Here is a 251,883-nt window from a genome sequence, read left to right on the forward strand (position 1 = left end):
ATCTCTGTGACTTTGAGGGCAGCCTGGTCTACAAAGAGAGTCCAGAACAGCCAAGATAACATAGAGACACCCTATCTCAAAAAACCAAGGAGGAGAAAAAAAAAGGGGGGTCCAGAAAGGTCACCATGACCCTGGGTGGGCTCTAGGGACCCCATAACTTCTCAGTAATCGTAGTCTCTTGTACTTAGTGAAGCTGCAGGGAACACAGAATCAGAGGATCCTACTAGTGAGCAGTTAAGGCAGAGGGAGAGCAGTTAAGCAACAAGGGCTGGCAGCGCCCCCAGCCCCACCCCTAGGAACCAGGTGCCTCTGATGGGGTTTGCCAGTTCAGCCACACAGTCCTGCCCAAGAGATGCCTCACAAGGACACTAGCCCAGCTGGGGCTGCTGCTCCCTTTAGGGGTGTGGGGAAGCTCTGAGGAGGACACACTGTATGGCTTGGATCTGGAGCTTATCTCAGCCTTGTGGAATTTTGGGTTTGTTAGTTCTTCTCTGGTCAGCCTATCAAGTTCCCTCACACTCAAGACGAAGCTGAGGCTTAGGTGGAGTTGGGGTCACCTTCAATATGGTTACCGGGCTTAAGAGGCTCCCTGTGGACTCTTTTTATTTTATTTTATTTTATTTATTTATTTATTGAGACAGGGTTTCTCTGTCCTGGACTCACTTTGTAGACCAGGCTGGCCTCGAACTCACAGCGATCCACCTGCCTCTGCCTCCCAAGTGCTGGGATGAAAGGCGTGCGCCACCACCACCCCCCGGCTCCCTGTGGACTCTTATCCCCAGCAGAGGTGAGGCCTCCAAAGTTGAGGCTAAAAGAATAATACGATCCGTCTACACCAGAAGCCACACACCAGGTCTTAGCTGTATTTTTATTTCTACATCAAAACTCCCTGGGTCCTCACAACAGCCCTGTGAGGTAGGTCGGGCAGGAAAGTTTCAGAGATCCCCATCGACAAACGAGGATGCTGAGGCACAGAGAGGTGAAATGACCTGCCCGGGTCGGACAACCCTCAGTGTAGATGGCACAAAGCAGCGGTCCTCTGGCCCTCTGGCAGTCCCCACGTTCTCCCTTCTGCTACTTCTGTGATTTCTGTGCTCAGAATGCTCCTCGGGTCCCCGGGGACCCTCAAGGAAGGCCGGAAGCTCAGACTTTTCCAGAATGGCCACTCAAGAGGGCCTGGTCAACTCTTAGGGCCTATCCTGTAGACTGTGAGGCCAATACCGTGCTCTTCACACGTCAGCATTCACAGAGGGCCTAGTAACTTCTAGGGCATAGGAGGAGCTAGCTATGAGTGGGTGCTGATTAAAAAAATAGGTGTGAGCATGTGTTTCCTGTGCTAAAAGACAGAGGCTCCCCCAACCCAAGTCCCTAAGGCAGCAACCCAGGCGCTCTCCTCTGTGCCTCCCTCACCCTACAGAGCCACAGGGAGGTCCCTCAGCAGCAAAAGGGAGCCCGATCTGCTTCTATACTGAGCTGTTTTAGTAGACAGATCTCACCAGGCCTTCAGACTCCATCACGCAGACACAGTGCCTCCACAGCTTGGCTGGGGCCCTGGGCCACACCCCCAATAACGAACAGCCGGGGCCCGGCCTGTAGGCTGGAACAGGAGCATCGGGCTGTGGGCATGGCGGGCAGTGCCTCCCAGCGTCGCCGCGCAAGACTGAAGCTCTCCACAGAGGCCAAAGGGCATGGCTGGTTCCCTGGAGGAAGGAGATAGACAAAGGGCTGAAGACCCCTTCTGCTCCTTTTCCCAGACAAGGGCCCAGTAAGTACTACCCCAGCGCGAGCTAGCAGCGCTTTGCTCTTCACTGCCCGAGTTCATCACTGTTCGCTCATGCATGCTGTGTCTATTCAATCATGTGCTCTGCTTCTGTTTCTTAGAGCCCCGGGACAGGCCTGGGGGACACCCGGAGAGCTGGGCCAGGCAAATCAGAAGCTCCCTGGTTTATAGATAGGCAAAGAGCTCACAAAGCTCTGACCCCAGAGTCTAGAGAAGGTGAGCTTGCTAGGAGATATTCTTTCCTGCTTTATGCCGTCTTTTCTTAGCCTCACGGGGACTTACCAAGGCCCCCAATAGCCACGACGTTGCCCCCAAGGGAGCCAACCACAAAGTCGGCTCTCTTATCCCTCATTCGCAGGCTACGAGGCAGCTTAGTCCAGGATCCTGAAGGAGAGAAGATGTAAGATGAAGGCACACAGACATACACAGACACAAGGGTGAGCATGCACACACGCGCGCGCGCGCGCACACACACACACACACACACACACACACACACACGAATGCCCTTCTGTTCCACGGAGAGTAGAACAGACTAGAACAGGCATCGCTCACCATGCTCCAGGTCAAACATCTCCACAGTGTTGACGAAGTGCGGGCGGGAGTAGAAATTGTGGGGCCCGGGCTGCTGCAGGCCACCCAGGCTAAAGACAGTGCCCTCAGCCATAGCACAGCCAGCAAAGGCTCGGCGGCTGGGCAGGCTTGGGTGTCGGGTCCACGTCCGGGTCTCTAGATCAAAAGCTTCAAAAGCAGTCACTGGGAGCTTGCCCTGGCGGCCTCCTGTTAAAGGAATTGAAGCACCTAGGACAGAGCCCAGGGGGGTTGGTAGAATCCACACCAGGTTGCTGGACTGTGCACCCAGCTGTGTATACCCCCCCCCCCCCCGTGGATCAGCCATGAGACCACATGCCTGACCCCTTAGGCACTGAGTTTGATTTTTCAAGCCCAGTTGGGCCAACAAGGAGGTTTAGAATAGGCCTAGATTATCCCCAACAAAACCGCTCAAGCCGTAACAGCTCCAACTAAGACTGATCCCTAATCCAGACAATCTACAGGGATGGAGACGTCTGGCCTCTTTTTTCCCCCTTTCCCAGATTCCCTCAGCCCTTACCCAGGACATAGATCTTGTTTCCGTGCAGGAAGGTGGAGGCCCCGTAGCAGGGTGTGGGCATGGAGGGTAGCGAAAGCCAGCAGTCCCGGCGGGGCTCATATAAGAGTACCTGGGCCTGGGGGGCCGTGTCAGGACCCATTCCCCCCAGAGCATACACCATACCATCTGCACAGAAAAGAGTAGTTCAGACTGCACAGCCATGTCTGGCTGGTGAACCCCACCCTGACAGCTCCCTTGGTCAGGTCCAGGGGTAGATGGAGACTCACGTGCTCATCAAAAACTTTGCTGCCTATCTGAAGTTGGGAGCTAGGAGAGCTGGGATTCCAGCTTTGGCCTAGGCCCCTCCAAGTGAAGAGCTGGAGGCAGCTGATCTAATTATAATCCAGCACAGTCTCCCTGGAGACGCTATGGCAACCAAATCTGGCATCTAAGCAGGCTAGCCTGGACTGGTGGTCACACTTGGAGGCCATAAGGGGTGTGCGTGTGCGTGTGCGTGTGCGTGTGTGTGTGTGTGTGTGTAGAGCAGGTCTCCTGAGGGGAAGGGGAGGGATAGCTTAAAACAATGGTAGAGAGTATAAGATTTGCTCAGCATAAAGCTCAGTCTGAGAAGGTAACTCAACTAGGGGAAGGCCTGGGGCTGGGAGACGAGCTTGGGCCTGTAGGATAGAGGTGCTGGCCACAGCCTTCAGCCTCTGCCAGCCTGTCAGCACCACCACACCATGCTGCTTCACTAGAGTAGCTTCTTGCCTCTGTTAGGTGCTCAGAGTCAGCTAGGGGCACATCCACAGGCCTTTGGGTGATGTGCCAGGCAGCTGGGGGCTTCCATGGCAACCACCTCCAGGTCGGCTTGGCCTTTGTCCACATCAGGATCCCTGGTGTGTGTGTGTGTGTGTGTGTGTGTGTGTGTGTGTATGTGTTGTGGGGGGAGGTCTAAGCACTTAAGCATTTGCTGGGCTCTGAGCCAAGGCCTTGCTCCCCTCCCCTCCCCCCAGACTATTTATAACTAGGAGAGTCATTAGGCCACACCCCCCCACTGTCTCTTAGTAACAAAGAACAGGACATGGTAGTGGCTCCAGTGGCCCATCTTTCTGGGCTCTGACCTCTACCTCATAGCCCAGAAAAGGCAATTAACAGTAAGCTGCGGCAAGCCTAGGTAAAGGAGGAGACAGGAGGCAAAGCCATGCCCAGGTTGGTACCTATCCAGTCTCTGAGATAATGGCCCTGGTCAGGAGAAAAGAAAAATGAAGGCTATTGGAGCACCTGAGGGATGTTCTAAACCACTCACCTCTCTCCACAGTCGCAACCCCCATGGCTGCTTGAGGGAGGGTAGCCCGACGCTCCCAGCGGCCTTCATCAGCCAAGAAGGCCTCCACAACAGCTACTGGGCTCTGGACTTCATCCACACCACCCACCACTAGCACCTGCTTCCCCAGAACCACAGCAGCTGCACCAGCCCGGGCAGTGGGCAGGGGTGCTATTGCTAGCCACGTGTGTGAGGCCATGTCCAGTGTCTCAACAGTGTCCAGAGGTAACCCAGCCCGGCCACAGCCCCCCAACACCAGCAGGTGTCCATCCTGGTGTGCCACTGTGCCATAGACCCGGCAAGTGGGCATAGGGGGGAACACCTGCCAAGCAAAGGCCCGGCCACCACCTGCAGCCATGTTGCTCACTGCCAGTGGTAGGCCATGCTATCTGCTCAGGCTGTGGGCCTCACTGGGGGGACACGATAGGGCCTCATCTTGATTCCGTCAGGGCTGTAAGGGTGTCTGGCCAGTCCAAAGGACCTGGCCTTCACCTGGAGAAGAGATGGAAAACAAAGAGTCAGGGCCACTGCCAAGAAACAGTGAACAACATGCAGGCCAGGCCCCAAATCACTAGTGGACAAGGACCCACCCCTTTGCCTGGCACTCTGGTGTGATGGGCAGGAGAACAGACTCATTACCCAGACAGCTTTCTGACTTCTCACAGGGGTAACGAGGGACTCTCCCCACCGCCAACCCCTAAACACTAGCAAGTAGCTCCTTGGTCAACTAGAGTGGAAGGGGAGGTAAGGTGATTAGAACCCAGCTCTCCACCCATCCTAACGCCTTTCCTATCCCAACAAGTCTTGTCTTGGTGCTCAAGAGAAGAGTTCTGAGTCCTCTGCACACTGGCGTCCAGTGTGCCTTGGACAACCTGGGGCCGGCCATCAGGGTCTCTCATCTGCAGTCCTTAGAACAATGATCATCCCCATCTGCAAGGTACAGCCATTTACATCAGCGAAAGGCCAGTCTCACGTGAAGGATTCAAGGGGACAGATCCCAGGATTCCACACTCCCTTTGAAGTCCATCCTCAGGGGTGTGGCAGGGCCAGCAGATTCCCAGCTAAAGAGGGATTAGGGGACTGAAGCTCTTGAGGATAGGATTTGAAGGGCCCTGAATTCAGGGATTTTCCTGTAGGAGTAAACAGCTGGATTCCTGAACCCCCTAAAAGCACATTCCTTAGCGTCCCCTTTTGTTCTGTGTCTGTGTCTTGGGGGCTACCACTCTCAGTTCCGGGATTTGGCAGGACGGCCTCCTGGCCCCAAACTTCCAACTCAAAGGAGAGTGGGGGGCGGGTCTGGCTAGTGGGCTTAATTAAGGCTCTATCCTTCGTGCCCCAAACTTCCCCAGAGCAAGGCTCTCGCGGGACTCACCCGCTGGATCTCTGATGTCTCCAGGGCACGGGGTCCGCCGTTCCGCCTCCGCCTCCGCTGGCTCTGGCAAGGGCTGAAGCTGGGCTCCGGTGGGGCTCCGGCACCGCTCCGGCGTGGGGCGGGGCTGGACCAGTTCCGCCCCTCGCTCCCCCCTCCCCAGATTCGGGGAAACCTCCTCCCGCCTTAACTCTGCACATGCCACGGCAGGAGTAGGGCGCACCGACCCACGGTCACCCAAAATGAACAGACAGGCATGTGGACATCCGGCCGGCCAGGATATAGGATTCTACCTGGGGCGATGATAGAATTGAGGCAGCGGCGAGCAAAACAACACCGGTATGGTGGGGTCCAAGGAGGGTGTCGTTCTGAGTCGAATCCACGGTGGGTGCGTTCAGCCAGGAGCTAACCTGGGGCCTTTAGGGGTCGGAGCCCGCCCATCACAACTGAGCTTGGAGGTGCCCATCCACCAGCTTCGCAGCGGCGCCCCCTAGATGTCACTAGGGCTGTAGCCTGGGCCTCGGGTTAGGGAACTCAGCTGTTCTGCCCTAACCATGACACAAAGCCAGGCACAGAACAGACCCGTAGCAGGTGAGATGGAGAAGCGGACTGTACTAGCCTTAGGACCTATGCAGCCCCCCCCCCCTTTTTTTTTTTTTTTTTAACAGAAAGGTAGGTTAACTTGGTTAGATCTCAGCTGGGGATGAGCTAGAACAGCCAAAGGCTGCCAAGGATCTCTGCCTAATGCTGTAAATCCTGAGATTGGGGCTACTCTGATGCCTAGGTGACTGTCCATCTTCAGGGTACAGGGCTTGTCTCTAGCCAGCACTGTGGTCATGTGATAGCAAACTGATGTGACAAAGGCCCACCTATCCCTTATTTAAACCTTGGCTCAGCCTATCTTATGAGCATTCTGAATCAGCTGGCAGCTTCCAGCCGGATCTCCTGGGCCAACAGTTCCTCACTGCTTTGATCCCTTTGCCTGTGCCGTGTTTATCTTAATTTCCCCAAAGCAGATCTTGAGACAATGACACAAGTGCACACAGTTAGTGTGGGAGGTGATGCCAGGAGGCGCCAGCAGAGGAGTAGCAAGGAAAGTAGCCAAGAAAGGAGGTGTTATCAAACAAGTCGCCACCGCGGGTAACTGGGACCAGATCCTTCTGGGGATCCTGGGAGCTGCTTAGGAACGTGGGCCTTACACTGTTACTGCGCCCAGGAGCAAGGGGACCTAAGGAACTCATCTTCACAGCCCCAAGAATCATATGGGGAGAGCTGGTTGGGGGTTTCATTGCCTTCACCTGCCCAAAAGGTGGGTGAGCCCTTCCTCATGACTAAATAGAGCCTACAGCTCTTTCAGTGGTTGGTGGTTTGAAGTGGAGGGCATGCACCGGGCCTGTAATCCCAGCACTCTGGAAGGGAGAGGCAAGAGAAGCTCTGTTTGCTCGAGGCCAGCCTGGTCTACAAAGTAAGTTCAGGACAGCCAGGGCTACATAGAGAAGCCCTGTCTCGAAAAACTAAAAAAAAAAAAAAAAAAAAAGGGGGTGGGGTGGGGGGAGTATGCACAGAAAGAATAGTGCAAAGATTGGTTACATACTGTGCAGGCTCTAAAAGGCCTCTACTCTCCCATGCCACTTCTCCCACTCTCCAAATCGCTCCTCACTTGGGGCACTGAGATGTACCTCCACATGGTACTCACAGTGCCCGTGTACAACCTCGGATTCACCACTGTCCCTTGGCTTTTTTTTTTTTTTTAACAAACAGTTTTTTTTTTAAGACATTTATTTTTATTTTTATGTGCATTGATGTTTTGCCTGCATGTGTGTCTGAGTGAGGGTATCAGATCGTGAAGTTACAGACAGTTGTGAGCTGCCATGTGGGTGCTAGGACTTGAACCCAGGTCCTCTGGAAGAGCAGTTAGTGCTTTTAACCACAAAGCCATCTCTCCAGCCCCCCCCCCCGCCCCGGCTTTCTTTTCAGCTGATAACCATTTACAGGCCATCTCCTTTTAAATGTCTACCAGCACTAAGTCAAGGCTGTTTCTTCCTGTTCCCTCTGAATTTTGAAGCTATCTGTCCCCAGACTCCAGTGCCTTGTTGTCTGCCTCCTCAGTCTCTTGTCGCTTCTTCCCCCAAAATTGCTTTTGAAATAATAGATTTGGTTTTGTTTGTTTCTCAATGGGGTTTCTCTGTGTAACAGTTTTTGGCCATCCTGGAACTTGCTTACATGTAGACCAGGCTAGCCTCTAACTTACAGAGATCTTGCCTGCCTCGGCCCCACCCCAACCCCCAGTCTGGGACTAAAGGCCTGCACCACAACTACACGGTGAAACAATTGGTTTTTTGCTTCTTTGAGTCACAGTCTCGTGTAGCTCAGGCTGGTCTTGAACTTGCTACATAGCTAAGGATGACTGGATTTCTGATTCTCTTCTCTTCTTTTTCCAAATGCTGGGATCGCAGGCATAGCACCCTACCCAGTTTATGGATGATGAGGAACGGACTCAAGACCTTGAGCATTGCTAGATGAGCACTCTACTGCCTGAGCTACATCTCCAGCCACCAAAATTGCCTTTGAAAAGTCACCATGTGTATTAGTCAAGAGTCTCTAAGGGAACAAAACCAACAGGTGAACACACACTACAAGGGAACTTAGATGACAGAAAGACAGAGCGGAGGTTAGGAGCACTGGTTACTCTTTCAGAGGACCTGGGTTTGGTTCCCAGCACCCACATGGTGGCTTAACTACAGTTTTCAGTGATCCAACCTAGACTTACTTTGTAGACCAGGCTGGTCTCGAACTCACAGCGATCTGCCTGCCTCTGCCTCCCGAGTGAGATTTTTTTTTTAAAGTTTATTATTTATTTATTTTATTATGTATATAGTGTTGAGCTCACAACCTCTGGAAGAACAGTCAGTGCTCTTAACCTCTGAGCCATCTCTTCAGCGCCATGACCTTGTCTCAATATATATTCAATATATATGCTGGAGAGGAGGCTGATGAGTTGGCTCAGAATGTCAAGGTGGCTGCCACCAAGACTGACAACCTGAACTGGATTCCAGGGAACCACTCTGTAGAAAAAGAGAATCCATTCCCAAAAGTTGTCCTTTGACTGCTACACCAGTGCTGTGTTAAGTTTCAAACCCAGAACAAACAGAGGTGCCTATTTAATATATCAAAGCAGACCTGGACACCAGGTTCTCCCAGAATCCCTCATGCCCTGCCTGTTACACCATCCCCCACCCCCAACTCTCCAGCGAGGATGCTTTCCCTATATAATCCAACCGCTTTGGTTACTTGCCCTTTTTATCTTTTGCCCTTTGGCTGCGGCACCTGGGTCCCCTGTCTTCCCTGTTCTTTCCCCTCTTGCTCTCTCCACATGGCCCAGCTCAACCTGGTCATGTCCACTCTGGACTCTTTGCCTATATTCTCCCTTTTATTATAATAAACTTTCTCCTCCACCATAGCTAGGAGCAGTCATGTCCTTTTTCTTTTTATTTCTTTTCTTCACTCACTGTGAAAGGGTGTGCTGAGAATGAAAACACACATAATGTTATTTTTTAAAAATGAAAAAAAAAAAAAAATGAAAGCCAGGCATAGTGGTCCATACTTATAATCCTAGTGCCAATATTTGTAATCCCAGTACTGGAGGTCGAGTCAGGCAAATCCTTGGGTCTTGCTGGCCAGCTAAACTAGCCAAATGAGAGATTTTTCTTAAAAACAAACACACACACACACACACACAAACACACACGTGTGGTAGTATACAGCTTTAATCCAGAACCGTCAGAACAAGGCCACCCCGGTCTATGTAGTGAGCTCCAGACCAGTTAGGACTACATAATGAGACTCTTGTCTCAATAATGGCTCCTCAATAACAATGACACCTAAGTTTGTCCTCTGGCCTACACACACACACACACACACACACACACACACACACACACACACACAAGCATGAGCACAAAGAAAAGAAGGCTAAGGACAGTATTTACTTGCTTGGCATGCCCAGGGACCCAGGTTTACTCATCAGACCCCATACCCCAAAACAGATTTGGCTCTGGCTTTCCCAAAGGAGCAAACTTAGAACCTATTGAGAAAATCTTTCCTAAGCTGTATCATTCTCCACCCGATCACCAGTTGTCTCTGCTGAGATGGATGTGGGTTGACCTCACTAATGACCATGTAAGATGTCAAACAAAGGGGGCAAGGCGTGGCTCATGGAAACACCTTGTGTCTCTCCCCTTCTGACTTGGGTTATGTCTATGTAGAGTCAGTCAGCAGCTATGAAGAACCAGATGAAGCGTTAACTGTGCTTTGATGAGTGTCCTCTGGGAGTCCCATCTTAGACTTAATACCAGGATGCCTCTTTGATAGCTGGGTACCTTAACCTTTACCATTCCTTCAGTAACCATAGATAGACGGGATGGAGATAGAATGGACTTAGCCTTCTCGTTCTCCAGTTTGCCTGACTTCCGGGCTGGACAATGCCAGAGAGGAATCTCCTTCTAGGACACACCTGGCCACTGCTATCCATGGAGGAACCGAGCCCTGCCTCTTCGTGGAAGTGGTTTCTGTTTGCCTAGGCACGCCTCAGTCTGGTGTAGGGCCATAAGGCTTTTTCTCCACCAAGACAAAGGGAAGTGCTGACCCCAGATTATCAGCAGATTTTGTGGTTCCTGTTGGGCATTTGGGTTGCCTTTGAAGACATTCAGGACTCTACCATCAATGCCAAGGTCCTGAGAAGCTAACAGGCCCAAGTGAGGCCTTGGGCATTGCTGGGTGGGGTGGGTATTGATCTCTTAGGATGCCTGGATCCCGCCCTATAGGCTGGGGAATAGAGACCAGCTGAAGGATCTTGGGTCCTATGAAAAAGGAAGGAGGTTAGTATCCAGCCGCTACAGGAAGCATTCTGGACACTCTCTTCTACCTATCCAAACTCCGAGACTGGTCCAGATGCTTTGCTCCCTCACCCGTGAAACCAAAGCTTTCCTGATGGCTCCCCAGCTGGACTAGGAAACATCTGACAAGTGAGGCCTTTGCTAAGAGCCATGGAGCTTAGGTATCCCAGCAATCCAAAGGCTATGTAGAGAGACACTGTCTCAAAAAAAAAGAAAAGAAGAAAGTTTTGAAAACCATTTTGACTGTTCATCTGAATGTCTCAGAGCCCTAGAGTTAATTTTGACCTGTGTCCTCAAATTAAGTGCTCCTGAGGAGTGGACTCTGTAACTGCCCTCTGTTGCCTACAGGACACAGGTAGAACGACGGAGTTTGCAATCTCCCTGGCTATAGGATGGGCATTCTGGGCACTGTGAAGACTGAAAGTGAGACTTTGTGCTATTGAAGTGCTTTGGCTGCGCCAGATCTTGGCACTACGCTTATGCAAACGTACCTGGGCAGGTGTATTCAAGCCCACAGTGACGTACTATGGCTTACAGATGCAGGTTTCTGTGTATTATCTTACCACATATACGTACCATCTTTTCATGCACTAGTCCAGGCATTAGCCCCATTCTTGGGACGAGAGGAGGGTCTATAGTCCTTATATGCGGTACTTTTGTGGTGAAACAAAGGGACTATCCTGAGATACTCCCTCCCAGGCACACTCCTTTTTGACCTTTTGATCAGGTGCCAGAGAAAGAGCCTGGGGTGTAGAATGGGCTAGACCTTGCCAGGGGTCACTATACTATACTACCACGTCATTTTAGAAAAATATCAAATGGCCCCCTAGTCCAATCCTGACTGGGTCCCTGTGTCTCTTGCCATCTATGTGCACCATATTGGATCAGATAGGTTTGCACTTGTCTTTGTAGCCACCACCTCCAGGCAGCCCTCCCTGGTACTCAACCTGCTCCACCACCCCCCCCCCCCACCTGGGGAAGTGCTAGGGGTCAAGGGTCACCAGGCGGGCCAGATCCCGGAAGCGGAAGCGCAGTGCACTTCCGGCGCGCAGCGGGCGGCCATGTTGGAGCAGCGGAGGCGGCGCAGAGGTGCGTCCTGGGTCCCCGTGGCGGCGCCGGTAGGTTGGAGCCGCTGGCCTAGCGGTGCTGCAGAGTGGCGGCCCGTGAGGCCGCAGGGCGGCAGGGCGAAGGGACTGGGTGGCCAACTCTCCCCGGATCCTTATTCTCCCCGGGCTTGGCCAAGACACCCCACCCCCACACAGGACCCCACCCTGGGGCTGTGAGGATCCTGCCGGGCTACCAATGTCCACCTTACACGTTTCGCCGCCGCAGTGACCCCGACTCCCTGTCGTCGCTCGGGCCCTGGGGATGCGGCCTCCCAGCCTGAGGGCCCCAATCTGTCCCCGGCCCCCGTCTGCCTGATAAGTACTTCTCCCGCCCCCAATCTTTGGTCAACTTCCTGTGCTGGCCCCAAAGGAATGTGTGAAGCCGAGTCAGCCTGGAGCAGCTGTTGACAAAGCTTCTTGAAAACCAAGAAGCACCTTCCCAAGGGCTCAGAATGACTTAGGCGAAAAACTCCTTGGTTCTCCCCCCCCCCGCCCCATATTAGTGCCAGAGGTTTGGGGTGGGAAGTCCTACAGTTCACAGCCTACCCCTTCAAGAAAAAAAATAAATAAAAGAACTAAAGCCATGTGCCAGGCTTGTGCTTGGAGAGTATCCTCTGGGGAGGGGAAGTGCCTGACACCTGAGGATCCAAGAATGATTCCTAACATAGAGCCCCAGGGCACTTTCTCTGGGGACTCTGAAGACCGCGTATCTGCTCCATTAGAGCTGTGCAAAGCGGGAGCACAGACGGGCCTCAAGGCTCCAGGGACCTGTCTCATCCCAGCTGATCTTTTCGCGTTCCAGTGCAGCTGGGGAGTTTACCTCTTGACCCTAGAAGCCCTCAAAGTGCAATGTGGGGTGCTGGATGTAACTCATGATTGATAGGCATCGCTTTAAGAAAGCATAAGGTGGTCCCAGGCAACCGTGTCAGTGCTATCCTGAGACCTGCCACCCTTTAAGCTGTGGTTAGGAAGGTGCAGACCTTTAATGGTTGCTTGACTATCTTCCTAGTTGGAACCTTTGCCTCTGATTGTTTTCAAACCTTGGACTCCTTGATGAGGCACCTGGTCTCCTGCTTGCCCTACAGGTGTTTTGTTTGGGTTTTTTGTTTTTTGTTTTTTTCAAGACAGTTTCTCTATGTAGCCTTGCCTGTCCTGGACTCACTTTGTAGATGAGACGGGCCTCGAACTCACATTGATCCACCTGTCTCTGCTTCCTCCTTGAGTGCTGGGATTACAGATGTGCGCCACTGCCCCCAGCCTTAAGAGATGTTTCCAGCTGTTATTCAATAGCTTTTCTGTTTTGTTTTTTGAGACAAAGCTTCTCTGTGTAGCCCTGGCTGTCCGGACTCTTGGAGACCAGGCTGGCCTCAAACTCGCAGAGATCTGCCTGCCTCTATCTCCCTGAGTGCTGGGATTACAGGTGTGGGCCATCACACCTGGCTTCAACCCCTTTTTTGGAGAGTCTACCTCATACTGGGGTTGAACTGTATCTGGTAAGCGGGGAGATAAACCACCTCCTGGCTGGAACACTGGCAGCTGGAAAAACAGAGGTGGGGTGGACAGACATCAAGTGTTAATTTGGGTCTTTGGGCCTATGCTGAAAGGCCTTAGTCTGTTTTTTCTTTTCTTTTTTTTAGGATTTACTTATTGGGTTTACAGTGTACTCCCTGCATGTACACCTGCATGCCAGAAGAGGGCACCAGATCTCATTACAGATGGTTGTGAGCCACGATGTGGTTGCTGGGAATTGAACTCAGGACCTTTAGAAGAGCAGTCCTGGGCTCTTAACCTCTGAGCCACCTCTCCAGCCCCCGTTTTTTCTTTTTCTTTTCTTTTTGGTTTTTCTTCCTTTCTTTTTTTAAATAGAGACAGGGTTTCTCTGTGTAGCCTTGGCTGTCCTGAACTTGCTTTGTAGACCAAGCTGGCCTCAAACTCACAGAGATCCACCTGCTTCTGCCTCCCGAGTGCTGAGATTGTAGGCGTACGCCGCCATGCACAGCTATTTTTGGTTTTTCGAGACAGAGTTTCTCTGTGTAGCCGTGGCTGTCTTGGAACTCACTCTGTAGACCAGGCTGGCCTTCAACTCACCTACCCCTGCCTCCCAAGTGCTGAGATTAGAAGCGTGCGCCACCATGCCCGGCCCTGAGCCTGTTTTTTCAGTTAGATCCCACCACCACCCATGTCCCTCACTCATGCCTCACAGCCCATACATACACTGTTACCTGTTTGGCTCCATCTATACGTGTTCTTCTTCTCTTTGGTTTTTTGAGACAGGGTTTCTCTGTGTAGTCTTGGCTGTTTTGTACTCGCCTTGTAGGCCAGGCTGGCCTCGAACTCGCAGCGATTCACCTGCCTCTGCCTCCCAAATGCTGGGATTAAAGGCGTGCGCCACCATCACCCGGCTTGTTTCTTTTCTTTTTGTCAGTCAGATAGGTAGATGTTACTGCCCCCAGGAAACCTTCCCTAACCTATTAGTAAGCTGACTTGGATAATACCACATACTCCCAGGAATCTTACTGGTGGCATGGCTTAACTTCAGGACTGGGCTCTTTTAGGATAGAGATAATTGCCTATGTGGGACTAAGTCTAGATATTTGATATCAGGAAAGAAAAAACAAAACAGGCATGGTAGTACAAGCATGTAATGCTAGCTGCTTGGAAGACTTAAGTGGAAGGTCACTTGTATCCACCAGTTCAAGACCAGCCTGACAACATAGCAAGCTCCATTTCAAAGAATTGAAAAGAATGCAGAATTTTGCTGGGCTTTGACATACACTTATAATCCTAGCAGTTGGGAGCCTGCACTATGAGGATTTTGAATGTGAGACCAGTTTAAACTATATAGCAAGCTCCAGAACAGCCAGAGCTATATAGTGAGCTGTGTCCCAAACAACCTTTGGGGCGACGGAGGGCTAACAGGGGTCAGGGTTCAAGGCCAGCCTCAGCTGTATAAGAGTTGGAGATCATCCTTGCCTATGTGGGACTTGTTTTAAAACAAACAAACAAACAAAAAATGTAAATGCCACTGAAGTAAAAACAAGCCTGATTTAAGTCTCCCCATAAGCCTGGCAGTAGGGTAGGTAGATGGTGCTGAGGTGCTTCTGAGCGTGTACCCCAAAGAAACACAGCTACATGGTAGCGATCAGGAGAGCCTGGAGAGTGATTTATTCTGGCCAGACCCTTCTGTCACAGAGAGTGGGAGCCTCGCTCGAGCTGCCATCCTGTTGCCGCTCTGTGGCTTGGCACCATTCTCATCGCCTCTTCTCTTCTTGCTTTGGAGGTGCCCAGCGCTGGTTTGCGGATCTCCAGGCAGCTCTGCAGGGCCTAATGCCATGAGCGTGCTCGTGCAGCATGTGGAGGAGAAAGCTGTGCACTCGTGGTCACGCATCTCCACGGCAGGGAAGAAGGCCCTGGAAGAGGCCCTCCTCGTGTTTAATCCCATGAGCCAGGATCTCAGTGCCACAGAGGCCCAGCTTGTGGCCTTCCTCCAGGGCCTGCGAGATGATGGCTTCCAGCCGACCATTCTGCGAAGTGGTGACGTCTATGGCTATAGTTCATGCACAGCCAACCCCCCCAGCCAGACAAAGCTACAAGCTCGCACCACCATCCCGTCTGCCACATCACTTCCAGCCAGGGCTCCTAACGCTGCTGTGTCGCTGCCTGCAAGCCAGGCGACAATGCTCCCTGTGCCACTGTCTGGCAGGCTGGCTAAGGGGTCTACACCAGCCCTTGCCAAGCATGCTGCCACTAACCTGCTGCTGAGCTCCTTGAAGCAGTCAAATGCCAGGGACACCAGCGGCACAACAGTAGGCTTCCCTGCCCACCTGTATCCAGGCGTGTACCCTGCCATGCGGCTCTCTGTGGTCCTTGAAGCACTAGTCCCCCTCAAGCCTCCTTGCTTGGGTGCTAAGCACAGGGCACAGCCACTGCAGCTGTCACTTGCAAACTCTCCTCTGAAACTGAGGAAAGGTTCAGGGAACCCACAGTCTAAAGCACCCAGAAAAAACATAAGCAAGGGCCTCAAATGCCTGACTAGCAAAGGCCCTGGGGCTGGTCCCCGACGAGGTGCTGGGACCCAGGACAGTGGCCCACAAGTGAAAGGGTGCTCTGCCTTGAGCACCAAAACAGTCAAGGCCAAGACATCTCGAACACTGACCAAAGCTGCTCGTGCCTGTGCCAGTGTAGCTCAAACCCAGCCCAAGGCAGTAAGGATCAGGGCCAAGGCAACACAGGCCAAGCCCAGGGCAGCCAGAGCCAAAGCCAAGGCCACTGTAGTGAGGGACAAGGCTAAAGCCAAGGCAGGCCAGGCCAAGGCCAAAGCAGCTCAAGCCACGCACAAGAGAAGGCCAAAGGGATCCGTTCCATCCAGAACTGGAAGGGCAAGCCTGAAAAACTGCTCTGAGACTGTGGGGCGGAAGAGGAAGAAAGCCTCGGAGGCCAAGGGTCTTCCTCCTAAGAAGAGGGCACGCCTCGTGCCCAGACCTCCTAAGGCATGGCTGGGGCCTGCGACAACAAAGCCTCGCAAGTCCCACACCGTAAAGGTAGACAGGAAGTTCTCAGATGACGAGGTCCGACAGTGGGCCCAACAGATCCTCCGTGTGAATCTCTCTCCAGTAGTATGGCTCCAGCCATTGCTACTATCTTGATGCTGTACTCAACACCTGAGTCCTTGCCGCAAGCGGTGCTTGGGAAAACAGTTGAGCTGTTTGTGTGGCCAGCAGCACAGTGTGCCATGCTCGTGAACTCTGCAGCTTCCTGGACTCTGGGTACCTCCCGGGCCCTCAAGGTCACCAACCTCCTTTCAGAAACTGAGTATTTGGGATGGGGTGGGTCGTGGGAGGGTTTTCTCGTGGCTCAGTGCACTGTGATTTGTTCTTCAAATTGTGTGTCTGCTGTTCCATCTATCAAGTTTTATACCTTTCCACCTTCCGGTCTCCCTGCTCACCCTCCGTGCTCTGATTGAGTGAGTGAGTGAGTGATTGGTTTTGGTATGTGGGATGATGGCAGGAGCCTAACAGAAGTAGCCCGAAGAGCAGGCTTGAAGAGCCTGGGAGCTTGCAGTGCGTCATCCATTTAAATGATAGGGTGACATTATGGGAGGGCGATGCTCCCAGGCTTCTGGAGAGAGGTGGGAAAATCCAAGTGCTGGTTTCCTTGGATGTAAGAGAGAGATCCTGAGGGGAGGGTCAGAGTCACTATGAGGTAAGACAGCCATGAGTGTCCCAGTTTTTAACCTGATGGGTCCCATTCAAAATTGTTTGCAGCTCAGTGGGAAATCCTGCACCAAACAGGTTTTTAGGCCAGGATAAGAAGCCTTTGTGGTACCACTCTGCGGTTGGGTGGCAGCTTTAAAGCTTTGTCTATGCTTGTCTGGGGGTCGGGGGAGGGAACATGCTTAAAAGGCTTGAAGTACCGCTTCCCTGCTGAAAGTGGCCAGCCTCACTTTCCCAATTGGTGCCAAGAGGCTAGGCTTTGGATCTGGACCATAAAACCTGTGCTTACTATCCAAAGAACTAAAGAACTGTCTCTGTGGTAACTGGTGGTGGATCCAGGAAGGTTTCTACCTGTACCACCTGCTCCATCTTACTGGAGGGTTCAACTTTTCACCATGTACCCTAACATAGGCTGGGTACTTTGGACACTGCTGGTGCCTTCTGCTTTGGAGAAGAGGCTGGGCGCTGAGTGGAAGCAGCTGTGGTGCCCACCTGTGCTGCACTGGTAGCTGCTCTGGCTAGAAAGTAGTGCCTGGGAAGTAGAGAACCAAGCATCCCATCATCCTCGGGCGTTTGAGCTTGAGGTATATGTCAGCTACACACTGAGACTTTCTCTGCTTGGCTTTTTGTTTTTGGTTTTTTTGTTTGCTTTTTTGAGACAGGGTTTCTCTGTGTCGCCTTGGCTGTCCTTGACTCACTTTGTAGACTAGGCTGGCCTCAAACTCACAGCAGTCTACCTGCCTCTGCCTCTGCCTCTGCCTCTGCCTCCCAAGTGCTGAGATTAAAGGCATGTGCCACCACGCCCTGCTCTCTGCTTGGTTTTTGAGACTGGGTTTCTCTTTGTAGACCAGGGTGGCCTCAAACTCGGATCCACCTGCCTCTGCCTCCCAGGTGCTGGCATTAAGTATGTGCCACTGGACCAAGCCAGGGGAATGGAGAGGTTAAGAGCGCTTTCAGAAGACCCAAGTTTGGTTCCCACAAAAGGCAGTTCACAAACCCCTATGTCCCGCTCCAGGGGCTCTCAAGGGCTTTCCCAGGAGACCCAAGTTTGGTTCCCACGAAAGGCAGTGAGAATCTTGAACTCCAGTGATGTTGATAAACAATTATGTGAAATCCCTTAAATAAAAACTTCCTGGCCAGGCTGGAGAGATGGCTCAGAGGCTAGGAGCATTGGTTATTCTAACACAGACTTGGGTTCAGTTCCCAGGGTCCACGTGGCAGTCCTAGAGGATTTGACACCCTCATCTGGCCTCACTGGGTACTAGGCATATCCCTGGTAAAGAGACATGCATGCAGGTAGAATACCTATGCACAAGAAGACATGATTCGTTTATTGCCTTCACAGGAAGAACAGCATAATGACAGACTGGGCTGGGAGATGGTCTGGGTAAAATGCCCTCTGTGCAAGCAGGAGGATCTAAGTTCAGATCCCCCAGACTCAAGTGTAAGACACTCAAGTGTCTGTAACAGCAGCACTAAGGCAGGTCCCAGGAGTCACTAGCCAGGGAGTCCAGCCAAAATGACAAAATTGAGATTCGGTGAAAGACTATCTCTAAGAGTAAGATGGAGGCTGGAGGGTTGGCTCAGTGGGTAAGAGCATGTACTGTTGTCACAGATAGAGGTTCCCAGTGCTCACATTAGGTATCTCACAACCACCTGAAACTTCAGCTCCAAGGGCTCTGATTTCCTCTTCTGTTCTCTGTGGGGCACTTACCTTAAAAAATGTATCTGGATATCTCTTTCTTGCTGGGTATGATGGCACAAGAAACAGCCTGGTAGGTTTTTCTGAGCTCAAGGCTAGTCTGGTCTACTTGGGGGAGTTCCAGGATAGCCAGGGCTTTGTATAAACTGTTGGGGGGAAAGCCACTTCTCTCTTGGAGACAGGGTCTCACTATGTAGTCTTGAAGGACCTGGTGCTTGCCATATAGACCATACTAGCCTTGAACTCCTAGAGATTACCTGCCTTGGTCTCTCAAGTGTTGGGATTAAAGGTATGCACCACTATGTCCAAAAGAACTTAAAAAACATGGTTGGGAACTAGAGAGATGGCTCAGTTGTTAAGAGCTTTTGCTGCTGTTGAAAAGGACCAGAGTTAGATTCTCAGCATCGAGACCAATTGTGACTCCAGTTCCAGCAGATCTGATGCCTTCTGGTCTCCAAAGACACTGTGTGCATATGTCATACATACAAACAAAACACTCGTAAATAGTATAAATTTTTTTAAAGATGGGAGCCAGGCATGATGGCACACACCTTTAATCCCAGCATTTGGAAGACAGAGGCAGGCAGATTTCTGTGAGTTCAAGGACAGCCTGGTCCACGAAGCAAGTTTAGGACAGCCAAGGCTACACAGGGAAAACCTGTCTTGAAAAACCAAAATAAATAATACAAAATTTTAAAAGGTGGGGCCTAGCCTGGTTTACAAAACAAGTTCAGAGCCGGATGTGTTGGTGCATGCCTTTAAAGGCTCCCAGCACTCGGGAGGTAGAGGCAAGTGGATCTCTGTGAGTTTGAGGTCAGCCTGGTCTACAAAGTGAATCTAGAATAGCCAAGGCTACACAGACAAACCCCGTCTTGGGGGGAAAATTTGGAGAAAAAAAAAAAAAAAAAAAAAAGCTGGGCTGGAGAGAGATGGCTCAGAGGTTAAGAGCACTGTCTGTTCTTCCAAAGGCTCTGAGTCCAATTCCCAGCAACCACATGGTGGCTCACAACCATCTATAATGAGATCTGGTTCCCTCTTATGGTGGGCAGGCACACACCCAAGCAGAGTATGTATAAATAATAAATATTAAAGAAAAAAAAACAACAAAGCTAGTTTAGGGCAGCCAAGGCTACACAGAGAAACCCTGTCTTGGGGAGGAAAAAAAAAAGATGGGGAAGCAGTTGAGGAAGACCACCTATCATCAGTTCCTGGACAAGAACACCCGTGTGTCGCACACATGCACATGTGAATACACAAGACCAAGTCAGAAAACAGGAGGGAGAAAGGAAAATCCCAAGTGAGATGTTGCAGCATGCATGTTATCCCCGAACTAGGGAGACTCAAGCAAGAGGCACTCAAGTTCAAGACCAGCTTTGGCTACATAAGACTCAGGAAAAAAACGGAGGTGCCGGAGAGGCATCCTCAGGACCACGTGATCATGATACCATCACCTTACTTCGTGCCCTTCTCCACGGTCACATGGGGCGATAGTCCTGCCCAGGCCCCTTCTGCTTTGAACCACGAACAATTTCACTCAAGACATGGAGGCGGGGGCTGGAGAGATGGCTCAGAGGTTAAGAGCACGGTCTGTTCTTCCAAAGGCCCCGAGTTCAATTCCCAGCAACCACACGGTGGCTCACAACCATCTATAATGTAATCTGGTGCCCTCTTCTGGCCTGCAGGCACACATATAGGCAGAACACTATATAAATAATAAATAAGTCTTTAAAAAAAAAAAAAAAAAAAAAGACATGGAGGGCTCGGAGAGTAAAGGGAGTACAGTGGCCTGCGCAGACCATCTTTCTGGGTTCTGTGACGTTCTTGGTGCTTTGCCTTACCTCTTGTGGAAACCAATTATGGCGGGACAGGGTTTCTGTAGTGAAGCTCTCTCTTTCTGAGATAGGGGAACACAGGTCTAGAATTGAATCAAGAGCACTGACTGCCAGTGGGGAACATTGGAAGCATAGCATGTAGAAAGGGTGAAAAGTGAGAATAGGGTCGGGGCCAGGGTTTACAAGACCAGGAGAAGCCGGGCGTGGTGAACATGCCTTTAATCCCAGTACATGGGAGGCAGAGGCAGGTGTTTTGCTGTGAGTTCGAGGCCAGCCTGGTCTACAAAGTGAGTCCAGGACAGCCAAGATAACAGAGAAACCCTGTCTCGAGAAACAAACAACAACAACAAAAAGACCAAGAGAAGGGTTACCCCCAGGAGACAGGTTCTGAGTGAGGGTGCTGTGGTCTTGGACCTTTGGAGAGATAGGAGATAAAAGCTTCAGAAGATATTAGGGGACATGAAGGAGCTGGTAGGACTGCGGCTCTCTCCCCTCCTGCTACGTTATATCTCAAAGTTGCTGCCTGAGCTGCTGAGGCCACAGTGTTTCCAGGCAGGCTGCATGGGAACAGTGAAGAAAGGCTTACCAACACCATGGCTTAGACTTGTCCCTGGGGGCCTTCCAAACTGAGCACTCAGTGTGTCTTGAATGGGCAGTGCCCCAACTATCCCCTGAATCAGTGATCGATGCCTGCGCCACCATGCCTGGAATTTATGCTTCTTTTTTTTTTTTTTTGGTTTTTCGAGACAGGGTTTCTCTGTGTAACCTTGGCCATCCTGGACTCACTTTGTAGACCAGGCTGGCCTCGAACTCACAGCGATCCGCCTGCCTCTGCCTCCCGAGTGCTGGGATTAAAGGCGCGCGCCACCACGCCCGGCGGAATTTATGCTTCTTGAACTATCTTTTGCTGTGGTAGGTTCAAGGTCACTAGGTTTGAGGTTGAAGACCAATCATGTCCTCTATCTGGATGGTTTAATTGTCCTGTCACTTGCCCACAGGGTGCCGTTGTATTGTGTAAGTTGTCTCTAAGACAAAAGCATCCATTTGGAAAGAAGCTCCTTAAGATGCTGGTGTTCTGAACTTAAGAATCTAAAGGGAGGCAAAACATTCCATTCTTCAGGGAGGCTCCCTACAACACAGGATGTTCTAAGGGGAAGTGAAACGTTGTATCCTTCAGGGAGGCTCCTTAAAGATACAAGATAATTCTTCCAGGAGGTGAAACAATCTGTTCTGCAGGGACTCTGTTTAAGTTCAGGAATTCAGGAAGTCCTGGAGACTGGTAGGATTCACTAGCTTCCTGTAAGTAGTAAAGACTACCTGCCGGGGGACACTCACAGACAAGCTAACCAGCTAGACTCAGACTTGCTAGGCTGTGTGAAACAAACAGGCCTGCCACGCCACCTAGAAGCAGCAGACGAGACAAGCTGCTTGGAAGACCAGTCAATTCTCCATGCTGGAATGGACTTTGGTGATGCGCTTGTCTTTTGGGTCATTTCTGCTCCTGTAAGTAACCCCAATAAAATTCACTGGTTCACCAAGCTGGATTTGGGTGGTATCTGTATCTTGTTCTGTCCCTGGCTCCCTGCCTCAAGTGAGTGGACTTTTGTTACCATCTCCCCAGGAATAGTGTCACACAAAAAGAACATTGTTAGATTATTTATTGGCAGCTGTAAACCGGGCATGGTGGCACACGCCTGTAATCCCAGCACTGGGGTGGGGAGGCAGAGGCAGGCGGATCACTGTGAGCTTGAGGCCAGCCTGGTCTACAAAGCTAGTCCAGGACAGCCAAGACTACACAGAGAAACCCTGTCTTGAAAAACTAAAACAAACAAACAAATAAAGGCAGCTGTAGAGATAGTGTGAAGGCTAAAGTTATGTTTTAAGTTTTATGTTACTGTGCTTACGAAGTCTATAAAACCAAAATGCCTCTAACCTGTATTTCCCATTTACCCAAGGACAGATAACTTCCTGGAATGCTAGGGCTGTTCATGTAAGATCACAGGCCACTTCTATAAACCAGATTGGTTGCCTCAACTGCACAGGATGTGCAGGAAGGTGCATCCGGATGTATGTTTGCTCCCAATTGGACCAAGGCAGAAGTACATAGCCTTGTTGGGTTTGCCTTTATAAGTATCTAGCTAACCTAATTCAGGGTCATTCTCTGGGAATCCTGGGTATGGACCTGGCCACTGTCCATCATCCTGCCAGTATATAATAAAGCTCACTATAAATTTGGCCCAAAAATTGTGTCAACCTGCCAGCCCTCAAATAAAGACACAGAGACTTACTATTATTTATTATAGCTTAGGCCTTTGCTGGCTACCTCCCAGCTGGCTCCCCTAACTTAAATTAACCCATTTATTCTCGTCCACTTTGCTACCTGGCCCATTACTTCTCACTCAGCCCTGGTACTTCTGACTTCCTCTGTGTTCTTCCCACTGTTTGTTCCTATCTCTCCCAGAAGTCCCGCCTTTCCCAGCTATTGGCCGTTAGCTCTTTATTAAGCCAATCAGAAGGTGATGGGGGTGTATGTTTACAAACTACTAAGGCAGGTGATGATGCATGAAAATAAGAACTCAACATTTGAGTAATGCAAAGACAACCTTTACAAAGTGCACAAAAAGGCCGGGCGTGGTGGCACACGCCTTTAACCCCAGCACTCCGGAGGCAGAGGCAGGCGGATCGCTGTGAGTTCGAGGACAGTCTGGTCTATAAAGCGAGTCCAGGACAGCCAAGGCTACACAGAGAGACCTTGTCTCGAAAAAACCAAACAAAACAAAACAAAAAACAAAGTGCACAAAAAGATTATTCCAACACATAAGGAATGCTGGGAAGTGTAGTCTTTCAGCAGGAAGCTATCAAACACTGTCTTGCTGAGGGTGCTACCCACCTGTGCTATATATAACTGGGAGGGGGCAGTGCATATGTAGGCAAGACTCGCTGGGTGCACTGCGACTGTTGCTTCCCCAGCTAGTGGAGTCTCCTGTCCCGTGCCACCTACTTACAAGTGTCTGCCAGTCATACCGGGAGGCGGGAGAAGAGGAGCACTGTGGGTCAGCACTGGGAAAAGTGAGCACTTCCTGACAATGGGTTGGAAAGTGTAAATATTCTCCTGCCTCTAGATGCTTGTAGAGCTACTATGGAGACTCCTCCATTCTGGGCTTGGGCCAGCAGTGGCAGCCCTTCTTCTGACATGGGGACCTTGACTCTGGTCTCGAGTATAGGAGTTCTTGTCATGCAGACAGCATGAGTGGGCACATCTTGTGCTTCTGGGATCCTGGATTTAAAGGTGAGGCATACTTTGCAATGGCAAACCCACAGACCCCCTCATGTCATTGAAAATTCCAATTCCACCAAGGCTACATGACAAACCTTTGTCCATCCTACCTGTATACTTAGACACATTTTTTCAATATAAAAAGTATTTTGTGCCAGGTGTGGTGGCACACGCCTTTAATCCCAGAGAGGAGGCAGAGGCAGGCAGATCGCTGTGAATTCGAGGCCAGCCTGGTCTACAAAGTGAGTCCAGGACAGCCAAGGCTACACAGAGAAACCTTGTCTTGAAAAACAAACAAAAAGAAGAGGAGGAGGGTGTACTGGAGCTAAAGATGGTTGTGAGCTATCATGTGGGTGCGGCAGTCAAGCCTGGGTCTTCAGCAAGGGCAACAAGGGCTCTTAACTGCTGGGCCAATTCTCTAGCCCTCTTGATTATTCTATTTTTGTTGTTGTTGTTATTGTTGGTGGTGGTTTTGGTTTTTCTAGACAAGGGTTTCTCTGTGTTCACCTTGGTTGTCCTGGACTTTCTTTATAGATCAGGCTTTGGTTTTGTGTGCGTGCGTGCGTGCGTGCGTGCGTGCGTGCGTGTGTGTGTGTGTGTGTGTTTCCTTTCTTTATAACCACATTTATCTTTACAGAGTACCTGGTGTGGGAAAGGAGGGTAAAACAGAGGAGTTATACACACGTTCATATAATTCATTAAGATTGGTTATTTTTAATGTAACTTCTGTGTCCTTTCCCCTTCCAGCCAGACTTACACATTATGGCTGTGCAGTATCCACAGGCCCTAAAGATACAAGATGCCTAAGATAACGTACACATCCAGGCCTCTTGTTCCTCTTGCTACCTCGGGTACCCTTAGTTATAAGACCTTAGGAAGAATCCATGCTGGCCCTGCCAGTGCAATGGTGATACTGATTCTTCAGACCCTGTAGGCTGTGATCCCACAGAGCGGATGCTGCCAACACTACTGGCATCCTAGCCGTGGCCCTAGCTGTGCTTCCTGCAGACCTGGCTTCCTGGCAATGCCTGCGTGCTGGAGGCTGCCAGTGTGAACTGCATATTGAGTGAATAAGGACACCTCAGCACAGCTAGGTGCGGTCTCTCCTCTGTAGACACTGCAAATCTTTCCTCTCTTTACGTTGTAGCTGTGACCCCTACTTGTCCTGAAGTGGTGTCAATCTGAAACCAAAGCCTGTTTCTGCAAACAAGTCAGCAAGCAGTCCCCCTGCCACCCTCACACCCGTAGGCATTAGACATTGTTCGCCTCTCCTCTGAAACCTTGGGGAACCCCAGGGCTACAAATTTGGCACTTTGCAATCAGTGTGTCATGCAGTATGTGAGCCTTCCTCTGTCATATAAAGTGTGTGACGTTAACCAGATTTGAAGGACCACATGCCTACCTATGCTGGCATGTGATTCATACCTGGTATTAGAGGCGGTTCGATCACCAGTACTAGTGTATGTGGTTACAGACAGTTGTAAGAGTCTTTTTGTGTGAGGATGCATGTGCCCAGCCATATGTGCAGCTATGCATTATCATGTGGACAAACTGTTATGAATGGGTCATGACAAACGGTGAGCATGATGGGATGGGTGGGCGGGGCTGAGAATGAGCTGCGGAGGCACAGGTGGAGGGTGGAGACCTGGTACAGGCAGATCCTGAGGAAGCAAATGTTTCTAGGACGTGCACAGTCAATGACTGAATGGGATGTTGTGTGTCCTCGATGGGGTAGGAGTAGAAGTCAGAGTCAGGGGGTGAGGGAGGCACAAGGGCTCAGCAGGACATGATGAAGCAGAAGGGCAAGAGGTCAGGAAGTGAGAACCCAGCGGACGCACGGGAGGCAAGGCTTGGTGATGTAGACAGCAGAGATTGGATTGGCCAAGCGGGCCAGGCTAGAGAAAGCCATAGTGAGGAGCCCTCCACCAAATGCAGAGACTAGAAGCCAGAGCAGGCTTGGCAGAGGCCGCACAGTGTGCGTGTGGTTGTGTGTGTGCTTGTTGAGAACTCAGGTTCCAGAGGCCAGAGCAGGGCTGGCAGAAGAAGGCTGTGTGTGTGTGTGTGTGTGTGTGTGTGTGTGTGTGTATGTGTTTTGAGCACTCCTGTTCCTTTTTTCCTCAGGAGGGAAGGAATTTGCCGGTGCTGACTCTTCATATCTCAGGACGAAGTATGTGCCCCTGAAGGCCAGAACTTGAGACTTTCACGTGCTCTTCACGTCAAGATGGTAGAGTTATCCAGAGTAGGAATGAAGAAGTGAATGGGGTGCTTACATAGCCTCCCATGAAGATAAGGCTGCCCCATGGCGTCATTGCCTGTGGAACAAGTGAGCGTCTGGTGGCTTCCTGAAAGAAGACACAGCACGTTTATTGCCTCACTCACCGCAATAAAACAAAACAAACAAAATACTTGAAGAAATGTAAGGAAACAATTAACAAATCTAAGCAGTGGCTTTTTGAATAGAGGATACTTAGGATAGCTCTTTCTTAGCCCCTGACCCTGGCTGAATCTGAGAAGGTTAAAGGAACCTCCGAGAAACTGGGCATGGAGGTGCACACCTTTAATCTTTGTGAGTTCAAGGCCACCCTGGTCTACAAAGTGAGTCTAGGGCAGCCAGGGCTGTTACACAGAAAAACCCTGCCTTGAAAAAAAAAGGAGTCCGGTATGGTGGTGCATGCCTTTAATCTCAGCACTCGGGAGGCAGAGGCTGGTGGATTGCTGTGAGTTCAAGGCCAGCCTGGTCTACAAAGCGAGTCCAAGACAGCCAAGGCTACACAGTGAAACCTTGTCTCAAAAAAAAAAAAAAAACAAAACAAAAATAAACAACCCACAAATGAACCTCTAAGTCCTGTGCATTCTTGGCCCAGGGCTGCTGTGTGATATGGCCTGTCTGTCAGGGAAGATTTAAGTGCCCATGTCAGCCATAAGCAGGTGAAACTGCTGTGCACACTCACACTTGCTTTTCAATTTTTTCTTTCTTTCTTTCTTTCTTTTTTCTTAATTGGATTTGGCTATATAGCCTTGATTGGCTTAGTACTTACTATGTAGGCCAGGCTGGCCTTGAACTCACAATGACCCTCTCTCAGAGGCTCTGGAGTAGTGAGACTATAGGCATATACCATACTTGGTTTTTAAAAGTTGTTTATTGTATTTTAGGAGAGAAGTCTTTAGCTTAGCTGGCCTTGAGGTTGCTATGTTGCTAAAACTGTCTTTGACCTAATCTTCCTAATTCATCTCCTCAATCCTGGATTACAGGCAGGTACCAACACACCTGGTTCACACAGGGCTGTTTTTGAAGCTAAGGCTAGTACCATCTGCCTGTTTCGAACCCAGTTTCTCCCCTACAGCCTATACCTGTGACCCACAAAGCTCCATACTTATTTATTTATATTATATGTATAGATGTATGGATCCTTTTATTTTTTTTATTTTTTTGAGACAGGGTTTCTCTGTGTAGCCCTGGCTGTCCTGGAGTAGCTTTGTGGACCAGGCTGGCCTCGAACTCAGAACGATCCGCCTGCCTCTGCCTCCCTGAGTGCTGGGATTAAAGGCATGTGCCACCATACCCTGCCTTAGATGGATGTACAGAGTATGGGAGCCCCTCGGAACTGGAGTTATAGACTGTTGATAAACACCATGACGGTGCTGGGAATTGGACCACAGACCCCTGGAAAAGCAGTCAGCACTCTTCAACACTGAGCCATCTCTCCAGTCCCTAGGCTCCATCTTCACCAACTGTGACCACCACATGGGTACCTACCACAGCAGAAAGGACTTCTCCAGTGTAGGTGACAGATATGTGTCCCATGCTCCAGCAGCTCCTTTCCACACTGCATGTCCTACCCCACCTGCTTTGCTTGCTGGGACCAATGCCTGAGTCTCCGGCAGCTGCAGCCCAGGACATGGCCACCTGTGCAAGGAGATCTAAGACTGTGATACTTGCAGGCCCTACAGAATGTACTGCATCAGGGGCAGGTACTAAAAGGCAGTCTCCTGCCTCCATGGGAACTATGCAGCAACAGCTAGGGAGTTCAGTCAAGGAATCTGGAATCAGGAGGGATGAAATCTCTAGTCAGCTTCCTAAAGTCCAGATACAGAGTTACAAGATGGACTGCCCAGCCGGGTGTAGTGCCTCACGCCTTTAATCCTAGCACTCGGAAGGCAGAGGCAGGCTGATCTTTGTGAATTTGAGGCCAGCTTGGTCTACAAAGCCAGTCTAGGACAGCCAAGGCTACACAGAGAAACCCTGTCTTGAAACCGCCCCCCAAAAAGATGGACTGCCTGAGTTTTGTGTCCAGTAGTCACGGAGCGGAGGGCGTCTCTGGCTAGGCTAATGCTGACTGCTGTGGGAGGGAACTGATTGTATTGTCCTGGACACAATACAGAGTACCTCAAAGTACTATCCTGGGGATTGGACCAGATCAACAGCTTGGCTTGGCATAAGAGAGCCATGATAGTGCAAGGTGAGGCCAAGTGGGCACGTGCATGGGCAACAGGTAAAGGAAGGGGTTAGGCTGTGACAGGAAGTTGAACTTACCCAGAACAAGGAACCCTAGTGCTTCTCTATCCACCTACACACACTGAGGTTGAGGCTCTGCTTTCTTGGGAGCCCATGCACAGAATCTAGGATGCAGATCATTCAAATGACTGAATGACCTCCTAGTGTAGAGGTCTAAGGGGCCTGTTGGTGGACAGAGCACTTGCTGTGGGGAACTGGGGAGAAGGAATGGGTCAGTAGGGTCCTGATACTGAACCCACATCCTCTGGGGCCCCTAGTCAGAACTGGAGTAGTGTGTGGATTCCTGTGAGGGGTGTTACCTGGTGAGGCCTCCCTCCCAGGCGTAGGTTGGGTGCAGGGCGGGAGGAGACCAGGCACGAACATTCTTCAGCGTATCGCCCATCTGGTTTGCAGTACTATAGGAACCAGGGGCTTGGGCTTCTGTGGTTCTGTGTTCTGTGTGATTCCCTCTTTACCTGTGAGCCCTATCTACTACACAGGGGAGTCTGATTGCCTCCCACAGGTTATGCCTGTGGCCCGGACATAGCAGTCATACATTTGGAGCAAGATCAGGAATGGCTACCATGGTATTGAGCCATAAGGGGAGTCCCAAGAGACTACAGCTTAGATATGGGATTGCCTTAGATATGACCCTGCCTTACCAAGTATAGCAAATCTGGCCCACAGCAGGCTTCACAGGGACCCAGGTCTAGAAAACCTGGTTTAATGCAATAAGGCGCTGGGATATGGCGGCCCTAGCCTCTATGCAAGTAACTATTTAGATCATCCGGTGTGTGCTCATGAGTACATGTTTACTTGTACATGTCTGTGGGCACCTGGGTGGTACCCAGAATATTGCCTTGATGCTATCGATGCTATTGGTTAGGACTGAACAGACTTCACAGGGAAGTACTAGTGAGCTGGTGAGTGTTTAGCAGCTGGCTAGGGACGTAGCTCAGTTGATCGAGTGCTTGCCTGGCATCCATGAAGCTCTGGGTTTTATCCCCTGTACATTATTCAGATATGGAGGCATGCATTCACGTGTGCAACACACACACACACACACACACATACACACACCCCTTACCTAAGACGAAGCAGGAGGGTGAGTTTAAAGTTAGTCTCAAAAATCAAAAACAAAAAAGAAACTGTCTAGTGTTAGGGGGACTGATTTGAAGCCTGCATCCGTTTTCAAGGTGTAACCTACCCTGGCTACTTTCAGTATATGTACCATTTGACAACCCATTGGCAAGGATTTTGCATGTTTCCTAATTGTTTTTTTCTTTTAGACAGAGTCTTATTATGTAAGTCCAGGCTGGCTTTGAACTCATGGTGATCCCAGGCCTAGGTCTGACAACCAGTTCTTGTAAATCTCTCACCATGTCAGAATTGTTTGAGGCAGGTGAAGGGTCTGAGAAAGGTTGGGATGAAGGTCATTAGGTTATCAACCAAGGTTCCTTTGGTACCTACGCCCTTCTCGACAGAGGAAGGCTCAGATATTATGGGTGTGGGGCCGGTGTTGTGGTGTATGCTGGCTTTGCCTCTTCCCTAGGATGGGGTACATACCCTACTTCTCCACCTCAGTGCCTGTTTATCTAGTCAAAGGCTACTGTAGGCTGGAGAGAGAAGGCTCATAGGTTAAGGCTCATAGGTCCTCTGCCTTTGCAGAGGACCAGAGTTCAGGTCCAGCTCCAGAGAATCCAACGCTGTCATCTGAACTCCACAGGCACCTGCACACACATTGCATGCCTTCACACACATGTTCCAGCACACATGGCCATACCCACTGTAATCTCCATTCCCTTTGGGGATTTCCACCATGCACTAATTACCCGTATCAGATGAATACTGAACCTAGTGGCTCCCTTCCTGTGACTTCTCCACAACCCGTCTTTTGCCTCAGGTGACAGCTACTAGTTGATATGGCCCCAGTCATGTGCCCAGTGGAGCTGAGGATCTCAGGACATGTTTCATCTTGAGTTAGTTCCAGCCCCAGGCTGCAGAGCAGGCAACATGGGCCATGGGCATGTCTAGAAACCCAGGCTAGGTGAAAGGGGGTATTAGGGTCTCAAGGACCCTTCTGGAACAGTAGGAAGTAGGGTTCAGGCTGGGGCTGAGCTATATGGGCCTAAAGTAGAGGGTCTCAGTTCGAAGATCCCTGCCTCCCAGCATCCTTGATCAGTGACTTACTTGGGTTGCTAGAGTCTGGGTAGGTATGACACTCAGCATTGCTCTAGAAGTTGCAGATGGCCAAAGAAGTTCAGTGGATCTGTAGTAGGGCAAATGCAGCCTGAAGCCATCTTGCAGAAGAGCTGGTACAGGCAAGAGTGGAGGGCCAGGAACTGTGGTGAAAGGCACAGAGTAACTGGAGCCCCCTAGAGAGATGTGGCTGGGCTTTACTGGGGCAGGCACGTGGTAGGATTAAATCAGAAAGGAAAGCTGAGGCCAGAACAAAGGTGTTTGGGCCGGGACTTGCGTCATTACCAGATTCAAGATCCTGTGAGGTATGCGCTGCAGTAAAATTCAGGGGGGGCGGGGCCTGATCCCAGTCTGGGTTCATTGAAGGTTAGGGCTGGGGTCCAGAGTTGTGCTGGAGACTTGGGGCAGAGTCAGAAGTTACATTCCTGACCAGATAGCCTGATGTCCAGAGTTGGACCACCGTCTAGCACCGAATGGCCAGGCCCTGGGCAAGAAGGCAGCCAATCTCCTGGCCCCAAAGGAGGAAAACTTTAGAGCACATATGCCACTCATGCCAGCAGCTGATAGCTAACTACAGATGCCAGCCAAAAAAGGAGCCTGGCACAGCTGGAGAAAGTAAGCAGCTATGTGCACTGGCTGCTCCTCCAAAGGACTTAGGTTCAATTCCCAGCACCCACATGACAGCTCTGTAACTCCAGTTCCAAAGGATCTGATGCTCTTCTCTGGCCTCTGGTGGCACCAGACACGGATATGGTTCACAGGTATACATGCAGACAAAACATTCATACGTGTAACATAAAAAAAAAAAAAAGGACCGTGAACAACCCCCCACTCACCCCGGGTAACACTATAGTGACCAAGGAGTCTCATCTTGAGAACTCACTGAGTGCCCTCTATGTGACTCTATGATGTCCCTTATTGGCCGTCTAACCTTGAGGAAAGAGCTATCATGAACCCCCTTGACACCCTCAGAGTCCTTAACCCCACTCCACTCCCACCTTTATCTTTGAGCGATCTAAAATTCTGATCCATCCCTAGGTTACCCAAAGGGCTCTCTAGGCGGCTGGAGACTCTACTCCAGCGACTGGGAAAATCCAGGAGCTTGGCTGCCCCGCCCCCCCCCTCCCCGTTCCCTTTGGTAAGACGGAAAGTTTTCCTTTGAAGAACTTCGGCTTTCCCACGGGCGCCTGCAGCTTTTAGTAATCTTTACTTGATCTCCAGCAGTCTGTTCATAGCTGGAGCACTCAAAGCAAGCCTTACGGACCCTGGACCCACCCTCTTCCCGCCTGATGTCCCAGGGGTCTGGGTGGGGCGCGCGCCTAGTGGGTGCGCGCATTCCAACTCTCCGCTCCCAGCTGCCAGAGGCCTGGAAAGCCCGGAATGGATTAACAGGCACAAGATTCGGATTCACTCGCTGCCGCTCTGGTCCAGGGTCTGACATCCAGATCCCATCATCTGCGTAACTGAATAGCCACGGCTCATTTTAATCAGGAAACAGGCAACGCTTCTCGGAACCCATTTGCTGTAGTGGCTATGGACTGTCCTCATGTCCTATGGAGCTCCTCAGAGCTGTGCTTTCAGGCAGTAGTGTTTGGTCTTCCCAGTACTTCCCAAAGCTCAGAGCTCAATCTTAGTCTGTCCTTGGAGATGGAAAAGGTGCAAGCTGAAATTCTATTGGACCTGTGGTGAGGTTTTTGGATGACCACTGCTGATGCTGTAACCGTGTAGCTGATTTGACATTGGTTTCCATAGTGACGCCAAGGCCAAAGGCCATAAGCTCCTTAAGAGCCACCTTGCCTCCCAGATCTCAAAGATCATAAACCAATTCCTTACCTCTGCTATTCCCACGACTCCACGAGCCCTCTTCCTATCACCTAACGAGTCAGCTCTCCATCTTCCGCTGGACTTAAGGGATACAATGAAGATACGTGGACCAGGCTGGTCCCTGTCTCTGAGCAGCCTACTCCACTTTCTCCCTTTACATATTAGCTCTTCTAACTAAACTGCTTTTTTGCTAAATACACCTCTGATACTCTGCTAGATAAATCCCACCTTAAAGAAACTGTGTAGCCGGGAGCGTGGTGGCACACGCCTTTAATCTCAGCACTTGGGAGGCAGAAGCAGGCAGATCGCTGTGAGTTCGAGGCCAGCCTGATCTACAAAGTGAGTCCAGGACAGCCAAGGCTAACACAGAGAGACCCTGTCTCGAAAACAACAATAACAACAAAAAAAGAAAGAAAGAAAGAAAAGAAAAGAAACTGTGTAACGTGGCCAGTGTCTGGTTCTTGGGGTGAGGGTTGTCTGCAGAGGGCAGGGGTAAGGGTTGTGGGCTCTGGCCTCAGTTATAATCCTGGCTAAAATCCACTCCATGTTTTCCTTCCTTCCCTGCTCTCCAACTTTACTCAAAGTCGTCAGACTCTCAGATTGTGGAGGAGTGACTGCTGGAAGGACCCTGGGACGACTGAGGGCCTGGAGGCAAGCCAGCCCAGCACCTACACGGTCAGGGTCAGCCTCAACCAAGGGAGGTGGTGGGATTTGTCTCTAGATCCTTTCTCTCCCCTTACCTCCATTTTACCTCTCTTCAGGATGGAGTGGGCCTCAGGAGAACCAGGGAGGGCCAGGCAGGGACAGCCTGTGCCATGGGAACTTCTTCGCCTGGGCCTACTTCTAAGTGGTAAGGGGGCCTGGTGAGGCCTAAGGTTGTGGGATGTGGTGATAGGTCCAGGGGTGGTTGGCTGTCCCAGGGGCCCAAGGGATGGATGGGACTACCCAATAGAAGAAGCACTGCTGAACTGGTTGACCCACTGCCCACCCCTCACCCCACCCTCCAGTGCTGGCTGCCACATTGGCCCAGGCCCCGTCCTTGGATGTGCCTGGTTGTTCTCGAGGAAGCTGCTACCCAGCCACCGGTGACCTGCTGGTGGGCCGCGCAGACAGACTGACTGCCTCATCCACATGTGGCTTGCACAGTCCTCAACCTTACTGTATTGTCAGTCATCTCCAGGTGCCGCTGGGGACTGGGTGAGAAGCTGGGTCAGGGTGGGGTTGGCAGCAGCTAAGGTCACTCGCTGAGCCTCACCTCCACCCAAACCAGGATGAGAAGAAGTGTTTCCTGTGTGACTCTCGGCGCCCCTTCTCTGCTCGAGACAACCCAAACAGCCATCGGATCCAGAATGTGGTCACCAGCTTTGCGCCACAGCGCCGGACGGCCTGGTGGCAATCGGAGAACGGTGAGGCCTGAGTAGGTCGTTAGAGTGGTCAGGGCTTGTATATCAGTGAACCTCAACACCTTGACCTCTGCTTCCGGCTGCAGGTATCCCAATGGTCACCATCCAGCTGGATCTGGAAGCTGAATTCCATTTCACCCATCTCATCATGACTTTCAAGGTGCCTCATGTCAGACAGCGGAACCTGCCTGAATTGCTCTGCTTTGCTCCCCAGTGGCCCTGGGCAGAGCCCCAGCTCCACACCCAAGCTTCCCTGAGCTTATGTGTTGTGTCCAGATGACTCGCTTTGTAGACCAGGCTGGCCCTCAAACTCACAGAGATCCACCTGCCTCTGCCTCCCTGAGTGCTGGGGTTACCGGCGTGCGCCACCACACCTAGCTTGCACATGCTGTCTTGTGGTCCATGCTCCCTGGGCCTCCTGAGACTGCTTTCCTCCCTCCCTGCTCTGATCTTTGCCTTGCACTGTCACTCCCACCTGACTGTGAGCTGCTTGGCGGTGACCATGACTGAGCTAGGCTTTCAGTAGCCTAGGTTGGACCAAGATCCTGGTTCCTCCTGATCAGACATGTCCTCCTTCCCCACCCAGACATTTCGCCCTGCTGCCATGCTGGTGGAGCGCTCTGCAGATTTTGGTCGCACTTGGCATGTGTACCGATATTTTTCCTATGACTGCGGGGCGGACTTTCCGGGCGTCCCGCTGGCTCCGCCTCGGCACTGGGATGATGTTGTTTGTGAATCCCGCTACTCAGAAATCGAGCCATCCACTGAAGGCGAGGTAAGGGCTGCGATCTGGCCACGGACAGGGAACAAGGATCAGGGGGGTTTGTGATGGACCTGAAGCAAGGTCCATTATCTCTGTGTACTTCCTGTCCTGCCAGGTCATCTATCGCGTGCTGGACCCTGCCATCCCTATTCCAGACCCCTACAGCTCACGGATTCAGAGTGGGTATTCTACACTTGAAACTGGCACAGTCCCAGTGTCCGGATGGGGACTATTTGGGGCCTCAGTAACTATTTTAGGTGCTTCCTAGAGCAGATGCCAAGCCCAGTTTAGCTCTGCTTTAGCAGTAGAAAAGAGGTCTCCCAAGGTGACCTTGGCAGCCGCAACCCCTGGGTGGGTATGAGGCTACAGGGGCCTGCCCCCCCCCCCACTTGGACTCAATCCCTCACCCTTTCTTAGACCTTTTGAAGATCACCAACCTACGAGTGAACTTGACTCGGCTTCACACACTGGGAGACAACTTGCTTGACCCTCGGCGGGAGATCCGGGAAAAATACTATTATGCCCTTTATGAGCTTGTTATCCGCGGCAACTGCTTCTGCTATGGGCATGCCTCACAGTGCGCCCCTGCCCCAGGGGCGCCGGCCCATGCTGAAGGCATGGTAAGGGCCCTGGGATGACTGGAACAGGGTTGGGGAGAGGGACAGGCATTTCTGGATGGTGACATCAACCTTCCTGCGTTATCTGCACAGGTGCATGGGGCCTGTATCTGCAAGCACAATACCCACGGTCTCAACTGTGAGAAGTGTCAGGACTTCTTTCAGGACCTTCCCTGGCATCCTGCTGAAGATGGCCATACTCATGCCTGTCGGAGTGAGTGACACACAGAACTCTAGCCTGGCTATGCCCTAGTTAAAGCCAAAAGCCAAAAAAGGTCAGGCCCTAAAAACCTAGGCTTTTGTCTAAAGGGTACCCAGGCCTTGGTATCCCTGATGACCATCAACCCTCTTTTTTGTTGTTGTTGTTTTTTACTTTGTTTTTGTTTTTCGAGACAGGGTTTCTCTGTGTAGCCTTGGCTGGACTCACTTTGTAGACCAGGCTGGCCTCGAACTCACAGGGATCCACCTGCCTCTGCCTCCCGAGTGCTGGGATTAAAGGCGTGCGCCACCACGCCCGGCTCCCTCAACCCTCTTGTATATTCTGGCTACCAGTCCCATATATACATACATACAAACATACAAACATACACATATATAGATTATCTTTTCTTATTTTTGGTTTCTCTGAGACAGCGTTTCTCTGTTACACAGAGCCCTGGCTGTCCTGAAACCTTGAAGTCCTTAAGCTATCACCCACAAATTCTGGTACCATAATGTAACGATACTACCTCCCCCCCTCCACACGTGTCCCTTATCCTAAGGACCTGCCTTCTCAATTGGCCTTTGTCTTCTCCCAGAGTGTGAGTGCAACGGGCATACTCATAGCTGCCACTTTGACATGGCTGTGTACCTGGCATCGGGAAACGTGAGTGGAGGCGTCTGTGATGGATGTCAGCACAACACAGCTGGGCGCCACTGTGAATTCTGCCGGCCCTTCTTCTACCGTGACCCAACCAAGGACATACGGGATCCGGCTGTGTGCCGTCGTAAGGCTGGGACTGGATGTGAGGGAGAGAAAGCTGAGCCTGAGTCAGGATCTGGGAAGCAAGATTATGGCCCTCGGACATAGGGAATATGTGGCAGACTCAGAACAGGACTCGGGGAAGGTTCCGGATTGACGCTATGCCATTGGGACAGGATGACTTTGTATTCTCCTCTGTTCTCAGCCTGTGACTGTGACCCTATGGGTTCTCAAGATGGTGGCCGTTGTGATTCCCATGATGACCCTGTGCTAGGGCTGGTCTCAGGCCAGTGTCGCTGCAAAGAACATGTGGTTGGCACTCGCTGCCAGCAATGCCGTGATGGCTTCTTTGGACTTAGTGCCAGTGACCCTCTGGGATGCCAGCGTATGTGCCTCCTGCCTTAACTCTGCCTATGTTGACCTTTAACCCTTGGCCTCTTGTGCCTGATGCAGCTGAACTGGAACACTGCTTTCATTCCCTAAAGTGCTAATGGGTCTCCTTCACTCCAGGTTGTCAGTGTAATTCACGGGGCACAGTGCCTGGGGGCACCCCTTGTGATTCCAACAGTGGAACCTGTTTCTGCAAGCGGCTGGTGACCGGACGTGGCTGTGACCGCTGCCTGGTATGACTGAGGGATCTGGGGTTTTGGGGTCCTGGACTTGTCCTCAAAGCGCATAGCTGAGGGCAAAGTCCAGTGGTGGGTACCAAAAACCTGAACCTAAATCCTCGGTGGAAAGCCTTTGGGCTGGGCGGGGGGATAAGGTGTTCACCTCGGTTCACCTGTCAGTGGCAGAGGCTGGGAGTTTGACTGGACTCCGGGTGGGTGGCCAGGAGGTCTGTTTCTGGCCTCCAGCAATCCCTTTTCCCTAGCCTGGCCACTGGGGCCTGAGCCATGACCTGCTTGGCTGCCGCCCCTGTGACTGCGACGTGGGTGGTGCCTTGGATCCTCAGTGAGTTGCTGGAACAGGGGCTCGGGAGGTGGTCGGGAAGGTGAGGGGTGGTCCTCAAGTAACCTCGGCATTCCTCAGGTGTGATGAGGCCACGGGTCAGTGCCGCTGCCGCCAGCACATGATTGGGCGACGCTGTGAACAAGTACAGCCTGGCTACTTCCGGCCTTTTCTGGACTATTTAACTTGGGAGGCGGAGGATGCCCGTGGGCAGGTGGGAGCATTCACAGGGTGTGGGTGGGGTGGCTAGAGAGGAGGGGTTGTGGGTGGGGTCTTGGAGGTGATTGGGTACTATCCAGTCTTGGGGGAGGTCTTGGCAGGAGAAATGATGTTTGGGGCTAATTATGGCAAAATAGGCACTTTCATCCCTACTTTGACTGCGTTGACTCTCAGGGGCTTGAGGTGGTAGAGCGTATGGCGACCAACCGAGAGACTCCATCCTGGACTGGCCTGGGCTTTGTGCGGATGCGGGAAGGTCAGGAAGTGGAGTTCCCCGTGACCTCTTTGCCAAGGGCCATGGACTATGACCTGCTACTGCGCTTCGAGCCCCAGGTTAGACCCTGTGGTGGCAGACCTATGCTGGCGTTCTGGCTGTAAAGCATCCGCTCCAGTGTTCTCTTTCCCTCAGGTTCGTGAGCAATGGGCGGAGCTGGAAGTGACCGTGCAGCGTCCAGGGCCCGTGTCTGGCCGCAGTCCATGTGGGCATGTGCTGTCCAAGGACGACCGTGTTCAGGGGATGCTTCAGCCAAACACCAGGTGAGCGCGCCGCCGCCGTAAGGACTGAAGGGCCTCATCACCTGAGACACCCTCACTGCTCTTTCATTGGTTCCTTCTGTCGAGTACCTTCTTTTGGGTGCTGTTTGCCAAGGCCATGGCTGTGCTTACAGGAAGGACATAGATAAAACGGGGCCTGCGTTTTCAATGGTATAAGTTTAAGAAGCCAAGACATTAACTGATGGGAAGTCATCCAGTGTCACTCCTGTGATGGTGATGGGTGCAAGGCAGTGGTGTCAGAGGAGGCCTGTGACTGGTCTGGTTAAGGTTTTGTTACATTCTAGAAGTATTTGTTTCCTGTATCTTTTTTATTACTCTGATGGCTACATCATAGCCCCCTTATCCCACCTTTTTTTTTTTTCCTTTTGGAGAGAGGATTTCATATATCTCAGGCTAGCCTTGAATTCATTATGTAGCTTAGAATAACCTTGAACTTCCACTGTCTACACCTTCCGAGTGTGAAGATTGTAGTAGTGTGCTGTAATGCCGTGTGTGTGTGTGTGTGTGTGTGTGTGTGTGTATCTTTTTTTTCTAGACAAGGTTTCTCTGGCTAGCCTGAAACTCTCTCTGTAGACCAGGCTGGCCTTGAACCTACAGAGATCTAACTCTGCCTCCTCGCTGCTGGCATTAAAGGTGTGTGCGCACCACCACTTGACTCCAATCCAGGATCTTATAACATGTCCCAGGCTAGCCCAAAACTTGTGATTTTCTTGCCTTGGCATCTCAAGTGCTGGAGCTAAAAGGGTGCACCACCCTGTGTAGCTAATGGAACAGATGGAACAATTCTGAGACTCTTTGACTTGAGGGATGAGGCCAGTGAGTGGGTGAATTTCTGTGCCCAGAGTTACTGGGAGGAGTCATTTTGGAGTAAAAATGTGGTTCGAGTGAATTAGTTGTTGGACCTCATGCCTGTAATTTCAGCACCTGGGAGGTGGAGGCAGGATTAGAAATTCAATGTAACACTCAGCGTGGTGATGCATGCCTTTAATCCCAGCACTCAGGAGGCAGAGGCAAGCATCGCTGTGAGTTCGAGGCCAGCCTGGTCTACAAAGTGAGTCCAGGACAGCCAAGGCTACACAGAGAAACCCTGCCTCAAAAAGAAAGAAAGAAAGAAAGAAAGAAAGAAATTCAATGTATTCTTGACTACACAGCACATTCCAAATCTACCTGGAACACATGAGAGCTTGTCTCAAAAAAAAGGAAATGAGTGGACAAAAGGAAAATCTAGGGCTGTGGACAGGGTAAGGAAGCTGAGCAAAAAGAGTGGAGAGGAAAATACAGTGAGCTCATGACATGCCGAGTGCTGGAGCCAGAGAAGAATAGGAAAGTGGCCACTGAGTTTAGCTCCATGGAAGTCACTGTTGACCTTGACACCAAGTGGGCCAGAAGTCCCTTTGGAGTAGAAGACCTGGCAGTGATTACAGGTGTCTCTGTGGATTGATTGGGTGGAAGAGCAAAGCTGAAGTAACACCAGGGGCAGAAGACTCCTGGGTTGGAGGAGGATTCGGGAGTGGAATGAGAGAAGTCACGTGCAGGTTCAGAAGGTGATGCAAGTCACTTCGGAGATGGAAAGAGTGGTGAGATTAGTATCTTAAGGAAAGGACCAGAGGTCTGGGTGTAACAGTGACACCTCCTTCCTAACTAGCACGCACAGCTGTAGCAGGGTCCCATCCTACTACAGAATCAATACAAACTCAGTCACTCACATTTTAGTTTGGTATCTGCCTAAAAAAACAAAACAAGAAAGAAAACCAAGCAACCAAACGAAAATTCAAAAACCAGGCCTGGAGGGGATGAAGAGATGGCTTAGCAGTTAACAGCACTGGCTGCTCTTCCAGAGGTCCCAAGTTCAATTCCCAACAACTACTTGGCAGCTCACAACTGTCTGTAACTCCAGTTCCAGGGGATCTGACACCCTCACTCAGACATACGTGCAGGCAAAACACCAATACACATAAAAGTAAATAATAAATCATTAAAGAAAAGAAATGTGGATTTATAGACAGGAAAAACAGCAACAGACAAACAAAATGAAAAAAACAGGGCAAGAGAGAAGGAGTTAAGAACACTCGCTCTTTTAGAGAACCCAGGTTTGGTTCCCAGCGTCCACATTGGGAGGCTGCCACTGCATGTAATCTAGTTACAAACGATCCAACACCCTCTTCTGGCCTCTGTGGGCACCTGGTCACATGTGGTACACACACACACACACACACACACACACACACACACACACACACACACAGAGAGACACCCTACATGCATACATATGTACCCACATACATACATATATACATACATAACATAAAAATAACAAATGAGAAAAAGACCAGGAGATGTGGGGTTGCCAGGCTCTGTGTTTCCAGTGCTATTGGTCTGTATAGGTGTATGATTCCAGAAAGCCACATTTGTGGGACTCTTCTGTTCAGATTCCACGCCAGGGCCTTAACAGGTATATGCTGGCCTGGTCTGGCCCAGCTGTGGTCTTTGCCTTGATCAATAGGCTTGACTCTGTGAGTGGCAGTGTAAGAGGGTATGAGGGCCCTGAGTGGCATCCTATCCCTGTCTCCCTCTTCCCCATGCCTAGGTTTTTGGTGTTTCCCAGGCCTGTCTGCCTCGAGCCCGGTGTCTCCTACAAGTTGAATCTGAAGCTGATTCGATTGGGTGGACGAGGCCATCCTGAAACCTACTCTGGATCTGGGCTACTCATTGATTCGGTGAACAAGTCTCTCGTGCTCATATCAGCCAGGGTGGCAGGGCCTGTGGGGGTGGAGGATATGGTGGTGGTGATGACTAGGAAGGGTCTGTGACTGAAAAAGCCAGGCCCGTGGTAGTAGCGCTAAGGCACATCCTCTGGCAGTACCAGTGTGGTCCTATGTGCCTGCTCTCTCGCACATCTCTTCAGCTGGTGCTGCTGCCCCGTGTCTTGGTGCTAGAGATGTTCAGCGGGGGTGACGCGGCTGCCCTGGAGCGCCGTGCCACCTTTGAACGATACCGCTGCCATGAGGAAGGTCTGATGCCCAGCAAGACCCCTCTGTCGGAGGCCTGTGCCCCCCTCCTCATCAGCCTGTCCTCCTTCATCTACAATGGTGCCTTGCGTAAGTACTTTGGATAGGGATTTGGTAGGCAGAGGTGGGGACCTAGCCTAACCTGCAATCTGCTCTTCCTCTTCTCATAGCATGTCAGTGTGACCCTCAAGGCTCACTGAGTTCCGAGTGCAATCCTCACGGAGGCCAGTGCCTGTGCAAACCTGGAGTGGTTGGACGCCGCTGCCATGCCTGCGCTACGGGGTACTATGGCTTTGGCCCTGCAGGCTGTCAAGGTATTTGTCTATCTCTTGGTCGCTCCTCTTCTCTTTCTGTTCCCACAATGAGTCTCTCTCTTCCTTCTGGCTTTGCTTTTTCCTTCCTCAACTCTGCCTTGGATCCCTTGGAACTCTTAGGCTGGGGTCTCTTGTACTTTCCTATTTTTCCCCAGCCTTCCCACCCTGACTGCCTCCTGTCAAGTGTCTCCCTTGTCCCCAGCCTGCCAATGTAGTCCCGATGGAGCACTCAGTGCCCTATGTGACGGGACTAGCGGACAATGTCCCTGCCGAACTGGTGCCTTTGGTCTTCGCTGTGACCACTGTCAACGCGGCCAGTGGGGATTCCCCAATTGCCGGCCCTGTGTCTGCAATGGGCGTGCGGACGAATGTGATACGCACACAGGGACTTGCCTGGGCTGCCGTGATTACACAGGGGGCGAGCACTGTGAAAGGTGAGCCTAGAGCAGCCTATGAGTGGTTGGCGGCTGGGCGGGCTGCCTTCAGGCAACACTTATTTATTTCCCTGCAGGTGCATTGCTGGTTTTCATGGGGACCCACGGCTGCCATATGGGGGCCAGTGCCGGCCTTGTCCCTGTCCCGAAGGTCCTGGGAGCCAGCGGCACTTCGCTACTTCTTGTCACCGGGATGGATATTCCCAGCAAATTGTGTGCCACTGCCGACCAGGCTACACAGGTGAGTGTGTGGGGGCCCAGGTATGGGATCAGGGTGACGTGGCTAAGCTAAGCACTCATGGTTTCCTCTTGACCGTGGACAGGGCTTCGGTGTGATGCTTGTGCCCCTGGGCACTTTGGAGACCCGACAAAGCCAGGTGGCAGGTGCCAACTGTGTGAATGCAGTGGAAACATTGACCCCACCGACCCCGATGCCTGTGACCCCCACACGGGGCAGTGCTTGCGTTGTTTACACCACACAGAGGGGCCCCGCTGCGGCCATTGCAAGCCTGGCTTCCATGGGCAAGCCACCCGACAGAGCTGTCACCGTAAGTTGTGGACATGGGAAGAGATGCTTGGGGTGGGCTCTGCTGCAGATAGAGCTCCTTGACTTGTTGTGTCTATCTTGGTTTGCCCAGGCTGTACCTGCAACCTCCTAGGCACAGATCCCCAGCAGTGCCCATCTTCTGACCAGTGCCACTGTGACCCAAGCAGTGGGCAGTGCCCATGCCTCCCCCATGTCCAAGGTCTGAGTTGTGACCGCTGTGCGCCCAACTTTTGGAACTTCACCAGTGGCCATGGCTGCCAGCCTTGTGCTTGCCACCCGAGCCGGGCCAGAGGCCCTACCTGCAATGAGGTATGGAATCCTGGAGAGATCCTGGTAGATGGAGCCAGCTGTCTGCCACAAAGGCTCAACCTTTACTAGAGGCCCTGAGCCTTGCTCTGTTTGTACCCTAGTTCACAGGGCAGTGCCACTGTCATGCCGGCTTTGGTGGGAGGACTTGTTCTGAGTGCCAAGAGCTCCACTGGGGAGACCCTGGCCTGCAGTGTCGTGGTGAGAAATCTGGAGAGACAGGGTGGATAAAGACTATCTTGAATGCATCGCAAGGACCCTAATACCGTGGTCTGTCTTTTCCTACAGCCTGTGATTGCGATCCCAGAGGAATAGACAAACCTCAGTGTCACCGTGCCACAGGCCACTGTAGCTGCCGCCCAGGCGTGTCCGGCGTGCGCTGTGACCAGTGTGCTCGTGGCTTCTCCGGCGTTTTCCCTGCTTGTCACCCCTGCCATGCGTGCTTTGGAGACTGGGATCGTGTGGTTCAGGATTTGGCTGCTCGGACCCGGCGCCTGGAGCAGTGGGCTCGGGAGTTGCAGCAGACGGGTGTGCTGGGTGCCTTTGAGAGCAGCTTTTTGAACATGCAAGGGAAGCTGGGCATGGTGCAGGCCATCGTGGGTGCCCGCAACGCCTCAGCTGCCTCTACTGCAAAGCTCGTAGAAGCCACAGAGGGACTGCGGTACGGATGGGACTAAACACATACAGTGGGATGGAGGAAAGATCCAAGAGTTCTGTACTAAAGCTTATCTAAACACGACCCCTATTGATACAGCCATGAAATTGGGAAGACCACTGAGCGCCTGACTCAGTTAGAAGCAGAGCTAACAGATGTCCAGGATGAGAACTTCAATGCCAACCACGCGCTCAGTGGGCTGGAGAGAGACGGGCTTGCGCTTAATCTCACGCTGAGGCAGCTTGACCAGCATCTGGATATCCTCAAACATTCTAATTTCTTAGGTGAGTTATTAATTAATTAGGCAGGCGGGCCAGGTCACTGTTCAGCCACTAACTGGCCCTTTTGACCCAACTTAGGTGCCTATGACAGCATCCGCCATGCCCATAGCCAGTCTACAGAAGCAGAACGCCGTGCCAACACCTCCACCCTGGCAGTACCTAGCCCCGTGAGCAACTCGGCAGATACCAGGCGTCGGACAGAAGTGCTGATGGGTGCCCAAAAAGAAAACTTCAACCGCCAACACTTGGCCAACCAGCAGGCCCTGGGCCAGCTCTCTGCACATACCCATGCACTGAGCCTGACAGGCATAAATGAGCTGGTGAGGTGCAGGTATGGAGTGGGGAGGTGGGTGGGGATATTCTTCCCACAGAACCATGATTTGTTTTGTGCCTGGCAGGTGTGTGGGGCCCCAGGGGACGCACCCTGTGCTACCAGCCCTTGTGGGGGTGCCGGATGTCGGGATGAGGATGGGCAGCCCCGTTGTGGTGGCCTCGGTTGCAGTGGGGCAGCAGCCACAGCAGACCTAGCGCTGGGCCGGGCTCGGCACACACAGGCAGAGCTGCAGCGGGCACTGGTAGAAGGTGGTGGCATCCTCAGCCGAGTGTCTGAGACTCGTCGGCAGGCAGAGGAGGCACAGCAGCGGGCACAGGCAGCCCTGGACAAGGCTAATGCTACTAGGGGCCAAGTGGAGCAGGCCAATCAGGAGCTTCGAGAACTTATCCAGAGTGTGAAGGACTTCCTCAGCCGTGAGCCTCCCACGTGGCCCAGGCCATGTGGTTGTTTCTCTTGTGTCTGTGTGTACTTGAGTCTCGGGGTCTATAACAGACATGTGTTTATGACCCTGTGTCTGGCCTCTGAGTCCTTGTCCAGTCAATGTCCCTGAGTCTGTACCCCTTATATAGTCCCTGATGTTTGGTTACATCCTTATGTCTATTAGCAAACTCCTATCGCATGTGCAGTCTGAGAATCCACATACCAAGATAGTGTTCCCAAGCTCATGTTGGAGAACCTGCTAAGTCCTTGCCTGTGTCTCCGTAGAGGAGGGAGCTGATCCGGACAGTATTGAAATGGTAGCGACACGGGTGCTAGAACTCTCCATCCCCGCCTCACCGGAGCAGATCCAGCGCCTAGCAAGTGAGATTGCAGAACGTGTCCGAAGCCTGGCAGATGTGGACACAATCCTGGCACACACTATGGGGGATGTGCGTCGGGCTGAGCAGCTACTACAAGATGCGCAGCGGGCACGGTCTGACCCCCAACCCTGGTCCCCATTGTTGAAACCTGGTCCCGATACCTGCAGTCCCTGATCTCCCCCTTTTCCTCAGGAGCCGGGCTGAGGGTGAGAAGCAGAAGGCAGAGACAGTACAAGCAGCACTGGAGGAGGCTCAAAGGGCACAGGGTGCTGCTCAGGGTGCCATCCGGGGAGCAGTGGCTGACACACAGAACGCAGAGCAGACCCTGCACCAGGTGTGGTGTGGTTTCCATAGGGCATCAGTGGGACAAGGTTATGGGCTCGTATTATGGATCTGTTTTGTTTGGTTTGCTACAGGGTCTTACTCTGTAACCCTGGCTGGAACTTTTTTTTTTTTTTTGGTTTTTTGAGACAGGGTTTCTCTGTGTAGCCTTGGCTGTCCTAGACTCGCTTTGTAGACCAGGCTGGCCTTGAACTCACAGTTATCTGCCTGCCTCTGCCTCTGCCTCCCAAGTGCTGGGATTACAGGCGTGCACCACCACGCTCGGCTTGTTTGTTTTGTTTTTTTTTTTTTTAAACAGGGTTTCTCTATGTCACCCTGGCTGTCCTGGACTCACTTTGTAGTCCAGGCTGGCCTCGAACTCACAGCGATCTGCCCACCTCTGCCTCCCGAGTGCTGGGATTAAAGGCATGCGCCACCACGCTCGGCTCCCTGGCTGGAGCTTCTTTCTCCTAATCGATTCCTGGGACTAAAAGTGGATTTGTTAAACCCAGGTGTCTCCGTTACAGGTACAGGAGAGGATGGCAGGTGCAGAGCAGTCCCTGAAGTCGGCTAGTGAGCGTGCTCGGCAATTGGATGCCCTCCTGGAGGCCCTGAAACTGAAACGGGCAGGAAATAGCCTGGCAGCATCTACAGCTGAAGAAACAGCAGGCAGTGCCCAGAGCCGTGCCAGGGAGGCTGAGAAGGTGAGTTGAGGCAAAGCCATTGGGATGGGGTGCGGGTAGTGTAGTTAGGACCCCACTGGACTAGCATACTGACCCTGCCTTTTGTCTCTGCAGCAACTGCGAGAACAAGTAGATGACCAGTACCAAACTGTGAGGGCATTGGCAGAACGCAAGGCTGAAGGTGTTCTGGCGGCACAAGCCAGGGCCGAGCAGCTGCGGGATGAGGCTCGGAGCCTGTTGCAGGCTGCTCAGGACAAGCTGCAGCGATTACAGGGTGAGGACCGTGGTAGGTAGGAACTAGAGAGGTGGGCTTGTGGGAGAAAAGTCTAAACTATTTCTTTACCCTTCTAGAACTGGAGGGCACTTATGAAGAGAATGAACGGGCATTGGAGGGCAAGGCGGCCCAGCTGGATGGGCTGGAAGCCAGGATGCGCAGCGTGCTGCAGGGCATCAACCTGCAGGTCCAGATCTACAACACCTGCCAGTGACCACGCCCTAGGGCTTAACCATGTCCCCAAGCACTGCTCCACACACGCGCGTGTTTCTCCACACATTAAAGAGCTCTTGGGTAGCGAGTGTTTTCAATAAACCAATGTGAACTTCCACCGTGTTGTCTGGACCTTAATGGGAGAGGCCAAGGACTTCTATATATTGTCTTAAGTAGGATTCTAGAAAAGGGCAATGCACCGGAACCCCTCCTCTTTCTTTCCCGCCCTCCTGTAGCTGCCCTTCACTTACAGCTCCCACTCCTGCCGGAAGTGCGTCATCAGCTCGGCGCTCCGCCTCCCACAGCCCTATCTCGAAGTCGAAACAAAACAAGCGGCTGAAGCGGCGGCGGCGGCGGAGCCGGGACGGGGGAGGGGCGCGCCGGAACCGGAACCGACCCGACGCCGGAACCGGAATCGAGAGCGGGTTGCCAGGGCCCGAAGAGGGCTGGTGGCGGCGGTCTCGCTCGGTGAGTGGTGCGGGCCGCAAGTCGCCGGTTTGGCCGCAGCGGGAAGGCCGCAACGTTGGCCCGGGGCGGCCTGTTCAAGGTCACGGACCGTGCCAGCCCCGACATCTCGAGTCCCGCGGCGTGCTGGGCCCACCGATGCCTACTGAGCCGTTATGCTACACCTGTGGCCGGCTTCTCTTTTTTTTTTAAGAGGAGTATCGGCGAGTGAGGGTGGCTTCCTGGAGGAGGCGGTGGCAGGCCAGGCTTTGGGAGGTTGGAGTAGGGTAGCAGCCTAGCTGGGGCGTTGGTCTGTGGTCAGTAACTCTGCGCAGCCTTTCGGGCCAGCTGGGATCTCTGGATAGTTCCGCTGCCTTCTCGTCGCCTCGGAGCATGGGGGAGGGACTCAGCCTGTGAATTGGGCCTAGGTTTAGGGAGGAAAAAGGCCAGTGCTCTGCCCTCAGGCCCGCACAGCCTGTCACTAAGGATTCAGCTCATCACTCTTAGCGTACAAGGGTATTTTTATCACCTCCTTTCCCCTAAGGGAGAGAGGCTGGTCGTATCTTTTCTTGCTTGCGAGCCGGCCTTGAGGCCGCTAGGGCTCCTAGGTCTCCGTTCTATCTCCACCCTCACTTCAGTGTCTGCTTTTGAGAACTTCATTTTGGATTCGAGAGAGCCAGAATCCACACACAGGTGGGAAACTGATGAGGCTGCCATGGCTTACAGCTGATGAGTGAAGGAACCTAGTTGTAGGGGCGATGTCTGTGTCAGTGTCAAGCTGGATGCCCAGCGCCGTGTCTCGATACTGGAGTCCACTCCTCTTTTAAGCTGGGGGAGAGAAATCCCTCTTTAGGTGGAGATAAAAGACTTAAGTTTCAGAAGCAGATTTATGGTAAAAACGGGCACTGGCAGGAAAGCAGGTTAGACCCCTTTTCTGGATGGTAGCAGCAACCTGGGTAGGGTCCGTTTTCAGCTCCAGAGTCTGGCCTTTCTAATACTTCCTGGTGGCTTTCTCCCCCCCCCCCCCCCCCCCCCCCTCCTGCCTAACCCCTTCACCTTCTGCTTGTCTGGTGGTGACTAAGCACCCAGTGAGAGTGAAGGAGAGGGAGCGCTCTGCTCGGAGTGCCAGTTCTGTGGGTTGGAGCTATGGCTCCTGTCCAGAGGACGATCCTGGTCTCCGGCCACGACTGCCTTGACCCAGCACTTCCTTTAGTGCGGCTTCCAGCATTGTGGGTCTTTTGCAGATACCCAGGAGATGTGGCCTGAAGCAGGTGCTGCTGCCTGAATTATTTATCTCCTCATCGGGTAGCCTCACAGAAGGCATGGCCGCTTCAGATACTGCCCTTTAGGGTTAAGAGTGCCCCCAGGTTGCTGAGCCGTGCCGTGGCTCTAGGCAGGGAGCAAATTGTTTGGCCTTGGCAGGGATAACATGGGTCCATTTTCATTAGGCTCTTGGTTCCTTGCTGAAGAATTTGGCCACAAAGAGTTGCCAAGATAGCTGGGCCAGGAAGAAAGCGCCGCAGCCCTGAACCAGACGCTGTTGCCGACCCTGGGGCACTCTGGCTGGCTACCAAGCGGCTCAAGATGTCTGGTGGGGCCAGTGCACCAGGGCCAAGGAGAGGGCCTCCTGGGCTGGAGGAGGCCGCCAGTAAGAAGAAGCAGAAGGACCGAGCAAACCAGGAAGGCAAAGAGGGAGATCCGAGGAGAGGTAGGAGTGACATTTCCCAAAGAGACTTACGGCTGGGTAGAGCCTCAGCTTTGACCCGAGGGACTCATCCAGAGTCAGAAGATGGTGGGGGTCTTGGAATCTGGCTTCTCATTATTTTCTGCTCTTTTGTTGCCAGCGCCCACTCCTCGAAAGGAGCAGACCAAAGAGGGTGAGTAGTGACCGAATGGAGCTTTTGAGTGCTGCTTGAGGGAAAGGAAACTCCAGCTCTCATCTGGGACAGTACGTCTGTCACCGTTAGCAGCTGGCTGAGACTCTTCCGATCTCTTTGCCGCTCTCCCTGTAGACTTGTTGCTGGATTGGAGACAGAGTGCAGATGAGGTGATTGTCAAGCTGCGGGTAGGAGCAGGTCCCGTGCGGCTGGAGGAGGTAGACGCTGCTTTCACCGACACAGACTGTGTGGTGAGGCTTCCAGGTATGCTCATCTGCCCAAGTACAGTGTTAGCCTTTGAGTCCTCTGACGGCCCCAGCCCAGCTCACTTGTGCCACTCTTTTTTTCAGATGGCCGACAATGGGGTGGTGTCTTCTTTGCTGAAATACAAAGTTCTTGCGCCAAAGTACAGGCACGTAAGGGTGGTCTTCTGCAGTTGGCACTACCCAAGAAGGTCCCCCTGCTCACGTGGCCCTCTCTCTTGGTAAGTTCCAACTGAGGGCATGGGATTTGGGAACATCAGTGTATTCAACAGGGCCTAACTGTTGTATCTTTGGCAGAAGAAACCTCTAGGGACCCAAGAACTGGTGCCAGGGTTGCGGTGCCAGGAGAATGGGCAAGAGCTGCCTCCCATTTCCCTGGAGCCAGGCTCTGAGCCCCGCAGAGCTAAACAGGAAGCCCGAAACCAGAAGCGGGCCCAGGGCCGTGGTGAGGTAGGCTCAGGGGCTGGCCCCGGGGCACAGGCAGGGCCCAGCGCCAAGAGGGCTGTGCATCTTCGAAGAGGGCCAGAAGGGGAAGGGTCCAGGGATGGCCCTGGCCCCCAGGGTGATGCCCCACCTTTCCTGTCTGACTCGGCCACCCAGGTGAGAGTTAGACACCTGTTTGGACTATTGGGGAAGGAATGTGGACTAGAGTGGGTGCCACCTGCCAGATTCAGGGCTAATCTTTCCTTTTGTTTTGTTTTGGCTGGGGGTGATTAGGTTGAGGAGCAGCTCCGTGTACCACCACTGAACCCTCAAACCAATCTCCTGGGCTCAGAGAAGAATTTAGCCCTTTTGACAGGAGAGAAGACACTATCCCCCAGGAATGACCCAGTCTCGGCAGTCATGGTCCGGAGCAGAGACCCTGAGAAAGATGAGCACGGGAAAGAGGAGATGGCAGTAGGACCAGACTCTGCAACCTTGATGGATGGTAAAATGGGGAATTAGTCAGGCAGGCCCCCAGGTTGAACTGCAGGGTGGATAGGTGGGTAGGGAGGAGTATAGTTACAGGCTGGAGTTTGTCTTGGGTTGATGGCACTGAGCCATGGTCTCAACATAGAACCAGAGTCCATGGTGAACCTGGCATTCGTCAAGAATGACTCCTATGAGAAGGGGCCGGACTCTGTGGTGGTGCACGTGTATGTGAAGGAGATCTGCAGGAACACCTCTCGAGTACTTTTCCGAGAGCAAGATTTTACACTGATCTTCCAGACCAGGTATGTGGCCAGGGCTGGGACAGGCAGTGTGCCTCAGCTGGGAATGTGTTCGAAGCTTTTTCTTTTGTCCTTTCTCTTTCCCTGCTCTGCCTCTGCAGGGATGGAAATTTCCTGAGGCTGCATCCGGGCTGTGGGCCCCACACCATCTTCCGCTGGCAGGTGAAGCTCAGGTGGGTGGTGCCCAGCCCCATTTCTGCTTGTCTCACTTGGGTTTCCATCTCTCTGGCTTTTTTAGCCTCATGTACTTCACCAGAGCTCTCTAAACTCGGCTTTTCCATGACAGGAACCTGATTGAGCCAGAGCAGTGTACGTTCTGTTTCACGGCCTCCCGCATCGATATCTGCCTCCGGAAGCGGCAGAGTCAACGCTGGGGGGGACTGGAGGCCCCGGCTACACGAGGTCTGCACACGAGCTCCCTTCATTGCCTGAGCCCTGCATAGTCAGGACCCCGTCACACATGCTGCTAACCACCAGCCCTCTCATTCCCCCTGTTTAAGGTGCAGTGGGTGGTGCAAAGGTTGCCGTGCCGACTGGTCCAACCCCTTTGGATTCAACCCCTCCGGGAGGTGCCCCCCACCCCCTGACAGGCCAGGAGGAGGCCAGGGCTGTGGAGAAGGAAAAACCCAAGGCTCGATCAGAGGACTCAGGGCTGGATGGTGTGGTGGCCCGCACTCCCTTGGAGCATGTAGCCCCAAAGCCAGAGCCACACTTGGCCTCGGTGAGAATTCTGGGTCAGGTAGGGCCACAAATGAGGCTGAGGAGCGTCAGGGCTGCTCTTTCACATTTGCTTTGCTTCTACAGCCCAAACCCACATGTATGGTTCCTCCAATGCCACATAGCCCGGTGAGTGGAGATAGTGTGGAGGAGGAGGAGGAGGAAGAGAAGAAGGTGTGCCTGCCGGGCTTTACTGGCCTTGTCAATTTAGGGAACACGTGCTTCATGAATAGTGTCATCCAGTCTCTGTCCAACACTCGGGAACTTCGTGACTTCTTCCATGGTAAGGTCAGGGCTGGGAGACGGGGTAGGCGGAAGGGGTACCTCCGTCTCTTACACCTCTGCTTAACTGTTCCTAGACCGATCCTTTGAAGCTGAGATTAACTACAACAACCCATTGGGGACTGGTGGGCGTCTGGCCATTGGCTTTGCTGTGCTGCTCCGGGCCCTGTGGAAGGGAACTCACCAAGCCTTTCAGCCCTCCAAGCTAAAGGTGATTTGTGATCACCCTGACCCTTGTTTGGAGAGGGGTGTGAGGCCTACCTAGGGAGGTGCCCGGGGATTGGGTCCTAGGGTTCCTCACTAACACTTGGGCATCTTCATCCAGGCCATTGTAGCAAGCAAGGCCAGCCAGTTCACAGGGTACGCACAGCATGATGCCCAGGAGTTCATGGCCTTCCTGTTGGACGGGCTTCATGAGGACCTGAATCGGATCCAAAACAAGCCCTACACTGAGACTGTGGACTCAGATGGGCGGCCTGACGAGGTCAGTGGGCGGCCTGATGAGGTCGGACAGGCCTGATGAGGTCAGTGGGCGGGTTGTAGAATGGGGGTTTGTGTGTCCCAGCCCTTAGTTCTCCTTAGTTTTCACCGTTTTTTTCTCAGGTGGTAGCTGAGGAAGCATGGCAGCGGCACAAGATGAGGAACGACTCATTCATTGTGGACCTGTTTCAGGGCCAGTACAAGTCGAAGCTGGTGTGCCCTGTGTGTGCCAAGGTGTGGTGGACTCCCCTAGAGAGAGGGACCACTAGAGAGAGGGACCCCTATTTGGTTGGGCTGCTTTGGTCAGATTAAGTTGAAGCATATGCATTTTCAGGGAGTGCTGGGCAAAATTTGGGGAAGGGAGGTGGCAGAGAGGGGCCCTGAGTTCTCTGTGGTCTGAAGAAGTGAGGCAGGGCAGGCTCCTGACTAAAGTCGCACATGTTTGCATTTGTTGGTTGGCCGTGAGAACATCCGAGGGCCTGGATTGGCTCTCCAAGAAAGAGCATCTTGATTGCTTGTGACACCCTAGTGTCACCTTTACATTCACAGGTCTCCATCACTTTTGACCCGTTCCTTTATCTGCCGGTGCCCTTGCCACAAAAGCAGAAGGTTCTCCCCATCTTTTACTTTGCTAGGGAGCCCCACAGCAAACCCATCAAGGTAAGTACCGAGCCCACCCTCTGGCTGTCCTAGAGAGACAGGCCTCTCCTGCTCCTCCACACTGACTTTACCTGTTTTGCCAAAGTTCCTGGTGAGTGTGAGCAAGGAGAACTCCAGCGCCAGTGAAGTTTTGGATTCCCTCTCGCAGAGTGTCCACGTGAAGCCTGAGAACCTGCGCCTGGCTGAGGTACATCTTTGCTAGGTTTCTCCGTGTGCCCATGTATGTTTACTCGTTGTAGTTTTAACGATTTATGAGTATTGTGCCTGCTGTCTACATGTATGTATGTGTATCATGTTGTATGCCTGGTGCCCATAGAGGCCAGGAGAGAGTGTGTCGGACCCACTGGACCTTGAGTTACAGATGGTCATGCACTGCCATGTATGTGCTGAGAATGGAATCCAGATCTTCTCGAAGAGCAGCCAGTGCTCTTAATACTGAGCCATCTCTCCAGGCCCACGTACACGGATTCTCCTTTCCCTCTCCAGATAAGGAGCTTGCTAGTTAGCATAGGGGCAGAGGCCCTCAGGGTGCATCATTGTAGCTGATCCTGCTCCTGCTGTCCCTCAGGTACTCTAACGTGTGTACTCTGTGACTGAGCAAGCATATGCTTTAGACCACAAATCCTGTTCTGCAGTGCGGAGCCAAGTTCTTCTTGGCCCTGTGAAGCAGGCCCAGAGAAAGGCCTTACCATATGGCATCTAAATGTTGTTTATCTCCAGGTAATTAAGAATCGTTTCCACCGCGTTTTCTTGCCCTCCCACTCACTGGACGCTGTGTCCCCAACTGACATGCTCCTCTGCTTTGAGCTGCTATCCCCAGAGTTGGCTAAGGAGCGGGTAGTGGTGCTAGAGGTGCAGCAGGTAAGTGGGGGGCAACCTGATGCACAGGGCCCTGGTGGGGCTGGTCACTCCTGCCTGGCCTTGCTGAGCCAGATGACCCACCCTAGCGCCCCCAGGTACCCAGCATCCCCATCTCCAAGTGTGCAGCCTGCCAGCGGAAGCAGCAATCAGAGGATGAAAAACTGAAGCGTTGTACCCGTTGCTACCGCGTGGGCTACTGCAACCAGTGAGTGAGGAACCCCATGGCCTCTCCCCTATCGTTTTCTCCACCTGCCATTTGCTGTCCTGTCCTCCTGTCTACACATAGGCACAAAGTTTAAGTCTTTCACCCACTTTTCTATTTTATCAGGCTTTGGGGGAGGCAGGCCTGGCATACCTAGTCCCCAGAGCTTCAGACAAGTCCCTAATAACAGTTACGGCACTTAGTGGTAAGACCCTAGTCTTAACCTTCTCCTTCCCTCCAGGTTCTGCCAGAAAACCCACTGGCCTGACCACAAAGGCCTCTGCCGCCCTGAGAACATTGGCTACCCGTTCCTGGTCAGTGTACCTGCTTCACGCCTCACTTACGCCCGTCTTGCTCAGCTACTAGAAGGTTATGCTCGGTGAGAGCCCAGAGGCTGCACTAGTCTGGGTGGGGAGCAGAGGTGCTCAGGTGGTGGCCAGCAGCTCAGAGTCCTGACTTGCCTTGTTGTTTGCTGCCAGGTACTCTGTGAGTGTATTCCAGCCGCCCTTCCAGCCTGGCCGCATGGCTTTGGAATCACAGAGCCCTAGCTGTACCACATTGCTTCCAACTGGTTCCCTGGAGGCTGGGGATAGTGAACGAGAACCCATTCAGCCTTCTGAGCTCCAGTTGGTGACTCCTGTGGCTGACGGGGATACAGGGGCTTCTCGTGTGTGGGCGCCTCCTGATCGGGGTCCTGCACCTAGCACCAGTGGGCTTTCTTCTGAGATGCTGGCCAGTGGGCCTATTGAAGGTTGCTCCTTGCTCACTAGTGAGAGGGTGTCCAGGCCTGAAGGTAAGATGTGCTGAAATGCTTTGAGTGCTGCAGAGAAAAGATGGGGAGGCGGTTTGTGCCGTGGACAGGTGAGCACTGATTACTATGCTTTGTCTTAGCTGCTGTGCCTGGGTACCAACACTCACGTGAAGCCATGAATACCCACACACCCCAGTTTTACATCTATAAAATTGATGCATCGAACAGAGAGCAGCGGCTTGAGGACAAAGGTGCCTGATGCCGTGGGTGGAGGTCATACGATTAGCTTGGCCTGGCTGCTCTGGACAGCCAGCATTTGACCACTGTCTCTGCTCGTCTCCAGGAGAGACCCCGCTGGAGCTAGGTGATGACTGCAGCCTGGCTCTGGTGTGGCGGAACAATGAACGCCTGCCCGAGTTCGTGTTGGTGGCCTCTAAGGAGCTGGAGTGTGCTGAGGATCCAGGCTCTGCTGGTGAGGCTGCCCGTGCTGGCCACTTCACCCTGGACCAGTGCCTCAACCTCTTTACCCGGCCTGAAGTGCTGGCACCTGAGGAGGCCTGGTGAGGATGGAGCAGCAAGCAGGTACTTGGGCAGGGTGAAGGCAAACTTGCTGGTTCTGACTCCTCTTGTGTCCCTCACCAGGTACTGCCCACAGTGCAAACAGCACCGCGAGGCCTCCAAGCAGCTCTTGTTATGGCGCCTACCAAATGTGCTCATTGTACAGCTCAAGCGCTTCTCCTTTCGTAGTTTTATTTGGCGTGACAAGATCAATGACTTGGTGGAGTTTCCTGTTCGGTGAGCACTGAGTGAGCCCTGTGACTGGACAGGGCAAGGGGGCTGGGCGCAAATCCTGGGCTCCTGCTAACTAACTGCCTCACCCTTCTCTGACTGGGACTACAGGAATCTGGACCTGAGCAAGTTCTGTATTGGTCAGAAAGAGGAGCAGCTGCCTAGCTATGACCTGTACGCTGTCATCAATCACTATGGAGGCATGATCGGTGGTCACTATACTGCCTGTGCACGTCTGCCCAATGATCGCAGTAGCCAGCGCAGTGACGTGGGTGAGGGCACGCACAACCAGCAGGATAGGTGGTAGGGGTGGTGGTGCAGGCCGTGTTCATACTCTTTCCACCCTACTATAGGCTGGCGCTTGTTTGATGACAGCACGGTGACAACAGTAGACGAGAGCCAGGTTGTGACCCGTTACGCCTATGTACTCTTCTACCGTCGGCGGAACTCTCCTGTGGAGAGACCCCCCAGGGCAGGTCACTCTGAACACCACCCAGACCTAGGCCCTGCAGCTGAGGCTGCTGCCAGCCAGGTGAGGCATGGGGGAGGCCGCACAGGCTAGTTGGGGCACAGAGCTGGGGATATAGCTTTCTTTCCTCTAGTCATGGGCCCTTCAAGCCTATGGAATTTAGAGACTGAGTTCCTTGACGTTCGGACCTCACCCAGGGGCATCCTGGAAGATAGCCTAGGGACACAGTCAAAGGTGTACATATTTAAACATGCTGCCACCAGTGTGCACAAAAGTACTGGTCAGAGCTGCCCTGAGCCTCACCGGGCATGGTGCTGTAAACAGACTAACCTGACTTCTTCCAGCTCTGCCCCATGTTCTCCATATGCCAGCCTAGACATTCTCACTTGTGGTCACCCTTGTGTTCTGATGTGTACTCAAGATATCCCCTGTCAGAGATGGCTGTCACCTTGAGTGGCTGTCCCACTTTCTGTGGTGAGCAGCTGCCCCTGCTGAACCTTCAGGCTCTTCTGTCTCATTTGCTGACACTGTTCCATGGGTCCATGAGCATGGTCACTTTGCTCCCTAGACCAGCAGCCTCCTTTCTGTTTCCCATACACCCTTGGGCCCTCGCTCTCAGGCTCAGAGACACAACACAGTGGTCAGGATCTGGACATTGCTAACCCTGAGGAGCTTGCCATGGGGTTGGCTACTTATCCTCTGTGAGCTGGTCCCTTCTGTGGACTAAAATCTGACCAGGTAACTCCACAACCTTGCCCATGAACAGCTACATGTGGACTAAAAGCTGTCTGGAGGCAGTCAGAGGCTGTTGGGAGTCTTATATCCTAATGCTCTCTTGATCCTGGCTGCCTACCCGGGGCTTAGGCCCAGTCTCCTTGATGTGGCCATCCTGGTTATAGGGGTCTCAGGGAAGCTGGGGCCTCCCCACCCTCTGGGTGCTGATGGCCCTTTCCACATACCATAGGCTTCCCGGATTTGGCAGGAGCTCGAGGCCGAGGAGGAGATGGTGCCCGAGGGGCCTGGGCCTCTGGGCCCTTGGGGGCCCCAAGACTGGGTGGGGCCCCCGCCACGTGGCCCTACCACAACAGATGAGGGCTGCCTCCGATACTTTGTCCTGGGTACCGTGGCGGCTTTGGTGGCCCTTGTGCTCAACGTGTTCTATCCTCTGGTATCTCAGAGCCGCTGGAGATGAGCTCACCTGCAGGTGCCTCTGTGAGCTGGCCTACCTGCCTCTCACTAGGCCGTGCCTACCTTTGTGGTGGGGAACAACTCTGGGCTCTGGGCCTCAGTGTATGTATCTGATGGGAGATTCGTGGGGACTGCAGCCTCTGCAGGGGCAGAGTACCGTAGGGTATGTGTCCATCCAGTTGTCTGTTCCTCCTGTTTCTCTGACCCTTGTCCTAGGGCTTGGCCCTGCTGGAACTATTTCCTGTATTTAAAGTGTTAATAAAGTGAGTATTCAGGCCCGATCTCGTCTCTCTGTCTAAATGCTGCTGCTGTCTGCGCCTGCCTAGGGGCCCTCCCTTGGGTGCCGGGGCTCTGAGCCAGCACCCCCGGGATGCCAGGCAGTATGCTGGGCAATCCCCAACCCCTGTCCTCGTATTCTGTTGCAGGGACTAGGCCCTGGCCAGGCCCCCGAGGTGGCCCCCACGCGGACAGCCCCTGAACGCTTCGCCCCCCCTGTGGACCGCCCAGCCCCCACGTACAGCAACATGGAGGAGGTCGATTAGCAGGTCCCTGGCTGATGGAGGGACTGGGTTTGGGGTATCCCCTATAGAGGGCCATCTCTTTGCCACTTTTTCTTCTGTCACTCAGAGGACACTAGTTCCACCAATGGGAAGTTGAGGTTGTAATTTGGGGGTGGGAACCTCACAAATTGTGACCTCGTGTCAACTCGGTCCCCAGGTTAGTGGGCCTTGGCTTTTTCAGCTGCCTTTAGTACTGCGTGTTTGATTCTCAGTTGTTCCTTCAATTCTTTCTGACCTGCATTATAAACATTATAATTTTATTCTAAGAATTGTAATTTTTTTGCATTTTGGAAGTGATTGCTGCTGTTTAAATATATTTTAAAATAAATAATAAATAAGTCGACTTAGTGACTGATCCACAACATGTTGTGGCTCCCCTCCCCTCCTCCTCATCTGGTGTATGTGTTTGTATTAAAGATCCTGGAGTTCTCTGGTCTGAGGGAAGATAAGGTCACAGCTCATTTTCTCTGGGTCACTGTAGAACTTTAACTGTTGCTCCAACAAACTGCCTGCCAAAAGCAACTTCAGGAAGAAAGGGTTTCTTCCTGCTCATAGTTTGGGGGTCCAGTTACCACGGCAGAAAAGACATGAAGCAGGTGGTCACACCATGTGTCAAGTGAGGAAGCAGGGAGCGGTGAGCGCTGCAGATCATCTTCCTTTTCACTCAGACCCTCACCTATAGGATAAGTGGCACTGCTGTCATTTAGGATACGCCTCCTAGGTGATTTTAGAGTGTATCAAAGAGATGTTTTTTCTGTTTTTGGAGACAAGGTGTCTCTGTGAAAGCCCTGACTGTCCTGGAACTCACTTGGTAGACCAGGCTAGCCTAGTACTCAGAGATCCATCTGCCTCCCGAGTGCTGGGATTAAAGCCATGTGCCCGACTGCCTGGCCAAGTAGACAGCATTAACCATCATACTCAGGAAGCCCGGTGGTATCGGCTCCCTGGAAGCTGTCTGCTACCTGGCATCCTGTTGGTTCTGGCTCCCATGTTGAAGTGGCTATAATTGGCATTAGTTAAGAGTAGTCCCTTGAAACTCCAGAGCTGATAACATGGGTTAAGAGGTACAAACCATACAGCAGCCTGGGAACAACTGGACAGCAGGTTGGAGACCACGGGGAGGGCAGGAGCGTTCTGGGGGACCCTTTCCTCAAGCCGCTGCAGTAGTTTAAAAACGCCTGCATCCCTTGAGAAAAATGATGGGAATCCTGCTCTGAAAAGAGGAAAACAGGACCAGAGGCAATGTTACCCAACTTCCTCCTTCAGACAATGGCCCTTCTTAACTGCCTGAGGCTACTCACCTACAGGTCAGCAGGCATATGTAGTTTCAGGGTCTTTGCAACCTGTACACTTTCTTCCAGTACCAGGTGTCTGTGTAGTCAGTTGCTCTACCACTGAGCTGAGCCCCAACGCCTGTACAAACACAAGAAACCTTGTTTCTACCTTGATCCTGCTGTCTCTGTATTCTTCAATTACCTGAGAGTGGGCATCTGTAGAGAGTGATGGCGAGCAAAGGTAGTTAGGAAGCAGATATTTGGGAGCTGGGCTGGGGAGATGACTCAGTGGTTAAGTGCTTTCTTGCTGGTCTTCTAGAGTTTGAGTCCCAACACCCACACATTAGGCAGCTCACAACTGCCTAAAACTCCAGCCTCAGAGCTGGGCAAGGTGGCATATGCCTTTAATCCCAGCACTCAGGAGGCAGAGGCAGGCAGATCACTGTGAGTTTGAGCCCAGCCTGGGCTACAAAGTGAGTCCAGGACAGCCAGGGCTACACAAAGAAACCCTTTCTTGAAAAACAAAACAAAAACCTTCAGCCTCAGGGAATTTGACCGACTCTGTCTTTGGGTACGACACACACACACACACACATACACACACACACACACACATACACACACACACACACACACACACAAAATTGGACCTAGAGAAACCAGAAGCATAAAGACAAGAGGCCAAGGTGTGAATGGGGCCAACAGCATCCTCAAGCACACAGCCAATTACATGGAGTTCAGCACTCAGATCTCACTACTGCTCCCCTTCAGGACGGAGTTACTACAGAATCCTAACTACATGACTACATGATCACAATTGGCTTCTCCCAGTGGGGGCACAATATAAAAAGGTCGTGTGGTGGTGCTGCCTTTGTAGAAGTGGCTGAGTGTGGGGCCTCGTAGAAATGGAAAGGCTAAATTGTGTGTTGGTGGACCTGGTAGGTATGGACTGTAAAACAGGATTGTATTGGTCTTTATTGTGTGTAACATTGTTACTGCTGAGCCCATGACACCATCTGTGGCTTCTATATGCTGTTAGTCTATGCCATTGAGACTTGTTATGCACCTGGCTGACCCCACACTATGATGGGTTTTGCTGGCTGCTACCTAGCTTTTCTACTCAGACCTTTTTCTTGAATGTGGTACTCCTGTAGGAAGGCTAATCTATAGGCCAGGGCCATTTGTTTCTGCTGTGTGTAAGTCATGGTTCCTGAAGACTGATGAGACATCCTGTTGTCACCTGTCATGTCACTTACGCCATACGGAGCTACTATCTTGTGCTCCTACACTGAGCTGTCGGATCTAAAGGGTGTCATGAGGAGACCACGTAAAGGGGTGTGGGTCCTGACCCCATTCAGGATGGCCAGACGTGCAAGGCCTAGTGAAGGCAGTGGCTGAGTTGCAATGATCCCTGGGTGGCCTCAAGTACTGAGGAAACATTGGCAGTAACAGGTTATTTTTTTTTTTTTTTTTTTTAAGATTGGTTTGTTGTTGTTGTTTTTTTTTTGTTTTTTGGTTTTTTTTTTTTTTTGTTTGTTTTTTTTTTTTTTTGTTTTTCGAGACAGGGTTTCTCTGTGTAGCCTTGGCCATCTTGGACTCACTTTGTAGACCAGGCTGGCCTCGAACTCACAGCGATCCACCTGCCTCTGCCTCCCGAGTGCTGGGATTAAAGGCGTGCACCACCACGCCCGGCTAAGATTGATTTGTTATACATACAATGTTCTTCCTGCATGTACACCTGTGGATCAGAAGAGGGCATTGGATCACATTATAGATGGTTGTGAGCCACCATGTGGTTGCTGGGAATTGAACTCAGGACCCCGGAAGAGCAGTCAGTACTCTTAATCTCTGAGCCGTCTCTCCAGCCTCTGCTGAGGTAATTTATATGGCTCTGCTTATTGTGGGCCCCTTTGTGTGGTGGTGTCCAGGTTTCTGCAGCCACAGCCTTGGCACAGTGCCAACGTGGCTGTGGCTTAGCTTGGTATCTATGATAGTAGCGCTGTCCTGCATCAGTTACCCAACTCGCAAAGCTGGCCTCCCACATGCAGTGCACTGTAGGGTAAGGTAGAGGGCTCAAGATACACGATTGGGGGCTGGAGAAATGGCTTATAGGTTAAGCGCACTGCCTGTTCTTCCAAAGGTCCTGAGTTCAATTCCCAGAAACTACATGGTGGCTCCTAACCATCTATAATGAGATCTGGTGCCCTTTTCTGATGTATAGGTGTATAAGCACACATGCAGCCAGAATACTTACTGTACACATAATAAATAAATCTTAAAAAAAAAAAAAAAAGATACAGGATTGGATCTGTGGCTCCAGACAGAACCTGGCCAAGTGATCATTCTGTGAGATCCATATATAAATTTGGACATGACACTTGGCCGTTGGTGGGGTGTCAGCACAAAGCAGGTCACAGAGTGTGGTTAGAGCCTTGTCAGACTCCTGCTCAGGCCTTGAATATCCAGAACATCAAGGCTTCCAAAAGCCTCCACTCCAGTTCTGCATTTAGGAATGTCTTCACAGTCCTACAAATAGCAGCTAACTTTCTCAGTTTTCACATAAAGAACAATTTATGTGGGGTTTTTGTTTGTTTGTTTGTTTTCTGAGACAGGATCTCTCTGTGTAGCCTTGGCTGTCCTGGATTCACTTTGTAGACCAGGCTGGCCTCGAACTCACAGAGATCCGCCTGCCTCTGCCTCTTGAGTGCTGGGATTAAAGGCGTATGCTACCACGCCCAGGCAATCTGTGTGTTTTGTTCTTAGCAAGTCTTGGAAATTAGAAGACTATGGAGAACTCCAAGCACTGTAGACACCATCATGATTACTGCATCTCTGTTTGACACTGTCCCTACATCAAAAGTTCTATGGAGGGATCTGCCTGTGGGTTCTGGGGTTTTCTTTTGTTTTGTTTTTAATTAATTAATTAAAAAGTTTATTGTGTATACAGTGTTCTGCCTTCATGTACACCTGCAGGCCAGAAGAGGGCATCAGATCACATCCTAGATGGGTGTAAGCCACCATGTGGTTGCTGGGAATTGAACTCAGGACCTCTGAAAGAGCAGTGTGGAGGTATGCTGAGTGGATGTAACTACTGTCAATACAGTGCTGTGTAGCCAATCAGCTGGGCAGAAGAAGGGAGTGGAAGGCGGGACCTCCTGGAAGAGAGCCCTGGTTGTCAGTTGAGGGGAGTGAGATGGTTGACTGTGTAGGAAGAGGAAGGGAAGAATGGCCAGACAAGCATCTTAGTGGCAAATGCTTGGGGTATATGTATTATATATCCGTTTAGAGTAGTTTGTTTACCATAGTTTAGGAGGAGATTTGTATTAGTTCAGATTCTGTTCAGCGTTGTGCTGGCAGCTTTAAAGTATGCTTCAGACTCTGTGTCTTTATATAGCAATCTTAGGCTTACATTTTTAATGTAACAGAGCGGTCAGCGCTCTTAACTGCTAAGCCCTCTCTCCAGCCCCTTGTTTTGTTTTTGAGATACAGTGTCTCTGTGCAACAGCCTTGGCTGTCCTTGATTCACTTTGTAGACTAAGCTGGCCTAGAAGTCACAGAGACTCACCTGCGTCTGCCTCAAAGTGCTAGAATTAAAGTGTGTGTGCCACACCTGCCTCAAAGATGTACCTCTTTTTGTTTGCTTTTCTAGATAGGGTTTCTTTGTGTAGCCCTGGCTGTCCTGGACTTGCTTTGTTGACCAGGTTAGCCTCAAACTCACAGCGATCATCCTGCTTTTTTATTTTTATTTTATTTTATTTATTTACTTATTTTTGGTTTTTCGAGACAGGGTTTCTCTGTGTAGCCTTGACTGTCCTGGACTCACTTTGTAGACCAGGCTGGCCTCGAACTCACAGTGAGCTGCCTGCCTCTGCCTCCCAAGTGCTGGGATTAAAGCCATGCACCACCATACCTGGCCTGCTTTTTTAATGTTATTTTTCATTAAAAATTTTATTTAGCTGGGTGTGGTGGTACATGCCTTTAATCTCAGCACCCAAAAAGGCAGAGGCAGGTGGATCTCTGTGAGTTCGAGGCCAGCCTGGTCTACAAAGCAAGTCCAGGACAGCCAAGGCTACACAGAGAAACCCTGTCTCAAAAGATTAAAAAGAAAAGAAGAACGCGTCACATGTTGGTTGCACAGGCCTTTAATCCCAGCACTTGGGAAGCAGAGGCAGGCAGATCTCTGAGATTGAGGCCAGCCTGGCCTATAGGGTATATTCTAGGACAGCCAGGACAGCTACCCAGAAAATCCGTGTCTCAAAAAACAAAAAGAAACCGAAAAAACTTTGTGTGTTGGTGTTTTGCTTGTATATGCATCTGTGCACCACTTGTGTGCCTAGTGCTTGTAGCAGCCAGAAGAGGGCATTAGATCCCCTGTAGCTGGCGATGCAGATAGTTGAACTGCTTTGTGGGTGCTAGGAATTAAACCCAGATTCTCTGGAAGAGCAACCAGTGTTCTTCATAATTGCTGAGACATCTCCTCACTCCCAGAATATTTCTCTCTCTCTCTCTCTCTCTCTCTCTCTCTCTCTCTCTCTCTCTCTCTCTCTCTTCTCTTCGCTCTCTAATTTTCATATGCGTAAACAAATGTATCTTTGTTTTCTTTCTTTCTTTTTTTGGAGACAGAGTCTCACTATGTTGCCACACTTGGCCTTGAACTCTCCTGGAACGCACCTGCTTCTGCCTCTGTGATTAAAGACTTCTGCAATCTCTCCCAGCAACAATGTATCTCACTCCCCACCCTCTCTCCCAACTACCCCTAAGAACCTCAAAACGTTTGTTTGTTTGTTTTAATAACCCACTTGGTCCAATAAGTGCTGCCTGTGACAGGTTGTTGGATCGTGTTCCCTGGAGATTTTAAAGAAATCTCAGAACTTCCTATGAAGTTGCTCCTGGCCCTTTCTTTCCTTTCCCCGTCTGTGCTGTTTCCAGTAGGCACCTAAAAAGTGCCAGGTTTATGCGGTCCCTACATAGGCCATTTTACACATTTTCGGCAGTGATCAGGGACTTCATTTCATCAGCTGTTTCCATGACAACTCAAAAGCCGTGACGTTGAAAAACGCGCCGGGAACTCACTTTTGCTCTCTGAAAATAGGATGGGGTCGGATTCCTAGCGCTGAGGGACAAGAGACCACGCCTGAGTCTCCTTACATCTTTGTTACTAAACACTTTCACTCTCCGCACCCGAGGAAAAATTTCTAAACTCGCGTGGACTCCACCCTGCCATCTGCCGGGAGCCAGGGAGGCGGAAACCACTACCCGGAAAAGCCGGTTGGGACGCTCTCTGGCTCCTAAATGGCGTTGACCTGACGGCGGGCCCCGCCCCCTCTCACTGAGGCGTGCCACCATTGGTTCTCTCCCGGGCTTCGTCCTCTTATTGGTCAATGAGAGAAGGTCGTTGTGCAGCTGCTGCTCCAAGTTTCTTTTAGTTTCCGGTGTTCCTGCTATGGCGACTCCGGATTCGCTGGCGCTGTTTACTGGCCTCGGCCTGAGCGAAAGCAAGGCGCGCGAGACGCTCAAGAACGCGGCTCTGAGCACTCAGCTGCGGGAGGCGGCGACCCAGGTGCGAGTCTCTCTCCCCGAGGCCTCAGCTGCCTCCTATGCTCCAAAGCAACGTAGGGCTCGATTTAGCCCCGGCTGTCTCGCTCTTGCCTTGTGGCAAGAGGAAACTGAGCTTCACGGTAAAGTGATTCATCCTACCTCACTGGGCTTTTTCCTCGACCCCTCTGACTCCAGGCGCAGCAGACTTTGGGTTCTGCCATCGACAAGGCTACCGGGACCCTGCTATATGGCTTGGCCTCCCGACTCAGGGATACCCGGCGTCTTTCTTTCCTTGTGAGCTACATAGCCAGTAAGAAGATCCACACAGAGCTCCAGCTGAGCGGTGAGACCACTCCCAGTTCCACCGTCAACCCTTCCCTTCAGCCGAGACTCCTGTTTGCTTTTTCTGTCAAGTTCCCCAGTTGCTTTCTGGATATCGGACTCTGAACAGGCACTGAGGCATGGGTGGGGGAGAGACCTCTGGTATGGGTAGAGGAGAATTATCCAACGAGAGGCTTGCTTCAGAACACGTGCTTCTCTGTCGCGTGGCCTCAGGGCTTCTTCCCAATGATGCCAGGGCCTAACCCCTTAGGCATCTAAAGTAACCAAAATGGTTGAGGTTTCATGGCATTAAAGGCCACATTAAGATCCACTTCTTGGAGCTGACGTGCCCTGTCCATTGCCTTATCGTTTTCAGCTGCTCTTGAGTATGTGCGGAGTCATCCACTGGATCCCATTGATGCTAAGGACTTCGAGCAGGAATGTGGTGTGGGGGTGGTGGTGTCACCGGAACAGATTGAGGAAGCTGTGAGTCCCACCGCCCCCCACCCCTTCCCCCGCTCCCCCATCAGATAGCTCCTAGTTCTGGCCCTGCAAGCTGAGTGCTGTAGCTTTTCTAAGTAGACCTATTGCAAGAGTGTTGGTCGCTAGAATGTTTCCGAAGAGGCCTTCCTGAGCTGTAGGGTCTGGCTTTCTGCAGGTGGAGGCCACCATTAATAGGCATCGTCCCCAGCTCCTGGTGGAACGGTATCGCTTTAACATGGGGCTGCTGATGGGTGAGTTCCTTGTAGGTTCAGTGTTTTGTTTGTTCCTTCTATTTTGGGCTTATATGAAAGGGAGGTGGGTGGGTGAGCAAGGAAGGAACACCTTACAGGTGTTCTGCCTGGGCCAAGGTTCTGGTTCCTGTGTCAGCTAGGACTTCCTTGAGGAGGGGGAAGAAGTACCCCCCCCCCCCTTTGCCTCCTTGCAGCTTCTTGTGCCCATACTCTTAGGAGAGGCTCGGGCGGCACTCAAATGGGCAGATGGCAAAATGGTCAAGCATGAAGTTGACATGCAGGTGGGTACCTCGCTAAGATGAGGTTAGAATCCACTGAGGGATTCAAGGGGAGGGAGACCCTGGCCTTGTCTGACAGAGAGAGCGCAGCCCAGTGTGGAGGGAGTAACAGCTGATTTGGGCCTCTGAGTTAGCATGAGTCACTTTACTGTGAAGCTCAGTTTCCTCTTGGCACAAATGGGTGATGGGGCCTTCAGTCTTGAAGCGCTGGCAAAGAATCACAAGAGGACGGCGATGGATGCCTGAGGTGGACTGTTAATCTTGGTTCCAGGCCCACGTTATTTGTCTGTCAACGGTAGCATTTGTTTCCCCAAGCCAGGATAAGCCCTCAGAAAGGAAAAAGTATTCGAGGCCAGTAGAAACAGGTGTGGAAGCTGGCTGGCCAGAGGCAAGTGGATTTCTACGAGTTCTAGCCTGGTGTACATAGTGAGTTCTGGGCCACCCAGGGCTACCTAGTGAGATCCCATCTCAAATAGCAGCAGCAGCAGCAACAACAACAACAAAGCATGTGAGGGGATAAGGTGGGATTGGCCAGATAGGCTCTTCCGGTGGTGGTGGCATAAAGGGGATTCCACCAGGAGATTCTTGAGAGAGGTCACCTGTCTAAGTTTGACTCCGGTATCTGCTCAGGTCCTGCACCTTCTGGGGCCCAAGATGGAAGCTGATCTGGAGAAGAAGCCCAAGGTGAGGCTCGGCAGTGCCCAGGGTCCCTGGGGGATGACGTATTGGTGGACCGAGACTTTCAGCTGGAAAAGGGGGTGTCTGGACCCCTTGCCTCAGCAGATCTTGCTCTGAGAGAGTGATGCAGTTTCTCTGCTTGTCTTAGGTGGCAAAGGCTCGGCCAGAAGAAACAGACTGGAAGACAGCAAAGGATGTGATGGAGAATGGTGAGATGCCTGTGGCGCCTGTTGTAGTCAGCTCCTGGCTTCTGGCCGTTCTTCTGGAAGGACCTTACAGCCCAGTCTTCTCAGGCCCTCACTCTATCCAGCCGCCTCTCTATATTCTCGAGGCAGGGATTCCTGGAGTTTCCTTTATTCCGTTTGCTTAGAGACTGGTATTAGAGACCTGAGAAGTTTGGCTTTATAACTCTTGTCTTTGGGAAGTGGAGAAGAGGGGCCAGCTCAGATCTGGTGTCAGGATATTGAGAGCAGCCGTGGGTATTTCCCCACACTTGGAAGGCAGAGGCAGGTGGATCTCTGGATTCAAAGCCAGCCTCGTCTACAAAGTAAATTCCAGGGCAGCCAGTGCTATGCAGAGAAACCCTGTCTTGAAAAATTAAAAAAACAAACAATAAAATCCAAAAAACAGAAGGCAAGGTTCTTGGTTTTCTTGCAGGTGAGGCTGCTGGTCAGACCCTGTCTCTAATGGAACAGCTCCGGGGGGAGGCCCTAAAGTTTCATAAACCAGGTAAGGGAGGGGGTGCCTTAAAATTCTGGAGTGTGAGCCCAGCATGGTGGCATATGCCTTTAATCCCAGCACTCAGGAGGCAGAGGCAGGCAGATCACTGTGAGTTCGAGGCCAGCCTGGTCTACAAAGAGAGTCCAGGACAGCCAGGGCTCTTACACAGAGAAGCCATGTTTTCAAAAATCCAAAAACCAGAACCCAACAGCCCCTGTAGTGTGCTGGTGATTAGCGTTACTGCCAGGCCTGTAGAGTCAGGATCCCTGGCTGACAGCCTGGTCATTGGCCTGATCCCGGCAGGTGAGAACTATAAGACTCCTGGCTATGTGACCACGCCACGTACTGTGGATCTGCTGAAGCAGCACCTGGAGATCACTGGGGGACAGGTGTGTAGGACTGTGGCTAGGCAGGTGCTTGCTTGAGTGCCTCAGCTGCCCCCATCCTGCCTCATCTCACCCTAAGCATGACCTCCCTGGGAAGGGTCTCTGATGTGTAGGATGGTCTGAGCTCTCCTCCCTTTTCTCCCATCCCTTTACTCAGGTACGTACCCGGTTCCCCCCAGAACCCAATGGAATCCTGCATATTGGACATGCCAAAGCCATCAATTTCAACTTTGGTTATGCCAAGGTAAGCATGTGTCTAGGTCTCTGGCAAGTAATTACGATCACTGGCTATTCTAATGACTAGTTCCAGAAAGGTATATTTCTTTTTTTGTTTTGTTTTTTGTTTTTTGAGACAGGGTTTCTCTATGTAGCCTTGGCTGTCCTGGACTCACTTTGGAGACCAGGCTGGCCTCGAACTCACAGCGATCCGCCTGCCTCTGCCAGAAAGGTATATTTCTGTCTTGCCTTTTGTAGCTGATAACAGACGCCATAGAGGGAAACCACACATAACAGGCATCCTCAGGAAATACTGGGCTCTCTGGGGAAAAAAAGACAAAGCTGGCCTTGAACTCATAGAGATCCAACTGCCTCTGCCTCCTGAGTGCTGGGATTAAAGGTGTGCGCCATCACACCCGGCTTGAATTCTTCTTTCTTTCTTTTTTTTATTTGAGGCAGGGTTTCTCTGTGTAGCCTTGGCTGTCCTGGATTCACTTTGTAGACCATCCTGGCTTCGAACTCACAGAGATCCACCTGCCTCTGCCTCCTGAGTGCTGGGACCAAAGGCATGTGTCACCAGCCTGGCTGAATTCCTTTTCTTTATCTTTCAGTTTTTATGCACTGGCCATCAAAAGAAGACATTAATTTAAAAATAAAAAAAATGTGGCTGGAGAGATGGTTCAGTGATTAAGAGCAATTGTTGCTCTTGCAGAGGACCTTGTTCAGTTCCCAGCACCAGCATGGTGGCTTAGAACTGCCTATAACTCCAGTTCTAGGGGATACTGTCTGATACTGTCTTCTGACCTGTGGGCACAAGGCACACATGATGGGAGCACATGCATGCAGGCAAAACACTCAAATCTAAAAGAAAAAAGTGTGTGTGTGTGTGTTGCTATTGCACATATGTGGTTGTCAAAGAAAAAGTTCTGAAGTCGGTCCTTTCCATTAGAGATCTCTGAGGCTCAAACTCAGGCCGTTACGCTTGTTTGGCAACTTTTATCTGCTGAACTATCTCACTGACTGCGGCTGCATTTTGATAAGTGGGAGCTCTGGGAATGTCTGAGAGTGATGATGTGGACTGTAGGGGCTGATGGGTACTCGCAGCCCACAGATGCTCCCACTCTTTTAGGCCAACAACGGTGTCTGTTTTCTGCGCTTTGATGACACCAACCCTGAAAAGGAAGAAGCAAAATTCTTCACTGCAATTTACGACATGGTGATCTGGCTGGGTATGGAATGGGTGAGGCCTGGGTAGGGCCTGGTGGTGGGTGGAACTCTCTGTGGGCCATGGCTTTACCCAGTTAGTGAATCTTGCTGGCTGCTCATACTGTGTCTCCACTGCCCCAGGTTACACACCTTACAAAGTGACATATGCCTCTGACTATTTTGACCAGCTGTATGCCTGGGCCGTGGAACTCATCCAGAGGTAAGGCTGGGCCCAAAATGGTGAGCCAAGTCAGCTGGCCAAGTCATGGGCTATCTGCGCATTCATATCCCTTCTCCACAGGGGTCAAGCTTATGTGTGTCATCAGAGAGTGGAGGAGCTCAAAGGCCACAACCCTGTACCTTCACCATGGAGGGACCGGCCTATAGAGGAATCACTGTTGCTCTTTGAGGTGGTGCCCCTGAAGTGCAGCTTGGTTTGGGCAGGCCCGTGTGGTAAGGATGAGATGTACCTGCGATTAGATGCAGCCTGAGCTCTCCTTCTCCTCAGGCAATGCGCAAGGGCAAGTTTTCCGAGGGGGAGGCCACACTTCGAATGAAGTTGGTGATGGAAGATGGCAAGATGGACCCTGTGGCCTATCGAGTCAAGTATACACCACACCACCGCACAGGGGACAAATGGTACCTATTGGCATGGAGGGGCGGTAAGGCAGCAGGCTGTGGCGTAGGGCAGAGGGACTGGTTGTGGGGTTCACTGCCTGTGTTCCACAGGTGCGTCTACCCTACCTACGACTACACACACTGTCTTTGCGACTCCATCGAGCACATCACCCACTCACTGTGTACCAAGGAATTCCAGGCTCGGTGAGGAGGGTGAGGTTATGAGGTGGATTGGGCTAGGAGTTTCCTCACTTGTTCAGAGTGTGTATATGATATGAGTGGGTGTGTGGGTGCCGCAGCATGTGTGTTGAGATGCGAGTACGACTTGTGCAAATCAGCTCTCTCCTTCCACCATGTAGGTTCCAGGGATTTAAATTGGTTCTCCAGGCTTGACATAGTGTTTTCCCGCTGATCTCTCACTGGCCTCTAGTGCTTTTTCTATGGTCTCTAACTGACCCCGAAGGTGGCCAGTTCTAACCCTACTCTTCCATTCTAGACGGTCTTCCTACTTTTGGCTGTGTAATGCACTGGATGTCTACTGCCCTGTTCAATGGGAATATGGCCGCCTCAATTTGCACTATGCTGTCGTCTCAAAGCGGAAGATTCTCCAGCTTGTAGCAGCTGGTGCTGTTCGGTAGGTGTGGCCACTGCATTCACTGGAGGTTGTAGCACCAGTGCGCATGTGCTGTTTAAGGTTTTCTGACTACCCTCTTACCCACAGGGACTGGGATGATCCACGGCTCTTCACTCTCACTGCCCTACGACGCCGGGGCTTTCCGCCTGAGGCCATCAACAACTTCTGTGCTCGGGTACAATCCAGCAGCTGAGTGGGTAGAAACTGAGGCAATTTGTGGTTGTGGCTATGACTGATGAGTTTTCCTGACAGGTGGGGGTGACAGTGGCACAGACCACAATGGAACCTCATCTTCTGGAAGCCTGCGTGCGTGATGTGCTGAACGGCACAGCCCCACGTGCCATGGCTGTGCTAGAGCCACTACAAGTTGTCATCACTAACTTTCCTGCACCCAAGGTGGGCCTACCTCCGTGTGTGTGTGTGTGTGTGTGTGTGTGTGTGTGTGTGTGTGTGTGTGTGTAAATGCCTAGTATCAGGCATGATTCATACCTATCTCCTGCTACAGCCCTTGGACATCCAAGTGCCAAACTTCCCAGCTGATGAGACCAAGGGCTTCCACCAGGTTCCTTTTGCTTCCACTGTCTTCATTGAGAGAACTGACTTTAAGGAGGTAAAAAGGGGTTTACTGCTATGCTTGTTTTGGGGGTCTTTTTATTTTATTTTTATTTTTCTTGTTTGTTTTTTTCTTTGAGACAGGGTTTCTCTGTGTAGTCTTGGCTGTCCTGGACTTACTTTGTAGACCAGGCTGGCCTCGAACTCACAGTGATCCACCTGTCTCTGCCTCCCCGGTGCTGGGATTAAAGGTGTGCGTCACCACCACGCAGTTGGGGGTCTTTTAATATCCATCTTCTTCCTGCTTTACCATGAACCAACCCCTGACACGCATGGGGTTGGGAGGTCTTGTTCTTGTATGATTTTTGCAGCTTCTGTATCTCCCTTGTTTCTTCCCTCTAGGAGTCAGAAGCAGGCTATAAGCGCCTAGCTAGGGGCCAGCCTGTGGGCCTGAGACATACTGGTTATGCCATCGAGCTGCAGCGTGTTGTCAAGGTAAGAGACAGCCGCAATCTTTGTTTTTGTGTATTTTGGGTTTGGTTTTTTTTTTCTCCTCTGAGACAGGGTTTCTGTGTGTAACAGCTCTAGCTGTCCCTGGAACTCTCTCTGTAGACCAGGCTGGCCTTGAACTCACAGACATCCTCCTGCCTCTGCCTCTCAAGTGCCTGGATTAAAAGCGTGCACCACCACCGCCCGGCTGACAGCCACAATCTTTTTGCCTTTGAGGGCCAAGGTTTGTGTGTCATCAGCAGCTTAGTGCTGGGTCCCAGCTCTGATTGCACCTTCCTCACCTCCAGGGCTCTAGTGGCTCTGTGGAACGCTTGGAGGTGACCTGCCGAAGAGCTGATGCTGGGGAGAAGCCCAAGGCCTTTATTCACTGGGTGTCACAGCCTCTGGTGTGTGAGATTCGCCTCTATGAGCGACTGTGAGTGAACATATCTGGAATTGGGGTAGTCACAAGGTGGGCCTTGCATGCTGTGGCTCTCCAGCTGGGGCCCTGACTTCCCTCTGGCTGTAGATTCCAGCACAAGAACCCCGAAGACCCTGTTGAAGTGCCTGGTGGATTTCTAAGTGACCTGAACCCGGTAGGTTCATGGAGTGTGAGGTGAGGGTGTGGTCAGCCTCTGAAGTCAATAGCTACTCGGATTCTCTGTTCGCAGGCATCCCTACGAGTGGTGGAAGGCGCATTAGTGGACCACTCTGTGGCTTTGGCAAAGCCCTTTGACAAGTTTCAGTTTGAGCGGCTTGGGTACTTCTCTGTGGATCCAGATAGCCAACAAGGACAGGTGCTTAACTTTACCCACCTACACCTTTCTGCAATACTGAGGGTGGCAGCTGTTGACAGCTGTTTGCTGTGATAAACACCCTCCCTACAGTGCCTTAGCTTTCACCAATTAAGGTGGGGGGGGGGCATTCATGTATTACTATTGAGGAAACTGGCTCAGAGGTTAAGTCCAAGCACAACATTTTATAGAGCCCTGACTGCTTAACTCTTCAAAGTAGCAGGCATGCTTGGTGTTTGTTATAATCCTCATTAAACTGGGGCCCAGCACAGCCATCTCCCTTATCCAGGACTGCAGAGCTATGGAGAACCAGGATGGCCTCCTTGGTGATTAGGGGAAGTAAGGGACTTGGGTCCAGTCTGTTGATTTTTTTTCCCCTTGCCTTTCAGCTTATTTTCAACCGAACTGTCACATTGAAAGAAGACCCAGGAAAGGTGTGAACTGAAAGCATAGCCCTACCTCATTCTTTCAATAAAGAGTAACTAAGTCGTCCTGGAGCTGTGTGTGTATGTTTCTCATATTTCTTGTATCTGAGGACCTTAGACATGCTGTCAGGTGGCTCACACATGTCGCCTGACCAGTGGGCTTTCTCAGATCAGAGAGGCAGTGACAAAACCATCACCACACTTCTTGGTGTGGTGCATGGCTGGAATTAAATCTGCACTCAGTATAAACCTAAGGGCCCCAGCGATGCTGCTGCACAGTTATCTGCCCTCTAAAGGGATCTAGTTTTATGTCTTTGTGGCCAGGCAAAGCAAAAGACAAAATGCTCCCGTGTGGTCATTCAGCAAACCTGTCTCAGCTTAAGCATAGTGAGATAAAGCATAAACGCTGCTGCCGTGGCCTTTCAAGCTCCGTGGATGCCTGTTGAGTGCTGGGATGAGGAGCCTGACCATGCTGGCCCTCAGGTTGGACCCCATCTCTGAAGCTGACTTTTGAGGAGTTTGAAGACTGGAGAGTTTGCCAGGACACGAACAAATGCAAAAGGCAGAAGGAATCTATCCCAGGCTGAAGGCTCTCTGGGTTGGTGTGCGCTGTTGGTGAGCCTGTAGGCGAGTGCCTGCAGCTTTAAAGCCTTCCACATTTTCCCTGTATACAAACACTAGGCTACCCAAGGCCCTCTTTAAGGTGGACCTTACTGAGGTAGGCTCATCTCAGATGGTAGCTCTTGGTGCGCTTTCCAGAAGTTGTTTTCTCCGGTATATCAGTACCCTGAGCTTTTCCCAGGTGCGGTACAACTGTTAAAGTTGGGCTCAGTTTAGGGGTTATGGGGGGGGGGGCCACCTTAACCACAAGGCCGAGCTAGGCCGGGCCCCGCCTCGCGTGGAGCTGTTCAACTAGAGGAGGCGTTAGCCATCAGGGGGTTCAAGCACACTCCGGACCCCAGGAAGGGGCAAAATAGCCCCAGGACATAGAAGCTCAGGCCTAAGCCCCGCCCACTACGGAGGGGCGTCCATGGGCGTGGCGCTCCTTCCCACAACCAGGGATCCACTCTCAGTCCCGCAAGCCTCCCTTTCAGGCCGAAGCGTTCCCTTTAAGTCTGACCGGCAGCTCTCGCGGGATCCGACGCTTCGATTCTCGCGAGAGGGGCATTCAACTCCCATTGGCTGTGAGGGTTGAATGTAAGATGGCGCCCAGGGAGCTGTGAGGAGAAAATCCTGTCGGTCTTGGAGCAGAGACGGCATAACCGGGGCCCCGGGCGGTGAAGCGGGGCCGGCGGGTCGAGCGGAGGCAGCGGCGGCGGTGACGTCGCCGGGTGAGGGCTCTGGTGGGGGGCCAGAATGCAGCCAGGCTGTGGGACTGGGGTAGAGCAGGCCCACCCCACACAACGGCGGGCGGGGGCGGGCGGGCCGCCTCCGCTGGGCCCAGGCGACCTCGGGGCGGCTTCGGAACGGAGAACGTCCCTCGGCTCGCGTGCCTCCGCCCCGCGGGTGGGGGAGGGGGCGAGCCCGGGACTCGGGTGGGCGCGGCGCACGGGCGCGCGCAGCGGCGGGCGCGCGCACGGGCGTGTTTTTTTTTTTTTTTTTTTTTTTTTTTTTTTTTGCGCGCGGTAACGCGCGCGCTGTGCGGTCCTCTCGTTGCGCGTAGCCGCCCAACGTGCGCGTTCCCGTTGGCTCTCAGCTGTGGCCCGTGGGCTAGAGCGGCTTCCGGGGGCGCGCGCGCCTTCCCCGCGACCCCCCAGTTTTGCGGCGCGCGCCCTGCTGTTGGTTGGTCGCGCTGTCCCGAGTGCGCGCAGGACGCCCCTTCTGCGCGGAGGGCCGGCGGCCTGGTGGACGAGCGACCTGCTGCGTGGGGAAGGTTGAGGGTTGGGCCCCTCCTGCCCTGGTGACGTCCGGGGCAGCGGTGGCCTAGGTCTGCGGAGAAACATAGCGGCTTTGCTGTCTGGCTTGCGGCTCCGCTCCTCTGGGAGGCGGACAAGATCGCTCGCACGACTAGCTGAAGAATGCTGATATTTAAGCCAGGCCCGTGTACTGGGTGGGTGCTTTGGGGAGGGTGCTACCCTGCTTCGGAAACCGAGTCCTATTGGCCAGAGAGGGCATTTGGGCCCCTTTCGGTTTCCTCACCTTGTATTGGTGCTTTGTGCCTAGGAGAGGTGGTTATCATTACCAGGCCCTGGCTTTTCTTCCATTAGAAATCAGTTCTTCCATAAGCGCAGTTGATACACGTCACCTCTGTGCGCTCCGGAAAGAGATCCTCTTATGTGTGTGGTAAACTCTCCGAGCTTTAAAATTACGCTTTAAAACCTTAAATGCTGCCGTTTCCCCCTCCCCATGTGAGTGGGAGGGGCTTGCTTTTCTGTTCTTAATGAGGGTTGATTCTTAACCTTGATAAACTTGATCAATGCTGTGCCTTTTTTCTTTGTGATTTCTAAAGTATCCAGCAGAAATTTCCAAAATCTGCTCGTGTTACTATAAAAACCAAGTGGCTTAAGTCCTCAGCTTTTTTATTTATTTTTTTTTTAATTTTGTCCCAGTGCTGTGATCTGGTGTCAAGAAAATTTTAGGTTTGTGATGCAGAAATATGCAGCTCTTTTTTCTAAGACAAAACATCTGCTAGTTTATTTTACAGTTCTATTACATTAAGGTTTAAAAAAAAAAACAAGCTAAAAGGAGTATTAGTTGCAACCAAATTTGATAGTAATGATTCTTTTAATATACTGTATTTTTTTAAGAACAAAGTTAAAACTTAAAAAGAGGCTGAGGATGGAAGGAACTTCTTTGTTCTATCTTCTTCAGAATGTTAGAAGTCTTAAGAACTCAGGACAAGCAGCAGACATACATGCAACATGGTGACTGGTGAGTTAAAATCATTCATATGCTGGAAGTATGTGTGCAGTCCTTTACCCCCTACCCCCTTGGTAATACTGAAACTTTACAAATTCTGTCATTCATTCTTGTTGTCTGCCAGAAACCTCTAGCTACTAGAAAAACTGCAAGTGAGGAAAACTGTATTTGTAAGTCAGTGGAACATGCAGGATTAAAATTGCAAAGCATCAACTGAGAACTGAAATGGCTTTCAAAAAACCAAAACAGAACTGTCAGGTCAGGTCTATGGAGGGTGTTTATCAACTTACACCCTTTAAGCTTGCTTGTTCTGCATTAACTTCTTTTAAAACAAGCAAACAGCCAGGCATGGTAGCGCAGGCCTTTAATCCCAGCACTCGGGAGGCAGAGGCAGGTGGACCACTGTGAGTTCGAGGCCAGCCTGGTCTATAAAGTGAGTCCAGGACAGCCAAGGCTACACAGAAAAACCTTGTCTCCAAAAACCAAACAAACAAAAACCCAACCCCCAAAACAACAAAACAAGCAAGCAAACAAACAAAAAAGCCAACTAGTGTTTCCATTAACTGGTATTTACCTGGTAGGTAGGTTTTAGTTCTCTGAGATAAGCTTTTATATACTTCTTAAAGACCTGGCACAATTCCATATCAAGCAAAAGCTCAAGGAATGGTTGAATTTTGTTGTGAATTTGAGTTACTTGGGAAAACAAAACAACACAAATCAAAACCCAGTTAGGGACTTTGGGTGTGGCTCTCTTTTTTTTTTTTATAGCAGCTTCAAAATCAAGGATGTCTTCCTGCAGGCTTGTGTGCTTTTAATGAGTAGTGGTTTGTACTTGGTGTGCCATGCCTCTTACCTATGTGCTTTTTGAATGGCAGTGCTGTGAACATTGGCCTCAGAATGAGGTGTTACATGGACCTTACCTTGCCGTACTGCATTGGTTCAAGCCCTCCCTGAGCTTCGCTAGTTTGCCTAGAGTATTTTATTGTGATTTCTGTTCTGGGTGGGGTTTGTGTTGCTGGGTTGTTTCTGTTGTTTGGTGAGGGCAGTCTTGCATATGCTCTGCATGCACTTTACCACTAAACTACTCTGGCTCTGGAATTGTTGTGATTTGTTTTATTAAACTGACTTGGTAGCATGAAAAAACATGTAAAATTTTGTTTTCTTCAAATTGGAAAAGAAATTGTTCTTTGACTCACTTCAGGCTAAGGCACAGCTGTAGGTTGAGGGAATGAATGTGTCAGAAAGCTGGTTTTCTCCTTGAGACAGGTTTTAGGAGTTCTGGGCTGGCCTGTTGCAGTGGAGCATGGTCTTGAAACTTGTGATCCTCTTGCCTGTACCTCCCACGTGCTGGGGTTATAGGTGTGCTGCCTGCACCAAGCCCATTCTCTGTGGGTTGGAGATCACACCTGGGCTTTGTACATGCTAGACCAGCACACTAAACACCCTCCCTTAAGGTTGTGAAATATTTATGCACTGTTTACAGCTCAGGTTAGTGTAACTACCTCTAAGAAATAGAATGTTATCGTCCCTGTACCCATCACTCTTCCTGGCATTTTAGTTCTTGGAGACAACTAAATTATTTAGATTTGAATAATAATCTCAATCTCCCCTCCCCCCTCGGATGTGTGAGTGTTTTATCTGCATATATGTCTTTGCACCAAGTGCATGCAGTGTCCTCAGAACCAGAAGAGGGTAGGGTGTTGGATCCCCTGGGACTGGAATTAGAGCCAGTTGTGAGCTGCTATTCCAGTGCCAGGAATCAAACCTAGGGCCTCTGGAAAGAGCAACCAATGCGCTTAACTACTGAACCATCTCTTCAGTTCCATAGTCTTGCCTTTTGTCTTTATATTTAACTACCTTTGTGTTTCTTTGTTTCTTTCTTTTTTTCTTTTTTAACCTTTGTATTTCTAAGCACAGCTTTTGTTTTGAATTTCATGTGTATACACATGGGATCTTGCATTATGGTTATTGTTTTGAAGACAGGATCTCACTACGTATATCTTGCTGTTCCGGAACTCGCCATGTAGACTTGGCTGGCCTAGAACTCTGAGACCCACCTGCCTCTGCCTCCTGAGCTTACTTTATTATTATGCTTTGCGTTTGTCATTGTTTTTATGTGTGCAGCTGTGGTAGTTGATAACCATTTCTGTATTGTATTGTTTTATTGATATTACATAAATTACATTGGTAAACATCTAAGTTGATTCTGGTTTATAGAAGTGCTATTATGAACATTTGCACATATTTGGATGTCATATACACTGAAGGTTAGGTAGGGTTACACTGAAGGTTAGGTAGGGTTGCTTGGTTTTTGGAAGGGCTGTTTTCAGCTTCACTAGTCAGAGTAGGTCGTTGTACCAACTTATAGCCCATCAATATTTGATAAGAATAGGGATTTTAAATTCTTGTTTGAAAGTGTGTGTTTAAAAATTGAACAATGAGGGCCAGGCATGGTGGCACACGCCTTTTAATCCCCACACTTGGGAGGCAGAGGCAGGAGGATTGCTGCCAGTTCCAGGCTGGCCTGGTCTACAAAGCGAGTCTAGGACAGCCAAGGCTAATACAGAGAGACCTTGTCTTAGGGGGGAAAAAAAATTGAACAATGGCCTGGCACAGTGGCGCATGCTTGTATTCTCAACACTTGGGGGAGGCAGAGGCAGACAGATCTCTGAGTTCAAGGCCAGCCTGGTCTACAAAGTGAGACCAGGACAGTCAAGGTTATACAGAGAAACCCTGTCTTGAAAACTCAAAAAAACAAAAAACACGATGAAATGCCTTTAAATCTGGGACTTCTCAGTATCGCCTCCAGTGATAGTTTCTTTTATAAACTTTGTATTGGGTTAATATCTGTAAGAATAGAACCAGATTTTCCATTCTGTTATTTGGCAATAACACCTCATCTTTCTTAGAACAAAGGTGACTAACTTCTTAAAATTAGGATTTTGTTTTGTTTCCCAAGACAGGGTCCCTGTGTAGCCTTGGCTCTCCCAGACTCGGCCTGTAGACCATGCTGTCTTCGAACTCACAGAGATCCTCCTGCCTCTGCCTTCCGAGCGCTGGGATTAAAGGCGTGCACCACCACGCCCGGCTTGAAAATGCAACTTTTAAGGCCAGTGTGGTCTACAAAGTTGAGTCCAGGACAGTCAGGGCTACACAGAGAGACCCTGTCTTGAAAAAGAAGAAAGGAAAAAAGAAATGCAACTTTTAAAGCTGTGAATAACCATTCTTAGTAGGTACTTTGAGAGAGGCAAGAAAGAGGCAGGACTGAGGCAACTCAGGCTATGTGTGTTCTCTTAGAAACTCAAACCTCAGAACAACTGGCTTAGACAAGGCGGTGCGTTAACTTGATTGTTTGTAGTCAGTCACAGATTGAACTCCTTGTTAGACACTTTCTCCTCTCTTTTTTGGTTTTTTGAGACAGGGTTTCTCTATGTAGCCTTGGCTGTCCTGGACTTGCTTTGTAGACCAGCCTGGCCTCGAACTCACAGCGACCTGCCTGCCTCTGCCTCCCGAGTGCTGGGATTAAAGGCGTGCGCCACCACGCCCGGCTACTTTCTCCTCTCTTACTGCTGTACTTGACTAGTCAAACAAACAAAAACAACCCCAAGGAGGCAGAAATAAATGAAGGACTCAAGGAGGTCAGTACTTGGAATCGTCTCTTACTACCTCAACGGAAAAAGAAATGAATTAGTGAAAGCACTCTTGGAAATGTTTTTTAAGTAAGTTTTTTCCATGAGTATCATTGTGTTCTAGTAATAAAATAGCTTGTGTGTTAAACTTATGTCAAGCTTTGTGTTAATAGCTGTAATAAAGCATAAGCATAAGGCAGATAATTAGCATATAGAAAGTGCTTTGGATCTGTTAACTGAGCTGGTTTGTCTTTAAGGTCCTGCAGAGCAGCTATACATGATTGAGGTATTTATAAGCAAATGCTTCTTCACAGATTCTACCTGCTGTGAGCTCTACTGTGTTTTCTTTTTTCTTTCTTTTTTTCCTTCTTTTTATTTTTTATTTATTTATTTATTTTGAGACAGGTTTCTCTGTGTAGCCTTAGCTGTCCTGGACGCACTTTGTAGACCAGGCTGGCCTTGAACTCACAGCAATCCATCTGCTTCTGCCTCCCGAGTGCTGCGATCAAAGGCATGTGTCACTATGCCTGGCTTTGAGCAGCATCTTGAAGGATTTAAAATCCTTCATTATTATGTAAATTTTTGGTGCTTGATGATTTTGTTAAAGAGTTGAAGATTTAAGATCTGAGTGTGGTGGTGCAGGCCTGTAACTCCAGTACTCTGTAATCCCAGCACTCGGGGAGGCAGAGGCAAGTGGATCATTGTGAGTTTGAGGCCAGCCTGATGGAGTACAGGACAGCTAAGATAACACAGAGAAACCTGTCACGAGAAACAGTTGAAGATTTTTAAGGGCAAGCATAGTATTCACAAAAAGAATTGTTTGTCTTACTGTTACAGTATAACCACTGCAAAAAAGGATGACTTATTAAGTATCTTTCTGTTTATGCAACTTGTGAAAAATACAGTAGGCTATAATACAGAAAGAAACTTAAATTTGTCAGCTAATTGTTAGTGTTCTGATTTGAATTTTGTTTTCTTTTTGGTTTTGTGAGACAAGGTTTCTCTGTGTAGCCCTTGTTGTCCTGAACTCACTTTGTAGACCAGGCTGGTCTTGAACCCACAGAGATCTACCTGCCTCTGCCTCCCGAGTGCTGGGATTCTAGCTGTCTAATACCACACCTGGCAGTGTTCCGGTTTCTTCCCCCTAGTAAGTAAAATTGTGTGTTACCTTTTGTTGGGTTTTTTTGAGGCAGAGTTTCTCCCTGGCTATCCTGGATTCAACTCACATTGTAGACCAGACTGGCTTTGAACTCACAGCAATCTGCCTCCTGAATGCTGTAATTAACAGGCGTGCACTACCATGCCTGGCTAGTGTTCAACTGTTTTGTATTCCTAATAAGTAAATTGTGTATGATATCTTTTTGTTGTTGTGGTGGTGGTGGTTTGTTTGTTTGTTGTTGGGTTTTTGGTTGTTGTTTATTTATTTATTATTTTGTTTTTTTGAGACAGGGTTTCTTTGTGTAGCCTTGGCCATTCTGCACTCACTTTGTAGACCAGGCTGGCCTCGAACTCACAGCGATCTGCCTGCCTCTGCCTCCCGAGTGCTGGGATTAAAGGTGGGTACCACTAAACCTGGCTCACAATATTTTCTTTTAAAGATTTATTTATTTATTATTATGTATACAGTGTTCTGCCTGAGGGCATCAGATCACTTTACAAATGGTTGTGAACCACTATGTGGTTGCTGGGATTTGAACTCAGGACCTCTGGAAGAGCAGACAGTGCTCTTAACCATTGAGCCATTTCTCCAGCTCCCACAATATTGTTTTAAAATACACCTGGGAGCTAAGGCTGTATCAGTGGTAGAGTACCTGCTTAGTATGTTCAGGGCTTGGGTTTGATTCCCACCCCCACTAAAAACACAGAGAAAGACAGGTAAATCTGAACTTAATGATAGAGAAGCCTTTAACTATATAGCAAGCTGGGCATGATGGCACAGGCCTTTAATTCCAGCACTCCCAGCATTTAGGAGTCAGAGGCAGACGGATCTCTGAGTTCTCATGGCCAGACTGTTTTACATAGTGAGTTCCAGGTCAGCCAGAACTCCTTGTCTTGTTTCAAAAGACAAATGTGTATGTGTGTGAAATGAACTCTTGGGAAAGTTTGCTTATAGTGTTTTCTGTTTTCCAAAGCACCATTTATGTGTCAGGTTGAAGCTAGCTTGATGGGATATTGTCGTGATGGATAATTTCAAGTTTGCATTGGCTTGGAAATACTGAGTTTCTGTTGTTGCTGCTGCTGCTCTTTTCTTATTCTCTTCCTCTTTAAATTATGGCCCAGATGTGGTGTGTGTTTAATCCCAACACATGGAAGATAAGAGATAGGTGGGTCTCCAGGTTGCTCTACATAGTTTGAAGCCAGCTGAGGCTACATAGTGGGACCTTGTCTCAACTGCAGGTGCCCACATAAACAGAAGAAGGCAGTAGGTCCCCTGGAACTGGAGTTAAGTTGGTTGTAAGTCACCTGACAAAGGTGCTGGAAATTGAACACAGGTCCTCTGTTAACTGCCATCTCTCATGTTCCATTCTTGTTGTATATTTGTGGAGAAAAGTATTCACAGTGTATGCATTATTATAAAGAGTTGTCATTGGATTGTTCTGTTTGAAAGCACCCAAAATATAATTTGTATACTATACTTATATAGCGCCCTACAGACATGTTAACAGTGTAACATTGTCAGTAAATTAATACCTAGAAGACCATCTGCTTTTCTTTGGTTTCACTGTTGGCCCTGGATATGTAGGGTGTTTTGTTTTGTTTTGCTTTTCCTTTTTTCGAGACAGGGTTTCTCTATGTAGCCTTAACTGTCCTGGACTCACTTTGTAGACCAGGCTGGCCTCAAACTCGCAGCGATCCGCCTGCCTCTGCCTCCCCAGTGCTGGGATTAAAGCTGTGCACCACCACGCCTGGCCTAGATTTTTTTTTTAAAGATTTATTTATTATTTGTACAGTAAGTATTCTGCCCACATGTGTGACTGCATGCCAGAAGGGGAACCAGATCTCACTATAGATGGTTGTGAGCCACCATGTGTGCTGGGAATTGAACTCAGGACCTTTGGAAGAACAGACAGTTTTTGTTGTTTTGTTATGTTTTTCCGAGACAGTGTTTCTCTGTGTAATAGCTCTGGCTGTCCTGGTACTCTCTTTGTAGACCAGGCTGGCCTCAAACTAATAGAGATCCGCCTCTCTGCCTCTGAGTGCTGGGATAAAAGGCGTGAGCCACCACACCTAGCTCAGACAGTATTTTTAATCTCTGAGTCATTTTCCATCCCCAGTATGTAGTACACATCCCAAGATGTGTACTAGCAATTAATTTGAGGAAGGTAGTACATTTCCTTTTGTTTTCTTTGTTTGGTTTTTCAAGACAGGGTTTCTTGAGAGATCTACTGCCTCTGCCTCCCAAAGTGTTGGGGTTACAGGCATGCGCCACCAGGCCTGGCTAATTAAAAAAAAAAAAAAAAAAAAAAAAAACTTTATTAAGTTGGGCAGAGTGGCCTCACACATCTTTAATCCCAGCACATAGGAGGTAGAGGCAGATGGATCTCTGAGGCCAACCAGGTCTACAGGGCAAGCTCTAGCACAGCCAGGGCTACAGAGAACCACATCATGGGGAGGGGAAAAAATGTTTTGTTTTGTTTTTTCAAATTTGTGTGTGTGTGTGTGTGTGCGCGCGTGTGTGTGTGTCTGCCAGTGAATGGAGGCCAGAAGAAAGCATCAAATCCCTGGAAGCTGGAGTTGTGAGCTGCCTGATGTGAGTGTTGGAATTTGAACTGCATCCTATGGAAGAACAGCAAATGCTCTTAACCACTTAGCAATCTATCCAGCCCTGAAAGAAAGAATCCTAATTAATTCTTTCTTTTCTTTTTCCCTTTAGTTTTTGAGACAAGGTTTCTCTGTGTAGCCTTGGCTGTCCTAGACTTATTTTGTAGACCAGGCTGGCCTTGAACTCAGAGCGACCCACCTGCCACTGCCTCCCAAGTACTGGGATTAAAGGCCTTAATTCTTGTTGAAAGTAAATAAGTACCTTCCATATGTGGACTATTTAGAGAAGAGTGAGACACAGTTCTACCCAGTTTTGTCTGCTAGGAGTTTTAGAGTCATATGGAAGAAAGTAGGTGGTTAACTGTAAACCTGAAATCTGTAGCATGAGGTAGAATGTCTCAGGAGTGAAAGTGTTTATTGCCTGATATCTCAGAGGAACAAATCACTTTTCCAGAAATTTGAGATTAACTTGAGAGCCCTTTTTGGCAAGAAGCTTCCCTTGGTTTGTGTTACTCTGTCATCTTTGGCTGCTTTTTGCCGCCTAAAACAGGATATTGCAAAGCAATGTTGACAGACAACTTAGTGTCTGTAGGTCATTGTGCTTTTTGTTGTCATTGGCTTGTTTTTAAACTTTTTTACATTTATTTATTATTTACTGCATGCACGCATGCCAGGACATGTGTGTGGAGGTCAGGAAACAACTTGTGGGAGTTGGTTCCTTTCTTCTATCATATATGTCATAGGGATTGAATTCAAATCATGGGTCTTTAAAAAAAATTACCATTTATAGTGTTCTGCCTGCATGTGTGCCTACATGCCAGAAGAGGGCCCCAGATCTCATTATAGAATGTTGTGAACCACCATGCAGTTGCTGGGAACTGAACTCAGGACCTCTGGAAGAGCAGGCAGCGCTCTTTTTTTTTTTTTTTTTTTTTAAGACAGGGTTTCTCTGTGTAGCCTTGACTGTCCTGGACTCACTTTGTAGACCAAGCTGGCCTCGAACTCACAGCGATCCGCCTGCCTCTGCCTCCCGAGTACAGGCAGCGCTCTTAACCTCTAACCGCTCTCTCCAGCCCTATTCCCATCTCTCTCTCTCTCTTTTTTTTTTTTTTTTTTGAGACAGGGATTCTCTGTGTGTAGCCTTGGCTCTTTTGACTTGCTTTGTAGACCAGGCTGGTCTCTAAGACTCACAGAGATCTGCCTGCCTTTGCCTCTCTGGATGCTTGGAATACAGACATGCTCCACTGGTCCTGGCTCCCTTAACCCCAACTCTTTAATTTTTTTTGGTTTTTCGAGACAGGGTTTCTCTGTGTTGCCTTGGCTGTTCTGGACTCACTTTGTACACCAGGCTGGCCTTGAACTCAGAGCAATCGAGTGCTGGGATTAGCGGCGTGTGCCACCATGTCCAGCCTCTATCCCCAACTCTTTTTGTGTTTTGAGGCAAGGTCAAACAATGTAGCCCAACCTGGTTTTAAACTCATTATCTTCCTGATTTGGCCTCCTGAGGAATTAATTACTGGGCCCAGATCATTTTTGCTATAGATACTTGATGAGAAAATGGGCAAAATTGGTTCCTGAATTTTAGTAGTGACTTAGTTATTTAAGGTACTGTTCAATTTCTTCTGATTTATTTATTTGGGTTTTTCAAGGCAGGGTTTCTCTGTGTAACAGTCCTGGCTGTCCCAGACTCACTTTGTAGACCAGGCTGGCCTTGAGCTCACAGAGATCCACTTGCCTCTGCCTCCTGAGTGCTGGGATTCAAGGTATGCACTACCATGCCCAGCTCAATTTTTGTTTTTTTGTGAATATGAGTGTTTTATACCCATGTACCACCATGTCTATATGTATCATGGACAAGCCTGGTGCCACAAAGGCCAGAAGAGGTTGTTAGATCCCCTGGAATTGGACTTAGAGGTGCTTGTGAGCTGCCATATAGATGTTGGGTATCAAACCCAGGTCCTCTGCGAGACTAGCCAGGGCTCTTAACCACTAAGTCATCTCTCTAGCACCACTGCCTGTTTCTCAAGTATTTTCAAGCAGTGTACACACACACATTCTTTCTCATATTAACGCTGGGTTAAGTGCTGTTTTATTCCTGTTTAACAGAAGGAAAAAAATGAAATAATGTAGTTTGCCTAAAGTTGATAAGTTAATGTTATAGTCCAATTTGAAATCAAGCAGTATGGTTCTAGAGACTATGTTTTTAGCCAAGCTGCAAAAAAATGTGAGCAGTGTAGGGTAAAATGAGATTGTTGGTATTCTCCCCCTGCCCCCCTCTTTTTCCTTTGCTCTTTTTTTTTTTTTTTTTTTTTTTTTTTTAAGATTCATTTATTATGTATACAGTGCTCTGCCTGCATGTACTCCTGCAGGCCAGAAGAGGTTGCCATATCACATTACAGATAGTTGTGAGCCACCATGTGGTTGCTGGGAATTGAACTCAGGACTTCTGAAAGAGCAGCTAGTGCTCTTCACCGCTGAGCCATCTCTCTAGCCCCCTTTGCTCTTTTCTTAACAGTGTCTCTATATGTAGCGTGTAGTTCACTGCTTCTGACTTGGGATTCTCTTGCCTCAGCCTACCAAGTACTGGGATTACAAGGAGAAGAAGGAGTGCACAGCTAAGTTTAGCACATTTTTTGTGCTTCTGTTGGGAAATAAAAATCATGCTCTCCGTCTCTTGGTTCTTACTAAATGGCATATATAAATGACTCTGTCCTATAGGACATGCCTAGTAGTGGGTATAAAGTATGTCAATAGGGGCCAAATGGCCAAAATTACATCGTGACACACTGTCTCAAAAAAACTACCAAACAAAAGGATGTCAGTAGGTAGGAATCTGCTCCTGGCTCCTTGTTTGGTAGACTTTTCTGTGACGGTGAGAGAACAGTTTTTATTTATTTTGAGGCAGTGTCTCACTCTGTAGCCCTGACTGGCCTGTAATTTACTATGTAGGCCAGGTTGGTCTCAGACTTAAGTATCCGCTGTATCTGCCTCTCAGGTGCTGAGAATAAAAGTGTGTGCCTCCAGGTGTGGGAGTGGTCTTGCATGCAGTGTTACTGTTTAATGCTTGACTCTAGAGAGAAGGTAAGACTGGCTTGGTGCTAGAGAATGTGATTGCAGCCTATTCTATCCATACTTGAATATGAACCTGTTTTGTTTTAGTGTGATAGTTTGGTTTAAGAAATGTTGAAGACCCGAGCAGTGGTGATACACACCTTTAAAGCCAGCTCTCAGGAGACAAAGGGGGTGGGGGTGGATCTCTGTGAGTTTGAGGACAGCCAAGGCTACACAAAGAAACTGTCTTGGAAAACCAAAAGAAAAAAAAGTGTTGAAGGAAAATAGGCATGTTATACTGAGTCACAGCTGTAATCCAGCACTCGGGAGGCTGGAAAAGGAGGGTTACCTTAAGTTCAAAGGAAGGAGAGAACAAATTGTACAAAGTTGTCATGGCATGTGTGCCCATGTATGATCTTGTACACACACAAAACATGAAAAACAAAAATACCTCACAGAGCTGGGCACAGCACTCTCAAGGCAGTTGAAGGTGAGTGTGGGTTTGAGGCTAGCCTGGCCAACACAGAAAATTGTAGGTTCCTAGTGATACCCTATTTAAAAAAGAAAACAAAACAAAGCTGGGTGGAGTAGCACACACCTATAATCCCAGCACTCTGGGAGTCAGAGGCAGGCGGATTGCTGTGAGTTCAAGGCCAGTCTGGTCTACAGAGTGAGTCCAGGACAAGCCACGGCTACACAGAGGAAAACTTGTCTCGAAAAAGAAAAAGAAAAACAAAGAACAAACCAGTTTATTTTGGGGAAAACAGAAAAGTATAACAAAACTTTGCTTAGGAGTGTATACTATTCCATTCTCTTTGTCATTGTGTCTGTGTATTTCAAGATACACAAACAGTAGGGTTGGTAAGGTGCCTCAGTGTGTGCAGCCACCTGTTGCCAAGCCTGTGATCGGAGTTCTACCCCTGAGACCCACATGGTGGAGAGAGAACCAACTCAGATGTGTTGTCCTCTGACTTCCACACGCATGCCTTGGCGTGTGCATGCTCCACCCCAGTAAATTGATATAAAAAATAACAAAAACAATATGCTAACAGTAGCAAAATATTGACTATCCATTTTAATTTTAGGAACCCTAAGGACTCTGCAATATGAATAATTCTCTGGAGAACACAATCTCATTTGAAGAGTATATCCGAGTGAAGGCGAGGTCTGTCCCGCAACACAGGATGAAGGAATTTCTGGACTCACTGGCTTCTAAGGGACCAGAAGCTCTTCAGGAGTTCCAGCAGACTGCTACTACCACCATGGTGTACCAACCGGGTGGGAGCTGCATTTACACAGACAGCACTGAAGTGGCAGGGTCTTTGCTTGAACTTGCTTGTCCAGTCACAACCAGTGTTCAACCACAAACTCAACAAGAACAACAGATCCAGGTTCAGCAGCCACAGCAGGTTCAGGTAAGAGGAAATATTTAGTTGGAGCCTGCTAATAACCTTATATTTTTTCTCACAGTTAAGGTTAGTTACAACACACCTATACATATGTTAGAAATATTAGAGGTTATTTTACTTAGCAGGTGGGGAATCTTTCATATTTAATGTAGACCTATATAGTGGGACTTTCTCAGACTCACCAGCCAGCAGTATAAATAATGACACAGAGACTTAGTAATATTTTAAAGCTTAATAAGCATTTTAGCTGGGCAGACTCACAGCTAGCTCATCTAACTTAACTGTTCTAGTCCACAACTGCCATGTGGCTAGTTCTTTACCTTTTTGCTCAGCCCTCTTTGTCTGTTCTTTCCCTGTCCCTGGCAAATCTCCCACCTCTGATCTTCACCCATCATCTCTTTCTCTATCTAGAAGTTCTGCCTTCCCCTTTTTCCCAGCTATTGGCTGTCAGCTCTTTACTAAAGCCAATCAGATAGAATTCTAGATTGCCTTAGGCAGGTGAAGAAGAAACAGATATGTGCAAAATATGAGACCAATGATGGGCCATAGATCTCTGCCCACACAAGTAGCAATTGAATATACAGAGACACACCTTCGTACAGTGCACCCCAAAAGACTGACAATATCTTTAGCTGGTATAAACTATAAAGACTGCAGATACTAGTCGGGTGGTGGCGGCACACACCTTTAATCCCAGCAGAGTTCAAGGCCAGTCTAGTCTATCAAGAGAGTCTAGGGCAGTCAAGGCTACATAGAGAAATTCTGTCACCAAAAACCATAGAGAGAGAGAGAGAGAGAGAGACAGACAGACAGACAGACACACACACAGGGGGGCGGGGGGAGGTGAGGCGCACAGGTACTTAGTGTTTTCTTTAGAGAGTTTGAACAGTACAGAAAAGTAAAGGCCTTTGAATGTGACAGCTTCATGTGACTAAGCCTTTCCTTCTTTCTCTGACAATCTTGAGCAGAAAGCACAGAAAACCTAGTTTTGGCATATTATACAAAGTGTGGAATTTGAAACTTGCTTTAAAATTAAAATCTGATGTATTGGTGATCTTCATTTAGTTTATAGGTCTCGAATCTCTCTGATCATCTATAGAACTGTAGATTGGTGTTTTCTACCTATTAGCTTCACATAATGCCAACTGACATTAAGATTACTCAGAAGGGGCTGGAGAGATGGCACAGTGGTTAAGAGCGCCACCTGCTCTTCCAAAGGTCCTGAGTTCAATTCCCAGCAACCACATGGTGGCTCATAACCATCTGTAATGTGATAGGGCACCCTCTTCTGGCTTGCAGGAGTACATGCAAGCAGAGCACTGTATACATAATAATAAATAAATAAATTAAAAAAAAAAAAAAAAAAAAGATTACTCAGAATGGAGGAGTGACTACATTGGCTGATGAGGTTGTTGTCTTTTAAGGATCTTTAAACAAAACCATAGTCTCCTCCAAGTAATTTTCTTGTCTTTGTATTATGGTTGAGTTTCATTTTACTTTGGATGCTCTTTACACCAGATGATAGGATGGATGAGAAACATAATGGAACAGCAGAAATGTGTCTTAGATAGACCGTTTGGCCTGTAAATGTAAGGAAAATACTATGAGAAATTGGGCTCTGAAACTAGAGGTTATAAATTTGCTTAATATCTTAGTTATTAACATGACCTTAATTTTTTTTTAGTCTTAATTTTTTTTATCTGTCAGAAATGGAAAAATACCAATGAAGTGAGGCTGAGGTGGTCAACAGGAAATTATTCTCCAGTTACTGACAGCCTCTTACTGACTAAGGTGCAGTAGGTTGGGATTTTGGGGGTGACAGACTTTTCTTTGAAACTATGTGATATTCAAGATAATTCACTAGTATCACCTTTAACACCTTTTTTCTTAAAGCTCAGGGTTATAAAAGAAGAGGTAGTGCTGGGTGCTGGTAGCCATGCCATTAATCTCAACACTTGGAAGGTAGAAGCAGGAGGATCTCTGAGTTCTGAGTTGTGAGGCCAGCCTGGATCAAATAGAACAAATCCAGGACAGCTACGGCTACGCAGAGAAACCCTGTCTTAAAAAGAAGAGGAGATAGGAATATAATAATTGATAGATAGGATCCTGAGAACACACTCTTCTATTCTTTATATTTTACTTATTTTGAGACAGGATTTCATACTGTGTTCCATGTTGGTCTGGCTACCTTCAAACTCAAAACATGCTCTTGCTTCAGCTTCCTTAGTGCCTGGGATTACAGGTGCATTACCAAGCCCACCTACACTTTCCTCATTAGTGATTGCAAAGAGTAAGAAAATTCCTCACAATACTAGGGGAGAAGAATAGCTTCAAAACCCATTAAATGTGGCTGCTGAGGTGGCTCGGCAGGTAAAGGGCCTGTAGCATATATAGTGACTGAATTCCATCACTAGAATCCATAGAAAGGTGAAAGAAGAGAATTGGTTCCCCAAAGTGTCTTCTTGACTTCACATGCATTGTGACACATGTGCACCCACATATTACACAAACACACATGCAACAACAAACATCTTAAACCCTCACTAAATTTAACCAGGTGTAACTCAAGTGTAGTTTATTCACTCTGAAGGCTGAGGAAGGCTAAGGCTACAAAGTAAAATCCTGTCAGGAAGAAAACAAAAGCAAACCACTAAGTCTTCTGGCCATGCAGGCTCTTGGAAGGAGGAAATAGGAAGATTGTGATTCCTGGGTCTGTCTTGACTGTGATCTGAGAAATTGCTAAAAATATAGATACAGAATAAGGTGACAAGAGGATGTTACATTAGGAGAGAACTGATGGAAGATGGAGCATTTCTCTGGATTGACTAAGATGAGATCTAAAAGCCACTCCACTGCTATAGACATGCAGATTGAGAGTTGACCAAGCATTCTAAAGCATACATAGAACAATCAATTCCTCAGAAGCTGTAAGGGATTAGTTTTGGGAAGGAATCGGAATCCTTGCAAGTTCATATAAAATGGCATATTATTTGCATGTAAACCTACACATATATTCCTGCATCCTTTTTATTTTGGTTTATCTTTTTTTTTTTTTTTTTTGGTGGTGGTGGGGGTGGTTGGTTCCTGGACTGGCTTTGTAGACCAGGCTGGCCTCAGACTCACGGATAGCTGCCTGCCTCTGCCTCCCGAGTGCTGGGATTAAAGGTGTGCAGCACCACAGCCAGCTTTCTTGTATTCTTAAATCTTGTTGTCTAGGTTAAGTATATTATCCAAATGGTACTTATGTGTATGAGGTGTACTTGTGCATGTACCCGTGGAGGGCAGAGGTTGGTGGCTGCTTATCATTTACCGCCTCTTTCTGTTCCTCTATGTGATACTCACTCTCATTGAATCAGCGAGACCCTGGGATGCCTTGTTACGGCCTTCCTGTTAAAATTACACACCATGCCATGCTTTTACATAAATGCTAGAATTCTGAACGCAGGTTTTCATGCTTGCACAAGAAGTACTTTGCCCACTGATTCATCTCACCTGTCCCTCTAATACAATCTGAATAGCTGTTATTTTGCACTGAAGGAGTATAGTTACAGGTTTTTTTGTTTATTTTGTTTTTTTGAGACATAGAGAGACCCTTTCTCAAAGAAAGAAAAGGAAAAATATTAACAGCTGATGCTGCGCCTATATTTGTTATTTTTCTGCTGTACATTGAGTGTAGGACTCATGCAGCTTGGAAAGCACTGTAAAAGCTAAAATATATCCCTAACCATTCTTTTCTGTTTTTTCCAGACAGGTTTCTCTGTATAGCTTTGGCTGTCCTAGAACTCACTCTGTAGGCTAGCCTGGCCTTGAACTCAAAAAGATCCTCCTGTCTCTGCCTCCTGAGTGCTGGGATTGTTGACATCCCTGGTTCATTTTTACTTTTTAAATTGAGAGAAGTTGTCACTAAGTTGCCTGACTTGGTCTTGAACTCCTGTAGGTCAAATTGGATAGATCTGCTTACCGTAGGTTCCCCAGTAGCTAGGATTACAGGCCTGTGCCAAAATACAAGTTTAGGGACTGGTATCCTACTTCCAGATGTGTGCTATGGCATTCAGCCACCTCCCCTTCCCCACACATAGACTTACAATTCAGGAATTTAATTTTTTTAAAAATTGAAACTATATGTAAATACTTGTAAACATTTTATTTAGTTTTTGTTGTTGTTTTTCGACACACGGTTTATCTGTATAATAGCTCTGGCTTTCCTGGAACTCACTCTATAGACGAGGCTGGCCTCGTATTCACAGAGATCGCCTGTGTCTGCCTCCTGAGTGCTGGGATTAAAGACATGCACCACCACTGCCTGGCTTTTATTTAGTTTTACTTTTGAAGGATATTAGACTTAAACAATTATTGTATACATGCTAATTTCTACTTTTTTAGTGGTGATGATGTTCATTGAGATAGGATTTCTCTATATGTCCCACCCAGGCTGACATTTTTTGTTTGTTTGTTTGTTTTTAAAATTTTGTTTATTATTATATATAGAGTGTTCTGCCTGTGTGTATGCCAGCACACCAGAAGAGGGCATCAGATCACATTATAGATGGTTGTGAGCCACCATGTGGTTGCTGAGGCTTGAACTCAGGACCTCTGGAAGAGCAGTCAGTGCTCTTAACCTCTGAGCCGTCTCTCAGCCCTGTTTGTTTTTTGTCTTTTGTTTTTCCGAGACAAGGTTTCTCTGTGTAGCCTTGGCTGTTGTAGGCTTGCTTTGTAGACCAGGCTGGCCTCGAACTCACAGTGATCTGCCTGCCTCTGCCTGTGCTGGGATTAAAGGCGTGCGCCAGCCACCACGCCCAGCTCTGACAGATAACTTTTAACTTTGTATAGCACAGTAAGGTGTTAGCTACAATTGAAACTTTTATTAAAATAAACGTTAGTGAACTGGAGAGATGTTCAATGGTGAAGAGCACATGGTAGTTCACAGCTATTTGTAACTCCAGTTCTGGGTGGAGTCAATGATCTCTTCTGCACTCCACCTGTACTTCATGCACATGGGACACATATATTTATGCAGACAAAACACCCATACACATAAATTTTAAACAAAATAGGATTTTATTTTTTTCTTTTACTTAGTATGCATGTATGCGTGCATGTACATGTGGGCATGCATGTTGTATGGGTGCATATATCAGAACACAAAGAGGTCAGAGGGCAACTTTGTAGAGCCGTTTCTTACCTTTCACCTTGTTCTAGGCTTATGTGGCAAATGTCTTTTAACTTGAGCCATCCCATTCTCTACTTTTAGCGTTTTAAACATGCTAAACACAAAGAATAAATGTATTTGAAATGATTATTAAAAAGAAATTAGGCCTGGTGTGGTAGTACAAGCCTTTGATCCGAGCATTCAGGAGGCAGAGACAGGTAGGTCTCTGAGTTCAAAGCCAGCTTGGTGTACAGAACAACCAGGGTTATGCAGTGAGACCCTATGCCCCCCACCCCCAATACACATATTAGAATATCTTATGTATTGTATGGATGAATTGTCTGTCGGTTAAAAAAAACTATGGCCTATAGGAAAGGATAGCATGGGTGGTAGGACATCTGGGAGGTAGAAAGGATTCTGGGATAGAGCCAGGCATGGGAGAGTTGCCCAAGAAGATGTGAGGAGGACAGATGCATGATACCTTAGCAGAGGTAACCAGCCATGTGGCAAAAGTAGATTAGTATAAATGTGTTATTTTAAGCTATAAGCTAGGTAGAGAGGAACCTAGATGTGTACGTATATATTTATATATATGTATGTATGTATATTTACATTTGTTTAGTTTTTCGAGACAGGATTTCTCTTGTAATCCTGGCAGTCCTCGACTCACAGAGATCCGCCTGCCTCTGCTTCCCCAGTGCTGGGTTTAAAGGCATGTGCCACCACACGCAGCTGTAAATATATTTTGAGTCTCATGAATCATTATTCTGGGAGTTTGGGACTGAGAGGAAAACTCCCACAACAAAACATGCATGTTTGTGTGGATTTGGTGGGTATAGCCTATGTTGGAGGTAGAGTCAGTGTTGAAGGCTTGCCCTGCATTCCTCTTACTGCTAACAACATGCCAGGAAAGAAGAGGAGGAAAACGTACAGAGACAGAAAAGGAAAACTTTAAATGTATAGATTCTGAAGCTAAAATAGCAAATGGACCATATTCTGAAAATGTGTGCACTTAACGCTGTTCTGACTCAAACCTGCCCTCCTTACTTCTTTTGTGAAGGGGTGAGAATGTATTACATGTGCTGGGTAAATCTATGTCTGGAGCTCACTGTGTGCTGGGGTTAAGGGCCGGCTCCACCATGCCTTGCTAATACCAACTCTGAACACAGATCAGTAGTATATGTGAAAGAAATTGTTTTCAAGTAGTCCTAAAAACCATGCCCAGTTTTTGCCATGCAGAATTCTATATTTATTTGTTTTAGGTTTTCTGTTTGTTTGTTTTTTCAAGACAGGGCTTCTCTGTATAGTCCTGATTGTCCTGGAACTCATGCTGTAGACCAGGCTGGCCTTAAATTTAGAACTCAGATTCACCTGTCTCTGCCACCCAAGTGCTTGGACTAAAGGCACACACCACTACGGCCTGGTTCAGAATGCTATTTTTTATTAGTGAGTGAGTGAGTGAGTGAGTGAGTGAGTGAGTGAGTGTGTGTGTGTGTGTGTGTGTGTGTGTGTGTGTGTGTGTGTGTGTACACACGTTTTCTCAACAACCATGTGGGTACCAAAAATAAAACTCAAAGGATACTTAGGCTTGGCAACAAGAACCTTTGACAAATGAGCCATCCTGCTAGCCGTTTGAGTTATGGATGTTTTACCTACATTTACATCTGTGTATCGTGTTTATGCCTGGTGCCTGTGAATGTCCAAGAGAGCATTGGAATCCTTGGAACAGGAGTTGGAGACAGTTGTTAGTCACCATGTAGGTCCTGGGACTAGAACTTGGGTTGGGTTATCTGTAAGAACAGCCAGTGGAGCCAGGCAGTGGAGGCGCACGCCTTCAATCCTAGCACTTGGGAGGCAGAGGCAGGCGAATTGATGCGAGTTTGAGGCCAGCTTGGTCTACAGAGCGAGTTCCAGGACAGCCAGAGCTGTTAACACAGAGAAACCCTATCTCGAAAAACCAAAATAAATAAATAAGAACAGCCAGTGTTCTTAACTACTGAGCTGTCTCTTTAGGCTCATGAAAAATTTTAATTTATATGGTTTGACACTTTCATTTTACATGTAGAGGTGTTTTGCCTGCGTGTATGTCCATGTACCATAGTGTTCTTGGAGTACAGAAGATGCCATCATATCTCCTGGAACTGGAGATGCAGGTGCTAAAATTGAAATCCAGATCCTGGAAGATCAGCCAGTGCTTTTAGCTACTGAACTCAGGCCCTAATAAAAAATGTAAACACTAACTTAAGCACTTAAGCATATGCTTATATAACTCTACTGATGTGCAAAAAACCAAAGGGGCACATTTTCAAAGAAAAGTTAAAAGTGAACAAAGTTGTAATATTTTGCTCTTGGACTCATTAATCATCTTGTCTACGTCAATCATCTCATTGTAAATTCAGTGTGATGCTGAAGAAGCTTTCTTAGGGTTTGAGGCGTTGTGACTGTAGAAACTTTAACTGATGTAGTGTTCTTTGCTCGCATTATACAATGTTCTACCTGAAAGTATTTCTGGGGGGAGCTGGTTTTTGTACTGCCTGCTCTTACTCACTGATGAATCTTGTCCCTGTAGGTACAAGTTCAGGTACAACAGTCTCCACAACAGGTCTCAGCTCAGCAGCTTTCTCCGCAGTTCACCGTTCACCAGCCTGCTGAGCAACCCATCCAGGTCCAGGTGCAGATCCAGGGCCAAGCACCGCAGTCAGCAGCCCCTTCCATCCAGACCCCATCTCTGCAGAGTCCCAGCCCCTCTCAGCTGCAAGCAGCCCAGATCCAGGTGCAGCACGTCCAGGCGGCCCAGCAGATCCAGGCTGCAGAAATCCCAGAGGAGCATATCCCACATCAACAAATCCAAGCTCAGCTGGTGGCTGGCCAATCTCTTGCTGGGGGTCAGCAGATTCAAATCCAGACCGTGGGTGCTCTTTCCCCACCACCATCCCAGCAGGGCTCACCCCGGGAAGGGGAACGGCGGGTTGGCACAGCCAGTGTCCTTCAGCCAGTGAAGAAACGCAAAGTGGACATGCCCATCACTGTGTCCTACGCCATCTCAGGGCAGCCAGTGGCTACCGTGCTGGCGATTCCACAGGGCCAGCAACAGAGTTATGTGTCTTTGAGGCCAGACTTGCTGACAGTAGACAGTGCCCACCTGTACAGTGCCACTGGGACCATAACTAGCCCTACAGGAGAAACTTGGACCATCCCTGTTTATTCTGCCCAGCCCCGGGGGGACCCTCAGCAGCAGAGCATTACCCACATTGCCATTCCCCAGGAAGCCTACAACGCAGTTCACGTCAGCGGCTCACCTACAGCCCTGGCAGCTGTAAAGCTGGAGGATGACAAAGAGAAGATGGTGGGCACCACATCTGTAGTGAAAAACTCCCATGAAGAGGTAGTGCAGACCCTTGCAAACTCTCTCTTTCCAGCACAGTTCATGAATGGCAACATCCACATTCCAGTGGCTGTGCAGGCCGTAGCAGGCACGTACCAGAATACGGCTCAGACTGTACATATATGGGACCCACAACAGCAGCCGCAACAGCAAACTACACAAGAACAGACACCGCCGCCACCACAGCAGCAACCGCAGCTCCAGGTTACTTGTTCAGTAAGTTAGACTTAATCTGTAGGGTGTTTCTCTTCCTTGGTTCCAGTGTAACATACAGCTCATCTACAGTGTCTGGATTATTCCATTCCATCATGATTGTCTTAACAATGATTGTGAATGGGGGAAGGAAGAGAGGCAGTAGACGAGGCTGCATAAACAGGCAAGAAGATGCCATTCGTGGAATTCAGCAGCATGACCACTAATTCTTTTGTGGTTTTAGAGTATTTGGGTGGGATGCCTATAATATTTCTTTGTAATATGTTTTTTTAAACTTATTTATGAGTATTGGTGTTTTGCTTGTTTATATGTCTCTGTGAGGGTGTCAGATTCCCTGGAACTGGAGTTATAGACAGTTGTGAGCCACCACCCTGGAAGAGCAGCCAGTGCTTCTAACCACTGAACCATCTCTCCAGGCCTATAATATCTTTTTCTTTTTTTATTTCTTAGTTTTTGTTTCTCAAGACAGGGTTTCTCTGTGTAGCCTTGACTGTCCTGGACTCGCTTTTGTAGACCAGGCTGGCCTAGAACGATTTATTTATTTCTTTATTGTGTATAGTGTTCTGCCTGCATGTACACCTGCACACCAGAATAGAGTACCAGATCTCATTATAGATGGTTATGAGCCATCATGTGGTTGCTAGGAATTGAACTGAAGACCTTTGGAAGAGCAGACAGTGCTCTTAACCTCTGAGCCATCTCTACAGCCCCTTATAATATCTTTTATGGTGAGTAAAGTTAATGCTATGAGGAATGGACCACCCCAAATTGTTACCTATGGTTCATAGGCTGTTTACATTAGCAGCTGTAGTTGAACCATTAATCAGCACACAAGCAGTAAATTCCTAGTGGCGAGCTTATGAGATAGTTTTTCCTTTAGTTATCTTTGAATATGGTACAAGTAAATTAAAAGACCTAAAATACCTCTTAGTAGATCTATTGAGAGCTGGCATGATGGCGCACGCCTTTAATCCCAGCACTCGGGAGGCAGAGGCAGGCGCATCGCTGTGAGGTCGAGGCCAGCCTGGTCTACAAAGCGAGTCTAGGACAGCTAAGGCTACACAGAGAGACCCTGTCTTGAAAGGTGCTGGATGTGGGGTACACACTTATAATGCTGGCACTTGGGAGGCCGAGGCAGGGAGATCCCTGAGATCCAGGACTACATAATGATACCTTGTCTCAGAACAAAGGAGTGGAAAAAATGGCAAAAGATGAGAAAATTAGCAGCTGTCCTGCTGTTGCATATGCTTGTATAATACCAGAGCTTCAGAGCCTGATGCAGTAGCATCACAGGGTCAGAGTCTGCCTACGCCAGCCAAATAGCAAGACAGGTTTTTCCATGTTAATACCATGTAATAGCTCACGGGGAAGACAGTTGTGGTGTGAATTGAACCATAAGAAGAGCTGGTGAGAAAGTGTTGAATTTTACAGTTAACAGTGAGTTGGGGAGGGCCATGCCTTTTCTGGAATCCTTCATATTGACCTTCTTTAAAACTATATGCCTGGCATGGTGGTGCATGCCTTTATTCCCAGCAGAGGCATGTGGATCTCTTGAGTTCGAGGCTAGCCTGGTCTGTAGAGTGAGTTCACAGAGAAACTCTATCTTGAAAAACCAAACAACAACAAAAGCCTGTATTTATAGGAAAACCTTCTTTTCTTGACCTCGCTTTCATTTCCATCTGTTTCTGTGTCTTTTCCATTCTATTTTATTCTCAGTACTCGTCAGGCATTATCTGTAGAAACTAGCTCTACTGTTGATTGCCTAGACTGAGATTGATCTGGGTTTAAATTTTTTTTTTTTAATTAATCTTATGTGCATTGGTGTAAGAGTATAACTGAAGTTACAGTTAATGAGCTGCCCTGTTGGTGCTGGAAATTGAACCCGGGTCGTTGGAAGAGCAGACAGTGTTCTTAACCATTGAACCATCTCTCCAGCCCCATTTAACTGGTTCTTTTGCCTCCACCTCTCAAGTAGTTGAGACCAATGTGTATGTATACCAGTGCATCTGGCTTTAGTTGTGGGGTTTTGTTATCTTCATTATGACATGTCTGGATTTTTCTTATTTTCGCCTTTTTGAGACAGTGTCTTTATGTAGCCCTGGTTGTCCTGTAACTCCCTCTTAGATCACATTGGCCTTTAACTGGAGATCTGCCTCTGGGATCTCAAAGGTGTGCGCCACCACTACCTGGCTGATTGCTCATTGGCTTATTTTTGTTTTTATGTGTATGAGTGTTTTGCCTGTATCTATATCTCTGCACCATGTATGTGTATTGTCTGTGGAGGCCAGAAGAGGATGTAAAATCCCCTGGAAATGGCATTAACAGATGGTTGTTAGCTGCCATGTGGTACTGGCAGGGTTTCTCTATGTATCCCTGCCTCTCCTGGAGTTCATTCTGTAGACCAGGTTGGCCTCAAACACAGATTTACCTGCCTCTGCCTCCCAAGTGCTGGGATTAAAGGTGTGCACCACTACTGCCCAGCTTTTTTTCAATAAAGAAAAAGAGATTGCTCATCAGTTAAGAGCCAATGGCTGCATTTACAGGGGACCTGGGCTTGATTTTCAGTGCCACATGGTGGTTCATAATACTCTATAATCTGAGTATCATAGCATCCATTGCCTTCTGTCACTTCCTCTTTGTTTTGATTTGGTTTTTGGCTTTTAAAACGGGTGTATGGGTGTGTGTGGGGGCGGTGTGTGTCATCCCTGGCTCTACTGGAACTCGCTTTGTAGACTACACTGGCCTTGAACTCACAGAGATCTGTTTCTTGAGTGCTGAGATGAAAGGCATGCGCCACCATGCCCAACTTGTTTTGTTTTTGAGACAGGGTCTCTCTGTATAGTCCTGGCTGTCCCTTAACTTGGAATGTAGACCAGGCTGGCCTCAAACTCAGAGATCCGCCTGCCTCTGCTGGGATGAAAGGCGTGCACCACCATGCCCTGCTAACTCCTCCTTTTTTGGATATTCATTTTAGGTTTTCCCATGATAGTAAACAGGTCTTAACATTTTATTTGTTTACAGGGTGGTAGAGATTGTTCCCAAGGACTTGTGCATGCTACACAAGTATTCTACCACAGCCTTTGTTTACATTCCCTTTAGGATAGAGTCCTCCATCCAAACAGAGCAGCTTTCAGTCTTAGTACAGTGCCACAAACACTATTGTTTTATCTCCCTGTTAAAAGTATCTTATCAAAGCCAACAGGATAATTTTAAAAAATTCTTTGCGGTTAAATATTCAAGTGTGTAGAAACAGTTTTGCTTTCAGTTGAAATTATTTGGTATTCTGGACTGGATAGATGGTTTAGCGGTTAAGGGCACTGGCTGTTTTTCCAGAGGACCTAGGTTCAATTCCTAGCACCATGGCAGTTTGTAACTCAAGTTCCAAGGATCTGGCACTCTCACATAGAAATAGATGGAGGCAAAACACCAGTGCACATAAAAGAAAAATGAACATGTCTGGGGCAAGGGTGTTTTGAAGCAGGGTTTCTCTGTGTAACAGCTCTGGCTGTCTTAGAACTCACTTCTGTAGACCAGGCTAGCCTTCACACTGAGATCTACTAGCCTCTGTCTCTCAAACACTGGGATTAAAGGCATATGCCACTAACACCTGGCTTTGTCGGATTTTAGAAATAAATAACTTTATATTCCTTGGACTTCAGAGGCTAATAGGGTTGCTTGAGGAACAGTGTAACAAGCAGGAGTCCACGTTAGCGATGTGTTTTGAGGTTGTCTAACCTTTTTGGAATGGTAATTAACGTTCATGATGTTGTCACTTGAGACCATTGATGGTGGACCCATTCTTTCAGAATAGTGTCTCCTGTCTTTGTGGTGCCACATGCTTTAATCCCAGCACTCAAGGCAGAGACAGGTGGATTTCTGAGTTCTAGGCCAGCCTGGTCTACAGAGTAAGTTCCAGGACAGCCAGAGCTCCCCGGAGAAACCCCTGTCTCAAACAACAACAACAGCAACAACAACCACAGCAACAAAACAAACAAGGAGCGAGACAAAAAGAAAATAGATTATGTTCTTAGGGATGAAAGTATTATTTGAGAAAAATTACAAAAGGTAGAACTTGAAGCTGGCATGGTGTCTCATGCCTGTAATTCCAAAACACTTAGGAGGTTAAAGCAAGAAGATCAGGAGTTTAAGGCCATCCTGAAACCATTCTGGTTGAAAAAATACAAGACGTGGTGGTGCACACCTTTAATCGCAGCACTAGGGAGGCAGAGGCAGAGGCAGTTGGATCATTGTGAGTTCGAGGCCAGCCTGGTCTACAAAGTGAGTCCAAAAGAGCCAAGGCTACACAGAGACCCTGTCTCAAGAAAAACAAACAAACAACAACAAAAAAACCAGGACTCTTAAAAGCTGGAAAGTTGATGAAGATTCTTAATGTTTACCTGATTGCACAGTAGCAACAGTCTTCAACTTTTTTTTTTTTTTTTTTTTTTTTTTTGGTCCATAAATGATGTAGACTAAAATCTCCAGGGAAATATTGCTCCCACCCCACCCCCATTGCTGGGATTATAGGCATGTTTCATTATTCCCACCTCAACTGGGAAAGTTCTTTTTGAATCCCCCCCCCCCCCCAACTTGCTGTCAGTTCAGGATGACCTTGAGCTTCTGTTTCTGCAGCCTTGACATTTGCATTTAAAAGATTGCAGGCAGGCAGGAGGAGCTGCCATATCCAGTTTCCTGAGGTGCTGGAGATGGGCTCTAGGGCTGCATAATACTTACCTATACTATTCCTGCCTCATCGGTGTGCACTCTAGGCCCTCCTCATAGAAGACCCAAAAATGTTTTGTTTTGTTTTTTTTCTTACCAATTTAGGTCATTTTAAAAGTATAACTTAATTTTTGTTTGTTTTATTTTGGGTTGATACAGGGTTTTATTAAGCTACTTGGCCATAAACTCAGTATGTAGCTGAGTGTGCCTTTGACCTCTTTATCCCTTTCTTTTTCTTCCAACTGCTGGAATTGCATTTGTTCCACTATGCTTACACCTAAATTTTAAGAATCGCTACTTTTGGAACTGGACATGTTTTGTTTTGTATTTAGTTTTTCAAGACAGGGTTTCTCTGTGTAACAGAGTCCTAGCTGTCCTTGGTTCGCTTTGTAGACCAGACTGGTCTTGAACTCAGAGCCAGCCTCTGCCTCCTTAGTGCTGGGATTAAAGGGGTTGGCCACCATGGTTGGCTTTGGAACTGTATATGTGATCTACAGTTTAGCAACCTTGTTTCTCCTTGGGAGTTTGTTAGATGTGTGGCATTCTTAGGTCTCTACCCAGATGTTTTCAGTTACTTTATAAACATTTTAATGGTCTACAAAGGGAGTGCAGGACAGCCAAGGCTACACAGAAACCCCATCTCAAAAAAAAAAAAAGTTTATTTGCATAGTGAAACTTTGAAGCAGTGTTTGAAAATAAGCCTTTTAGGGAGATTTTAAAAGACTGATATGATACTTGGCCTCTATGCTCTTCAGAGAGGTCTAGGGCAATTTTGGGGTATTGACATTGTCAGGGTTTTTTGTTTTGTTTTCTTTTATGTGTATGTTTCTTTTTCTTGTCCTCTTGTGGGGGCGGGGCTGAAGGGTGGTTCAAGACAGGATTTTTCTGTATCCTTGGCTATCCTGGAACGCACTATGTAGACCAGGCTGGGATGGAATTCACCAAGACCATCTTGCTGCTGTCAGCAGAGTGCTGAGAGTAAAGGTGTGTGCTACCACTGCACAGCTTCCCCCCCCTCCCCCAGCCACATAAACTCTCCCAAGCCTGAAAACAGGGCTGCAAGCAGAGTTGTTTTGTTGTTGTTTTTGTGTTTCCCAGTTGAATGAGCAGTTAAGTTTCATTTTCTGTTATTTTTACTAAAGGTCCTAATGAAAAACAATATTGACTTTCTGGTGATTTCTCTCTCGTAGGCACAAACTGTTCAGGTTGCAGAAGTTGAGCCACAGTCACAACCACAGCCTTCACCAGAACTTCTGCTTCCAAATTCTTTGAAGCCAGAAGAAGGGCTTGAAGTATGGAAAAACTGGGCTCAGACCAAGAATGCTGAACTAGAAAAGGATGCTCAAAACAGATTGGCCCCCATTGGGAGTGAGTGTTTGGGGGGGGCGTAATGGAGTATGTCTAAAATATAAGTAGGAGAAAAACAGGCAAGTAACATCCCTGGCTCTGAGGGCTAGAGAATACACTTAGAAGAATACTTTGTGTCAGGGTGTGTTCAGTCTTCATCTTGTGAAATGAGCAGGATTTACGGGATTTGTCCAGGACCAGGCTTTTAGATTTGTGGGCTTCTAGAGTCAACAAAAGACACCAAAGAGGAATGGCTTCTGGGCCGAACTGAGAAGTGCTACTTGGTTGTGTTTAAAATCTGTCTTAGAGAAAACTTTAAAAAAACAAAAAACAGAGCTGGGCGGTAGTGGCACACGCCTTTAATCCCAGCACTCCAGAGGCAGAAGCAGGTGGATCTCTGTGAGTTGGAGGCCAGCCTGGTCTACAGAGCTAGTTCCAGGATAGCCAGAGATACACTAAGAAACCATGTCTCAAACAAACAGACAGACAAACAAACAAAAACCTCTGTCTTGGTTTTGGCTCATTTACTTGCTCATCCTACAGTATGGCTTCTGGGTTCTTCTGTCTTCAGTTCTTGGCCCTTAGGGAAAAGAAACCTAAACTAAACCTAAACTATTACACTAGTTTATGTTACTACATAATCGAGCAGTTCTGATCACAGGTGTAAGTGGCCATTCATAGCCAGAACCCTGACGGGCAGTGTCCTTTCTGAGCCCTCCTTTCAACAAAGTGAGCAACCCGCTCAAGACATCACAGTTGCTAGGACACCCATTCACCCTTAGGACTTAATGTTGCAGGGCGCCAGTTGCTACGATTCCAAGAGGATCTGATCTCCTCTGCTGTGGCCGAATTGAATTATGGCCTCTGTTTAATGACACGGGAAGCTCGAAATGGAGAAGGGGAACCATATGACCCAGATGTACTCTACTATATTTTCTTGTGTATACAAAAGGTAAGAAACAGATCTTCGCGTGAACGTGTTTGAACTATGTCACCATTGAATGTTTTCAAATTAGTGAAAATGATAAGTGGGGGGAAAAAGGACGTGTTTAGTTCTAGCACTTGGGAGGCAGAGACAAGCTGATTTTCATGAAATCCTCCTGGCCAGGGCTACATAGATCCTGCTCTTTTTGGAGGCAGTGGAGGGTTTAAGACAGGGTTTCTCTGTGTAGCCCTAGCCTTCTTGAAATTCCTATGTAGACCAGGCTGGCCTCAAACTCACTAAAGTCTACCTTCCCTGTCTCCAGGTGCTGAGATTAAAGGTGTGCCCCACCAGCACCCAGTTTTTGTTTTTTGTTTTAAACAAAGGCCTAGGGCCCCTACATAAGCTGTTGTACCAACCAAGGACAATGCATGCAGTAAACCTAGAGCCCCTGTTCAGATATAGCCAAAGAACGGTATAGGCATGTAGTCTGAATAATTATAACAAATTAAAATTAAATTAAAAGAAAAATCACAATAAAGAGTATATATCAAGCTGAGTAGTGTAGTGGTGGCGCATGCCTTTAATCCCAGCTCCTGGGAGGCAGAGGCACAGAAATCTCCGAATTTGAGGCTAGCCCGGTCTACAAAGTGAGTCCAGGACAGTGAAGGCTACACAGAGGGGAAAAAAAAGAAGACTACAAAAAGAAGCCTTGTATCGAAAAACAAAAACATCAAACCAAGCAAACAACAAGTGTGGTGGCGCACGCCTTTAATCCCAGCCAGCACAACCCCAAAGGCCTACATGTTCACTTTAGAAGAGAATGTGTACAAGTAAGTGTGTAATTCTACCACCTAGAAAACCCTGGGTTAAAATAATGAAGGGGCTGCAGAGATGGCTCAGAGGTTAAGAGCACTGGCTGCTCTTCCGGAGGTCCTGAGTTCAATTCCCAGCTGGCTCACAACCATCTATAATGAGATCTGGTGCCCTCTTCTGGCGGGCAGACACACATGCAGACAGAACATTGTGCACATAAATAAATAAATAATATTTAATGACGACCAGTGAAGTGGCTCAGTTCATGAAAGTGCTTGCTGTCTAAGTCCGATGGTGTGAAGTATTTAATACTTAACTATTTTTGTTAAATTACAAAGCATTTATTTAATATATTTTGTTAAAGTAAGTATATAGTTTTTATGAAGTTATTCAAAATCTGGCACTCTGGTATAGCTTGTATTGTACCTTACATTCATCCAGGATATTTGCTTGAAGGAGTATGGCTAAGATTGTATACAAATCTCCTTAGTTTTTCAGGAGATACAAGATGAGGGATAATGGGGACTGCAGAATGGTAGTTCGTGGGAACAGAAGTAGATAAATTTCAAGACTTGAGAGTACAATGCCACAGTATGATGGCAGAAGACTTGTTTGTGTATTGGAACTCACTCTATTGCCTGGTTCTGAGAAAAGTAAGCCTCCTAGTATATACATTTTTCCTTCTGACCCTAACTCAGAACTCCCTGAATTATTTTGTGTGCTGTCTCTATTTATAGAAGACAGTTATAATGTAGTAATCTCCATTTACAAACAAAGAAATTAAGACTTGCATGTCCTGAGGTTGGAGAGATGGTTCATCAGCTAAGAGTACCTACCTGCTGCACTTACTGAGGGCCAGGGCTCAGTTCCCAGCACCCACATGGTGGCCCACAACCATTCCTAACTTCTGTTCCAGGAGATCCAATGCTGTCTTCTGACATCCAAGGACACCAGGCATGCATGTGGAAACACTCAAATATATAAATCTAAACAAAACTAAAGCTGGACATGGTAGTGCTTGCCTTTAATCCCCACACGGGGTGGTTGGAGAGCAGAGGCTGCTCAAGCTCAGAATTCAAGGCGAATTTGTTCTATTTTGTGAGGTCCAGGCCAGCCAAGTTACATAGTGAGGCCCAATCTAAAAAACTAAACAAAATTTAACAAGTATGTGACCCCCACCAGTTTATTCATGATTTTTCAGGATCATTTTATTTCATGTGTATGTGTGAGTCTTACATGCTTGCAGGAGTGACTATGTGGGTGCTAGGCGCTGAACCTAGATCTTCTCTGAGAGTGGCGAGTGCTCTTACCTGCTGAGCCATCCTCGACTCCCTATAACTGTGGAATAGTATTCAAAAAAGACCCCTCGTTGATTCACCTCTCAGTAAGGCACAGATCTATTCACGTGATTTAAGGTGTGCTGTGGAAATGACAGAAGCAAATCTGACCTCATTTTTGTTGTTGTTAGAATGGCTAGGGTAAGGCAGTAGTAGTAGTGAAAAATGTTTTGTTTTTCCAAAGGTTTTACTCAAGAGACTACCAATAGCATTTGTTAATTACTGTCCTTTCAGTATCTTTTTGAAAATGGAAGAGTGGATGACATCTTTTCTGATCTTTACTATGTTCGTTTCACCGAGTGGTTACATGAAGTTCTAAAGGACGTACAGCCCCGGGTTACTCCACTTGGTAAGAATTTCCTAGTCTTTGATTTTTTTTGTTTTCTTTTTTTTTTTTTTTTTTCTCTTTTCCACTTGGGCCTTTTTCTTTGCTTACATGTATATCTTGTCTGTGGAAGTGTGTCAGATCCCTTGAAACTTGAATTACAGAGAGTTGTGAGCTACCATGTGGGTTCTAGGGAATTGAACACTTCTGGAAGAGCAGGCAGTTGTTCTCTTAAACCCTGAGCCATCACTCCAGCCTTCTACTTGAGCTTTAAGATGAATAGGTGTGCTGGGTGTGGTGGCATACACCAGCACTCAGGACACTCAGGTGGGTCTCAAGGACCAGACCAGACAAGGCGACACAGAAAGCTTGTCTTAGGCTGCAGAGATGGCTCAGAGGTCTTTAGCTCAGTTCCCAGCAACCACCACATGATGGCTCACAACCATCTATAATGTGATCTGATACCTCTTTGGCCTACAGGTATGCATGCAAGCAGAGCACTATATACATAATAATAATAAATAAACTATTGAGCTATCTCTCCAACCTCTTCTCATTTTATTTTAGTTCTAAATAATTCTCCATTTATGGATATATCACATTTTGTTTATCCAAGTTTTGAGAGACACTAGTAACGTCTTAACCACTGAGACATCTCTCCAGCCTCTCAGGGTTTTTTGTTTGTTCTTGTTATTGTTTGGGTGGTTGGTTTGAGACAGGATTCCTTCCCTCTCTCTCTCTCTCTCTCTCTCTCTCTCTCTCTCTTCCCCTCCCCCTCCCTCTCTCTCTCTCTCCCTCTCCCCGAGACAAGGTTTCTCTGTGTAGCCTTGCCTATCCTGGATTCACTTTGTAGACCAGGCTGGCCTTCAACTCACAGTGATCCACCTGCCTCTGCCTCCTAAGTGCTGGGATTAAAGGCATGCATCACCACACCCAGCTGAGACAGAATTTCTTTGTGTAGCCCTGGCTGTCGTGGAACTCCCTCTGTAGACCAGCTGGCCTCTGGTTAAGATTCACCTGCCTCAGGTGGATCGCTGTGAGTTCGAGGCCAGCCTGGTCTACAGAGTGACTCCAGGACAGCCCAGGGTACACAGAGAAACCCTGTCTCCAAAAACCAAAAAGAAAAAGATTCACCTGCCTCTACCTCTGGGATTAAAGGCGTCTACCACCACTGCCGGCTCATGTCAGGTTTTTTTGTCAACAAATAACTTCAGTGGAACACATGAGATTCCAAAAATAGAACTATCCAACCAAATGTAATAAGTTCAACTTTGGCAGATGAGAAGTTCAATTTAACACAGAACAGAAAGTCATTTTAATAAATGGGACTAGAACTAGGCGTTCATTTTCAGAAAGCTTAATGTAAACTCAGTCCTTAAATTTGCACAAAATTAACTGAAAATGAGTCACAGACTTACATATAAAAGTTAGACTTATATTTTATTTTTATTTTTTTGGTTTTTTGAGACAGGGTTTCTCTGTGTAGTCTTGGCTGTCCTGGACTCACTTTGTAGACCAGGCTGGCTTGAAACTCAGAGTGATCCACCTGCCTCTGCCTCCCCAGTGCTGGGATTACAGGTGTGCACCACCACCCCCTAGCTTCTACTGGACTTCTTAAGCACAAGCTACTCATGTAGTACACAGACATACGTGCAGGCAAAATACCCTTACACTTTAAATAATGAAATCTTTTACAAAAGAAAACTGGGGAGATGGCTCATTGGGAAAACTGCTTGGTGTACAAGCATGTAGCCTGAGTTCATATTTCCAGCATTTATGTGAAAAAGCTGCATGTGGCCTGTAATCCCACCACTGGGAAACATAAAGGCTTATCTGTCCAGGCAGTTTAGCTGAATTGGTGTTTTCCAGCTTCAGAAAGGGAACCTGTTTCAAAATGTAGTGTAGAAAGTAATTAAGAATACACTAGAGGCTGGGTGTGGTGGTTCACACCTTTAATCCCAGCACTCAGGAGGTAGAGGCAGGCGGATCGCTGTGAGTTCAAGACCAGCCTGGTCTACAAAGCGAGTGTAGGACAGCCAAGGCTACACAGAGAAACCCTATCTTAAAAAAACAAAAATAAATAAATAAATAAAAAGGATGCACTTTGAGGGGCTGGAGAAATGGTTCAGCAGTTAAGAGCACTGGCTGCTCTTCCAGAAGTCCTGAGTTCAATTCCCAGCAACCACTTGGTGGCTCACAACCATCTGTAGTGTGCTCTGATGCCCTCTTCTGACATGCACCTGTACATGAGACGGAGTGCTCAGATGCATTAAATAAATAAAATATTAAAAAAAAAAAAAAAAAAAGACACTTGATTTCAACCTGCAGCGTCTATCCATGCATGGGTATCTACATACCCATTAACAAGAGAATATCACATTAACCTTTGATTTGGTGATGACTGTTTTTGTTTTGTTTTGTTTTTTTTTTGTTTTGTTTTTGTTTTTTGTGGGGGGACGGGGCAGTTCAAGACAGGGTTTCTCTGTGGAGCCTTGGCTGTCATGGACCTGCTTTGTAGACCAGGCTGGCCTTGAATTCACAGTGACCTACCTTCCTCTGTCTCCTGAGTGCTGGGATTAAAGGCCTGTACCACCATGCCCAGCGGTGATGACTTTTTAAGATATATAAGCGCAATCTGGGGGAGAAACTAGTAACATGAACTTAGTAAAAATTTAGGAGTTATAGGGGCCGGAGAGATGGCTCAGCACTGACTACTCTTCTAGAAGATCCAGGTTCAATTCCCATCACCCACATGGCAGCTCACAGTTGTCTGTAATGCCAAGATCTGACACCCTCACACAGACATATTTGCAGGCAAAACACCAGTGCACATAAAATAAGAAATAAGAGCCGGGCGTGGTGGCGCACGCCTTTAATCCTAGCACTCGGGAGGCAGAGGCAGGCAGATTGCTGTGAGTTCGAGGCCAGCCTGGTCTACAAAGCGAGTCCAGGACAGCCAAAGCTAACACAGAGAAACACTGTCTTGAAAAACAAAAAAAAAAAAAAAAAAAAGAAAGAAAGAAATTAAAAATATATATTAAAGAATTTATAAGTTAACTAGGTGAGGACACACACTCACACCTGTAATCCCAGCACTCAGAGTCAGAAGCAGTTGGTTCTCTGAGTTCAAGGCCAGCCTGATCTACAAAGCATGTCCAGGACAGACAAGGCCACACAGAGAAACCGTATCTAAAAAGCCAAAAAGAAACAAAAAGGAAAAGAGAGAGAGAAAGAGAAATTTGCAAGTTGTGTCTTGAGAGTTGGCTCAATTGCTGTTCTTAGAGAGGACCTGGGTTCAGTTCCTAGCACCCACATGGTGGCTGACAGCAGTCTGTAACTCCAGTTCTAGGAGACTCTGTGCTGTCTTTTGGGTTCTGTAGGTATCAAGCACGCATGTGGTACACAAACATACATGCAGGCAAAATACCTACACACATAAAGTAAGTTTAAGGGGAAAGAAGGTTATAGCTAATGAATGTATGATGTTAAAAATTAAGATAATCCCAATCATTCGATTTTACCAATAACTCAGGAGCCAGATCCTGGGGTGGAAACCTGCTAGGTCACAGGGGCAAAGAAAGCACTCAGCTAACCTTCCTACTCAGGTCCCTGAAAGAAAAAGCCCAAAACCTTTTCTTCATGCTCTCTGAAATACCCTCCACCTCAAAGTCCCTCTGGTCAGCTGGTTATTTATTCAGCCTCTTGACCTAGGTTAACTTTATTTAATCCTGTTTTCAGAAAGTTTTTGGAATAAAGATGTGTGCTAGGGCTGAGTCACACCATAACCACCTGTTCACAGTAAACAGAAAGTTCTTGGATTAAAGGTCAGGTTTTTACAGTTCACAATCTCAGGGTTCACAGTGGGATCAAATATCCTGCAACAAATCTACATCTACCTGTAGACTCTGCACTACTGTGGGATCTTAAGACGGAAGAAACCCAAGAGTTTGTGACCAGGATGGTATAAAACTCGCAACTCAAGGGCTGAAGAGATGGCTCAGAGGGTAAGAGCACTGTCTGCTCTTCCAAAGGTCCCTAGTTCAATTCCCAGCAACTGCATGGTGGCTCATGACCATCTGTAATGAGATCTGATGCCCTCTTGTGGCGGGCAGCTGCACATGCAGGCAGAGCACTATATAAATAATAAATAAATGTTTAAGAAAAAAACTTGCAACTCAAAAATTTAATGGATCTGGCGAGATGGCTCAGAGGTTAAGAGCATTGGCTGCTTTTCCAGAGGTACTGAGTTCAGTTCTCAGTATCAACATAGTGGCTCATAACCATCTATGATGTGACTAATGCCCTCTTCTGCCCTGCAGGTGTACATACAGTGCGTATATAATAATGAAGAAAAAAAATTTTTTAAAGAATTTTAACTTATTTTTCTAAAGATAATCTTAACAGAATGAAACTAGACATGATTTTGCCTATAATGCTTTTCAGGTAGAGACAAGATCATAACATTAAGGCCAGCCTGGACAATGTAACTCAGTAGTATTTGCCTACGTGTACTTGGCCTTGTGTTCAATACTGTCCCCACAAGAAATCAATAAATACTTAATGCTGACACCGGAGAGATGGTTTAATGGTTAAAGGAGTGCTTACTGCTTTTTAGGGGATTTGAATCCCCACCTATATGTACATGCAGACAAACACTCATACACATAAAGTAAATCCTGTGTGTGTGCTGTATATATCAAAGACTGGGGGCTGTGAGCCTTGTCTGGATGTGGGGTGACACAGTTGGTAAGTCACTCACCTTGCAAGTACAAGGACATAACTTTGATACTCCAGATCCCACTTAGAAGTGCCAAGGTGTGCTTGTAACCTTTGCTGGGAAATTACAAAAAGACAGTTACAAAAAAAGGCAAAAATAGGGGAATGGAGAGATGGCTCAGTGGTTAAGAGCACTGCTCTTCCAGAGGTCCTGAGTTCAATTCTAGGCCACCACATCGTGGCTCATAGCCATCTACACTGGGATCTGATGCCATCTTCTGGCATGCAGGTGTACATGCAAATAGAGCACTCATATACAATAAGTAATCTCTTTTTTTAAAAAGGCAAAAATAAGAATAGAAATGAACCACACCACGTCTAATGTTCATCATTGGGTAAGCTGGAGTGCCCACCCACCAAGATGAAGACTGCCAAATGGAAAGTGAAACCTTTGATTCCTCTAGTTTGTACTGCTAAGAACCCACACGTCTTTATTGTCTACCTAATAAAGATAGATGCTTTCTATATTAAATCAGCTGTCCTTTAGGTAGAGCTTGAAGTAACACTGAAAATGAAGATAAACGTGACTCATTTTTTTAAAAAAGATTTATATATTTTATGTATGAATGCTCTATCTGCATGTATACCTGCAGACAGTAATGAATAAAATTAATTCAAAACAGCATAGCACCAAATGCTTTTTATTATTTTTACTTGCCTTTTTTTTAATAATTGTCTTTTTGTATAAGCCAGGCAGGATTAGATTGGTAATCCAGCCTCAGCCTTTTAGAACAGAGATTATGGGCATATGTTACCACAGTATGCCTTGTTTGTTCTTTTAAGAATAGTTTGGTGTACAAATTGAGTCCAGGTCAGCCAGGGTTATGTTACACAGAGAAAGCCAACAAAAGGGATGTGGGGGTGGGGGTGGGAAGCTTATCCTTATTCTCAGCGCTCCTAGGAGGAGGTAGGTGGAGCTCTATAAATTTCAAGTCTCCAGCCTGGGGCACATACTAAAGTTCTTTTTAGGTGCATGGTGGTGGTGCGTGCCTTTAGTCCCAGCACTCTGGAGGCAGAGGCAGGCAGTTCTCTGTTAGTTTTAGGACAGCCTGTTCTACAAAGTGAGTTCTAGGACAAAAAGTCCTTTTTAATTGTATACATGAAAATAAAGTGTGAGTTCAGTGCCAGCTGTGTCTTCAGATAGAGTCCAGGATAGCCAAGGCTTCACAGAGAAATCCTATCTTGGGGTGGGGAAAAAGAAAGGCTGGGCGGATGCCACACGCCTTTAATCCCAACACTCTAGAGGCAGAGGCAGTTAGATCTCTTGAGTTCCAGGACAGCCTGGTCTACACAGAAAAACCAAAATAAGCGAGAACGCTGTCTTTTTCCTGAGGAGAGGGCTGTGTTGTGCTGTTCTTCCTATGTTGTAGGGCTTCTCATTGCTGCTGTGCTATAATGTATGCAGTGAGTAGATGAGCAGCTTAAGCATCAGGAAGGGACCCTGCCTTGATTAAGCAACCAAAGAAACAAGCTAGAAATTCCTTTTAGAAAGAGAAGTGCTGGGCTGGAGAGATGGCTCAGCCATTAAAGGCTGGGCTCACAACCAAAAATATAAGAAATAGAAGTGCTTTAAAGTAGTACTAGAATGTTTTTTCTTCCTTCTAGAACAAAGTTCCACCTTTTCTTCTGGACTATAGAATTTTGAACATCTTTGGAGAAGAAGGCTGTGTGAGCTCATCTGCTAGACATGTCCCCAGTATAAATGCTTGTACATGTTTAAAGGACTTGAGCACATAAGGGTGTTATAGTGGGCAGATAAAATTGTGTGTTCCTAGTTGTTCAGGTTCAGAATGTTGGCCTTTGAATCCTGTAGCTCTACGTTTGCTTGGGTATGACAGTAATACCTGCTCTTTTGGGAGAAACTTGTAGTAATTTAAGTATCAGCCTTCTGTTTTGTTCCTGAAATTGCCTTGCTTTCCAGAAATAGTAGCTGCATATGTTCCAGGTCTCTATGCCCTAGACACCCTGAAAATACGATCTAAGGGCTGCAGAGATGTTTCAGGGGTTAAAAGCACTTGTTATTGCAGAAGACCCAAGTTCAATTCCCAGCACCCACATAATGGTTCTCAACTATCTGTAACTCCAGTTCCAGGGTCAGATGGCCGCACCTGACCTTCCCAGGCACCAGGCACTCACATAATGAATATCCGTACAAATAGTCAAAACACTCACTTCCATGAAATCAGAGTGTATGAACAGAGCTTGTCTATATCTGTAATTAATTTACTTTCTATAAGCACAGTCCTTTTCCCTGATCATGTTGATCACTGGCTGGGGTGGGTGGGGGGTGGGGTTTAAGTAGAAACAGTCATAGAAAGCCCATGGTTAACCAGACCAACCACAGCAGTGGTTTCACCTTGAAACTTAATTAGAAACAAGTGGTCATTATTAGGTCCTGAGACCCAGGAATCCTTATTGTAACTACCCTAGATTATTTAACCACACCTTAGGATATTTGCCCTGTTAGCTGTGTTCCTGTGTAGTCCTAGTCTGGGCCTCTGCCATCCAGTGGTTACAGCTGTGCTCTGTTCCACCTAGGCTATGTTCTGCCCAGCCACGTGACTGAAGAGATGCTGTGGGAGTGCAAGCAGCTTGGGGCACATTCCCCTTCCACACTGCTGACCACCCTCATGTTCTTTAACACCAAGTAAGTGCTCTAGAAGCTACATACATAGCGTCTACAGCTGGCATCCACCCAGTGAAGAGTGAAAACAGTAGGAAGACTTCTGTATTCCTCCTACACATTCGAGACATTTTGAGCTAGTTGAATTCCATTTGACTGCATTTTTGTGTAGAGAATGGTAATGGGCAAACAGTGTTTCTAGACTCCATTCCATTTTGATACATTTTTTTTCCTCTGGACAATGTGGTTGGACATGGCCCTACCCATGTCCTGGGAGTGGGGATGGTTCATCCAAGTCACTGGTGGGCAGAAGGTAAGTCATGGCACCCTCTCGGCATCCCTCTTTTCGCCTTGCTTGTACTTGTGTCCAGGTACTTCCTGTTGAAGACAGTAGATCAGCACATGAAGCTGGCTTTCTCTAAGGTCCTTCGACAGACAAAAAAGAGCCCCTCGAACCCTAAGGACAAAAGCACGAGCATCCGCTACCTGAAGGCCCTTGGGATACATCAGACTGGCCAGAAAGGTAGGCACAGGAAACAGGAACATTAGCAAAGATGTTCACCCTGCCCTGTGTGTGCAAGTTGAGGTTGTCTGGAAAGGAATTGTAAACTTCCTTCCTGGCCAAAAAGGGTGACGGGTCCCTGGAGAATATAGCCTTCTGCTTCTTGGTCACTGTCTGTGCCTCCTTCCTTCTCTTACCCAGTATTTCTTTTTGAGGTGGCTACGTGCCTAAAGTTAATGTCTAGGTTTGTACTACCATGCCAAGTTGGTCCTGTTTGTTTTTAATTATGTGTGTGTGTGTGTGTGTGTGTGTGTGTGTGTGTGTGTGTGTGTGTGTGTGTGTGTGTTTATGGCCGTGTATTTGGTTGTCCTTGCATAGGTGTCACCATGCACATAGCCAGAGCATAAGTTGAAATAATCAGCTTTTCTTTCTTCCTGTTGAATCCTGGGGATTGACCTTGTTTGTTTCTTTGTTTCTTTGTTTGTTTAATAGTTACAGATGACATGTATGCAGAACAGACAGAAAATCCAGAGAATCCATTGAGGTGTCCCATCAAGCTGTACGATTTCTACCTCTTTAAATGGTAAGGCTTTCTACACTCTGTGTGTGTGTGTGTGTGTGTGTGTGTGTGTGCGCGCGCATATATGTGTATATATATATATATATATATAGGAGGATGGCCTTGAATTCCTGATTCCAGACTAGAACTACAAAATGCCTCCCTATGACAAGATAAACTTACAAAATAAAGAGACCTCTGGACGGCAGCGGTGCATTCTTTAGTTACCGCACTCAGGAGGCAGAGGCAGGTGGGTCTCTTGAGTTCGAGGACAGCCAGGGCTATGTTGCAAAACCCTGTCTTGAAAAAAACAATAATAATGAAGACACACACGGATACTGAAAGGAAGTGGAGGTGTTACTCAGGGTTAGAGTTGATGGCCTGGTGTGTCCTGGTTGGAATCCTGTTACTGCCAAAGAAATAACTTCTTGTTTGTTTGAGGCAGGGAACTATAATTTGTCTTTACTGGACACAGCAGCTCCAGTGAGTCATCTCCACATTGCCTACTTTTGTTCTCAACTCTTCCCTCACTTAACTAGTGTCAGGTCGTATGCATTTGTATAGCTTTGTCAAGAGCTGTCTAGTTAACTTTCACATCTGTATCTAACATAGGCCTAACACAGAGCCCTTTATTACATTTCGGATGGATGGATGGATGAGTGATTGTAAGCTGATGCAGTGCACTCAGTATACAGGGTTAGGGGAAGGGAGCCCAGATGAAGATGTGCATTGGGATCCTAGCTGGTGAGTAGAAAACAGTGATTAAAGCAGCTAGATCTTCTAGGTGCCAAAGTCTGCTGCAAGTGAGATACAGATGGATTTAAATAGTTGAACGTGGGGCCTGGAGAGATGGCTCAGTGGTCAAGAGAACTGACTGCTCTTCCAGAGGACCCTAGTTCAATTCCCGGTACCCACATGGCAGCTCACAATTGTCTGTAATTCCAAGACCTGACATCCACAGACAAACATGCAGGCAAAACAAACACCAATGCACATAAAATAAAAACAAATAAGTTATTTAGTTCAACTTGAGGTGTAATAGGCAAATCCAGTGATTGATTCAGCTTGTTTAAATAAAGGACAGTTGAGTTCCTGAAATGCTGGGTGGACTGCATGAAATTCCATAGCTGTTTTACACCTCCAGGTCTGCTGCTATCTCAAGAGGTTTTCATATCATTTTTGTTTGGATGGTCAATCTGGAAGGGTGAAATTATACTATTACCTATCTTTTACTGTAATATTCTTCAGCCCCCAGAGTGTGAAAGGCCGAAATGACACCTTTTACCTGACACCTGAGCCGGTCGTGGCTCCCAACAGCCCAATCTGGTACTCAGTCCAGCCTATCAGCAGAGAACAGATGGGACAGATGCTGACCCGGATCCTGGTTATACGAGAAATTCAAGAAGCCATTGCCGTGGCCAGCGCAACTACCATGCACTGAGGTGCCTCAGCCACAGTAGGGGGAAAAAAATCCAGGAAAAACCAGACAGACTTTTACACTAAAGAAGAGGCCTCCATTTTTCCTTTTATTTTTATTTTTTTTTAATTTGTAGTTACGATGCTTTTCAGGCTACTTCTGTTAAAAATGTAAAAGACAATGCTGCCCCTTTGCATCTTCATAAGCCTGGGCTCTGGACTTCCTGAGGACCACATGTCCTAGGAAGTGGCTGGCTTTTTCTTTCTCTTTTTTTCTTTTGTCTGGGGCATGGGAGAGGGACTTGGACTGTTGGGGAGAGATGGGCCCTTCTGTTCCTCAAGGAAGATGGAGCTGCTGATGAATCAACCCTCCTGGGAGACTCCAGCCAACTCTCACTGACACCGGCGGACTTCACTGACCACGCGGAGACAAGTTTTTTTTTTTTTTTTTTTTTTCTTTTCTTTTCATACTCAGACATAAACTTAGCATCTTAATGGAAGAAAAATGAGGGGAACTTCAATTATGATTTTATTAAAGACAATTTCTATTACACCCTTCTTTATGACAAGTGACATAGATGTTAAAGTAAAAACTTTACCATGCCTTGTTTTTTGTTTTTTTGGGTTTTTTGTTTGTTTGTTTCGGCCTATCATTGAGGCCTTAAACCTGAGGCTCCTGTGCCTGATGGAATTCTTGTAACATAACACTTGTGTATCATATAAAGATACCACTTTCTCTTATGTATTCTTATTCTAGTTGTTTATTAAGAATGACAAGCACGTCTTTTCAACAAGCTAGTGGATAACGTGTCTTTATTGGGGGAGGTGCTTTGTGGGAAAGTGGAAAGAAAACCTAATTGAATGGGCCAGGTTCCTGCCTGGGAAGGGTGGGACAGGAAACAACCAGCAAAAGGCACTGTGAGTTCCAGGAGCACGCTTTTATTCCTCCCGACTAGCCCCGCCTCAATGCGGGGCGTGGTGCCCAGTACGCATGCCCTGACGCGTTGCGTCAGCGACGTACGCCGCGTAGTGACGAAATCATCTAGTTTATATTGGCGCGGTCCAGACCGTGGAGGCCTCTGCGGCGCGGTCCTCGGAGGCGCGCGTCCCGGTTCCTCGTTCGTCATGGCGGACTACCTGATTAGCGGAGGCACGTCGTACGTGCCTGATGACGGACTCACCGCACAGCAGCTCTTCAACTGCGGGGACGGCCTCACCTACAAGTGCGGGTCTGGGGCACCCATGTGGGCGAAGCGAGGGGTTAGCACGCTGGGCGAGCCTGGATGAGGCTTCGTTGCCTGGGTGCGGACATGGGGCACAGGTTCCCGGAATTACCTCTCCGGAGGATAACTTTGACAGATGTGGGCCTGGGTTGGAGAGGGTCGTTTCAACCGTGGTTAAGACTTGAGTCTTGGGACGTATGGAATTGTTAGTGTGCCGGAGCACTAATGACAGCTAACGCCCGTGCCATCTTGCCTGTGGCACACGGGCTCTGTACAACTCCCTGCTCAGAGCTTCACGGGATGAGCTGTGGAGTTGGAGTGTCTTGGTGTTTTAAGCCTGAGAGTGCTACCTAATTCCTTCCTACAGTGATTTTCTCATCCTTCCTGGGTATATCGACTTCACTGCGGACCAGGTGGTGAGTAAAAGAAGGGACTGGGTTTTCCTGTCTTGTTTTTGAGACGGCCCACCTATTCTAACCCTGGTTGCTCTGTAACTGGTTATGATCCCGAACTAGTGCCAGACCTGCTTATGGCTTCTGAGTGAGTACTGAGATTACAGTAGGCACTGCCGCTGTGCCCAGTCTAGCGGCGGTGAAGTGCCGCCTTTAACTTGAGGTAGTGCACCAGACTGGGCTCTGGGGATAGGGTAAAGTCACTGGAACGGTCTTTCTGGTGAACATTCAGATGACCCAGGGCCCCTGTGATGGATCCTAAGGAGGAAGCCGTGTTTTCCTTTAACGGTCCTTTATCTCCTCAGGACTTAACTTCTGCTCTAACTAAGAAGATCACACTGAAGACCCCATTGGTTTCCTCACCTATGGACACTGTCACAGAGGCTGGAATGGCCATTGCCATGGCGGTGAGCCTTGAAGGGGATGGGTGCCATCTCAGCCAAAGACTGTGCCCCTTCTTCATCACTCACTCGTGTGTTCATCTTGTAGCTTACAGGAGGCATTGGTTTCATCCACCACAACTGTACACCTGAATTTCAGGCCAATGAAGTTCGGAAAGTGAAGGTCAGAAGGGCGTGAATCATGACGAGTTCCTAGGACTTACGCTGGGAGGCGGTGGGGGTGGAGGGTTTGCTCTGCACTTAGGGCTCCTTTCTCCTACTATGAGGTCCAGTTACTGAGGAGAAAAACACCATTTCTCAAGCTAGTGCCCATTTGTGTCCTTGTTAGAGGGTTTGACTTGGTTCTGCTGCGCTGCCGTACAAGACAGTCAGGCACAGGCCTCATTGTTTAGACCAGGAGCCAGATGAAAGTGTCTGGATTCAAAGATGCAGTGATCTTCTCAACGTCCCTTCCAGAAATACGAACAGGGGTTCATCACTGACCCTGTGGTCCTTAGCCCCAAGGATCGGGTGCGCGACGTTTTTGAGGCCAAAGCCAGGCATGGCTTCTGTGGCATCCCCATCACAGACACGGGCCGGATGGGGAGTCGCTTGGTGGGCATCATCTCCTCGAGGGACATTGACTTCCTCAAGGAGGAAGAGCATGACCGCTTCCTGGAAGAGGTGGGTACCACTGGCTGAGAAAAGCTGAGGTCTGAAAACTTAGCTGAAGGGAAAGGCAGGTTCTTTCACCTACATGACATTACTGAGGGCCTCATTTTCTGTCCAGGAAAAATGCCCAGCCATGCTTTTCTTTTTAAACCAAATGAAGTTTCTGCATCCCTGCTCCCTGCAGGGACTCTGGTGACACAATGTCTGCTCGTATTTATTTGAGCTTTATTTTTTCCCACACTTACAGTGGAAGCTAGTTCTTGACCTTTCTGGTTCTCTCCTTCCTATGAGAGGAGGCTCCTTGTACTGTGTGGCACTTTCACTACTGAGTGCCAGTCAGGGGGAGGGGATCGGGTCTCTGTATGTGATCATAGTCTCCTGATAGTATAGTGTGTCCTGTGGGCAAGGGACGGTCCTAATCTGTCTGGTCTTTCCTCTTGACTCCGTCTCCTAGATCATGACGAAGAGGGAGGATTTGGTGGTAGCCCCTGCAGGCATCACTCTGAAGGAAGCAAATGAAATTCTGCAGCGCAGTAAAAAGGGTAAGTCCTGGGCTGGAGAGATGGCTCAGTGGTTAAGAGCACTGCCTGCTCTTCCAGAGGTCATGAGTTCAGTTCCCAGCAACCACATGGTGGCTCACAACCATCTATAATGAGATCTGGTGCCCTCTTCCGGATTTCAGGTGTACATGCAGGCAGAATACTGAATACATAATAAATACGTCTTTAAATTTAAAAAAAAAAAAAAAAAAAAAAAGTGAGTCCTAAAGGGGGGAAGGCGCCCAGAAATACTGTTCAGGATCCAGATTCATGGCCCGCTCTGTCTTCAGGCAAGTTGCCCATTGTGAATGAAAATGATGAGCTGGTGGCCATCATTGCCCGGACAGACCTGAAGAAGAACCGTGATTACCCACTGGCTTCCAAAGATGCCAAAAAGCAGCTCCTGTGTGGGGCAGCCATTGGCACTCACGAAGATGACAAGTACAGGCTAGACTTGCTGGCCCTTTCTGGTGTAGATGTGGTGGTTTTGGTAAGCTACAGCATAAGCAGGGTGAGGTTATGGGGTACGTGCCATATCATGGTGCTGCTAGAACTTCCTTCCTGTCCTAGGACTCTTCCCAGGGAAACTCCATTTTCCAAATCAATATGATCAAATACATCAAGGAGAAATACCCCAGTCTCCAAGTCATTGGAGGCAATGGTAAGGAACGACGGCACTGGCGGGTGAGGATGCGCCACATGCTCTTCTGCCACCGGCACCCTCACTGTTCTCTCTTCACTGTAGTAGTCACTGCTGCTCAAGCCAAGAACCTCATAGATGCAGGTGTGGATGCTCTGCGAGTCGGCATGGGAAGTGGCTCCATCTGCATCACCCAGGAAGGTAAAATGATGCTTTGATCGGGGCCAGTGGCTCTTAGGGGTACTACACTTGAGTCCTCCAACACGGGCAACTCTTGGGCCAAACAGGCCTCTTGGATGGGTGACATGGCTGGAAGCAAGACGAGTTCTTGTCATCCCTCACCTGCCACTCCCTGCCTAGCCTGGCCTCCTGCTCCTGCTCTGTGCCCTCTCTAAACTCTGGTCTGTTTGTTTTATTTAGTGGCTCCCAAGATCCCACCAGACATAAAGTCCCACAGCCCCAAATGCCCTTCTACTGTCACGGGCTGCTATAGTAAGTCCAGCCTGGCCCACTGGTCCGGCCCAGCTGCCCACTGCCCGGCTGCTTGGTTGACTGTAGCTGTAGCTCCCAGGGTTTGTGGTGCTGTTGGGTGGGCAGGTCAAACATGTACAGACCATGGTTTGGGGGCTGCTTGAGATCACAGCTCCTTCCTAGGGTGCTCATAGAGCAGGACCTCCTTCCTAGGCAGGCCCTGCTCTGCCCACATTCTGCAGTAGGCATGACTCAACAACCAATGGTTGAGTCTGCTCTCTCTTCTATGTTACCACTGCCCCGATCTTGCCTGAGCTGCCCACTATGCAGGAAGGGCTAGACCTGACTTGGTACCTCTAGATACTAACTGCACGGTGACTCTTGCCCCATCTGATACCAGCTGGGCGGGGCTTCCCGGCTGCTATAAACTGCATGTGCCTGAGGCTGCTCTGGGCCCTGCACACATGCACGTGCATATGCAGAGGTGAAGCCAGCACAGCTGTACTATTGAAAGCAGATGGGTAGCAGCTATCCCAGACACATCTCTTCATCGGCTATTGACTTGGTATAAGTGTCTTTCAGTTCCTGGGTCCTGTGAGTGCCCCTTGGACCCCCCATCCCCGTATTGCACACCCATCTGTTCCTCCATCTCTCAACAGTGTTGGCCTGTGGGCGGCCCCAAGCAACAGCAGTGTACAAGGTCTCTGAGTATGCACGGCGCTTTGGTGTTCCTGTCATTGCTGATGGAGGAATCCAAAATGTGGGACATATTGCCAAAGCTTTGGCTCTTGGAGCTTCTACCGGTAAGGCCCGGTCACCTTAGGCCCTGGTGGGGCTCTCTTTCCTGCAGTTGTCAGATTCTGCCCTAGCTCACTTTTCTGCCCATAGTTATGATGGGCTCCCTCTTGGCTGCTACCACTGAGGCCCCTGGTGAGTACTTCTTCTCAGATGGAATCCGGCTAAAGAAGTATCGAGGTATGGGTTCCCTTGATGCCATGGACAAGCATCTCAGCAGCCAGAACCGCTATTTCAGGTAGGAAAGGGCAGGCAAGTCACCCACTAAGTCCTGCCTTTGGTCTCATCCCTGTGGCATCTTTACCCATTTCTTTGCCTCTTCTAACAGTGAAGCTGACAAAATCAAAGTGGCGCAAGGAGTTTCCGGGGCTGTACAGGACAAAGGGTCTATCCACAAGTTCGTCCCTTACCTGATTGCTGGCATCCAGCATTCCTGTCAGGACATTGGTGCCAAGAGTTTAACCCAAGTCCGGTGAGCCTGGGTAGCTGGGCCAGGAGTGGAGGGAGCGGAACAAGGCCAGCTACTGCCTGCACCTAACAGCTGCTTCTCTTCAGAGCCATGATGTACTCGGGGGAACTTAAATTTGAGAAGAGAACATCCTCAGCTCAGGTGGAAGGCGGCGTCCACAGCCTCCATTCGTAAGTAGCCCTATGCTTGGGCGGGAGCTTCGGCCAGCCTCAGACCGCCTCCTTCCTGCCCTAAGCTCAAAGATGATCTCTGCCTACAGGTACGAGAAGCGGCTTTTCTGAAAACACGTCTGGTATATGCCTTGAATTTTTCAATAAAAGTTTGGAAAAAAAAAAATGACAACTGATCTTTGAGTTCAATAGACACATGTAACTTTGCAGTCACCACCATCACAGGTGTTCACCTGGTAGAGCCTTGGGCCATGCGATAAAGATACTTCATGGACATGGAAGTTCTAAAGAAATCAGCCATTGGGGTGCATATGAGCAAAGTAGATAGTGAACACCGCTTTGTTGGTGGATGGTCTGATATATTTTGATGCTAATTACTGCTTGTCTGTGTGACCCACTTTTTGCTTAATAAAAAGCCATCCCACCTGGGCAGGGCAAGAGATAGGTGGGGCTAGGAAAGAGAGGAATTCTGGGAAAAAGAAAGACTGTCAGGAGGAGAAAGGAGAGAGACCTGAAGAGAGGAAGGCTGCCATGGGTTAGCTGGAGGAAGAGCACATAGCCAGCGTGGGTCAAGAATCCAGCCCAAATAAAGAACATTAACAAGTTATGTGGGATTATGGACGGGAGGTAGCTAGCTAGAGGTTTTTGGAAACAGATGGTATGGGATCCCTGCCCCGCTATGGGAGGTAGTTTAGAGGATATATATCTGCCCTGCCCCAAGTTAACTAAGGCTTTTTCGTTTTGTTTTGTGTTTTTTGAGCCAGGGTTTCTCTGTGCAGCCTTGGCTGTCCTGGACTCCCTTTGTAGACCAGGTTGGTGAACGCACGGCGATCCGCTTGCCTCTGTCTCCACGCCCAGCCTAAGGCTATTTTAAAATATAACAAGTGTCTGTCTTGATTGATTGCTAGCCGGGCCTACAGATAATACTGCTTCCTAGCCTTTAAGAGGTCAGGGACTCCTGCATAGGCCAAATGAAAACGATTAGCGCTTACTTTCAACCCCTAGCCTGTCAGCAGCCATAACCAACAACACAACAGATATTTGTATACAGGAGTATGAATTATCCCGGGTAAGCAAGACAAGTGTTGAAGATGCCAAAAGGCAGGGAAGGCCCTGGGAATCCCTGAATTCTGCCGCGTGCCACTGGCCCTCCTTAACAGCTCTTGACGGTTCACTTTGCAGCCTGACCCAAAGAGGTGAGTGTAGTCTCTCCAGGAGGAGGAATGAGTGCAGCTCCTGTCACTCGACCTTCATGACACAGGAAGTTGAACGTAGCACAAGCATTGGGCTGCAAGGAAAACATCAGAGTTAGCATGCCTGCCCTAAGTAGGCCTGAACTAGATAGAATTTCCACTGCAAAGACCTACCGTGTCCTGCACCTCCACAGCGATGCCCCGCTGCCTCATGGCCTGTAATACTTGGGAGTGCAGCCTCTCAGTCTTGTTTCCAGTGCCCACTACAACAATCTCTAGGGGAGGTGGAGACAACCAAGTGTTGAGGGTCGGAGATATAGGAGGTGGCCACTTAGGACCCAGCAATAACCCATCACCCCATACCTATCCTGGGCTCCAACATCCAGAAGAGGGAGAAGCTCTCCTCGGTGATGTCCTGATGAGATCCCACCTGTATGGGAGCAGAAGCCACTCAACAGCTCAAGGCTACACAACCTTTACCCACAGCGACACTAACGGGCAACAAAACAAATCTAAATTTGCTAGTAGGGAGTAGCTTTTGGCTCCAGGCTGCAATTTCACTGCAGGGCGGACTCACATTCCACTGGACCACGGTCTGTGGGAGCAGCGCGCATGGACCAAACACCCGGCTTCCGTTGATCGTGAAACCTCTGCTACTGTAGCTATCGATGTATACGGGCAAGGGGTTCTCTTTTTGCAGCAGAGAGATGCGTGTCCGCTGGTACAACTCATCATCCGTCGGAGACAGCCGGTGTCCCCGACGCGGGGTCGTCCTGCAGAGCACAAAAGTCAGAGGCTCGTCGTACTCCTCTGAGGCCATGTGGCCAAGGCGGGGCGGTGGGGGGGGGGGGGCTCACCATAGCTGATCCATTCGCCGACAGAGCGGCGCAGGTCGCGCTCGGTACAGGCAGCGAAACCCAAGGGCAGCGGCCATGGCTGCAACGGCGTGTAGGGTCCCGTTCGCAAGGGTGATGGGATGGCCGCCGAGTTGTCTGTCTCAAGGTGGCCACAGCGCCCCCTGCGTCCCGGAGGGCACCGTGCAACATGACCCGCGCAGTGGGCACTGACATCTGTTTCAGTAGACTCTGTCCCCGGGTGCAGTTCTTCTGTCTGCACCTGTCGCCCACCCCGCCCCCGGCCTCCACCGACTGTCCCTAAGGAGGGGGGGGGGCGGGAAACACCTGCTAGCACGGGTTCCCTGAGGGTATTGTTTAGGCCACAGCCGCGGCCTGTTCCTCGGGTTCTCAGCCTTTATTCAGGGCTCCCAGGGACCGGGGCGGGGCAGTTGCGCACCTGGTCCTGTTATGAACACCTGGCCAGGATGTGGTGCCAGCCTCCAGGCCTCTAATCCCAGGCTTTGGAGTGTCGAGCTCCGTGGGCGGGGCGGGTGGCTAAGGTTTCCCCTAGCTAGTCTCGAAATCGCTGCCCTCCCCAACCGTCACCCCCACGACCGTTGGCGGCGGCGCGGCGCTCCATGAGAGGCGTGGCCGAGCGTGGATTGGCTTCCCCGGAGCGCGAGGGGGTGTGGCCAGATGGTTTCTCCTTAAAATGGCTCCAAGTCTGCCGACAGCTAGAGCCAGCGGAAGGGCACGCCGTGGCAGTGCACGAGTACCTGTTCTGGTGGGACGGACTGGGCCGAACCGGACTAGACGTGAAGTAGACAGCGCCTGGAATCTCACCCTGTCCTCGCGCGCCTTGCACGCGCGTACCGAGAGTCTCCTTCCCCCTGTCTTGAGCTGTGTCTAGGGCCTACTGGCCCAAGAGTCGCTGGCGGCGCGCGGCTTGGGCATCTCTGCGCACCGGTTCTGTCCTGGCCTCAGGGGAACTTTGTCGCGTTCTCTATCCGCTGGACTAGACGGGTGGGATGCTCAACAGCATTGGGGCTTGGCTGTGGGGTTCTTGCAGGGCCGGGTTGTAACGGGTTTGGGTGGGGAGGCTGTCCTGTCGCTGCTATGTGGGCCAGTTTGGCCCCTGGCACTTCGTAAACTGGCAGCGTCACCGGACAAAGGGCCCCGAGCTTTGGGGTGTCCCAGAAGGGGACGCATGGGTTTACTTCCTCTCGGGTCCCACGGGATCGCTTCCCTCTTGGTGCATTCTGAAGCCCGCCCGGTCACCATACCAGTAGCTCCTGCTGCTTGGGACTCATAAAGCTAATCCTGCCCTTCTAATCTAATCCGGATCGGGACCTGGTCCCGCGGGAGGCCCCCACCTTCTATTGTTCTGGGGCCCAGGTGAGCGCCTCTTTCTCACTAGACTGGATTGCAACACCTACTCCTTGTCAACCCACTGGGAAGGGAAAGGCGGGTTCCGGTTTGGCCCCAGGGCAAGTGACCCGGGGGCAGGAGCCCTCCTCCAATGGCTGGACAGCGGGCAACGGAATCCCAAAAGCAGCTGTTGTCTCCAGTGCATTCCAGCTGCGCTTGGATTTCGTTCCCTGCTCTCCTGCCTGAGCAGCGCCCTGACACAGATGAGGTGGTCTCTAAACTCGGAAACACCGCTGGGCCATTCTGGTTTCCATCTCTCAGGTGCACCCACAGGCAGAGATGACGAGAAGAGCCCAGGCGGATGGCCCTCTCTGGAATCTATGCAGAACTCTGACGAGGGAGGTCCTGGGTCCTCTGTGTACGGCCGCAATGGCGGTGAGTTCCCACAGAGCCGCCCAGCCCGCAGCTCGCTAAAGATAGCTTTTCACTTCCTGGGGAAAAACCACCCCAACGGTCTTCGTGGAGGGAAAGTAGCTGAAGTCACCAACTTGCCAGTTGGTCCCAGGCCTGCTAACAGCTGTACCACAGCATGGAAAGTGCTTTGGAATGACACGATCACTCCCGTTGGGTGGGCACCCAAGAAGCCATCGGGAATGTCGTGTCCGCCCAGTGCGCTTTCGGCACCTCCCAAGCAGGGCCTCACAGCCCTGGCCCAGAGAGAGCAACCTTGCCAAACTTTTCCTCTCCCTAGACTTCTCTCCAGAGCAAAGTTCACCAGTTGGGTTCATTCATTACTGGGGGAAGTGAAGGAGACTCATGTTACGTCGAAATAAAAGCTTTTCCCTCAGAAAGCTCCACTGAGATCTCTGCTTATTTGGGTCTTCTCGTGATCACATTTAATTGTCTCAGACTGACCAGAGTGGCCCAAAGAAGAATCAAAATTGCCGGTTACCCCAATTTAAAGGAAAAACATTAAAGGCTGGTAATTCTGGAAATTAAAATGACTCTAATTTCTCAGGTATCAAGATGGGCAATTCAGTCAGGTTAGGCTCTTACTGGAAATAAAGACATACTGTACCGTAAACGAGGGAAAACATGCAAATAATCTGAAAACTTTTTTTTTTTTAAAGTATATGTTAAAGTGGAAGGCAGGCTTGGAGGTGCATGACTTTAATCCTAGCACGCAGGTGGATCTCTTGAGTTCAACCCCAGCCTGGTCTACAAAGCGAGTTCCAGGAAAACCTGTGCTACACAGAGAAATCCTGTCTCGAAAAGCAAAACAAGGGGGCGGGGTGTCTTTAATGGAACAACGTTATTCCACTGACAATTCGTCTGGAGTGTCTGACATTTTAATTTATTTAAATGAGGCAAAAATGAAACCTCACAAACACAAGGATGTGAAACTTTGATGACAAAGTGTCTTGCTTGGTGACAAAGATCCGTTACCAAATTAATAATTCGGGGTGACGATGAAAAATATCCTAGGCGAAAAAGGGATCCTCAGATTTTGGGTCTAAGGCTCATGAATGCAAGAAAGGCTGTCCGGAGGGAACACTGGGGGCGTGGGTTGAATGGAAGCTCATTAGGGACGCTCGAGCGTTGGTCCACTCAGGAGGGTCCACCATCGAGTCTCCGCCCCAACCTGGCGTACCTCCCGGAAGCTCAACGGATAATTTACTTCCTGTTCCGCTTACTCTTCCGGTCGCCATGGCGACAGGGCGTCTTGGGGTTGGGGAGACGCTGGAGGCCCTTAACGCAGCTGTAGGGCCTGGTAACCCGGTATGGTTCAAGGAGACGCACGCCCGGCACCTGCGTGTCCGAGACTTCTTGGCACCGCGCAGTGCGCTACAAGCGCGCTTCAGGGACGGCCAGGTGGGTGCGCGCTGGACAGGGCTATCTAGCCGGTTACAGGGCACTTGGCCCACTTACACGCCCATCTCCCTGCAGGTGCCAGAGTGCGTGTTCCATGCGGTCGCCCGCCTGCAGGGTCCAGGAGTGGCTCCTGTACTGCGCTGCGCGCCGACACCTGCGGGTTTATCGCTCCAACTACAGCGGCCCGCAGTGTTCCAGCGTGTACTCGGTGCCCTGGCCTCCTACGCTACTCCCGCCAAGCCCGCCTCACCAAGCCGGCGAGTTGTCCTACACTGCCCAGCATTGCGCTGCAGCCCCGACACACTCCGCCTGAGCCAGCTGCGTGCCGTGCTCGTAGCGGATCACCTAGCGCGGATGCTGCGCGCCCATGGGTAAGCGCGTGTTCGAGGCTGTAATGGCAAAGACTGAACCTCTAGAGTCACACACAGGTGGGAAGTCACTGTGATCTGGGCCTGGTTCGCAGGCTGAGACAGCCGCCATTGCTTTGCAGGGTATGTGTATGCTTAGTGCCCCCGGTGCGGGATCCGCACACGTCAAGTTTCCTGCAGAAACTTCGGGTAGACTGGCCCACTGCCTCGAAAAGCACCTCTACCGAAACCCTGAGGACCTGGGTGCTTGCAGAATGTAATTCTGCTTCTGAGGAGGAAACACTGCCCCCTGGCGTCCTAGGCCTAGTGTGTCTGAAGAAACTGCTAGAACAGAACCACGCAGCAGGCTATGACCCCAGCATAGACAACTGTTTGGGTAGGACAAAAGCCAGACCCGGAGTGGGAGGATCTCTCTGCACTGCAGAGCATCTCAGCTCCTCTGTTTTCCGTAGTGACTGAAGATCTGCTTGCTGTGCTGTCTGAGCTGCAGGAGGCTGTGCGCCATTGGCCAGAGGGTGGCCACCCAGGCCTGGTTAGTGGCTCCAGTCCTGACCTGTGCCCAAACTGGTTTTCTATATCTTCGTAGTAACTGTCCTGTCTCTACCCAGGTTGGAGACTCAGATGCTGGCATGGCTCGCTGTATGGTTGTACACGTGGTGAGCTGTGAGGAGGCGTTTCAGCAACAAAAATTGGATCTGCTTTGGCAGAAGTTGGATAACCAGGCTCCTCACAAGCAGGTTAATTACCAAAGTAAACCACCTCCAACCTCAGAAGGCCCTTGAAACCCACAGCACCTGTTAGACCATGGGTTCAGAAACTGACATGGCCTTCAAGGCCTGTGACTAGGGTAGTGGGCCTGTGATGGTGGAGTCTTAAGAAAACGTTGGACTGTGTCTTGAGGGCCTAGGCTTGAGGTACTCAGACTGGTGGTTACAGACTGGGAGAAGCGGCATAGGAGCAACTGGTTAGGTTCCTTGGAGACTAGAGGGTATTACCAGCTGGTGTGGTCTCTTGTCTTCCACAGAAGCACCTGGTCTGTGGCCCAGTGAAAGTAGCTGGCGCACCTGGCACCCTGATGACTGCCCCTGAGTATTACGAGTGAGTGAGGTTGGAAGGACGGTCACCTGAAGCCAGGAACAGCTGAGGTGTGCGTAAGGAGCTTCCACTGGGGTCTTGCTCACTGGCTTTCTCTTCTAGGCTCAGGCATGCTCAGGTGTGCAAGGCCTCAGCACTGAAGCATGGTGGGGACCTGGCACAAGGTATACCTAGCAGACCCTGCTTGTGCCCTGAAGTAGGAGCAGGTCATTTATACCTCTGCCCCTAGTTCCTTGGCTGCAGACACTGACCAACCTCTCTCTCTCACCCCAGACCCAGCCTGGATTGAGACCTTTGATGTCCTCTCTGTGGCCACCATCAAATTTGAGATGCTAAGCACAGCTCCACAGAGTCAAGTAAGCCTGGGCACCTCACAATACTAAGCCTGAGGGGCCAAGGTCTAGTGTCAATGCCTGCTGCAGCTCTGCTCCCATTCCCCAGCTCCTCCTAGCCGACAGCACCATCTCCACAAAGGGCACAAAGAGTGGCACTTTTGTCATGTATAACTGTGCCCGCCTTGCGACACTCTTTGAGGGTTATGACCATGGAATGAAACAAGGTCTGTATCCCACTTTTCCACTTATCAGCAGCCTGGATTTCTCACTGCTCCAGGATGAGGTGAGCGTCCCTCCGGAGCACAGCCATGGGCAGAGGGCGTGGACTTCCCCTCCTAGCACCCTTGTCTCCCACAGGGCGAGTGGCTGCTGCTTTTCAACAGTGTCCTTCCCTTTCTGGACCAGCTGAACCAGACTGTGAGCCTGGCCAGCCCTCCAGGGCTCCACATCCCTGTTCGCACGGAGATGGTAAGGCACAGAAGCCACCACACACACTATTCTTTATTACACACAAGTAACACGAGAGCAAAGACAAGAGCTCAATAATTCAATCTCTGTCCCTAGGTGTGCAAGTTCCTGGTGCAGCTCAGCATGGATTTCAGCTCATACTATAACCGAGTACACATTCTAGGGGTGAGCACATAGCAAAGGGGTGTCTGTGGGAAATGCAGGGCACAGGATAAAGATGAGGGATACAGAGGGTGAGCCTGGTTCCTTTTCTTTCAGGAACCTCGGCCACACCTCTTTGGTCAGATGTTTGCCCGACTACAGCTCCTAAGGGCAGTACGTGAGGTGCTCCACACAGGCTTGGCTATGCTGGGCCTCCCGCCACTGAGCCACCTCTAAGGACTCAATAACTAGGAATGTTTACAAAAAAACAGAACTTCACAGATGTGGGGCACTTAAAGCCAAAATAAATGCAGTTTTCTCCTGTTGTAGAGAGAGGCATATTCTTGGTCCGCCTGTGCGGCACCCTCCTGGAGTCCTTCAGGTCAAGAACCTACGGTACTGCTTCATCTTAAAGCACACTGAGCATGAGCACAGCTGGTGCCTGCTCCACTGTCTGCAGGCAGGACCCATACTCACTTCTCTAGTGACTGTGAAATAACTCAGTCATACCAGTTATAGACCTCAAGCCCCTGACCCGCAAGAGCACAGCGGTGGCCAAACTCAGGGCTCACGGGCCAGCAGTCCATGTCAGCCACGTCTGGCACATGGTATACAGTGCTGTTCATGAAGGTGGGCTCACCATGCCCCAGACGCCAGAAGGTCAGCCGCTGGTCTATGGAGGCTGAGACCATGAGGCTAGGACTTAGGATCTTGAGGCCTGTCACATGGGCAGCATGTGCACAGGGCACAGAATATTCCTCGAGGACACACAGCTGAGGCACCAGCTCAGCCTCCCCATCAGCTTCTTCCGGCTCTGGCATCTTCACAGCAAGGGTGAAGACATGCAGGGACCCATCCTCACCGCCACTGGCCACAAGATGGTGGCCCTCAGGTGTAGGCAAGGTGTGCAGGCTGTTGACACCACAGCTATGGGCCTGGACAGTCAGGCAGGGAGTACCCAGCTCTGAAGGAAGAAAGTAGCTATTAGGGTCCTGCTTTCACCTTGTGAGAGGTAGTGAGGGGTGTCCCGGTACTTACGGTAAGGAAGTCCAGGGTGTGCTGGGGATTCCAGGGTGGTGGAGCCTCGGTCCATTGCGGTGGTAAGATCCCAGAAGGCCAGGCTGCCATCTGTAGCAGCACTGCATAGGATCAGCCTCCTGGAAGCCAGGAGAGGGCAGGGCAGCCAGATCAGTGGAAGGGATGGGATGGGAAGATGACAGGAGCCCTGACCCCACCCAAACAGGACTGCCCCTCTCACCGTCGCTGGTTAGGTGCCTCATGCGTGAAGGAGTGGACTTTGAGGACACACCGCTTATGGTGGAAAGTCTCAGCAAGGAGATGCAGAATTCGCCCCGAGTCCTGCAAGAGAAACAGCCTGGGGGCGGGGGTGGGGAGGGAGCATCTCAGAGCCCATCCTGGAGAGCACGCACACACACCCCTTTGTCTCCTCATCCACTGGCCCTGTGTGCTCACCTCACGGCTCCATCACTACAGGCTGCAGCCACAAGGGGGCCGAGGCCAGGCCTATCGGAGTCAAGCTCACAAATAGCAAGAGACATGTATCTGCAGGGAGAACACAGCTGTCAGGCAGAGCCTGCAGGCCAGGAGACCCACCCCATGGCAGGGAGTACACATTACCTGGTCTCAGGGTCCACCTTGACCATCCGATGGCGGTTGCGCTGCCGGTCCCAGTACTCATCTAGCCGATGGGATGAAAGGTGCATGACGTGACAGGCAAGGCGGCTTGGGGTGCTGGCGTCAGGAGTGACCATGATGCTGAAGCAGTGCATCTCAGCTCGACCCCCTGCGGATACTACCTGAGCAGTGAGCCCTGGCCCAGGATCCTGTGGACCCCCTGGGGTGCCAACAGCCCACACTGCCAGAGCCCGAACTGAAGAGATGTGGTTACAAACAGCTGTGAGTGCGTGAGCTGAGCCCGTGGTTGTGGGAAGTGCTAGGACACAGACAGTAGTGTCCTCGCTGCATGTGAGCACGATGTCAATCAGACCAGGCCCCTCACTGCCAGGCTCCAGGTAGTCAGGATGCTCCAAGCTGGGTATCTCAAATTCGGGCCCCAGGGTTACAGTGCCCACACGCTTTACACATGTGATTTCCCGGCCATGCAGACCCTCTCGGAGAATCACATTTGGCCGAGTGCAGCCACCTAGAGCCCTGTACAACATGACATCACCATCCTTGAGGTAGGCGAAGGCCATGGCTGCCTCGGTATCAGAAAAGGCCCAAGAGCGGTGCCCTCCACCACAGTTGACGATATGCAGCTTCTCATGGGACCGGGGGCTCCACACTACAAATTCGTTGGCATGGAAACCCAAGATGACCATGCTTCCATCAGGCACCATGCGAAGCCCAGCTACCCAGTTCATGCCTCGACAGGATTTCTGCCTTAGGACTGGCTGGAGCTGGCGGCCATGTACAAAGAGCTGGTAGTAGGTACCATCACGGCCAGTGCTGTATACATAGCCACCGTGGCAGGTGACTGAGGTCACACCCTGTTTCCCATGAAGGGAATGGAGGGTAGATACTGGGCCTAACCCTGTTGCAATATTCTCAGACCCAGTGCTGCCACCACCAGCTCCAGGTGCCTCAGCTCCAGTAATAGCCTTCATTCCAACCCTAGGATCTTTGAACAGACTTGGTCTAGCAGGGAATAGCAGCACAGAGCCACGGCGGTCCCCACAGACCAGGAAGTCACCTGGGGGCAGGAAGGCACTACATGTGTGCCATCTTTGCTTGCTTGGGGGAAGCAGGTACCGGCAACGTTCCTTGACAAAGATAGTCTTGCCAGTGGGTGCAGCTGAGATCTCCAAGCAAGCTACCACCCCACCAGGGCCTGATGCCAACAGCAGAAGTTCCTCATACCCACGAAGGGCCCAACTCAGGCTATGCACCTTCCCTTGGAACAAGCTCTGGTCCACAGCGGCAGTGGGAGTGTTGATGGGCACAACTTTGACAAGACCTTCCCCATTAGCCAGGGCACAGAGTCCAAAGCCCTCAGGACCAGGAGCTGCCTCCAGCAGGCAGTAAGACTGAAAGCGCTTGTCCTCCAGCAGCTGCTCCCAGCACTTCACCTCCAGATCGTAGAGGTATAGGGCCCCTGCATCAGTCACTGCCAGTACTCTCCAAGACCCAGCCAGAGTCACAGCCTTGAGGGCACCTGGCCGGCTAGGGGACTTGAAACACAGAGCTGAGACTCCCAAGCCCGGGTACCCACGGCCTACCAGGTGCCAGAGTCGAATGCCGGAGTCATCACCCCCAGTGATTACCCAGGCTTGCCTCTCATGAGTCGCTATGGCCCGGATCCCTCGGCCCTGGTGGCCCCGAAAGGCTTGAAGGATCTCACCTTCGTGGCTCCACACCAGGCAGACACAGTCCTCTCCTGCACTGATAAGATAATTCTCTAAGAGCTTTACCTGCCACACACGGGCACTATGTCCAAAGCAGTGACCAATATTCTGCACCCGACCCCCAGGCACCCGGAGGTCGCCCACCTTCCAGATACGGACACTGCGATCTTCTGAAGCGGTTGCCAGCAGGCCCTTGCTTTCTAGGTATGACATGCTGAAGATGACACCCACATGCCCACTGACCCGCCGGTCAGGTGCCACGGGTTTGTTATCTGTTAAAGCGGTTGCTGGGTACCACACCAGGAGCTGGTTAGAAACCGCACCTGCCACGATGGTCAGTTCTTTCCAGGTGTCTCCAATCAGGCAGGCTGAGGAGAGGGTGCACCTATCTGTACAGGGCACATCCTGCAGCATGCACCCTATCACGGGGTCATACAGCATCACTGAGTTGTGGCCCAAGGCCAAGGCTACATTGCCCTCAAGCCAGCGAACATCCCAGATCCAGTCAGACATGTTCCACAGGCCAGAGCGCCAGAGCTCTCGAAGGTGGCTCTGGCCCCAGCTAATTTTCACAATTCTGAGTCCCTTGCTCCCAAACACAGCTATCATGGCCTCAGAGTCAAGGTCTCCTTTGGGCTCTGGTCGCACTCGGAACCCATGGATAAGATAGTGACCAAGTAGGCTCTGCACTCGCTTCATCATCCGGAGATGCCCACCAAAGTCCAAGTTGTACACCAGTAAATCAGGCCCCTCACCTAGACAGAGGGAAAGAGCCACATCAGAACCAGTCACCTAACTCTAAGGCATGTGAGGAAGAGATGGGAGCGGCCTACTTCTTAGCACATAGGTTAAGAAGAATATGTTGGGACACAAAACCCTACTAAACCCTGGCCTCAGCTTCAGCTAGACTGTTACAAATGCATGCTCCTCTCAGCCACGTGATTTTGTGGTAAGGTCCTCCCATATAGCCCAGGTTGGCCTTGAATTCAAAAGCCTCTTGCCTCAGCCTCCCAGCTGCCGGGATTATAGTGGTGTGCCTTCAAGCCTGGCTATCAGTCACCCTGAACGTACATTCACTGGGACTGCCCCTGGTGCAGCATTCTTACGCTCAGATGGAAAACCCTTCCTTTGCTCTAGGCCCCAAATTCTCAGCTTCATCTGCCTCTATATGCAACCTTCCTGATTCTCCCTCACTCAGGGAAGGAGGCTGTGTCAACCTTCCCTCCCTACATCCCACAACCTGAATCCCCCCAGTCTAATCCCTGTGCCTACTCAGAGACAAGGGGCAGGGGCAGCGGAAGCAGTCTGCACTTTGCAGGCAGGGGCCTAGGCTTGAGTTCTGGCCCCCACTACCAGCTCTTGTATGAGACTGAGGCTTGGAAGGTAAAGATGAGGTAGAGTTATCAAGAACCCAGACAGGGGGCTGGAGAGATGGCTCAGAGGTTAAGAGCACTGACTGCTCTTCCAAAGGTCATGAGTTCAATTCCCAGCAACCACATGGTGGCTCACAACCATCTATAATGAGATCTGGTGCCCTCTTCTGGCCTGCAGGCAGGATATTGTATACATAATACAGGATATTGTACACATAATAAATAATCTTAAAAAAAAAAAAAAACCCAGCTGGTGTCGTTTAAAAAAAAAAAAAAGAACCTGTCAACAAAACCGACATCTTCTGTGTTACCCACATCCCTAACCTGTACTCAGAGGGGCTTGTCCAATGCCTTCCCTCTATAGAACCCACAGACAGTTCCAGAATTGGCCTCTCAGCTTCCTTTTGGCTATCCTGCAGCTGTTTCCCATCGTATCAGTGCTTCTCATGCTGGGGAAACACTCCCAGCCTCTGCCCATCCCCAGGCTTCTCCTCCCCCAGCCCAAACCCAGAGGGACTAACATCAGCCCTCAAGTCTTAATGCTCCATAGCTTCTCTTCCTCCAAATCCTACACATTTCATTTCCTGAAGGGTTTGCTGGTCCCACCTTGACAGAGTTTAGCTTGCTGGAGCAACCCAGTTTGCCCCACCACCCCCTTTATCAACTCTAGATTATACCCTCGGCATACAATCCTGTTGGGGGGCCGATGATGGCTGACCCAAAGCATAACTCTCAGGGCCAGGGACCCTTATAAAACCCATCATCACCAATAGCTAGTGGCTTCGTATCAGGTCCTGCTGCACCTCAGATGCATCTCAGGACTTTATAACCAGAGACTGGGGCATGGAATTACTGACCCAGTTGGCTCAAGGCCTCAACCATCTCAGGAGGACCTCAGGCTCAGCCTCTCCCAATACTGCGCTACAATTTTTGACGACCCTACCTTCCTATCAGGCCCCTCCTCTTTGGGGGCGGAGCCTCCCCTCCCCCAGAGGCCACACTCCTGCCACGCCCCCGGGGCTGTCCGTTCTCTGCTACCACCCCAGGGGTTTTGCTCAACTGAGTTCGTCTAGGGGTGCACACGCCCCTCCCCCAACATGGAACGACTGCGTACCCCACACCTTCCCGCCCACACTTTTCACCATGGCTGCAATTTATGAAGAGCTGCCGCCACAGCTGCGACAGACTTTTGTCTCTCGAGCCCCGCCCTCCTAGGGCTGGCCTGTGTTCCCGCCACCTCCGAACCTGCCTTATCCCACCGCCAGTCCCCAGCCCGCTGCCCCCCTTCTCCCTGGGGCATCATCCCTTTGTCCCGTGCGACCATCCCACCCCAGGGGAGCGGCCAGTTCTTCGCCTGCTAGCACGACTAGAGCCGACCAAGCCTCACCCGCCAGCAGCCTGTCCCCAACACACTCCAGACCCGTGACCGGGAGGAGTATGAGCTCGGAGGTCGCCCGCGGCCAGACATAGTCCCCGAGAGCGTCCATTACGGTCCTTAAGCTGCCGCAGCTGCCACCCGCAAGAAGAGAGCAGCGTTCTCGCGAGAACCAGCCGTCTGGAGAGCCGCGCTGCGGAGCTCCTGAGCCCCTAGCTACAGGTAGCAGAGCCCCGGCGCTTGGCCGCAGACGTCCAATGACGACCCTCTGCCCCACGCGATCCCGCTCGTGATTGGCTCGGCCAGGGAGTCGTCCCTCCCCCCACCCCCGTGAGGCTGGCAGGGGTGGGGAGGGCGGCTGGCCACCCCTCCCCCATGCGGGCGCTTAGCTTGTGGGGGAGCCCCAGGCTCGAAGCCCTGTGGTTTTATTTGACGGAGCAGCACGGAGGCTGTACACCAATAAATAACGTCAATGTAGGAACTGCGCCTTTCATCGCGGCTGCAGGCAGGGATGGGTAGAGCAAGAGGTCGGCCAGAACTTTAGTCTGCAGTAGGACAGAGGACCTGCAGGGTCTTTGACGTTGGACAGCGGCTGTCTCGCATCTGGGCCTCGCGTCAGAGCTCCACCCGGGCATCACTGTAGGCCCGGTCCAAGGCCCACTCCGGCTGCGAGTCGGCGCCACCTTCTCGAGCCAGACGAGCCATCTCCTGCTGGAACAAAGCTTGCCGTGCCCGGTTAGGGTCCACATTGATCCAGTTGTTAGCGATCCACTTGGTGCCGCGGGTGACCAGGCAGCCTCCATGCAACGAGTAGTCGTCCACTTCACCCACCCAACCTAGGGAAAGAAAGTGACATGAACAAAGGACAAACTAGGACGCGGGCGGGGGGCGGGGCGGGGAACCCTAGGTTGGCCCAGCCTGAATTGTACAAACACCTACCTAATCCCCATGGAAGGGCTTGGCATAACAGCCACTAAGGCATGGTCAACACCCCCGGCCCTCAGAAACCTTAGTTTCCATAGCTCTTCCCAGCCTAGGCTGTGGAGAGGAGTTTCCCTGCCCTGGCGAGGAGATAACGGAAAAGGCTGCACTAGTGCTACTGTGTTTGGCTATGGCAGAGAAGTATTTGGGAGAGCAGACAGAAACAGCCCTCCGGGGTGGCAGAAGGGAGAGATATGTCCTCTCAGAGAGCTTAGGCCCTCACCTTGCCCATCAGGCAGGTAGTTGTACCAAAAGACTGCAGTTCCTTGCTGGGGCTTGACACGAAGGTTCCCCTTGTCACAGTGCCTTCGAGTGTCGCGGAGATCAACGTCACCCTGAATCAGACTCTGTGGGCAACAGGGTGATGGACATCTTCAGACTGGGTGCCATTGCATGGCCAGGAAGCCAAAACTGACTTGGGCGGGGGGGGGGGGGTGGGGGTGGGGTACAAACCTGTGCCCACAGACCAGGTCTAGAGGAGTGTGCACACACTTGCCCGAGGTCCTACCAGCCCACAAGAGGAATAGCCCACTGGCCCTTACCATTTCATCGAAGGTCCTGTTGTCTGCTACAGGGAAGACCGTCTCGCCACCATCAGTGACATTGTTCAAATAAAACAGCACTGTCATGTAGCTGTAAGGCAGGGGGGCTGCTGAGCGGATTCCCCAACTGGTTAGTCCCACTTGTGGACAGGATTATTTTGTTTTTTGTTTTTGTTATTTGAGACAGGGTTTCTCTGTGTAGCCTTGGCTGTCCTGGACTAACTTTGTAGACCAAGCTGGCCTCGAACTCACATTATCCACCTGTCTCTGCCTCCTGAGTGCTGGGATTAAAGGCGTTGCGCCACCACCGCCCAGCTTGTGGACAGGATTAGATTCCCAGGTTACCCACAAGGTTGGGCCAAAACTTCTCTAGCCCTTTTCCCTTTCACTCTTTTTGTGTGGCCAAGATCACAGGGGCACTTAAGACCTGGCTGGGAAGGGTAAGCTTGCAGAAGCAGGAAAATAACACAAAGTCTCCTTGCAACTGGACAGTCTGAGGCAGAACAGCCTCAGGCAAACCTGACTTTGCAGGCAAGAGGGCACAGCTGTCAAAACCGAGGCTGAGACCTCCAACAATGGAGTCAAGACCAGGGCTGACAGGGGCAAGTTTCAGTGTCTGTGAGTATGTAGTCTCTTTTCATTTAAATAGACAACAATCAATAAGCTGGGCAGGCCTTTAATCTTAGCACTCACGAGGCAGAGGCAGGAGAATCGTTTGGAGTTCTAGGCTACAAAAAGTGAGTCCAGGATAGCCAGGACTGTTACACAAAGAAACATTGTCTAAAAAAAAAAAAAAAAAAAAAAAAAGACACAATTGCCAGTAGCCACTTCTTTCCTTTACTCCATAAACAGTGAAGGAGAGACTTTAGTGAAAGGTAGGGGCATGGCTGACCAGGAAGGCCCATTGTAGTCTTGGCCCCATACCAGGCTATCCACAAGGTGCCCAGTGCAGGAACTGAAGCCAACCCCCCTGGGTGGGAGGTACTTGCCGACAGGAGGTCTCGAAGGGCACAGACTCATTGGCTACCAGCTTCGTATGGGAGCAGATGGTCTCCGGGTACACAGGTCCGCTGTCCACATGGGCATGGTAGTGACCTCCCTCACCATATCGTACGACCTGCAGCGGCTCACTGAGCTCCACAATCTCCGGGGAAAGGCGAGTGAGGCGCAGCACCCTGGTAGGCAGCAGGCATTCAGCAAGCTGGCTACCTAAAGGAGCTGACCAAGGTGGATCCCGGGCAAGCCACAAGCTTTAACTCCTGCTCCCCTCCCCTAGGAAGTCCCATAAGCCATTCTGGATTTGACTTCTAAGAGCCGGAAAGCTGAGTGAGGAATGTAATTTAATTGCAGTGTGCTTGCCTAACAGGCACAAGGCCTTGGGTTCAATCCAAGAACCACGTCAACTGGAGGGGGATGTGTCTGTAACGCCAGTGTTCAGGAGGTGGAAACAGATAACAAGTTCCAGGTGAGTCTTGGATACATGAGATCACACACACACACACACACACACACACACACACACACACACACACGTGAGCAAAAGGTCTGCGGTGGTGATGAGCTCTTTCTACCCCAGGCTGCCAGACAGAGATATCCAATTAATAGGAAAACAGATGGCCGTTCAGTCAGAAGGATGATGAGAATTGAGACTTAACTCTCTGGAATAAAGATGCTCATTTAAAATTTCTGTTTTTATTTTTTGTTTTCTCCTGGGTTTTTGTTTTGTTTTGTTTTTTTTATTTTTATTTAAAACTGTGTAGGCCAGGCTGGCCTCGAACTCGTGATCCTCCTGCCTCTGCCTCCTTCAGCAAATCCTACCGGCGTGTGCCACCACTACCGGCTCTCCTGTTATTTTTTAGATAGGGTCTGATGTAGGTTGGCCTGGAACTCTGTGGCCTAGGACAGTCGTAAACTCCTCCTGATGCTCCTGCCTCCACCTCTCAAGTTCCGGGATTGTGGGTATGCAGGGGAGAGCCTTGCTTTACGCAGTGCCACGATCAAACTTCGCTTTCTGCCTGCTAGGCGAGCGCTTGACCAAGCACTCCACGTCCTTAGCCTCATCTTTCCTGGCGTTTTGAAACAACAGTTTTACTCTCAACTCCAGGCTGACAGGTATGAGGCATCAACCTGTTTAGGAAGCCTATCTGTTCAAGGGCCAGGGCTCCTCTGAGCAGAAATAAGTCCTCATCTTTCTAATTAATAAAAAACACGTATTTGATTTAAATACCAGTTGTTTGCCCACAAGCAGCCAATGTACTTTCATTAGTCACCTGTTTTTCACCAGGTGATTTGTCCCAACAACTGCAACTTATTCCCAAATTAGTTCATCCAGCTCCATCCCTTTGGCTCTGGCAAAGGTGGAGAGCCTGCCCCAGGAAGAACCCGTCTCAGGTGCTCACCTCTGGCGGATGGCACGCATGACGTGATGAGCGCCCTCACCCTGGTGGAGCCATGTGTGGTGGCTGTTCCTCACCAACTCATTGGCTTCTGCCTTATGGCTTCTCATGTACTTGTGGAAGTCTCGAAGGTCCATGGTGGAAAACTCCTGCAGACTCAGCACTCCTGCGCAGGGCACCCTCATCAGTGCCTGCCAGGCCCGTGTGGAGCAAGCACAGCGGCAGGCAGCACCTCCCTACCTACCCCAAAGGTAGCGGCAGCCCCTGGCCTCAGGCACTGGGGGGGCCATGTGCACTTGTCCCCACCTGGACTCGGGTCAGATGAACCTGGTTTCTTTCACATCGGGCCCTAAGGGAAGACCCAGAGAAGTTTGTTTTCTGTTTAAGCCTTGATTTGGTTCCAAAAAGGAAGAAGCCCAACCCAGTGAGCCAGAGCAAGGTCTCCACAGGGCACTTGAGCCATAGGACCAAGATGGCCGCAGGCTCTGCAGCCTGCCCTGTAGCAGAGCCATGCTCCCACTGTGGAGGATGAGGAGAGAGGACAGCCTGTGCTGAGTCTCCTCAAGGGCCTTCCACACTGTAGTGTGAAATCAGGGCTATTCCCCTAGCTCCCCTCCTGGGGGGAACCCTGTTGGCTGGTCCTTCCTGCTAAGGTACCACTCATGCTGGTTAAAAAAAAAATCCTAACCACACCCAGATGAGAATCACTAAGCTGGGAGAGTGGGTGACATTACTGTCATCCTTCCCTCCTTTGGCCCAGATTCCACTAAAAGTGAGAGCTGTGAGCCCTGACATCATATTAAAGGAGGGTCACAGCCCGCCAGCCACAGGCTGCAGCTAGAAGCATCTCCCGGATCTGTCATGTAGACCTGTCACCATGGAGAATGAGAGGGTCTGGCTGTCCACCTGCTTCCTCGTCTCCCTATCCCTGTCCACTTTCAAAGCTGGGCTTGGAAGCTGCCTGCTGCAGGGGCGGGGGATGCGGGGGGGAGGGCCCAAGCTTTCCAGGGCATGCTCTGTGGGAGGCCACAGCTCCCAAGCACAGGACTGTGGAGGGTGCGGGCTCACCATCGCCATCAGGGTCCGCCTTGATTGCAGAGTACATCTCCTTAATGCTCTCTGGCGTCATCCACCATCCACTCCCCAGGCGCGTCTGGGCCAGGACCTAAAGTATAGGAAGGTCCTTCAGTGTGGGGTTTCCCTAGTAGCCAAGAGTACCCAAAGCAGACAAGGAGAGTCTTGCTGTAGAGCTAAAGGCTTCAAAGGATGGACATGAGTGAGGACACAGGGCTCTGTGCAGAAGTCCAGCGACACGCAGGAAGGAAGCCAGAAAGGGGGTACGTATGCCTGGGGGCTATGGCCAGGCCCAGAACTTGTGGCCTTGGGGAAGCACTGTTGACTGGTTAGAGGCAGAATGAGACCAGGCCTATGTCACCCTCAGACACTGTGGGTGAGGGCAGGGGAAGGCCTGGCTATGAAGTCAGGACAGGAACCAGGAGGACAGCTGACTGGGACTTAAGTACCAGGGACCCTCAGGAAAAAGCTGGATCAGTGGGAGAAGTGGACCATGCCCCTGCCAGACTGGGTGTGGGAGAAGGAGACGCAGACTGATGGGCACCTCAGAACGTCTACACCATCATCATCTTTAGACATGGAAGCAAGGAACTTGGCCCACAGAAGACACACTACTAAAAACCTAGTGGTAAGTGCCTTCCCCACAAAGGGATTTTCTGGCCATCCGCTGGAGTCTCAGAGGAAAAAGGAGGAAGCAAGCCTGGGGTAGCATCTGACTGTGGAGGCCAAAGCAACCAGGAGGGTGATCTTAGGGACTCCCTCCTGCAGCTACTTGCAGCGTGGGGTCCTAACCTCTCGAAGTTGCAGGCGACCGTCTTGGTTCTGATCCAGCAGCTGGAAAAGGTCCAGCTGGCTGACCTGCATGCTGCTCATCGCCTCCTCATACTCCTCAGTGGGCAGGGTCTGGCTTCGCTGTAACCCCTTCATCTGGGCCAGGTGGATGATAAGGCGACACTCCTCGTCACTCAGGAAGCCTGGGATTTCTGCCGGAAGAGGGGCTGGGTGACTGGAGTGCTTAGGCACCAAGTACGATGCCCCCTTCTATAAAATTCCTGGGTAAATATTTCTTGTTCCTTGGTGGCCACCAGATCTGGGGGACTTGACCCATCCACTTACAGCCACCCTGGACTTTCGTTGTTGGTTTTTGAGAACAGGGTCTTTTTTTTTTTTTTTTTTTTTTTTTTTTTTTTCTTTTTTTTCTTTTCTTTCTTTAGACAGAGTTTCTCTGAGTAGCTCTGGCTGTCCTGGAACTTGCTCTGTAGACTAGGCTGGCCTCTGACTCCTGAGTGCTGGGGTTAAGAGTGTGTGCACCTGGCAGGACTGAATGTTGAGTTGTCTTACAAGGTTTTTTACCAGTGTTTGAGAAGAGGGATCTTCTTTTCAAGGGGTGGGGTGAGGGTGGGGTATTTAGGGGAGTGAGCTGGGCCTAAGCTGAGATGCACCAATCACCACCTCAGGGTAAGACTGAAAGCTACCGGGTGAACTTGATTGGCAGAGGGTTGACCTCTGATTTTCTTTTTCTGACGGTGCTGGGGATTGAGCCAAGGATCCTGTTCTAACTAGGCAAGTGCTCTACCACTGAGCCACACCCCAGCCCCCAGACAGCCTTTTTGTTGTTGTTGCCATTGTTTGTTTGAGACTGTATCACAGAGTCTAGGATGAATTCCAGCTTGCTGTGTAGCCAAGGATACTTTGCCTTGAACTCCTAAGTGCAGTGTCCTCAGCTTGGCTTTTCCCTGGGTGTGTGTATATGGAGGCGGAAGGGAGGGGAGCGGGGTGGGGGGGGAGGGAGGTTGGTTTTCTGAGACAGGGTCACACTATACAGCCCTAGCTGGCATGGGACTTGCGCTGTAGACCAAACTGGACTCAAACTCATAGATAAAGCCCCTCATGTGGTGATGACCCCAACCATAAAATTATTTCTGTTGCTACTTCATAACTGTAATTTTGCTACTATTATGAATTGTGATATAATTATCTGACATTGCCAATGGTCTTGATGGGGTCGCGGCCCACAGGCTGAGAACCATTGCTGTAGGCAGCTCTGTGGCTTGTTCTCCTACACAAGTGGTTGCCCAGTGGTTGAGCTACCCCATACCAGGAAGTCAGGGGGTATCCCTTAGGGACACCCCAGTCCTCTATGCCTTGAGCAAAGACTGTTAGCCCTGAGAATTTGCTCTGTGCTTACATGCCCACATGCTAGACCCAGCTGGCAGGTGGTCTGAAGGAGCTTGTTTCCCTCAGCCACAAATGTAGACAGCCCACATACTTCCAGGGCAGAAGCCTGAATCCTGCCACCACAACTGAGACCAGGCTGACCTTGAACTCATGGACAGCCACCTGCCTCTGCCTCTCAAGCGCTGGGATTAAAGGCATGTGCCACCACGTCCAGCCGATGGGAGCCATTTTTAATAATGACCACAGCTGATCACACACTGCCAAGCGGTGCTGCTCTGAGCATCCCTTAGAGGCCTTTAACCTCTCCACTCATATTAGAAGGCAGGCCCTGAATTACATGAAGGACCCCAAGCATAGGAAGATGAGCGTTTTGCCCAGGGCCGCCCAGATGTTATACCCAGAACCAGACTGGAAAACAGAGTTAGCGTCCAGGGGTAGGTGTTGGGGCCCCCCAGATGTGCTAACACTGAAGATAGAACAGAGCGAAAGCCCACCTCTAACCTGCAGAACCCTAGAAAGAGCGAGCAGATACTGGGAGACAGCAACGCTGAGCAATGGGATGGGCACATTACTTATCAATTACCACACCTTGGTTGCTAAAGACAGAACTTAAATAGAAAGGGAAAATGGGGCTGGAAGTAGACAACACAGGCCTAGGTTTCTTTATTAGGGTCCGGGAATCTCCAAGTCCAGTGCAGATGGTTCTAGCCCCTCCCCCTTGTCGATGAGGCCCTGGATTTGATCCCCAGCACCACATAAAACTGGGTGTGGTGGCACAAACCTGCAATCCCAGCACTTGGGAGGTGGAGGAGGATCAGAAGTTCAAGGTCACTCTCTGCCAGGTATCGAGTTCAAGGCCAGCCTGAGCAACCTGAGACCCTGTCTCAGACAAAACAAAGTGGTGCAATCAAACAAACAGCTAAATCAGTATGTTGGGGCCTAAGTAAGCAGGTGCAGGCACCTTCAGAACTTTCTGGTCCTGTGGCACAGTGACGGAGCACCTGGGATCCAACACAGTGCATGACCCTTCCCTGAGCCATGGCGCTGTAATGACACTGGACACCCTGAGATGTATCTGACCCACTTGCTGGCTGGCCCATGGCATAGCAGCCAAGGCCAATCAGTAGCAGATCCCCTGTTGCCCCAACTTGCCCAAGGGCTGTCATCCCACTGCCCTGTGAGTCTTCCTTTGGTTCCTCTTGGCCCTGTGTGCCTTGAGAAGGACAGAGCTCCTGGGGTGCAGGGTGGGTAGAAAGTGGTGCCCCAGGGCTGGAGAGATGGCTCAGAGGTTAAGAGCACTGATTGCTCTTCCAAAGGTCCTGAGTTCAATTCCCAACAACCACATGGTGGCTCACAACCGTCTATAATGTGATCTAATGCCATCTTCTGTCATGTAGGTGTGCGTGCAGGCATGTATACATAATAAATAAATAATTAAAAAAAGAAAGTGGTGCCCCAGCAGAGCCTGCCCTGGAAGCCCAGCCCTTCATAACCCTTCGATTATCTATCGATGTTGGGTGCTGGTGTGGGGAAGGAGGTGAAGGATGAAGGTTTGCTTCTGTTAGTGTCTCTGCCAGAGGGAAGCAAGCCTGGGACAGAGCTGGCATAGGTAGAGATCACTGGTGCCGAACCTGTCCGGGTTTGGGTTCTTGGTCTGTAAGGACAAACTATCAAAGTCTCTTGAATGTAAAGACAGACAGGATAAGAGGCAGGTCACTTCAGACTGGAGACCCGGGCTCCTTTCCTTTAAAACATGAAAGCTCTGTCTGCCCAAAGGATGCAGGCAAGAGATGAAGCCTAAAAGGCCCCAAAGCTGCTTGCTCCATTCTGGCTTATCTTTGCCTCTGAACAGCCTTTGCTCAGCTCCCTCTGAGCAGGGCAAGCCCCTCCTGGAGCCTCTGGATTGTCAGCAGCAGCGAAAATGGATTCTTTCAGAACTCAAAGGCCAGAACTCTGTACGCTGTGCCAAGAGGCTGCAGTGTCAAAGGGCTTTCTTCAGTATGGGGTGTGTGTGAAAGGGGGCTACGTGCCCATCTGGGTTGGAGGTTAAGGATCCAGGGCGTAGGGCCCTCCCTTAGCCCTTTCTGGATGGAGATGACTAAGAACTGGTGGGGGAGGTGTGGTGGGGGGCTGGAAAGAAGCCTGGGTTGGAGGAGGCAGGAGATAAGTGGGGGGCAGGGCTGAGGTATGAGATGTGGCCCAAGCAGAAAGCCAGGCTGCAGAGCTGTTGCTAGGTGACCACAGTGTTGTTGCCCAGCAACCACAGAGTATTCCTTGCCACAAGGCAGTGCTAGGAGCACAAGAGACTCCACTTGATCACCAGGTTTCTCCCACACCACCGTGTTGCAGCCAGTGACAGGCCTCGTAAGCCAGCTGTGAGCCCTTTGTAGCCTGCTGTGGCTTTCCCTGACCAACTTTCCTGCATAGAGGCTTCCCAGTGGGCCATGATCTGTGTCACAGTAGAGGTCAAGGGTTCCCACTCAGAGTACCCTCTGTGAGTCTTGGCATAAGGTCTCCACTGCAGTCAATGCCAAGGTCAAACCACACCCCTCTCAAATCATTCACGTAAACAGGTTGGGGAGGAGACCCCTATGGCAGGCTGCTGTCAAGGGCACAAAGGTGAGGATTGGGCAGCAGGACCCTTATCCTAACTCCTGTCCCACCCCCACCCTCGTGCAGTGCAGCATGGGACTGTGACTTGCAGCTTCATCCAAGGGGTCCTGGACATGTTCTGTATCAGTGACCCTGGAGAGCTCTGAGCAGGTGACACCCTTTACACGCCGTGTGTGTGTGTGTGTGTGTGTGTGTGTGTGTGTGTGTGTGTGTGAGAGAAAGAGAGAGAGAGAGAGAGAGAGAGATGGGGTGGGGGAGGAGTGTGTGTGTGTGTGTGTGTGTGAGAGAGAGAGAGAGAGAGAGAGAGAGAGAGAGAGAGAGGGGGTGGGGGAGGAGTATGTATTTATACAGTCCTGGATGTGTATGAGCATGGAGGTCAGAGGGCAAGGACGAGCTCAGGGGTCTGTCCTAGCCTTCTGTCTTGCCTGAGACAGGGCCTCTTCTTCACTTGTTCACCTTTGCAGACGCCAACAGCCTAGGGGCCCTGCAAGCTTCCCAGATTCTCCTGTTTCCATCCCTCATCTTGTCATAGGAACACCAGAATTACAGGTGCGCCATATTGTGCCCAGCTTTTACATGGGTTCTGTGAACTTCTGTGGTAGGCAAATTCCCACTGAGCCATTTCTCCAGCCTTTACACATCGTACAGCTGTGTGGGACCCATGGCACATGTAAGGGGGATACACACAGTCTATGCCTGAATAGGATAAAAAAAAATATTGTAAAGAAATGTACTAGGCTGGGCGGTGGTAGTGCATGCCTTTAATTCCAGCACTCGGGAGGCAGAGGCAGGTGGATCTCTGTGAGTTCGAGGCCAGCCTGGACTACAGAGCAAGTTTCAGGACAGCCAGAGCTTTTACAGAGAGAAACCCTGTCTCAAAAAACCAAACCAACCAACCAAACAAACAACAATAAAAAACCAAAACAAAAAACAAACAAAAACAAAAATTAAAAGACACCAAAACAAAACCAAAGAAATGTACTAGTAAAAAAATAAATAAATAAATAAAAAAGAAAAGAAAAGAAAAGAACTAGTACTGCTAGGACGTCAATAGAAACAATCATATAATAACAAGTTAGGATGGTGGTGGATGCCTGCCAAGCCAGCACTCGGAATACAGAAGCAGGAGGATCAGAAGTTCAAAGACATCCTTGGCTACACAGAGCGTTCTGAGGCTTCATGAGGTCCTCGACAAACAAAATTATGGAAGGAGAATGAATGGCAGACAGGAGGACCCTGATTAGCTAAGATGGGGAGGGGGCACTCCTAGAGAACTGACCTCGCTTGTCTCTCGGGTCCATATCCATCCCACAGAGCAGAGCAGACTGGCACAACAGAGCAGACAGTGCTGTGGGCATGGTGATTTGGACTCAAGACTAGAGTTGTTGCCTTTGGGATCCTTGTCCCCGACCAGAGTTGTGTTCACCATGTGACACTGCTGTTCCTGGATGTCACATGAGTGTACAAGCTCCTTTCAGGACTGCATACAGGAAGTGTTAGCATGAAGGTGCAGGGAGCCACCTGTTGGTAGCTACAGTTTTATAGACAGAGCTGAGGCCATCAATCCTCGCAGTTAGCTGTCCATAGGTTGCACCATCACTGGGGCCAAGGATAGGGGCTAGAAATTCTGCAAGATATGGTAGCATACACCCGAGACCTCAAGCACTAAGGAGAAAAGAATGCTATTTACTTTATGTGCATGGATGCTTTGCCTGCTTGTCTGTCCTCGTGTGCATGACTGGTCGCTGCAGAGGCAACAAGAAGACGTCAGATGCCCTGGCACTGGAACTGTATAGGCTATGAGCTGCACTGAGCCTGGGTCCTCTGGAGGAGCAGCATGTGATCTTAACCATCTATGGCTGGGCGTGGTGGCACATGCCTTTAACCCCAGCACTCAGGAGGGAGGCAGACGCAGGTGGATCGCTGTGAGTTCGAGGCCAGCCTGGTCTACAAAGCAAGTCCAGGACAACCAGGGCTACACAGAGAAACCCTGTCTCGAAAAACTAGAGAGAGAGAGAGAGAGAGAGAGAGAGAGAGAGAGAGAGAGAGAGAGAGAGAGGGAGAGAGAGAGAAAGCTGGTAAGATGGCTCAGTGGGCAAAAGCATCTGCCACACTGCCTCCAGTCTCTTTCTCTCATCCTGGTTTTATTTTGCTTGTTTTTATTTCCTGATATGTAGCCATATCGGGGCCTGAGTTCCTTCAGTCCCCAAAATCCATGAAGAAAGGAGAGAACTGGCTCCTAAAGGCTGTCATCTGACCCCCACAGGCGTGTTCTGCCATGTGTGCCTGGATTCACGTTCATATACACATACAATAATAATAAGTAAAAATTGATATGTGGTGTTGACCCCTGGCCTCTGTACACATATGCTTATACATGTGCATGCACACGCGCACACACACACACACACACACACACACACGCATGTTGGACTTGGTGGTTCATACCTGAAAGCCCAGCTTTTGGAAGGGAAAAAAAAGCAAGAGGATTGTCATGAGTTCATAGTGAGTTCTGGGGGTAGCCTGAGCTACAGTGTGAGAGTCTATGTTTAAAAAAAAAAAAAAAGCCCACTCCCTCCAAAACAGGTCAAGCATGGTGTCACACACTTGTGATTGCTGAGAACTTAAGGTACAGGCAGGAGGGTCACCAGTTGCAGGCCAGCTAAGGCTACACAGTAAGGCCCTGCCTCAAAAAGCAGAGGGGGAGGGGCAGGTGAAGCCAGAACAGAGCCACTGTAGGAAAGCCATATCCCCGAGGAGGTGACATTGACTCAGAATTGTTTGTTCTCAGCATGGCTGTTAGATTGCACACTTTTAATCCCAGGACACTGGGGGCAGAGGCAGGAGGATCTCTGAGTTCTCTTCAGATTCTGTCTCCAGACAGGCCTGTAACCTGGGAGGAAGAGGCAAGAGAATCCTAAGCTTAGGGCCAACCTGAGCTACATAGCAAGTTCTAAGTCCATGCCGGGGCTACATATCAGGAAATAAAAACAAGCAAAATAAAACCAGGATATGAGAGAGAGAGAGAGAGAAAGAGAGAGAGAGAGAGCTGGAGGTTGTGTATGGGTCCTTCTCTGTACTGATAAGTCCTCCTGCCACAGAGATGGAGAGATCTCGTCCTGCCACAGAGATGGAGGGACCTTGACCTGCTTCACAACCCTTGGGCATATGTCTGTCTGTCACAGGTTGGGAACTAAGAGCAGCAGGGTGGAACGTGCAGGGGGCAGAGCAGGCCCATTCTCCTCAGCTCAGCCTCCCTCCTGAGGATGATGGCAGGCATTAAAGTAATGGATGGCAGACAGGCAAGTACAGGACACAGGCACACACTGCTCCTTCCTGGGACAAGACAGTCTTTGAGTCATCCACCACAGTAGCATTCTAGAACTGCAGGCTTGGGACCACTCTCCCTGTGGTGCCCCTTTTTCAAAACTAGATTTCTTTTTGTTGTTGTTGTTGTTTTTCGAGACAGGGTTTCTCTGTGTAGCCTTGGCTGTCCTGGACTCACTATGTAGGACCAGGCTGTCCTCGAACTCACAGAGATCCGCCTGCCTCTGTCTGCCAAGTGCTAGGATTAAAGGCGTGTGCCACCATGCCTGGCTTCTTTTTGTTTTTAAACAGGGTCTTAAGTAGCCCAGTGTGCTGCTTAGAATGGCCCCAGCAGGTTCATGTTTGAATACTTATTCCCTAGTAGGAAGTGTGGCCTTGTTGGGGGTGTGTCCCTGAGTGTGGGCTTTGAGACTTTAAAAGTCCAGGCCTATTCCCAGTTAGCTCTCTGCCTTGAGCTTGTGGGTGAGATGTAAGTGCAGCTACAGCTCCCTCCATGCGTCGTCACGCCTGCCTGCCTGCCCCCCACCACAATGGTCATGGGCTCACCCTCTGAAACCTTTTAGGTCCAGCAAACTCTTCTGCTGTATGTTGCCTCGGTCATGGTGTCTCTTCACAGCTATGGAAAAGTAACTAAGACACCCAGGCTAGCTTTGAACTCCTGACGCTCCCTTTTGCACCCACCTCCCAAGTATTGGGATCAGCATTATCTGCTGTAAATGGGCTTCTCCTGAACTCTTCTTCATCCTTTACCCATTCACCAACGGGCCCCAGGGCCTCTCTAGTTAAGCCTGAGTTACCTCCCACCAGCTGATCAGCAAGCAGTGTAAATGAAGACTCAAGCAGCACGTTCATGCTCAACCTGCCTAACCCCCACCTCCAACCCCTCACAACAAGCCTAATGTAGCCCAGGCTGGATGCAAGCTTGCTAGGGATGACTCTGAATTCTTGATGCTCTTTTCTCTTCCTGGAGAGTGTTGGGATTCCAGGCCTGCACCACCACCACCCATACTTATGTTTGTTGCTGAAAATTAAACCCAGGACTTCATACAAGGTAGATCAGGAAGCACACTACCAACTGGGCTCTACTACTGCCCCCCACCCCGCCCTCACCATGCTTTTTAAAAGCTTGATATAAAAATAAAATTAAAAAAAAATTTTTTGAGACAGGGTCTCTCTGTGTAGCCTTGGCTGTCCTGGATTCACTTTGTAGACCAGGCTGGCCCCGAACTCACAGAGATCCGCCTGCCTCTGCTTCCCAAAGTGTTGAAATCACAGGTATGTGTCACCTGGCCAAGCTTTAAAATAAATTTTTACAAGAGTGTTTTGCTTGCAAGGATGGTTGGTACCACATGAGGTGCCAAGGCCCTATACATACTGGGTTTGCTGGAACAGGAGTTAAGGCCAGTTGTGAGGTGCTATGTGTGTGCTGGGAACAGGTCCTCTGCCAAAGCACTGACAATTTCTCTAGTTTGCTTGTTTGTTTTGTTTTGAGACTTGGTCTCATTGTGCTGGCCTGGCTGGCCTGAAATTTGATTTGTAGATCAGGCTGGTCTTGAACTCAAAGATGCACCTGCCTCTGCCTCCTCCAGTGCTGAGATTAAAGGCAGCCACACAGCCTCCAGTGTCTTTCTTTTTGTCCTGGTGTTGTTTTGCTTGTTGACATCAACTCCTGATATGTAGCCAAGGCATGGACTTCCTATGTAGGTCACATTGGTCTCAAACTCAGGAGCCTCCTGTTTCTTCCTCCCACGGTCAGGGCTTACACAGCATACCTGACATTGCCAGGTCTTTCAGCTGTACCCTCTGAAATTTTTGGCAGAAACTAGGACCTATTTTGATAGTGGTTTATTATCCTTCTTTTCTGTTTCTTGTCATTTACTCTTGGGGACTTCAAATCTGGGTCTTTAATTATCTTCTTTATAGGCCAAGAAGTAAATTAAGAGGCCTCTAGCCCCGTGGTTCACCTGCGCTCAAACCGGAAATATATATATGTATGCTGGTATGCTTTGTAAATTTTTAAAAACAATTTATTTATTATTATGTATATAAAGTTCTGCCTGCATGTGTGCCTGCCCACCGGAAGAGGGCATCAGATCGCATTCTAGATGGTTGTGAGCCACCAGGTGGTTGCTGGGAACTGAACTCAGGGCCTCAGGAAGAACAGTCAGTGCCCTTAACCTCTGAGCCATCTCTCTAGTCCAGGCTGGTGGTTAATGACAAAAACCCAACACTGGAACATGTTTGTCCACAGGCCTGGATCTCACTTCTGTGAGAGCTACCAGGCTAGACCTTAACTGTCCCACATGTCCCTGCTAAATTATTTCCCCAAGGAGACCCACATGTTACTCCATGAGTTTCAGTCCAGGGTAAATCCTGCTTCCTCTGCAGTCACTACCTGATGTGCCACATCACGTCCAGGTAATTGTTTATCCTGTTTCCTCCTCATTAGAGTATCAGTTTCAGAAAAAGCTGTTCCCAATACCTGAATTAGGAGCTGCCATGGGCTTTCATGTTACTCACACTACTATTGACAGTAACAGCTCACAGCCTTGTAGGGCCCTTCTCATAACAGCATACGAGGGACGTTGCTATTTATAGCTTTTCTCTGGAATACCAGTCGGAGCCTTCTCTGTCTCACAGTAGAAACAGCGTGCACCTAGGTCCCTTCTTTTTCAATTTTTAAAAAAGGTTTCTTTTTATTATTTTATCTGTATGAATTTTTTGCCCACATGGAGGTCTCTGGACTGCTTGTGTGCGTGAGGTAATGAAACTCAATGTGGGTGCTGGGAATTGAAACTGGGTCCTTTGAAACAAGTGCTCTTAGCCACTGAGCCAACTCTCCAGGCCCTTCTTCTTGTTCCTTTTTTTTTTCCCCTTGGACAGTATTTTCCTGTGTAGCCTTGGCTGTCCTGAACTCACTTTGTAGACCAGGCTGGCCTTGAACTCACAAGGATCTACCTGCCTCTGCCTCCCAAGCGCTGAGATTAAAGGTGTGCACCACCACCGCCCAGCTTGTTTTTTGTTTTTTGTTTTTTGTTTTTTTTTTTTGAGTTGGGATTTGAGTCAGGAGTTCAACCTTGCCTGTCCTGGACTCACTTTGTATGTAGACCAGGCTAGCCTCAAACTCAACAGCAATCTGCCTGCCTCTGCTTCCCAAATGCTGGGATTACAGGCTTGCACCACTGCGCCCGGCTTATTTTTATTTTTATTTTTTATTTTTGTATTTATTTTATTTTATGTGTTTAGCTTCTTGAGACAGGGTTTCTTTCTTATCTTGGTTGCCCTGGACTTGCTTTGTAGACCAGGCTGGCCTTGAACTCACTATGTTCGCCCTGCATCTGCACCACCATGCCCTGGCTCTTCTTTTTTAAAGATTGCATTTAGTGTGGAGGTCAGAGGACAGCTTGTGGGAGTGGGCTCTTCCCTTCCACTATGTGGATCCCAGGGGTTGAATTTGGATTGTCAGGCTTGGGTAGCACACACCTTTGTCTGCTCAGCCATCTCCCCAGCCCAGAGACCTCTTAACACTCTCGACAAACCCCCTCCCAGCAGCCAAGGACGGCCCTGTGTCTGATAAGTCATGTCACCAAGGTCCTGTATCTGGGACTGTCTGCACAGATTTTGTTTTGTTTTTCTGAGGCAAGGTTTCTCGGTGTAGCCCTGACTGTCCTAGAACTCCATCTAAAGACTAGGCTGTCTTTGAACTCAGAGATCCTCCTGCCTTCGCCTCCCCAGTGCTGGCACTAAAGGCAGGGATGCCACCAGTGCCAGGCTAGGCCTGCACAAATTTAACCTTGCCAAGGTCCGTGAGCATGGTGCCCTCACCATGTGGACATTGGTAGTCCTTGGAGAACTTGGTGGCGGGGGGATCCTCAAAGAATTGTAGTTTTGTGTTAGAATTAAATTAAATAGCCACTCAAAGTCTATCATTTAATACGAACTCAGAAAACAGTAGCTGTGTGTGTGATGCGGCTAAGCAGGGCCACCCTGAAAGGCTCTGCCCAGGAAGGCTGAAAAACAAGAATCCCAAACACTGGAAGGAAGGAGCTGGGCCTCTGATCAGTGCCTCCCCCCCACCCGGGGTACAGGGAGGGGGTCTGGCTTGAGGGTATCAGTTTATTCCAATATGGACAGTCAGGATCCCATCAGACCACAAGACCAGCTTTGGGAATGCGATCCCCCAGAAGTCTCCAGGTCAGCTGGCACCTGCTTAGCAGTCTCCCACTCTGCCCCTGATTCTAGAAGGTGACAGATTAGCAGTACAGACTGTCCAAAGATAATTTCAATACACCGTTTGGGCGCTTGTCTCAGGGTCACCACTGCCCAACCTATGATGGAAGAATCTGCTGAGGGGAGCACGGTACTGGGAGGGGCGTGTGGGAAAGGCACTGCTATATTCCTGTGATGGAAAGGAAGCTCTACTCTAATAACCCCCTGGATTCAGAGAGCGCATCCACGAAGCAGCCATGTTCAAAATAGAAAACGCGTGGCCAAAAGAAGCCTCAGGGTGGACATTGCAGCCCCCGCCCGCGCCCCCCCCCCCCCGGCCCCGGCCCTTCCCAGAAGTGTTCTGCAGACTTACCAAAGAGCAAAGGCTTGAGGCTGAGGGTTCGGATGAAGTGATCCCTGCCGGCCACCAGCTGGACTTTGCGCTCATATCCCACCTAAAGGAAAAGTACAGAGCGCGCAGCTGGTGTGTCAGGCCGCACTGCTCAAGGAAAGTCCTGTGTCAGGGCGCGACGGTGGGAAAGTAAGTAGGCTCGCGCGTGACCCACACACAGTGGTGCAGGGGGAACGTCGGACCCCAGGGCTTCACAGTGCCTGGAGCGTGGAGCAGCGCGGGGACGAGGTGGTGGGGGAGAGGCTATTTTTACCTTGATGCCCTCCAGCCGGGTGAGAGGACCCAAGGTTGGCACTGACTGGGGGCTCTGCTCGCGGCGCTGGGGTCCAGGGTCTGTGCTCTCGTCCCCGTTGCTGTAGTGCACGAAGAGCAACAGTGCCAGCACGTTGCCTAAGTACAGGTGCACGAACACCATCAGCACCAAGAAGTAGGCGCGGGAACAGATGCCCCGCGGCTTGCACAGTGGCCGCACCGGTGCCTCTCCACCATCGCCTGGTCCAGTCGCAGGCTCGGAAGGACGATGCTCCGGCGGCAGCGGCCACTGTGGATTTGAGGCCTCCTCGGTCGTCTCAGCCTCAGGCCGCTGCACAGTCGCCGCCGCCGCCGCCATGGCGCCCCGGTCGCGCGCGCGCCCAGGGGAGGGGCCGCGGGGGTGCTCGCGCTGCGCAGTCGCCGGGACCGGGACGGCGGAGTCAGCGCGCACCGTGGTCACTAGGAGACCGTGTGCTTTGGGGTGTTGCATCTGCACAGAGCCGCACCCGTCCGTCCACTCTGAGATCTTGGGATCTCGCCCGCACCCGGCCAGTCGCTTTCTGAGCTGTGTACACTCCATCGCACAAGGCAACACCCAAAAGTGGAGGCACACCAGGGGAGCATCGTTAGGACAGACTCCACTGCCATTAGTAGTTTCTTGGTTCCTGAGAAAAGGCGCCCCCTATCCTCCTCCCAGAAAAGTGTAGTGAGCATTTCCTCGCTCCAGAGAGAGGGCTGTCGGGGAGTGAAAGAAACAGCACACCTGATAAAGATTATAAAGCAGCTCCCACGAGTTTGGTGTGTGTGTGTGTGCGTGTATTTTGTGTGTGTATTTTGTGTCTTTGTGTAGCCTTGGCTGTCCTGGACTCGCTTTGTAGGTCTCGAACTCACAGAGATCTGCCTGCATCTGCCTCCCAGAGTGCTGGGATTAAAGACGTGCACCACCACACCCAGTTTGGTTATTTATTTTATTTTTTCTTTCTTTTCTTTTTTCTTTTCGAGACAGGTTTTCTCTGTGTTGCCTTGGCTTTGTAGACCAGGTTGGCCTCGAACTCTCAGCGATCCGCCTGTCTCTGCCTCCCGAGTGCTGGGACTAAAGGCGTGCACTGCTTCTCTCTCGGTTTTTTGAGACAGGTTTTCTCTGTGAAACAGCTCTAGCTGTCCTGCAACTTGCTCTGTAGACCAGGCTGGCTTCGAACTCAGATCCCTCTGCCTATTATTATTATTATTATTAAGATTTTTAAATTATGCCTGCATATACACTGTTGGCCTGAAGAGGGCATCAAATCACATTACAGATGTGAGTTTGAGGCCAGCCTGGTCTACAAAGTGAGTCCAGGTCAACCAAGGCTACACACAAAGAAACCCTATCTCAAAAAACCAAAAAATAAATAAATTCTAGGACTGGAGAGATGGCTCAGTGGTTAAGAGCACTGTCTGCTCTTCCAGAGGTCCTGAGTTCAATTCCTGGCAACAACCATCTATAATGTGATCTGGTGCCCTCTTCTGGTGTGCAGGCATACATGTAGCCAGAACACTGTATTTGTAATAAATAAATCTAAAAACAAAAACAAAAACCGGTCAGGCGTGGTGGTGCATACCTTTAATCCCAGCACTTGGGAGGCAGAGGCGGGTGGATAGGTGTGAGTTCGAGGGCAGCTTGGTCTACAATGAGTCTAGGACAGCCAAGGCTACAAAGAAACCCTGTCTCGATAAACAAAAAACAAAAACACCACCCCCCAAAATAAAAACCCTGTATTCTAAGTACTACCATTTTGTGTTTAGACTTCCATTTGATCACAGGGAAAAACTCAATTCAAGGTCCCAGGCCCTATGGATTTCTCTATAGCTGAATAGCTTCTGTCATAAAAACAAAACTCAAACAAACAGTTGTCTGAGTCCAGACATCTTGGGGACACCTTCCCCATCTTGCTGGCTCCGTTCATGTTCCCAGGCTCCTCCCATAATCATGATGTAAACTCCCTTGTTCAACCCCTTATGTCAAAATCTTGATTGGCCAATGCTACAGCCCTGCCCTCAGTTTGTGTTCCTATCCTTTACAAATATTGTACAATCTCTTGCTGGACCAGGTCCTGAACTGGTCGCCGCCCTGAGCTCAGAAAATAAAGCTCTCATTTTAAGCTTCTGTGTCTGGAGTGAGTTTTCTGGGCTTCCACCCCAACCCAACAATATTCAGACTATATCCTTCTAGCCTTTAAAAAATGTTAGGAAAGCCGGGTGTGGTGACACACGCCTTTAATCCCAGCACTCGGGAGGCAGAGGCAGGCAGATCGCTGTGAGTTCGAGGCCAGCCTGGTCTACAAAGTGAGTCCAGGATGGCCAAGGCTACACAGAGAAACCCTGTCTCGAAAAAAAATGTTAGGAAAATGTATGTGTTCTACCTGCATGCATTTATGCGCAAGATACACATGCTTATGAAGGCCAGAAATGGATGTTGGATCTCTTTGAACTACAGCTACAGACAGCTGTGAGCCACTATGTGGCTGCTGGGAACTGGACCCATGTCCTCTGCAGGAGTAACAATTGCTCTAAACTGCTGAGCCAGCTCTCCAGCCTCTTAAAATACATGAAAAATAACTTTTTTTGAACGTGTGTTTGTGCACATCTGTGCTATGGCGAGTGTGTGGAGGTCAGAGGACAACCTGCAGGAGTTTTCTCCTTCTGCCATGTAGATCCTGTGGCTCCTCCTCAGCTGTCAAACGCCTTTACCCAGTGACCCTTCTTGCCAGGGGCATGCTCTTGTGTAAAGACCACGAAAGGTAGTGTGAATGCCACGGTACCAACACTTCCTGGTTTTCAAGGACATCCCCATCTTAACTGGTCCTGGGCCTTGCTCCCAGAAAAGATATTCACTGGTGAGGCTGGAGTGATGGCTCAGTGTAAGAGCACTTGTTGCTCTTGGAAAGGACCCAAGCCTGATTCCCAGTACTCACGTGCTTCCTCAGGCATCGGGCATGTACACAGTACACAAGCAGACAAAACACCCACACTTTACCCCTATCCCCAAAGTCCCTAGTGACCAATTCCTTCTATGTTCTTTGTGGACTAAAGGCACTTCTAGGGTAGTGTCCTTTCACACCTGGTGCACCCGTGTGAAGCAGAAAGGAAGCACACTCGAGGCCCAGAGCAGTGTGGAGTGGAGCCCGCCACAGCCTCGAGTTCACCTTATCCTGCAGTTTCCTCTCACTAGTGCTGCTCATATGCCTGACACTTCCAAGTCACCTCTTTTCCTTCTGCAGGGAGCACCCAGAACCACCTTTTCCCCACAGAAAGAAATTGGAAGAAAAGCAGTGCTAAGTATGGCTGGGCCCTCTCAACCCTTGGAGGAGAGGAGAGAACAGAAGGCAGCTACCCGGGCAGTTTGAAGAAAGACTTCACACATTTTTATAATCAGAAACTTAGTTTATTTTCAATAAATCACTCAACTTTGAGCAGATGACAGTGCCTCAACTTTTCTTTGAAGAAAAACAAGGATCTGGCAGGTCATGAAAACACTGTCTTTCTCTGCCCTTTGCAGGGCAGAATAGCAAACCAAAGCAACCCACCTCTGCCTGACCTTTCAGATGTTCCTGATAATGTTAACAAAGGACAGCTGCTGAGGGCGCAAAACACAGGTCTCCACAGGCGAGGTGCCGCCAGCTGGGGTTGGCAGAGCCTCCTGTGGTGCCTATGGTCAGGGTCACAGCACATGAGTAGGAGCATGGCGGCTGTGCAAGTCAGTTGTGCCCAAGGGAGAGCAGGCTACAGGCCACAACTCTGTCCTGTGTCATGGCAGTGCCACCGAACGGACTTGGTGGAAAGGACTGTGCGCTAGCACAGCTTCCACATGCCACACTGGGCCTGCAGCAGGCACATTCCTTATTCACAATCGGCTCCCACTGTTATTCTGGGCTCACTCAGCACACTCTATTCCAGTGCACCCCGCAGTCTCCACTTGTCGGGGACAACATGAAGAGACAAAACCTGAGGAGGTGAAAGAGAATGCGCAGCTGGCCATGTACCCCAAGAGTCACAGCTGTCACCTGTCTTCAAGAACAACTCAATTTTACAGCTTTACATGGTACCTAGGAAATTGGTGACTGGAGGTGAAAATGTATGAATATCAAAGAATCTGCATCATAGTATTCACAGATTTCTCTATAGGCTCTCCTAGGAGTTCAGGGAGGCCCCGTCAAGTATAGACAGCTCTGCCAGTCTCAGAGGGGAGGCACTGAACAAAGCCATGGAAACCGCAGAGATCACAGACCTAACTTTTCACAGGCCCACAGGCCAAGGGTCAAGATAGGAAGGACACCAGGCCAGCTGCCTGCTCCTTTGCACTTGACTGTGCAAGAACTGGTCCTTTCCTATGACCAACCTCTTCTAGTACAGGAACTGGGACCACAGAGCAGGGATTCTCCTGTTCTAGGACTCCCAGACTATAGAGACGGGGTCTTCTGGCAGCTGCAACTAGGCAAAAGGGAAGACACCCCACCTCAGAGCAGCTTCTGGCCACACTCCAGGTTAACATAAAAATAATTTGTGCAAATCTAGCTCTTGAGACACAAGGCGCATGCCCTTGGAAGGGCCATGCTGAACTCTGACCCTGTGGACTCTGTTCACCGTAACACAGTAAGACAGTGCCGGACATGTGACCCTGGTCAGAGTACACCACTTGAATACTGGATCAAAGAATGACCAAGGAGAAGGGAACTTATTTGAGGGAACTCTATTCCTTTCAAAGGTGGGTCTCTTCTCTTCATGAGACAAGAGGAAGCACCGTGCTGAGCCAGTCTCCCAGTCTGGTGGCACTAACGTTAGCACACCTCGGTGGTGGGTTCTGGCCTGGTGGCCTGACTCAGACAACCTCACATTCAAGAAGAAAAGCAAGGCCGTAGTGAGACCGTGCTCTGCTCTGTGCCCTTGCTGCCCAGTTGAGGCAGGAGGTATGGAACTCGCTATCTCCAGGCCTGTTATGCAAGCCAACTCAGCCCCACCATATGCCACCCGTGCTCTTCCCTTGGGACAGCTATGGCCAAACATGATGCTGGAAAGCAGATGCCACCCCCAGGGCCCCTGGCAGTGCAGATATTCTGAGGCTCGGTAGGTGGGCAGCATCAAGTTACATTCTAAGTAAAATAGCTAGAGGGTGAAACACTCCAATGCCAATTTATTTTCAAGGGCGCTGTGTTATCTATGGTTTGCCTTTTTTTTCTTTATAATCGTACAACCTTTGAAAATTACATAAGTTGTAATGATCTAATACTATTAATAGCCATTCAGAAAAAAAAAGTTCCCTCCCACCCAACAACCATCCAGGGGAAATGTAAAAGTCCTTGTTAGAGGCCAGTTCAAGAGCGCCCCTACCCTGGTAGAAACAAAAAGCAAAAAGATGAGGAGAAAACAAATTGACTAAGAGGTGTGTGGCCAGTGTCTCTCAGGAGTGGGGCCCTGGCTGTTGCCTGGGGTCGTGAAAGGCAGAGCCTGCAGCATGCAGTACAGTAGCCGGGAGGCCTCACAGCTACGTCTTCCTCACCCCGGCACATCCTCAGCCCAGCTTAGGTGTCATGAAAATCCTTCAGCAGAGTCCTTCTTCGCTGCTCTGCGATGTGCATCTGGTTTTCCAAGTCCTATGTGAAGGACACACAATAGGTGTTTAAAGTCCCAGTGCCAGCAGCAGAGATTAGCAAAAGCCACAGCTCTCCTATCTGGGGCTAACCTTCCCACCCTCCACAGCGGCAGCTTTAAGTCCCATGCTAACACAATCACCTGTTAATATGATAACCTTCCCTTACCTGCAAGAAGGCAGCAAGCACTTACCCCTCTGTCATAGCTGTCTGCACGCTCAACTTTCCATGAAAGGTTTTCAATCTCAGCCTCCAGCTGAGCCTGCTGGTATTCAAACTGTATGGGCAGAGCAGGAGGGTCAAAAGGAGAGGGGGCTGTAGCCGGGCAGGGCCTGCAGACGGAGGGTACATGCAAGCACCTCAGGCTCCAATTAGCAGCTGACAAGCCTGACATGTCCTCAGCGTGCCTGCTATCTTTATGCCCAGAGCTGGAAAACAACAGCTCCCAGGAGAGAGAAGCAAATGGCAAAGGAACCTTTGTCATCTACCACCAAAGAAGGTGAGAAATTACAGCCACAGAAAATATGGTCTCAAATCACTGAGACACAGATACTGCAAAAGTTAAGTTAAAATGGATAGTCTCAAGACACTGTATTTGTTCAACATTTTATGTTCCTCCAGCCACCTGGCCAATAAGAAGCCTTAATAAATTGGGAGACAGGGATGTTATCTTAGTTGGTGAAACACCTACCCAGGATATATGAAGTGTTGGGTTCAGTTCCCAGTGCTGTATAGACTGGGTATAGTAGCATACACCAGTAATCCCAACGCTCAGGAGTATCAGAAGCTCAAGGTCCCCCCTGGCTACCTAGAGTCTGAGGCCAGCCTGGGTTATGTGAAACCTACCTCCAGAATAACCAACCAGGGGCTGGAGAGATGACTCAGAGGCTAAGAGCACTGGCTGCTCTGGACCAAAGGTCCTGAGTTCAATTCCCAGCAGCCACATGGTTGCTCACAACCATCTACAATGTGATCTTGTGCCGTCTTCTGGCAGGCAGGCACACATGCAGGCAGAGTACCGTATACATAATAAATAAATAAATCTCAACAACAACAACATCATCAACCAACCAAACAAAAGAAATCCTTTGAAAAACCAAACAAGGAGGCTGGAGAGATGCCTCGAGGTTAAGGGCACTGACTGCTCCTACAGAGGTCCTGAGTTCAATTCCCAGCAACCACATGGTGGCTCACAACCATCTACAATGTGATCCAGTGCCCTCTTCTGGCTTGTAGGTGTACATGCAGCCAAGCACTGTATGCATAATAAAGAAATCAATCTGAAAGAAAGAAAGAAAGAAAGAAAGACAGACAGACCAAACTATTTTTTTTTTTTTTTTTGGTTTTTTGAGGCAGGGTTTCTCTGTGTAGCCTTGGCCATCCTGACATTTTGTAGACCAGGCTGGCCTCGAACTCACGCGATCCGCCTGCCTCTGCCTCCCGAGTGCTGGGATTAAAGGCATGCGCCACCACGCCCGGCTTCAGACCAAACTATTATTTGGCCTATGTGGTGGTACGTTCCTGTAATCTCAGCACTGGAGGCAGAGACAGCAAGATTTTAAGTTCAAGGCTGTCTGGGCTGGTTTTTCTTTTTCGAGACCCAGAAAAAAGAAATCAACTTCTTTGATTTAGTAACTATACATCCAGGTAATAAAATGTTATGCATAATGACTTCACTCATGGGCCTGGAGAGATGGCTCAGCAGTTAAGAGCACTGGCTCTTCTAGAGGACTTGAGTTCAATTCTCAGCATCCACATGGCAGTTCACAATTGTCTGTATATCTAGCTCCAAGTGATCTAGCACCCTCACACTGGCACGTGAGCAGGCAAAACACTAATGCACATACAATAAAAAATTTAAAAAATGGTTTCAACCGGGCGGTGGTGGCGCACACCTTTAATCTCAGCACTCGGAGGTAGAGGCAGGCAGATCGCTATGAGTTCGAGGCCAGTCTGGTCTACAAAGTGAGTCCAGGACAGCCAGGGATACACAGAGAAACCATCTTGAAAAACCAAAACCAAACAAACAGTAAAACGGCAGGGAAGAGCGGAAAGGCAGCTTTCACTTACCAGCTTTTTCCTGGGACCAGACTCCATGTAGTATGCATATGGGTAAGTGTATTGCAGGGTGTATCGACACTGGAATTGGAAAGAAAAAAAGCAGCTTTCTCTTTGATTCTAATTGACCCACCCATTAGGTGGCTCTTAGAATTCATATCTGACCAGGCAAATGGTAACTCTAGACCTGTGGACCTTAGAGCAGCGAGGACAAACAACAGAGATGATGGACTACAGAGTGACACGGGGAAAACTGAAACAAGCGTGGTCACAAAAACACCATGCTTCAAACTGGTTTATGACCACCAGGTGCCACATGGCTTTTCTATCTTTGGACATTAAAATCTACATATCTCAATACTTATCAATCATGTATTTTCCTTTTAGTTATCCAGAGATAGGACAAAGGAAGAAAATGCTCTAATTTTCTCTGTTGGCAGAGGCAGTAAAACCAATCAGAAAATCCTACGATCTCTAGCCAAGTGTTGAGCTGTCTAGTATATCCAGTACACGGAAGTGGGGTCCCATAGATGTGCATGAAAGCTGTGAAGGGTACCAAATTCTCCCTCCTTTCAGAGGTAGCCTCTCACTCTAATGTCTGCAGCAAACAGGGACTAGTGATGCAAGAGTGAGAGGGTAGATACCTTGGCCAACAGCTTGGCAGCATTCTGCAGGTACTGCCAGTCAATCCAAGTTCCCAGATTGTTCATAACTCTCTCTTGAATCTTCTCATGAATACGCTGGTATGTTTGTGCCTCTAGCTGCAAGCTTTTGTTGTGATTTTCCCACTACAAAGCAGAGGAAGGTAGAGAGGATAAGGACAAACAGCACGGCTGGTAGGCCATACCCACGACCCACCATTCAACTAAGGGAATCCATGTCCTTCCCCACCACCCTGCACAACTGAAAAGCTACATTTATAAGAGACGATCCCCAAGCAGACGCAGGAGCTCTCACCGCAGCAGGCCACGTGAAGCAGCCCGCTGTGAGGGGCGGGGCAGCACGGGACACCTACCCTCTCAAAGTAGAATAAGTACTTCTTGAGGGCCTCCCTGGCCTGGGCTTGCTGGCTCTGGTTGACGATGTCAGGGTTCTCCTTGTAGCGGCTGCACTCATAGTACTCACTGCCGTGCGTCTTCCAGTCTCCTAGGCACATCCAGCAGAAGTCTGCACAGGACAGAGGCAAGCCATTTGCCTTCACAGACAGCTGCACACTCCTCCCGGGCATAGGGTGAAGGGGCAACCAGAGGACAAACTCCAAAGGGTGCCTCTTTGCAGAGCGATGTGCAATCCTCATTCTTTTCACAACTGACCGTTCCCACAGCTTGTTAGAACAGCCAGTGGCCTATGGACTCTCCCAATCCCATGAGCACACATGCTGTGTGCCTTACTGCTGACTGTACAAATTCACTGGTCAGCTTCTTCCCCACCACACAATTCTTGTTTGCTTTAAGATTTTTATACACAGGGGCTGGAGAGTTGGCTCAGTGGTTAAGAGCACTGTCTGCTCTTCCAAAGGTCCCGGGTTCAATTCCTAGCACCTACATGGCATCTCACAACTGTCTAACTCCAAGATCTGACACCCTCACATCAATGCACATAAGTTAAAATTAAATTTAAAAGTTAAAAAAAAAGATTTTTATACACAAAGCTGGAACTAAAAGCTTCTTCCTTTTCTGGTGTGTGCACACCTATGAGGATGTACACACATGGAGCACAGAGCTCAGTTCTGAATGTTGTTCCTCAGGTCCTAGCTATATCACCTTACTTCACTCTTTTTGGTTTTTGGAGACAAGCTCTAGAGCTCACCCAAGCAGGCTAGTCTGGCTGGCAGAAGGTCCCAGGGACTCACCTCTTTACCTCTCCAACACTAGGATTATAAGTATGTGCCACGATGCCTGGCTTTGTTACCTGTGTTCTGGGGACTGAATTCAGATCGTCATGTTTGTGTTGCAGCAAGGATGTCACTCACTGAGCCATCTCTCCCACCCTTTTCAAAGTGCCTATTAATATAAAATCTCTACTTACTCAATAGCTCATATGCAGAATTATGATTCTGTTTCCATAGTGAGGAAGGAGAGAAGAAAAACCCCTCAAGTGTGCTAAGTATTCACATAACTCTTGCCATGTAGTGGAGTTACCAGTTTTGTTACATGTCCACCATCTAGTCTTATGTTCTGCCAGAGAACCTGTCAGTCGTAAGCTCTGTTTCCTAGGACACATTTAACCTGGTCACTGACTTTCCAAATGGGTCGTTAGGACATTGTGGAGAAGGAAAAGTCACATGCAGAGAGCCAAAGCTATTCAATGTCCTTCTCCTGGAAGACCCTGTGCAACTGTGGGTCACAGGGTGCCCTTCCCTCCTTCATCACCTACGACTGCCGTAAGGGATAATGCATGGCTTAGGGTTGTGCTAGTAAAGATGTAATTCTATACCAAAGTAGGGATGACAGTTAGCTCTGCTGAGAAACAAAGGAGTGAGGCTTTTTGGGCACTAGGAATGTGTGACACAGTCTTATCACTTTCCTTCCTTTCCTCTTTATATTGGTCTGAGACCCATGTGGGTCTCAAATATCCACTGACTCTCCTGCCCAGCTTCCCATAGAGCTGGGAGTATAGCAGCACATAACATACAATTCCTTTAAAAGAAAGGAAACAGTGTTTGTTTGTTTGTTTTCCCGAGACAGTGCTTCTCTGTGTAGCCTTGGCTATCTTGGACTTGCTTTGTAGACCAAGCTGGCCTCAAACTCACAGTGAGCCACCTGCCTCTACCTCCTGAGTGCTGGGATTAAAGGCATGCACCACCACACCCAGCTAGAAAGGAAAGAGTTTTACTTGGTACCCTGAAAAAAGAGCAGCAAGAACAGCAGGAGCCTGACTACCACTCCTCCTTAAAGAGTACACGCATACTGCACTGCTCTAAGTGTTTCACAGACCCCTCCCTCCATCACGTATACAGAGAAAAGGAGCGCATGGGGCCTCACCAAAGAACAGGTTACTACCTGTGACTTGTCTTCAGAGTCACTGCTCTAAACCATATATAACTTTACCATAGACCCTTGACTATGGAGGGCTTGTGGGAATAGCACCAACATGAGCCCTAACAGACAATAATAACTGTGTGTGATGGTGCTCACCTTTAATCCAGCACTCAGGAGGCCAGTTTGATTACATAGTTAAAGTTCAAAGCCAGCCAAGGCTACATAGTAAAACTGGTCTCAAAAAAATAAAACAAAAGGGCTGGAGAGATGGCTCAGAGGTTAAGAGCACTGTCTACTCTTCCAGAGGTCCTGAGTTCAAGTCCCAGCAACCACATGGTGGCTCACAACCATCTAGAATGAGATCTGGTGCCCTCTTCTGACCTGCAAGTGTACACTGTATACATTATAAATAAATAAATCTTTTTTAAACAAAACAAAACAAAACAAAAAACTAATAACAACAGCTGGGTGTGGTGGCATAGGCCTTTAATTCCAGCACTCGGGAGGCAGAGGCAGGTGGATCCCTGTGAGTTCAAGGCCAGCCTGGCAAGACCCTGTCCATAAAAGAAAGATAAGGAAAAGCTAAGTCTTGTTGGATTACTGAGGATCATGAGGGTCACACCAAACATGACTTTTAACTACATATGTCAGCAAGATGGCAGCAGGATTATAAAAGAATGCTCCTAAGCCCCCAAATCGAAAGTGCTCTTATGCCAATTACAATGATCTAAGCGATGGAGGTCCCTCTTTATTTTGCTGTTTCGTTGTTATAAAAGAACTCACTAGGAAGTAATGGAGACCAAAGCACAAGACACATAGGCTACACCCCTGGACCAAAGGCCAGGCCTGGGACTCACCGTGCTTACACTTGGAGCATTGCTGTCAAAGAGAAACAGAAGAGAACACGTTAAGGAAAAATGCTTTGAGCAAGGGCTCTATGTCACATGTCAAGCTCTACATGCCCCTGCTCACCATGTGATTGCATCCTCCGTTCTTCTCAATGCAGATGTTGCACTTGGGACACTAAGGAGACAGAAGGGGCCATTAGGCTACACATCATCAGCCCAGCTCTAAGAAAAAATACACAAAACTCCAGGCACCTGTGCCTAATATCCCATCCCAAGCACTTCTGGGGCGGAATGTTTCACTTAAATGTGACAGGTAGCTGAGGCTGGAACAGCAACTCAAGGAAATGAGGTCAGTACGCTTGGTTCTGAAATAATTCAAGTGTCAGCTGAGCCCCACTAAATCCTCTCCATCTGTCCTTGCTTTGATGCCACTCAGATTAAGGCCAGGCTGAGGCAGCAGAAGGCCGGCCTGCCTGCCTGCGTGCCTGCTAGGAGATGGGCCACTCTGGACTAAGTCCTAGTCAGCTGGCTTGGATGATAGGTTCCAGAAGAGAGCGTGGAAACTACCTCAAAACTCCACTGACTTGAAAAAGGCCAGCAAGACCAGACTGACACGGAACCTTCCACCAAGGTGAAGCAGTCTGTGATTCCAAGTGAGACAGTGAGTTTGCAAAGGGAACACTGGATCCTTCCCCCAGGCTAAGCTTTAATAAGTATTGAGAATAACTGTGTATTACAGTTTTGCTATTTATGAGCTATGCCAACTAACTACTTCATTCTGAGGGCTATCAAAGTTTGGTATACATTCAATAAAAATTAGGATTTTTTTTTCCTCTAATTTGTTCTGCTTTGGTTCACACTTTTCTAAGTATTTTGGAATTTTATTAAAATAAATGCATGTGAGCCGGGCAGTGGTGGTGCATGCCTTTAATCCCAGCACTTGGGAGGCAGAGGCAGGTGGATCCCTGTGAGTTCGAGGCCAGCCTGGTCTACAGAGAAACCCTGTCTTGGAAAAAAAAAAAAAAAAAAAAAAAAAAAAGCATCTGGAATTAGAGATGGCTCAGCAGTTAACAGCACTTGATGCCGAGCAGGGTTTAATTCCTAGCACCACACGTGGCTCAGAATCATCTATAACTCCAGTTCCAGAGTACCCAAAAGACATGCATGTGGTACATATACATACTTTCAGGCAGAACATTCATACATATGAAGTAAGAAAAAAATATTTTTTTAAAATTTTGAGACAGGGTCTCTCTATTATGTAGCTCTGACTGTCCTGGAACTCCAGAACAGTCAGGGCTACAAAGAGAAACTCTGTCTCAAAAAACCAAACAAACAAAAATTAAATTAAATAAATAATAAAAAACTGATAAAACTATACTGGGCATGGTTGATTGTCTGCTCAGATGGCCAGTCTTTGGGGAGAGCCCTAGCCAGCATTCCACAGGAAAGATGCATTACAGGTAACATATAGTCCTTACGTCTTTAGTGTGAGCACTAATGTAGTTAGCCGTTTCGGAGTCATCTGCACACTTGGTGAGCCATTTCCGGATTGTGGCGCAGTCTGTGGGGGCATGATACATCTGTCGACACTTGAAACTTGAAATTGGAAAAGAAACACATTCAAATATTCCTCAAGCCAGGGTTTCATGTTTTACATTTTAGCCATGAGCTCAGTTCCTTGGGAGGCAGGTGCTGTACTCTGAAGAGCAACTTAATTCAGGTTTAAAGGAGGACTGAGATTTTGGGGAACTTCTCTATGCCTCTGGCTAGATTTGCATGTAAGGATGCACAAATGCATCTACAAATTGAGTCCAGGACTACACAGGAAAACCCTGTCTCGAAAAGCTAAAAGAGAGGGGGAGTTGGGGGGGGGGGGAGGACTGAAGATGAAACTGGTTGGAGGTGGCACTCTGGAGGGAGAGGCAGATCTCTGGCTTCAAAGCCAGCCTGGTCTATACAGTGGGTTCTAGAACAGCCAGGGCTACACATGCCTAAAATAAAAGCACTAGGACCCGTGTTTTCAATTTCCTATTGTACAAGCCAACAGTAAAGGTCTGAAGGCAGCACCTGTTCAGTTCTCAACTTTTGGGGAGACGGAAAGGAAGGAGACACACACAGTTATCCAGCCCATGAATCTTCCAGGGAGGTTCAATTAGGACAGACCTGAATCTAAATTACGGCTCTGGGGCTGGAGAGATGGCTCAGCGGTTAAGAGCACTGTCTGCTCTTCCAGAGGACCTGAGTTCAATTCCCAGCAACCACATGGTGCCTCACAACCATCTGTAGTGAGATCTGGTGTCCGCTTCTGGTGTGCAGGAGTACATGCAGATAAAACACTCATATACAATAAAAAAGCAAAAAAACCCTTTAAATTATGGCTCTGCTATTTACTAGTAGTTTATTTTCTTTGTACCTTGATTTCCTCACCTAGAACACAAAGATGACGACAGAGCTAATCCCACAGTTGTGATAATGCAGGGAAAATGGCTGGACAGAAGCTTGTCACTTGGAAAGAAATTGGTAAGTTTAAATTGTGCCTATGGAATTTACTGAATGAAAAGAACCTTACATGTAGAATTCACTCATAAATCACAGTTTTATACAAGTCAGCCAGTGCCAGTCGGATGGTACATGAAGTCAATCCTAGCACTAATACCAGCTCTTAGAGGGCAGATCTATTTGAGTTTGAGGACAGTCTGGTCTACAAAGTAAGTTCCACATTAGCCAAAGTTGCCTAACAGGTCCTTGTCTCAAATCAAAAAAAATGACAGCCCTGGCTGTCCTAGACTCACTCCCTTTGTAGACCAGGCTGGCCTTGAACTCACAGTGATCCACCTGCCTCTGCCTCCTGAGTGCTGAGATTAAAGACATGTGCTACCATGGCCAGCTAATAAATTTAAGTTTAAAATGTTAGCTAAGAAAAGTTTAAAACAGAGAAAGATAAAGATATTGAAGTCAGATGTGACTTGTCAGTAAAGGCAGACATATCTGGGTCATGATTGTAGCATAAACCTAAATCTCAAGGAATCTCTTACTTGTCTTCAGAGTTTGTTCATTTATCAAAAATGCCCGAGGAATATGAAATGCTGGGCACAACCCTGGCCACCTGGAGCAGAGCACTCACGTACAACAGACACTCCACCTCTCCCAGCCCTGACTGCACACTCAGCAGCAGTGCTGTCCGGAGAGAGATGGGCCATGAGCCCAGGACTGCTCAGCACTCACTCTCCTTACCAGAAGACCTCGTTGCACCGATTACACTGCACTCGGCGAGCTCTAGGCTCCTGTACCCGAATAACCATGGGGCAGTCTGCACCAGGGCACAGCTGGAGCTGGTAATGACTCTGTGAACACAGCAAAGGGAAATGATGAGAAGATCTCCTAAGTGTTGCCTCTCAAACAGACTGCTTAAGTGCCTTGGTACTTTCCGCTGATGACTTATATCAAAGGACTAAAATTTAGGATGGATGTTGTGACGAACAGATATTAACTAATTACTGAAGAGAACCTTTGTTCATCTTAAAGTTATTTTGTAAGAAGGTACAGAGCTAGGGGCTGGAGAGATGGCTCAGAGGTTAAGAATGCTGGGCGTTGGGCTGGAGAGATGGCTCAGTGGTTAAGAGCGCCGCCTGCTCTTCCAGAGATCCTGAGTTCAATTCCCAGCAACCACATGGTGGCTCACAGCCATCTATAGTGTGATCTGATGTCCTCTTCTGCAGATAAAGCACTCATATACAATAAATAAATATTTAAAAAAAAAAAAAAAAAAAAAAAAGAATGCTGGGCGTGGTGGCGCACGCCTTTAATCTCAGCACTTGGGAGGCAGAGGCAGGCTGATCGCTGTGAATTCGAGGTCAGCCTGGTCTACAAAGTGAGTCCAGGACAGCCAAGGCTACACAGAGAAACCCTGTCTCGAAAAACTAAAAACAAAACAACAACAACAAAACCCCACAATAAAACAAAACAAAAAAAGACCGCTGGCTGTTCTTCCAGAGGTCCTGAGTTCAATTCACAGCAACCACATGGTGACTTATAACCCTCTTCTGGCAGTCAAGCAGAACACTGTAAACTAATCAATCAACCAACCAATCAATCTTAAAAGGAAGAGGAGGTGGTGGCGGCATAGAGTAACGCCTGTAGGCTGGGTGCAGGTCTGTCTGACTAGACTCTAGCTCCTTGGAAGAGTCAGGCAGGAGAACTGCTGGAGCCCAGGGAGTTTGATCATGGGCAGCCTGGTCAACACAGGGAGAATGGGGCCTGGGAAAAGATGCTTTGATATGGGTTGGATGAGAACACAGCTCAGTGACCCGGGCATCTAACAGCTGGAGGGCTCAAAGATTCTCAACAGTCTATACAAGGCAGCAAATACCGCAAAGAATAAAGCCTTGTGTTCGTCCTCATGTGCACAAGACAACCAATCCAACACGCTTTTTTTTTTTTTTTAAAGATTTATTTATTTATTATGTACACCAGAAGAGAGCACCAGATCTCATTATAGATGGTTGTGAGCCACGATGTGGTTGCTGGGAATTGAACTCAGCACCTTTGGAAGAGCAAGCAGTGCTCTTAACCTCTGAGCCATCTCTCCAGCCCCCAACACGCTTTTTAAAAAAGATTTATTTATGTATATAAGCACTCTATCTGCATGTACACTTGCATGACAGAAGAGGACATCAGATCCCAGTATAGATGGTTGTGAGCCACCAAGTGGTTGCCAGGAATTGAACTCAGGACCTCTGGGAGAGCTCTTAACTGCTGAGCCATCTCTCCAGCCCCCAATTAGCCTTTAAAACTAAGTCATAAAAGACAAAGATGAAAATTATGCTTCACAGATAGCCCAAGAAGAGAAAGGAACCTAAAAATAACTAAGTTGGAATCCTAAGCAAGTTTTCAAATTGCCAAAAATACAAAGCAAAACAGACCTTCTCTGGGCTGAACTGTACAGAAAATCTAATGGAATAACAACTTTTTAAAAAATATATTTATTTATTTATTATTTGTACAGTATTCTGCCTGGCACCAGATCACGTTATAGATGGTTGTGAGCCACCATGTGATTGCTGGGAATTGAACTCATGACCCTAGGAAGAACAGTGCTCTTAACCTCTGAGTCATTTCTCCAGCCCCTGGAATAGCAACTCTTGAGCTGCTCACATAAGATGCCTGGCTCTGCTTGCTTGGTCATCTGTATATGTTGGGATGACTGTACAGATTATGGAGTGGAAGGCAAGACTTAGGCAAACTAATGAGCAAGTGGTCTCATAACAAACAAGTAAGAGATCTGGGATTTACACAGTGGCTTTTCTGTCAATAAGGTTTTTATTTATATATAATATTAAATTATGGGCCTAATGTAGGGTGTGGGCAGGTATATGCATGTCCATGAAGGTGCCTAGAGAGACCAGAAGAAGGTGTCAGGTCTGCTAGAGCTGGAGTTACAGATAGGACACAAGTGCTGAGAACTAGCTCAGCTCCTCTTCAAGACTCTGAAGCGCAGAACCATTTCTCCAGCCCCACAAGCTATGTTTTACCACTCATTACCTAATGGCAGCTATAATTATAGTGTGTAAGGTAGGCCCAGGAAGACAGTGCTATCCATACCTCCACATAGTCCCTAAAGAGGTAGCGCCTGTATTTATCTCTCAACTCTTCGTTGGGAAGCAAGGGAAATACAAAGTCCTCTGGTGTTCGGAGTGGACAATCCTGAGCCATACATGAGACTCCTATTGAACAAAAATAATGTGATGGATAACCATATTGCAAAATACATAAAATACTAAGTTCAACCAACAAATTCTGATTTCATATAGTAAATCCTTTGTTTACAATATTTATCAAAGCCAAGCAGGTAGCACATGCCTTTAATCCCAGCACATTTGTTCAAGGCCAGCCTGGTCTACAAAGTGAGTCCAGGATAGCCAAGATAACAGAGAAACCCTGTCTCAAAAAACAAAACAAAAAATTTATCAAGAACTTACTCAAAGAGAGAAATGAACATGTTTTCACAGTAATGTAACCCAGATATTGTGCCCAATTACCCAAATATCACCATAAGCACCTGTCTCAAAAAACAAAAGATCATTATAGACCTAGTGACCCACATGTCTATAGGTTACATTGCCAAACGGCAGTAGAAGGAATCAAGACATAGTAGGCAGCTCAAAGGACAGTTTCTTTCTTTTCTTTTTTCTGTTTTTTTGAGACAGGGTTTCCCTTGCTGTTGTGGAAGTAGCTCTATAGACCAGGTTGACCTCCAACTCAGAGATCCACCTGTCTCTGTCTACCTAGTGCTATGATTAAAGGTGCATGTCACAGGCTGGGCATGGTGGCGCACGCCATTAATCCCAGCATTTGGGAGGCAGAGGCAGGTGGATTGCTGTGAGTTCAAGGCCAGCTGATCTGCAAAGTGAGTCCAGGACAGCCAAGGCTACAGAGAAACCCTGTCTCAAAAAACCAAAGGTGCATGTCACCAATGCTGAGTAAAGGACAGTTCACTTAAAGGTGAGAGAACATCATCTTTTCCTCACACCAGTACTTGTGAAACCTATAGTTTTTGCATTTTGCTGGAGACTTTAGAAAACGGTGCTACTATTTAAACTGGTGGATTTAGAAACCACTAGATCTGACTATAAAGTATGTCAATCTGGGCTGGAGATTTGGCTCAGAGGTTAAGAGCACTGGCTGCTCTTCCAAAGGTCCTGAGTTCAATTCCTAGCAACCACATGGTGGCTCACAACCATCTATAATGAGATCTGGTGCCCTCTTCTGGTGTGCAGGCATACATGTAGGCAGAGCACTGTATATGTAATAAATAAATCTTTTTAAAAAAATCTGTCAATTTTAGGAGAAATGTTTACTTAAGTATACGAAAATGAGCCAGGCATGGTGGCACATGCCTTTAATCCCAGCACCCAGGAGGCAGAGGCAGGTGGATTGATGTGAGTTTGAAACTATCCTGGTCTACAAAGTGAGTCTAGGACAGCCAAGGCTACACAGAAAAACTCTGTCTCGGAAAAACAAAAAACCAAACCAAACCAAACCAAACCCAAAAACCCAAAAAAGACAAATATTTTAAGGCTAGAGAGATGACTCAGCAGTTAAAAGCACTTGTTGCTCTTTCAGAGAACCTGGGTTCCATCCCAGAAGCCACATGATCATCACAAGCACCTGTAACTCCAACTCCAGGGGGTCCCCTACCCTCTTCTGACCTCCACAGGCACCACACACATAGTACACAGAGCTACATGCAGACAAAGCACTTATATACATAAAATCAAATAAATAAGTATAATTTAAAAACCTTTCTAAAAAGCATGTTTTGAGAGCCAAATTTATGTTTGGTGTAGACTCACCTACACCAACACCATCCTTGACTAGCACTGAGCAATGCTGCTCCCAGCAGCTTCGGCAAAACTGATGTTGGCAGGCCAGAGAGAGTAGGTTTTCCTTCCGAACAAACTGCATACATACTGCACAGTGGTGAGGGGGATGGGATGGGGGGACCTAGAAAGAGAGATGTAGCCACATAAGCCAAAGACTTTCAATATCAAACTCAGATATAGGTTCTGAAAGGCTGAACTGTAAAGGCTCTCACAGCCCACACTGTAGTTTGTCAAGAACAGTAGTTTGCTCATAATTATGCCTAACTCACAAAATGTACTAACTTCTGGGGTTCTTGTTTTTGCAGAAGACCTTGGGTTAGGTTCCCAGCACCCACATGGCAACCCACACCCACTTGTAACTCGAGGTCTAGGGAACTCAATGGCCTCTGCTGGCCTCCATGCACACCAGGCATGTAGTACACATGCATATATACAGGCGAAACACTCATACAGAGTAAGTAAAATAAATATTTATAATAAACAATAAAACATCAGGCATAGTGGCACATGTCTTTAATCCCAGCAATCGGGAGGCAAAGACAGGAAGATGTCTATGAGTTTCAGGCCAAGCCTGGGCTACAGAGTGATTTCCATGGCATCCAAAGCCACACAGAGAAAGCCAGACAGAGAAACCCTGTCTCAAACAAAACAACCCACCAAAAACCAAAATAAATAAATAAGAACGAATTGTAAAAGATTTTAAAATTAGAAGCAAAATAAAGATCTTGGACATGCTATATAGCACAGAAAAAAGGCAGGTGCTAACACTGCAAGCCAGAGAACCATGGACATTCAAAGCCTCACTCAAGCAGGAAACACTCACATGTTTTGATGGATTAGGCTGAACTCGAGCCTCAACAAGCAGCTGAGCAGAATTAGACCTGTACCTAGAAAGTAAAAGGCACAAATGCAGAGAATCAGAACTAAAGACATTTTAAACTCTCAATAACAGATCAAACCGTCGTGTGTTGCGGTTACATCAAAGTATTTCCACTTTGTCAGGATAATGGCACCATCTCTATAATCCTAGCACCTGCAATCTGAGCCAAGCTTATTCTACATAGTGAGTTTGAGGTTATATCTGATAGCTTCTTTATTGAACCAAGTTTCCTTCTATCTTAAGAGGTGCATGGGCAAGAGGGTTGGAGATGGAAGTTTTTTTACTATGTAGCCCTGGCTGTCCTGAACTCACTGTGTAGACCAGGTTGTCCTTGAACTCTCATAGATCTGTCTGTCTCTACTGTCCAAGTGCTGAAATTGAAGGGGTGTTGTCCACTATGTCCAGCTGTTTTGTCTTATTTTTAATATTTATTTAATGTGTGCGAACATTTTTTCTGTCACGCACAATAGGCATGCCTCATGCCACGTAGGCAGGAGAGGGCACTGGACTCCCTGAAAGCAGAGTTATAGCCAGTAGAGTGCTACCATGTGGTGCTAGGTATTGAGTATGGGTCCTCTGCAAGAGCAGTAAGCACTCCTAACCCATTAACCCACATCTCCAGCCCTCAAAAAGTTTTTTTGAGAGAGAAGATAAATGTCTTCTGATGAGAGGACAGTATAAAATGCAACCATATAAATACAAAACTGAAGACTACAAACACCATAATTTTATGTTTATAAAGTTGTAAAGTCATACAAATAATGATACATAATTAAGGAAAATAAGAATATATAAAAGGAATGGTGTAAGGACACAGCTTAGTAGAGTACTTGCTTAGCATGCACACGGTGCTGGGGTTTGACGCCCTGCACTACATTACCTTGGCAGCACATGTATGTAAAGTCAGTACTCAAGAGGAAGAGACAGAAGTTACCATCCCCAGCGAAGCTGTCTGTGACTGTCAAGGACGTGGGGTGCCACTGCTATTGACGCGCAGCAGGTGAAGCCTAGAGGCGCTGCCAGACTTCCTACCGTTCATACAGCAGCACCCACCCCAAATGACCATCCACTCCAGCTAAGCTTGGTAGCACAGGCCTGTATTCCCAGTTACTCCAGGCACAGGTTAAAGGCAAAAGAGACTTAGGGCACCTAAGCAATTTAGCAAAATCTTATTTTTGTTTGTTTGGTTTTTGAGACAGTGTTTCTGTGTGTAGTCCTGGCTGGCCTTGAACTCACAGAGATACACCTGCCTCTGCCTCCTGAGTGCTGGGATTAAAGGCGTGCGCCACCACGCCCGGTGCAAAATCCTACTTCAAAATATAGGGGCTAGAGAGATGGCTGAGAGGTTAACAGCATTGGCTGTTCTTCCAAAGGACCTGAGTTCAATTTCCAGCAACCACAACCATCTATAATGTGATCTAATGCCTTCTGGTGAGCACCTGCAGGCAGAGCACTGTATACATAATAAATAAATAAATCATAAAAAAAAAAAAGGGTAAAATGGGGCTGGGGATATAGCTCTTTGGGAAAGCACTTGCCTATTTCATCAAAACTGTTAAAGGCGTGTTCCATCACACCCAACCATTTTTCAAGTTTTGGGGGTGAGGTGGGGTGGGGGGTTGGGGTGGGGGTGGGGGTGGGGGTGGGATCGTTCTATTGCACACAGACACAGAAGATTTTTGGTTTTTTGGAGACAGGGTTTTTTCTGTGTAACAGTCCTGGCTGTGCTAGAACTTACTCTGAAGACCAGGCTGGCCTGGAACTCAGAGATCTGTCTGCCTCTGCCTCGCTAGTGCTGGGATTAAAGGCATGCACGACCATCGCCTGGCTTTGATAGATTTTTAACTAAATCTGCTGCCAAACAACTAGTTTAAATATATATGAAGCACCTGTATAGTAACATTAAAGATGAAATAGAAGAGTATGCTGAAGAGATTAGAGAAACGTAAAGAAAAGGGTATGAAATATGATCAAGTATTTTAGAAGTACAGGTATGTGTGAGTATGCTCCAAAACGTCAGGAACCACCACAGTGGGTGGGCAGCACTGAGGGATGCTATGCTTAGGATATATACTGGCTACTTTTTATATCAATTTAACACAAGCTAGAATCACCTGAGAGGAGGGAACCTTGATTAAGAAAACACTTCCCTAAGATCAGGCTGGTAATGCACATTTTTGACCCCCCGCACTCAAAGGCAGAGACCAGCCTGGTCTACACAGTATGTTCCAGGACAGCCAGAGCTATGTACCAGCTGTCTCAAAACCCAAACCAAACCAAAAGATCAGGCTGTAGGGCAAGCCTAAATTAGTTACTGATGGGGGAGGGCCCAGCCTATTGTGGGTGGTGATACCCCTGGGCTGGTGGCCCTGGATACAAGGAGCAGGCTGACCAAGGCATGGAGAACAAGCAGTAAGTAACACCCCTCTATCGTGGCCTCTGGGTTCTTGTCATGTAAATTTTTGCCTTAGCGTTCTTCAATGGATGGGACTCAAGATATGTACCCCTTTTGGTCATGGTGTTTCATCACATCACAGTAGGTAGGAAGAGAAGGATGCTAAGGGCAACCTCGTCTCCTTCTACTGAACATCTTACCTGTCCAGAATCTCTGAGATTTGCCAGTGGAAATTAACTAATATAAGTTTTGCAACTGAATGAGATACCTGTAAGAAACAACAACAAAACAACAGATTTTAACTGTAGTCTCTCATGGTGCTCTACAGTTTGAGAAATGTAAACATTCACCACCATGCTAAGGCCACATTCTTTCACTTAGTAGCATGCTTTGTCTTTTAAGTTGATTTCTTATATAATTTTATATATCTCTTATTCTTGGTCTTTGTTTTCATTAACATTTCCTACAAAAAAAATTAGAAACGCTCACTGGAAACTGAAGCAAAATCACCCTGTCTATGGTAATTAAAACTGTGATATCTGGGGGCTGGAGAGATGGCTCAATGGTTAAGAGCACTGCCTGCTCTTCCAGAGGTCCTGAGTTCAAGTCCCAGCAACCACAGGGTGGCTCACAAGCATCTATAATGAGATCTGGTGCCCTCTTCTGGCCTGCAGGGGTACATGCAGCCAGAACACTGCATACATAACAATAATTTAAAAAAAAAAAAAAAAAAAAAAAAAAATCAACCTTTGGCCGGTTGTGGTGGCGCACGCCTTTAATCCCAGCACTTGGGAGGCAGGCGGATCGCTGTGAGTTCAAGGCCAGCTTGGTCTACAAAGTGAGTCCAGGACAGCTAAGACTACACAGAGAAACCCTGTTTTGAAAAAACAAAAAAACAAAACAACAAACTGTGATATCCAATATAAGCAAGAGTGCTTCCCGAATGGGTTGCCAAGACGACACATGTGCGCGCACGTTGCCCTACAGGTCACATGCACAGCGTGCTTCTAGTTAGGACTAGCAGCACAGCTCCCTGACTTACTCCCTGTGAACAACAAAGTAAAGAATTTAAGGTAAGATGTGGTAGCATATAATTTTAATTTTAACAGGCAAATTTCTTCTGAATTCAAGACCAACCAGGTCTAAAAATCCAAGTTTCAGGCCAGCCAGAGCTACACAGTGAGACCCTGTGTCAAAAATAAAGGTAGTTCAGGCCTTTAATCTCAGAACTCCTGAGGAAGAGACAGGCACATTCCTGGTGTACACAGATAGTACCAGGTCAACCAGGGCTACACAGGGAGACTCTGTTCCAAATAAGTAACATTTAAAGATAGTTTATTGTTTTTCAAGAAAGGGTTTCTGTGTAGCTACTAGGCCTGGCTGTCCTGGAAACTTGTTCTGTAGATCAGGTTGGCCTGGTACTACCTGTGTTGGCCACAAATTCAAGATTCATCTGTCTGTCTCCCAAATGTCAGGATTAATAAAGAGGTACACTCACCACGCTTGTTTAAAAAAAAAAAAAAAGTTTCAAATTTCCAAATTCACAAAATCCAACAAGCTGCAATTACTAAACATTTTTTTTTTTAAAGATTTGTTTATTTATTACGTATACAGAGCTCTGCCTGTATGTATGCATGCACGACAGAAAAAGGGGCATTAGATCACATTATAGATGGTTGTGAGCCACCATGTGGTTGCTGGGAATTGAACTCTGGAAGAGCAGTCAGTGCTCTTAACCTCTGAGCCATCTCTCCAGCCCCGCTAAACATTTTTAAAGGTTTGTAGACAGTCTGCTGGCTTATCCATTTTCTGGTCTCTTCATAGGGTTCTGGCTATCAAAGAGCCTCAACAGGTGATGAAGGCTAGTATAAAATCTTCCTCCATGGAAATGAGAAAGGATATATGCACTACTAGGCTCTTAAGATATTAAAAATAACATGTATGTCCAAGAAAAATGAGCCTTATAAATAACATGTAACAGATCCATGCCGTGGACAACAATGTACTTATTGAAAAGAATGCTATAGCTACTGACACAGAAAAGGTTTCCTTTCTGTGTGTGTGTGTGGGGGGGGGAATTTTGGTTCTCTCACATAATCTAGGCTGATCTCAAATTTACTATATAGCTAAGGATGACCTTGACTTTCTGATCCTTGGGCTTTCACTGCCTCAATTCTGGGATTACAGATGTGTGCCACCATGTCCAGTTTATGCTCAGAACTTTGTATATGATGGGCAAGCACTCAAGCAACTGAGCTATAGTGCCTGCCCCAGAAGTTTACATTTCAATATTAGGTTAAAGAAGTCAAGTAGCCATACAGCATTTGCTGGTTAGGGGACATAATATCTTATTAAGTGGTATGTAAACTAACAGCAAAACATCTAGTGTCAAGACGAGGGTGGGGGTAATTCCGGTGGTGGCGGCGCACGCCTTTAATCCCAGCCTTTGGGAGGCAAGGGCAGGCGGATTGCTGTGAGTTCGAGGCCAGCCTGGTCTACAAAGCGATTCCAGGACAGTCAAAGGCTATACAGAGAAACCCTGTCTCGAAAAACCAACAGAACAAAACAAAACAAGCCATGTGTGGGGGCACATGCCTATAATCCCAGCATTCGGGAAGCAGAGGCAGGTGGATTGCTATGAGTTCAAGGCCAGCCTGGTCTACAAAGTGAATTCAGGACAGCCTAGGCTACACAGAGAAACCTTGTCTCAAAAAATGAAAACAAACAAATGAACAAAAACAAGACTAGGGTGGGGCCAAAGGGTGAGGTTTGTTTGGAGATCTGGATCAGGCAGGCTTCCCAGAGAAAGCTTAAGATAGCATGAGGGTGCTACTGAAACAAGAGAAGCCAGTGGACACCTCAGGGTACAAACACCTCTGATCTGGGGCTGCGTCCTTATGCAGCAGCTATGGTAAGGGAGCGCCTATGCAGTCCACAGAGAAGCACTTTAGTAGGGAAGACACAGTAACCAGTATGTGATCCCCAGAGACTAAGTACATCTGGAGAAACCAATGATGTAAGACAGGTGACTTCACTTGGGGCAGAGGCTCCCACTACCCTCCCATGAAGCTGAAGAGCATGCACACCACTAATGAGGCCCACGGAGAATTTAGGTTCCTAACTAATAAATAGTAGTCTTTTAACTGTTTCTATAATTCATCTCAACAGACCACTATCAGAAAATGAAGTGATATACTAGCTATTTTTCTTTACATTTCAGCAGTAGCATAAATACAGATTATTAGGTACGCATTTTATTTCACTTTGAGATAAGGTCTCACTACTCAGCTGTGTCTAGCCCACAGACTGCCTTCCAACTCACACAGATCCACAGCCTCTGCTCTCCAATGACTAGTCTCACTATGTAGCCATGCAGTCCCTGCTGGCTCAATCCTTTTGCTTTAGCCTACCATGCGCTGGGATTATGGTGTGTTCCACAACACTTACTTTACAAATTGTTTTAAAATTTTGTATGAGTTTATATGTGTGAGTGTGGGGAGGGCAGGTGCCATGGTGCACACACAATGGACAGAGAACAAATTGTAGGAATAAGTCCTCTCCTTGCTGGAACATTTTGTCTTTGCTGTCTGATTTGCCTAATTTACTCAAACTTACACTTCTTTCCTTTTTTCTTTCATCTCTCCTAAATCTTCCCTCCTACTGGGATTACATGTATAAGACACCATACTCTGTTCTGATTTCTAAGTCTCTTATTATACAGTGGGCAGGGGCCCAGCAAAGGCATTAACGTCGACTTAGGTGGGATCTTTAGGCTAAGAATAGGAGTCAGGGCGGCACCCCTCAATCCATAAAGATATGCATTCAATATTGGTTAATATTTTATGTGTGCTCATGTATGCGTATGCACACACTGAGAAGTCATGTAACAACCTCAGGTGTCAGTCCTGTCTCTGTCTCCCCTGTTTCTCTGTGTAACCCTGGCTGTCCTGGAACTCTCTTTGTAGACTAAAATATCCTCTAACTCACTGAGATCCCCCTGCCTCTACCTCCCAAGTGCTCAATTAAAGGTGTGCACCACCACACCTGGCTGTTGTATCATTTTCGAGACAAAGTCTTTTGTTGCTTGCATCTTAACATATCAGACTAGCTGGCCTTCAAGCTTCTGAGGAGTCTTCTGTCTCTACCTGTGTATTGGAAATTGAGGTTACACCTATGAGCTGCCAATTCTGGTTTGTACATGGTTCAACTCTGGATCTGAACTCAGGTGTTCACACTTGAAGTAAGTGCTTTAATCACTTAACTCAAACTGTGGGTGCTCTCTCTCTCCTCTCTCTCACACCCACCACACACACACACACACACTTGAAGTGCTTTACTCACTTAACCTGTGGGTGCTCTCTCCCCTCTCTCTCACACACATACTTGAAGTAAGTGCTTTAATCACTTAAAAGTAAGTTCTTGACTCACTTAACCTGTGGGGTCTCCGTCTCTCTCTCTCTCTCTCTCTCTCGGGGGTCAGGGTTTCTCTGTGGAGCCTTGGCTGTCCTGGACTCACTTTGTAGACCAGGACGGCCTGAATTCACAGAGACCCACCTGCCTCTGCCTTGAGAGTGCTGGGATTACAGGTGTGAGGCACCACTGCCTGGCAACCTATGTGCTTTCAAAAATAGAATTTTGCATGATTTATTTTTTGTAAAGAATGTTCAAGACATTTATTTGAACACTGTACTTAGTCTGATTCCTTGATTTCAACACTAATAACCACAACAAAGCCTGAGAATTACACACAAGAGGAAGAATTCGCTTACACTAGCAACATGGCTATGTTGGAGCCAGAAATGTACTGAGCAGAAGTCTGTACATATTCTAGCAGTTGAGATTTGGTAAGACATGACTAAGGGCTGGAGAGACGGCTCAACAGTTAAGGGCACTTGATGCTCTTGCAGAAGACACAGGTTCAGCTCCTAGGACTCACACTGTGCTTTATAACTGCCAATAACTCTAGTTCCAGGGAATCTGACCCCTCTGGACTCCAGGGACACCAGACACACACATGGTCCACATCTATGCACACAGACAAAATTCACACACATAAAAATAAATAAATCACTTGAAAAGGAAAAAGAGACTGACATTAAAAAAACAAAAACAAAGCAAAACAAAAAAACAGGAAAAAGATAGTGGCTCCTGCCTTTAATTGCAGTTACTGAGTAGGAGGCAGATCTCTGTGAGTTTGTCAGCCCATGTTGAGTACCAGGCCAGCTAGGGTTGAATAATGAGTCCCTTTCTCAAAACAACAATCACCACCAGAAACAAAAAACAACAAGGGGCTGGGCAGCTGTGCCGGTGCAGGCCTTTAATCTCAGCACTCAGAGAAGGCAGAGCTGAGGAGGAGATCTGAGTTTGGGGCCAGTTTGGTCTACAAAGTTCCAGGGCAGCCAGAGCTACACAAAGAAATCCCATGTGTATGGGGGGTATTCACGATGACAACTCCCCCAAAAGACCCATAAACAAAAAACTGTGGAGATATACTTATTAAGTGGAAAGAGGTGAGAATAACTTAATATACTCAAGTCAGCAGAAACAGGACTCAGAAATACCCCCACTAGCCTTCTGTAGTAGACGTAAGCATGATTCCCAAATTATACCTGGTGTTTAAGAAAAGTACCTAGGTGGGCATGGTAGTGCACGCTTGTAATCATGGGGAGCCAGAAGCAGGTAGATATCTGAGTTCAAGGCCAGCCTGGTCTACAAAGAGAGTCCAAGACAGCCAAGGCTACACAGAGAACCCTGTCTGAAAAAACAAAACAAAACAAAAAGTGCCTGTATTATACCCACAGTCTGCAGACTATAGAGACTCCCCACTAGGAATCTGATGGAATTCTGAAAGCATTAATGCACACAAATATGGCAAGACAATCTCATCCAGTCAGACCCACAAGGTTCTCACCTTCCTAACACTGTGACCCTCTAAGACAGTTCCTCATTTAGTGGTGACCCCTAGCCTTAAAATTATTTTATAACTGTACCTCTGCTACTGTTATAAATTGTGATGTCAATATCTTATTTTTTTTTATGGTTTTAGGTGACCTCTGTGATAGGATCACCTGATCCCAAACAGAATGAAAGCCAGAGATTGAGAGCCACTAAAGTGTGGATGACCAGGTGTCAATGACCTCTGCAAAGGCAAAGATTAAGTGTTAGCAGGGCAGAAGTCTCCACTCAAACGAAGGCCACAGCAGTGAGCTGATTCTATTTCCTTCAACTCCTTCCTCCACACATCAATTTTCCCAGAGAAAATGGTGCCTTCCTTGAGGCAGCTTCACTTCCTGGCCTTGTAGATGAATTTAAGGTGCATTAAACGTTTGTGGTGGTTTGAATAAGAATGACCCCCATACTCTCATGTGTTTGAATGTTTAGCCACAGGGAGTGGCACTATTAAGAGGTGTGGCCCTGTTGGAGAAAGTGTGTCACTGTCACTACTACGGAGGCAGGTTTTGAGGCCTTACATGCTCAAGCTATGCCCACTGTGTTACCCAGTCCCCTGCTGCCTCAAGATCAAGATGTAGAACTCTCAGCTCCTTCTCCAGCACCATGTCTGCCTGTGTGCCACCATGTCTGCCTGTGTGCCACCATGTCTCCCACCATGACAATAATGGACTAAATCTCTGAAACTGTAAGCAAACTCCATGAAATGTTTTCCTTTGTAAGTTGCTGTAGTCATGCTGTCTCTTCATAGCTATAGAAACTCTGACTAAGACAACATGAAAACTAGCCTCAGTACAAACAGGTGAGTTTGCTCATGAAACAACCAGTAGTCATATCACTTTTTTTTTGTTTTTTCAGAACAGGGTTTCTCTGTGTAGCCTTGGCTATCCTGGGACTTACTCTGTAGTCCAGGCTGGCCTCACTCTGTAGTCCAGGCTGGCCTCAAACTCACAGCGATCCGCCTGCCTCTGCCTCCCAAGTGCTGGGATTAAAGGCGTGCGCCACCACGCCCGGCTCACTTTTTTTTTTTTAAGTTTTTTGAAACAGGGTTTCTCTGTGTAGCCTTGGCAGTCCTAGGCTCACTCTGTTGACCAGGCTGGCCTCGAACTGACAAGAGATCTCCTGCCTCTGCCTCCAGAGTGATGGGATTAAAGGCGTGTGTCACCACAGCCTGATCCGTATTACTACTTTTTTTTTAATCTTTAGATTTTTTATTTATTATGCATATAATACTCAGCCTGCATTACACCTGCAGGCCAGAAGAGGGTACCCCAGATCCCATTGTAGATGGTTGTGAGCCACCATGTGGTTGCTGGGAATTGAACTCTGGACCCAGTGCTCTTAACCTCTGAGCCATCTCTCCAGCCCCATATCATTACTTTTTAATACTCTAAGAATATAGCAGTTTACTCCAAACCCTTTAAGAGTCAATTCTCCTGGGAGCTGGGAGCTTAAGTTCTTGCAGAGGCCCTACATTCCATTCCCATCAGGCAACGGTGGCTCACAAGCACCTGCAATCCAGTTCCAGGGGCATGACACTCTTCTGACTTCTTAGAGGAACCAGGCACACACGAATGATGTATATACGTATCACAGATAAAACATGCACACCAATTTTTAAAAATCTTTTAAAAACTTAAAAATAAAAAATAGTCAATACTTGTACGGCTCCCAAGACCTTTCAGTACAAGTTCATTCTATTTTCAGCTAAATCCTGAGGCGCTCTTGCCAGGTACGGTGGCATTATCTTTCATCCCAGCACTCGGGAGGCAGATGATGGTGGATCTCTGTGAGTGCCAGGCAAACCTGGTCTACATAGCAAGTTCTAGGACAGCCAGGGCTACATAGTAAGAGCATGTCTTAACATACACCCCCACACCCCTACAGGCAGGCTTCAAACTCAATAGGTAGCCATGTCTAGCCTGAACTCCAGATCCTGCTGCCTCTACTTCCTGAGTGCTGGATTACAGGTTACCTGTCACTCTACTCAGTTTTAGTCCTTCGAGAGGAATTCTCACTATGTAACCCTAGCTGGCCTTAGCTTTATACAGATCCACTTGCCCCTGCTAGGATAAAAGGCTTATGCCACTGTGCCCTGTTTTTGCTGTTATGGCTTTGTTTTGTTGAGACTGGACAGGAACTCAGAGTTCTGCTTGCCTCAGCCTCCCAAGTGTTGCCGTTTTTGATATAAAGTCTCATGGGGTTCGGGGTGGTCTACTCCCTAATAGCTGAAGATGTCCTTGAAGTCCTGGACCTCCTGCTTCTACCTGCTAAACGCAAGGATTACAAGCATGCTCGCTCCACCACACCTAATTTATGTGGTGCTGGAGGTCAGAGCCAGGGCTTCGTGAATATTAGATAGGCACTCTACTAACTGGGCCACACTCTCAGCCCTAAACTAGACATTTATTTAGCACTTACTATGTACCCAATAACTGTGTAGAAATGAGAGAGAATGTCAGCTATTGCTGAATAACAAACCATTATTAAACTAAAACAGAGAATCAAACACACTACCTGAATCTGGCATCATATTCAATAATAAGTTAAGGAAGTAGTAGGATAACACTCTCATTTAACTTAGCATTATGCCACACGGCTGAGACAATACAATAGAGCAAGAAAAAGAAAAGAGACAAAGATCAGAAAAGAAGGGGGCTGGAGAGATGGCTCAGAGGTGAAGGGCACTGACTGCTCTTCCAGAGGTCCTGAGTTCAATTCTCAGCAACCACATGGTGGCTCATAACCATCTAGAATGAGATCTGGTGCCCTCTTCTGGCCTGCAGGCGTACGTGTGGGCAGAATATTGTATATATAATAATAAAAAAAGAAAAAGAAAAAAAAGGACCAGAAAAGAAAGAAACATCAATGTATTCCTACATAAAGTAACTAAGCAGAGGGCTAGAGAGAAGCCTCAGAGGTTAAGAGCACTGACTGTTCTTCCAGAGGTCCTGAGTTCAATTCCCAGCAACCACATGGTGGCTCACAACCATCTATACTGTGATCTGTATGATGTCCTCTTCTGGCCTGCATGTGTATGTGCAGGTAGGGCACTGTATACATAATAATATATAAATCTTTAAAAAAAAAAAAAAAAAAGAGCCTCGTGTTTTATCAGTTTAAAAAATAACTAAGCAGAAATTCGTAGGGCATCTAAAAAGGGACCAGAACCCCTGGTGATAAAGAGAAGCTGGAATTTTTATTTACTAAACAGAACAGCCACCTTAGAACACAGTTTCGTTTCTTCCTTCCTCCATTTACCATACACATTTACTATACAACCCAACAATTCTTCCCCTAAATATCTACATCTACACAACGGAAAAAAAATGAAAGCAATGTCCACATTAAATCCAGGGCATGGATGATTATAGCAACATGATTTATAAGAGCCAAAAACTGCCTAAATGTCTGGAAAATGGACACATAAACAAAATGTGTATCTACAGTATGAAAATCATTATTTGGCAATAAAGAGAACCCACTAATGGTATATAGTACAGATGAACTTTAAAAACATCTCAGTGAGCGTCTGGGGTGATGGAAATGTTTCAAAGCTGGGGTTGTGGCAGGGTGTGGTGGTGCAAACCCTTGACCCCGGCACTGAGAGGCAGAGGCAGAGGCAGGCAGATCTTTGTAAGATCAACACCAACCTAGTCTACACAGTGAAACCTGGTTTCAAGAAACAAAATAAAGCTGGAAGATAGTGTCGCACTTGGGAAGGCAGAGGCAGGCAGAACTCTGAGTTGGAGCCAGCCAGGTCTACACAGAGTGAGTTCCAGGACAGCCATGGCTCCACAGAGAAATGCTGTATTGAAAAATCAAAACAACAAAAACAAAAAACAAAAACCCAACAAAAGTTGGGCATGATGGCACACGCCTGTAACCCCCAGCACTTGTGAGGCAGAAGCAGACAGACAGCTGTGAGTTCAAGGCCAGCCTGATCTACAAAAGCGAGTTCAGTACAGCCAAGGCTACACAGAGAAACCCTGACTCGAAAATACAAAAACCAATAACAAAAACTGAAACAAACAGTACCAAGTTTGTGGTAACTGTTGAACAGATGTATAAGTTAAAACATATAATGGAATATTTTAAAACTAGATGAACTTATTCCTATATAAAAGTTCCTATAAATCAAAGCAGGAGCTGGACGCAGTGGCACACACTTATAATCTCAACACTCTGGGACAAAGTGAATCCAGGACAGCAAGGGTTACACAGAGAAACCCTGTCTCAAAAAACCAACAAAACAGAATAGTTTCAATAAAGTTAAGTATCCTAGGGCACACCTACAATACCAGCAAGAGGTAGGAGGATCAGAAGGAATTCAAAGTCATGGTTATAGAACAAGTTCAAGGCCAGCCTGGGCTACATAAAACCTTGTCTCAAAAAACACTAACTTAAAAACTGATTGGGCCTATATCTGTAAAAAAAGTGACTGATAGCTACCCAGGCTTCAAGAACTGAAGTCAGTCCTTAGAAGCCTGGGCGGAAGGACAGCTCCACAGGTGCATCACACACACCTCACACACAATGATAATAAAATTAAAAGAGAGATGTTCAGGGAAAGATAAGATATACCTACCCGTCTTAAGTTTTTCATAATTCAAGTTAGAAGACTGACCTTGGATGGCAACTACGGAACTAGAAACCACTCAAACTACCAGTCTCACACAGGGAAAGAGGGTCTGATCAGGAGGTTGCTATCTCAGAACATATTAAACATCTCCCACAGAACAGCCTACGTGACCATACCCAGTGGCTTAATAATTTGTCTGTTTTCCGAGACAGGGTTTCTCTGTGTAGCCCTGGCTGTCCTTGACTCACTTTGTAGACCACGCTGGCCTGGAACTCACAGGGATCCACTTGTCTCTGCCTCCCAAGTGCTGGGATTAAAGGTGTGCACCACTACGCCCGGCTCCACAACTGGCTCTTAACAACAAAAATGCTTACATATTTCATCACTTTTTTATTTATTTATTTGGCTTTTGAGACAGGATCGATGTAGACCAGGCTAGCCTTGAATCCAGATCCTTCTGCTCCTGGCTTCCAAGTGCTGGGATTCAAAGTGTATGCTACCTTCCTGGTTTTGATTTTTGATCGTGTGTGTGTGTGTGTGTGTGTGTCTGTGTGTGTGTGTGTGTGTGTGTCTGTGTGTGTGTGTGTGTGTGTGTGTGTGTGTGTGTGTGTGTTGTGACAAATGCTGGTATTAGAGGCACATGCTACCATATACGGCATGAAGTTTTACTAATAATCCTCAAAATTCAAACTTTCCCTTAAGAGATTTTAAAGTACCGGTTTCTATTTTTCTAAAAGTTTACTGGGACTGGTGGTCCAAGCCTTCAATCCTCACACTGGGGAAAGCAGAGGCAGTCAGATCTCAGTGAGTCTGAGACCAACCTGGTCCACATTGTAAGTTTCAGGATAGTGACAGGAGAAAGGCAATGGCTAGGAGGAAGAGAACAATTATCACCACGGGGATGGAGAGGTTAAGAGCAGAGGACCCAGATGGTTGGTGCACAACTGTTTCTAACTCCAGTTCCCTTATTGGGAGGATTATACTGAGAATTTTAGTTTAAAGGCCCAGTTGTGTTGCATGAATATGTTTTTGTTTTAATCCCAGGTGAGGGATATGGGGCTGCTTCAGACCGTCCACAGCTGTTCACTATGACCATCTCCTGCTCTAGGAGGGGCATGGTTTTTGCCAGCTGAAACAATTTAATTCTGGGGACTCTGGAGAGTGTATATATGGGAGAGCCCTAAGAGACCCTATGGTGGCTGCTGCTGGTCCCTGCTGCTGTGGTTTGCTATTGCTGAATTGCTGGACATTCTGATAAGGAAGATAGGACTAGTCCCTAGAAACTCGATGCCCCTAATCAGCCGGAAGTAGTCTAAAGAGGCTTATGCCTCCTTTCCCTCTACCCTGCTCTCTCCTACCTAGTGTTGGGGGTTGGGAAGGGTGGTAGATATAGGAACCCAAATAAAGTAGCCAAATGCCCAGCTACAGGGGATTCATGTGCCATGGTACACGAGTGGAGGTCAGAGGACAACTTGTGAACTTAGTTACCTACTTCTTTTCTTATTTTCTTTTATTAGACCGAGTCTCACTATGTAACCCTGACTATCCTGGTACTCACTATAAAGATCAGGTTGGCCTCTTACAGAGATCCATCTGTCTCTGCTGTCAAAGTCCTGGTTGGGATTAAAGGCATGTGCCACTATGCCCAGCTGTCTTCTAGGTCAGTTCCAGGGGTCAAACTTGGGTGGTGGCCAGGATTATGCAGCAAAGCATCACTACCTCATGGGTAATCTTGCCTGTCCTGTTTTGTTTATTTTATGGTGTTTTGGTCTTGGATGCTTTGTTTGCATGAATGTCTGCACACCACTTGTACGACTGGTGCCCAAAGAGGCCAGAAGAAGGCATCAGATCCCCTGAAACCGGAGTTAGAGAGGGTTGTAAGCTGCAATGTGGGTGCTGGGAGCTGAATCCAGGATTGAGAAGGGCACCCAGGGCTCTTAACTAGGCCAACTCTCTAGCCCGTTTGTTTTTGACACAAGGCTTTGTTATGTTATGTTCCCTGACGGTGAGACTAAAACTGTGCAGACTGGCTGATTCTTCTGCCTCTACCTCATGAGTGTGGGAATTCTAACAGTTTTAAACAAAGGTTAACTGATTATATATTGTGAATTCTAGAAGGAAGTCATGCAATTTTTGCTGGCTCTATTAGAACATACCTGACCATGCCTTCTAAGAAGTTCCACTGAATGTTTTGGTTTTTTTGTTTTTCAAGACAGGGTTTCTCTATGTAGCCCGGGCTATCCTGGACTCACTGTTTAGACCATGTTGGCCTTGAACTCAGAGATCTGTCTGCCTCTGCTGGGATTAAAGGCGTGAGGGACCACACCCCGCCCACTGAATGTTTTACTACCAACTTGCCAGCTCCTTAAATACCAACCACTTGATGTTCCACAAGGTACGTCTATTAGTTGCTATCACATTTGTGCCTAAACCTTACTCAGTGTGAACACACACACACCAAAATCAAGAACCTTTTGAGGAACTAGGAAAAAACTGTGACTACAAAGGAGAGGGAGCAGAAACAAGCCAGCACTGCCATTTCACTGGACAGTGAAAAGCGGGCAGCTAGAAAGGGTTCAGCAGATAAAGTCCTTGCAAGTGTGAAGACCAGAGTTTGGATCCCCAGTGCCCTTGATCCCCAGTGCCCTTCTAAGTGTAGAACAGACTTACTCCCAGCACGAAGATGCCCAGAGACAGGATCCCTAAGGCACACTGACAAGCAAACTCTGCATCAAAGACGCTGACTGCATATAAGGTAGAGAGCCATTAGGAAGAATACTGGACCTCTTGTCTCCACAGTCATGAATACACGGATGCAGGCACATGCACACACACACACACATGATCAGATGCTGATGAGGACCTTTCCTTCCAGCTTGAATGAGCATACTTCTTGTGGTCAGTTACCCTACACAACATTTAACTACACATGTCAAAAGCTACACGTGACTGTTTCTGATCACCAGTACTTCCCAAAGAAACAGGCAAACACCTAACATCCTTTATAGTTTGTGTTTGTAAAGGAAACTGAAAGGCTATCTCCTTAACACAGACTTTCAACATGTTTAGTGGTCTGCACTTGGTGATGCTGTGTTACAGAGGTACCCACACAGCAGCAGCAGCGGAGTCTAGTCTTCCGTTCTGATTCCAAGGAATTAGTAAACGTGCCACTCACTTTTATTCCTGCTTCACAAACAAGGTTGGTGGACAAAGAGAAGAGACTACAGAAATTCTGATCATTAAGATTTCCTGAGATGTAATGACACCTGTAGGAACACTTTAGTTGCTATTAATAGCAATGGTTCCAAACACAGTTAACAGTGCATAAGCCTATAGTGTCTTCAGCATTTCATAAGCTGTTTTTAGAGCAGCTGTTCTCGACCTTAAGGCTTCAACCCCTTAATACACTTGCTCATGTTGTAGTAACCCCCAACCATAATATTATTGTCATTGTTACTTAGTAACTGTAATTTTGCTGCAGTTATGAATCATAAATAAGTTATTTTTGGAGATAGAGGTTTGCAGAAAGGGCCACAATTCAAAGGTTGAGAACTATTCTAGAGGCACATTCCCTCATAATCTAAGAATTTTAGAGTCAAAAGAAATGAAGGCAAACAGCCAGCTCAGGATGGAAATTATCTTGGTGGTCTAAGCAAGAATGGTCCCCATAAGCTCATAGATTTGAACACCTGACTGCAGGGGGTGGCACTATTTGAACACCTGACTGCCAGGGGTGGCACTATTTGAAAGGATTAGATATGGCCTTGTAGGAAAAGTGTGACACTGGGGGTGGGCCTTGAGTTTTCTTCTTTAAAAAAAAAAGTTGTTGTTGTTGTTGTTGTTGTTGTTGTTGTTTTTAAATGTATATAAGTGTCCCATCCGCAGGCCAGAAGAGGGCATCAGATTCCAGTATAGATTGTTGGGAGCCACCATGTGGTTGGTGGAAATTGAACTCAGGACCTCTGGTAGATCAGACAGTGCTCTTAACCTCTGAGCCATCTCTCCAGCCCTCCAGCCTTGAGTTTTCAAAAAGCCCATTCCAAGCCAGAATCTCTCTCTTACTGTTGCCTATGGATTGGGGAAAGAATTTTCAGCTAATTCTCCAGCACAATGTCTGCCTGCCAACATGCTTCCTGCCATGAGAATGGACCAAACCTCTGAAACCATAAATCCCAGTCAGATGCTTTCTTTTCTGAGAGCTGCCGTGGTCATGAGGTCTCTTCATAGCAACAGAGCAGAAACAGACAGTAACCTTTCTCAGTCAACAAGGCTTTCAAGTCTTAGATAAGGCCAAGTCCAACAGCAATTTGGCTCTGGGCATAGAAACAACTCTGTACTTGCTGCCCTATTCAAAGCTTCAATTTTGTTTTTGTTTTTTGAGATAGCCTTGACTATCCTAGACTCACAGACCAGGCTGGCCTCGAACTCACAGCAATTCGCCTGCGTCTGCCTCCCAAGTGCTGGGATTAAAGGCATGTGCCACCAAGCCTGGCCTTAGGCTTCAATTTTATTCACTGTATATTTTCACCACTAGATTCTTTGTTTGCTTGTTTTGAGATAAGGCTTCTTTGTGTAGTCCTGGCTGTCCTTCAACTCACAGAGATCCTCCTGTCTCTGCCTCTCTGAGTGCTGGGACTAAAGGGGCATGTCGCCACCTCCCAGCACCTCTAGATTCTTAAACAGAGAGAATGCGTTAGTGAAACTATTTTTAATTTTTTATTCTTTTCTTCTCCCCCCTACCCCCCACCCCCGGTTTTTCAAGACAGGGTTTCTCGGTGTAACAGCTCTGGCTGTCCTGGACTCACTCTGTAGACCAGGCTGGCCTGGAACTCACAGAGATCCACCTGCCTCTGCCTCCTGAGTGCTGGGATTAAAGGTGTGCGCCACCACCCAGCTATAGAATTATTTTTCAATCACAAGTTGCAGGTCCACCTCAAAGATGTTAGTAAAGACGACCACGAAATCCCTCTCCAGCCTCTACCAAACCCCAACCTCCTCACAAATTCAAGCAACTCATTATTAAAATTTTAATTACTCAAGTAAATATTTGCATCCCTTGCCCACAAGGAACTAAAGATACTAAGGACGACAAATCTTGCTCCTTAAGGAAACCGAGAGCACAGTCAACATTCAGGACCTCTCTTGTAAGAGCCAAGTATCTATCCTTGGAACAAACTCTTAAAGGAATTTCTGGAAATTGGGAAGTATTCGCTGGCATCCTAGAGCACCTGGATGGCATATTTAGCGCTCAGAGCAGTAACAGACAGAACTCACTAGTTGTAGGCAGGAACCACGATATATACACCAGCAACACCCGCTCCTGACAACATCCCAAGAAAATCCGTGACCACGGTCAGCTGCTTCTTCCTTTCAGTCACCTACAGCTGTCCAAACTGTCTATCCTCAAAGACATGTAGTTAACAAAACTTGCAATAAAAAAAGTTCCCCAGAAAAGATAAATCCAGCAGCCCACCATAACTGTCACCAGCCCTTCCCACACTTACCAGTGCCATTGGGAGGATGCAGCCGATGGCAGTGAGCATCAACGGCCTGAAAAAATACAGGTGGTAGTTTCAATTTTTATTTAGAATTCTTACTTGCCAACTGCCTGAAATCTTTTAAGGCTACACCAGTAGGTCTTCATGCCTCATCCAGTTAAACCACTCTGTGGTCCAATCACATTTGTTAACAAAGTAATAGTAAGTCACTCACTAAACAGCCCAGATGAAGAAAAGGTGAGCCTGGCGTAGAAAAGGGAAACTAATTTACAAGATCAAGATGAATGAATGTGGGTCTTAGATGAGTGGAAAGGCAGGAAGGAGATGAGGTAATAAGGGTAAGAGAAGAAACAAAGCCATGGTAGAGACAAAGAACAGCAGCTTTAGCATAATGCAAAATCAGCAAAGCAGTGGCAGTGGCGCCCACTGATTACAGGCCACGCTCAGCCTCAAGTCTGTCTAAACAGGAGGACTTCAGATCCCCACACTTCAACCTGCATTTTCTCAGCTCTGAAAGGCCAGCGCTTTGGCTGGTAGCTGTGCTCCCATTCATTTTTCTCTACAAAGCCATAGAAAGAGAACTTGTAATTAACTGGGGCATCCACATGTAAAACATGCTTTCAAAATCTAATAACACACACAAATTTGAAAATTACTAACTGGTCTAACCTAATTCATTCCTTGACAACCATGGTCTGTTCATTAAAATCAATATCAACAAGCCCAGAACAAATAAAACCCTCCAAAGATTTTACTCAAAAAGAAGTGTGCAAAACAAGAAAAAAAAGTTTATTCCTTTCCCATGAGATTTTTGTTTAGTTTTTAGACAGGGTTTCATGTAGGCCAGGCTGGCCTCTGGCTCTATAGGCAAGGATGACTATGAACTCCTGATCCTCCTGCCTCTGGCTCCCACTGCGAAGGCAACAGGCCCCGGCCGGCATTCCTAGTTGCTGTGATGCTGGGGATCAAATTGAGGCACTCATGTACTCTGCTAACTGAACTACATCCCTAACCTTGAAGGCATTTCTTAAAATTAGGAACAATTCCTAACATTTACACAAGTGAGAAAAATAGTGAAATGTATTTATTACCCAGTGCTAACATGAACTCATGACCAGGCCCATTGTGTCTCCATTATATCCTGCTCCACCTTCTAGATAACCTCCAAACAAATGCACACATGTATATTTTTAAGGGTGCATTCAACTGAAAAATCCCTGGACAGTGCTTAGTACAAAAGGTGCGCTGTAGGTCCTAAAATTCTAACAGATTTTTGAGGAATGGCATATATGATAGCTGCCATTTCAGTAAATGTCCAGCATGTCCATGTCCAGCATGTCCATGTCCAGCATGTCCATGTCCAGCGTGTCCATGTCCAGCATGTCCATGTCCTGCGTGTCCAGCAACCACAGCAGATGTGCACTGGTGTCTTGACTGCATGTATGTTATGTGAGAACGTCATATTTTGGAGTTACAGATAGTAGTGAGCTGCCCCGTGGGTGCTGGGCCTTGAGCTCAGGTCCTTTGCCCTTAACCGCTGAGCCATTGCTCCAGCCCCTTGACTCTGTTCTTGTAACCATAACCCATCTTATCCAAATATGTCAATGTTTTGCCTCTTTCAGGTAGGTAAAAAATAGAGTATAGTGAATTCTAACTAGGCACACCATCCCTTTGCTCTCCAAAGAGAGGATATCTCAAAGGTTTACATATACTAATGAGTCAAATTCCAATAGAATGCACCAAAGACAGACCTTCTACTGCCTTACCAATCACCACTGCTAGGCTCAAATCACAAAATAAATAAAACTTAAGTAGAAATATAAAGCAGAAATAGAAAAGTTTTTGTTTGTTTGTTTTGGTTTTTCAAGACAGGGTCTCTCTATGTAGCATTAGCTGTCCTGGACTTGCTTTGTAGACCAGGCTGGCCTTGAACTCACAGAGATCCTTCTGCAAAGATTATTATTTAAGTCTTCTTTACCTCACTTTTTTTTTTCCCCCCAAGATAGGGTTTCTCTGTAGTCTATGTTGTCCTGGACTCATTTTTAGACCAGGCTGGCCTTGAACTCCCAGAGATCTGCCTCTGCTAGGATTACATTCCTGCTCTCTTACTATTCTTTTTTTTTTTTTTTTTTGGTTTTTCGAGACATGGTCTCTCTGTGTTGCCTTGGCTATCCTGGACTCACTTTGTAGACCAGGCTGGCCTCGAACTCACACTGATCCACCTGCCTCTGCCTCCCAAGTGCTGGGATAAAAGGCGTGCACCACCACACCTGACCTCTCTTACTATTCTTTTTTTTTTTTTTTTTTTTATTAATTTATTCTTGTTACATCTCAATGTTTATCCCATCCCTTGTATCCTCCCATCTCTTACTATTCTTTAAAAAAAAAAAAAAAGGGCTGGAGAGATGGCTAAGAGGTTAAAAGCACCAGCTGCTCTTCCAAAGGTGTTGAGTTCAATTCCCAGCAACCCCACGGTGGCTCACAACAATCTATAATGAGATCTGGTGTCCTCTTCTGGTCTGCAGGTGGACATGCAGGGAGAACACTGTACACATAATAAATAAATAAATAAATCTTAAAAGAAAAAGAAAAAAGAGGGAAGGCAACTGAAGCATAGACCTTTAAATTCTGCTAAGGTAAAATCTGAACTACTTTCATTCCCTTCACTTCAAGCACTTGTTAAAACAACAGAAAAGGGCTAAAAATGTAGCTTGGTTGGCAGAGTGCTTGCATAATGTGCTAGAAACCGAGCTTCAATTTTCAGGAATGTATAACACCAGGTATGGCAGGCAGCACAACAGCCTGTAATCCAGCACCCAGGAAGTAGAGGCAGAAGGATAGAAATTCAACACTACCCTTGGTTCCGTAAGTTTGAGTCCAGCCTGGGCTACAAGACATTCTGCCTAAAACAAACAAAAGCCCTAAAAGATGGTCAGGAAGTGTCTACTGAAAACCTGTTAGGTAGGCACTATCAACAGACTTTAGGCTCAGCTGAGTCAGCCCCTTTTTGGCTCAGAAAGGTCATGCTTTTTCCTTTTCTTCTTCTTCTTTTTTTTTTTTTCTTTCTCTACTACTACTAATATGGCCCATTAAGCCCAGCTTAAAGTTTCTCATCTATTTTCTAGTCCAAAGTCCTGAAGTGTTTCATATTCCTTCAGGCAAAAGTATAGTCAGGCCTATCACAGTTAATATTCCAGCCCCTGGTCCCAACTTCTCTCTTAGAGTTTTATTACTGTGAAGAGACACCACGACCACGGCAACTCGTATAAAGGAAGGCATTTAACTGGGGCTGGCTCACAGCTAAAGAGGTTTAGTCTACTGTCATCATGACAGCACCCAGGCAGACATGGCTCTGGAGAAGGAGTCCTTCCCTGGATCCGAAGACAGCAAGAAGAAAGAGTGAGCCACTCGGGGCTATGCTTGAGCTTCTGAACCCTCAGCGACACACTTCTTCCAAAAAGGCCAGACGTACTCCAACATGTCCTAAGACTTTCTAATCATGTCACTCCCTATTAGCCTGTGGGGGCCATTTTCATTCACTCCAGCACAGTGTCCCAAGTGCTGGGACCACCTTGCTTCTAACCTTAAAGAAGTTTCTATTGAGGGCTACAGAGATGGATCAGCAGTTGAGAGCACTAGCTACTCTTCCAGAAGACCCAGCTTGATCCTAGCACCCTCACTGGGCAGCTCACAACCACCTCTAACTCCAGTCTCAGGGGATCCAATGTTCTTCCATGGGTACCAGATACATGGACTTCACAACCAGACCAAACTCCTAATACATAACATTAAAAAAACGTTTCCACTTGATCTTGCTAACATTCCAAGTATGGCACACACTTGTGCCACAACCTCTGGCTTTATGTGGTGTAAGAGACTGACCCAGAGCCATGGACATGCTAAGACAAACAATCTACCAGAGCTATATACAGAATACCTTCTCCTCCTCATGTCAACACAGTTATAGAAAAGACTTGGAGACCAGATGGCACATGTCTATAATCTCAGCATCTAGAAAACTGAGGCAAGAGGATCAATCACCTTGAGCTAGAGTCCAAGCTACTTACAAGATTCTGTCTCCGAAGAGGAGTAGGCAGATTTATGGATTTAATTATGACACCATTAAAATTCAAAACACATAAAAGTTTCATTTTTAATTATGTATATTAGAGTATGTGCATGTGCATGCAGGTGTCCATGGATCCCTGACCCGAGTCACATGTGGCTTTGAGTATCCAATGGAGCTGCTGGAAACTGAACTAAGGCCCTGTGCAAGAGCTCCACCAGCTAGCTCCTAACTGCTAAACTGTTTCTCCAGTCCCCGATTTCAAAACTTTTGAAACACATTATCATTATGACTGCAGGTATCATTCATCAACATTCAGTTACTATTAAAAAGGGCATAAGAAAGAACTCACTCGTATCTTGACAAAGTAATAGGAAGTTATATTTAGATATCAAAAATATCACAAAAGGAGCCAGCAAGATGGCTCAGTGGGTGAAGGGTGCTTTCCATAAAACCTGATGAGCTGAGTTTAACCCCAGGCTCCATGTAACAGAAGGAAAGAAGCCACTCTTTGTCCTCTGACCTCAACACCTGTGTCATGTGAGCACGCACACACACACACACACACACACAAAAAATAATGAGAAGTATTACAGGAAGTCTAGCCAACTTGTAAATATAACTGCGCAGTACACAGCAAACTCTCACTTAGACTACAAAATCAGAATGCTGACAACATCATATTCAGCAGTCAGTGCATGCAAGTACTCCTGTCTATTTCAGTAACTCGAATCGCTGAATATAACATAAAAGCTTGGGCCTCACTTCTGAAGAGTCTATTATGCCTAAATGAAGTTTCACATTCTTATTGCCAAAACTAATTCTGATAGGTACCATAAGCTGGAAACCATAGTCTGTTACATCAACTCCACTTAGCATGTCACCTGTCTTTATGGAAAAACAAACCTTCTGACAATTATATTTTCTGTTTGGACAGGTTCTGTCTACATAATCCTCGATGTCCTGAACTCACTATGTGGACCAGGGTAGCCTCAAACTCACAGAGATCTGCCTGCCTCTGTCTCCCAAGAGCTGGCATAAACAACCACACCCTGCTCAAGTTTTCAACTTGTGTATTTATCATTCCCAGCCTTAGTTATCATCAATAAGCAATACTTAGAACACAATATAACCAAACAAGGTTTTTATCTATTTATTTTTAATGCAGGCTCTCACTAAGTAACTTTGGCTGTCCTGAAACTCAGCGATCCACCTGCTCTGCCTCATGAGTCCTTGGATTAAAGGCATTTTTATTAGACACAGAAGTGCAAAGAAAAACTGGATCTCATGCCCGGCAGTGGTGGTGCACACCTTTAATCCTAGCACTAAGGAGGCAGAGGCATGCAGATGTCTGAAAGCTGGGGCTACACAGAGAAACTCTGCCTCAAAAAACAAAACCAGCCCTCAGATGGCTCAGTAGTAAAGAGCACTGGCTGCTCTTCCAGAGGACCCAAGTTCAATTCCCAGAAAACAAACAGAGTTTCACAGTAAATGCAGTACCAGGGAATTTTCTGCTGGAATGCACCTATACACTAAAAAGCAAAAACAAAACCAGATATGCATTTAAAACTGTTCATAGCTTGACTCGCAAATTCTTTCCCCCCCCCCCCCCCCCCCCCGAGGCAATGTTTCACTGTGTGGCCTTGGCTTTCCTGGACTCGCTTTGTAGACCAGGCTGGCCTCGAATTCACAGCAATCCACCTAACTCTGTGCGCCACCACGGGCAGCTGGCTAGCTAGCTATTAACTTGCAAATTTTGTAAACATAAAACAAGAGTGAAGAAGCCTGGGAACCAAGAATAAATGAGCTATGCTGTCTAGTTTTATAATTACCTGATAGGTGCTAAAGCCATCTGTGATGAGAGAAAACCACTGAGAAAATACCTCCATAAATTTGGCCTGTCATCAGGCAAGCCTGTAGGGAATTTTTAAAATTCATGATTGATGGGGACTGCCCAGTCCATAGGGATAGCTCTGACCTCGTGGGCCTGGGTTCTAAAAGAAAGCAGGCTGACTGGGTGTGGTGGTGCACGCCTTTAATCCCAGCATTCAGGAGGCAGAGGCAGGGGGATCAATGTGAATTCAAGGCCAGCCTGGTCTCAAAAGCGAGTCCAGGACTGGCAAGGCTAACATGGAGAGACCCTGTCTCGAAAAACAAAACAAAGCAAAGCAAAAACAAACAAACATAAACAAACTGTCTCTTGTTAGCTAGGTAGTGGTGGCGCACACCTTTAATCCCAGCACTTCAGAGGCAGAGGCAGGTGGATCCCTATGAGCTCGGGGTCAGCCTGGTCTACAATGTGAGTCCAGGACAGCCAAGACTATACAGAGAAACCCTGTCTTGAAAAACAAAACAAAAATAAAAACAAAAAAAAAAAGAAAAGAAAAGAAAAGAAAATAGGCTCCTGCCTCCAGGTTCTTGCCAGGCTTGATACCTGCCTTGGCTTCACTCAGGGGACTGCAATTTCCTCTCCAAGTTGCTTTTGGTCATGCTATTTCATTACAACAAAAATAACAACCCTAAGACGTGAGCCAATGGTAAATCTTTAGCTTCCAGGTTGGGAGGTAGGTAGTAGCAGCAATTAAGAGAGGAAAAACCAGCCGGGTGTGGTGGAGCACCCCTTTAATCCTAGCACTGCACTCAGAAGGCAGAGGCAGGCAGATCTCTATGAGTTCAAGGCCAGCCTGGTCTACAAAGTAAGTCTAGGACAGCCAAGGCCACACACAGAAACCCTGTCTTGAAAAACCAAAATAAATAAATAAATAAAAATGGAAAAAAAAAAAAAAAAAAAAAAAGACAGAAAAACTAGGAAGCCATACTTGATAGGATTCTTATAAAACAAGCAAGGCTAAACACGTATTTGGGAGATGACAGCAGTGAAGCAGCTGGCCGCGGGGATGCTGGGACTAGTGGCACAAACCTGGAGTCTCAGTTACACAGAGGACTGAGAAAGGACAACCTTAAATTCAAAACCTAGCTGGAGTGACTTCAGGCCCGACTACTCAACTCTCAGTGAGACCCCAAAGAGAAGAGACAGACTCCAGTTTTCATACAGTTTGCGTAACAGTGCTCAGAAGACACAGTTGAGATGGAGCAGAAGCTTCCTGCTTTCTTTCTTTCTTCCTTTTTAAAGACTTATTTATTATTATTATTATTACACATATACTGCTCTGCCTGCATGTACATCTGCAGACCAGAAGAGGGCACCAGATCTCACTACAGATGGTTGTGAGCCACCATGTGGTTGCTGGGAATTGAACTCAGGGCCTCTGGAAGCGCAGCCAGTGCTCTTAGCCTCTGAGCCATCTCTCCAGCCCAAGCTTCCTGCTTTCTTAATCTGTGTTTTGTTCAATCTTTCCTACTTCTTCCTCCTTTTAGGTTGGCAACTCAAATCATTCAAGTTTTTCTTAGACTAACAGACAGACACATGGGTGGAAAACAAAAAACTAATCTGGAACATAACAAAAACCAAGTAATGTCTTTGGTAATAAGGACCCCCCCCCCCCCGCAATCTGCTAATCACTTTGTTAGATAATGGTGTCAACAAAAGCAGAAGACCAGACAGCTCACCCATCAACCAGAAGCAGTGAGGAACAGGCTACCTTCTCCTATCCTTTCCTGAACCCTATGGAAAATTCATTTGTTTTTACTTTTGTTTTAGTGAGCAGGAGGAGGCAGGAGGGGTTCAAGGTTAATATAAAAGAAACCAAAGTATAAAGCCTAGTACCACACGCACAGCAGGGAACTTCCTCAGTATGATCCCACCATACCACCCAAACTAGAACAATCCTGAGAATGCTTTTATTTTTTTGTTTTTTGAGACAGAATTTCGCTGTGTAGTCCTGACTGCCCTGGAACTTGCTTTGTAGACCAGGCTGGCCTCAAACTCAGAGAGATCTACCTGCCTCTGCCTCCCAAATGCTGGGACTAAAGGCGTGCACCACTTCAGCCTAGTTGAGAAAATGCATTTTTACAGAACCACACCCATTGTGCAAATAAGGTACTTATGATGGAATGGTGTAATAAACTTATGTACCAAGCTCTTTATGCATATAATCACATTTAATGGTGTGAAGGAGACACTATAAACTGAAGCGTAAGAATTCTGAGGGACTTTACCAGAAGACAGAAAAGAATCCAATCATATGACCACTCATCCAGGCTACTGACACCGCCTACAGAGACATAAGGCTACATTCATGCGGAAAGCAATACCATCAGTTTCTTAACTGTAACACCAAAGCACTCACCCAGCTGTCTAGTAGGGAAAGCTGAAGCAAGTTATGGCTCATGAACAAGACAGAATGCTCCACAGGCACTCAGAGTAACTATGAGAACAAAGCTAAAAGCAGAGCACACCTTTACATACACTTCATGTGTGCGGACAATAATTTCAGAGTGTAATGTCCACAAGGATAAAGGTATGTGCTGCCTTGTCCAGCCTTTTTTTGTTTTGGTAGACATTGTTTATCTGTGTAGCCCTGGCTGTCCTGGACTCTCTTTGTAGACCAGGCTGGCCTAGAGATCCACCTGCCTCTACCTCCCAGAGTGCTGGATTATAGGCACGCGCCACCACACCCAGCTCCATCAGTAACTTCAGAGCTATTTTTCCAGTGCCCCCAACACAGCAGGTACTAACTACGTAATGGCTGAATAAATGAATTGCAGCAAAGTAATATATATGAACAAGAGCTAGGGAATAACAAGCAAGGAAGAAAACTGTATTTATTTTTTATTTTTTGGTTTTTCGAGACTGAGTTTCTCTGTGTAGCCTTGGCTGTCTTGGACTCGCTTTGTAGACCAGGCTGGCCTCAAACTCAGAGTGATCTGCCTGCTTCTGTCTCCCCAGTGCTGGGATTAAAGGCGTGTGCCACCATCTCTGGCCAAGAAAACTTTTATTTGTTAATAGAATTATGAATGATGATCTTTAATACTGTAAAATGAACAAACTCAAGATCAACCATGAAATTTCATCCTTGTTCACACAGTTTGTGGCTCTAAGGCAAACGAGAAGGACAAGAAGACTAACATGGGACACTGCCCTGCCATGGACAGAGCTGCTTTTCTGAAGGGTGGTGAACACAGCGACCTGTGGGGCCACGTACACCACAATTACAATATCCTTTCTAAGTTGGCTAGAAAGTGACAACTTTCAACTAGTGGCACTTAAGCAAATCCCAATGTTGTTTTGCATATTTCATCTCCCCTTAAAAATAAATATATATTATATGAATATAATGGTCTTAAAATTCAACTATTCCAGAATAAAACAAAGTCAATTTAGTAATTAAGTCTTCAGATATTATACATGCATCTGTTGCTACCTAAGAAAAAAACTATACACAGTCATTTTGTGTTAAAGAATATCCAGTCAGTTGGGTGACAAAAGTACAGAACCAGATTGTTTTCAACACAACACTATAAAAACTTCTGGACACAAATTCAGAAGCCCTAAAAACTTATCATTTACCACAAATGGAGAAAAAAATGACCCAGAAGAAGAGCCTGGCATGATTTTACCTACATTCCCCTGAAGAGCAAACACTAGATTTTAAAATAAACCAAGCAAGAGGGTGAGAGAACCTAGGGAACATTTCCCCAGCTCTACTGCATGTAGTAACTCATGAAGCAAGAAGAACTACAAATACTTGTAGTAACGGGCATCGCTGTGAGTTCAAGGCCAGCCTGGTCTACAAATTGAGTCCAGGACAGCCAAGGCTACACAGAGAAACTTTGTCTTGAAAAACCAAATAAAGAAAGAAAGAAAAAAGAAAATAAACAAAAGAAAAAGGAAAATAAAGAAGTCAGAAAAGGAACTGTCCAGTTTGTACATCTGTACTAGACAGCTTCATTTACCGAGGTTGGGGCGTTTCCATTTATGCAAAGGACTCCTAAATTTTCAAACTCTCTGTGTGGCCTTTTCTGTCCCACTTAAGGCTGATAACTGGGTCAACACCACTCTTCCCTATGTTTTGTTTTTAACAAATACATATGTTATTATATCATATATACATACATATATAAACTGTAACACACACATTCTTTATATGTAACTTCCTATTTTACTATCCTATTTCCTTAAGAAAGTAACATATGATCAGCCCTTGCAAAGCCTTCCCTTGATCTCATTACCTTTTTCTGTTCCCGTGGCTCCTTGAGATTGTGGCCTGTGTTTTTCATTGAGGGACTCTCCTTGGGAGCCTCTAGGGCACTGTTTGAGACCATACTTGTGGCCAAACAATACAGGCACATGGCATTTGAGGGGACTTTTTTTTTAAAGACAGGGTCTCACTTTGCAGCCTTGGTTGGCCTAGAACTCAGAGATGCGCCTGCTTCTGCCTAAGTGCTGGGATTAAAGGTATACACCACCACACCCAGCTTTGAGGGATTGTTAAGGGATACCAGGAAAATACTGGTTAGGACAGTATGTATCCTTCAAACACTTTGGGTAGTTTAGGATGGCCTTGCCTCTATCTCCCACATGCTGGGATTAAAGGCCTACAGGACGATGCCCAGAACCATGGGATTTTTTTTGCTGGATACCAGACATTAATACAATAATCCAGAAATTCATATAGCACACACATGGGTATTTCCATTTTAAATAACTTCAAGAAAATATGGTTGGAATGTCTTGTTTTGTTTGGCTACTTGGTTGCTTTTGAGACAGTCTTGTAAAGCATCAGCCAGCTTTGAGCTCACTATAAATTTGGGGCCTTAAACTCACTATGATCTTTACCTTGCCACCTCCCCAGTGCTGAGATCAGATATGTGGTACCATGCCTAGCCCATCATGCCTTCTGACCTTCACTTTGGCATTATTTGGGACAGGGGAGCGTGCATGACACAGCACGCATGTGCGCGTGCACGCGCGCGCGCGCGCGCGCACACACACACACACACACACACACACACACTACCTCTCCTTCCACCTTTCTGTGGGCTCCAGAGACTGAGTGAGAAGGCCAGGCTTGGTACAAGGCCAGTGTTTCTACCTGCTGAGCCTCACTGACCCTCAGTGCCACCCAGCACAGCCACGTGGTGACTCATGAAGTCAGCAAACCAGTAAAGAAGACAAGTGCTCCTGCGTTCATATTTTGATGAACATCTTGCTGAGAAAGCATGCTGGGAAAATGCCTAAACAATGCCAGGTGTGGTGGCACACACCTTTAATCCTAGCACTTGGAGGGAGAGGCAGGAGGATCTCTGTGAATTCGAGGCCAGCCTGGCCTGCAAAGTGAGTCCAGGGTGTCTAGGACTACACAGAGAAACCCTGTGCATTTAAAAATACATGTCAGATACTGAAAGGACAAAACTGTCTTGAGATATAACTTCAAAAAGTAGCTGGTTTACATGGTAAAGAAACAAAAACAAATCAGGGGCGCATACCTGTAATCCCAGCACTCAGGAGGCAGAGGCAAGCAAACAAACAAAACCCAAAAAAAAAAAATCGAGCACCTTTGTTGGAATAACTGAGTACAATCAGTTAAAAAATTTTATACTAATATCCCCAATTATAAGCTCTGAGAATTGTTTTTCTTAAAGTAATTATAAAAACTCGCAAATTAAGATAGTAAACACCAGTACCTGAAATCTGTGAGCACTCTGATCACAGGAAACCAGGAGGTCTGTGTACTTTTTAAGACACTTATCAAAAAACTGTATAAAAGACAGTGGATCAGCCAAGTGGTGGTGGCTCATGCTTTTAATCCCAGCACTTGGAAGGCAGAGGCAGGTGGATCGCTGTGAGTTCCAGGCCAGCCTGGTCTACAAAGTGAGTCCAGGACAGCCAAGGCTACACAGAGAAACCCTATCTCAAAAAAAAAAAAAAAAAAAAGACAATGGATCAGCTATGCATCTCATCAAGGTCCACAGACCTCACTTATAAAGGCTAAGCAATTCTGTCATCTACTTCTGATCTTAACTTTATTCTCCTTTAAAGATGAACGTGTTTATATTTCTTTTTTTCGAGACAGGGTTTCTCTGTGTAGCCTTGGCTGTCTTGGACTCACTTTGTAGACCAGGCTGGCTTCAAACTCACAGGATCCATCCACCTACCTCTGCCTCCCAGAGTGCTGGGATTATAGGCAAATGCCACCACACCCAGCATATTTATATTTCAAAACAAGTAAGTGTAACAAAATATCCAATTGATGAGATACACACATAGGTTTAGGTTTCAAGCTACAACCGTTCATTCAATCAGTGCGGAAGTCATTAGTTAACATATCACCCTTCAATTTAACCAGAGAGATTCCATTTGAACTGGCAGCAGGACTCACCTTTAAGACAGAGGCTAAGCTGGTCATATGCTCATGGAGGGCACCCTCAGACTCCTTATAGGTCAAGCAAGTGAACTGATACTCTTCGGGATCAAAAGCGTCAGCCCCCTGCTGCTCCACATCACTGGCTACTCCCACATAGTAATCCTCTATGTCCCCAGGGTCCTCTTCCTCTTCTTCCTCTTCCTCACAGTTTGGGTCATAGTCCTCTTCATTGCTGTCAGACCCCTGGCTGTTCATGTCCACGGACATCTTAACATCCAGGCAAGTTGCAGATCAGGAAAGCAGTTGCTTTTCCCCTCCCCCCAACTTTTATCGTTTTCTCAAATGCATTAGCGTTTTTGTCTTCTAAGAGAAAGGAAAAAAAGTATTACTACTTATGAGAAATTATAGCAAAAGTCATTTAAGAATCAAAATAGCACAGCCCTAGCCCTGTTCCCACTCTAGCCTATTTCAATCCGTACCGCTCCCCCCCCCCCCCCGCCCCCCCCCCCAGACAGGGTTTGTCTGTGTAGCCCTGGCTGTCCTGGATGGAACTCACTATGCAGACCAGGCTGGCCCCAATCTCAGAGATCCATCTGCCTCTCCCTCCAAGTGTTTCACCACCCAGCTGCCTATCTCAATTCTGGTTTTATTCAGAACACCTCCCTGGCTTACTTTTGTCAAAGAGAACTCTTTCACTAAAAGACAGAAACCCAGGACAAACAAGAAAGTCCTAAAGTCCTCACGTGAAAAGGCAAGGATGTCTTCCTCATGACAAGGACTCAAATCCCAAGGACCGAGAAGATGGCTCAACAAGTAAAGGCAGTTGGCTCCAAGCCTGAAATTAATTCAAACCTGGTACCAACATGGTAGAAGAGAAGCAAGTGACTCATGTTGTTCCTGCCCTCTACATAAGAAGCACTCACACACAACAATAAGCGGAGTTTCTTTCTTTCTTTTTTTAAAGGTCTCCAAAATTCTAATCAATTTTTGTCCTTTTTTTCCCAGAGATGTTCAAGGAAAAATGTATTTTCACAGCTACCTGTACAAATGGAGGATAACTCTAAAGATTTAGCTACTAAAGCCCAGGGTGATGGTGCGCGCCTTTAATCCCAGCACTCGGGAGGCAGGGGCAGGCAGATCACTGTGAATTCAAGGCCATCCTGGTCTACAAAGCGCGTCCAGGACAGGCAAGGCTACACGGAGAAACCCTGTCTTGAAAAGCAAAAACAAAACAAAACAACAACAATAAAATGAAGCTGGGCAGTGGTGGCACAAGCCCTCAATTCCAGCAAGCAGATCTCTGTGAGTTCAAGGCCAGTTTTTCTCTACACAGTGTGGTCTAGGACAGCGAAGACCACACAGAGAAACCCTGTTTCAAAAATATATAAATAAAATAAAAAGTAATGAATGAATGCAGGAAAAAAATGTACACTTAACATGCAGTCAGTTCACAAAACTATAAAACCCTTTATTTTTATTCTTTTTTAGTTTGTTTTTTGTTTTGTTTTGTTTTTGTTGCTGTAATAGAACTCACTATATATATATTACACAAATATATATGACGTGCTATATAGCATAAACATAAATTCACTGTTTCTCCCTCCCAAATTCTGTGATTAAAGGTGTGTATCACCATAGCTGGCTCCCAATTAGCTTTTTGTTTGTTTTGTTTTTGTTTTTGTTTTTTCCCTGAGATAGGGAGGGCTTCTTTGTGTCACTCTGGCTGACCTGGACTCACTTTGTAGACCAGGCTGGCGTCAAACTCAGAAAGTTATGCCTGTTTCTGCCTCTGGAGCGTGCTCCCACTTCGCTTTTTAATTATTATTTCTTTCTTTCTTTCTTTCTTTCTTTCTTTCTTTCTTTCTTCATTCACACAGAGAGAAAGAATGTATGTTCGTTCTCTCATTCACTCATTCATTCAGAGAGAAAGAGTATGTGAGTCATAGCACACAAGACATCATAAGACCGCTTGTAGATTTGTTTCTCTTCTTCTACCATGTTGGTCCCAAGTTTCGAAGAATCAAACTCAGGTCATTAAACTTGCTATCTTGCCAGCCTTCCATTTTGTGTTTGGTTTGTTCTGTTTTGCTTTGAGACAGGGTCTCACTATGTAGCCCTGGCTGGCCTGAAACTCACTGTATACTCATGTTGGCCTCTGAACCCACAGATCTGACTGTGTCCATCTCCCAGTACTGAGATGCATCACCACACCTGGCTCACCTTTTTGTGAGTCATGGTTTTTCACTGAGCTGGCTCTACAAGCTGGCCAGTCAACCTCAACGATCCTTCTGCCTTTGCCCTCCAGCACTGAGGCTGAACACAACCCACCCACCACATGCAGCTTGTCATGAGGGATTAGAATTCAGATCCTCAAGTTCCTATGGCAAACACGTTACTGAGTTAACTAGAGCTTCTGCTCCTGCAATCTGGTATGGTTAAACTTTCTCTTCAACAGAAAGTTAACCTTGGGCTGAAAGACAGTTCCGTGCATCAAGATGCCTGCCACAAAGCCTAACAACTTTAGTTTAATCCCTGAATCCACATGAGTAGGAGAGAACCAATGAAAACTGTACTGACTTCCACAGGCAATACACACACAAGCACATCAATGTAACAAAATTAAGGGGAAAGTTAATGTTTAAATCACCTGTACTTTTAAAAGATCTTTCCTGTAGATATTACCCAAACAGCCTGTGTCATATGATTTCCATCTGAAATGAAAAGAGACAATATTTGTGTTTTTAAACAAATGCCTTGTTTTTTCCAGTTCATTTTGTCTCTTTTGAGACAGGTCTCACCATGTAATGGCTGTCTTGGAACTCTTCTGTAGACCAAGCTGTCCTTGAACTCAAAGAGAACCACCTGCCTCTGTTTTTCAAGTACTTAAATTAAAAGCATGTGCCACCACCAGGCGTGATGCACTCACCTGTAATCCCAACATTTGGGAGGCAGAGGCAGGTGGATCTTTATGAGTCAAGGCCAGCCAGGTCTATAGAGTGAGTCCAGGACAGGCGGGGCTACAGAGAAACCCTGTGTGTGCTACCATACCCAGCTGTTTTTTGTTTTCTCATTTATGCATTATACATGGTTGTGGGTGGCATGCCATCATGAGTAGAAGTCAGAGGACAGCTAGTGGAAATTTGTTCTCTCCCTCAACTGTGTAAGTTCCAGGGATTTAAGGAAGGTCTTCAAGGTTGGCAGCAAGTGCTTTTACCTGCTGAGCTATCCCATTAGCCCACTTCATCTGTTTTGAGACAGAATCTTTTTTTTCCTAAAGATTTATTTATTTATTATGTATACAGATCTCGTTATAGATGGTTGTGAGCCATGCGGTTGCTGGGAATTGAACTCATGACCTCTAGAAGAGCAGTCAGTATTCTTAACCTCTGAGCCATCCCTCCAGCCCTCTTTTTTGTTTTTTTACAAGACAAGGTTTCTCTGTGTGGCCTTGGCTGTCCTGGACTCCCTTTGTAGACCAAGCTGGCCTCGAACTCACAGTTATCAGCCTGCCTCTGCCTCCCGAGTGCTGGGAGTAAAGGCGTGCGCCACCACGGCCCGGCTTTGGACTCGCTTTGTAGACCAGGCTGGCCTCAAACTCACAGTGATCCATGTGCCTCTGCCTCCCGAGGAGACAGGATCTTGATATGTACCCCAGGCCTGCTTTCCCCTGTGGAATGTATGAATTATAGGCATGTGCCAATACACTCACCGCAGATTAGCATCACGTGTCTAGCAGGAGAAGAACCAAATCCAGAATCTCACACAGGGCTAACTAGGCAAGCACGTTACCCCCTCAAGCCCTCAGACAGAGTCTAAGCAGCTCTGGCTATCCTGAAACTATGCTAGATCAGGTGTTCTTGAACTCACAGAAATCACATTGCCTCTACCTCCTGCGTGCAGAGATTAAAGGTGAGCATCATCATGCTCAACCCTGTTTTACTTTTTGAGACAAGGTCTCATTAAGTTGCCTAAGCAAACCTAAAACTCACTACATGCTCAGGTATTGGTCCTTCATTTCCTCCTTGTTTGAAGTGGGGTTTGTTATAGCAATGCATATGAGAGGTTAGTTAGCCTAAGACCTGCCAAGGATTCTCCTGTCTCCACCACCCACAATTGAGTAGAAATACTGCAATTACACACTTCAGTGCCTCGCTTTACAAAGGTAGGAGGAGGACCAGGGTCATCAAAATTTGAGGCCAGCCAGGCCTCAAATTTACAATAAAAATGTACTTAAGTAGGATGGCCATTAGGCAATATTAGTATTCCTTTTTCGTGTTATTCAGTGACCATGGAATACTCCACTGGTGGAACACAGTCCACGAATAGTGTGAGAATTCTGAGTGCTTATGAGAACAATCCTAGAAAACAAGACAAGAGTCTTATGACCTCAGTTCCTTCAAAAGACAGAACTGTTCTTGGAATGTTTTCCTGCTCCTTCCAAGTATAGCAGATAGGAGTAAATTTACTTCAGATTACTCATTATTGCTTGTTGTTACTCAATTAAATGTTTAAACTACCCTCTATGGAAAAACACGTTCTTTGCTGTTTGGCTTTTCCTTGTGATCTTATGATTGTATATAGCTTGAACTCATGAGAACTTTACTCACACGGTTTCTCTTAACCCTCAGAATATAAATTCTCTGATGCTCTGAATAAAGTTAGCAATTGAATGAAACCTTAGTCCCCCCTCATTTATCAGGTCCCACCAACTCTATAGAGTGGTAAGCATGCTCCCATGCCCAGTCACCTCATCTGGATTCCCAGAGACATGGATTCTACTATTCAAGACTTGTAAAATATTATATTTTTTCTTCTTATGTCTACTGCTCTTTCCTTTAGGATTTCTTGAACAACCAGAGCTTACAACTGCCTAGAATATTTCAATTATAGATAGGCAAAACAAATTAATTGAAAATCAAAGTTCAAAGAATTACCATAGAATACTATTTCCAAAATAATGTAGCCACATACGGTTGTGCACATGGGGGACAGAGGCAGGTGGATATCTGAGTTTGAGGCCAGCCTGGTCTCTAGACCTAGCTCCAGGACAGCTAGAGCTATGCAGAGGTGGAGGGGGGAAAAGGTTTACAATGGCATGGCTCACACACCTTTAATCCCAACACTTGGGAAGCCGAAGACCAAAGACCGGTGGATCTCTGCAAGTTACATGGTAAGATCCTGTCTCAAAAAAGGCTTACAGACGAGAAGGCTGGAATTTATAGTATCTTGCCCAGGATCATACAGAGCCACCTGGCAGAGCCAGCATCAGAATTCAGAATTCATCCTAAGGATATTCTAGCTATCACACTCAGGGAGCCTGATTTAAAGCTACAGAAATCTCACCAGCAAAAAGTATGCCTTTCATATTCTCTGATTTCTCCTTAGAATCTGTCTAGAGCAGGTAGCACAGTGATACCACATGCCTTTAATCCCAGGACTTGGGAGGCAGAGGCAGGAGGATCTGAGTTCAAGGCCAGCCTGGTCTACAAAGCAAGGGCTATTACACAGAGCAAACTTGTTCAAACAAAAAACAAAAAGGAAGCCAGTGTGGTGGTGCATGCCTTTAATCCCAGCACTTGGGAGGCAGAGACAGGTGGATCACTGTGTGTTCGAGGCCAGCCTGGTCTACAAAGGCAGTCCAGGACAGTTAAGGCTACACAGAGAAACCCTGTCTTGAAAAACCAAACCAAAACACACACACACACACTTTTGAGATAAAGTCTCACTATGTAGATCAGGTTGACCTCAAACTCACAGAGCTCACAGCCTCCTGAATGTTCAGTCTAAAGGAGAGCGCCACCACGAGGCTCTGTTAGAGCTTCTTGAAAGAATGCTAGCTTGCTGAGCTTGGTGGCACATTCTGAGAATCCCAACTTGGAGTTTAGTCAGGAGGATCAAAAGTTGGAGACCAGCCTGGGCAATTATAGAGCAAGACATTGTCTCAAAATACAAACACACAAGAAAAGTAAATCCTGACTTTGTTCGAAGGGATCGTGCACAGGTGGTGCACCTGGGGGCAGAGACAGGTGGATCTCTGAGTTTGAGGCCAGCCTGGTCTACCAGGCTGGTTAGGGAATTTTCTTAATATCAGAACATATCCAAGATGTGAAATTTGACTATTTCTCAGACAGGAATTGCATAATTAGTACTTTTTCCAGAGCCAACGTCATCTCCTGCCTCCTCTTCACCCCAGACAGAGTTTCTCTGTGTAACAGCTCTGGTTGTCCTAGAACTCATTCTATAGTCCAGGCTGGCCTCGAACTCACAGTGATTCACCTGCCTCTGCCTCCCAAGTGCTGGGATTAAAGGCATGCGCCACCACTGCCCGGCTGTCCAAAGTCATCTTTATAAACTGTCCCACTCATTCTAAGCTGCTTCCAAGACTTGGCCAAGTACAAAAAAAAAAAAAAAGTAAGATAAAGATCGACTAGTTTGCCAGTCGTGGTGGTGCATGCCTTTAATCCCAGCACTCTGGGAGGCACAGGCAGGCCATCCTGGTCTACAAAGTAGGTCCGATAGCCAGAGCTATTACACAGAGAAACCCTGTCTAGAAAAATCAAAAGAAAAAAAAAAAAAAAAAAAAGATGTGAGTTTAAAGTTGACAAGAACACAGAAATGTGGTTAGCCTAACAGATGTTTACTCCAGCTGTAGTACTTGGCCATAAGTGGTCATTTATTAACTATGTTTTTGAAGAAAACTCCATGGCCAAAAATTATGAATCAGCAACTTGTTTTAAAACTCTGCACCAGCTGGGTGTGGTGGCTTGGTGGTGTGTGCCTTTAATGCCAGGATTTGGGAGGCAGAGGCAGGGCGAGTTTGCAGTCAGCCTGGTCTCCATATTGAGTTCCTTGACGGCTAGGACTATACCAGAGAGGCAACGTCTAAAAAAAAACAAAACTCATTTGCCTTAATAATGGCACGTAGCCACTAATTACACGGAGTTATTTAAAATTAACTTATTTTAAAAAGTAAAGCTTAGTTTCTCAGACTTACTAACTACATGTCAAATGCTTAAGTGGCCGTGGTGTGTGGCTAGCGGGTACCATAATGAACTGCAAAGGTCTAGAACGTGTTCGTCGCGACACAAAGTTCCATAAGACAAGAGTAACAATCAGAATTGAGGCCAACTCGTCCGAGAACACTACCGCCTCTCTCGAGGCTCGACCAGTGGCGTCGGGCGCGACCGCACATCTCTCCGATGCGCGCGCGGTGGTCTTCAAGAGATCCGCGCGGACACGGAACCCACGCGCAGGGAGGACCTTTCACAGGACGGGCGTTAACAAACCGTGCCGGCGGCGGCGCGCTGCAAAAGCTCCCAAGCACGACCCAAACCAGGAGCCTGGGAGGTGGCGCGTTTTCCTGCAGCGCCCAGCGGGGCAGGCCCAAGTGCACCGGCCCACCGGCCAGGGGCGCGCTGGCCTCCGACCTCTCGGGGAGCCAAGGAGGCAACGAGGAAGAGAAACCCCGGGGAGACACCGAGCGCTCATCGGCGCCGGATGTCGCCTCCGGGAGTGTCTCTCTCTCTCGGATCGGCGCGGAACATCGGGACCCGGGACGCCCCGGCCTCCCAGGCGGCGACGGCGGAGCCCCGACTGCGCCGCGGAGGCGCGCGGGGAGCCCCCCCCTCCCCACTCGTCCCCAGAGGCCAACCAGAGTAAACAAGGCCTCGGCTCACGCCGCGCACTTACCGGGAGCCGCGGCCGCCCGGCCGCAGAGCCCAGGCCGGCCAGCCCAGGTCAAGCCGGGCCAAAAGAGTCTGACCGGGGCGTAGCGACAGCGGAGGCGGCGGGCGAACGCGGGTCGGGCCCGCGCTGCTTCCTCCGGCGGAGCCGTCCCTGCAGCTCCGGAAGTGTTCTGCGCAACCGCGTCACTTCCGGTAGGGGTCGGCCCGCGGTCGTCTGTGAGACCTACGGGCTTCTGACAAATGCGTTTCCTACCGGTCCTATGGTGAGAACAGGAGTCCCGCCGCGAGAAACTACTGAGCGTTCGCTTTTGAAAGAATTATGTAGACATTTGTTTCCTGCGTTAGCCTACAAGCGTCTTTCTTCGCTATATACTTTTAGATTGTCCTATGTGTATATACCGTGGCTCGCGTGTAGCGTTCAGAGGACAATTTTCGGAGGTCGGTTTTCTCCTTTCACCACGTGGGTTCCGAGGATCAAACACTTGTCAGGCTTGGCAGCAAGCTCACTGTACCCACCGAACGACCTGTCAGGCCCTTAGCATATCTGGGATTGCAGGCGTGCGCCACTGCACGAGGTTAGCCGAGATATTTTTAACTATCTTTTTTTTTTTCTGACCAGATGTCGCCTCGCTTCACTGTTCACAGTCTGACGTAGAGCATGAGAAGCCATTCTGGCGAAACTGGAGCAGATAAAAAAGAATCATAGTTTCCGATCAACTATGGTTTGACAAGAGCCATACTCGGAATTTCTTCAGATGTTAGGAGGAAGTTTCGGTCTGTGAGCTTTGCCTTCTCACGACACGACCTCACCAACCACCCACTTCTCCGACTTCCACTCACCTTACAAGACGTGTGTGTGTGTGTGTGTCTGGTTGGTTTTTTTGGTTTTTCAAAACAAGGTTGCTCTGTAGAATTAGCTGGCCTGGAACTCACTCTGTACACCAGGCTGGCCTTGAACTCACAAAGATCCGTGTGCCTCTGCCTCCGGAGTGCTAGGATAAGGCGTGAGTCACCATCACCGGCACGACAGATATTTTTGGTTTGGTTTGGTTAGTTGTATTTAGAAGTGACTCACTGTATAGCCGTGGCTAGTCTGCCTTGCTACGAGACTGCTAGGCCCAGTGATTCATACCTCTTAAGTGTTTTGCTGCACAAATTCTGCCCAACATAGACTGTCATTAGGACTCCAGTCCTTTCTAGGGCTGGTCACCAAGTGTTGTGGACAGATAGGAGGCTCACTAATGGTAGCAGCCGTATCATGGTGGTAATGCCAGAGTGAAGCCAGTGGTGCTAGGTAGGAAATGTTTGGTTGTGCAAATCTATAGACAGCCTATTTGTACCTTTTCACGAGTGTATGTATTGGAATTCAAGACACCCAGCTGAATGGGGCATGGTGGCGAATGCCTGTCATCACATTACTCAGGAAACTGAGGTGGAAAGAAAAACTGTACAATAGGTTCTTTTAGGTAGTTCTTGTAAGAAATATAACTTGAGGGGCTTGGGAGTTAGCTGGGCCAATAAGAGCTCTTGCTGCTCTTTCAGGGGACCTGAGTTCTGTTCCTACTATCCCGTCCCAGATGCCTCACAATGTCCTACAACTCCAGCTCCATGGGATCTGTTGTTCTAACAAATGAAAATCCCAGGCATTCAATTTTACCAGTGAAGACTCAGGAGCCAAATGCTGGGGTGGAAAGCCTGCTAGTTCAAAGGGGCAGAGAAAGCACCCAGCTGACCTTCCCACTCAGCTCACGTCCTGATGGAAAAAGCCAAAAATCTAAAGCGCCTACTAGCTCAGCTGACAGCCCAGGAGGAATAGCCAAGAGCTGAAGAGCTAAAAAGCTCCTCTCAAAGTCCCTCCTATCTACTTAATCCCTGTCAACTGGTTTCTTGCTCCGTCTCTTGACCTAGGGTTAACCTTATTAAATCCTGTGTACAGAAAGCTCTTAGAGCCGGGCGTGGTGGCGCACTCCTTTAATCCCAGCACTCGGGAGGCAGAGGCAGGGGGATCGCTGTGAGTTCGAGGCCAGCCTGGTCTACAAAGGGAGTCCAGGATGGCCAAGGCTACACAGAGAAACCCTGTCTCGAAAAACCAAAAAAACAAAAAAAAAAACAGAAAGCTCTTAGATTAAAGGTGCATACTAGAGCTGAGCCACTCCATAATTACCTATTTGCAATAAACAGAAAGTTCCTGGATTAAAGGTATGTGTTAGGGCTGAGCCACACCAAACAATAAACAGGTTTTTACAGTTGGCAATCTCAGGCTCATAATGGGATCAAATATCCTGCAGCAGCCCCCCTCTGACTTCTGGTTCACATATACACAAACAGTCTGGGTTTTGTTTTGTTTGTTTTTGTTTGGTTGATTGGTTGGTTTTTGTTGTTGTTTTTTATTTTGGTTTTTCAAGACAGGGTGTCTCTGTGTAGCCTTGGCTGTCCTGGACTCACATTGTAGACCAGGCTGGCCTCAAACTCACAGTGATCTGCCTGCCTCTGCCTCCTGAGTACTTGGATTAAAGGTGTGCACCACCACACCCGGCAACACACACAGTTTTATAAAAATAACTTCAACAGCTGTCTGTAACTGCAGTTCCAGTGGATCTAAAACCTTCTGGCCTCCCTGGGGCACCAAGCACATACTTGGTAAATGCCCATACATATGGGTGCTGAGAATCAGAATCAAACACAGGTCCTCTGCACTCTTTATTTTGGTTTTTCGAGACAGGGTTTCTCTGTTTAGCTTTGGCTGTACTGGAGTTGCTGTGTAGACCAGGTTGGCCTTGAACTCACAGCGATCTGCCTGCTTCTGCCTCCCAAGTGCTGGATTAAAGGCTTCTCTGCAGTCTTAATTGAGCCATCTCTCCAGCTCCATAACAACCAAATGAATTGTAAAACCTGTAAAAGGAACTTTTATTCTCCTAGCTCAGTTGTTGCCTGAGAGCTTACTACCTCCCTCTGCTAACCTAGGGCTACTTCTGGAAGCTTCTAGCCTTTGAACAATCTAACCTAGGCCTAGAAAGTTTTGAGCCTACTGCTGAATAAACTTACCCTTTCTAGCTCTCTATGAATTCTGAGCTGCCTGGTTCAACTTAGCTCTTCTGACTCAAACTCTTCTCCCAGCTGATTTATTTAACTTGGCTTCTCTCTCAGCCCGGAACTCCTCTGATTGGCCTCAAACTAACTCAGCACTCTGCTCTTATCTTCTGGCTTCTTATTTTCTGGCTCATTCCATCTTCACCTGAGTTTTTTTTCCCCCCTCAACCCATCTCTTTATTATTGTGCTGGTAAAACTCCTCCTCTCTCTGTAAAACTGCCTTTTAAGTAGCTTCCCTTTCTTCTTCTTCTCATGAGAGTTTGGCATATCCTATTCTGTCAAATCTCTGATTCGTCACTGTTTCTGCCACTCAATTAGACATTACTTTCAAACAAGGGTGCTTCCTTCTATAAACTAAGTTTATCTTCATTTGGGATTAAAGGCGTGTGCCGCCACCACACCTGTACCTAAGCTTTTCTTTACCTGCTAATTGCTCTATACCAGGCTGCCCTTGAACTCAGATCTGTCTGTCTGTCTCTTGGAATAAAGGCCTATTTGGATCCCTGCTAGATCACACAGACCTAGATCATCTTTGTATGTGATCTCTTGCCAGAACATCGCGTTCTGAAATAGGAATCCTCTACAAAAACAACAAAAACTGAACAGGGCAGGTGTGTTGGTGCATGTCTTTAATTCCAGTAATTAGAAGGGTCAGACAGGAGGACAGCTGTGAGTTCGAGGTCAGCCTAGTCTATAAAGTTCCAGGGCAGCCATACCCACATAGAGGGATCTTGTCTCACACCCCCCCCCCCACAAAAGTCTACAAAAGCAAGTCCTGGACAGCGAGGACTCTTACACAGAGGAACCCTGTCTCAAAACACCTAAAATAAAACAAAAACAAACAAACAAACAAACAAAAAACCCAACCCTGAACATCCAGCAAGAGACACACCTAGAGTCTGTTGCTTTTTTGGGGGGGGGGGCAGGGATTTGGTTTTTTGAGATAGGATTTTGAGATAGCCCCTGCTGTCCTGGAACTTGATCTATAGACCAGGTTGGTCTTGAACTCAGAGAGATTCACCTGTCTCTGCCTCCCAAGTGCTGGGATTAAAGGCCGTGGGCCACCACTGCCAAGCAGTTTGTTGTTATTGTAAATTGTTTGGAAGGAAGGAACAAGGAGTTAAGTAGGATTTATTTATTTAGTTTTGAAATCAGGGAGGGACTTGGTGCCTATGTGTGCAGATCTACCCTTTTTCCTGACGTAATACTTATTCAGTAACTCAGATCAGAAGGAGATTCAGCGCCTCCTGATCCTAGGCCAGCTATGTGCCTCAGAAGGTGTCAGCTGCTTCTGCAAATGACCTTTGAAAGTGAAGCCGTCCTTTTATGAGCATCCTTGTGTCAAATCTGCCCCTTCTTGTGACCACTAGTTCTCTTTTCAATTATGTTTCATCCTCATTGTTTTATAGGAGTGGCTAAGCCCAGGTGATTATTCTCACAGTTCAAGAGGCTGTTAGTCTGAGAGACCAGGTCAGGGTCTTGCTTATGACCTACAGAAGGAGCCATTTCCTGTGTCCACAAGGTAGACTTTTGACTTGTTTTGATGTTTTAGGTCTCACAATGTAGCCCTGATGGCCTGATGCTTGCTCAGGTTCATGGAAATCTTCCTCTCGGTTTCTAGAGTGCTGGGATTAAACATGTGCCATTTTTGTTGCTTCATTTTTGATCAGGTCTCTCACTGAGTTTTTGTAGTTAAATTTTTATTTTAGTTGGGCATGGTGGCACATGCCTTTAATCCCAGCACTTAGGAGGCAAGAGGCAGGCAGATCTCTGAGTTTGAGGCCAGCCTGGTCTACAAAGAGAGTCCAGGACAGCCAGGGTTACACAGAGAAACCCTGTCACTAAAAAAGAAAAAAATTTACTTTAATTTTTTTTGTTTTTGAGACCGTGTAGGCTTGCCTGTCCTTGAACTAGCTCTGTAGAACAGGCTGGCCTCAAACTCACAGAGATCCAACTGCCTCTCTGTCCTGAGTGCTGGATTAAAGGTGTGTGCCACCACCACCTGGCATCCCTCCTCTTTTTTTTTTTTTTTTTTTCATTTAAATCAGTGTTTTGCATACACGTTTTGCATGTATGTATGTATGTGCATCACATGTGTGCAGTGCCTGTACAGGTCATAAGAGGGCATCAGATCCCTGGAAATTGAGTTACAGGTAGTTTTATGTTTTTATATGGGTGCTGGGAACCAATCCCAGGTCTTCAACCAGAATAGTAAATGATTTTAAGTGCTGAGCCATTTCTCCTGCCCCTAAATTAATTATATATAGAGTTTGAATGCTTAGTCTCACACACACACACACACACACACACACTAGAGCTCAAGAACATAGAACATAGAACTTGGTGCATCACTGGGACTGGAGGTGGTCAGGGCCATAGACAATACAACAAATATACACGGTTATAAAATGCCAGAGTGGCAGCTAGCAAGGTTATGTCTCAGTGTCCATGTCACTCAGCAGCATGTTGGGGAATCCCAAGGCTGATGGGGAAACCATGACGAGATTCTGGGCACTACAGGGTGCCCTCCAGCTCATCTACCTCAAGCAACATGTACATCTTCCTAAAACTGTATCCTCAGTCTCACAGCCTTTATTCAGCTCTTTGGGTATCTTGGCTGGGCTTAAGGAGTCACACTGCCACCAGATTGGGCTGAACTTCATGATGTTGACTTAGACCTTGGTGGGCTGCAGGGACACTGGGAAGCCATATGTACCCGCATGGCACATGCAAGCCCAGGAGATTGTAGGTGAGCCGTTTTATGTTGCCATGCTGGAGCTTGAGGGTGACTCTTAAGTTTTTGAAAAATATTTCTGGGTATGTGTATGATCTTCTGTGTTTACGTGCATCATGTGTGTGAATGGGCCTGTGTAGGCTGAAAAAGAAGTCCTGAACCTCGATGTGGGTGTTGGGAACTCAACTCTTAGTCTAGTCACTATCAAGTGCAGACATGTGCACGGTATTGGGAGCCTAAGAACACCTATCCCACAGTACCTGTGGGGAGAGAGGGCTGGAATTGGTCCAAGGACTCCAAAGCAAAATCCAAGGTTGCATACAGTCTCTCAAATAAAACGGCAGCTGATAAGTGAGCATCTTCATTCTGTAGTTTGCAAGTGCAAGGCACCCATAGAAAGGCTGTTCCTTTCTTGTACTCCTGGGAGTGGATCTGTTCCAGTAACTCAAAGGGAGGTTTGCCGGGAAATTAGTTTGCAGAAAATATAATTTGGGTCCTTTGCTCACCTCATGAAATGTTCTGTCAACTCAGGTACACAGGTGTCCTAAAATGCTTCCTATTGCTGTGATAAAGACCACGAGTAAACGCAATTTCTCTCACCTTCCAGCTTATAGTTCATCATGGACTATACAAACTAGGACAAGAACTTGAGGCAGGAACCTAGGGACAGGAGCTTACTAGCTTGATCCCATGGATTGCTCAGCCTGCTTTCTTTTCTTTTTTTCTTTTCTTGTCTTTCTTTCTTTCTTTCTTTCTTCTTTTTTCCCCCCTTTAGTTTTTTGAGACAGGGTTTCTCTGTGTAGCCTTGGCTGTCCTGGACTCGCTTTGTAGACCAGGCTGGCCTCGAACTCACAGCGATCTGCCTGCCTCTGCCTCCCGAGTGCTGGGATTAAAGGCGTGCACCACTCTTTTGTTGTTGTTGTTGTTCTTTTAAAGACAGTTTCTCTGTGTAGCTCTGAATGTCCTGGAACTCACTTTGTAGAGCAGGCTTGCCTTGAACTCAGAGATACACCTACCTCTACCTCCCAAGTGCTGGATGCACCACCACTCCCCGACACACACACACACACACACACACCCCGCGGGGGAAGGTGCTTCAGGGTTTCTCTGTGTAGCCTCAGTTGTCGTGGAACTCACTCTGTAGACCAGGCTGGCCTTGAACTCACAAAGATTCACCCGCCTCTGCTCCCAAGTACTGGGATTTAAAGGCGTGCGCCACCATTTTCTCAATTGAAGTTCTCTTCGGAGTGAATCTTCTCTGTAAAAGCAATTTGCACAATGGTGTATAATCTACTCTTTTGTTTTAAGATAATCTCTGATTAATGTCCCCTGGGTTCCTGGCTGGTCAGCCTGAAACTTACTATGTAGACCAGGCTGACCTGGAACTTGCAGCGTTTCTCCCAGCCTTTGCCTCCCAAGATTTATTGTTGCTCCAGAACAGAGACTTTCAGCATTTGGTTACCCCTGATTTTGGTCCCTGACCCAAATTCATGTATATGTTGAGTAGAGCATGGGGCTGTACACATGCAAGCTTTTGAGTTTAAGGTCTACATAGAGCTTCAGGCTAGCCTTTCCTCTTTTATAATACAAGGCTTCAACGCAGAATCTTGAGCAGTTGAAGTCTGTTCTTAACCCTCTATGCTATTTTGTCTTATTCCCAGCAAACATCCCAGTGATACCTGCACTTTGTAGCTTTCCTTGGCTCCAGTTCCTTCCTCCTGATCTTCCTTGGACCTCTGCCCATGGCTGAGCCCCTAGGCTCAATCCCTAATTCCTCTAACCCCTCCTCCCCTGGCTGGCAGGAAGTCCAACCCTATTCTCTCCCCTGCTCATTGAGTGGCTGTAAACTGTTTTATTGACATATCATGGGGACAGTTGGGGAGCAGAGTTTACACAACATTTAGATGGGAAATCAGAATTTAAATTACACAGTAACCTTATGCCTACAGATGGCTGTTGTAACTTGCTTAACCTCTATAGCCTCTCCACTGAGACCTACTTTAGTTCCTAGCATAACTGTGGCTCCTCTTTAACACTTGCTATTGCCTTTAGCACATCAAAAGCCATTTTGCCTCTAAATCTCCATTTTGATCATAATAAGTTCAGGTTCTTAGAGTCTACCTGCTGGGAGCTTGAACAGGCTTTTACTTACAATTCAATACTTGTTGAACATTCTGCTTGAATTAATGGTTTATCTTCTACTTAAACAAAACCATAATACTCTGTTATGTTCCTTTCTCCCAAAACAATGGGAAACTGGAAAACCTCCAAGACTATGTTCTAGCCAATCAGCTTAAAATGCTTTGTCTACCCACCTGGATGCATTGTACTCAGAACAAAATCAATTCTTCTGGTGTAACTGGTCAAAATGATGTGATGCTGCCCTCCCCTTGCTTCCCACCTGGCTACCTGGTTGTAACCTGGTTATGATTTTTCTTATAAAAAGGCTGCTTTAGAAATAGATTGTCAAAGTTAGGCTCCTGAGCCCACTGTGTCCCATGGGCTCATGGGACAGTTTTGGGATGTGGCATTCTAATAAACCACCAATATTTCACTGAGAGGGTTGGAGAGATGGCTCAGAGGTTAAGAGCACTGGCTGTTCCTCCAAAGGTCCTGAGTTCAATTCCCAACCACATGGTGGCTTACAACCAACCATCTATAATGAGATCTGGTGTCCTCTTCTGGCATGCAGGCATACATGCAGACAGAATACTGTATAGATAATAAATACATCTTTTTTAAAAGTCTCACTGAGATTGGTACTCAAGTGGCTGAATGACTATTCTTGTATTATAACACTGAGCTGACTTATGGCTCCTTGCAATCAGCCCAGGTCTTCTGGAAGAGCAGTCAGTACTCTTAATTGCTGAGCCATCTCTCCAGCCTCACTGTTCAGTTTTTCATCTGCCACTGGGAGCCTCCACTTCTGGAAATCTTCTAAATGTCAGCAATAAACCGGGTGTGGTGGCACACACTTTTAATCCCAGCACTTGGGAGGCAGAGGCAGGTGGATCTCTGTGAGTTCCAGGCCAGCCTGGTCTGCAAAGTGAGTCTAGGGCAGCCAGGGCTGTTACACAGAGAAACTCTCTATCAAAAAACCAAAAATAAATAAATAAAAAGTAACCAAAAACTAAGTTACGTCTAACAAGAGTTTACATTTCTTCCTTTCACCCACCATTTTGCCTTTTGGCACTTGGACTAAAAAGTACCAGCCTTGCTGGGTGTGGTGGCACACCCCTTTAGTTCCAGCACTTGGGAGGCAGAGACAGGCAGATTGCTGTGAGTTCAACGCCAGCCTAACCTACAAAGAGTCCAGGACATCCAAGGCTAACACAGAGAGACCCTGTCTTGGAAAACAAACAAACAAACACACAAACAAACAAAAGTACCAGCCTTGCTGAGCGGTGGTGGCACACATCTTTAATCCCAGCACTTGGGAGGCAGAGGCAGGTAGATCTCCAAGTTCGAGGCCAGCCTCATCTACAGAGCAAGTTCCAGGACAGCTAGATCTGTTACACAGAGAAACCCTGTTTCAAAAAAAAAAAAAAAAAAAAACCCAAACCAAAATAAAAAGAGCCAACCTTAGCTGGACATGGTGGTGCATGCTTGTAATCTCAGCACTCAGGGAGGCAAAGGCAGGCAGATCTCTGTGAGTTTGAAGGCAGTCTGATCTACAGAGTGAGTTCCAGGACAGCAAGAGCTATACAGAGAAACCCTGTCTTGAACGCCCCCCTCCAAAAAAAGGGGGAAAAAGGGCCAGGTGTGGTGGTGCACACCTTTAATTTCAGCACTCAGGGAGGCAGAGGCAGGTGGATCTCTGTGAATTCAAGGCCAGCCTGGTCTATAAAGCTAGTCAAGGACAGCCAACGCTACACACAGAAACCCTGTCATGAAAAAAAAAAAGTACCAACCGTTTTCTCTTTATTTCCTTCATGATAACAATATTAATAATCTATAATTATCTTGTCTTAGTTAGGGTTTCTATTGCTGTAAAGAAATGCCATGATCAAAAACAAGCAAAGGTGGAAAGAGTTTATTTGGCCTACACTTCCACATCATAGTCCATCATTGAAGGAAGTCAGGACAGGAACTTCCTCAAGGCAGGAACTGATGCAGAGGCGTTGGATAGGTGCTGCTGCTCCCCATAGCCTGCTCAGCCTTCCTTTTATAGAACTCAGGACCATCAGTCCAGGGGTGGCACCGCCCACAATAGGTTGTGTAGTCTCTGAGCATACTGCAGCAGCAGGAATTGTCAAAACAGCTGCACCACCTCAGCCTGCAGCCATCTACAGGTACCACCGCAGGAGCTGTCCACAGTGGTGGGCCCGCCTCTCCAGCCTCCCGGAGCAGGTCCGCAGCAATGGCGCCTCAGACAAAGCCTGTTGCTGGGAAGGTCTTACCATCCTAACCCATGGACCCAAAACAGGGAAAAGGGAGTGAAAAAAGCCACCAATCCCTGAGCAGGAAACCCCACCAATCTTTGAGCTCCCCAAGCTCAGGACTTGAAATCCCACCAATCCTCACTCTGGAAACCACTGCTCTGAAAAGCTCCACCCCCTAAGAAATCCTATATAAGCCCCTTTGTTCCATTTCCTGCAGTCCTCTCCTGGGAGAAGGAGGTGACAAGTCTAGATTCATCCCTCCACACCCTGAACCCTCCCAATAAAAATTTAAATAAGAGTCTCTGCCTGGTGTGACTCATTGGTAGAAGCAATGAATTGAAGACGGGAAGAAGCAAAGAAGTGGAGCAGGGCTGAGGCTCCTGAGCTGCTCGGCTTAGCTGGGGATAGCCTCCCCTGGGAGCCGGAACAACTCTGTTGAGGCTTCCTCTCAGAGCCGAGTGGTTCCCAGGCTCCCATGTCTCAGGATGCACTTCCATTAGGACACTGTCCCACCTCAGCTGGGTGGTTCCTGGACTTCTTCATCTCAGGATGCCCTTCCGTTGGGCTACCTTCTCCCCTCTGAGCTGTGTGGGTCCTGGGCTTCTGAGTCCCAGGACACCTTTCCCTCTGAGCAGGAAAGCCAATAAGCTGGGTCTTCCACCATCAATTTCTAATTAAGAAAATACAGGCTGGCCAGCTGCCCAATCTTATAGAGGCCCTTTTTTTTTTTTTTTTTTTTTTTTTTTTTTCTTTTTTCTTTTTTGAGGCCTTAACAAGCTCCGTCCTCTCAGATGACTATATTTTGTGTCAAATTGTTATAAGACTAGCCAGCACATCCTCCTTTCTCTCTCTCTCTCTCTCTTCTTCTTTTTTGCTTTATTGTGGGGCTGGAAAACTGTGAGACGAGGGGAGCCAGTCTGCAGCAAGAGTGAAGTTGAGAAATGTCCAAACCCTGAAAATCTCTTCCTGAGACCAGCAGGTACAGGTCTGTACTCTCCTTGCATGTCCTGGTATATGTTGCATGTCTGCCACCCTTGAGACTGTCACATAGCCTGGTGGCCAGGTTTCAGGTTAAACCTCCTCCCTCCTTATAAGGACATGTCCAGCTAGCGCCTGGAATTCCTCTTCATGAAAATGAAGCATTCAAAAATAAAATAAAATAATAAAGCATTCCCAGAACCTTGGCTCCAGCCAATGATGTACACTTACCCCAAATACCTCTACCCACTCCCCAAGGTTTATATAGCTCCTATTCACCGCCAATAAAGAGAGCTGTTTCAGTGGGCCGTGGTGGCTCACACCTTTAATCCCAGCACTTGGGAGGGAAAGGCAGGCAGATGGCTGCAAATTTGAGACCACCCTCCTCTACAGGCAAGGCTACACAGAGAAGCCCTGTCTTGAAAAACAGAGAGAGAAAGAGAGAGAGGAGAGGGAGAGAGAGAGAGAGAGAGAGAGAGAGAGAGAGAGAGAGAGAGAGAGAGAGAGAGAGAGCTGTTTCACTAAAAACTATCTTGGAGAAAGCTGTTTCTCCAGCACTCACTGCGGACCAGGATCTTGCATACCACACCCATGAAGCTAAGATTCATTTCTTCTAGCCTGGGGCAAAATGGTGCCTGGGTACTCTGAGGGCAGAAGCAGACACAGGCTAGTATTTTACCTATTTACTTATTTTAGATAGGATCTTGTGTAGCTTGAACTGGTCCCCAAACACTTGATATATTGATGGGAACTGTGACCCACACCTGCAGTCTTAGCACTTGGGAGGCAGAGACAGAAGGATCAGCACAAGTTTAAGTTCAGCCTGATCTAAATAGCCAGTTCTAAGCCAGCCAGGGCTATATGCCAAAAGACCTGTCTCAAAAACAAACAAAAAACCTGTGTAGCCAAGCTGGCATTTTCCTCTTCCTATAATCTATGTGGTAGCATTGCAGATAGACATGTTCCACTATGTCTAACATGTGATCTGTGTGTATGTGTGTGTGTGTGGTGTATGTGAGTGAATGTGTGTATGTGTGTGATTCAGCATCTGACAGGTAGCCTGGGTTCCTCGGCGGGTGGGTTGGTCCAGGTGCTGCTTGTTTCTGGTCAAGAACAGATGGAAGTCAAGATCAAAAGTTCTGTTTCTCTCAGGAACAGGTAGAGTGCTTTAGGGTAAGGCCTGTGCACTAGGGCGAGGGTGTGGAAAGGGTTTTCCATGGAGTGTTACAGTTTAGCTCTTTTAGAATGACATTGCTGGTCTCAGACTGCAGTGGAAACTCCAGACCTCCGCAAACCAGTGATGATGTCAAAAGTGTCACAGCTCCCTTGGTTAAGTTGCTGTGCTAAGCATGGCAGAGGAAGAAGGCAGACACCCCAAACTGGTCAGAAGGTAGGCCTGGTGAGACTAATGCTTGGTGGGTGCTTCACCAGCAATCAGCACTGAACTGGCGGCAATGGAGCTGGCTTCAGTGGTTGCCAAGGCAGTTCTGCCATCGCTGCCTTGGCAGTCAAGCCCCAGGCATCCAGTGGTGATTCTTCCCCAGAATAAATGGAGTCTCAGATGGTCATGGTGGAGAAATGGCGTGAGAGGGCAAGGCATTTATTTTCATGACTCAGGGATTTATAAACCTTGGGTGGTGGGGAGGCTTTTGAGGACCAATGTGCTTTATTCGCTGGGGCTAGGGTGCTAGGGATACTTGATTTACATGCAGTGGTACAGTACCTCATTTCATGCGGGAGCTCAGGGTCCTAACACAAGAAGGAGAGCACAGGACTTAATTATCCTGTGGGTGGGGGAAGAACTTCCAGGTCTGACTAAAGGTCATTTGCTGAAGGTTAGGATCTCCTTAGCGTAGGGTGGGGTATCTCCAGGAATCCCCAGGTGTTTGCTGAACAGGTTCTATCAGGAAAGGGTCAGGCCTATAATCTTCCCTGAGGGCTATGTGGTGCTTCTTAGGGGACCTGGGGGTCCCCAGATCAGGGGAATTAAGAACTCCACTGAGAAAGGGAGTCCATAGTTATAGACCAAGCTCTGTGACTATCTGGAAACATCAGACTTTGACCTTAGCCAGCAGAATTCCACACGTGGTTGGCAGAGGTGGTGGGGGTGGAGTTGTGTGAGCCTGCGTATAGGCATGGAAACCAATGGAGGCATCAGTGTGTTTTGCCACTCTCCCTCATTCCTTTGAGACAAAGTCTCACCCTGAACTTGGAACATGAGTTTGTTGGGCAAGGCTGGCCACCAACAAGTCCCAGTGGTCACTTGCCCCCGTTCCCACCCCCAACACTGCTGGGGTTACAACCGCACAGCGTGTCCATCTTGTATTGCCTGTGCTGGAGTCAGGTCCTCAAGGCTGTGCAACAAGTTCTCTTAACTGTTGGACCAAATCTCCAGCCTCCCTTCCCTACCTTTCAGTCCACAGTTACTCACTTTGTAGACCAGGCTGGCCTCGAACTCACAGCAAGCCACCTGCTTCTAACTCCCTGAGTGCTGGGGATTAAAGGTGTGCTCCACTGCACCCAGCTCATCCTCCAGAGTTCTACAATTCGAAGTGCACACAATCTTGGCTGGGGATTGCTTTTTTTCCGTGTCCCTCTTACCACTGGAAAGTCTTCTGGGAAATATATTCTTTTTGCTGAAGTCTTTATAGCTGCCACCTCTAACCTTCCTCTTTCACAGTTTCTGAGGGGTATAGTTGTTGCCAACCAGCCGTGCCCTCAGACCTGCTCTGAGCATCAAGGTACAAGGAGACCAATAGCTGCTGCAGGTTTCCCCCTGGTGCCTCTGCTTCCTATTTCGTTGTCAGCCATGTATGACACTTGCTTTCACTGTCCCTGACCTGGACTGCCATAATTATCTCAGCTGGGTTTGCTGCCCCAGTCTCTCCCTGACACAATATGATTCAATTAAGATAGATTTTTCCCAAAAAAATCTGATGGTGTCACCATTGTGTCTGAAAGTCTTCCATTCATTGCCTCCTAAGAGAAAGAGAGAGGTTTTTGTGCTGCTTTGTTCCAATGTCTTTGTGCCTCCCATTCTACTACAGAAAGTTGGGGCCAGCCAGCCTCCATCACTTCCTGATCTAGTGTTTCTGGTCCTCCCACCCCCACCTCATATGATGTGCTCCCACTGACCCCCTTTGAGGCCCTTTCTCCTAGTGATTGCAGGTTCTATGGTCTCCTTCTTCTTGGTTATTTCTCTGCTTGTTTGCCAGATCCTTCCTCACCTAATTGAACTCTGAACGCTGGAAGGAAGGGAAAGGGCTCCATCTCTGAATTTTTTTCACTCATTTGGTCATCTAACAAAACTGGTGAAGAGGAAATTTAACTACAAGCCTGGGCCTCTCTTCAGAATCCCGGATCAAGAGCTAGATCTATTAATAGAAAGATCAAGCTAATTATGTCTAAAACGTCCTTTACAATCTTATAATCTGATTCTCTCCTGTCTCTTCCCCAACCTCAATAAAAGATGATGGCAAAACATCATCATCTCTAATCCTCTCTCACAAACCTTTGTTTTGCTTTTTTTATTTTTTTCTGAGTCAGGGTTTTTCTGTGTAGCCTTGGCTGTCCTGAAACTTGCTCTGTAGACCAGGCTAGCCTCAGACTCAGAGATCCATCTGCCTCTGCCTCCCTGAGTGCTGGAATTACAGGTGTGCACTACAGTGCCCAGCTTCACAAACCCTTTTTAAAAATATGTATTTGTTCATTTTTACTTAATGTCTTTGAGTCTTTGCCTCCATGAAACATATGTGTGACTAGAACTCATAGAGGCCAAAGAAGGCACCAGATCTAATGGAACTGTAGTTATAGTCAGTTGTGAGCTGCCATGAGGGTTCTGGGTAGCTAGTCCTCTGAGCTGCTGAGCCACAGCTCCTACACATATGGTAATTTCCATTCATTAAACTGGTCCTTTGGATTTTCCTTTAGAAATATATGCAGCAATCTGACCGCTTCTCATGACGTCTCTGCTGTGCCCGGGTCCAAGCCATCGCCTCTACTCATGACCTTTAACCTTCTCAAGCCTCTTGGTTTTCTACCTGCTGTTTTCAGCAGCAGTTAACAGGGATCCTGTTTTGGTTTTGCTTTTAAATCTCCTTTCAGATTGTTATTCTCCGTCTAAAACATGTCACAGAAGAGCTTGATGTCCTCACAGTGACACACAAAGTTTCTCCTGATGAGTCTCCATTTCTTCTCTATCTTCATGAGCAACTTCCCCCTCACCCTGTGTTTTCTCTGACGGGACAGCACATGCCAGCTCAGAGTTTCTGAATTTTCTTTTAATCTTCTGCCAGAAAGGCCCTTCATCCTTTACCTCAGTATCTGTGGGACAGGACTCATTTCCTTACTCCAGATCTTAATTCTTTACCTTCCCAGTGAGATCTTCTCTTGTTTAACTAATTAAGAGTTGCAAATTATTTACCTCCCACACTTTAATTCTTCCCAGATTTATTTCCCTACAGAACAATTTTTACCATAAGACATACTATGCATTTTTCACTTTTCTTTTTTCTTTTTCTTTTTTTTTTTTTCGAGACAGGGTTTCTCTGTGTAGCCTTGACTGTCCTGGACTCACTTTGTAGTCCAGGCTGGCCTCGAACTCACAGCGATCCACCTGCCTCTGCCTCCCTAGTGCTGGGATTAAAGGCGTGCGCCACCACGCCCGGCTCATTTTTCACTTTTCTTTGTCAGGGTTTATCAAACTCTTAAAAACAACCTGTGTGTTGTGCATCCGCTGCTGTTCAGTACCTAAAATGAGCGCTGGCACGTAAAAGGGTGTGAGCGACCTCTGTGGAGTGCACGGATACACAGGACCACAGAGGACCAGAGAAAGAAAACACTGAAGTCCAAGAAGACTTCCTGGAGGAGTAAAACCATGGCAGCCCCTCCCATACAGTATTAGGGAAGCCCCGCCCACCATGAAGGAGCAGGGGCCGGAAGTAGATTTCGGGCGGAAGCCAGACTAGGCCCACTGGGCGGTCCTTCCGACCTGCCTCAGGCCCCGCCCACCCTAATGTAGGCGAAAGGTCAGTGGCGCTGCTAGGGCAGCGGAGCAAGACCTAGACTGTGCGGGGCTGCCAGGTAGACTGACGGAAGACTGACCATGGCCGACCAGCCGAAACCCATCAGTCCGCTTAAGAACTTCCTGGCCGGCGGCTTTGGCGGCGTGTGCCTGGTGTTCGTGGGGCACCCCCTGGATACGGTCAAGGTGCGCGGAGTCTGGATTTGGGGCTTGTCGGGGAAGACCCTTGGGGGCGCGGAAAGTAGGGTCCCCCGCGAGATGCTGTCTCTGGACAGAGTGAGGCGGGTGGATGCTTCCATGGAAGCTGACAGGGGCTTGGTATATAGTTTACTAGTAGAGCGCTGGTCTACTGCGAAAGGCTCTGCATTCAACCCCCCAGCACTTCAAACAAACAAACAAAAAAACCAAGGAAACCCTAGCGAATCATTGTCTGCGGAGTGGGCAAAAGCTGTACCCCGCGCCCTATTTCAGTCCTATTTCAAGATCTTCGCATGACAGTCTTTTCTGACCCCACACCACTTCTTAGGAGATGAAAGAAAACACTTCTCTCCAAACTCCCGTTTCCAGTTAACCCTAATAGTGTTATAAAGATTGAGACAGGTTACCTGTAGGTTCAGCCTCCCCAAAAAACAAAGGACCAAGGTGCCAGAGGTGTCTGACAAAGTCCTGTGAAGCTAGTGTGCGCATCGCCTTCGCTTGTGCACTTTTCTTTGCCTCAAGAGGCGCTTGGCCATTTTCTGCCAGTCACTCTCCCGCAGGATAAGCTGCATAACCTAATGCATAGTCACCCCCATAGGAAGCAATGCTGACCCAGTGACCAGCCAGGCTCAGGTGAGGAAGAGGCCTGAGACCGAGGAAACTTGATAGAGCTCCTTCCTAGACCTTTCTCTCCTCACCCCTCCATTCTTCCTCTTGAGGCACTCTGAGCAAAGTCTGTATCCACTGACTTAGCTCCTGAATATTCTTTATAGTGTTTTGTGTTTTTTCCTCCTGGCCCTAGACCTGAAGGAAAATGACAGGTCACAGCCAGGTTGAGCCTGTGGGAAGACGACATGAGTGAGCCGTGTGTGTGTGTGTGTGTGTGTGTGTGTGTGTGTGTGTGTGTATGTGTGTGTGTTGCTGGGGCAAGGAAACCAGAGAAGACATGAATCTCAAGAGTGGTAACCTCTGTAGGGATGGCGCATGCCTTTAATGCCAGCACTCAGGAGACAGAGGCAGGCGGATTGCTGTGAGTTTGAGGACAGCCTGGTCTACAAAGTGAGTCCAGGATGGCCAAGGCTACACAGAGAAACCCTGTTTCAAAAAAAAAAAAAAAAAAAAAAAAACAGGAAAGAAAAAAGAAAGAAAGAAAAGAATATGTAAGGGCTTTTCTGGTTGGCAAGCTTGGACAGCGACTCTGTTCAAGAAAGAAGCTAACCAGAGGCGGCTCATTCTGGGGGATTCTGTGGTATTAAGCAATGTGAAATCAGATGGTAGCAGCAGTGCACGCTGTGCTTGCTGGTGCGTCTGATGCAGTAGGTGTTAAGTAGCTCTGTCTGGCAAGGGAGAGCGTGTCTGGCCTTTACTCCTAATCCTGTTCTACAGAGGCAGAAATCTTGTTCTGCGTACCTGAGACTTTTAAAAAAATACCCCAATAGAGCCGGGCGTGGTGGCGCATGCCTTTAATCCCAGCACTCGGGAGGCAGAGGCAGGCGGATCGCTGTGAGTTCGAGGCCAGCCTGGTCTACAAATCTACAAAGTGAGTCCAGGATGGCCAAGGCTACACACAGAGAAACCCTGTCTCGAAAAACCAAAAAACAAACAAACAAAACCCCAATATCCTTGTCTCCTTATGTAAGTTTTTTTGTTTGTTTGTTTGTTTGGTATCCTCTTGTTCTTGATGTTACTCCCAGCAAGGGCCTAGTGACCTCTGTACTGAATTATAAAGGGCTGAAAATACTCACTGGCATGTTGACACTACAAGACTTTTCCTTTTAGTGTAAACCAAAACCACAGCTGACTGCTGTCCTTTTGACCTCAGTGAGCCTGGGTTCAGCAACGAAAATCTGATGCTTTTGTCATTTGGGGTGTGTGTGTGTGTGTATGTGTGTGTGTGTGTGTGTGTGTTTGAGACAGAGTCATGTATCCTATGCCAGCCTCAAACTCATGTTGCAGATGACCTTGAACTTCTGATCCTCCTAAGTATTTGAAGGTTCTTTCAGAGTTTCAAAGCAACTGAACCATGGCCCACATATCCTGTTTAGTAAGAACTGTCACACTTCAAACTGGGGCTTGGAAATTTTTTTATGGATGGTAGTGTTGGAGCAGGAATTGAGAGGCTGACTGAAGCTGGGCCCAGTGGTGCACACCTGTAATCCCAGGCAGAAATAGGTGGATCTCTGTGAGTTCGAGGCCAGCCTGGTCTACAGAGTGAATTCCAGGACAGCAAGGCTACACAGAGAAATCCTGTCTCAGGGATGGGAGGGGAAAAGTAGAGAAAAGTTGAACTGATTTTTGCTGGGTATAGTGGTGCGTGCCTTAATTCTAACACTTGGGAGGCAGAGGCAGGCAAATCTCTGTGAATTCAAAGCCAGCCCTGGTCTACAAAGGGAATCCAGGACAGCCGAGGCTACACAGAGAAACCCCATCTAAGACAAAAAAAAAAAAAAAAAAAAAAAAAGGAAGAAGGAAAAGTTGGCTGATTTCTGAGGGGAAGGCTAGGAGGAGCTATATGTAATCTGGCATGGGAGGTGTCTTGGGTCTTGGAACACTGGAGACTAGCAGTGTATAAAGGACAAAGATTTTTTTTTTACAGTTCTGGGGGCTATGAGTGCCGAGATGCAGGTCTCTACATCAGCCAGGGCTGTTTGTGCTGTCATCCCATGGTGGAAGACGGAAGGGCTGGAGAGCAAGAAATCAGACCCAAGGCTCAGGTCTTATCTCCTCGAACTCACAGCAATCGCCTGCCTCTGCCTCCCGAGTGCTGGGATTAAAAGTGTGCACCACCATGCTGGCTTCAGGTCTTTTTTTCAGCTGGCATTAATCATTCACAAGTAAACATCTTATGTCAGATCTCCCCTCCCAACACTGTTACTGTATTTTGGGGTTAAGTTCCAACTCGTAATTTGGGGCAAGAGTGAAGCAAGGCAACGGGTGGGGACCAGGATGCAGTATCAGCTGAGGAGGGCTCTAGGCCCTCACTAGTTGGCATGGCTGATGTCATGATGAGATAAACAGAAAAGACATTTAAAGAAAAAAATAAATGGGGCGGGAATATAGCTCAACTGATAGAGTACTTGCCTAGCAGGAATGAAAGCCTCAGTTTTGGTACCCAGCACCATGTAAAGCCCGAGCAGGGCGCCTCTAATACCAGCACTTGGGAAGTTGAAGCTGGGGGCTAAAAAGGTCAGAGTCACCTTCTGTTACAAATCGAATCAAAGGCCATCTTGGGATATGGAAAACTGTACCTCAGAAAAACAAGTAAATAAAATCAAAACGCTGGTCTATATAGAGAGTTCAGACCAACAATAGTGCAATAGTTTTCACTGTTTCGAAACAGTGAGACCCTATTTCAGAACAAACCAACAAAAATCATGAAAAAAAAAAATCCCAACACTTGAGAAGTGGAGGCAGGAGGGGTCAGGAGTTCAAGTTCATTATCCTTAGCTGCATATTGATCTGGAGCCAACCTGGGCTGCATAAGACTGTTCCAGAGCAACAATAGCCACAAAAAGGTATCAGTCAAAATGTGTGCGCTGGGCATGTTTGCTCACACTGAGTAATCCAAGCACGGACTGTGGCTATATCAGAACATCACCCTGAGTTCAGGGCTACCCAGGAATACATAATGAAACGGAGGCAAACCTGGGTCACATAGGGAACCCTGTCTAAATACGTTAACCGGCAAGCTGGATGTGGAGGTGCAAGCCTTTAATCCCAGCACTTGAGAGGCTTGGGAGACAGACTGGCAGAGCTCTGGGAGTTTGAGGCCAGCTTGGTCTAAAGAGAACCTAGGACAGCCAAGGCTGCACAGAGAAATCATGTCTTTAGAAATGAAAAAAAAAAACAAAACAAAAAACCATTAACTCGTCAGTGGTGGTGCACACCTTTAATCTCACTACTTGGGAGGCAGAAACAGGTAGATCTGTATGAGTTCGAGGCCAGCCTGGCCTACTGGGTGAATTACAGGTCAGCCAGGGCTAGCCAGAAAAGCCCTGTCTCAAAACAAAACAAATAAACCAAAAAAAGATCATCTAGATAAAATATTTTATAAACATTTATTATTGTTGTTGTTATTTATTTTTATTTTTTTCAAGACAGGGTTTCTCGGTGTAGCCTTGGCTGTCCCACACACACTTTGTAGACCAGGCTGGCCTCAAACTCACAGCAATCTGCCTGCCTCTGCCTCTCAAGTGCTGGGATTACCAGTGTGCACCACTGAACCAGGCTCATTTGGTTTGTTTTCTGAGAGAGGGTTCTTTGCCTCTTGAGTGCAAGGACTGAAGATGTGCCACAATGCCCAGCCAAATAAAGACATCCTCTTCTTTGGTGGGAAGTTATGTCTACAATGGAGGATCTGAATGTATACTTATGGGTCTTGTGATTAAAGCAGTGCTAGCCACTGGACATTATGGCTGTTGTGTCCCATAAACCCCCAAATTCCCATGTCATCCCTACTGCCTAGTGAACAACTTCTTTACTGGGGCATGTAAGGTCCTAACATGCACAACAGTAAAGATTTATAGCGAAGTAGAAGAAGAGCACGCTGAAAAGTTCTGGAAAGAGTGGTGAGAGGACAGCCGTGAGAGGAATCAGACTGCAGATGTGCTGGCTGTTCAGCTTCTATTACAGCGTAACACATTATCTGAGCCTTACGGGCTACAATAAGATTCGTGAATGCTCATAGTCTTTCTGAGTCTTATTTTGGGGAGCACTTTGGGTGGGTGGTCTGCCTTAGGTCTCCTTCTTTTATGTTTGCTTGTTTTGAGATAGGGTTTCTCTGTGTAGCCTTGGCTATCCTGGAACTCACTTTGTAGACCAGGCTGGCCTTAAACTCACACCTGCCTCTGCCTCGCAAGTGCTGGGATTAAAACCATGTGCCACTACTACCCAGTTGTTCTATTTCTTCTTGGAATAGATTCTTTTGTAGCTCAGTCTGGCCTTAGACTCCTTATGTAGCCAGAGTGTTCAGTGTGGCTTTTGGGAAGTAGTGAAGAAGATGCCTAGTGCTTTGGAGATGTAGCAGAATCATTGGTGTGTGTGTGTTCGTTCCAGAGGTTCTGACAGACTATCGACACTGCATGCATGCGTTGTACATCCATATAGTCAGGCAAAACACTCATACACACACACACACACACACACACACACACACACACACACACACACACATTTTTTATTTTTATATATTTTATTTTTTATTTTTGGTTTTTCGAGACAGGGTTTCTCTGTGTAGCCTTGGCCATCCTAGACTCACTTTGTAGACCAGGCTGGCCTCGAACTCACAGCGATCCACCTGCCTCTGCCTCCCGAGTGCTGGGATTAAAGGCATGCGTCACCATGCCCGGCTATACACATATTTTTTAAAGAATGAGTACTGCTACACAGAGAAACCCTGCCTTGAAAACCAAAAGCCAAAAGTAGGGCTGGGCGTAGTGGCGCATGCCTTTAATCCCAGCACTCAGGAGGCAGAGGCAGGTGAATTGCTGTGAGTTTAAAGCCAGCCTGGTCTACAAAGTGAGTCAAGGCTATACAGAGAGAACCTGTCTAGAAAAACAAAACAAAAGAAAGAAAGAAAGAAAAAAGAAAACCAAAGTTAATAAACAAATCGAATGGACACTAATGGAATTAAAGTGAAGTCTGAATCAGTTAGGTGAAGAAAATGCTGGATGCATCTACTGAGGTGCACATTTCCCTGTTTAAGTGAAGTTGAAGGCTGAGGGTGTAGCTCAGTGGAAAAGCTACGCACAGAGCTCGGGTTCCGTCTCCAGCACTGTAAATAAGGATGGGGAGAAGGAGGGGGAGAGAAAGAGGAGAGCTGGATAATTCTTGAAGATGATTGTTTTAGTTTCTGGTTTCAGGTCCGACTGCAGACACAACCACCAAGTTTGCCTGGACAGCCAGCTATGTACTCTGGGACCATCGACTGTTTCCGGAAGACTCTTATTAGAGAGGTATGCTTCTGGTCGGGGCATCCCTTACCCAGAGGACTGTCTTCGGGGCTTGGCACTATTCCCTGGGGGAAGAAGACAGCCGTGTGATTCTGTGGCTGCAGCTGTAGCTCCCTAGCCATGTCCTCCTCGTTTGCCTGATAATTTCAGCTACTGGTTATACAGATGAATGAAGCCAATAAAATGCTTCACTCTTCAGGGAGATGAAAGTACGCAATGGAGAATTAGCAAGGCATAACTGAAGCTGTGAACTGGATAAAAGTTCACATTTTGCCATGTGGTGGCACATGCCTATAGTCACAGCACGTGGGAAGCTAGCATAGGAAGACTGTAGTAAAAAGTCAGCCTGAGCTACATGGAGAGCCCCTGTATCAAAAAATAGTGACGCTAGAGAAATGGCTCAGCAGGTGAGAACACTTGTTATTTTTGCAGAGGACCCAGGTTCAGTACCCAGCACCCACATGGTGGCTCACAACCATTCATAACTCCAGCTCCAGGGGATGAAACACCCTCTTCTGACCTCTGAGGACACCATCACTCACATGTACACATACATATATGCAGGCAAAATACCCATATAATAAGCCAGGTGAGGTGGCGCACACCTTTAATCCCAGCACTCGAAAGGCAGAGGCAGGCGGATCGTTGTGAGTTTGAGGCCAGCCTGGTCTACAAAGCAAGTCCAAGACAGCCAGGACAATACAGAGAAACCTTGTCTCGACAAACAAAACAAAACAACCCCCAAATCCATATAATAAATATCTGGGAAAAAAAGAGAAAAAAATCTAACAACAACAACAACAAAAACGTGAAGTTTGGAGAAAAAGAGACCAGCAGGGTCTCTATAATCCTAGATAGTGACATTTAATTGTGTTAGGGTTATTTGGATTGTTAGTTTGGTTTAGTGTTTTTTTTGGGGGGGGGTGTTTTTGTTTTTTCAAGACAGAGTTTCCCTGTGTAGCCTTGGCTGTCCTGGACTCACTTTGTAAACCAGGCTTTTCTTTCTTTCTTTCTTTTTTGGTTTTTTGAGACAGGGTTTCTCTGTGTAGCCTTGGCTGTCCTGGATTCACTTTGTAGATCAGGCTAGCCTCAGACTCACAGAGATCCACTTGCTTCTGCCTCCCCTAGTGCTGGAATTACAAGCAGGTGCCACTGAGCCCAGCTCAATTATATAATTTTTAATATCATGTGAATTAAAAAAAAAAAACTACCTGGCCGGGCGTGGTGGCGCACGCCTTTAATCCCAGCACTCGGGCAGAGGCAGGCGGATCGCTGTGAGTTCGAGGCCAGCCTGGTCTACAAAGTGAGTCCAGGACAGCCAAGGCTACACAGGGAAACTCTGTCTTGAAAAAACAAAAACAAAACAAAAAAGCAAAAAAAAAAGAGAAAAGAAAAGTAAAAAGAAAAACCAAACAACCAAATCCAATTTGCATATGATTAAACACACAGAATCTGAGGAGTGGGCATCACCTTCAAATGTAAAGGGAAGGGAGGGCCTCATCCTTGGTGAAGATGTTCTGGGGTTCCTGCAGGACTCAGTAGGAGGCCGGTCTTGAGGCAGAGCCTGCTCCGCTCTCTCACCCCTTGCTTCCAGAGAGCTCTTCTTCCTCATGAGTCTGATCCTCCATGGAGTCTGATTAGTGTCTCACAGGGGCTCTCAACATCATTCTACCCAGAGTTCTCAGCCCTTAAGGAAGAGAGCCAAGTCTGCCTGTCTCTTGGTCAACACAGTTTTGGAGGAGTTATCTTGGGTGTGGGGGGAAGAGTTTCTGTAAATCCAAGCTCCTAAGTTAGGCCTAAGTAGCACATGTTTATAGATTTCCCAGAAGGCTGAGGCAGGAGGATCATCAGAGTGATTTGGAATCCAGCTTGGGAAATACAGCGAGAAAACAAAAGCCAGAAAGCAAACAGTAAAGAGTAATGTTTTGTAGAATTTAGCAGGCTTCACCAGTCCATGTTTGTACACCTCATTGGTTGTCAATATTCCAGACTTAGCTCTGTTTTCTGCAGCTGCTAACCAGTGGAGTGGACGTCAGCCTAGATGACTCGTCAGGGGCCGTGTGTCGCCCTGTGGAGCTGGGCACCCTTCTCATCCCAGTGTGGAGCTGCAGGAGAGGCTTTCCGGGGCTTTGTCATGCGCTGCTCTGCACCTCCCTCCTAGACCTCTGTCCCCTTGCTGTTGATTGTCTCTGTACTTTGCCAATAGTGAGCACACCTGCAGCCTGTGGCAGGGCCAGGCTCCTGTGGGATCCAGGAGTGTTTCTCTTTCTGTTTCTAAGACAGGGTTTCTATGTGCAGCCTTGGCGGTCCTGAAACTCACTCTGTAGACCAGGCTGGCCTTGAACTCACAGAGATCTTCCTACCTCTGTGTCCTGAGTGCAGGTGCCACCATCGCCCAGCTACCAGGAGGAGTCTTTATTTTTAAGTTTTTCGAGACAGGGTTTCTCTATGTTATCTTGGCTGTCCTGGACTCGCTTTGTAGACCAGGCTGGCCTCGAACTCACAGTGATCTACCTGCTTCTGCCTCCCAAGTGCTGGGGTTAAAGGAGTGTGTCACTATACCCTGCACTTAGGAGCAGTCTTAATCTTATTTTTGGTATTTGTTTTCAAAATTATTTTTATTTTTTATTAAAGTTATGTAGGCACTTAATTTCCCCCAAAGGCGAAATAGTCATGTGACCCTGGCTCCCTGTCATGCTCCAGAGGCTAAGACTCTCAGCTCCTTCAGTTGTTTGCCCGTCTTCTACCTATCTGTACTGTACATTTGCTACCATATTTTTATGTTTATGCATTTTTTTTCAAGACAGGGTCTCCCTGTGTAGTCCTAGCTGTCCTGGAACTCTCTTTGTAGACCATGCTGTCCTCGAACTCACGGAGATCCTCCTGCCTCTGCCTCCCAAGTGTTGGGATTAAAGGTGTTCACAACCGTGCCAGGCATCTTTTTTTGTTTTGTTTTGTTTTGTTTTTAGAGACAGGGTTTCTCTGTGTAGCGCTGCCTGTCCTGGACTCATTCTGTAGACCAGGCTGGCCTTGAACTCAGAGATCTGCCTGCCTCTGCCTCCCGAGTGCTGGGATTAAAGGCGTGCGCCACCACATCCGGCTTATGTTCATGTATCTTACCCCACATCCTAACCTGCTCTAGCCACCTAGCTGTAGTAGCTTAACTCTTACAGTGCCCGCTCTTGCCTTTTCCCTTGCATGTCCATATAAGGTTCATCACATTGTTGTGATTTGCTCCATTTGACCTTTGTTTTGATGTCCTAGGGATTGGATGCAGGCCTTGTGCATGCTAAGTCCTCTGAGCTATACCTCCATGCTCCAGTCTATTACTTTTGTGATTGTGACTGTATGTTTTGTCCTTTTTATCTTTTCTCTCCTCTATGTCTCTCTCTCTTTTTCTTTTTCTCTTTTTCTTTGAGAGATCTAATCTTATTTTGAAGCTCAGGACAACTTCAAACTCTCAGCCCTCCTGCCTCCATTTCCTGAGAGCTGGTATCACAGGTGTGTGGCACATGGCGTAGCACTTACCTTTTCCTCCTAAAATATATTTATTTTATGTGTACGAGTGTTTTGCCTGCCTGTATGTATGTGCACCACATGTTTACCTGGTGCCCACAGAGGTCAGAAAAGGCCCCTGATGAGCCATATTTCCAGGCCTACTCCATTCCACTCCACTCCACTGCCAAGTCCTTTAAAAATATTTTTATTGGCTGGGTGTGGTGGTACAGGACTTTAATCTCAGCATTGTGAGAGGAAGAGGCATAATCTCTTTAAATTCAAAGCCATCTTGGTCTATGTGAGAAGTTCCTGACCAGCCAGGGTACAGAATATATATATTGGTTTTTCAAGACAATTTTTCTCTGTGTGACCTTAGCTGTCCTGGAACTCTCTTTGTAGACCAGGCTGGCCTCGAATTTGTAGTGATCCACCTGCCTCTGCCTCCCGAGTGCCACCATCGCCCAGCCTAAAATAAAATAATTTTGAGACAAGATTTCACTAAATTGCCCAAGCAGGTCTTCAACTCATATTATAATCTCGGGCCCATCTTTTGGGGTGGGTTCTCTTGTGGGTTTAAGATCAGCCTGGACTACACAGAGAAGCCCTGTCTCAAAAACAACAGCAACAACAACAAAAGACTGAGGACTGACACAGACACAAACACTTGGGGGTGGGGAGAATACATCTCTTTGTGCTTGAACAGATGAAGAAGGAAGCCACAGGTTAGAGACAGCATGGCTTCCTTTGAAGTGGTGGTGAGTTGGGGGTACAGCTCAGAGGTGAGCTATTGCTTGGTCCTTGGTTTGATTCCAGCGCCAAAACAGAGTCATGGTATCTGAGAGCACATTGTTTCTGTGATTCCTTGCAGGGCATCACAGGGCTATATCGGGGCATGACTGCGCCCATCATTGGAGTCACCCCTATGTTCGCTGTGTGCTTCTTTGGTTTTGGCTTGGGGAAGAAACTACAGCAGAAATCTCCAGAGGATGTGCTCAAGTAAGTATTCTCAGGCTCCTCTCAGTGCTGTTCACCTTGGCAGTATGACACGTGTTCAGGGAAAAAGTCGTGACAGCTAGGCTGTCCCCGGGCCGCACGGTTGACATGTGGGCACTCTGAGTGAAAGAAGTACCTGAAGTTCCCTTTTGCTGTGAAACAAAAGGGTACAGGAAGAAAATAGCCCTCCCCTGCGTCTTTGCCAGGGTGTCACTGCTTTCTTATCTATAGTAAATGCCCTTTACACACTGCTGTTTGGGGAGCTGCATGCTAAAATGCATGTCAAATGCTGTGGTGGCACCTCCTGCTGCATTAAGGACACAAGTAGGCTTGTTGTCTGTTACCTGGTTAAGAGAAGGTTCCAGTGGCTGATGGCTTAGTGTTTAAACACATTTGTTGCTTTGCAGAGAGCCTGGGTTTGGGTTCCCAGCACCTACTTAGTGGCTCACAACTGTCTATAACTCCAGTTCCAGCACATCAGCTGCCTTCCAGGCACCAGGCATGTTCATGATGCTCATACATGCTGGCTGGCAAAACACTCATGCACATAAAGCAAAACTTAAAAAGAACTCCCTGTGAGGCCTCTCCTTTACTGAAGAGAAAAGAGGAATGGATGGGGGTGGGGCTAGTAGGAGAGGAGGGAGGGTAAACTGCTATCAGGATGTAAAGTAAATAAATTCATTTTAAAAAAGGACTCCCCGTGTAGTCAAGGGTGGCCTTGAACACCTGATCCTCTTGCCTCTCCCTGTTGTGTCCTGGCATTACAGTGTACCCCACCACCCCTGGTTTATGCAGGGCAGGGGATTAAACCCAGGGCCTTGTACATGCAGTCTCCCAGCTGAGGTATACCTCTGGCCCTTGTTTTATAGTCTTTATTTATTTTTATTTTATTTTATTTTGTTATTTTATTTGTATGGTGTTTTGCCTGTATATCTGTATACCATATGGGCCTAGTGCCTGAGAAAGCCAGAAGAGGATGTCAGATATCCCGGTACTGACGTTTCAGGCTCGTATGAGCTGCCTCGTGGGTGCTGAGAATCAAACCGGAGTCCTCTGGAAGAGTAGCCAGTGTGCTTAACTACTGAGCCATATCTCCAGCCCCTTGTATGTTTTTGTTTGTTTGTTTTTAGTGAGTTTTTAGAGTTAGTTTGAGTATAAAGAGACAGTTAAGTCAGAATTATACCTCAATATTGAAAAAATAATGTACAAGCTTCTCAGGACGCAGAGGGATTTTGAGTGGAATTCTTTTTTTTTTTTTTTTTTTTTTTTTTTTTTTTTTTTTTTTTGAGTGAAACTCTTGATTTGACAAGGTGTCTTTAGTCGTGAGCCATACAGGTAGCAACCCCTGGAAAGGCTGCAGGAAACTCAAGAATCGCCAAGGTAAAGTGTGGCATCTGGGAGCTCAAGGGAGGAGACAGGGTGTCCTGGTTGTGTTCTATTCTGTCACCACTTGAGCCCGTGACAGGCTAAGTGAGGGTCTAAGAGAGAGATAAAGGAGTTTGCACCACGAAATTCTGATTCCAGAGTCATGAAGCTCTGTGTGTGTCTAGGTGCTGTGAGGCCTCCAGGTATGAAGGGTTTTCTTTTTCTTTCTTTCTTTTCTTTCTTTCTTTCTTTTTTTTTTTTTTTTTTTTTTTTCGAGACTGGGTTTCTTTGTGTAGTTTTGGCTGTCCTGGGCTGTCCTTGAACTCACAGAGATCCGCCTGCTTCTACAGAGTGAGTTCCAGGACAGCCAAGGCTACACAGAAAAACCTTGTCTCCGGGGGGGAAAAAAAAAAAGAAAGAAGGAAAGAAAGAAAAGAAGGAAGGAAGAAAAACAAAAAAGCAAGTCTCTTGACTGTCAGCTGTCAGCCTATGTGTGTCTGAAGTAGATGTGTGTGTTTTGTGTGGGGTAAATACATGGAAGAAGTCGGTTGTCGAAACTGTTGCTGTTCCTGAAGGGAAGGGGCGGTGATGGGATGTCCCCCGTTGCTATCTAGCATCTGCTTCCCGAGTCTTGGGCTCCTTTGGGGTAGCTCTGGCAAGGGCCAGCATGTTAAATTTTCAGCAACATTTGATGAATTTCGGGGACTCTGTTGAAGTGCTGAATGTGACTTTGTGACCTGTTTGTCTGGCCATGCTGGTATTGCAAATCCCAGAAAGATAAGACCTTGCTGGGGGTGACACAGACAGCTTTAGTGATGAGCAGTACAAGTCGCAGACTCCTCATACTCAGGCTGACCATTCTGTGGGAGCTAGGATGAAAACCCACAATTCATGCCATTAGTGAGTAGGGAGTTGTTTTTGTTTTTGTTTTTGTTTCCCCCAAGACAGGGTCTCTCTTTGTTAGCCTTGGCTGTCCTGGACTGACTTTGTAGACCAGGCTGGCCTCGAACTCACAGCGATCCTCTGCCTCCTGAGTACTGGGATTAAAGGCATGTGCCACCACGCCCGGCCTGAGTAGAGAGTTTTTAATTACCGTGGCCACAGGACCCGTCATTCCTGTGTACCGTCATTGACTTAGCTTCTCTCAACATCTGACATTGCAGTCCTCAGCACTGGCCTGCTCTGAGGGTTAGCTCTACATGTCATCCTGCCACAACTCAGGGCCACCTAGAGAGTGCCAATTGTAACCATCTTTATCAGGTTGGTCTATGGGCATGTCTATTGTCGATGTAGGAGGCCCTTGTCCATTGTGAGTGGCACCATTCCCTAGGCAGGGCCCCTGAGCTGCATAAGACAGAAAGCTAGGGAAGCTAAAAACAGGTAGCATGTGTGCATTTGTTCCTCTGCTTGTTCCTGTAAATGGGACATAACTGGCTGCTTGATTTCCTGCCTTGCTTGCCCCAAATGATGGATTGTAACCTGGAAAACAGGACAAACAAGCCCCATTTTTCCATAGGTTGCTTTGGTCAAGGTGTTTTATCAAAGTGACAGAAACGAGAACACCTGGCTATCCCTCTGATGGGGGTGAGGAGTGGTGGCGGGGAGTCGGGGGTGGGGGGGATGGCTCAAACCATTCTCCCTGATCTTGACACTTTCTGCTTGAATCTTGGCTCAGTGTTCTAGGCACTTGGTGTCCCTGGAAGGGAACTGAGATCTGCTGACATTTAGATCTCAGGTTGGAGGCTCCCCTGCCCCACAGCAATGCAGTGTCTTACCACTAGGAAATCAAAGCTCTCAGACACCTGGTAACTTGTCCAGAGTTATTGAACATAGCAGACTCATGAGTGAATCCCATATTTCACTATAAAGCTTTTCTCAGAGATGAGGGGATTCCGAGTGTGCACCTAGTATGTGTGGGCTTCATGGGCCTCCTATTCGTGACATTGAGACTTCTGCTCTGGTAAATTTGACATCAGAATTTATCCAGAATCTGCTTCTTGTGTAAAATCTGATTTACTTGTGGATGGACTTCTCCCCAGTGCACACACTAACTTTTCCTGACAAAACCATTCTCTCTGCTGGGATGGTTTCTGTCATTGGTGGATAACCTCAGGCGGTTACTTCTGGGCTTTGTTCTCCGTGCAGCTACCCACAGCTGTTTGCAGCTGGGATGTTATCTGGTGTTTTCACTACTGGAATCATGACGCCTGGAGAGCGGATCAAATGCTTACTGCAGGTGAGGGTGTGATCTGTGAGGAGGAGATGGGCACAGTTTTGCTGCCTACGGGTTGTGGGTTTTGTTGTTTTGAGTCAGTCTTAACCATGTAGCACAGGCTGGTCTCAAACTCATGATCCTCTTCTCTCAGTCTCCCCATGTGTGGCTTACAGGCAAGTGCTGGGCCTCATGGGGATGGCCATGCCTGGATTTATGTCCTTTTTCCCTCTATGATGTCTTTAATCCAGTTGTGCAAAACAGAGTTTTCAGAAACATGAAAGAATCAAGGACTAAGCCGGGCGTGGTGGTGCACGCCTTTAATCCCAGCACTCGGGAGGCAGAGGCAGGCGGATCGCTGTGAGTTCAAGGCCAGCCTGGTCTACAAAGCGAGTCCAGGACAGCCAAGCCTAACACAGAGAGAGACCTTGTCTCATAGAAAAAAAGAAAAGCCAAGGACTAGGTCACAGCTGTTGTGGCTCCTTCCAGTAGGCAAATGCTAATGGTGAGGCAGGAGGAGCAAATGTTGACACATAGGTAGGCAGGGTTCATGTGTTGTGGTACACAACTCTAATCCCAGGAGGCTGAGGCAGGAGGTTTGCCATAAGTTCAGTTCTGCTGGGCTATATAAAGTCTTATAGGCTAGCCTGAGCTACCTAAGAATACCTTGTATCAAAGCACCAAAAAACAAAATGAAAAAGAAACAAACAAACCCCAAACACACAACAACTAAGGACTTAACAACCATACAGCTCAGCAATTGTATTCCTGGGCATTTAGCTCAGAGGAATAAACACTTATATGTTTTTATGCAAACATGTATAATATCTTTGTTTATGATAACACAGAACCAGAAAGAATGCAGGTGTCCTCAGATTTTTGTCTATACCACGAGTTCAGATTCAGTGTTCTTGAATTAGAAAATTACAGAACGAACCAGACATGGTGGCATACACCTTTAATCCCAGCACTCAGGAAACAGAGGCAGGCAGATCTCTGTGAGTTCAAGGCCAGCTTAGTCCACATACAGAGTTCCAGGACAGCCAGGGGTACATAAAGAGATCTTGTCTCAAAACAAACAAAAAAGCAAAACACAAAAGCACAATTATAGAGCAGTTCCTGCACCTTTGGGCAGTAAGTGGAGACATTCAGCATCTTGGGCAGGAGCAGGTTCCCTTCTCCCTCTAAGAGAGAGGATACAGCTCAGTGATAGAGCAGCTGTTGAGCATGCACAGGGTCCTAGGTTCAGCCCCACAAGAGTGACCGATGCTGAGATACGACTTAGTTGCCTTTCAGTTTCTGAAGTACTGCTGACGAGGACGGATGGCTTTGTGCAGATGCATTGTGTGACAGCATTTTACTCACTTACATACTGCTGTTTGTTTTGTTTTGTGTTTTATTGAATTTTTGTTTGTTTTTGGTTTTTCTTTTTCTTTTAAGATTTATTTATTGCTGAGTGTGGTGGCACACGCCTTTAATCCCAGCACTCGGGAGGCAGAGGCAGGTGGATCGCTGTGAGTTTGAGGCCAGCCTGGTCTACAAAGCAAGTCCAGGACAGCCAAGGCTACACAGAGAGACCCTGTCTCGGAAAAACAAAAAACGAAAAAACAAACAAACAAAAAAGATTTATTTATTATTATATATGCAGTCCTCTGCCTGCATGTACATCTGCAGGCCAGAAGAGGGCATCAGATCACATTATAGATGGTTGTTCTAAGTCACCATGTGGTTGCTGGGAATTGAACTCAGGGCCTCTGGAAGCACAGTTAGTGCCCTTAGCCTCTGAGCCATCTCTCCAGCCCTTGTTTTTGGTTTTTCAAGACAGGGTTTCTCTGTGTAGCCTTGGCTGTTCTGGACTCACCTTGTAGACCAGGCTGGCCTCGAACTCACGACGATCTTCCTGCTTCTGCCTCCCGAGTGCTGGGATTAAAGGCATGTGCCACCATGCCAGGCTTTTCTGTTTGTTTTTGAAACAGAGTCTCATGTAGTCAAGCTAGTCTCACACTTACTCTGTAGAGAATAGTAACTTTGAACTCTGGTCCTCCTGCCCTTCCTCTTAGCTGCTGGGATTACAGGCAGTACATCAGGCCTGTTTTTTTGTTTTGTTTTGTTTTGTTTTGTTTTTTAATTATTTTTAAAGAAAAATTTAAAAATAATTTATTGGGATGAGGCACAAAAGCCACAGAGCACATATGTGACTGTCAGGACAACTTTGTAGGTTGGTTCTCACCTAACTTCATGTGGGTCCTGGGGTCAAGCTTATAGAAATAGTGCCTTTACCCACTAAGGCATCTCACTGTCCGTTTGTCTTTTCTTTTTTTGAGACAGTGTCTCACTTTATAGCCCTGGCTGACTTGGAGCTCACTAACTCACTGTGTAGACCAGGCTGGCCTTTAACTCATATACATATATATGAGAGCAGATATATACATGTGCACATGGTGTCCAGGGAGCAGCTGCAGGTACTGTCCCTAAGGATCCACACACTGCTCTTTTGAGACAGAGTCTTCACTAGCCTGGGGGCAGTGACTAAGATAGGATGGCTGGCCAGGAAGCCCCAAACCTGCTGGGTCTATAAGTGTCAAAGTTGTTGTCTTTGTCTTTGACTTGATGGCCTTCCATCCCTCCCAGATTCAGGCTTCTTCAGGGGAAAACAAATACAGTGGTACCTTGGACTGTGTAAAGAAGCTGTATCAGGAGTTTGGGATCCGTGGCTTCTACAAGGGGACTGTGCTCACTCTCATGCGAGGTAAATTCTGAAGCACAGCATTTCAGGTCACCTGGGAAGGTCAGCTGATGAGTTTGCCACTGAGAAGCTTAGAGAGAAAGTTGATCCTTCCTGAATGTTCTCAGGGGTAGAGTCATAACATGGGCGTGGCTACTAGACAGAAAGCATGGCTGAAGGGATGGGGCAGGGATGAAAGTCTGAAGGGATGGGGGGATGAAAGTCTGAAGGGATGGGGGGATGAGAGTCTGAAGGGATGGGGGGGATGAGAGTCTTAGGAATGATGCGAATAGTGCTAGGCAGTGCTCTACCGTTGAGCTGCACTCTCAGACCTCCTCTTGGTTTTGACAGGCAGAATTCCTGAGGCAGAGTCTTCTGAGACGGCACCTTGAGGGAGGTTCAGACAGCTAGCTGTTATAGCTGCTTAGAGTGGATATATCCACCTAGCAGAGACTTGAAAGATGAATCACATCATGTTTACACTCACGCCAGTGCTCAGCTCTCAGCAGCATCTGATAGCTGCAGAGTGATTATTAAAAATAGGATGTAACTGGGTGCTGGTGACAGCAGTGGCACATTCCTTTAATCACAGCACTATAGAGGCAGAGGCAAGCAGATCTCTAAGTTCGTGGCCTGCTTGGTCTGCAGAGTGAATTCCATGGCTACACAGTGAAACCCTGACTCATAAAACCAAAACCAACCAAACAAAAAAGGATGAAGGGAGCTGGGTGTGGTGGCACAGGCCTTTAACTCCAGCACTCAGGAGGCAGAGGCAGGCTAGTCCAGGACAGCCAGGGCTACATGGTGAAACCCTGTTTTTGAAAAATAGAAAAAAAAAAAATGTAGGGGCTGGAGAGATGGCTCAGTGGTCAAGAGCGCTGCCTCCTTTTCTAGAGAACTCAGGTTGAGTTCCAGCACCCACATCACAGCTCACAATTATTTGTAACTCCAATTCTAAAGGATATGATACCCTTTTCTGGCCTCTTTGGGCATTGCACACATATGGTACACAGTCATACATATAGGCAAAATATTTATACACATAAACTTTTAAAAAGTAAACCTAGGGGCTGGAGAGATGGCTCAGAGGTTTAGAGCACTGGCTGCTCCTCTGAAGGTCCTGAGTTCAATTCCCAGCAATCACATGGTGGCTCACAACCATCTATAATGAGATCTGGTGCCCTCTTCTGGCATGTAGGCCTTCATGTAGGCAGAGCACTGTTTACACAATAAATAAATCTTTCTTTAAAAAATAATAAAAATAAATAAATAAACCTAAAAAAATAGAAAGGATGTAGCTGCTAGAACTTCTTAGAATCTTCCCCAGGGAAAAGCACACTAATTGGTTAGCCCTGAAGATATGTACATACAAGTGACATTATATAGACTAATCAGGCTGTATTTATGCATTTATATTATATGTGTGTATATATAGTATAAATATGGGATATGTAAAAGAGAAGGAGGTAATGAATTTGAAGAGAGCGAGGGGTAGTACATGAGGGCAGCTGGAGGAAAGAGACGGGGAAATGATATAATTATAACCTAAAAAAGCAAACAAACTGTTTAGCAAAAAATTCAGGAATCTTTGAATAGTTTAGTACCTATCTGGGGATTTTATCAATTTTTAATTGATGTCTTTCTTGACACCAACAGATGTTCCAGCCAGTGGAATGTATTTCATGACATATGAATGGCTCAAAAATCTCTTCACTCCAGAGGGAAAGAGGTGAAAAGACATTAGAATGTAGAAGCCATTTTCCCATGACTGGGTAGGTTGTCCTCACCTGTAAGTGGGTGTGAAGCAGACATACTTGCTCTTGGCTCTGTGTATTTGTCCTTTAGCAGCTGCTGGGATGCAGCTAACATCTTTTACTCTGGGCCTTACTCAGTGGGAGTGTTTTAAACAATGCATGGAAACTCCTCCAAGACAGTGGCAGCTGCCACCTCTCAGACCTTGAGCCTCCTCCCCTAGGCTGGAGCCCTTCTAGTAACTTCTTTCCTGAGTACAAAAGAAAGACTGCTCTGAATGCCATTGCCAAGCTTTTGTCTGACTGAGACTGTGGTGTCTGCAGTGTCAGTGACCTCAGTGTCCCTCGGATCCTGGTGGCTGGAGGCTTTGCAGGGATCTTCAACTGGGCTGTGGCGATCCCCCCAGATGTGCTCAAGTCTCGATTCCAGACTGGTGAGTGGTGTGGGTGTGGGTGGAGTACACCCCAGCACTGACTACCTCGGGGTGTAGCGGTTTTGTTTTTGTTATTTGAGAAAGGGTCTCATGTAGCCCAGGCTGGCCTCTAACTTGCTATATAACCAAGGATGATCTTGAATTCTTTCTCCTCCTGCCTCTACCTCCCAAGTGCTGAGATCACAAGCAAGGTGTGCCCCAGTGCCTGCTGAACCCCGAGGCCTCGACCCAGGATATAGTCTCTCTTTTTTTTTTTTTTCTTTTTTTTTTTTTAAATATTTTATTTAATTTTAATTTATGTGCATTGGTGTAGCGGTGCCAGATCTTAGAGTTACAGACAGTTGCAAGCTGCCACGTGGGTGCTGGGAATTGAACCCGGATCCTTTGGAAGAACAGGCAATGCTCTTAACCACTGAGCCATCTCTCCAGCCCCTAGACTCTCTTTTCCATGGCAGAACCCAGTGTCTGCTTGCCTAGCCTCTCCTGCACAGTTACAGTCTAGATTTGCTTTCACATCAGCCTAAATGCAAAACAGAAAAGCCTGTTTTCCCTCTCCAACATTACCAGAGGCTGTTCAATTCAATTTTTAACTCCTTTAGCACCAGAAATCCAGCGTGAGCTGAGTTGTGGACTGCTTCTAAGTGTGGCCTTCAAGGTACCCTTGCCCGGTGCCAGCTCTGACCCAACAGATTTCATTATTATACTGTCCTCATGTGGGCTGCTGTGGTCAGGTCACAAAGCTTCTTGGAGCTTAAAAAAATTGGGTTTTTCCTTACAGCACCTCCTGGAAAATACCCTAATGGTTTCAGAGATGTGCTGAGAGAGCTGATCCGGGAAGAAGGAGTCACCTCCTTGTACAAAGGGTTCAATGCAGTAATGATCCGCGCCTTCCCAGCCAATGCAGTGAGTATCCGACAGGCTCCGTGCAAGGAGCGGCTTTTGCTTGCTCTTGGGATTGCACTGAAACTTAGCACTCAGGCTCAGCCAGAGCTTGCTCCTGTCCACTCGCCTTCCTGTAGCTGCCAGCGTTGCCTTGGGAGCACTTTAAAGTCAGGGACTTGAACTTCTTAACCTAGTTCTCAGAAGGGGCAGTTGCAGGACATATATTTTCTCTTTTTCTTTCCTTTTTCTCATCTTTTCCTTCTCTCCTTATCTCCTTCTTCCCTTTCTATTGTTTTTGTTGTTGTAAAACAAGGTCTCCATATGTAGTCCACATGGCCCGCAAACCCCCAGGGAAAGTGCTAGCCTTGTACGGGAGTGTCACCACATCCAGTGTAGGCCATGCAGACTTCATTCCTCTTGGGAGTGACTGCAACTTCCTTTTCCTCTTCCCTCTCTCTATCTCACCTTTCGTCTTTTAGCATGGCCCTACTATGCAGTGCAAGTTGATTTTGAACTTGACAGTGCCTGGAGTATTGGGTGTACAGGTGTCTGTTGCCACAGCCAGCTTAATTTGCTCCCTGAATCTGGTGCCCTGGTATTAACAGGGCAAACCAAGCATGGTGCTGCAGTTGGTATCTACAAATAGTCACCCTCTATTGCTGGTTTTTCCTTTCCACCCAACTTCCTCTTAGGCCTGTTTCCTTGGCTTTGAAGTCGCCATGAAGATCCTTAACTGGATTGCCCCGAACTTGTGAGGCTGAAGACTGTTCAAGACTTGTGGATGCTGGACAACCGTTGCTGAGAAGTGGGCAGGACTGGGTGTCCTGAGGATGAGGGGAGGGGAATGGTGGCATCAGAGCTCCAGGCTGTGATGGTGAAATTGTTGCCTTAATGACATCCTCTACCTTCTATAACTTGGTGCCATTTTGAAACTTGAATTTACAAGATTTCCAGAGAATTGGAGATGGAATAAAGAGTTTATAGACTCACTCACTACCTTTGGCCAAATTGCCGCCTACTGACTGAGTGATGACCCTACTGCACTCAAAATACTCCTCTCTAGAGAGTTGATAGCAGACTCTCTGGAGGCTCCTTGCCTATTTTCAGCCAGCTAAACCAGGAGCTGAGAGCTTTCATTGCTAGCCAGGAAAACCCAACAGATGTCTATGGTGCCATCTACTCCTGGGCTACACAGAGATGTGGACGTAAGAAACACACATCTGTCTACCAAATGGACTAGGTAGATATAGCTAAGGACAGGCCACCTGTTAACTATTGTTTCTTGATATTTTTACACTAGAAAGTCATAAAAAGTTAACTAGTTATCTGAATTCCCAGGAGAAGGTGGAGAATGTTCCCTCCTACACAATGAAGACGGCCCAGCCTCCTGGGATAAGTGTGAAAGTCACAGTGCAGAAAGGCTCCTTTTGCACATTCTTTCCCCACGAGAGGCCTGATTTTAACAGGAAACAATAAACATTGTTTCTAATTTTTGCATTGTGTGATATTTTCTCTTGTGATTCAAAGGCACTTCAGCAGAGGTTGGCTGTGCCTTCACAAGCTGTCAGGAATCCAGTGTATTCCTGAGGGCCATAGGTGGGGCCTCTAACAGGGAAGGTGGAAGTTTTGGCTGACCTGGACTTCTCTGGCTCTCTTGATATTCTGGGTGGGGCTGGGAGACATGATTGGCAGTTGTTCATGTAGTCCTTGGTCAGTCTGGCAAGCAGGCCACCTGATTGTAATTCATCCTTTCATTGGTTCTCCTTTTTGTTGTGAGCCATGTGGCTCTCCTGAGTTTATAGTTGTCTGAAACGTCAAAAGCAGTTTTGAGTTAGGGGCTTGCTGTGGGTCTGGAATTTGCTGTGTGACTGATGTAGCTGTCTGGGTTTGATTCACTGTGCCATGATGATAGGCAGGTGTGGCCACAAGAGGTTGGAAGAAGTTGCATGTGGAGTCTTAAGCAGCTTGGTCTTGTCTTAGTGGGTGGGAAAGCCTGTCAGGGGAGCTTTGCTTTTCTGGCACTGCCCTGCCTGGCCAGAAAAGTTAGTTCCAGTGTCACTTCCTGTCCCGTTGCAGCCCCATGGAGATCCTTGGGACTTTGGCTTTAGAACCATCACCCCAAGCGTAAGAGAGACAGACACCTCACCTGGGAGTCGGGGATGTGTAGCTAACCTTGCAGGAAGCTGAAGATTAGACTTCTAAGAAGGAAGCTATATTCAAAGGAGTATATATCTGAGTGATCAAATGAGAATCATGGCTAAGTGTGGGGACCTGCAAGATGGCTCAGAGGGTAAAGGCATATGCCACCAAGACTGGCCGCCTGGATTGATCCCATGGTGGAAGGAGAGAATGAGTGGACTCCGGACTCCTGTAAGTTGTCCTCTGACGTCCACACATGTACCATGGCATACGCACACCCCCAATAATAAAATATAATAAAAATCTTAAGAATTATGACCAGAGCAAGTTCCAGGACAGCCAGGGCTACACAGAAAAACCATCTAAAAAACAAAAAACAAAAAACCAAAAAAAAACTATGGCCAAGTAGAAAATAACTTTGTTTGAGGCAGGATGTTATGTATCCCAGCCTGGCCTTGGATTCTTTGTGTAGCTGAGGAGGATGACCTTGAACTTCTGATCTTCTGCTCCCTCACAAGTACTGAGATTACAAGTGTGCATCACCAAGATCAGCTTATGGGTTGCTGGAGACTGGATCCAGGGCTTGATGCATGCTAGGCAAGCAACGCCAACTGTGCTATATCCTCAGCCAAAAATAAAATTTTAATTTTTAAAATATATCTTCTGGTTTTTAATTACATGTATGTGTGTGTGTGTTTGCATGTGATTATGCTAACACGAGTGCAGGTGCCTGAGGAGGGAGGCCAGGGCTATCAGATTCCCTGGAGCTGGACTTACAGCTGCCTGAAGTGTATGCTGGGAGTCAAACTCAGGTCCTTCTGTGCAGCAAGTGCTCTTAACTGATAAGACATTTCTTCAGACCACCCCACACCCTTTTTGAGTTTTTTGTTTTTGTTTTTGGTTTTTTTTTTTTTGGTTTGGTTTTTTTTTTGAGACAGATGACTGTCATGTAGCCCAGGCTGCCATCAAACTCATTATTTAGCTGAGCTTAACCTTGAATTCCTGGTTCTCCTAAGTGCTGGGATTACAAGTATGTATCTCCACAACTGGCTGAAGGTAACATTTTGTCCATGTGTATGTGTGAGCATTTTTATATGTGTGGTGTGTTGAACGTGTATGTACATGTACAGGAATTTGTACACAAGTGCTGAGGTCAGAGGAGGAAGTTGGGTTTCTTGCCGTTTCACTCTCCAGCTTGTTCCTCTGAGAACTTTCTCACTGAACTGGAGCTCGGCTGGGGTCAGCCCCAGCAATCTCTTCTCTGCCCCTCACATTGCTGGGGTTACACATGCATGCATACATGATCACGCCCAGGTTTTAACATGGGACCTGGGGATCTGAATTCAGATCCTTATGCTGGTATAGCAAATGCTGTTGCCACTGAGACACCTCTCCAGTCCTAAGTAACTTTTTAAAAGGACAAAAATTGGGGCCCTTTGCCCAGGAAGGTTAATTCAACTTTAAGTTTACCTCTCAGTGCTGGAGGATCTTGAGTGTCTCCGTGATGAGGAGATGACCATACACAAGCCACCTTCAAGTGCTTCTCTCTCTCTTAAGCAAAGTTAGCATGATGTTATTACAATGAGGGAGAGTACAGACTTGAGAGATTTCAGAAAAGGAGAGTACAACACCCGGGAAAGGAGTGCAGGCCTCTCAGAGCTGCCTGGGCACGTTTGTTTGTACAGTTTTTCGAGACAGGGTTTCTCTGTGTAGCCTTGGCTGTCCTGGATTCACTTTGTAGATCAGGCTGACTTTGAACTCACAGAGATCCGCCTGCCTCCCCCAGCGTGCACCACTGTGCCTGGCAGGCACTTCTTAATACTGCCCAGGAAATGAGACTGTCCGGAAACCTCAGCCCTAGACTGAGTTGGAGTATTTGTATTTCAGCCAAATGCCAGCCATTCTCATAGCGTAAAATCATTTAACCTCGGAGATATTTCACATCTGAAAGTGGAGTGTTTTGCCTCCTTAATATTCATGATGGGTATTTTATCCCTTTGCACTTTGAGAGGATGTGAAGTCAAACGGACGAACCCCTGGAGGCATGTTTGTGAAAGGAACGTAGCAGATGGTGAGTGACACCCTCCCAGCCAGGGCTTGCTTTTATGATGTGCTTTGAAATGCCACCTGTCCCTTATATATCTCTTCCTGACAGGAGTGTGGGGGATGGGGTGGTAGTGGGGAATTTGGGACCTCTCCAGTGATCCCTCTTTCATAGAGTCAGGTGGAAGCCAGACAGTAATTGATCAGGAAGAGTGGCCTGGATGCAGATTGTTTAAAAAAGTTATAACTGAGGTAAGGGTGAGGGACAGGGCAGGTTGTGGCAACAGCAGCTGTTCAGAAACACCAGCTTTCTGATCTAAGGGATGCATCTACTCTGCATTCTGTTCATTGCAGCCTTTTGAGGCTAGAAGTACAGTCCAATCCCCCACCCCCAATCTTTCCTTTCTTCCTCTTTTATCAATTTTAGGTAGTACAGGCCTATAATTTCAGCTGTTCTGGAGGCTGAGGCAGAAGGATCATAAGTTCAAGGCCAGCTGTGATACAGAGTGAATTCAAGGCCAGCCGGGACAACTTTGTGAGACCATCTCAAAATAAAAACTAAAAGGTCTGGGACTGTAGATAGAAGACTACTAGTGCTTGCTTAAGGGAGATGTGAGGCCCTAGTTCAGTTTCCTGTTTTGAAAAAAGAAAAGTCAATGCTAGTGATTGGACAACATATTCTGCCACTGAGCTATACTTTCCTCCCCATTTCTCCAGTCTATCCTCGTTGAACTCAATATTTAGTGGTTTTGTTTTGCTTTGTTTTGTTTCTATTTTTTAAATCTTCACTTTCAGATGTGGAAAACCCAGCTAGGATGAAGTGATCTTCAAAGGCCATTAGCAAGTCTGTGATAGAGTAGGGACAGTGTGTCTAGGCCTGTCTGCGTGGCCTGAAGAACCTCCCGAGATGTTATCAGAAGTTGTCCTGGGGCTAACTTGACCCAGGCTGCAGGAGACCTGTCTGTATTTTTGGGTCAAGGTCCAAGGACTTGGCCCGTGAGTCAGGCCAAGAGTGTTAAGTAGAGTCCTCATAGTCACTGAAAAGGCCGCAGGGCCTGCTGCCCCTGAGGGCTCTCTTTTCTACTTTCTCTGCTATGGTAAATACACAAAGGCTCTCATCCTCCACGGCCTGTTTCTTGTGCTTCCCTGCTTCTTTCCTTGCCCTAAGGTATCTCAAAAAGCAGACACTGTCTACTGCGGACACTGACACTCTCTTGGGACACAGTGTCCCAGGAAAGAAGGGATTGGCTCACAGGTACTGAAACAGGTGGCCCAGGAATTAACTGCTCCCTGGAGCATGGGTGTTTGTTAAAATAGATCAGACCTCCTAGATCAAAGTCTGCACCTCATGCGGTAGGCATCATGCAGACTAACAGACAGGTGGGTGAGGGCGGAGTAAAGTTCCCCAGTCTGTCCTGCTAATCAAGAGGCTCAGGAGTGCTCCAAAGGTAAAGTAGACAGTGTAGGTTCCAGTGAACATGTATGGACTGAAGGAGCTTAAAGAAGCCGAGCTGGGGA

The 251,883-nt window shown here is 48.0% G+C and overlaps 13 protein-coding genes across 25 annotated transcripts; 8 read left to right on the forward strand and 5 right to left on the reverse strand.

Annotated features, from left to right (window-relative positions):
• Window positions 1-829: 829 nt before the first annotated feature.
• Window positions 830-6,118, reverse strand: Klhdc8b (kelch domain containing 8B). 3 transcript variants are annotated; one of them, XM_051140295.1, is made up of 7 exons: window positions 5,567-6,118; window positions 5,168-5,274; window positions 4,177-4,686; window positions 2,892-3,056; window positions 2,336-2,560; window positions 2,063-2,164; window positions 830-1,700 (listed from the first exon to the last, which is right to left on the reverse strand). In XM_051140295.1, the coding sequence occupies exons 3-7, from the start codon at window positions 4,550-4,552 to the stop codon at window positions 1,504-1,506; spliced, it is 1,065 nt and encodes a 354-aa protein (XP_050996252.1). In that variant the 5' UTR covers window positions 4,553-4,686; window positions 5,168-5,274; window positions 5,567-6,118; the 3' UTR covers window positions 830-1,503. The 3 variants fall into 3 exon arrangements, with proteins under 3 accessions (XP_050996252.1, XP_050996251.1, XP_050996253.1); XM_051140294.1 differs by having other exon boundaries at window positions 5,146-5,274; window positions 5,567-6,117; XM_051140296.1 differs by lacking the exon at window positions 5,168-5,274.
• An 8,634-nt stretch (window positions 6,119-14,752) lies between these two features.
• On the forward strand, window positions 14,753-16,488 carry Ccdc71 (coiled-coil domain containing 71). The gene has a single exon (XM_051140463.1). It carries the CDS (start codon window positions 14,897-14,899, stop codon window positions 16,208-16,210), a length of 1,314 nt encoding a protein of 437 aa, XP_050996420.1. The 5' UTR covers window positions 14,753-14,896; the 3' UTR covers window positions 16,211-16,488.
• Window positions 16,489-32,791: 16,303 nt separating this feature from the next.
• On the forward strand, window positions 32,792-45,860 carry Lamb2 (laminin subunit beta 2). The gene is made up of 32 exons (XM_051140692.1): window positions 32,792-32,956; window positions 33,114-33,286; window positions 33,377-33,512; window positions 33,596-33,669; window positions 34,096-34,284; window positions 34,388-34,451; window positions 34,690-34,892; window positions 34,983-35,103; window positions 35,687-35,875; window positions 36,056-36,235; window positions 36,361-36,473; window positions 36,722-36,801; window positions 36,880-37,012; window positions 37,192-37,350; window positions 37,427-37,554; window positions 40,160-40,289; window positions 40,478-40,670; window positions 40,751-40,894; window positions 41,097-41,328; window positions 41,406-41,569; window positions 41,652-41,876; window positions 41,967-42,184; window positions 42,286-42,382; window positions 42,470-42,842; window positions 42,936-43,120; window positions 43,196-43,437; window positions 43,516-43,864; window positions 44,157-44,364; window positions 44,444-44,585; window positions 45,100-45,276; window positions 45,370-45,529; window positions 45,607-45,860. Exons 1-32 carry the CDS (start codon window positions 32,869-32,871, stop codon window positions 45,741-45,743), a joined length of 5,406 nt encoding a protein of 1,801 aa, XP_050996649.1. The 5' UTR covers window positions 32,792-32,868; the 3' UTR covers window positions 45,744-45,860.
• A 205-nt stretch (window positions 45,861-46,065) lies between these two features.
• Window positions 46,066-56,853, forward strand: Usp19 (ubiquitin specific peptidase 19). Of its 2 annotated transcripts, XM_051140691.1 has the most exons (26): window positions 47,639-47,894; window positions 48,031-48,063; window positions 48,199-48,327; window positions 48,414-48,547; window positions 48,624-48,926; window positions 49,044-49,254; window positions 49,384-49,540; window positions 49,639-49,710; window positions 49,824-49,939; window positions 50,038-50,258; window positions 50,342-50,537; window positions 50,614-50,747; window positions 50,862-51,020; window positions 51,140-51,250; window positions 51,566-51,676; window positions 51,762-51,863; window positions 52,397-52,537; window positions 52,624-52,742; window positions 52,981-53,118; window positions 53,219-53,532; window positions 53,631-53,741; window positions 53,834-54,050; window positions 54,133-54,285; window positions 54,391-54,551; window positions 54,633-54,811; window positions 56,362-56,853. In XM_051140691.1, exons 1-26 carry the CDS (start codon window positions 47,771-47,773, stop codon window positions 56,476-56,478), a joined length of 3,963 nt encoding a protein of 1,320 aa, XP_050996648.1. In that variant the 5' UTR covers window positions 47,639-47,770; the 3' UTR covers window positions 56,479-56,853. The 2 variants fall into 2 exon arrangements, with proteins under 2 accessions (XP_050996647.1, XP_050996648.1); XM_051140690.1 differs by lacking the exons at window positions 54,391-54,551; window positions 54,633-54,811; window positions 56,362-56,853 and adding an exon at window positions 46,066-46,210 and having other exon boundaries at window positions 47,635-47,894; window positions 48,624-48,776; window positions 54,133-54,306.
• Window positions 56,854-63,164: 6,311 nt separating this feature from the next.
• On the forward strand, window positions 63,165-71,437 carry Qars1 (glutaminyl-tRNA synthetase 1). Its single transcript, XM_051140436.1, has 24 exons — window positions 63,165-63,330; window positions 63,504-63,651; window positions 64,006-64,115; window positions 64,288-64,363; window positions 64,580-64,644; window positions 65,272-65,325; window positions 65,468-65,528; window positions 65,977-66,048; window positions 66,343-66,428; window positions 66,583-66,669; window positions 67,771-67,870; window positions 67,989-68,067; window positions 68,149-68,257; window positions 68,356-68,486; window positions 68,577-68,669; window positions 68,962-69,099; window positions 69,187-69,274; window positions 69,352-69,495; window positions 69,605-69,709; window positions 70,054-70,146; window positions 70,449-70,576; window positions 70,670-70,736; window positions 70,812-70,937; window positions 71,324-71,437. The coding sequence occupies exons 1-24, from the start codon at window positions 63,214-63,216 to the stop codon at window positions 71,372-71,374; spliced, it is 2,328 nt and encodes a 775-aa protein (XP_050996393.1). The 5' UTR covers window positions 63,165-63,213; the 3' UTR covers window positions 71,375-71,437.
• Window positions 71,438-72,524: 1,087 nt separating this feature from the next.
• On the forward strand, window positions 72,525-114,588 carry Qrich1 (glutamine rich 1). 4 transcript variants are annotated; one of them, XM_051139995.1, is made up of 11 exons: window positions 72,525-72,690; window positions 74,107-74,230; window positions 85,746-86,075; window positions 93,788-94,819; window positions 100,729-100,906; window positions 101,683-101,837; window positions 104,195-104,309; window positions 111,600-111,708; window positions 112,056-112,207; window positions 112,679-112,769; window positions 113,994-114,588. In XM_051139995.1, exons 3-11 carry the CDS (start codon window positions 85,767-85,769, stop codon window positions 114,184-114,186), a joined length of 2,334 nt encoding a protein of 777 aa, XP_050995952.1. In that variant the 5' UTR covers window positions 72,525-72,690; window positions 74,107-74,230; window positions 85,746-85,766; the 3' UTR covers window positions 114,187-114,588. The 4 variants fall into 4 exon arrangements, with proteins under 4 accessions (XP_050995952.1, XP_050995950.1, XP_050995949.1 ...); XM_051139993.1 differs by having other exon boundaries at window positions 74,171-74,230; XM_051139994.1 differs by lacking the exon at window positions 72,525-72,690 and adding an exon at window positions 73,136-73,409 and having other exon boundaries at window positions 74,171-74,230.
• Window positions 114,589-115,197: 609 nt separating this feature from the next.
• Window positions 115,198-120,179, forward strand: Impdh2 (inosine monophosphate dehydrogenase 2). Of its 2 annotated transcripts, XM_051140339.1 has the most exons (15): window positions 115,198-115,384; window positions 115,752-115,800; window positions 116,142-116,243; window positions 116,326-116,400; window positions 116,694-116,900; window positions 117,343-117,430; window positions 117,718-117,917; window positions 117,998-118,088; window positions 118,173-118,268; window positions 118,488-118,559; window positions 119,198-119,341; window positions 119,427-119,571; window positions 119,662-119,805; window positions 119,889-119,972; window positions 120,062-120,179. In XM_051140339.1, the coding sequence occupies exons 1-15, from the start codon at window positions 115,287-115,289 to the stop codon at window positions 120,081-120,083; spliced, it is 1,617 nt and encodes a 538-aa protein (XP_050996296.1). In that variant the 5' UTR covers window positions 115,198-115,286; the 3' UTR covers window positions 120,084-120,179. The 2 variants fall into 2 exon arrangements, with proteins under 2 accessions (XP_050996296.1, XP_050996297.1); XM_051140340.1 differs by lacking the exon at window positions 118,488-118,559 and having other exon boundaries at window positions 115,200-115,384.
• A 741-nt stretch (window positions 120,180-120,920) lies between these two features.
• Ndufaf3 (NADH:ubiquinone oxidoreductase complex assembly factor 3) lies at window positions 120,921-122,343 on the reverse strand. The gene is made up of 5 exons (XM_051140192.1): window positions 122,023-122,343; window positions 121,743-121,938; window positions 121,529-121,595; window positions 121,340-121,440; window positions 120,921-121,260 (listed from the first exon to the last, which is right to left on the reverse strand). Exons 1-5 carry the CDS (start codon window positions 122,097-122,099, stop codon window positions 121,144-121,146), a joined length of 558 nt encoding a protein of 185 aa, XP_050996149.1. The 5' UTR covers window positions 122,100-122,343; the 3' UTR covers window positions 120,921-121,143.
• A 2,157-nt stretch (window positions 122,344-124,500) lies between these two features.
• Dalrd3 (DALR anticodon binding domain containing 3) lies at window positions 124,501-128,002 on the forward strand. Its single transcript, XM_051140194.1, has 12 exons — window positions 124,501-125,241; window positions 125,317-125,612; window positions 125,732-125,985; window positions 126,062-126,141; window positions 126,218-126,346; window positions 126,634-126,707; window positions 126,807-126,868; window positions 126,978-127,060; window positions 127,146-127,322; window positions 127,397-127,507; window positions 127,604-127,672; window positions 127,766-128,002. The coding sequence occupies exons 1-12, from the start codon at window positions 125,077-125,079 to the stop codon at window positions 127,883-127,885; spliced, it is 1,620 nt and encodes a 539-aa protein (XP_050996151.1). The 5' UTR covers window positions 124,501-125,076; the 3' UTR covers window positions 127,886-128,002.
• A 114-nt stretch (window positions 128,003-128,116) lies between these two features.
• On the reverse strand, window positions 128,117-134,028 carry Wdr6 (WD repeat domain 6). Its single transcript, XM_051140043.1, has 6 exons — window positions 133,774-134,028; window positions 129,287-131,768; window positions 129,122-129,211; window positions 128,907-129,023; window positions 128,687-128,805; window positions 128,117-128,612 (listed from the first exon to the last, which is right to left on the reverse strand). Exons 1-6 carry the CDS (start codon window positions 133,871-133,873, stop codon window positions 128,149-128,151), a joined length of 3,372 nt encoding a protein of 1,123 aa, XP_050996000.1. The 5' UTR covers window positions 133,874-134,028; the 3' UTR covers window positions 128,117-128,148.
• Window positions 134,029-134,160: 132 nt separating this feature from the next.
• On the reverse strand, window positions 134,161-152,116 carry P4htm (prolyl 4-hydroxylase, transmembrane). 2 transcript variants are annotated; one of them, XM_051140041.1, is made up of 9 exons: window positions 151,747-152,116; window positions 151,455-151,536; window positions 139,547-139,737; window positions 138,749-138,845; window positions 137,684-137,846; window positions 136,274-136,459; window positions 135,285-135,375; window positions 134,966-135,089; window positions 134,161-134,597 (listed from the first exon to the last, which is right to left on the reverse strand). In XM_051140041.1, the coding sequence occupies exons 1-9, from the start codon at window positions 152,101-152,103 to the stop codon at window positions 134,377-134,379; spliced, it is 1,512 nt and encodes a 503-aa protein (XP_050995998.1). In that variant the 5' UTR covers window positions 152,104-152,116; the 3' UTR covers window positions 134,161-134,376. The 2 variants fall into 2 exon arrangements, 1 of the variants encoding a protein (XP_050995998.1); XR_007830093.1 differs by lacking the exons at window positions 134,161-134,597; window positions 134,966-135,089; window positions 135,285-135,375; window positions 136,274-136,459 and adding an exon at window positions 137,925-138,029 and having other exon boundaries at window positions 137,715-137,846.
• Window positions 152,117-156,398: 4,282 nt separating this feature from the next.
• On the reverse strand, window positions 156,399-210,138 carry Arih2 (ariadne RBR E3 ubiquitin protein ligase 2). Of its 5 annotated transcripts, none has more exons than XM_051140344.1 (16): window positions 209,971-210,138; window positions 204,929-204,992; window positions 202,297-202,641; window positions 174,120-174,187; window positions 171,468-171,531; window positions 170,615-170,765; window positions 168,864-168,985; window positions 166,497-166,606; window positions 164,741-164,858; window positions 163,384-163,434; window positions 163,269-163,290; window positions 160,446-160,597; window positions 160,075-160,218; window positions 159,443-159,511; window positions 157,566-157,649; window positions 156,399-157,375 (listed from the first exon to the last, which is right to left on the reverse strand). In XM_051140344.1, the coding sequence occupies exons 3-16, from the start codon at window positions 202,546-202,548 to the stop codon at window positions 157,304-157,306; spliced, it is 1,479 nt and encodes a 492-aa protein (XP_050996301.1). In that variant the 5' UTR covers window positions 202,549-202,641; window positions 204,929-204,992; window positions 209,971-210,138; the 3' UTR covers window positions 156,399-157,303. The 5 variants fall into 5 exon arrangements, with proteins under 5 accessions (XP_050996301.1, XP_050996300.1, XP_050996302.1 ...); XM_051140343.1 differs by having other exon boundaries at window positions 202,297-202,644; XM_051140345.1 differs by lacking the exon at window positions 204,929-204,992 and having other exon boundaries at window positions 202,297-202,644; window positions 209,971-210,135.
• A 16,015-nt stretch (window positions 210,139-226,153) lies between these two features.
• Slc25a20 (solute carrier family 25 member 20) lies at window positions 226,154-247,517 on the forward strand. The gene is made up of 9 exons (XM_051140355.1): window positions 226,154-226,360; window positions 232,234-232,326; window positions 236,690-236,817; window positions 240,325-240,415; window positions 243,023-243,140; window positions 244,773-244,845; window positions 245,192-245,301; window positions 246,080-246,204; window positions 246,876-247,517. Exons 1-9 carry the CDS (start codon window positions 226,256-226,258, stop codon window positions 246,936-246,938), a joined length of 906 nt encoding a protein of 301 aa, XP_050996312.1. The 5' UTR covers window positions 226,154-226,255; the 3' UTR covers window positions 246,939-247,517.
• Window positions 247,518-251,883: the final 4,366 nt, after the last annotated feature.

This window comes from Acomys russatus, chromosome 32 (assembly GCF_903995435.1).
Source record: "Acomys russatus chromosome 32, mAcoRus1.1, whole genome shotgun sequence".
Lineage (NCBI taxonomy): Eukaryota > Metazoa > Chordata > Mammalia > Rodentia > Muridae > Acomys > Acomys russatus.

Excerpts from the sequence above, each read along its gene's own strand:
- Klhdc8b (XM_051140296.1), bottom strand. The coding sequence starts at position 4,552 with ATGGCTGCAGGTGGTGGCCGGGCCTTTGCTTGGCAGGTGTTCCCCCCT. Across the intron at positions 3,057-4,176 it reads GGTTGCGACTGTGGAGAGAG|ATGGTATGGTGTATGCTCTG; the intron begins GTGAGTGGTTTA and ends TTTTCTGTGCAG. Across the intron at positions 2,165-2,335 it reads GATGTTTGACCTGGAGCATG|GATCCTGGACTAAGCTGCCT; the intron begins GTGAGCGATGCC and ends TCTCTCCTTCAG.
- Ccdc71 (XM_051140463.1), top strand. The coding sequence starts at position 14,897 with ATGAGCGTGCTCGTGCAGCATGTGGAGGAGAAAGCTGTGCACTCGTGG.
- Lamb2 (XM_051140692.1), top strand. The coding sequence starts at position 32,869 with ATGGAGTGGGCCTCAGGAGAACCAGGGAGGGCCAGGCAGGGACAGCCT. Across the intron at positions 35,876-36,055 it reads GGATCCGGCTGTGTGCCGTC|CCTGTGACTGTGACCCTATG; the intron begins GTAAGGCTGGGA and ends CTCTGTTCTCAG. Across the intron at positions 41,329-41,405 it reads GGGGGCGAGCACTGTGAAAG|GTGCATTGCTGGTTTTCATG; the intron begins GTGAGCCTAGAG and ends ATTTCCCTGCAG.
- Usp19 (XM_051140691.1), top strand. The coding sequence starts at position 47,771 with ATGTCTGGTGGGGCCAGTGCACCAGGGCCAAGGAGAGGGCCTCCTGGG. Across the intron at positions 50,259-50,341 it reads CAGAGCCACACTTGGCCTCG|CCCAAACCCACATGTATGGT; the intron begins GTGAGAATTCTG and ends TTGCTTCTACAG. Across the intron at positions 51,677-51,761 it reads CCCACAGCAAACCCATCAAG|TTCCTGGTGAGTGTGAGCAA; the intron begins GTAAGTACCGAG and ends GTTTTGCCAAAG.
- Qars1 (XM_051140436.1), top strand. The coding sequence starts at position 63,214 with ATGGCGACTCCGGATTCGCTGGCGCTGTTTACTGGCCTCGGCCTGAGC. Across the intron at positions 63,652-64,005 it reads CACAGAGCTCCAGCTGAGCG|CTGCTCTTGAGTATGTGCGG; the intron begins GTGAGACCACTC and ends TATCGTTTTCAG. Across the intron at positions 65,326-65,467 it reads ATCTGGAGAAGAAGCCCAAG|GTGGCAAAGGCTCGGCCAGA; the intron begins GTGAGGCTCGGC and ends TGCTTGTCTTAG.
- Qrich1 (XM_051139995.1), top strand. The coding sequence starts at position 85,767 with ATGAATAATTCTCTGGAGAACACAATCTCATTTGAAGAGTATATCCGA. Across the intron at positions 94,820-100,728 it reads AGCTCCAGGTTACTTGTTCA|GCACAAACTGTTCAGGTTGC; the intron begins GTAAGTTAGACT and ends TCTCTCTCGTAG. Across the intron at positions 111,709-112,055 it reads CTCATGTTCTTTAACACCAA|GTACTTCCTGTTGAAGACAG; the intron begins GTAAGTGCTCTA and ends ACTTGTGTCCAG.
- Impdh2 (XM_051140339.1), top strand. The coding sequence starts at position 115,287 with ATGGCGGACTACCTGATTAGCGGAGGCACGTCGTACGTGCCTGATGAC. Across the intron at positions 117,431-117,717 it reads TCTGCAGCGCAGTAAAAAGG|GCAAGTTGCCCATTGTGAAT; the intron begins GTAAGTCCTGGG and ends CTCTGTCTTCAG. Across the intron at positions 119,572-119,661 it reads AGCCAGAACCGCTATTTCAG|TGAAGCTGACAAAATCAAAG; the intron begins GTAGGAAAGGGC and ends CTCTTCTAACAG.
- Ndufaf3 (XM_051140192.1), bottom strand. The coding sequence starts at position 122,099 with ATGGCCGCTGCCCTTGGGTTTCGCTGCCTGTACCGAGCGCGACCTGCG. Across the intron at positions 121,939-122,022 it reads CGGCGAATGGATCAGCTATG|GACGACCCCGCGTCGGGGAC; the intron begins GTGAGCCCCCCC and ends TGTGCTCTGCAG. Across the intron at positions 121,441-121,528 it reads GATGTTGGAGCCCAGGATAG|AGATTGTTGTAGTGGGCACT; the intron begins GTATGGGGTGAT and ends CACCTCCCCTAG.
- Dalrd3 (XM_051140194.1), top strand. The coding sequence starts at position 125,077 with ATGGCGACAGGGCGTCTTGGGGTTGGGGAGACGCTGGAGGCCCTTAAC. Across the intron at positions 125,986-126,061 it reads CAGCATAGACAACTGTTTGG|TGACTGAAGATCTGCTTGCT; the intron begins GTAGGACAAAAG and ends TGTTTTCCGTAG. Across the intron at positions 127,673-127,765 it reads ACCGAGTACACATTCTAGGG|GAACCTCGGCCACACCTCTT; the intron begins GTGAGCACATAG and ends CTTTTCTTTCAG.
- Wdr6 (XM_051140043.1), bottom strand. The coding sequence starts at position 133,873 with ATGGACGCTCTCGGGGACTATGTCTGGCCGCGGGCGACCTCCGAGCTC. Across the intron at positions 129,212-129,286 it reads AAGGTGGACCCTGAGACCAG|ATACATGTCTCTTGCTATTT; the intron begins GTAATGTGTACT and ends TTCTCCCTGCAG. Across the intron at positions 128,613-128,686 it reads ACACCCTGGACTTCCTTACC|AGCTGGGTACTCCCTGCCTG; the intron begins GTAAGTACCGGG and ends TTCTTCCTTCAG.
- P4htm (XM_051140041.1), bottom strand. The coding sequence starts at position 152,103 with ATGGCGGCGGCGGCGGCGACTGTGCAGCGGCCTGAGGCTGAGACGACC. Across the intron at positions 151,537-151,746 it reads CCCGGCTGGAGGGCATCAAG|GTGGGATATGAGCGCAAAGT; the intron begins GTAAAAATAGCC and ends CTTTTCCTTTAG. Across the intron at positions 137,847-138,748 it reads GGCGGACCCTGATGGCGATG|GAGTGCTGAGTCTGCAGGAG; the intron begins GTGAGCCCGCAC and ends TGCCCTGCGCAG.
- Arih2 (XM_051140344.1), bottom strand. The coding sequence starts at position 202,548 with ATGTCCGTGGACATGAACAGCCAGGGGTCTGACAGCAATGAAGAGGAC. Across the intron at positions 170,766-171,467 it reads AGCCTAATCCATCAAAACAT|GTCCCCCCATCCCATCCCCC; the intron begins GTGAGTGTTTCC and ends CTCTCTTTCTAG. Across the intron at positions 160,219-160,445 it reads ACTTATTCTACTTTGAGAGG|TGGGAAAATCACAACAAAAG; the intron begins GTAGGTGTCCCG and ends TCTGCTTTGTAG.
- Slc25a20 (XM_051140355.1), top strand. The coding sequence starts at position 226,256 with ATGGCCGACCAGCCGAAACCCATCAGTCCGCTTAAGAACTTCCTGGCC. Across the intron at positions 236,818-240,324 it reads TCTCCAGAGGATGTGCTCAA|CTACCCACAGCTGTTTGCAG; the intron begins GTAAGTATTCTC and ends TTCTCCGTGCAG. Across the intron at positions 245,302-246,079 it reads CAAGTCTCGATTCCAGACTG|CACCTCCTGGAAAATACCCT; the intron begins GTGAGTGGTGTG and ends TTTTCCTTACAG.